We start from the raw sequence: 288358 nt of genomic DNA, 5'->3' as shown, positions 1-288358 counted from the left end.
GTAAGTTCAGAGGTGGCCGGGTGCGGTGGCTCACGCCTCTAATCCCAGCACTTTGGGAGGCTGAGGTAGGTGGATCATCTGAGGTCAGGAGTTCGAGACCAGCCTGACTAACATGGTGAAACCCCGTCTCTACTAAATATAAGAAAATTAGCTGGGCATGGTGGTGCATGCCTGTAATCCAAGCTACTTGGGAGGCTGAGACAGGAGAATCGCTCATATCTGTGAGGTGGAGGTTGCAGTGAGCTGATATTGTGCCATTGTACTCCAGCCTGGGCAAAAAGAGCAAAACTCCATCTCAAAAAAAAAAGAGTTCAGAGGTGAGAAAAGTTTTATTTACTTATTTATTTATTTTTAGAGACAGGGTCTTGCTCTGTCACACAGGTTGGAGTACAGTGGCACAATTACAGCTCACTTCAGCCTTGACTTCCTGGGCTCAAGGAATCCTCTTAAGTAGCTAGGACTACAGGCATGTGCCACCATGCTCCACTAATTAATTCATTTTTCTTTTTTCTGAGACGAAGTCTTACCCTGTTGTCCAGGCTGGAGTGCAATGGTGTGCTGTTGGCTCACTGCAACCTCTGCATTCTAGGTTCAAGCAATTCTCCTGCCTCAGCCTCCAGAGTAGCTGGGATTACAGGCATGTGCCACCACGCCAGGCAAATTTTTTGTATCCTTAGAGACGGGGTTTCACCATGTTGGCCAGGCTGGTCTTGAACTCCTGACTTCCTGATCTGCCCACCTTGGCCTCCAAAGTGCTGAGGTTATAGGCATGAGCCACCACACCTGGTGAAAATTTCTTTTTTTCTGTAGAGACAGGTCTTGCTATGTTTCCCAGGTTACCTGTGAACTCCTGGCCTCAAGCAATCCTTCCACCTTGGCCTCCCAAAGCTCCGGGATTACAGGAATGAGCCACTGTGCCCAGCACAGAGATGAGAAAAGTTTAATGAGCAAAAGGGATTTGGGATTATGGCTGATTTTTATGATCTGAATTTTTCAGATTCTCTGCAAAAAATATCTATTGCCTAACCATGAAAATGTTATTAAAATAGTGTGCATGCCTCAATAAATAAAGGAAAGAAACAATCGAGTCTCAAAAATATCCATTGCAATGTTTTCCTTTGATAATAGTGAAAAACTTGGAAATATTCTAAATGTAGGAGTTAAATAAATTGGGCCACATCCTCACCGCTGAGTATCATACAGTTGTTAAATAGCTGGGAATTATGTACCAACATGGAAAAATGAAAATAATTGCTTTATTAATGGTTAGACTTTGGATGATTATTGGCTTTCCATCTTAATTTCAAGTTTCCATGATTGCTACAATATTGTTTGTGAAATAAAATTTAATGAAATCAAAAAAATGTGTGAAATTTGACTGGAACGTTGGGGGCTTTTGTGTAACATTCTTTGCTCTGTTGGTTGCAGGGGTCTGCCTATTTCTCCACAACCTGGCAGGTCCCCAGCACAGATCCTTCATCATCCTCAAGGTGTGTGGAAGGCATGTGGCTTTGGTTTCACCGGACCTAGGACACCATCCCCTTCATCAGTGGGTGGTGGAGCTGCTCTCAGTGTCCCCTTGTCTGCAAGGGATATTAAGGCAGGAGGCCTGGCCATGGCTTTTTGTTTTTGATATTCTCTTCCTTAGATGCTCTATACTGTTTGTGAAATGGATACTAAACCCGGAGAAAAATGGGTCTACCATGCTTCCTTGAGCATCTGGGAGGGTCCCGGGCGCAGGAACTAGGGAGACAGGTAAAACGCACCTTTTCAGGGAAACCCTGCGATGCTCTCCTCCTTAGGAGTCACTTTTGGCAGGCTAGGGTCCTAAAGTCTAGAGGCCCGTGAATTTACTTCCCCTGAAGAGATAAAAACCTGTAGTCACTCATGGTCGTGACTTCCAGGCAGTGGAGACCAGCTCTTCGGGCTGCCAAGGCTGGCTCCAGCCACCCAGTTCCTCTTTTCTCTGGGGCCATCTGTAACAGTGCGGGGAGCGTGGGTGTGGCGGCGCAGAGCTGGGTCAGATGCGTCCGGTTAGTGGAGACACGCTCGTTACGGAGCTGGTCGCGTAATGGGCACCATGCTCGCCCTAATGCGAAGCAGCCGCCGCCCCGCCGCCAACCCTCTTCCCACTGGGCCTGAGAGCTGCCGAGATAAAACGGAAGAGCCGCGAAAAACGCTTTTCCACTACCAAACAAATTGTTACTCCCGGAATGGAACAAAATAAATCAGAGGAATCTCAGGGCCACCATTCCTCCCTGCAAGGCCACCGCTGGCAGCCCCGGGACTGCCTATCCTGCGATCTTTGGGATCTGGCGGGGACAAGGCACTGAGGGGCTGGCGGTGGGAGAGGGGCTGGGGGTGGGAGGGGGGCAGGGAGATCAGAGCTCCTGGCCAGCGGCCCGCGGGGGTCTGAAATCCTTTGTTTGTTGGGGCACCCCAAGGCCAGTGGTCCTCAAAGTTGAGCGAGGGAGGCTTCGCATCTCGCGGAGGACTTGTTACAGCACGAATTGCTGGACCCCACCTCCAGAGTTTCTGATATTGCCGGTGGAGTGGAGCTTGAGAATCTGCATTTTTTCAGGGAATGCTGGTGCTGTCGGTCCAGGAAAAACTCTTGGAGAACCAGCTAGTCAGTATGGAGACGGAAGCAACTTGGCCTTGAGTCTCCCACCACCACTACCCTGGCATTCAGATGGCTGAGTTCGAGACGTCTGCAGGGGGTAAACTACCCAATACAGCCCTCCCAACCCCACCTGCGAACTCAACTGATGCATGTGCTAGCTCCTTTCATCCCCTTTGGAGCCTGTTTTTGATTGGTCACTCCTGTCCTATGGTGAACCAATCAAGTCCCACCCCAAAGCTCAGACGCTGGAATTCCCAGCAGCAGGGGCAGGTAAATGAGCAGCTGCCAAAGGCCTGTGAAGAAAAATGATAACGGCTCCAGGACTCTAGGCAGCCTCTCTGGGGGATGCTTTTGCTCAAGTTCCACAGTCTCTAGAGAAGGCTCCTGGCTCTCTGTCACTGGCCTGTGCCAGCAGTCATTCCTGGCAAGAATTTGGGTATGACAGCTAGAGAGTAGGGGGTGGGAAGGGGAGGCTGGTGGGTGCGAGGACAGTGGCAACAATTCTTGTTGGGGTGACATCAGAATTCCTGCCTGGCTTCTTGGAACCCATTCAGGGATCTAAAAGCCTGAAAGCGTTTCTTTTTTTTTTTTTTTGCTTGTTTGTTTTTTAGAGGCAAGGTCTTGCTATTGCCCAGGCTGAAGTGCAGTGGCACAATCATAGCTCTGTAGCCTCATACTCCTGGGCTTCAGGGATCCTCTCAAGTAGTTGGGATTATAGGTATGAGCCACAGTGCCTGGCTAATTTTTAAATTCTTTCTAATTTAAAAAAATACAAAGCTGGGGGAGGGGGTGGTCTCACTATGTTGCCCAGGCTGGTCTCAAACTTCTGGCCTCCAGCTAGCCTCCCATTTCAGCCGCTTAAAGTGCTGGGATAACAGGCATGAGCCACCGCACCCAGCCATGGGTTTTAGGTTCGGGATGTCTGGGATGAGGGCCTCCCTAGAGTACAGTAGACCATTTCTTCTCAAACTTGAGTGTGCATCAGGATCACCTGGAGGCCTTGGTAAGCCAGATTGCTGGCCCCACCAGAGTTGCTGATTCAGTGGGGCTGAGGTGGGGTTGAGAGTTTGCATTTCTAATTAGGTCCCAGGTGATGCTGATGATTTGGGTTCCACACTTCTCCTTCCTGCCATCACTCACCCTCTATAATTGCTTGAGTCCTAGCCCTGGGTTAGGCCAAAGAGAACAGGCAGCTGAGGAAGGGATCCCTTTAACAGGCACCTTAGTATTCATGCAAGGCCAAGTCTGGAGGGGTTGCTGTTGCACTTCTCCCAGTGACAAGATCTCTGGAGTGATCCTTCTTTTTTTTACCTTGTGCTTTGCACATCCCAGCTATTTATGAAATATTTGTTGGTTGACTAATTGTTTAGGGAAAATTATAAGGAAGGGAAACAAGGCAAAATGAAGACATTATCTCAAGGCAGCCATGCACTAAGACAAAGTTTTTTTTTCTTTTTTTCTTTTTTTGAGAAGGAGTCTCTCTGTGTCACCCAGGCTGGAGTGCAGTGGCTCCATCTCAGCTTACTGCAACCTCCGCCCCTCCAGGTTCAAGCAGTTCTCCTGCCTCAGCCTCCCAAGTAGCTGGGATTACAGGCGTGCACCACCACACCTGGCTTAATTTTATTTTATTATTTTTAATTTTTAGTAGAGACGAGCTTTCACCATGTTGACCAGGCTGGTCTTGAACTCCCGGCCCCAGGTGATCTGTCTGCCTCAGTCTCCCAAAGTGCTGGGATTACAGGCACGAGCCACTGAACCTGGACTAGGACAAAGCTTTGATCAGTATTTGCCAGCTTGGCTGAAGGGGTAGAGTTTATCCTCTTTGGCCTCTAGAAAATGTGTCAGACCTCCTGGTTGGGAACCCTGAAGCACAGGCCTGTGGTTGGGGGCAAGCAAAATCAGTGTGATTCAATTTTTTGGGGAGTTCTGAGACTACCCTGGCAAGCTAGAAACCCTGGAAAAGAAGGAGCAGGTGGTTTATAAGGGTCTGGGTGTCATTCGAGGCCATGGGAGCCATCCTTTGTTCTGATGCCTCAGGATTCCCAGAAAGGCAAGTTTTTTTAAAAAGGAATTTCACATAATATTTATGTCAAGAAGTTTAGAAAATGTCAAATGTGAATAATCATGGCATTTGAAATTTGGACTAGGGTATGTCCAATTTAGATGAAAACAAGCCATGTGCAACCCATTAGATTTTAATTGTTTTCCTCTTAATTGGTTATTTTGAAGCTGTATCTTTAGCAAATGGATCAACTGGCTGTAGGTTCCCTATTTAGTTATTGCCATGGTTCTTTTTTTGGGGGAGAAGTCTCACTCTGTTGCCCAGGCTGGATTGCAGTAGCGTGATCTCAACTCACTGAAACCTCCGTCTCCCGAGTTCAAGCAATTCTCCTGTCTCAGCCTTCTGAGTAGCTGGGATTACAGACATGTGCCACTATACCCGGTTAATTTTTGTATTTTTTAGTAGAGACAGGATTTCGCCATGTTGGCCAGGCTGGCTTCAAACCCCTGACCTCAGGTTATCTGCTGCCTTGGCCTCCCAAAGTACTAGGATTACAGGCGTGAGCCACTGCACCCAACCATGGTTCTTAACCCTAGCTGTCCATTGGAATCACCCGCATTGCTTTAAAAAAAAGAAAAAAATCCCAATGCCCTGGCTACACCCAAGATGTGGAGGTAAGGCACAATAGCTTTTTTTTTTTTTTTTAAACTTTTATTCTCTTTTTCAATTTTTCTTATACCAGGAGGTGCTGAAGGAAGTGGCACAATAGTTTTTTTTTAAGGTGCCAAGGCAATTTTGGAGGGCAACTAGAATAAAAAATCCTTGAGCTATTGATTGAGTGGTTGGAGAGGCTAGACTGAAACAAATAAGACCTTCTGGGGTGTCTGCTTAGCCTCTCCTGAGTGCCATGACTGCCCTCTTCCCACAAGAAGGGACCATCAGAAGCTACCAGAAGACCCTCTTCCTCAGCTCCAGTTGACAGGACTGGGGTGTACCTCCAGGACAGTACCTGACCCAGGATACCAATCAGCTTTCTCACACAGAAAGATGGACTTGGCATTCAGAAATTACAGCTATGACTGGGGCTCCTCTCTCAAATGGAGCAGAGGAGATACCTGGTCAGAGCAGCAAGAAAAATTGGTTCTTGCCATCACCTCAGCCCCTGTTGCAGCACAGCCCTTCAGGAAGTCTGGCTACCACCCTGCCTGGGGCTCCAGGAGTCACGCATGAATCCTTATAACTTCCCCCCGACCCCAGCCACCTGTTTGGCTGGGATGGGTTTATGTTACTTGTGACCAAAGAGGCTTGCCACGTCCACAGACAATAGCACAACAAAAGCACACAAAAACAAATAATATATTCCCTTCCCCCACCACACTTACACCCAAACTCCTTGTAATTCCATGTGGTCCCAGACGAAGACTGTTTGGAATCTGTATTTTCTGGAGTCCACCTGGAGAAGCCTGTTTTCAATTCAATTGAGAACTGCAGTGGTTCCCCAATGTGGCTCCATAGGCTTCTTCAGAATCACCTGGAGGAACTACAGATAATGCACATAAATTGCCAAGCGCCATCTCCAGAGGCAGAAGCTGTTTAGTTTGAAGAGGATCTTGAAGTCTGTGTTTTAAAAACGTTTTCCATGAAATTTTGATGTGTGGTTGAGTCTACTGGGATCAGACTGGTTGGGTTATTTTTTTTTTTTTTTTTTTTTTTTTTGAGATGGAGTCTCACTCTTTCTTCCAGGCTGGAGTGCAGTGGCTTGATCTCAGCTCACTGCAACCTCTGCCCCCTGGGTTCAAGCAATTCTCCTGCCTCAGCCTCTCGCATAGCTGGGATTACAGGTGCCTGTCACCATGCCTAATTTTTGTATTTTTAGTAGATGGGGTTTCACCATGTTGGCCAGGCTGGTCTTGAACTCCTGACCTCAGGTAATCTGCCCGCTTCAGCCTCCCAAAATGCTGGGATTACAGGCTTGAGCTATCGTGCCCGGCCTGGCCTTCAACCTATTATTTCTGGGAGATGGATTTTGGAGGCATTTTGTCTGGGAGATGGATATGAGCCTGGTCTGTGGAGGAACTAAACAGAGCCCAGTGAGGTTCAGGCTCGTGGGAGTGCATGTAAATATCAATCAGGCCGAAGGGACCTTTCCAGGTTGGCTGCTTGAGCTGGTCAAATGAAGCAGATCACTTACTTTGCCTTCTAAGCTCTGTAGTCACCACCAAAAGAATTAAAAAAGCGTGTGTGTGTGTAAGGCAGAAAATGTACCTTTTACTCTAGAAACAAAAATATCATTTCTGACCCAACAATAGCCGGATCCCTGTGAATGAAGGGTTTGCATATTTTCCTGTTTTAACGGTCCTAGTATAAACAGCCCAAGCCCAGGCCTGATTGTCAGAAGGTCCTGAGCAGCCCAACCAGAATGCTGGAAATGACTCCTTCAGCCCTGAGGACCTGGATCCGGCTTAGTGCCAGGATTTGGGCTTGTGTTTAACAGTAGCAACGGGGTCAGGAGTTGAGGGAGAGGGCAATTGCAGTGATCCCCAAGACCACAGCTAATGCCAGAACAACAGCAATAGCAGCTGCAGGGGCAAAAGAAGCCGTAGCTACCATGTATTGATGATTTATTTGTATAACCCCAGGCTAAGTGTGTCATTATTTATTTGAATACTTACAAAAGCTTGATGTGGTAGGCATTATTATTCCAGTTTTCAGAATGAGGTTCAGGGAAGTTGAGCAGGTTTTCTGAGGTCACACAGCATTTAAGGGAAAGACATAGGATTATGTCAAGGCATGTTTGAGTCCTAATCATTACAAGACACTGCACACAGTAGCCCAGGTTACAAACATCATTTCGTGTGCCCGTTGGGGATACAGGGCTTTGGTTCTAGAAGCAGGCCAGGACACCTCTTCAGACACATTGCTGGTCCCTGCTTTTTTTTCAAGGTGTCTGTCCCACCACCCCACCTATACTGGTCTCCAGCAGAGGGAGATGGCTGGTAGCAGGGGGTAGAAGGCCCTCTTCTAGATCAAGGCAGTCCCTAATTTCTGGGTTGATTTTTTTGTGTCCTGAGAATGGGACCACAAGTCACTTGTTAGGCTAGCAAAGGACTCAACATTGGCTAGGTACAGTGGCTCATGCCAATAATCCCAGCACTTTGGGAGGCTGAGGTGGATGGGTCTCTTGCAGTTAGGAGTTCAAGACCAGCTTGGCCAACGGAGTGAAACCCTGTCTCTACTAAAAACACAAAAATTAGCGAGGCATAGCTGTGGGTGCCTGTAATCCCAGCTACTCAAGAGGGTGAAGCAGGAGAATCGCTTGAACTCAGGAGGCAGAGGTTGCAGTGAGCTGAGATCGCACCGCTGCACGCCAACCTGGATGACAGTGTGAGACTTCATCTTAAAACAAACAAGAAAAGAACAAGAACAACAGCAACAACAAATTAAAAAGAAAGACTCAACATTTATTGATCAACTACTGTTTATATATTTACAGATCCAGACTGATCCAGAGAGCTTGGCTTAAGGAGACTTTCCTGGGCCTAGAACAGATACTTGGTGCTGGTGTATAACAAAATTATGCTTCGTCCAAAGGATGGATTATTAAGCAATAATTGAAAACTATTTTTCAACGAATAAGATAAGGAGAAAAACCCCATGGTGAAAGGTTAAAACAGGCAGGATACAAAGCTGCAAATTTTATGTGTATGTGTTAATTATAAAAATTAGACTTATTTTAAATGAAATATATATTAAAAAAAGACTGGAAGAATGCCATCAAAATGTTAACCGTGGTTACCTTGTGAGAGGATGGATGGGATTGTTGTAGTGTTGGTGCTTTTTTTGGGTGCATTTTAATGTTTTATTTTCCCAGTTTTCTTCAGTTTGAATTTGTGAGGGGGGGAAAAGTGAAAAGGTGAAAAGTCCTAATACCTACCACTGGAAATGCATAGATATGATGACTACGTAATTGTTACCCCATCCTGTCTCGAATGGATGCAGCAGGCAAAAGTGTCTCTTCGCCTCACTGCCTGAAGCTTATTTCAAGGGCAAGAATGGAAGCCTCTGGAATCAGTTCCGTCCTGTCCCGGCAGAGCCTGAGCGAGGCCTGCGCGGTGCGGGTAGGGAGCCGCCCCCTCCGGCCGTCGAGGCGCTCTTCATTTGGTTGGAGAGACGAGTGCACTGCAAGAAATAGAGGCAGCCAAGCGCCTGGGCCACCATCAAGCGGAGTTGAAAGGGGGGGGGGTAGCCTTTTTTGGGCGTAGGTCGGGACCCGTGGGCGCCAATCAATGCTATAGCGCAAAGGGGTCGAGCACAGCCTGGGGCCACGACCGGAGTCCCCCGGCGTTAGCCTGTGGCTGTGCCTGGTTGGCCGCAGATCCCCATGGGCGCCGCACAGCGGCGGGATTGCCAGCGCAGAGCTCCGGCTCGGGTGTCGGCGGGGAGCAGAAGTCTCGGATTGAGAAATACGGGAGGATCTCGTCAGAGGCTGAAGGTGCGGCAGCCACTCTGGGGACCCAGCGAGAATGGGGTCGCCAGGCTTTGCGCGAGCCCCTCCTGTAGGTGCAGCTCCTGGGCCGCAGAGGGAGGCGGCGGTAATGTCGCCCCGCACCAGCAGAGGGCAGCGTCGAAGCCGTGAGCCCGTACGGCGACCTCGCCGAACGGCGGGCTCCCTTCCAGCTCCCGGACTCTGCGGGGTGGTGAGCGGCCTTGGAGCCCAGGGACCAGCGACCTCAGTCTGCCGGAGCCCGGCGCCGAGGCCCAGGGGCACCCCCTAGATGTGGTCAAACTGCAGCCCTTAGGCAGCCTCACTCTGAGACGGCAAGGGCTTAGAGGGTGGAAGGGGACCAGATGCCTCAGAAGGGGTTGGAAAGAAACAAAACCCAACGCAGACAGGGAATTTGTTCTCAAGCAACAGATTCCAAGCGTGTAGAAACTTTTAAAATGATGCTGGTGAGAGCTATGAGAGTCTTCGCGTTCTTGGCGTGGGAAGTCGGAGGGTAGTAGCGGGATGGCTCCTGACCTCACGGGAGACGTGGAACAAGAGGGACCAGCGATCCGTGCTGGGGACAGAGGGACTGTGGGCCAAGGATCCAGACACACTTAACTGGGGATTCCAGTCCCTACCCTGGCCACTCAGTTGGTGTTGAACTGGAGCAACTCACTGTACCGCTTTAGCCTCTGACTAATCACTTCTGTAAAATGGGCATGGAGGGCTCCGGGTCTTGTAGGGGCGCTAGGGATTCGAGACAGCAGGAACTGCCTCACTGCTCCGGTAACCCTGGGTTCCTGGGTTTGCAGCTGGGCTGAAAGGATCCTTTCATCGCACGTTTGCCTGACGTGGCTGCTTTAGAGACCAAGGCCCTCCAGGCTTTGCAACCCAGTTGCGCGTGGGCAGCCAAGGCCGTGGAACCGCCGGGATCGCCTCAGCAGCGCTCCGGCCAGCTCCCGACTTCCCCCCTTGGGCATCCTCTCCAGAAGACAGCGCTTATCAGCACACAAATTGAGACCCCCACACCCGGGCGCGGTGGGTCTCCCAGGAAACCTGGTTAAGGGCCAAGGACTGCCGGACCTGAGGTCCCTTGAGGCGCTAAACAGACCCATTTATGAGCACATTCAGCAGACACACCCAAGTTCATTTGGCTGGCCTCGATCTCTCTCAGAGTGTGTGCACACGGGCACCCATTAGCTTCTCTTGGCTGGTTTCCTCATCTGTAAACTTAGAAAGCAGAGTATTTCCCGGGATGATTGTGAAAATCATGCCCAAGCTGAAAAGGCCTGTGTAAATGCGTGGTGTAATGATGATTTATGAGCAGCTAGCCCTGTACGTGTCTGCAGGAGCCAGCAGGATAGATGCTGGAAGGTTCTACAAATGTGTGCACATACACATCACGTATGTGTAAAGGTGCACACCTGTCCCTAGACACATACCGAATGCACACACATATGCGTATACGAGTGGCTGAGAGTGAAGGGGCCAATACAGGGTTCATACAGGACATCATCCTGCAGTCTTGCGCGTGCACACTACGCCATCAAGCACAGCTGTCTGTGCCTGGAGACACCGCGTGGCACCGGAGGAGCTGCTCAGCTGACCCATTTCTTCCGAGCTGGGTTGGTGCCACCCGGGGAAGTAGGATCTCGGGTGCTGCTCTGGAGCGCGGAAAAGTCCGGATCCGGGTCTGCTGGTCAGCGCTTCGGCGCCGCCGGGCTTCTTTATCTCTCATCTGCCGGCCGGGGAGCGGCTCCAGTTTCAGTGGGAACCAAGACCCCCAGTCTGCCGGTGGGGGAGGGAGCAGAGAAGGAGGCCACTCCCGGCACAAGAGGGTGCAGGGCCCCACTCCCCAGGTCTGTGGTCCTTTCTTTATCTCCCCAGGTCACACCCCCACTGAAAATAAAGAAGGATTTCTGACTCATTCAGGTCAGGGAAGGCGGCCCAGGGACCCCCTGCCCTACAAGCCATGGTGAGGGGAGGTGAAGCCAGGGTTTGCCTCCGCCTGGGGGAAAATGCGGCTGCAGGGTCTATTTGGGCTGTAGCGCTGGCCCGGGGCCCCAGGACGTGTTAAGGTGTGCGTGGGAGGTGGGCAGCGTGGCTACCGAAGAGCCTTCCATCACCGCACCCGAAGGCCGCTGGACCCGTCCCCCTCTCTTCCTTCCAAGGGTTCTGAACTGCGCAGCACTCGCAGCACCCAGAAGTGTCTGCGGAGAAAATGACCTCAGGCGTAAGCCCAAGGCTGCCGCCCGCAAAGGCAATACCCTGTAGGCTGGTTTCCCCTGGGACCTAGGTTTTTAAGTCACCGAAAGCGACAGGGCAGGGTCACAAACAGTCTCTCGCCTTCTCTGCAGACTCATTCGGCTGACAGGAGGATGCAGCGCAGAAAATTCGAGGCCGGGCGCTGGAGGAGTCTCCGCGGCCCGGAGAAGGCACAGAGGCACCCCTGAGAGGCTCAGCTGGAACAGACGATACGCGGGTTCGGATCTGGCCGGCCAACCGAGCCCAGCGGTCGCGAAAGCCAGAGTCGCCACAGAGGTTGAGCACGATTCCATTTCTGGGGATCGGTCCGGCGGGGAACCACAGTCCCTAACGCCTCCGGAGACTTTAAGTAGGAAAACATAATGCTGGTGGGAGCAAGGTCCAAGGAATTTAGTGGCAGAAGCCTTTCAGGGGAAAGGCAGATCTGTGCCTCCTTTGAGCCTGGGGATGGGGACAGCCCCTGGCCTTGTAGCCCTTGTTCCGGGGATCCGCTGGGCCCACCAGTTGGAAACCTCCCTATATGGGGTTGAAAGTGGCCAGTGGGACGGCCCCGCTGCCCCTCCCTCGGGATTCCACAGGGCCCTGACCCAGCCTTTATCTCGGCACGGTCAGCAGTCGCGGGGGCTTCAGGAAGGAGGACAAAGGCCCGGTGTCACTGCGGGCGGGGGCTCAGTTTCCTGGCTCTCTGCTCACACTCACAGCCTTTAGCGATTGTTCGGGGAAGATTTTTAAAAATATGTGTCGAATTTCCTTTTTTTCTCTTCTAGAAACAAACAAACAAAAAAGGCAAAAGCCATATTCCCCTTTGCTCTCGTCCGTAGAGATTAAAGTTTCCTGGGATTCTGCCCTTTTTTTTCCTTTGACTACCTAGAAATACTTTCTCTCCCTTGTACATACAGGAAAATGAGGAGAACGGTTTTTTAAAACTCGGTTTGATGCCATTATTATTACTAAGGACAAACGGGCAAGGTCCCAGTGTGGGTGATCGGAGTCGGCCTCGCGCCGGGGCTCTGCGGCCTCTGCCCTGTGCGCTCAGCACCCCTGGGGTGATCAGGGCCCCTGAACATTTGCCCGCCGCCCCACCGTCGAGAGCACCCTGTGCCTAGACTGGCCGACTCATTGTCCCCCGAATTTTGTTTAGACCTAGCAAGGTCTAAGGACCGCCCCAGGACCTGGGCTTGCAGCGCCGCCAACAGGCCCGCGGACGCGAGGCGCTAGCGACCAGGCAGGGGTCTCTCGGCTGCGGGCAGCTCTCGCTCCCCACCCGCGGGCGGCGCCTCTGTCGCCTGCAACTCGGCCCAACCCGCTTCCTGCGTTTGCCCCTCAGGTTTCCCGTTTCTCCACAAAGGCCTAGGGGAGCCTCGCCCACAGGCTGACCCTGCAACCTCTGGCCCGGTGGCTACCTTCTGCTTTTCTGAAAAAGAAAAGAAAAAAAAAAAATCAACCAGTTGAGAGAGGCGCATGAGGACTGGAGGCGCCGGCCAGAGAGCCTGTGAGTGGGGCTGCGGCTGGCCCCAAGCCCCTGGGTCGGTGCCGCTTCGCGGGTCAGCATGGCCTTTCTCAGAGAAAAACTCCTAAACATGTGAAGACCGCTTTGGGCGGCTCAACATCCACCGTTTGTGCCTTCATGGCTTAGGTGTTCGCTGCGACGGCGACCGCGTGCGCCTCACTCTCACGGTCAAGGGGCTAGGGCAGGGTGGATGCAATCGCGTGTGCCTGGCCCAACGAAGGTGCTGGCAGGGGTGCCTGTGGCAGCTGGGTTAGGAAGTCAAGTCCTAGAAAGTTATTACTAAAGGTTCTTTTTTTCCCTTCTTTTCTTCTTCTTCTTCTTCTTCTTTTTTTTTAAATGGGGAAGGGAATAAAACATTATTGAGCAGCTACTATAAACTGGTCACTTAAAAATTAGAAAATTTGATTATTTTAATAATTCCAATACAAACACGTATGTATTTCTATTTTATAGAGGAGAACACTGAAATTCGAATGGGTATTTTGGCCAAGGTTACACAGTTACTAAAGAGGACACCAGGCTCCATCCCAGTTCTTCCTGGCTGAACAGGCCCCTGTTTTTGCCCATCCTGCACAGGCCACCTCCCGGAAGTGCAAGATCCCAGAGCAAGCTTTTCATAGCTCAGCACCAAGCCTATGCAGCAAATAGCTGGCACAGCAGCAGTTTCTGTGGCACTGTCTGCCCACAGCTCAGTCTGCGTTTCCTTCTATTGCAGGCTCCCCCTTACCATGCAGCTCCCTTGAGCATCTGTGGCAGCTAGGCTCAGCTGCTGTCAAGTCTCCTTTTAAAATTTCTGAGGCATTTCGCCCCACAGATAGCTGGATGACCTCTGGTTGGTCTCTTCTCTTCTTAGGACCTGAGATTCCTCAAATGTAATTTTGGGTTCCTAGATCCAAGACACTCTTTTTATGACAGCCTGGAGCCCTCTCTCCAGAAAACAGAAAGTTGCTAAGACTGCTTGGGTTTAAGAATCCTTAATTCCTGGTTGTCTCTAAGCATGGCTCTTAGTCCCATCCCTTTCCCATCTTTTCCTGTGGGTCCCACAGTCTACTTCAAGAGTAGGGGCTGCCACACGGTGGTGGCAGAACTGATGGGCAGGGCCCCAGGGTCATCACTGGGTTAGATCTGCAGAGTGGGGACACTGCAGGGGTCCTGAGCCTGATCAAGCTGCTTCCTGGCCTTAGACTCCCCACCCGGAGGCCAGGAATCTGGTCCAGCGATTCTGTCCATTAAGCCTGGCTCAGGCTTTCATAAAGGGAAGAGTTCAGCTGAGAGCAAACTGTCTTGGGCCAGACCCAGATTCCTGTCCCATCTTCTGCTTGTCCAGCTGCATGAAGCCTGGGAATGGCCCCAATTTCCACCCGCCACCAGGGGGCTCCGTGTAGCCTGACCTCCAGCCTTGGCTTTCTTGGCTTCCTGGAAACCCCGGCCAAGGCTGGATGCACCTAACCTGGAATGAAAGGTCCAGGGCCTCTTGCTCATCCAAGCCTCAGATGTGGAGCAGCAAACTATTTACTGATGCAAGCCGGAAACAGGCTATGGATACCCTCCGGAGTGGGGTACAGGACTATCTCCAGAGCTCCATAGGTCTCCTTTCCACAGTCCCTTGGGGCATGTACTTGAGTGGCAAAGATTTCTCAGGGTCCCTCTTGAGAACAGGATACCCCCCCACCTTTCCCTCAACCAACCCACTTACTCTGACTGGGCAATTTTAGTTAGGTGAAGGTGACTGTAAGAATTTCTGTGTAAGTGTGAGGAGGGTGCTCATACTGTCAGCAGTGTATGAGGATGTTTACACCCAACACACACATACTCTTCATGCAAGAACAACTCATTACCCAGGACCTTCAGAAACTGGCGGGGTACTTGTATTAAACTCTATTTACATTGTATTTACACACTGACCAACATATATACATACACCCACATGAGCCAGCCATCTAACCAGACTGTATATGCTGAGGCATAATTGCTATATATCAGGGACTCTAAATACGTTTACCTTCACTTAGGGAATTGCTTAAATCAGCTTCTATAACAGAAACTCAAAAATGCAAAGAGGGAGAGAAGAGAAAGGAAATGAAAGATGAAGAAAGCCTACCATTGAACTAAACTTTTGGCACTGGGGAAAATGACCAAACTTAAGAGCCTTGGAGAAACCCCAAGGGCTGGAATTAGACAGATTTTTCCTATGGGCATCCATGGGGAAGTGGGGTATGATTTGGTTCCCTTCTCCTATCTCCTGCAATCCCTGTGTAGACCCGGGAAACCCTCACTGAGTCCTTCATTTTGTCTTCCTTACTTTGTGAGGCTGCTAATCCCTTCCCAATTTTGGGTGCCTTTTGCCTTTCAGTTCTCAGGGGAGGAGACAGGCTTGTCCTTCATTGCTGGCCCCCACCAACTTCTCCGACTCACTGCAGGTGAGCTGCTACCTGCCCACAAGGGCTTGGCCCTTGAAGGTTCCCTCCCTTGCTTTCTCTGAGACAGCAGCTGGGGGAGTGCTGACAGCCAGCCTCAGAACAGGGAGCCTCTGCCTGATGAAGCGAAGGCTCTGTCCACATTCGTTTATTTTTCAGCAAGCCAGGAATACATACCCACAAATGCACACATCACCAATGAGGTATAAATGCCACACACTGTAGTCCCAGTAAGCACTTTCTAAGTGTTAGCCAGATGGTTATTACAATGCCGAAAATATATGCCCACTCTGCAGGCAAATAACAGACACACACACCTCCCACCCTGTCACCAGTATACAACTGACACTGTACATACACATTTGCAGCAGATACAGACTACACAATTGCCCATGAGCTACCTTTTTCACACTAGAGAAAGCACAGACACGCACATGGCAGGCTGCTTTCTGTTCTGCAACTCCCCTTAGCCAGACAGTGGAGCAGCTGGGCACCAAAGGCACCCAGACACCAGGCCTGGCTATCTTCTAGGGCTCCTGTCCCCAGCTGAGCCTCCCTCTCCATCCTGCTCCTGCTAGCTCCTGGTAGGCTCCAGTCCCAGTGTCGGGGTGATGCCCCCTGAAAATCCCCGCGGCTTAGTCTCCTGCCTTGTAGCCTCCCGCAGGATGCCTATTGGGGGGAAAAGGGGGCATTCTGAGCAGGAGCCACTTGGGCTCAACTACATATAACAGAGCTACCACCCTGAGGTTCCTATGGCCTGACCACTGGAGGGCTGAAGTGAGAGGCCTGCAGGCTCATTCCCTTGGTGCCCAATCTCTCCTGGCCCACCAGCCGGCCTCGACCTGCCGCCACACTGCTGGTCAGGCCCCGAAATGGATGGGGGCAGTGAGAAACACACAGCTGGGTGCCGGGTCTAGTCCCAGCTGAGCAGCAGCCCGCAAGAATCAGCTGATCTATCCCATCAGAAGTCGGAAGTCATCTATCCCATCAGAAGACTGAAGGCCGACCACCCCCTAATCCGCCTGGGAGAGCCAGATTGCAACCAGGTCAAACGCCTGTGTGCCTGCGCGGAAGCACGGATCTTAATTCGTTATTTGAACATCTCAGTAAAGGAATAGAGAGAAAGAAAAAAGACTAAATTTCTGCAGCCACGAAGTATGTTCAATCCTTAGTGAAACCTCCAAATCGCCTACCCCTATCTCAAGGTAAATGAATTCTGACTATTAAAAATAATAAAGCAGTCACTCCTCACATTTGTACAGGGTTTAGCAGCTTGTATCGCATTTCCACAACCAGAATTTTATCTATTAATACTTGGAACAAATTCTTGGCTGTTATAGTTGACTCAAAATCGAAAAGTACGAGAACAATAATAAAAACACAGCCAGCGCATAAACTTAGTACAACTGCGTATGAGGTAGAATACAAACTTGAACGGGTACAAAATAAAACAAGTCCTACCTATAGTAACGCTTTGTGAACGAACCGCGGCAGAAAGTCTTTCTGCTGACGTTAAACAGCTGCAACGGGCCAGTGATGACACCGAAAACAAACAATCCCCAGGAAAACAAAGCAGCAGCGACAGCCACAAACGCCCGCCACCCCGGTTGTTCTCAATCCTTGTTTGGCTCCTTCTGAAAAAGATAAAATTTTGCTGAAACTCTCCCACTTTTAACTAGCTGCTGAACTAACTTAGGCGCGAAGGAAATAAATAAGTCCGTGTTAAAAGGAAGAACAAAAAATTTATTCGGAAATCGACCAGGCAAAAAACAAAAACAAAAACACAAACAAAACAAAAACACAACAAAAGTGCTCTAGTTTTCTCTAGAAAATTTGGTCCCCCAAATGACAAACTACAGGACAACCAGGGCTACGGTTTTCGGGCCGGGCCGGCTCGGGGCCACAAGACCGCCTAGGTCGGTCGCTGTCGGGTTTCACATTTCTCCTTCCCAAGGTGGGAGAAGCAGGACGTTTGAAAAACAAAAAGCAGGAAGGACGAGCCGTCCCTGCAGTGAGGGCCAGGCAGGCAGTCATCTCCCGGGATCCAGGACTTGCATCGGAAGATCCGGGGACATTTGTTTCTGACTTTTTTTCTTCAGATAGGGAGCGGGTGAAAAATTCCCCAACTGGTAGACGAAACCGTCTTTTATTGGATATATTCTCCTACCTCTGAACACAGCTTTTTGAAGGCCCGACAGGAACTCTAACACAAATCTTCCAGAAGAGAAGATGAAGAATACTAAAGCTTTTGATTTTCATGTTTGGATTTAGCAAACTCCAAGGCCACAATACTTCCCCGGTTGCCCGGTGAATGTTTTTTTCCTTAAAAGAATTTTTTTTTTGGATACTCTCTTAAAAAGCCCCACCGATCTTTTAAACAAAACGTTAGCCAGCCGCCGGGCCCGGAGGTGCCCGAAGCGCCCGGACGGACAGCGGAGGACAGGCAGCCTCCCTCTGCGCGGGCCCGTGGTGTAAACCAAGCACAGGCCTCAGAGCCGGGCTGCCCCGGCTCCTGCTGGTTCCCAACCCCTGCAACGCCTAGTGGGCCCCGCGGCAAACAGCTTCTGAACACCTTCAAGAGGGTTCGCGGAGCAAACACACAAATTGGTCCGTCCCTTTCTCCCGCGGCGCGGGTCCCGCCGCCAATCCAGTCCGGCGCGTGTAACCACAGACTGCACGGCAGTCGGGCGGGGAACGCCGAGCGCTAGCGCACCGACCTGTGAGAGAAGGCCAAGAGGTCTGCGCCGCCGACGCCGGGTCGCACCTCGGCCCCGGGCGCTTTCTGCGGTCAATTTGGGCAGGAGACGCTGGGGCTCCGGAAAGAGAAGAGCCCAGCAGAAAGCGCGCTGAGAGGCGGCTTCAGGCCGGGGGAGTGCAAGGGCATAGAGGTCACGGAGGTGAGCACAGAAGGACAAGCAGAGGGACAAAGAGGGGCGAGAGGAGCTGAGGAGAGCGAAAAAGCACAGAGGGACCCTGGGCGCTGAATCTAGAGGCGGCCCCAGAGGGTGCGAGGTCCGGCTGGCGGCGGCGGCTGCGACTAGGGCCGGCGCCGCGCGTTCCTGCATCCTCGCATGCGTCCGCACTGGCATGCGGTGGGCTTTCAGAGATCTAGGCGCGAATGCAGGGCGCCGGTCTTGCTGTCGTGGTCCCAGTAAGAGCAATGCATCATGGCGAGCTCGGGCTGCCGGGCGCAAGCGAACTGCAGGCCGGGCGCACTGCTGGGCGCGGGCGCCGGGGGCGCGGCGGTGGCTGGGCTGGCCGGGCTGAGCTGGCCCGGGGGCGGCGCGGCGGCCCCGTGGTGCGGTGGGGCCGGCGGCGGTGCGGCGGCCGCGTGCAGATGGTGTGCGTGCGGAAGCGGGTGGGGATGCGGCGGAGGCGGGGGCGCGGCCGGCGGGCCTCCCAGGCCGTTGTACGAGTTCACTACGCCGGGGGGCAGCGCCATGCTCTGCACGCGTGTGTACGGCCCGTACGAGGCGGCCGGGCCCGCCAGCCCCTTGACCACAGCGGCCGCGCCAGGGCTACCCGGGCCCGCGGCCGCAGCCGCAGCCGCCGCAGCCGCCGCGGCCGCCGCCATCTGGCAGGAGGCATAGGGCATGGGTGAGGGAGGCTGCGGCAGCGGCCACGAGTTGTTGAGGAAGCCGGATTGCAGGTACTTGGGGGGCGCCAGGTAGCCGTAGCCGTCGGCCCCGGCGCCCGCCACGCCGCAGCCTCCCGCGGCGCCTCCGGCCCCGAAGAGCCCCTTGCCCGGCTGGAAGTGCGCGGGCGGCGGCCGGAAGGGCCGCTTCATGCGGCGGCGGCGCCGGTAGTTGCCCTTCTCGAACATGTCTTCGCAGGCCGGGTCGAGCGTCCAGTAGTTGCCCTTGCGCTCGCCGCCGCCCTCGCGCGGCACCTTGATGAAGCACTCGTTGAGACTGAGGTTGTGGCGGATGCTATTTTGCCAGCCCTTCTTGTTCTTCTCGTAGAACGGGAACTTGGCGATGATGTACTGGTAGATGCCCGACAGCGTGAGCCTCTTCTCGGCGCTCTCACGGATCGCCATGGCGATGAGTGCCACGTACGAGTACGGGGGCTTCTGCGCCGGGTCTGGCTTCTCTGGGGCTGTCCCACCGCCACCCCCGCCGCCCTTGCCTGGGCTCGGTGGCGGCGCTTCTGACTCCTTGACTGCGCGGCCGGTCTCTGGGGCCAGCAGGGCCCCCGCGGCGTCCTCGGGCTCGGGGTAGCTGGCCATCATGACAAAGCCGGCGCGCCGCGGCCGGGCCGCCTCTGCTCTCCGCTCCAGGCGCGGCAAAGAGTTGGGGTTCACGAGTCGGCTTGCGGCCGAGTCTCAAACTTCTGGAGACTGCGGATGCCGCCCGCGCTAGCTCGCTGGAGGCCTCTCGCTGCTCTCCCCTCTCCTTCCCCTTCCCCTAGGGAGCGGCTGGCGGGAGTGGAGCTCAGCCTCTGGCCATGGGGAGTCCGCCCAACAGAGAGGGGCTCCGGCCTCGCCGCCCCTCCCCGCCCAGGCCAGTCCCCGCCTCGGTGGGTTTTCTTTTCTGCGCTCTTCCCCTCCCCCCGCCCCCCGGTTTCCCGAAGCACGACCCGCGTCTCTGGCGGAGCAGCCTCCTGGAGTCCCTAGTGCGCCAGGAGCCTCGCTCTGTTCTGATTCGTATGGGCTCCACCAAGTTCCGCTTGCGTCAGGCGCCTTCGCCCCTATAGCGGGGCGGCCAGCCGCGCACGGGCGAGTTCATCTCCAAGTCACTTTTTGTAAACGCCCCGCACAGCCTGGACCGGCCTGCCCCCGCCCGGCGAGCCTCGGGGGCCCAGCCGACAGCCTGGCTCTCGCTCTCATGAGCCCTTGAAATCTGTCGGTGCTCGCTCTGCGGACTGGGCCATGAGATGACGATGACCCCGGGGGGCTCCGCCGGCACCCGACCAGAGCCCAGGAAGCTCGGGCCCCAGCGAGGAGAGGCGCTCCAAGCCTCCTCGCGACTTTCAGGTGAAAGAAAACGACTCTTTTGCTTTGCTGTTTGCCGCTGTCTTGAGGCTGAACTTCTAGCTCGGGGCTGGGGAGGGACGAGACACCGAGGGGGGCGGACTTGATAGGGTGGGAGAGCTGCGCTGAGGTTTTGGGAAAGTCAGCCCAGAAACGCGTGTGACTGTACGAAGAAACCTCGGCTTGGCCTGTCCCTCGCGGAGGCTGGAATAGGGCTGGGGAGAGGATCTCTGGGAATAGTCGCCTAGGGGCGCTGTCTGAATCGCCTTTGCCTCTTCCTGCGTTGCCAGTGGATCTAGGAACCAGACTTCTCCTTGGAATCTGTGTACTGCTCCTACGGGGTTGGGGTGAAGGCTGGATGTGTGCTTTAACAACACCAAGTGGATGCCCCTTAGCTATTGCGCTAACGCAGGCGGGGATGTGGCCCGGGACTTTGAGGGACTGTGTATATGTGTGCACAGGGGTCACATGTGGAAGTCATGGAGAGGAGCTGTCCTTGAGATGGATGAGATACCAGGTGCATGTGTGCTGCTTAAAAACAGGTATGCACATGTACAAGGTGTGAGATTGTTATTTACAAGGTAAAACACACCTATACTGATAGATATGTAGTATGTGCACCAAGTATTAGAGTTAAAGTAGCTGGCGGATGTAGCATCTTCTCTTTTTCTCCTTTCTTCTTCCTTCCCCCCTTCTTTCTTTCACAATTCGTCAATGCCTCTTTCCCTCCCAGTGTATGTATTTTGTCACCGGCTGGGAAGAAAAACATCAGATTGAGGAAGGTACTTGTTCAAATCTCTCTCCTGATGAGACGCTTGTTCTGATCTCTCTCCAGAGGATCAGGAGTTAGTTGTCACCTACCTTAAGTAGAATTCTGATTGGAATCCAGTTATGTCAGCATGTACAGCGATTGTTTCAGGGAAAATCAGATGTGCCTTTTAACAGTGTGCTCCTTAACAGCACCTTGTAACATGACCTTAACAAAAAGTCTGCAAAGTATGAGAGAGATGGCCAGTGTTTTGAATCCTCAAGCTCCAAACTCCTTGGTGCTGAGGAGGGGGGCAAGACTGCCTTATGGAGAAAGGCGGACTGAATGGATGTCATGTAGGTGTGTGTTAGTGATTGGCATGTCTGGAGTGGCTGGCTCAATGCCTGTCCCTGCCTCTTCCTCCCAGGCTGCTTAGTCTCTGAGGGTTCTCTGGAAGCCCAAGGAGCCTTCAGTGGCCTGTGGCTCCAGCATCCACAGGCCACCTTTAAGTGTTGTCTGCTGCTCACTCAGGCCTCCGATCTGCATTGAGATGAAAGGGAGGGAGGACAAGGGCAGTGAGGCTTTTTGGAATTCAGCATCTTGAAGATGACACCAGAGAGGTCAGCAGGGCAGCCATTGCCTGGTCACAAGAGTGAGAGGGAGCAAGGCTATCCCCAAAATAGTTAGTTTTTGTTTTTTTTTTAAATGGGCATTCTCCCACCGCACCCAGCAGACATGGGGGAAGCAGCAGTTCCCTAGAATCCCTGCTGCTGCTTTCTGAGCTGGAGTGCAGATGTTTTTCTTCTTCCTTGCCCCCATCCTTGCCCAGGCCTTGGGTGGGAGTGGTGAGTCAGGTTTGGGGCTGCTGCAGATTGGCCTCAGTGCCTATCCTCCCCCAAGCCAGGGCCTGGTGAGGGGGAAAAACAGCTGGGTCTGGCCCCATCCTGGTGGGGGCTGCTGTCTTCTTTTCTTTTTTTTTTCTTTTTTTTTTTTTTTTTTGCCCCCCCAGGCTGGCTCTCTGCCTCTCTCTCTCTTTCTTCTCCTCACAGGCATTTCCGCTGCTCAGCCCTGCAGCAGCCAGGTGTAACAGCATTGTTGTGTGTGTCATCACTTCCCTGAATTCCACACTCGGCTCTCTTTTCAGCCTTTAAGGAGCCTGTGTGTGTGTGTGTGTGTGTACGGGTTGGGGCAAAGGAAGGAGTTCCTCTAAAGGATTTTCGGAGTCGAAAGGAGTTCTGTTTCTAAAATATTGATTTCTGACTGTCCCTTAGAGGAACAGAACCCCCAGCCACGTGAAGAGGAGGATGCCTGATGCGTGTACCCTGGGAAGGGCTGGAATCAGTCTCCCCAAGATGTGCCTTCACATGGCTGTCGGGGCATTCGAAGGCTCAGAAAACAGGCTAGAAAATGCGGGCGGAAAGCTTGTCAGGATGATTACTTTCAGGTCCGCTCCAGGTCTCTGCGGAAAAGCCAGGGGCTTCGGGCTGGAGGTAGAGAAGCCTAGGGAGAGAGTAGAATCCTCTCCATGCCCGCCCAGCCAGAAGTCGGTGGAGCGGGTGTTCCAGGAAGCGGTGCGGCGCGCCTTGATTTACTTCTCAGCCGTCGGAGGCAGGTTGCTTGCTGGCAAGGTCGGGATCCTCTCTGAACAGGGCCTATTTTGCCTAGGTTTTGTGGACGCCAGGGCCATTTCCTTTTCTCCCCGCGGCACTGGCGTGACTCAGGGCCCCACCTTAGTAACCTTCAGGCAGCGCTCACCTCCAAAGGCCAGGGTGGTGGGCTGGACAGAGCTCACTGCCTCTTTGCCCCAGTTTTTCAGGGTCCGGCAGCTGCAATTCAGGAGCCACCGGCGCCTCCTGACCATGGTCTCATCGGAGCGCCGCTTGCGGATACAGTTCCAGGGACCTGCCGACTGAGCGCAGTCTCAGCTCCCGCGCCTCCTTGCAGCCTGGCCCCGCGCCTCGGAGGCCCCGACAGCCCGCGCGAGGGATCTACTCGGCTTTTTTCTCCAGGGCCTGGAATTCTGCAACAGCGGCAGAAGCGGCAGCGCCTTGGGATCCCGGCGGCCCAGCCTTACTAGGGGAGCATTGAGGCTGCTTCGAGGCAGGCAGCGCTTCCCTAGAACCGCTCAGCTTGCCCCGCGCCGCCGCTGGCTGCCTGAACCAGGTTCCGCGGTCCCCTTTCCTAGTGGGACCCCAAAACACCCGCCGGCTTCCCACTCCTGAGCGGGAGAGAATAGAGCCTGCGGCAACCCTCTCCTTGCAGGGATGGCCTCTGCGGTGCTTGGACAGCAAAGGGAAGCTTCATTGTGCCTATTATTACATCCCCATACACTCCACGCCTCAACAACTGTCAGCACTCACTCCCTCCCGGCCCCTCACACGGCCCTTTGCACCTACACCTCAGGGACTCGATGTCCCTCCACTCAGGTCGTGTTACTCCACCCACTTCTGCCTCCCTCCCTCTCCGTCAACTCCAAATCCCCTCTAGTTTTCCTCTCCCTGCCCCCTCCTCCAAACTCCTCTCCCAGTCACCAGCTACACATACGAATTCAGATCCTGCACGTGTTAGTGGAAAACATGTCAAGCCAATGCCCAGATCCTAAGCGTTTTCACACACTGCTCACCCTCCCATCTCATGACACAGAAGGACCTCTGGGCTCCATGTTTACAAGCCTGATTCCCAGAGCCTGTTGATTCTCTGATGTCCTTGGGCTGTGGTTGGGGTGACTGGGCTGCCACCTAGGTGTTTCCATGATGGGATTGCTGCACAGACTGCAGAGAAACTCAGGTACACAGCACATTCCAGGTGCACTGTAACATGCACAGGCCACTCACACAGGCTTCATCTCTGTCTGGCAGCTCTGCTGAGCTTGCTGCTCAGACCAGCAGGCTGCAGCAGCACACACCCACACAGCACCAAGTCTGAAGCCAGTGGGTATTAGTCTGAGAGAGTAGGGGAGTGGAGAGAGAAAGAGATATTGAGAAAGAGGAAAGAGAATCGACTTCCTACTCTGGGGAAGAACTCACACATGAGAACTGTTTTCTATTGGTAAATGTCCCATTGAGCTCCCCTCTTTCTCCCCCAGAAGGGCTGAGAGGCAGCAGACCAGAGCTCTGGGCTCCTTCTTACCTTGCTGAAGTTGGGCTTTGAGTCCACTAGCATCATTTTGTCCCCAGGAGTATGTGCCCCACCTTTGATCAGGCAGAATGCAGGGCAGTCGTAGGCCTTTCTCATGGTGGAGGCTAACTTGGAGAAAGGCAGAAGGGGCTGGGTCCGGGCCATATGAGCCCTCCTCCCTCCTAAGACCCATGGGATGCTCTCAGAGGCAGATTCTAGGGTGGCAGGGGCTGCTGACAAGCTTCCTCTGATATCCCTCATGACATTCATGGCCCAAAGCCATTTTGTTCAGCTTCGAACAGTGAGTGCCTTGCCAGAAGGCCCCAGACTTGCTTGGGAATATGATGTGCTCTTAAAAGTTGCTTTGTTGCCTTTCTCCACAGCCAGACTGTAAGCCTTGATGGGCGGAGATTCTGCCCTCCACTTCTCACTCAGTGCTTCCCACCAGGATAGGCTTAATGCCTTCTAATAGAATTGGAAAATGGCTCTGCTTGACAGAATTGGAAAATGCCACTTTCCTTATAATGAAGTTAGGATTTCCAAGAAAGGGATTGTAGCCAAGGAAGAGTGGTTTGACCATTGAAAGGCAGCTCAGGATCTGAGAGTTCTCTGTCATTTGGGGCTACTTGCTCATTATAGCTGCATGACCATGGTGTTGGTTAGGCAAGGACATGATCATAGACTAGGGAGGTGTCCTTGTCCTTGCCATGGTTAGGCAAGGACGAGGACGCCTCCCTAGTCTCTGATCATGGTGAGGACCTGTCTGAAACATTCAAACTAGACTTTACTGGAAACAGAGAGGTCTCTGCGTTCAGGGCAGCTGGCTCACAAGGTAAGGCCTGCAGTCCCCACCCCCATGCTAACCTATGAGGGGATGCCAGAGAGAGCCCTTCCCCCCTTGGTCCCCATTCCAGGCTCAGTTTTCTCCCACAAAGCCTAAAGAGGATAGGCAACTGCCATGCAGGGAGGCAGTTTTAGATACCTAGCTGGCACAAAGTCCAGAGGAAGGGAGGGAGAAGTGCTGAATTTTGTATTACTCTTCTACTTTAGGGGATTTTCCTCATGCCAAGATAGGGTGTGTGTGTGTGTTTGTGTGTTTGTGTGTGTGTGTGTGTGTGTACAGCATAACTTTATTGAACACATTTTTTTTTTGAGACAGGGTCTCACTCTGTTGCCCAAGCTGGAGTGTATTGGTACAATCTTGGTTTACTGCAACCTTCACCTCCCAGGCTCAAGTGATCCTCTCACCTCAGCTTCCCAAGTAGCTGGAATACAAGTGTGAGCCACCACACTCGGCTACTTTTTTTTTTTTTTTTTTTTTTTTTTGGTATTTTTGGTAGAGACAGGGTTTCACCATACGGGCCAGACTGGTCTTGAATTCCTGAGCTCAGGGTGATCTGCCTGCTTCAACCTCCCAAAGTATTGGGATTATAGGCATGAGCCACCATGCCTGGTCAATTTTTTAGTTTTTATTTCAATAGTTTTGGTGGAACAGATGGTTTTTGGTTATAGGGATAAGTTCTTTAGTGGTAATTTCTGAGATTTTGGTGCACTTGTCACCCGAGCATTCTACATGGTACCCAGTGTATAATCTTTTATCCTTCACCTCCCCCCTTCCCTTCCCACTGAGTCCCCATTATATCATTCTTCTTTTTTTTTTTTTCTTTTTGAGACAGAGTCTTGCTCTGTTGCTCAGGCTGGAATGCAGTGGCATGACCTTGGTGCACTGCAGCCTCCAGGGTTCAGGTGATTCTCCTGCCTCAGCCTCCTGAGACAGGGTCTACAGGCATGCACCACCATGCCCAGTCAATTCTTTTTTTTTTTTTTTGAGAGAGAATCTTGCTCTTGATGCCCAGGCATCAAGATTCAGGGCAGCTGGCTTACAAGGTAAGGGCCTCTACCCCTATGATCTCGGCTCACTGTAACTTCCACCTCCCAGATTCAAGAGATTGTCCTGGCTCAGCCTCCTGAGTAGCTGGGATTACAGGTGCCTACCACCAAGCCCGACTAATTTTGGTTTCATGATGTTGGCAGGGCTGCTCTCAAACTCCTGACCTCAAGTGATCTGCCTGCCTTGGCCTCCCAAAGTGCTGGGAATACAGGTGTGAGCCACCATGCCTGGCATGCCCAGCCAATTTTTGTATTTTTAGAAGAGATGGGGTTTCACTATGTTGTTGAGGCTGGTCTTGAACTCCTGACCTCAAGTGATCTGCCCATCTTGGCCTCTCAAAGTGTTAGGATTCCAGGCGTGAACCACTTCGCCCAATCCATTATATCATTCTTATGCCTTTGTGTCTTCATAGCTTAGCTCTCACTTATAAGTGAGAATATAGGGTATTTGGTTTTCCATACCTGAGTTACTTCACTTAGAATAATGGTCTCCAGCTCCATCTAGGTTGCTGTGAATGCCATTATTTTATTCCTTTTTATGGCTGAGTAGTATTCCATAGCATATACATATATTGCATTTTCTTTATCCACTCATTGGTTGGTAGGCATTTAGGCTGGTTCCATATTTTTGTATGCAGTATAACTTACAGATGGTAAACAATATGCAGCTTGATGTATTTTGACATATAATGCAGTGTGTAACCACCACCTGGATCAAGATATGAAACATTTCTAGCACCTCATAAGGTTCCTTCATATGTCTTTCCAATCAACACTGCTTCAAAAGGAAACCATATTTGGATTTCTATCACCATAAATTACCTTTGCCTGCCTTGAGCCTTATATAAATGGAATGTCTTAGCATGTGTGCATTTATGTGTAGTTTTTTCTGCACAACATCTTCTTAATACTCACTGGTCTTGTGGCATGTGTCAGACATTCATTTCTTTTTATTGCTGTGTAATATTCTAATATTTGCTTATCCACCCATGTGTTGAGGGACATTTGTTTCTAGTTTTCAGGTATCATAAATAAAGCTGCTGTCCACAATGTTGTATATGTCTTTTTGTGAAGGGCATTTTACTACTCTTGAGTGAATTTTAAGAGTAGGCATATATTTAGTTTCAATAGATACTGCCAAACAGTTTTCAAAGGGATAAAACCAAATACAGTGATATACAGATAGACAGACATACTTTTTAACAGGGCCTTTTCCTTATAGATATCATTCTCTGAAAACCACTATTTACCTGTACTTATTATTACTGTTATTATAAAGGGAAAAAACAGATTTTTCTTTCTTTCTTTTTTTTTTTTTTGTTGTTGTTGCACAAGGTCTCATGCTGTCACCCAGGCTGGAGTGCAAGGGCGTGATCATGTCTCACTGCCGCTTCAACCTCCTGGGCTCAAGCAACCCTCCTGCCTCAGCCTCCTGAGTAACTGGAACTACAGATGCTCACTGCCACACCCAGCTAATTTGTGTATTTTTCTTAAAGATGGGGTTTTGCTGTGTTGCTCAGGCTGGTCTCAAACTCCTGGACTCAGATAGTCCTCTCATCTCGGCCTCCCAAAATGCTGGGATTACAGGCGTACCACTACACCTGGCCAAAAATATAGCTATCCGTTATTAAGCACTTATTTTGTGCCAGAAACATTACATGCATTATCTCATTTCATTTTTATAAGAAACTTAAGGGATTAATACTGTTCCCATTTTACACTTGAGGAACCTGAGGCTCTGAGAGGGTGAGTAACTTGCCAAAGGCCCCCAGCTGATAAGTGATCACTTGACTGTGGGCTCTGAATTTCACTTCCGTACATATGCTTCTGTTTGTTCCTGCTAGGTCAGGAAGTTTTTCCTTCCATCTGACCAAATCTAGCTGCAGGTTAAGAGACTCATTTCCTATGCACCTGTGGTCCTTTCTGCATACCTTCTCATGCCTAGACTCGAGATCTGTGTACACACACGTATACACACAGTTTCTCTCCCACAGCCATGCACATTCACTGTGAAGAAGAAGGGGATGGGGCCAATTTGGTGAAGATTTAAGAGCTTGCCAAGTCCTGGGCTCAGCAACCTAATGGGGTCCCTCTCAGACAATTTGCAGAAGATTGGACTAAGATTGGTCTAGGGACCAGTCTGTTTCTGGATGCTATAGAGGATAATTCAGAGGCTTTCTTTCCCTGGGAAGAGATGGGAATTCGGTTCTTCTCCCAGCATGTTGAGCCAAGCCCATGGTGGGCTGCAGAGGCTGATGCCTAGGGCATCCCTCTGCAAAGTTTGTCCAGAGACGTTGCCGTGGAAGGTGGTTAGTGGGGAGGATGTGTGTGGTCTGAGCAGGAAGTCTGGTGAACTGCCCCTCTGGGCAGAGTGCTTGACTAGGCCCTGCACAGAAAGGTCACTGCAGGAGGCAGAACCAGCAGCCTCCTCGGGACCATGGGTTACCAAATCTCCAAGTCTCCAAGCCCCTAAGCTTGACTGAGAGGAGCATTGCTACTCTGTGGGTAGAGGCTGTATGTGGGTTTTCTATGCTTTGCAGGTGGCCCCTCCTCAGGCCCCCTTCTAGACTAATTGAGGTCCTGCTGGGCTCTGGGTTTGTAATTGGGGTAATTGCTGACAGGCTGCTGTGGTGGTACAAGCAGGTTTTTGTTGGAGAAACAGTAGTCAGGATTTTGGGGTTTGGGGTGGGGATAGTCCAGGATCCCTGTTCCAGGAAGCTCTTGTCTTTGGCCTTTTGCTTGGAGGCAGGACTCCTGAGGACCAGGGACTGGTAGCATACCTGAACAGTAAGAGACCTCTTCATGGAGGTGCTGGGAATTCAGGTCCAAAAGCACACGGAGGGAGGTAGTGGAGCTGCAGCAGAAGTCCTGATGCCTGTCACTGTCACCTATACACACCACTGACAGGCTGGGAGGCACCACTGTGGTGTGACTAACAGACCTCTGTTCCAATTCTTACTGATATCAGCCTTGGAAATGACGGGACCTCACCTTGCCTCAAACTTAAAAATTTTTTTTTTAAATCATGTTTTGAATACACAACATATTCACATGGACCAAAATTTAAATATATAGAAGTCTTGCAGTGAAAAGTTTCCCTCTCACTTCTGTCCCCTAAGTCACCCTTCTCACAGACAGCCAGTGACTCTGGCTTCATGTATATCCTTCCAGACATAGTTTATGCACATACAAGCATACTCGCATATATTCTCCCGTACTCCCTCAATTTTTGCCTATGGCAGCATTGAATGCACCGTGTTCCGTACCTTAGAAATCTTTCCAAATGAATGCATCCCTTTTTGGAGCTGCATGCTATTTAGGTTGTTTCTGATCCTTTGTTTTTGCAAGCAATACTGTACTGAATAAACTTGTATATACCTCATTTTGTAGGTATGTATATATACTTATAAAAAGATTTCTCAGATCCAGGAGCACATGGATATTGGGTAATGGATATATGCACTTATAACTTTGATAGATTATGCCAATTCCTTACAGATTGAGCCAGAATACACTCCCGCCAACAGTGTGTGGCATTCTTGTCTCCTCATAGCCACGTGAACACAGTCTTTCTTTTTAAGAAATAAATCTTACAGATATAATTGAGGACTCCGGCTTCCTCAATTCCTCTCTGTCTCTCTCTCTCTCTTGAGGTGATCACCGTGGTATATTTGGTGCTTAAGATTCTTATACCTGTTTTTGCACTTGTACTATATGTGCATCCATTCCTAGGCAATACGTAGCATAGTTTTGTATTTCCTAACTTTATATAAATGGTATCCTGCTGTTGAAGAAAGACACGTGCTTGGTTTTTCATTGAACCTTATGTTTGTGAAAAAGTTCCTGGTTGCCACACAGACAAGCTCCATTCATTTTCCCGGTGTTGCACCATTCCATTGTATGAATACATCGTGGTTTATTTATCCATGTTCCTGTTAAGAGATGTCGGATTATTTCCTATTCTTTACTATTACCAATAGTCTTGCTATGGATGTTCGTAGGCATGTCTGCTAGTGCTCATGTGCTACAGTTTACCAAGAAGCGCGACCACTAGATGAAAAGTCACAGGCGTTTTCAACTTCACCAGTTATTGTCAAGCAGAGCCTCAGTGTCTACCTCTGTGAAACAGAGAGTGATGCCTATACCTCAGGGAGTCCATGCCTGTAAGTGGGATGGTGGAGTGAGAGCAAATGTGGGCTCAGGTGTCAGCAGGTCTCGACTTAAATCCCAGCTCTGTGATTTGTTTGCTGTGTGACTGTGGGCCCGTTATCCAGCCTCTCTGTGCCTAGGTTCCTGTGTCTGTAAAATGATAATGATAGTATCTATGTTGCAGCGTTTCTGAGAAGATAAATGAAGTGCTGTATGAAAAGATTTAGTATAGGGTCTGGCACAGAGGAAGCACTAAAAGACCCCAGCAACTGTTAGTCATATATTCATAGTATTAATATGAATATGATAATATTCGTTATTGATATTATTATATTGTGCTTTTGATCTCATTTAGGAAATAGTTATTGTGGCACATTTCAAACCTACAAAATAGGAGAGAGAATAGTACACTGAACCCCATCTGCTTCCCTCTATAGCCCCATCCATTTCCTCACCCCTCCCCCACTGGATTATTTTGAAGCCAATCACAGACCTCATATCTATTACTTCATTTGTAAATATTTTAGTTTACATCCCTAAAATATAAATACTTTTAAAGAACTACCAAAAAGATGGTAGCTATTGCATTATCATCATACCTAAAAACTGAGTGATTTTTTAGTGTAGTGAATACCCAGCTCATGGTATTCAATGCTCACATTTTCTCAGTGGTCTCAAAAAGATTTTACAGTTGGTTTGCTTGAGTCAATATGCAAACAAGATCTATACTATACATGACATTTGGTTAATATGTCTCTTGTGTCACTTTAATCTATAGATATCTCTCATTGTTTTCTTTTTTTCCTTCTTGCAACATATCTGTTAAAGACACTGTGCTGCTTGTCCTATAGAGTTTCTCACAACCTGGATTTTGCTGACCACATCCCTGTGACATCCTTTAACATGCTCGCCTGTCCTCAGTATTTCGTGTATATTGGTAGATGGTAGAGGCTTGCTTAGATTCAAGTCTGCTATTTTGGCAAGAACACTTCACAGATAGTGTCATGTAGTTCTATCGGTCTGGGCTGTTTGTCTTTTTATTTTTAACAGTCATTGATGATCATTGCCTAGAGCCATTATTCATAAGGGTTTGCAAAATAGTGATATTTTAATTCTGTCATCCCATCTTCATGAATTAACCAAACTATTCCATAAAGGAAAATTTTTCCTTATCAACCATTTGATTGCCCTGAGGTACGACTTGTGAAGGACAGGCAGGATGAGGGATGGATTCTTCTTATATCTGACGATAATGATGATGGAACTCCAAGGGGTCCTTTAGGAAATAGCTGATTTTGTGGGCTCTTAAATGCTATTAGACGATGTCTTCCACCTAGAAGAAGAAAGGAAGAAAAGAAAGAAGGAATGAAAAGAAAGAAGCACCAACTCCCCGTCATGTCATTTGTTTCTTCATACATTTGTTGAACCCCTTTTCTGTGCAGTGACTGTCCTGGATTGGGAAGCAGAGACGAGCACTGCATGATTTCTACCCTTAGGAAGCCCCAGGTGATAGGGACAAATCTCTCCACAGCTCCCTCAGCCGAAGGCATAGGTGCCATAGGAGGGAAGAGGAAGAAAGGAGGGATTTCAAGCTGGGTAGTATGGGAAGGCCTCGTTGGTAAGGGCCGAGTCTCCCTGGAGAGGCCACAGTAGGGCTGAGCTGGCCACCATGCCTTTGCAGGTGCTGGGGACCAGAGGATGGACCGCGATTGTTTTAATCAAGGGAAACTTTCAGCTGCTTACCTGACAGGTGCCCAGGTATGTGCCAAGCGCTCTGGCAAGCATAAGAAAACATGTAGAGTAGTTCCTGCCCTTGAAGAGTTTTCTTCAGTCTGGTTTGGAAGAAAACACACATATGGCCCAGAGAGATCATTAAGCATTGGCTGTAATTTAACACATTTTCCTTCAGTGTTTACTGTAGCTAGAAGCAGGGCTCTGAAGGGGAGTTGGGCCTGACCCCCACCCTCAGCAGGCCATTTGGCCATCTCAGCACATCCATGTTCTGGGTGCTCTGTCCCTGCACACCCCTCTTTTCATGCTAGACCAGGTGCAGCGTTGGCCATGTGGGCCTTCAGGCTGCCCCACTGGCCATGGTGAAGGGGAGCTGCTTGTCAGCCTCTTCTCAGCTGCTTGCTGTCCATCCTTCCAGTCCGCTTAAAGGTCATCTCCTCTTAGAGGTCTTGGAGGTCTTCGGTGGCCCAATCCTATATATCAGTAGGCTGGGCTGGGTGTTTGAGTATCTATGGCACCTTGTTTGTGCTTGCTTTTGTCTCAGTAGCTATTACCCTACGCTGTAATTTGTTTGTTAATTTGTCTATCTCCCTCCACTAGAGTGAACTCCCTGAGGGCAGGGGTGTGTTCTGATTCATTTTGGTTTATGTTGTGCTTGGTGTGTAATACCTCTGACAGAAAATGTTTGTTGAGCCAATGCTGGGGACTTCACATTTAGAGCTTCTTTCTTTTAGACGAAGATTTAGTCTGGTAAGGGATTAGACATGCAATTGTCATTAGTTATTGTGGAAACTTGGGGTGGGGAAAAATCCAGGACAAATGTTAGGGGTCTTTGTGTGTGTTCATGGACAGTGAGGCAGCAGCATGAAGAGGCGGGAAATTTAGGATGGGAGAGGGCTGCAAGGCAAAGGCTGCGGTCAGTCCCGCCAGGTTCCTGGGTGGAGGGAGGAAGGCACGCTTCCCAGTGTTGTTCCGGGCCTGACGCGTGTTCAGGGTGTAGGACTCAGGGTGTAGGACCAGCATGGCCTGTCCCTCCGAGCCGGAAGCGGGGCTCGCTCCAGCGAGGGGGGCTTCCTCACTTTTGTACTGCGCTCCTTCCCTGCAGAGGCCCGCCGGAAGCGGCAGCCAGAGGTGGGGACCAGGGCCCGGGACAGGCGGGTGATACCTTTCCCGGAGGCGGCGATGCAGGAAGCCGGAGGGGAAGCCCGGCCTTCCTACCCAGGCATCGCCATCTCAGGGCAGGCGTCGGGGCTCAGGGGCACAGACGCGCTCTCCCAGAGCAGCTCCGCTGCAAACCGGTCACCTCGCCTTCCTCCTGTCTTGCTGATGCCCACTGGCTCTCCCACACTGCTAGCTCCCATTGCCAGCCCCCTGCCAAGTCCTGCCATGGATGCCTGTTCCAGGAAAGGAGGGAAGGATCCGTTCTGAGATGGTGGGACTGACGACGGTTTTACTGTGGCCGCTTCCAGGGCGGAGTAATAGAGACTTTTAAGGCCAAAAGAAGGCATAGCGTTAGGCAGGAGCAACGTTAGGATGCGGTAAAGTCCAGATGGCGTGCACGCCTTGTGTAGAGGAATGGCTGGCACTAGCTTTACTTTCCTATGAGAAATGGGTGCTAACGGTTCTTGGGACTGGGCAGTCTTCTGGGACATTCTTTATATGCCAAGAGATGGTCTTTTCTGAATCTGAAAAGTACATGAATGGAGTAACACAATCATGTAGGCGTGGCTGTGCCCACGCACTTGGTTGCACGTATACACCGCATGCTTGCACACACACGCACACAAATGATATACATGCATAGTTGTGCACACAAATGTGTGCCTGCGTGTGCATGTGTGTGTGCTCACCCTCCCCTCTCCACACTTCCCATCCCCTTTTCTCTCCATGTTGAGTCTCAGGAAAACTGTCTATACTGAATGCATTCTATATGTGGCAGCCTGTGCTTGCCAAATGTTTTACTGATATTTCTACATTTTTCCTGCCTGGAAGGGGATTTCTCTTCTTTTTTATTTTTTGAGACAGGGTCTCCCTCTCTTGCCCAGGGTGGAGTGCAGTTGTGAGATTACAGCTCACTGCAGCCTTGACCTCCTGGGCTTAGATGATCCTCTGACCTCAGGCTCAGCCTCCAGGATAGTTGGGACTACTGGCATGTGTCACCATACCTGGCTAATTTTTTGCATTTTTTGGTAGGGACTGGGTTTTTCCATGTTGCCCAGGTTGGTCACGAACTCCTAGGCTCAAGGGATCCATCCACTTCTGCCTCCCAGAGTGCCTGGGAGGGGATTTCTGTTAAGATCCCCTTAGATTTTCTTTGGCTCAGAGTGGTTTGTAGCAGGATGCTTGCAAAGTTTAAACTATATCTGCCTTCTGAGAGGAGGAAGCTTCTACAACATCTGTGGGTCTACTTGAGATTGAGTGTCTCCCAAGGACTGCCCTTAGGCACGACCTCCTGGTTGGCAGAAGTTGTCTTTCATGCATTCGAGTGAACATATGTATCCAGGGCACCTCCTCTTTACAGACCCTGTGCTAGACGTGAGGATTTGGAGAAGAGGAAGGTCTTGTTCCTGCCCTTGGGGAGGTACAGATTTGTGGGGAATTGGATAAGTAAACAGACAAAAGCAGTTTACTTTGATAAATACTGTGTTGGGGAAGGTTGAGGCTGTGGAAGCACGGGAGTCCTCCTGGAGGAGGTGATACTGGGGCTGTGTCCTGAGGGACACATAAGAGTCAAAGGTGTGGGGAAGGCATTCCAGTAAGAGGAAGCCTGTGTGTGAAGGTCCAGAGCTGAGGTTCCTTCCCTTACAGGGAGAGCACCAGTGGCTGGGGTTGGCAGTGCCCAGTGTAGGAGAGGTGTGGCAGGCAATGGGCCATGAGTTTGGACAGGTTGACAAGATCTGCATCACTGAGGGCCTAGGGTGCCTCCTTGAGGGGCTTGGACTTTACTTGAGAACATGGGGGGTGTAAAATGGGAGTGAAGGAGAGGTTTTGTATGTTAAGAAGATGAAGGTGGCTGCAGTATGGAGGAAGGAGGGAGGGTGCTAAACCTGAAGCAGAGTCTGGGTGACAGAAGATGGGCCTGCAGTAAGGAAGGGGCAGGCAGATGGTGACAAGGGTCCACCTGGACAGACATTGAGGAGGTGGGATCTATGAGTCTTGATGGCTGATTAGGTGTGAGGGTGAGGGAGGAGTTGAGCATCTCCCACTTTTCTAACTTGGTCAACTGGGCATAGGGTATGGCCACCCTGAGACAGGGTATGCTGGAGGCACAGGTTTCTTGGGAACATGATGATCTCTGTGTGGAGCACATTGCATTTGAGTGCCTGAGGGACATCCAGGGGGAAATGTCTGGGAGGCAGTTGGACATGCGGTTCTGGACTCAGGAGAGAGGTTTGGGAGTCCTTAGTCTACAGATGAGACAAGATGAAGTCACTCAAGGGAACGTGGAGAGAGAGAGAGAGAGAGAGGAGGAGAACATTAACGAAAAGAGATAAGCAGAGTTGGGGGAAACCTGTAAAATGACGGAGCAGGAGTAGCTGAAGAAGCAGAGGTGGCCAAGTGCGTGGTTTACGGAAGCCTTGGGAAGATGGTGGTTAGGGTCCACTCAGGACCCTCTCCAAGACCCACCTTCTCTGGCTTCCCAGGCGTGGGTGCTTTACCCTCCATGTAGTGATTGGTACAACATTTTTGTGTGACAGAGTCTCTTTGATGGTGAAAATTTAGGTGCTACACAGTATGCTAGTTGCCTGTCAGAGGTGGGAGTCTACTTACGTGTTTTAAATACTCTTAGTTACAATTATTCTTACTAGTTGTCAGTTACTTTACATACATTATTTCATTCAACCTTCAAACAACTCTTTTCAGACAGATGCTATTTTCTCACTTTACAAATGAGGAAATTGTGGTTCAGAGAGGCTAAGTGTCCTGCCCAAGTTAACATAGCTAGTTAGAGCTGGAGCTGGGATGTGGAATCAGGTATTTTTGCTTTACATGCCTCAAGTTTTTTTTTTTTTAATGCCCTATGCATTTTTTTCTTTAGTGCACATTCAGCAGTGGCTGCCTCCTGCATTGGCATCTGGGCCTGGCCTGCTTGCCCACACCCTCCAAGCCTCCCGGCCATGGGGACTTCAGAAGAGGCCTGTATCCCAGATTAGCCCCAAAGACAACATGCTCCTTAAGAAGAAAGAGGAGGCCCAGGCACAGCCAAGGCCTGTGATGGGAAGGGCTTCCCGAGAATCAGTGGGGAACTTCCTCCTGGGAAAGCCATGAGAGGGGCAGTTCCTCTCCTGGGCCAGGCGTCAGGGAGTCAGGGCCCCAGCTGTTCCTGCCCAGCCGCCTGCAGCCCTGAGCACCCACCGGAGACAGGAGGCCCTGCCTGATCACTGCCCATTGTCCCAGCACCACAGTGCCGCTTCCCATGCGCCTCCTGTTTACACAGGAAGCCCTGCTCTTGGATGCCACCTCCCTCTCCTGACGGCTGGCCCAAGCATGAATTCCTCACAGGCAGCTTCAGTGAGTGAGGGCTAGAATAAGTTATCACTGCTCAGTGACTTTAAAAATTAGTATAGCAGAGTGGGTAAAAGCATGGTCTTGCAGTGTGACTGCCTTGGATCTGAACTTGGCCACTTATTAACTGAAGCACTTTGGGTATTCACGCCAACAGTATGAGTGCAGATTCCTTCTCTGTAAGATGATGAGTATTATGCCTACCTATATTTCACAGGTATTTTTTTTATAAGGATAAACAAAATATAGAAGTAAAGTGCTTGTAACATAGTGTATGCTCAATAAATTACACATCTCACAGTTGTTATTTACCTCTTATGTTTAGTTGCACCCAATTTCAGCTGTGCTCCAAATGCTGGTGATAGTTTAAAACTATGACCTCCAAATTCTGTGACATTGAGAGGAGGGGCCTATGCTCCCTTCCCTTGAAAGTGGGTGGGCTTATAACTACCTTGACCAATGTGGTACAACAGGAGTGACACTGTATTAATTTCAGGCTTGGTTTTGGTTGCTAGAACATTTATACTTGGAGCCCTGAGCCACCATGTAAAAATCTAACTACTCTGGAGTTTGGCAGGCAATGAGGATTGTTCTTGAAGCCTTACCAGAGGGGTGGGAATAGTTTTTCCAGTTCAATAAAAATTTGTTGAGTGGGATTTTGAAATGGTAGGCTGAACGCCAACTGGAATTCCCTCCCTTACCAACAAAAGATGGCAAAAGTTAAAAAGATAAAGTAATAAGCACAAAGTTGCACTTAAATCATGAAGGAATATTCCTTTTAGACCAGACATGGTGAAAAGTTCCTGAAATAAACAAGTAAATGGAACATGACAGCATAAGCTGAAGTGCTTCTGAATTGCATGCCCAAAACATGTGCAGAATTGTCTCAGAAGAGGCATACACAATCAGGAATCATCAACCAATAAACATTTGTCAAGCACTTATGTGTTAAGCCTTTGTCACTATTATCTGTATATTTTTACAGTCAATGCTTGTTTAAAGTTACTCAGATGTTTGCATTTTCTTTGCTCACCCATTCCTTCCTTCTGAGTTCAGTTTCCTTCTTCCTGTAGTACGGTGTTCATAGTGCTTTCTTCAAATGTCTGTGAGTAGTAAGTCTTTGATTAAAATTTTTTAATTTCATTCTTCCTCTTCACTGATAATATCACAGAATATGGAATACTGAAGTTGATAGTTATTTTTCCTCAGCATGCTGGAAGATACTTGGAAGATTCCATTATTTTCTGGCTCTGTGGTTGCTATTGAGAAGTCTGTGGTATGTCTAATTTTTCCTTTGTAGGTGATGTAGCTCTTCTCTTTAGTGGATTTTAAGATTTTGTTTTGATGTTCTGAAATTTTACTATGATGTATCTAGGCATGTAGTTATTTAATCTGCTTGGGGATTGGATGATTCTTCCTTGTGAGGATTTATTTTTTTCACTGTTATTGAAAATTCTTTTTTTTCCCAATAAGACTTTTGCACTCAAAAATGGAAAATTCTTGATGGTTATATATTTTAGTGTTACCTCTTTCTAATTCTCTTTGCTCTTTCCTATTACAAATTTGATGAATCTTGTTGTTTTCTCCTCCATTTCTCTTAATTATCTTTCATACTTCCCTTTGCTTTATCTTTCTGTGCAAGATTATGGGCGATTTCCTCATATATATTTTCTAATTCATGAATTCTCTTTTTAGCTCCATCTAATCTACAATTTTATCCATTTATTAACATTATAATTGTGATTACTATATATTTTTTTCATTTCCAGGAGTTTTATTTGGTTAAAAAAAACCTGGCTAGTGTTTCATTATGATTTCTGTTTCTTCTCTCTCTCTCTTTTTTTGAGACAGAGTCTCCTTCTATCACCTTGGCTGAAGTGCAGTGGTGCGATCTCAGCTCACTGCAACCTCCACCTCCTAAGTTCAAGTAATTCTCATGCGTTAGCCTCCTAAGTAGCTGGGATTACAGGTGTGTAATCCCACAAATCCTGGCTAATTTTTGTATTTTTGGTAGAGATGGGGTTTTGCCATGTTGACAAGGCTGGTCTCGAACACCTGGCCTCAAGTGATCTGTCTGCCTCAGCCTCCCAAAGTGCTGAGATTACAGATGTGAGCCACTGTGCCTCACCCTTTTTTTCTCTTTTATCATTTTAAATATATGTATGCCATAGTCTTTCAGAATATTCAACTATCGGGAACCCTTGCATTGTCCTTTCTCTTATTTGTTGTGTCTGCAAACTCTTGTTTATGACAAACGTTTCCTGGTACAGTTTGCCATTTTCATTGATGATTTCTTTCCCTGTGAGAATGCTGTACTGCCTGAATTCTAGGAATGGCCCTACAGAGAGGCTTTATTTGGTTTTGCCAGGTGCCCTGGAGGTTTAACCAACCTGGGATCTGTTTTTGTTTATTTTTTAATTTTTTGAGTAGAGATTACTGTACAATGTGGATGGTATAAGTCCAACTTCAAACCACCCCCTGGTGCAAACTTAGTGCTTCTCATGGGAGACCAGGAAGAGAAAAGTTCTATTATTATGTTTCTGCGCTGGTGGGGAAGTTAGTCTAGTCCTTTTAAGGGTGCAGCCCTTCAAAAGTCCTGACTTTATCCAGAATTCTCACTCTTACCTTACCTTGAGTGATCCTCACACCTTGTATCGTGTTCCTGTGGGAAGGTTAGAACTGGAGCTTCTCATCTTTAGTGGGTATTTTCCAGTTTATAGCCCACCTACCCCCATCTAGGGTTTCTTCTGTGCCAGCTCATGTGCTACTCTTCTGGCTTTCATTTCCCTCCCCTTCTAGTACCTAGGAAATGGAAAAAAAGAATATTTCTGTTATTTATTTTTTAATCTAGAATTTCTATGAATTTGTAATAGGAGACTCTTTTTGTTTAAAAAAAGAGCTCAGGTCACAATGAACTTTTCTAAACTCTTTGCATATTCTCTCTCATATTATCTCAGGAGAACCCCACAACACAAAGATTTTTAAATCAACTTTCTTTCATGCATTAAGATATTAAGGCTTGGCAAGTTTAAATCTTGTCCCAGATGAGACAGTGAGAAAATGGCCTTGTCCGGATTTGAATCCACATTTCTCTGATTCCACTTAATGTAGCATTTAGGAAATTATTGATAATAACTTGCCCACACTTTTTCTTTTAAAAATCTTCAAACACTACATTACTAATCACCCAGATTCTAAAGATCATTTTTGCCATATTTTCTTTATTATATATCTATCTGTTTACCCATCCTTCTATTTATTTGTCGATCTTGTTTCGTGATATGTTTCAATATAAGTTGCAGATGGTAGTCCACTATACTCCTAAACAGTTCAGTGTGCATATCATTAACTAGTGTTAAATATTTCTTTACAGTTTGTTTTCCTAGGTACAAATGAACGAATCTCAACTCTACCATTCCATGAGTTTTGACTAAAGCATGCACCTATATAAATCTCTGTTAAGATATTGAATATTGTCATCTCTGTAGGCAGTTTGCTCCCATCCACTCCTGGGTAATCCCTGCATCTGCTCAGAAGCAACCACCCAGACTGGAGTGCAGTGACATGATCTTGGCTCACTGTAACCTCTGCCTTCTGGGTTCAAGTGATTCTCCTACCTTAGCCAGCCTCCTGAATAGCTTGGATTACAGGCACGTACCATAATTTTTGTATTTTTAATAGAGACGAGGTTTCACTATGTTGGGTAGGCTGGTCTTGAACTCCCGACCTCAGGTAATCTACCTGCCTCAGCCTTCCAAAATATTGGGTTTATAAGCATGGGCCACCATGCCTGGTCACTCTTCTGATATTTTCCCCTGTAGACTAGTTTTGCTTGTTCCATAAATTCATATGGATAGATTCTTACCAGGTATACTCTCTTGGGTACAGTTTCTTTCTTTCAGCATAACAATTCTGAGATTAATTCATGTTGTGTGTGTATCAGTAGTTTATTTCTATTGCTGAGTGGCATTCCATTATTTGGCTATAACACAGTTAGTTTATCCATTCTCCTATTGTTAGATGCCTGAGTTGTATTCAGTTTTTTTGATACACATTATGAATTAAAGTTAGTATAAACATTTTTACAAAATACATTATTTTAATAATTTTTTTTCCATTTATTTATTTTATTGCATTTTAGGTTTTGGAGTACATGTGAAGAACATGCAAGATTGTTGCATAGGTACACACGTGGCAGTGTGATTTGCTGCCTTCCTCCCCATCACCTACATCTGGCATCTCTCCCCTTGCTATCTCTCCCCAACTCCCCACACCTCCTGTCCCTCCCCTAATTTTTATGACATTGGAGTGAGGAGAGTAGTGCAGCAGCCAGATTGCAGTTAGCTGAGGGAGATGAGGAAGTACAGAGAGTGAACACAGTCAAGTTTCTTAAGAAGCCTAGATGAAGAGCAGGGAGAGAAAGAGTAGTAGCTGGAGGGGTGTTTAGGGATTTTATACATTCATATATAAAAGACATATATATATAATATACATATTTAATGAGAATAAGCTGAACACGTTTATGGAAGGAGAGGGAGAAGAGGGAGAGGACAAGAATGCTGGCCTCTGGGGACAGCCTATGGGTGCCCTCCCCTTGGACCTGTCTGAGACTCTGGCAGAACCTGAGGTCCCTGTGGCTGCTCCTTGAACCCTGTTGGTGGTCCTGGCTCCTGAATCTTTTCCTCGGCCAGTCTGATGTCTAGGTTGGCATTAGCCATTCTGACGGTAGAAGAGAGAGCAGAATTCTTTCTTGGCTCTCTGCTTAGGCTGTTGATGCTCTGGAAGAGATAGCAAGCATCCACTGTGAGGGATGGGGTTGTGGTTTTCCCTGGGTCGGGGGAAGAACCTGCTCAGAATAATTGGGCCACCACTCATGGTGATGATTACATGGACCTCACCATGGGAGAAGCAATGAGAATCCTTTCAGGGCTAAGGAAATTGACTTGGGAACCTGGCCGATCCCTCCCTTGTGGGCAGCAGTTGCTGGTTTGAGCTGTTAGGCCAGAGATTATCTGCTGACAAACATATACAGCAAGTCAGGAGCAGAGGCCAGTCCATGAATTTACTTCTTTCTAAGTTTGGTTCTTAAAATTTTTTGTTGGAGCAATAAAGTAAGTCTGATATTTAAAATAATTTGGGCTTGATTAGGTGCAGGCAGGCAGGATTGACCTGTGAATCCTGGTGATTCTTTGTTTTTGAAGAGACAGGATCTTACTCTGTCTCCCAGGCTGGAGTGCAGTGGTGCAATCTCGAATTCCTGGGCTCAAGCAATTTCCCCACCTCAGTCTCCCGAGTAGCTAGGACCACAGGTGTGTACCACTATCTCCAGATAATTAAAAATTTTTTTTGTAGAGATGGGGTCTTACTATGTTGCCCAGGCTGTCTTGAACTCTTGGCGTCAAGCAATCCTCCTGCCTTGGCTTCCTAAAGTATTGGGATTACAAGTGTGAGCCACTGTGCCTGGCCTGCCTATCTTTTAATTATCCCTTCTAGGTGAGGTCAGGCTTGTTATGCAGTGCCTTTCCGACTAGGCTCTCAATACAGGATTTTTGTTGCTTTAAAACTCTTTATTTATTGACTTATATCAGACATATATATTTTCCTTTTAAAAATTAACTTTTCCGTAGCTGGGTGTGGTGGCTTGTGTATGTAATCCCAGCACTTTGAGAGGCTGAGGTGGGCGGATCACCTGAGATCGGGAGTTTGAGACTAGCCTGACCAACATGGAGAGACCCCATCTCTATTAAAAATACAAAATTACCCAGGCATGGTGGTGCATGCCTTTAATCCCAGCTACTTGGGAGGTCCTGAACCCGGGAGGTGGAGGTTGCGGTGAACTGAGATCGTGCCATTGCACTCCAGCCTGAGTAACAAGAGTGAAACTCCATCTTAAAAAAAAAAAAATTAACTTTTCTGATATAATTTTCATACGATAAAATGTGCCCATTTTAAGTGTACATTTCAGGAAGGTTTGACACATTTAAACACCCTTATAATGAACACTTTGCTCAAAATAGAACACTTTCATCACCTCCAAAAGTTCTTTTTCCCTTTTCTAGTCAATCCCTCACTCTACCTTAGCCCCAGAAAACCACTTCTTTGTGATAATTTGTTTTCTGTCACTATTGATGAAATTCGTCTTTCTAGAATTTCACATAAGTGGAATTGTCCTGTATGTTGTCTTTTGTATCTGGCTTCTTTTGCACAGCACAGTATTCTGTACATTCATCCATGTTGCTGAGCACATCCATAGTTCATTCCTGTTGATTTTCAGGTAGTATTCAATTGCACCCATATATCTAATTTACCGAATGGGTAATATCAACACATGGTTCAAAATTTTAAAATAGACGAGTCTTGCCCACCCCATTTCCTAACCACTTGGTTTCTCCTCACAGGCATCATCTATTATCAGCTTCTTGTGATTCCTTTTATGCAGTTTGAATTAGATATGTATGTGGGATCTTCCTCCAGTACTTTAGAAAATGTATCTAATTTTGCATGTGTTTAAGTATAATCCCCAAAGTGGAAGTGCTGGATTAAAGGATTCATGAGCATGTGATTTTGGCAGATATTGCCTAATTGCCCTCCTTAGAGGCAAAACAGGTCTCCCCAGCTGAAAATTATTTTTTTTTTGAAAAATTTCAAAATAGAGAAAAGTTGAAAGGATAGGATAATGAACACTTCCATAGTATAGTCTTTTGATGGTGATGAAAGTCGACTGGTGTGGAGAGGATAGAGACATTTAAGTCTGCGGAAAAAAGTAAACCAGTAAAATAGTCACTTTGCACACACACTGAAACTCTATGAACCTGCTCTCAGTCACACTGTCTTTGGGACCTGTTGCTGTCATTTTCTGAGAGCCGATAGTCTCTTAGCACACAGATGGGGTTTGGGGTTTAGGACGCTTGTGTTCAGAGCAGCTTGCTGGGTTCCTGACCCGAGCTGAACAGGGCAAAGACTCTATCTGGATGTGGCTCTGAGGAGGAGCTTGGTCCTTGGGGTCCCTGATGCTCTCGGGGGAGTGACTAGATTGGCAGGGGCATGAGGTACGTGCGTGTCTGTGTGTGTGTGTCTGTGTGTGTGTGAAAACAATCCATTTCCAAATGACAGCTAGTGTGGGCTTTGAAATATGCCAACGTGATGCTCTTTTCCAGTTGCTTCTTGAGGGGACAGCAAACTCCTTATCTCAGCCTATAAAGCCTAAGTAGTCTATCCCTGCAGCCTCTTCTGAGGAGCTCTCCCTGCATCCTGCACTGCAGCCACACTGATGTTTCAGCTCCTGTCATTCTTCCTCTCATGCTGTTCTCTGCAGCTGGAAGCACTCCCTCATGCCCACCCCATATTCAGCACCCTGGCTTCAGGACTCAGCTCAAACGACACCTCCCTTGGAAGCTTCCCTGACCCCGGCACAGGGAGGAGCCTCCTGGCACAGTTCTCCTACAGTGTTTGCATGATTTTTACATACATATTTCTCTGATTTCACCCTTAGTGTCTATTTCGCCTCTTACCCCATAAATGTCATACGAGCAAGAATCCTATCTGTTTTGTGCACTGTTATATCCTGTGCTCTAACAGAGATTGGCACATAGCAGGTGCTCAATAAAGGTTTGTGAAGTTAGTGCATGAGCCATTTTGATAGCAAAAACATGTAGTTTGTAGTCAGAATTGGAAGTGAATTCTCTCTCTGCCATTTAGAGAATTACTAACCTCTTTAAGCTGCAGTTTCCCCACCTGAAAAACGGATATAATAATACTGCCTCCTGGAGCTGCTGGGAGCATTTGGAAAGTGCTGGGCAAATAGCATGTACCTGAGCCCTGGTAACAGAGTATCATCTTTGATGTGGAGCCTTCGGACATGGGCAGCTTGTGCCCCTGGTGACTGGTGACAGATGGCCTCACTGTCTGGGGTCAGGCTGGGCCAGTGTTCCTCTGCTCCAGGAGGTGAGGGTGACACTGGAGCTTGGGGTTAAGGAGGTTACTGTGCCCTTTTGGCAGCTGCCACCAAAACCTTGAAGGGAAGACAGCACTGAAGCACTTCCAGTCACTGGGCTTTACCAGGGCAGTGGAAGGAAGCTGCAGGGAGCCATGGGAACAGGGGAGGGCGGGGAGCCAGGTGGTCCCGGGAAGCTGGGGAAGCTGTAGGCTTGGGTGGCAGGCAGGAAGGGAACTGATGAGAATGTCAGGGCTCTGGAGGGGATAGGGTTTCTGCCGTCTCCAGCTGCCCTAAGCTGCCTCTGCTGCTTCCAGAGGGACCTAATTACCACCCTCTTGTGGAGCTAGGGCCAGCAGAGATCCCAAGGAGATAGGAGGTGGCTCCCAGCAGGGCAGCAGGGGCCTCTAAAACTTCCCCAACCATATACCTGTTCCTGATCATCTGGGATTTGGGGAAAATATTAGGACTTCTGAATACGGCCCCCCAGGTCTTTATGGAACCTCAGGCATTCAAAGTGTTCTCATAAGTGCCAGCTCATTTGATCTTTTCACAGCTTTGGAGTTGCCTGGATAGAGTTTATTGGCTTCTTTGCACAGCGACCCTGCTGTTCAGAGAGAGGGGAGGCCAGCTGGCTACTGTCACCAAGTGAGCAAGTAATCCAGGGCTTCTGTCTCTACATAGCCTCTTCCTCATGCTGCTCCATCAACCAATCAATATACAGCAGAGCTCTTGCCCTTGCCTCAGGCCCCACCATGCCTTGTTGTATCCCACCAAGCTTTTTCATTTTTTGTTATTTTGAGACAAGGTCTCTCTGTCCCCCAGGCTGGAATGCAGTGGCACAATCGTAGCTCACTGGAACCTTAAACGCCTGAGCTCAAGAGATCTTCCTGCCTTAGCCTCCGGAGTAGCTAGGACTATAGGTATGCACCGCCTCACCCAACTAATTTTTGTTTTAAATTTTTTGCAGAGACGAGGATCTCGCTGTGTTGTCCAGGCTAGTCTTGAACTCCTTGAGCTCAAGCTATTCTCTCTCCCACCTTGCTGAGTCCCAATGTGCTGGACTGCAGGCCTGAGTCACCACATCCGGCCCACCCCACCAAACTTTTATCCTTCGTTTACATTATCTGGCTGGCTTTTGAAGGTATTTGAATAGCAGCCCCCACCCAGCATGCTGCATGGGCCCAGCTTTGTCTTGGGTGTCGTGGAGGGCACAGGGGAAGGTGAGGTGTTCTCTGCCCCTAGGCATGGATGGCCAGATATGCCCGCTGAGAGAGCAGCCCACCATGCTGGGTCCACCATCGAGAGGCTATGTGATACCAGGCCTGAGGGTGCTGAGAGTGGGGACCTGAGTCGGGCTTTTGCGGGGGATTTGGTTAGGCTGAGAGAAAGGAGAGCCTCCAGTAGGGAGCCTACAATACCAAGTGTGGGAAGGAAAGAAGGCAATTAGGGTTTCATGGGCTGGAGAGAAGGCCTTTCTGCATAGAGCGGAGGGAAGTTTGGAGGTTAAATGGCTTCCAACTCATTCATACACAAATGTTTACTGAGGACCTATATGAGTCAGACATCAACTAGGCACCCTACACACCATATCTAATTTCATCCTTATTACAGCCATGGAGATAGATATTTTTCTCATTTAACAGCTGTGCAAGTATGAATATAGACATGAAATATTTTGAAGTTGAATGACTTGTTCAAACCTAGTCTGACTCCAAAACCCATGTTTTTCCCATACAGAAGGCTCCTGGGGGAAGGCGAGTTTTGGGTACATATGAGACAGATGAGAGGGTAAGCCTTAGGAGGAATTGGAGGAGCTAGCAACTGCATAGGCAGAGGCAGGTGGCAGAACCAAGGTTGTGATGCAAGGTGGAGGTTTGATGGATGCAGAACCTTCAGCTCAGGCTCCAACACTTTTGTCAAGGGCCTTCTTGGGCCCACTCAAGGGCTGAGCAGCTGTCTGATCTGCCCCTCTTTCCCAGCACACCAGACTCCTCCAGCTGGCCCCATGTGCTGCCTTTCTGCCATGCTAGGCTCTTTAGGCTCTCTTCTGGCTCCCCACCTTGGCCTTTGCTGTTCCTCCCATATGAATGTCATCATCCCCCATCCTCATTTTCCCCTATCCTTTCTACTTTTTCAAATCCTGCCTTTTCCTTTACCCCCTATTTTTTTTTTTTTTTGAGACAGGATCTCACTCTGTCGCCTAAGTAGGAGTGCAGTGGTACCATCATGGCTTCCTACGGCCTTGACCTCCAGGGCTCAGGCTATCCTCCAGCTTTAGCCCCCCCCAAGTATCTGGGATGATAGTTGTGTACTACCGTGTCTGGTTAATTTTTTTGTTTTTTGTAGAAATGAGGTCTCACTATGTTCCCCAGGCTGGTCTTGAACTCCTGGACTCAAGCGATCCTCTGGCCTTGGCCTTCTAAAGTGCTAGGATTACTGGTGTGAGCTACCACACCTGGCCTAAATCCTGCTCACTTCTTTATGGTTCTCTGGACATTTTTGGTCCTCCTGAAAGCCCTTCTTGACCACTCTAGTTGCCCTGGTTCTTTGTTGAGAGTACGTGGGCCCCTTTATAAAGTCTATCTCATGTCCCCGGTTTATAAGCTCCCCATGTTCAGGCAGGGGTCACAATCCTACCCACTCTCCACAAGCTCCGCAGGCATCATGGGAAGGGGTAGGCCACTGAGGGGGCATTTCCTATGGGTTGGGCAAGGGGCCAAGCCCTTCACGCATATTTCCTGATTTTACCCTCACAGTGAACACTATGATGCAGCAATGAGTCAACTATTACCTTTTTAAAGATGCAGAAACTAGAGACTCAGAGGAGACCATCCTCAAATGAAGTCCCTGCTCGCAGGTACCCATAGTAAGAGATGCGAGGGCCCAGAGAGGTGGCTGGCTTCTTTGCAGATGCCTTGCAACACACCCCCTTCTATTTTTCTGTTCTTCTTTTGTTTGCTGGCAGTGGTGTGTGTACTTCTGTAAACTCAGCCCTGACTTTCATTAATTTCCACCTAGAAGGGAAGCCAGGCAGGCCACAGTTCGAGGAGGTGCCCATTTTCTGGAGGTCAAAATAAGCCCAACTCAGGTGATGCAGGGAGGCTGGGGCTCCTTCCCCAACTCCAGCTGTCCATAGCTCAGGGGACCTGGTCCCACTGGGGCCTTGAGTCTCCCATCCTCCTGCCCAGGCAGGATGAGCCAGCCTGGAGGCAGATGGCAGGACAGGAATGCAGCCTTCTCTCCAGCCTTTGGCAGGACATCTCTGGGAGGCCCCCCAGCTCCTTCAGACCATGGCTCTGCCAGGGAAGCCGGGGATTAAGGGCCTAATTCCACTGAAAATCCTGTTTTTCTTAGCCTCACACAGATTACTTTTTAGGAAAGTCCCCTTATCTAATTAGCCTGAGTCAACAACTCCATTTATTTGGACACGTGATGTTATGAAATGGCCTGCTGCTGGTGTGTTTTTGTACCGCATATCTGGGCTGCCCCTCCAGGATGGCATCAGGAGAGAGGCGCTGCAGGCCGTCCGGGCTGGCCAAAGCTCAGCCCAAGAGGGGCTCCGGCAGAGGCCGGAAGGGAGGCCACAGGTTTGCCAGCCAGGCGGAGACCTGCATTCTCTCAGATTTCATAACAAGAAAGTGACCCACCGAGTGTCCACATATCCAGCTTCCTCTCTCATTGGTGTTTTTCAACCAAAATAAAGAAGGGATCAGGGGCCCTTGACCAAAACTCCTTCCTTTCTTCCCTATCAGAGTCAAAAGAGACTTCTACAAGGGACTTTTGATGGTGACAAACCCTTTACCACATCCATAGTACTCAGGACTTTTTGAGAAATAAAAATCAATAATAGTTACTATTTATTTTTTCCCTTTCTCAGACTTCTTAGGGATGAAAGTTTCTATTTAATAGTAAGCATTTGCTATGTACAATGTGTTAAGCACATCGTATAATAAATCTCACACACACACACACATACACACACACGGTTTCTTCTCTCTCTGTCCCACTACCTGCTATCCTTATCTGCCTGGTGAAAGGGGAACACCCTCCATTCAATCCCCTCCTTACTCTCTCCACCCCCTCTCAACTTTAGTATTTATTCTTCCAGATTCTTTTCTGTGCATTTATATATATATGTATCATATATTATTTCTAATCCTAAAAACAGTTGTTCAAGGAAGGTATGAATATCCCCATTTTGCAGATGAGAAAACTGAGGCAAAGAGAGGCCAAGTTACTTGTCCAAGGTCACACAGCCAGCAAGGAGCAGAGCTGAGTTGAAATCAGGCCTGAGTGACTACAGAGACTGATGGGCAAGCCTTGTCCCTCTGGTACCATCTTGACCACAGCAGGTTCCAGACATTGGCTTTTTTTCCTTTTTTTGAGACAGGATCTCATCCTGTCACCCAGGATGGAGTGCAGTGGCATGATCATAGCTCTCTGCAGCCTTTATCTCCTGGTCTCAAGTGATCCTCCCACAGGTGTGCAACAGCATTGCTGGCTAATATTTTTTATTGGTCTTAATGAATTGTAGTTCATTTCTTATCTGTGTCTCCCTCTTGCCCCTTCTCTCCATGTTGTTATTATTTTTGCCAAATGGATCAGTCACGGTGGGCACTCAATACAGTTGGGCCACATGGAAGTCACCCTCTGCACTGCTGCCTCTGCCCTTCTCCCCGACCTGGAATCACAGCCAATCTAACGGTTTTAGTTAGACCACTTTCTGCATTCAGAGCCAATGGAAATACTGCCAGCAAGGGCAGCATTGCCACCATTTCCCCAGATTGTGGCTGACCAATGTGCACCTATCCCAAACCACTGAGCACTTGGGGCTGAGTGTTCATCTCTTTTTGGCCAAATAGGACATTGTTGTGAAGAGGAGGATTCAGCACAGGTTCTCAAAAACACCCACCACACGTGGGGAATCTGGGAAGGCAGCTAGTTGTTGCCTGCTCTTGCTTGGGAGAGAAAACCAGGGGGAGGAACGACTCCTAATTGTTTTCCTCTTTATAATGGGGCTTGTTGGCCAGGAGCTGCTGCTGCTGCTGCTGCTGTGTGTATAAAATACTAAAATAAATTCTCATAATTGGTGTAGGCTGGAAAAGTGGAGAACTAGGAGAGGCAGGAGTCAAAGACATTGCTAAATGGATTGAAAAAACACATTTCAGAGCTAGGCCTGGAAGCTTCTTAAAAAGGTAATGGGACCTTTTTTCCTGTTGAACTTTCAAACCTTCTGACCCTGTAATTTCTGCTCTGGAGTTTATCAGGGACACTGGGGGCCAAGAGTGTAGCACGACTAAAGTTACTGGGACAAAGCTGGAGGCAGGTCAGCGCTCCACAGGGGAGTCCCCAGGGCCTGCGGGCAGCCACTGCCACCAGGAACTTCTAAGGCCAAGAAAGGGAAGCCTCGAAACCAAACATCCCTGCACAGTCCCCGGCAAATGTGTTCCTCATCAAGGCAGATACAAACAAAGTTTATTAAAAAACCTTCTAAAGGGACATTCCAAATCACCAGCAGGCCTCCTCGAGGTGGCTGTCCATTCTCCTGCGAACTCTTGTTTCAGCCTTGTTGGAGCTTTTCAAACACCGAGTCACCAATGTATCCAAGAAGGAAAATAAACAGGGGGCTCAGGGTGACCCAGCGCTCAGTACAAGTCTGCACTTTCTGACACCACAGCCGGCTGGGTTGATCGGAATGACCTGGGGATGGAGTATAAACAGGGCAGTGAAGCCTCTGGCCCTGCGGTGGGGGTGCTCCCTCTTTGTGTCCTATTGGCAGCCCACCAGGCAGAGGAAGGGCCCCTATGGTTGCAGAAATGATGGCCTGGTACCCTGGAGTGAGCTCTGGAATGGGAAAGTCATGCGCCTTCTGCATTCTGGGAGGAGGAGAGGACCCTGCCTCTGACTAACTGAAAATTTCCTCATCTGTAAAACTGGTGGTTTTCCCAATAGATGGAAGTAGGATTGCTCTGGTTGGAGTGGAGGTTGCGGGCATCAGAACTGGCTTCATATGTTTCCCAAAGCATGTAGGGGTACCTCTGGATCTCTAAGGGCCTGTGGAGCAGTTTAATACCCCCCATTCCAGAGTTTAAAATAAGAGTCTATAATTTTAAAATAATCTAAGTATAAAGTGGACTAATAAGCAAGTTGTGAACCAGAATAGCAGTACAAGGGGCAGGAATAGCTCTGTCTCTAGCGCCAGACAGGCCTAAGTTGCCACTGCCCACCTGTGTCACAACTTCATTGCTTAAACTTCCAGAACCTCATGAAAGGTTACTACCTCATGCCATTGGTGTGAGCATCTGTGCTAAAGTCTAAACCATCAGTAAAGACTGACACAGAGTCAATGCTTAGTAAGTGGTAGCTCATTTGACTCAGCAATCCTACTACTGGATATATACGCAAAGGAATACAAGTTGTTCTACCATAAAGGCACATACATGCATATGTTCATTGCAGCACTATGCACAATAGCAAAGACATGGAATCAACCTAAATGCCCAACAATGGTAGACTGGATAAAGAAATTGTGATACATACACACCATGGAATACTACAAAGCTATAAGAAAGAATGAGATCATGTCCTTTGCAGGAACATGAATGAAGCTGGAGGCCATCATCTTTAGCAAACTAATGCAGGAACAGAAAACCAAATACTGCATGCTCTCACTTTTAAGTGGGAGAAAAATGATAAGAACTCATGGGCACCAAGAGGGGAACAACAGACATTGGGGCCCACTTGAGGATGGAGGGTAGACGGAGGGAGAGGAAAAGAAAAAATAGCTATTAGGTACGATACTTAGTACCTGGGTGATGAAATAATCTGTACAACAAACCCCCGTGACACGAGTTTACCTATAGGACAAATTTGCACCTGTACCTTTGAACCTAAAATAAGAGTTAAAACAGTGGTAGTTATTGTATTTTTATTGTTAGACATGCCCTATGACACTAGCCTGTTCAACATTTTGGGGAACCAAGGGGGTGTCCAGATAATAAAAGAGGAGGGAGAAGAGAAGGTACTCATGGGATGAAGGAGGAACTTTGCTGCTGATAAAAATCACACCCATGCCGGGCGCGGTGGCTCACGCTTGTAATCCCAGCACTTTGGGAGGCCGAGGCGGGTGGATCACGAGGTCAAGAGATCGAGACCATCCTGGTCAACATGGTGAAACCCCGTCTCTACTAAAACTACAAAAATTAGCTGGGCATGGTGGCGTGTGCCTGTAATCCCAGCTACTCAGGAGGCTGAGGCAGGAGAATTGCCTGAACCCAGGAGGTGGAGGTTGCGGTGAGCTGAGATCGCGCCATTGCACTCCAGCCTGGGTAACAAGAGCGAAACTCCATCTCCAAAAAAAAAAAAAAAAAAATCACACCCATAACAATTTATTGAGAGCTTCTATGAGCTAGTACTGCGTATGGAGATTATAACAAGTCCTTCTTGCGACACTCCCATGCTGCTGGCTACTGTGTTCTTTTTCTTACAGGGAGAAAACTGAAGCTCAGAAAGCCTCAGCGATGGCCCAAATCTCCAGGCCCGTAAGAGGACCTAGGACTTGCTGTCTGATGCCAAAGTGTAGGCTCTCAGCCCCTAAGGGTCACATGTTCCTAAATCTGAGATGAATAGTGCCCTCCTCCTGAGCCTTGGTCTGGAGCTCCACATCTTGTCCTGTGGGGAGCCAGCTACTGCTGCCAGTTGCAATGCTGGAGAAATCCTTCCTGTCACAGCATTGTGTACAAAGCCAGGGAATGATTTGGCCAGTTTGGGTGATCCCAGCTTTCCTGGTTTTAAGCCCAGATTCTCAACTCTGGCTGCACACTAGCGCCACCTGGAGAGCTTTGAAAAACTCACACCACCCAGGCCACCCAGGCCACCTAGGCCATCAGCATCTCCTGGTGGGGCCAGGACATTAGTATCTTGTTAAATTCCCTGGTGATTCCAAAGAGCATTCAGGCCTGAGGACCTCTCAGAAGGGAAAACAGCTGGTTCTGGAGCTCTCATTCTCTTTCACTGACAGGCTGGGGTGGGGGCTGGGAGTGAAGGAGGTGTTTTGAGGCAGGAATTGTGCAATGGGTAGGGAGTTAGTAAAAGGGGAGAGATTAAAGACTGACAAAGAATGTGTGGGGTGTGGAACATGGAGGCTCAGACAGGTTAAGTACTGGATTCAGAGTGCACACACAGGGTCAGTGGCAGAACTGGGAATCGTCACATCGAAGTGGTACCAAAATGACTGGGATCTTTGTTACCAGGGAAACACCAAGCTCAGTGGTCGAGTTTTCCGGGACCCAGTTCTGCACCTGATTTTCTTTCCAACCCATCAACTGTGTTCACATCCAGGGCTTTCATCACCACCTGACTCTCAAAATTTTGTTTCCAGTCATGACTGGTCCTTGGAGCCTCAAACCCAGTGACTCACCTGACATTTCCACTTGGATCACGCCAAGGCATCTAGGGCTTCACATGGCCAAGACTAAACTCATGAACTGCTTTTACCCCCAACTTGGTCCTTCTGCAGGTTCTCAGGCCCAGCCACTAGGAGTCACACTTGACTCTTCCCTCTCACTCACTGCCCATGTCCATCACCAACACCTCTTAGTACCTGTCTTCTTAGCTGTTAGTACCTTGTAAGGACCTGTCCTTCTTGGCCTCTTGTCTTCATCTTCATTGCCACCTTACTAGTCAAGCTATCATCATCTTTGGTAATTTATTCTTTTAATTTTTTACTTTTTGGTAGTTTATTTTTGCTTACATGATGATTTGACTTACATCTGCTTCCCGCACTAGCTTATATACTGCATAAGGGCAGGGACTAGCTTTTTTTTTGGTATCCTCAGCATCTTACGTGGCCCTCAGTAAATATTTGTCGAGTGAATAACCTTGTTTTAAACTTTTTATTCATTTTGAGGGTTGTTGATATAATCACTGCTTCATTATGGCTTGCTGCTTTCAGGACGATGAAATCATGAAGCTGAAATCAGGAGGATGTGCTTAGATGACTTTGCATTCCATGAAGTCTGGGAGCAAAGAAGTTTTGTCTATGGAGGTTGAGCAAGGGGGTCTGAGGGAACCACATGCTGTGAGCTGAGACGTGGACACACGACAGGGCAGGTGAGTGCGCACACACTTAACAACCGTCCTCAGTCAGCCCTTCTCTTGCTTCCTTGCTCAACAGACATTATCTTTATTTGGAGAATCAATTATGAAATCAATCCCTCACTATTTCTCCAACAATGCAGCTAATAAAAAGAAAAGCTATTTTGATGGTGTCTGGTTTTCAGCTAAAAGGAGGGTCAAAATAGCAATTTTATCAGCTGCCCTTTGAAAGTGCTTCTCTTGGTCACAGCAGTTCACAGGGGGAAACATGATGATTCTGAGTCCATTCTTGATATTAGCTCCTGCTTGAGGTGACAGATTGTGTTACCTCTGAAGCAGGGCATCCGTGGGTAGCCAGCAAGGTCGAGTCAAGATTATATCATGCCACCTGTGTCATCAGAACATGGCTCAGTTCTCCCCTATCACCTGTTCCAGTGAAATACTGGCCAAAATGGTGTGTCTGTGGGATTCTGGCAAAAGTGGGCCATGGGAAGAAGCCCCAGGCCCTGGGCTCTTCATGCCCTTTCTTGAACCTTCTCTTCTAAGACGCTTCTCCAAGAAAACTACCCCAGTGTCATTGTGGCAACTCTGACTTGTTGTTCCCATCCCCAGGTGGATGGAAAGGCCCTTGAGGGCATTCCCCACCATCACCTATCTGGGTCTTTATGAGTTCTTAGGATTTCCCTGGTAGGGGGCAGAGGTATGGCTGTGAAGTAGTTAGAAATTAAGTACTTGAGTCAGAGAGACTAAATCTACTTTCTGCATCTGTCACTTCTTGGCTAAGAACTTTGGGCAAATTAATACTGCTGAACCTCAGTTTCCTCATCTATAAGATAGGGATCATAATAGTAGTTATTATATGTTTCTTGCATGAGGTTTTGTGAGGTGGATTCAATGAAATAATGCATATAAAGCTTTTAGTTTAGTGCCTTGCAGCAGGAAATACATAATAAATACCAGCTAATGGAATGAATGGAGGGTGGAAGTGCCCCTCGTTCCTGGGTTGGGGGTCAGGGGAGATGCTGGTATATGCTGGAACCCATTGGAGGTGAATTCTCAGCTCTTCTAAGTTCACCGCTCCTTTGGATCTGATTTCCAAAAATGCTAAATAGACAGCATTGTCCTTTACTGCCATCTTATTAAGCAAGGCCCAGATTTAGAACCCACATATTTTACAGGTTAAATGCCATCAGAAGACATAAAACAGATTGCAGTGTCCCCAGCCAGCAGCTCCTCATTTGCATATATCTTACAGATACAAGTAGTTTTATTTGTTGTCCCTTTTACTAACCCATCTTGTCTAAGTATATTTTTTGAGACTCTGAATCTGTCAAAGAGGTATTTTAAAGGAACTCATCAATTGTTCTTGGCCACCAAAGAGTAAACAAAAGCGCAGATGCCTCATTTTTCTAGGCTAGAACACCAGCCACCCTGCTTTGATGTGTCAGTATTCCCTAATGAGGTCAGGAAAGCAGTATGTGTTCTCAAGAGCTTCTTGTGCACAGCCAAGCCCCAATGACTGAGACACCCAGGGTGTGGTTGGGCTCAGAAGAGCTCTGCCGATTTGCAGCTACCTCTTAGGTTGCTGTCTTGTGGCAGTTGTTCTGAGCTGAGTCTGCCTGTGGGTGATGGGGCTCCTAACATCTCCAAGATATGCTCCCCTGTGATTATGTGCACTTCTTGATTATGTGTACGCTCCTCTGTGTGTCCGTGTACCTGCTACATTTGCATTTGGGGCTCTGGGTCTTACAATCCAGTTGTAGGAAAAGTGAAATGAATTAAGAGGATCTCAAGATGGGGTCTTCTCCAGGTGGGACATTCAGGCCAGCATGGGATCGCAGGGATTCAGGTGATATGTCTGGAGCAGTGTAGTGTCAGGACAATAGTGAAAGCTACTATTCATTGAGCAATTACTACGTGCCAGATGTGGCTGAATACTTCCTATGTATTATTTCATTTATTTACTTACTTTTTTGAGATGGAGTCTCACCCTGTTGCTCATGCTGGAGTGTAATGGCGGGATCTCAGCTCACTGCAACCTCCGCCTCCCAGGTTCAAGCGATTCCCCTGCCTCACCCTCTGAGTAGCTGGGATTATAGGCATGTACCACCATGCCCGGCTAATTTTTTGTAACTTTAGTAGAGACAGTCTTTCGCCATATTGGCCAGGGTGGTCTCAAACTCCTGTCTTTGTGATCCACTTGCCTCAGCCTCCTAAAGTGCTGGGATCACAGGCATGAGCCGCCATGCCTGGCCTGTTATTTCATTAATCCTCACAATAGCCTTCTGAGCTAAGCACTGTAACTTCCCAATTTTACAGATGAAGAAACCAAGAAAAGAGGAGAGGTTAAGGCACTTTCTGAAGTCTTGGAGCTAGTATGTGATACAATTGGGACCCAAAGCCTATGCTCTAAACACCCCTGTGCAGCCCTGGGTGGGACATAGAGCCACAAATACCTGGGAACCTGCTCCGAGTTAGCCACTTGGGTTATGTGAGCTTGGCCCAGTCACTTAACCTCTCCCACCCTGTTTTCTTATCTGCAAAATGGAGCTCCCACACAGGGAAACTGTGAGAATTGAATGAGATCACCAATGTATTATATATTTAGCACAGTGCCTAGCACAGGTGAGGGCTCAATAATACAAGTTTCTTCCCCTAGTCCCACCTCTTGGTTTAGGAGGGAAGAAATGGGAGGGACCATCTCTCCTACAATTTCAGCATCCTCTCCCTCCCCTAGGCTTTACAGCACCCTTTGCACCAATGTCAGGAGGTCCTTGGTTCCTGACAGTATGAATACCATTTCTCAGTTTAATCATCTTGGCTGCATGGGAAAGGCAGCACTGGCTAGTGTAAGGAGCTCTTGACCAGAATTGAGGCTAACCGTGGTTTTAGTCCAATTCCAGCTCTGAAATTTGGGCAACTTCTGTCTTTCTGGGTCTCAGCTTTCCCATCAATAAAATGGAAGATGTGTCCATATGTAGGACCAATGTGCATACGTGGTATAGGTGCAGCCACTCCCTGGTTCTGCACCCATTAAAGATGTGATTAATCAATTGCACCATCTCTGTTGGTGATATTGGATGTAGCTGCAGAGCTCTCCCCAACACATGGAGGTAATCACTATCAAATGGTTAGAGTTGAAATGACTACTGGAACCTCATGGCTCCAATATCATTCCTGAAACAGCTTGCTGTCTAAGGACCCTTCCATCTCTGTTATTCTGACTCTACCATCTGGGTCTTTACCGCTCTGTGGGACAGTGCAAAGAGCATGGGTCTGAAATGAGGGGAGTTGATTATAGCTGTAGCCACATCTAGCAGCACTGTGAACGTGGGCAAGTTGTTTACACTTTCTGAGCCCTGTTTTCTAATTTGTAAAAAGGGAGTCCTTACGTAGGCTCTGGCCATTTGCATTGTTGTGAGACCAAAAACACTGTAGCCTCCCTAAAGGCAAGACCTGGGTCCCTGTCATTGTCGCAGTGTGCTTAGAACAGGGCCTGGCCTGAAGCTGGTCCTTCACGAAGTTTCATTCAGTTGAAGCATGGTAGAATATTAAACCTGTAAACATGGAAGGAACTACAACACCGTCAATTACGTCTCTAGAGATGTGGTTTTCAGTCTTTATGGAGCACAGTGCTGCTCTGGGAGCCCGTTCAACATGCAGAGTTCTGGGCTCTGCTTCAGGGAGCTGATCCAGGATGGCTGGGTTAGGACCCAGAAATGCCCAATTTCATCAGGCTTTCCTGGGAATTCTGTTGAAGGTGATCTAGAAACCATGATGTGGGAAACAGGGCTTCAGAGTTGGGAGGCTCAGAATGGAAGGTAAAATAAATGGAGAGGCCTCAGTTTGTTGCAGTTGTCCACCAGGATTTGAATAGGGTGGCATTTTGGAGTTCCCAGAGCCTCTGGACCAGTGAGGGAGTCACTGGGAAGGCTGACTGTGCCTTCCCCTTCAACCCCTCATTAGCTGCCTCTCTGAGATTTCAGTGCTCCGTGACTGACACTCTTAGGTCTCAGTGCCCTGACCCTTGTGGCCCACATAGCAAGCAACCAGGTTAGGGGCAGTTCCCCTTTATCCCAAGTAAAATAGGAGTGTTGGGGTGTAGGCTGTCAATGCTGTTCATCCTTAACTATCCTGTGTGGCTCATGTGCAGCTCTCTCCAGCTCCATCTGCAAGCTGGAGACACAGATCTTTTAGGAAGGGCAGCTAAGAGGTGGCTGGCAGGGACTCAACCAGGGTACTCCAGCTCAGGTGGATTGTGTGTGTGTGTGTGTGTGTGTGTGTGTGTGTGTGTGTGTGAGACACACAGAGAGAGATGGAGACAGACAGAAAGACAGAGAGTGCTTTCTGGTGATTTTGGCTGTCTACACGATTCCCAAAACGACTGAGTAGAAAGCGAAAAACGAATGTCATGTTGGGGAATTTTTTTCCTGCGTGTTGGTAAGCATGGAGATCTTTGCAGACACCCACGTATTAGATGGAAATGGGAATGTTTCATCTTTACGTTTCAGTGTGTGATAATGCATCTTGCATATGTAGACAATTGGTTAAAAAAAAACACTCTGAATGATGTTACTTTGCTTTACATTCATAATCATCATTGTTGTCATCATAATCCTCATTACTCAGGCTGATTTCATGAATTATTGAGAGAGAGCTGGAATCTGAATTCCCAGTAAATATTCAAAATGAATCCAAATTAAAAAAATTTTTCTTCTTTTCTTTTCCTTTCTTCTCAGGACCTGTCTTCCACAGCAGCCAAGTTCTGTTAACCTCATGGGCTTCTTAAGTGATTAAATGAGTTAACATGTGAACTCTGTTTACAACAGTGCCATAAATTCTCTTAAAATGATGTCCATTCTTCTTTGCTACTACTACTACATGCACAATCCTGTTAACATAAATCCAACTGGAGCAAGCCCCTTAATTATCCCAAACCAATGGGGGAATTATCTGCCCTACAGACATTAAATTCTCGGCCAACCGAACTCTTATACTTTGGAGACTTGTGAGCTTTAGCCACCTGGGAAGGAGGTCATGCTGGACTCTGCTGTCTTCAGAAACAGGGCTTGATGGGCACAGCCTAATTTTTCTCTGGTTTTACGGGGGTCCGAATTTAGAATACCAGCTGGTGGTTGTCAGACCACTATGTGGCCCAGAGCCAGTGCTTCCTGAGTTCTTTTTCTCCTTAGTTTTTTGTGGTGCAACCTTCCCATTCAGAGTCTCAACTGTTTCCACGTCAGAGAATCTTCTGTACTCTTCCTTCTGAGTCCCTGTACCAAATCCATCAGGCCCTAGGGATAAGCAAGACACTATTAAACTTGTAGGAAAAACAACGGTCAGTATATTCTGTGCCAGAGGGCTGCTTTTCCTTAAGCCTAGGCTGTGAGATGATCTGGAAAGATGGTTGCCATGCAAACACCTTTCAGAGAAATGAACTGTTACCTGGCCATTGTATACCATTGGGACATGGAAGCCTCTCCTATGCTCAGCCATCCCTGGTTCAGTACCCAGCTGGGTGGGATACTCTAACCAGCCTCCTTTCATGGGCTTCCTGCTGCCCTAGCTTGTGCAGCATGTCTCGCAAGTGAAACCAGATGGCCAGGGTGGGCAGTGAGGGAGACCCAAGAAAAGACCCAAGGAAAACTGAGCTCCTGGTCCCACCCACTGCCCCAAACTGCTTCTGAATTGGTTCATCCATGAACAAACCCTAGAATTCCTTTTATCTCCCAATCACCAAGAATTCGATCCTTTATTTAGTCCTGAAACTCGGAAACTAATCTTTTATTTATCTCCGCTGTAATCCCACTTCAGGCTGTGTGTGGAATACACCACTTGGGAACAAACCTCTAGGATTTCAGAAGGACCCTCGGTCAGGGAAGCATAGGGGCTTACAAGGGAAAGTAAAACCAGGCCCAGGATGTTTTGGTTCCATGTGTGAATTGGAGAAGAATGCAGCTCATTTGGGCTTGTGTGATGGGGAACGAGCCACAGGCAAGCTCCCTAATCACTAAACCACAGGAGAGGGTGGGAAAATGGGGCTGGCATGATGTTAGGCAAGGCAAGCTGGTTGAAACAATTTCCCAGGCTCCCTTGAATGCCAGCTTGGCCCTCAAGTCAGGGCAAAGGATCATTGACAAAGAATCACTGCTGCTTGGAGTGTGCTGAGCAGCTTTAGATGGCTATCCTTCTGCCTGGTTTTGCCCTCTCTTGTGGATCATGGTCAATGTGGCAGGCACGTGCCAGCCAAATGCACCCTGGCCTCTCCCCACCTGCGGACTGACTTCCACTGGGGCCCTGAAAGGACCACCTTGCTTCTGGAGGTCTTCTAGACCACCATCTCTGCTCTCTTTCATTCATTCATTCTTGTATTCAACAAATACTTCCTGAGTGTCTACTAGGCCCAGGGACCAGGGCTGGGAAACGGCTATTCGGTGCTGAGCAGGCTATCACAGAGCTCATAGAACCCGTGGGGAAAGAAATCAGATGCCAAATAAACAGTCATTCAAGTAAAATTATGATGGAAGGAGGGGAGGGGCCACATCGGGGCTTTGGGAGTTTGGAATGGGAGAACAAACCTTGTGCCAGCAGTCAGAGGCAAGCCAGCTGACCTTAGAAGGATGAGTAGGCATTAGCAGGCTACAGAGTTGGGGGGCAGGGCATCTTCCCAGATTCCCTCACTCTCTTTGGCTTTTCGGCTTCTCCATGCCTCCCTCCAATGCTTAGCTCTTGACTTGGACCTCAGGGCACTTGGCATGCACTCAGGATTCCACTTCTAGAACCTGCCTCTGGGCCCCAGCCCCTGGCACCACTTCCAGAATCAGCCGGCTGGTCTGGCCCTCCCAAGCCCCCTTCTGGGGAGGCTTCCTTGTCTCAGTCCTTCTTTCACCAGCTCACTCCCTTGTGTACCCATACATCACTGATTCACATACTGTGTCAGCCCAATTCTACGGAGCTTTCCCGACACCTGCTGGCCTCACAGGGGCTTCAGCTCGCTTTGTTCATGCATTCTCTCCCTCAAAAATTTGCTTCTTCGCTAATATTCCCTCAGTCCGGGCCAGGCACTGCTCTGGGCACTGACTGAGTGGTAAAGGTGAGCCTGGAAGAGGACCAAGACGGCGGGGTCAGGGAAGACTTCCTGGAAGGTGTGACACCTGGGAGAGTCCTAAGGCTGAGGACGAGTTAAGTCAGGTGCATTGTCCTTCTGTTCACTTCTACTTCTCATGGCCTTTCCCATGCCTTTCCATCCTCTATGCCTGCCTTTTCTGCTTTTGGGCTTCAACTTCAGGAGATAGTGCTGGGAGCGTCCTTGGAAGTCTTTCAGTCTGACCTGCCCATTTGACAGATGGGGATAATGAGGTCCCAAGAGGAGGAGGGATTTGCCCAGAGTGAAGCAGCTAAAGGAAGCATGATGGCTAGTTATTTCTATCGTTCCAGAGTCTGTGTGCCTAAGGCTTACTTCTCCAGCCAGAAAGTCTTTCTTTGAAGCTGAAATCAGCTCTCTCCTCTGTGTGGCTCCTGGCGCCCTCCTGACCACTCTTCCTCTTCCTGCCCTTTCCCTTGGCCTTGCCTCATGGTCTCCAGGGAGGGTTTTGCATGGAGTTATAATGCCTTCCTGCCTTTGGGCAGGGGAGTCTGGAGGGGATATGTATTAGGATACTCAGGGGCTTCTCTCTAGGGAGAGTCCCTCGGGGCTCTGTCTCTTAGGGCCTCACTAGAGACAGTATCAGTCCCTTCAGGCTACTATAACCTAATACCTGAGACTGGGTGGCTTATAAGCAACAGAAATATATTTCTCACAGTTCTTAATGCTGGGAAGCCTCAGTCTGTTTCCTGCTTCATAGCTGATGCATTGTTACTGTGTCCTTATAGGGTGGAAGGGGCCAGGGGGCTCTCTGGAGCCTCATTTATAAGGGGAGTAATCCTACTCAGGAGAGCTATCCTTGGGATTTTAATATGTGAATTTTGGGGGCACACAAACATTCAGACCATAGCAGACAGTGTAGCTTTGCTGTTAAGAGCTATGAGACATGCACCCCATTTTAACATCCTGTGAGCCCCAGTTTTATCATCTGCACAATGAAGGTTAAGAATAGGGCTAGCAGCCGCTTGAATGAAATCATGTTTAAGGAGTGCCTGCTGCATAGCAGGTGCCCACCATTAAATGCTGTTATTGCAGTTCTCTGTTCAGCCCCTGCCCATATAGTCACAGCCAGAGGTGGGGGAGGCATGGAAGTTTCTGGAATGCTGCATCCAGGGGCCTAGGGTAGGGGGCATAATATGCTGATGGGCTAGGCCTATAGGGAAACAGAGTTTGATGGATATGTTGCTAGAGGATAGAGTGGAATTAGAGGGCCACAGGTTAATAAACGGTAATCTTTTGGAGTCTTCCCCACTTTGACAGGAAAAAGAAGAAAAACGCCAGTAAATGTCTGAAGATCCCCCTCTTGGACTTTTTGTTTTTTTTGAGAGAGTCTCGCTCTGTAGCCCAAGCTGGAGTGCAGTGGCATGATCTCAGCTCCCTGCAACCTCTGCCTCCCAGCTTCAAGCGATTCTCCTGTCTCAGCCTCCTGAGTAGCTGGGATTACAAGGCACCCATCACCACGCTAGGCTAATTTTTGTACTTTTAGTAGAGATAGGGTTTCACCATGTTGGCCAGGCTGGTCTCGAACTCCTGACCTCAGGTGATCCACCTGTCTTGATCTCCCAAAGTGCTGGAATTACAGGCGTGAGCCACCGTGCCCGGCCTGAAAACCCCTTCTAATAAGCATGACATGCGCAGGTGGTTCTGTCATTCAGTCCTGTCTGTGTTTGTGGACAGGACTTCTGTATCCATGAAGGCTTCGCTTGCAGGGCTTTGAGCCTGTGATGGCAGCAGAGTCTAGGCCTCAGTCTGATGAATGGATTTAAAAGGAACTCAGCTCAGAATAGAGTTCCTATTAGAGCCAGGTCTTAGTAGGAACAGGGAGACAAATGATTCCCTGGCTGGATGTTTTTGGGCACACATACAAGCTAATGAACTTGCTCAGAGAAGCATGCTGCCATATACTGTCCCATTACAGCAGGGAAAACTAAAGCACAGAGACCTTGATTGATACCCAGTCTGTTAGCAGAGCATCTTGGACAAGAATCTGAGTTTGTAAACTTGTGTTTTCTCCCTTTTTTTAAAAGTCAAAATTATTTTCATTTGGATTCCAAATTGTACATTGATATAGACCCACATTTGCATTTTAAACTAGACAATACTGCTTTCCTGCCCTAATCTTGAAGGTTTCACTTAAATTTGCAATCTGTTTTAAGAGAAGTAATATTTTCTCACAGTGGTTTTCCCCTAAGAAATTTTTCCTATTTCAAAACACATTTTGAACTGTGTTATGCTTTCTCTCCTGGTGCTCAGACTTTCTTCTTCCAGGACCAGATCCTGTGATTCTGTGCCTGTAACTTATTCCTTAGATCCTTTCTTCTTACTTTTTCTCTCTTTCTTTTGAATTATGGTGAAGAATTTGGTTTTAATCCTAAAACCACTGAGAAATCATGATTGTAAGTTGGAGAGTGAGATGATCTTATTTATATTTTAAAAAAATATTAGATTTATTGAGATATAATTTACATACCACAAAGTCATCTTTTAAAAGTATATAATTCAGTGATTTTTAGTTTATTCACAGAGTTGTATAACCATTACCACCTTCTAATTCCAGAATATTTTCATCACCTCAAAAGAAAACCCATAAATATTAGCAGCCACGCCCCACTCCCCCTTTCCCTAGCTTCTGGCAACTGGAATCTACTTTCTGTCTCTATGGATTTATGTGTATTCTGGACATTTCATCTAAATGTAATCCATTGTATGTGGCCTTTTGCCTGGCTTCTTTCACACAGCATCACATTTTCAAGGTTTGTTCATGTGGAAGCATGTATCATTGCTTCACTCGTTTTTACTGCTTAATAATATTCCATTGTCCGGCTATATCACATTTTGTTTGTCCATTCATCAGTTAATGGACATTTGTTTTTTTCCCACTTTTTGGCTGTTATGAATATTTGTGTACTGTTTTTTGTGTGGACTTACATTTTGACTTTTCTTGGGTATATATCTGGGAGTGAAAATTTTGGGAATTCTGTTTAACATTTTGAGAAACTTTCAAACTGTTTTCTAACGTGGCTATGCCATTTTGCAACTTAGCCAGCGATGTGTGAGAGTTACAATTTCTCTATATCCTAACCAACACTTGTTACTGATTGTCTTCTTAGTTTTAGCCATTCTAGTGGGTGCGAAGTGGTATGTCATTGTGGTTTGCATTTCTCTAATAACTAAGGATCTTGAACATCTTTTCAGGAGCTTATCAGTCATTTGTAGATCTTCTTTGAAGTAATGTCTATTAAAATTATTTGCCCATTTTTATGTGGGCTATTTGCTGGTCTCCTTTTTTTTGAAGTGTGTTAGTGGGTAATTATCTGATCCTATGGGGCACAGGGAGTTCCCTGCCTCTTTGTAGTCCAGGGATTACCACAGGGACGGGAACCACCTTACCAGTTAGGCATTGTCCTCTGGGATTCTCTAACCCTGGAGCAGCTTCAGAAACCCTAAGAGTGGTCTAGGGTCACAGAATGAGACCTGAAGATTCAGGAAAATCAATGCGGAAGGCATTTACTGGGGCCCTGGCTAAAAGCCAGGAGCTATTAGACTTGTCCTGTGATTTCTATGAGTTGAAATACAGTTAGTGACATGGGGACAGTAGCTGTGTAATAACCAGGACAGAGGCAAGTCTTCGAACTCTGAGTGATGGGGAAAGTTAGGAGGTACGTTCAGGAAGATATCTCAACCCAGGCCTGGTATCCAAGGCCCTTTGGACAGCCACGTTGGGCCCAGATGGGGTCACATCAGCTTTGCTCAGGCCTCTCGCCTGCCCGTGCATAGGACAGCTTTCTTTTACCCTACCACTCTTCCTCAGCTGGCATTCTGTCGCCAGGACTTTTTGTCCTCTGGTAAGATCCTGGCCATCCTTGAGACTTTAGGTCCTCCTTATTGTCCCTCTGACTGCTCAGCTCATGAGGATTTCCCACTTCTGACCTGCATACTGACCTTCCCCAGTGACCCACTCTTGCCTCCTTGGTAGAGGGTCCTTAGGAGGGGGCAGACACCTAATCCCAACCAGAACAAGCTCCTACTTTCAGGGTGTTTCCCTGGCCAGGGAGGTTCCTCCCTTCCTCTCCTTCTTTTTAGCCCATCCTCATAAGTTTAGCTCAGCGCCCCTCCCTGGCAATTCCGGACCACTGCAGACCACTGTGACAGCTATGACTGAATTGTATCCCCCTTCTAAGTTTGTATATTGAGCCCCTGACCCCCAATATGATGATATTTAGAGAGAGGGACTTTGGGAAATAATCAGGTTTAGATGAGGTCATGAGTGTGGGGCCCTCATGTTAGGATCTGTGCCATCGTAAGAAGAGATAGTAGAGAGCTTGCGTGCTCCCTCTTCCAGCCACGTGAGGACACAGTAAAAGGAAGGGAGGCTGCCTGCAAGCCAGAAAGAGTACCCTCACCAGAAACCAACCATGTTGACACCTTGATATTGAACTTTTGAAGAATGGTTTTAGCTTCCTGAACTGTGAGAAAATGCATTTCTGTGGTTTAAGACAAGACAGTGACATTTTCATCATCTTCCTGAGCTTCCATTGTATGTGTGGATAAATGCATGTGCATGTACCTGTGCACACACACACACACACACACACACACACACATAGACACACACATATACATAGATACACAAACACACAGACACAAACACACACACACACACACACACATATATAAAGCTGATTCTATTCTATAGCACAATGCTCCCAAATTCTAGTCTTCCCAGCCTGTGCACTACCTTCACCAATTTTTCATATCCAGGGATTATTTGTACTTACTGTATTTGTTTTTTAAAAATGTTTACTTGATACATTTTGTTCTATTGACTTTTTTGACGTGCTGCCTTTTTCAGCCTTATTCAAAGCAATACTATGTAGTGCAAAAAGGGATTTGATATGATTCGTTTTCTGATATACATTATAATACAAAAGCATTAGACTTGTTTCTTTAAAAACCTAAAATCATCCTTGCCATTGCCACCAGTGGCATCAATTCCACACTTTGGAAAGCACTGCCCCAGCCTTATTTTTTTACTACTTCATGCCTCCCTATTAAGTTTATAGCCTCCTGGGTATGATGGCGCACACTTGTAATCCCAGCACTTTGGGAGGCTGATGCAGGAGGATCACTTGGGGCCAGGAGTTCAAGACTAGCCTGAGCATCTCTACAAAAATAAAAATAAAAACAAAAATTAGCCAGGAGTGGTGGCATATGCTTTCTTTTTAGAAATGTCTATTCATGTCCTTTGCCCACTTTTAATGAGATTGTTTTATTTTTACTGTTGAGTTGTTTGAATTCCTTTTATATTCTGGGTATCAGTTCCTTATCGGATAAACAGTTTGCAAATTTTCCTCCCATTCTATGCGTCGTATCTTCAGTTTGTTGATTGTTTCCTTTGCTGTGCAGAAGCTTTTTAGTTTAATATATCCCATAGGATCCAGCTGCTTTCTGAATGTGATGTGCCAGATGTTTGATGGTTGGAGAGCAGCAGATTTCTCAGCTCTGCGGCAATCCAGTTCTTTAATGTCTCCTCATTAAAGAACCTCATGGTGAAAGTGATATGCAGCAAATTTTTTATCCCTTTCAGTGTTGCTGGATGAGTGAAATCAAAAGTTAAGAGAAAGACTTGGATATCCAAGGCTGGGAAAAATTAGATCTAATGGCAATTTGTAAAGAGTAAGTCACATTTGTCACAATTAGAAAGGAAAATAAAAGTGCACACAACTGTTGTTGAATACTTTGCAGAAGATTCATGAACTCCATTTCATTGTTACAGGGAAGGAGATGCTGGGTAGTATCACTGCTACTTTCCTGAAGGAGTAAAGACCACTCAACCACAGTTATTTTACCTTTAAAATTTTCTGACTAGCATCACTTCACAAATCTACATGTATTGTATCTTAAAATAATGTATTCACCGAAATATAACTTCTGAGAAAGTGCAGGTAGATATCATAATTGTATTATTTCATCTTACGGATCTCCTCATACTCTTAGCCTCATCTGCCCCTGGATGTTTAATCCCTTTCTTTACCTTGCCATCACTATGGCTATGGGTGACCAAAGTCATTCCATCCTGCACTGTGTCTTGAACTGAGGCTAACCAGCCTCATATGTGGACTGTCTGGATCCTCCTGTCACTTCCAGACTCAGATGAGACACTACATTAAAGAGTGTGGAGTTTATCTTTCCAAAAGGCTGCCTAATGGGAAAGATGATGCAGTTGAAAAGTGTGGGGAAGTTAATTCTCCATGGGGTAAACTCGGACAAATGGGAGACAGGAAGGAGTTGGTAGATACATTCCTTTTCCTTTCTCCCCTTGCTGAATGGCTGCAAGAAATGCTTTTCTCTGTTTGTCCGTTGCTCTCACTTCCTGGCCAATACTTGATATTTCCAGTCTTTATAATTTTAGTCACATTAATAAGTTGTAAAGTTTTAAAAATATATATCCTATATACATGTCATTTGTTAGATATATGTATTGCAAATATTTTCTCCTAGTCTGAATTGCCTTTTAATTTTTTAATGGTGTCTTTTGAAGATCAGAAATCTTAAACTTTGATTGTCTAATTTATCGTTTCCTTCTATTCGTTTTTCATAGTCCTTGCTTTTTGTGTCTTAATCTAAGAAATTTTTGCCTATTCCGAGGTCATGAAGAGTTTATCAAGAAATTTTATTCTAGACATTTCATAGTCTTAGATTTTATGTTTAAGGCTACGATTTATTTTTATTAAATGTTTTTTGTATGGTGTAAAGTGAGGATCATGGTTAATTTTTTTCCCATGTGGATATCCACTTGTTCTAGCAGCATTTGTTGAGAAGACTCTCTTTTCTCCTAAAAATCACCTGAGTATGCTTCTCTCCTAAAAATTACCTTAGTATCCTTAAAAAAATCCTCTGATTGTGTATATATTTGGGTATATTTCTTGACTCTTTTGTTCTGTTCCACAGATTTCCTATGTCTGTCTCTACACCAATGTTTGCTTAATACAGCTCTATAATAAATCTTGAAATTAGGTACTGTAAGTACTGCAGCTATGTTCTTTTTCAATTTTTTTTTTTTTTTTTTGAGACAGAGTTTCACTCATGTTACCCAGGCTAGAGTGCAGTGGCTCTATCTCGGCTCACCGCAACCTCTGCCTCCTGGGTTCAGGCAATTCTCCTGCCTCAGCCTCCTGAGTAGCTGGGATTACAGGCACGCACCACCATGCCCAGCTAATTTTTTGTATTTTTAGTAGAGACGGGGTTTCACCATGTTGACCAGGATGGTCTCGATCTCTTGACCTCATGATCCACCCGCCTTGGCCTCCCAAAGTGCTGGGATTACAGGCTTGAGCCACTGCGCCCGGCCAATTTTTTTTTTTTTTTTTTTAGCTACACTAGGTACTCTGCAATTTATATAAATTTTAGAATCATCTGGGTAATGTATATGAAAACTTACTGGAATTTTGACTTGTGTTAAGTGTGTAGATCGGTCTGACATGATAGAGAATTGACATCTTAAGGATTTTTTTTTTCAATCCATGAACATAGTAAATTTCTCAACTTATTGAAGTCTTTAAAAATTTGTCTCAGCAGTGTTTTGTAGTTTTCAATGAACAGGTTTGTATATGTCATGTTAAATTTATTTCTAAGTAGTTAATATTTTTGATACAATTTGAATGTTAATTCATTGCTAGTGTATAAAAATACAGTTGATTTTTGAATACCGACTTTCTAACCTGAAATGTTGCTGAAGTTACTTACTATATCTAGAAGTTTTTCTATGGATTCATTAGGATTTCCTACATATTTGATCATGTCACCTGTGAAGAAAGACAGTTTTATTCCTCCCTTCCAATCTATTGCTTTTGCATGTATTTCTTTTTCTTGCCTTATTACCCTTGCTAGGACCTCTAGTATGCTAAATAAAATTGTTTAGAACATCCTTTGCCTTGTTCCCAATCTCAGGGGGAAAATACCTAGTCTTTCTATCATTAATTATGATTTTATCTGTAGGTTTTTCATAGATGACCTTTATCAGACTGAGGAAATTCCCCTGTATTCCTAGTTTTCTTAGAGTTTTAAAAATCACAAATGGATATTGAATTTTGTCAACTTTTTTCTGAATGTATTGTAGAAATCATATGGTCTCTTTGTCTACTGATATAGTAAATTCTATTTATTGGGTTTTAAATGATAAACCATACCTGCATTCCTCAGATAAATGCCAATTGGTTGTGAAAAATTATCTTTTTTCCTCTAAATTGCTGCATTCAATTTGCTAAGTTTTAATAAGGATTTCTATGTCTATGTTTATAATAGATGTTGGTTTGAAGTTTTCTTTTCTTGTAACATTTTTGTTTAGGTTTGGTATCAGGGTAATACTAACCTCATAAAAAAGTTGGAGAGTTTCCCCTTCTCTTGTATTTTCCAGAACAGTGTATGCAGACTTGGTTTTGACTTCTTTTAAGTGTTTGTTACAATTCACTAATGTAGTTCTCTGGGTCTGAAGTTTAAATTTGGGAAGACTTTTAACTATAAAATCATTTTTTTGATAGATAAAAGACTGTTTATGTTACCTATTTCTCCTGAGTAAGCTTTCTAATTTTGTGACTTTTAAGAATTTGTCCATTTCATCTAGGTTGTCAATTTTACTGACGTAAAACTGTTAATAGGTTGGGTGTAGTGGCTCATGCCAGTAATCCCAGCACTTTGGAGGGCCAAGGTGGGTGGATCACAAGGTCAGGAATTTGAGACCAACCTGGCAAACATAGTGAAACCCTATCTCTACTAAAAATACAAAAAATTAGCCAGGCGTGGTGGTGGGCGCCTGTATAATCCTAGCTACTTGGAAGGCTGAAGCAGGAGAATCGCTTGAACCTGGGGAGGCAGAGGTTGCAGTGAGCCAAGATCCCGCCATTGCACTCCAGCCCAGGCAACAGCACGAGACTCCATCTCAAAAACAAACAAACAAACAACTGTTAATAAATATTCCTTTATTCTTATAATGTCTATAGGATATTTATTAGTTTTCTTTTATTCCTGATATTGGCAGTCGCTTTTTTCTTAACCACTTTCAGTTTATCAACTTAATTGATCACATAAGATTTATTTATTTATTTATTTATTTATTTCCTTATTGGTTATCCATTTCATAGTTTATTGATTTTTAGTCATCTTTATTTTCTTCCTTCTGCTTATTTTGGGGTTAGTTTGATTATCTTTTTCTTACTTTCTAAAGATAGAAGTTTCAGTTATGAATTTTAGAACCTTCTATATTTTCTTTTAAGGATTTAATCCTACACATTTCCCTCTAAGCATGACTTTAGCTTCATCTCACGTTTTGCTATGTTGTGTTTTCATTTTCATTCAGCTTAAAAATATTCTAATTCTCTGTCATTTCTTCTTTGCTCTATAGGTTGTTTAGAAGTGTGCTGTTGAATTTACAAGTATTTTAGGCGATTTTCCAAATATCTTTCTGTTATTAATTTCAAGTTTAATTTTGTTAGAGAACACACTTTGATTGGTTTTAATTTCTTTAAAGTTATTGAGACTTGTGTTATCCTGGAATATAGTCTATCTTCGTGAATGTTATAGGTGTGTTTGTAATGATAGTGTTTTTTTGCCCCAGGGTGCAGTTATCTATAGATGTCAAACAGGTCATGTTGATTGCTAGTGTTTTTCTACTCTTCTAAATTCTTACTGTTTTTCTACTTGTTCAATCCATAACTGAGAGAGGATTGTTGAAATCTTCAGCTCCATGGATTTCCATGGAAATCTCCAAGGATTTGTCTACTTCTTTCAATTGTATCAGTTTTTGTGACTCATCTACTTCAAGCTCTGTTATTAGTCGCATACTCAATTTAGGATTATGTCTTCTTAATGAATTAAGTCACATGAAACCTTCCTCTTTAATTCTAAAATTCTAAAGTTCTACTTTGATGTTACTATAACTACTTATAAAAATAAAATTTTTAAATTAAACTATGAGTCATGAGTGCATGAATCATAAATATAGATCATGACAAATGATCACAAAGTGAACCACACATCTGATGAACACCCAGATCAATATAAAACATTGCTAGCATTTTCCTGATGATTAATGAGGCTGAATATGTTTGTAATTTAGTTTCCTTTTTTCAATTTTTAATTTTGAGACAACTATAGATTTACATACAGCTGTAAAAAGTAATATAGACAGCTCATGTAAGCTTTTCATCCAATTTTCCTTAATAGTGAAATTTTGCATAACTATAGCACAATATACTAACTACGGAGTTGACATTGATAACTTACCTGTTTTACTGAAATTTCACTAGTTTTTCATGCACTCATGTGTGTGTGTGTGTGTGTATACCCACACACACTTAGTTCTGTGTTTTTTAATGTATATAATCATCTGATCACCATTGCAGTCAAGATACAAGACAGTTCCATCACAAGTACCATTTGTGTTATCCAACCCTCTCCTCCCAGCTGCGCCCGAGTAGAAGTAGAAAACCACTATCCCTTTTGCTACAATTTTGTCATTTCAAAAATGTTATAAAAATGGAATTACATAGTATGTAACTTTTCAGATTTTGCATCTTACTTGGACTTGGTGGAAAATTTACACTTAATATATTTGTTGATTTGATTTTAAACCCATCATACTGGTATTTATTTTATTTTTTCCCATCAGTTATTTGTTCCTTTTCTCCTCTTTTTCTGTCTTTATTTGAATAGTTGTGTAATTTTTAGAATTTCATTTTTGTCTTCTTTTGACTTACTAGCTATATCTCTGTTTTAATTTTTGGTGGTTGCTTTAGATGTTACAATATGCACCTTTAACTTACCACAGTCTTTCCTCAAATAATATTGTACTAACTTACACAAGTGCATTTCGATTTTACCTCATGTTCTTCCAGTAATGGTTGTCATACTCTACTTCTATGTATGTTATAATCTTTACAATACACTTTGGCTATTTTTGCTATATACAATCATTTATCCTTTAAAGAAATTAAAAATGAGAAAAATATCTTTTTACGCTTGTCCATAATTTACCTTTTTTGGTCTTCAATCCTTTGTGTAGATCCAGGTTTCCATATGGTATCATTTCCTTTCAAGTGAATAATTTGCATTAATATTCTTTATAGGGCAAACTGACTTATGAAAAATACTCTTCCTTTTTCTTTTCTTGGAAAAGTTTATTTTGCCTTCATTTTTGTAGGATATTTTTACTGGATTTAGAATTATGGTTTGACAGTTTTTATTTCTTTCAGCACTTTAAAACTGTCATTACATTGTTTGTATTGTTACTGATAAGAAAACTGTTATATTTCTTATCTCTTTCTATTTAATGTGTCTTTTTTTCCTCTGGATACTTTTAAAGATTTCATCTTTATCACCAGTTTTCAGTAAATTGACTATATGCTTTGGGTGTGTGTGTGTGTATGTGTGTGTATGCATGATTACCCTCTTGAGGCTTACTGAACTTCTTATATTTGGAGGTTTATAGATTTCACTGAACTTCAAAATCACCCCTCCCTCCCATTCTTTTCCTCCTGAGATTCCAATTACATGTATATTAGATTGCTTGATATTATTGCAAAAGCTACTCTTTTTTCAGCTTCTGGGTACTTTAGTTTTGACAGATTTGATTGTGAGTCTTACATTCTCTTAGTTTTTTTCATCTGCAGTATTTACTACCAACCAATAAAGTTTTCATCTCATATATTATATTTTTTATCTCTAGAATTTCTATTAGGTTCTTTTTTAATATTTTTAATCCTGTCCTTATTATACTTAGGTTTTGTTTAAAATCCTGGGGCATACTGAGCATGTTTATAATAGCTGTTAGTGTTCTTGCTTGCTAGTTTTATCATTTCTGTTAATCTACATCGCTTTCTACCAACTATTTTTTGTTTTATTTTTAATTGACATAATAATTATATATATTTACGGGGTACAATGGATGTTTTAATATATGTTTACATTGTAGGATTAAATCAAGCTAATTAACAAATTCATCACCTCACATACTTATTTTTTTGTGATGAAACATTAAAAACCTACTCTTTCAGCAATTTTGAAAAATACATTACATTTTTATTATAGTCACCATTCTGTGCAACTGATCACTAAAGATTATTCCTCCTGTCTAACTGAAACTCTGTACCCTTTGATCAACATCTCCCTTTTCCCCATCCACCTTCCTCCTCCAGCCTCTGGTAATCATTGTTTTACTCTACTTCTACAAGTTCAACTGTTTTAGATTCTGCACATAAGTGGAATCTTAGGGCATTTGTACTTCTGGGCCTGGCTTATTTCACTTATCATAATGTCCTCCAGGTTCTTAATTTTGTCACAAATGACAGAATTTCCTTCTATTTTAAGGCTGAATAGTATTCCATTGTGTATATATGCCACATTTTCTTTACCTATTTATATAATGATAAATACATAGGTTGGCTCCATATCTTAGCTACTCATAATAATGCTGCAGTGAACATGGGAGTGCAGATACAAAACTGTTTATCCACATGCAGAGGAATGAAATTGGATTCTTGTTTCATATCATCTAAAAAAATTCAACTTGGCTGGGCATGACATCTCATACCTGTAATCTCAGCTCTTTGGGAATCCGAGGTGAATGGATTGCTTGGGCTCAGGAGCTCGAGACCAGCCTGGGCAACAGAGTGAAACCACTTCTCTACAAAAAATACAAAAATTAGCTGGACATGGTTGCTTGCATCTGTAATCCCAGCTACTTGGGAGGCTGAGGTGGCAGGACTGCTTGATCCCAGGAGGCAGAGGTTGCAGTGAGCTGAGACCACATCACTGCACTCCAGCCGGGGTGACAGAGTGAGACTCCATCTCAAAACACAAGCAAACAAACAAACTATTGGTAAGTAAATTTGGCAAAGAAAATATGATTCGATTTTTAAAGAAAAGAAATAAACAACTTAAAATGGTTTAAAGATTTAAATGTAAGACCTCAAACTGTAAAAAGGTTAGGAGAAAACAGAGGGAGAAAGCTTCACGACATCGTCTAGGTAAAGGTTTTTTGGATATGACCCCAAAACACAGGTAAGAAAAGCAAAAATAAGCAAATAGGATAGAATCAAACTAAAAAGCTTCCGTACAGCAAAGGAAACAAGAGAATGAGGAAACAACCCACAGATTAGATGAAAATATTTACAAACAATACATCTGATAAAGGACTAATATAAAAAAAATAAGGAGCTTTATCAACTATTTTTACTCCTGTTTACGGGTCACATTTTCCTGCTCATTCATATATTTAATAATCTTTGATTTGATGCTAGTCATTGTGAAAGTTTTATTTTTAAATGTCTTGATTTTATTGCCTTTTCTTTAGGATGGAGTTTTGCTCTTGTTGCCCAGGCTGGATTTGCGATCGTGGCTCACTGCAACCTCTACCTCCCAGGTTCAAGCGATTCTCCTGCCTCAGCCTCCCAAGTAACTGTGATTACAGGTGCCTGCCACCATGCTTGGCTAATTTTTAAAAAATATTTTTAGTTGACATGGGTTTTCACCATGTTGGCCAGGCTGGTCTCAAACTCCTGGCCTCAAGTAAGTGATACACCCATTTTGGCCTCCCAAAGTGCTGGGATTATAAGCGTGAGCCACCACACCCGGCCTATTACCTTCTTGCTCAATTTTGAACGTTCTTGATTATTCTAGACACACAAGTCCTTTATTAAATATTTGCATTGTGATTTTTTTTTCCATTTGTGGCTTGTCTTTTCATTTTCATTAACAGTGTCTTTGGAGAACAAAATTCTTCGTTTGGATGAAGCCCAAGTCATCAGAATATTTCTTTAAGGATTGAGCTTTTGGTATCATATTTAAGAAATCTGAGGATGGGTGGAGTGACTCATGCCTGTCATCCCAGCATTTTGGGAGGCAGGATTGCTTGAGTCCAGGAGTTTAAGATAAGCCTGGGCAACCGAGCAAGACCCTCTCTCCACAAAAAATTATCTGGGTATAGTGGTTCGTGCCTGTAGTCCCTGCCATTTGGGAGGCTGAGGTGAGAGGAATTGCTTAAGCACAGGAGTTCAAATCTGTAGTGAGCTATGATTGCACTATTATACTCCAACTGATAGAAACCTAGTATCTAAAAAAAAAAAAAAAAAAAAAAAACCCAAACCAAAAAAGAAATAAAAATAAATCTGAGGCCAGGTACAGCAGTGCACTCCTGTAATTCTAGCACCTTTGGAGGCTGAGTCAAGAGGACTGCTTGAGGCCATTAGCTTGAAACCAGTCTGGGCAACATAGTGAACTCCATCTCTTAAAAAAAAAAATTAAAAAATTTAGCTGGCTGTGGCAGTGTGCACCTGTAGTCCAGTTACTTGGGAGGCTGAGGCAAAGGATCTCTTGAGCCCAGGAGTTCAAGGCCACTTGATGGTGCCACTGCCCTCCATCCTGGGTGACAGAAGGAGACCCTTTCTCCAATAAATCAACAAATAAATGAATAACAAATAAAATATGACATATAATGTACACTGGAATTTTTAGAAGAAATGAATTACACATATTTATAAGTTATCTCAAAAATAAACTTGAGAAAAAAGTAAACTGGAGAATATGAGGTAGTTATGTAAATTTAATTGTCCAGAAAACAACATAAACATTGCTTATTTATACCTATACACATGTATATGTAGCATTCATATATTAACTAGAATGATATCCACCAACTCCGTGTCATGGTGTGAATCTCCTGGGAATGGAGAAGAGTGGGGATCAAAGGATATGACAACATTATCTGTAATATTTTCTCTTCTTTATAGTAAAAAAGACATTAAGGAAATAGTACTAAGAAAAAACGACTGCCAATTCAGGGTGATGGGCCCAAGAACATGAAAAAACTGTCAAAAATAAATTAGACTAAATGTCCATGCTGTGAAGTTGAATGAGTCCCCCTGAGAGGAAATCAAGGTGAAGCCCAGACTGCCCTGAAATTCAGCAATACCCATCGGTTAAAGGACGTAGAATATGTCACTGTACAAGCTGCTGCTGGAATGAAAGTGTCACAACTTCCTCCCTACCTTCCCTCATTAAATACTGCTTTCGCTAATTTTAAAATTCTTATTTGTAGAAACATTTCCAGAAGGTCTAGTGCATTACATTGGAATGTTGTTTGTTTACTATCTAATCTAATACGCATTTATCTTGATTGTCCAGGTCCAGGAAAAGGTGTTAAGGAAAGCACGTGGAAAATAAAATCAGTGGTCAGCAGCACCTTAGAGGATGTTGGGAGAAACCATATAGGTAAATTCGCAATTGCAAAAACAAGGGAAGACGATGATCTGGATTGGAGAGAACTGACAGGTGTCTGGGGAGGTGATTAAAAAAAGAGGGGAATTTGAAAGAAAAGTGAAGGGAGCTTTAAGCCAGAGTAGGGTGAAACGGAGGACAGAATTGGCTGAAGGTGACAAAGGCAGAAGTAACATCTCCTACAGCAAAGGCAAGGGATCTGAAAATCCATGACTGGCTATGTGTGGTCTACTCTCCTTGATAAAGGTGCTTGCCAGAATCTACTTTTCTTTTTTGATGTCCTTGCCTGCCACTTGCCAAGTGATTCTGCTAAAAAAACCAACCAACTAGCCAGCCAACCAACCAACCCACTCAAACAACAATAATGCAACTGTTCATTGCCAACGAATGAAGATGCTGCATTTCCAAGCGGTGGCAAGTCCTCACAGTGAGTCTTGGTGGACCCACCAGAACCCGCAGCCAGTGGCAAGGGATTGTGGGAGGCAGTTCATTCCTGAAACAGTCGTCTCCGGGCCTTGCACGGAGGGCGCTCTGGGAGCTCCGGGCCCGCGTGGGGACCTGGACTCGGAGAGGGCGGTAGAGATTGGAGAGGTGAGCTGGGAACAGGCTCCAGAAAGCGGAATTCCTGGTCGCAGATGGGGCGTGGAGGGCGTCTCTCTGAACTGGGGTTGGGGGCCAGAGCACAGGGCTCTGGGATGAGGCCCTCCGGGTAGGGGCCGCACATACTTCTAGAGGAGGGATAGGGCCCAGCGGCCGAGCCGGCTGGGGAGTCCATCCAGAGCTCCAGGAACTCGGGGTCCGCGTCCTCCTCGTAGACCTCCTCCTGGGCGGCGACCTCTGGGACAGACGCGCAGAATTCCTGCTCGACGACGACGTCCTCCCTGAGAGCGCCCAGGAAAACATCCGCTACTAGGAAGGCAGACAAGTCGCCCTGCGCTCCTGAGCGTTCGTCGACGGAGCTTAGGAGGACCTCGGGGATCAGGAAGAGGGTGTGTCCACCGAGAGACACTCGCATGATCGACGTGGGCGCGGGCACCAGCACCAGGTTGTCGTCGTTCAGGGACACCTTCAGGTAACTGCCCGCGGCCAGGACCATCACGAAGGTGAGCGCGTCCGCGGCCAGGGCCCCCGCCGGGTCTACTAGGCTGGGCGCCGCGAGGGGTTCGAGGCCCGCAGGCTCATCCAATCGGCGGCGCTTGGCAGGGCCGGGTCCTCCTAACTGCGGTCCCCACCAGGGCGCAGGGCAGGCGCTGGGGCTGCGGGGTCGACTGCCCATCATCTCGACGGCGCCACGGACGGCGTTCCTGGGCCTGGCAGGGGACGTGGGGAGCGCGGGCAGCGAAGTCCTCTTTGAGGTAACAGGTGTCGGTGGTAGGCGAGGCGGGTTGGGGCTGACGGGGCACAGGACCGCGAGACGCGGGGCGAGTTCTCGGAGCTCCAGGGGCGCCTCCTGGAGACCGCAGTCCGGGCTGCTGGGGGATCGTCGCCTGTCGGGAGGCTGCGCCTCGCGCGAAGGAATCTTGGGCTTTCCCGGCGCAGACCCGGATGCACGTCAGACGACTAAGAACCTGGAACGTCAGGTGACTTGGGCGCGCCAGGATTTATCTATGTAGGCCCCGCCTCCCAACAATGCATTGCGGCAGGCGTGGCCTAGAGATGATTGGATCAATGCAGAGCAAGACGCGGGGGTGGGGGGGGTGTCTCTGTGTCTGCTGGGGAACATTCCTTGGATGTACTCTTGGGACCCAATGGCGGTCATTGCTTTTAGTCTTGGTTAAGAAAACAGAAGCCAAAACACAATTTCAAAAACTACTTGCTTACTTTTATAAGTAGCTTATGTCTAAATGTCTCTTCTAAGATTTTCCAGGAATATATGAAAAAGAGTTTTAACTCAAACTCATCGCTCTTTCCTCACCCAGCCTACGTGTTTCTAAAAAGTTCTTTTATTTCTGTTAGGAATTAGAAAGGAAAATTTTGCTCTGATAAGTGAACTTTAATTTTTGTGGGTACATAATAGGTACATATATTTATGGGTTATATGAGATACTTTGATACAGGCATGCAAGATGTAGTGGTAACATCATGGTAAATCGAGTATCCATCGTCTCAAACATTTATGCTTTGTGTTACAAGCAATGCAATTATACTCTTACAGTTATTTAAAGATGTACAATTAAATTAGGATTGACTATGGTCACCCGGTTGTGCTATTAAATACTAGGTTTTATTTATTCATTTTTTTTTTGTACCTATTAACCATTTCCATTTGCCCCCACCCTGACTACCCTTCCCAGCTTTTGGTAACCATCCTTCTACTCTCTATCTCCTTACATTCAATTGTTTTAATTTTTAGCTGCCATAAATAAGTGAGAATATGAGAAGTTTGTTTTTCTGTGCCTGACTTATTTCACTTAACGTAATGACCTCTAGTTCCATCCATGTTGTTGCTAATGACAGAATCTCATTCTTCTTTTATCGCTGAATAGTACTCCATTGTGTATATGTACCACATTTTTTTTTGTTTTTTTTGTTTTTTTTGTTTTTTTGAGACAGTCTTGCTCAGTTGCCTGGTGCCAGGCTGGAGTGCAGTGGCGAGATATCGGCTCACTGCAACCTCCGCCTCCTGGGTTCAAGCAATTCTCCTGCCTCAGACTTCCGACTACCTGGGACTACAGGCACGCACCACCACACCCAGCTAATTTTTGTATTTTTAGTAGAGAGGGGGTTTCACCATGTTGGCCAGGATGGTCTTGATCTCTTGACCTCGTGATCTGCCCAACTCGGCCTCCCAAAGTGCTGGGATCACAGGCGTGAGCCACTGCACCTGGCCACATTTTCTTTATCCATTAATCTGTTATTGAACACTTAGGTTGCTTCCAAATCTTGCCTATTGTGAATAACACTCCAGTAAACATGGGAGTGCAGATACCTCTTCAATATCCTGCTTTTCTTTCTTTTGATTATATACCTGGCAGTGAGATTGCTGGATCATATGATAACTCTCTTTTTAGATTTTTGCAGAACCTCCGAACTGTTCTCCATAGTGGTTTTTACTAGTTTACATTCTCACCAGCAGTGTATGAGGGTTCCCTCTTCTCCACATCCTTGCCAGCATTTGTTGTTTCCTGCCTTTTGGAATAAAAGCCATTTTAACTAGGGTAAGATGGTATCTCATTGTAGTTTTGATTTGCATTGGTCTCATGATCAGTGATGTTGAGCACCTTTTCGTATACCTGTTTGCCATTTGTATGTCTTCTTTTGAGAAATATTTATTCAGTTCTTTTGCCCATTTAAAAATTGTATTATTAGATTTTTTCCTATAGAGTTGTTTGAGCTTCTTATGTATTCTAGTTTTTAATCTCTTGTCAGATAGTAGTTTGCAGATATTTGCTTTCATCCTGTGTGTTGTCTCTTCAGTTTGTTGATGTTTCCTTTGCCATGCAGAAGCTTTTTAACTTGATGTGATCTCATTTGTCCACTTTTGCTTTGGTTACCTGTGCTTGTGGACTATTATTCAAGAAAATTTTTACTCAAATGAAAGCCTGGAGAGTTTCCCCAATGTTTTGTCATAGTAGTTTTATATTTTGAGTTTTTTTTTTTTTTTTTTTTGAGTCAGAATTTTGCCCTTGTTGCTCAGTCTCGAGTGCAATTGCACAATCTCAACTCACTGCAACCTCTACCTCACTGATTCAAGCGATTCTCCTGGCAGAGTCTCTCTACTAGCTGGGATTACAGATGCCTGCCATCGTGCTTGGCTAATTTGTTTTTGTATTTGTAGGAGAGACGGGTTTCACCATGTTGGCCAGCTGATCCCAAACTCTTGACCTCAGGGGATCCACCTGCCTTGGCCTCCCAAATCCTCTGCTGAGATTACAAGCATGAGCCACTGCACGCAAGCATATTTGGAGGTCTTAAATTTAAATCTTTAATTCATTTTTGTTTGATTTTTGTATATGGTGAGAGATAGAGGTCTATTTTCAATCTTATGCATATGGATATCCAGTTTTCCCACCCCCATTTATTGAAAATCAGGATATTGAAGAGATAACTGCTCTGTCATATTTATTGGAGTATTATTCACAATAGTCAAGATTTGGAAGCAATCTAAATATCTGTCAACAGAGGAATGGATAGAAAAAATTTGGTACATATACACAATGGAGTACTATTCGGCCATAAAAAAGAATGAGATCTTATCAGCAATGAGTAGAGATACATAATGTGTTGGCCAGGCGTGGTGTCTCACACCTGCAATCCTAGCACTTTGGGGTGGCCAAGGTGGGCAGATTCCTTGAACAAATTAAAAAAAGTTCTTATTGAAAAAAGAGATATAATATGTTTGCCATATTTTTCTGCTGTTCTATTTCATCTATTGTGTTTTTTCTTTTTCTCGAGATGCAGTTTTGCTCTTTCACTCAGCCTGCAGTGCAATGGTACAATGGGCGTGATCTGGGCTCACTGCAACCTCTGGCTCCTTGGTTCAAGCGATTATCATGCCTCAGCAGTCTGAGTAGCTGGGATTATAGGTGTGTGCCATCATGCCTGACTAATTTATGTATTTTTAGTAGAGATGGGGTTTCACTGTGGTGGCCAGGCTGGTCTTGAATGCCTGACCTCAAGTGATTTGCTCGCTTCGGCCTCCCAAAATGCTGGGATTACAGGTGTGAGTAACCGCTCCCGGCCCCCATGTGTGTTCCTAGCAGCTTTGTTGAAAGTAAGTTCGCTGTAGATGTATGGATTTGTTTCTGGGTTCTCTATTCTGTTCTATTGGTCTATGTGTCTGTTTTTATGCCAATACATGCTGTTTTTATTACCATAGCTATGCAGTAGAATTTGAAATCAGGTAATCTGATTCTTCCAGTTTTGTTCTTTTTGCTCAGGTTAGCTTTGGCTTTCTGGGTCTTTTGTGGCTTTCTAGGTCTTTTGTGATGTTAATCCATATAAATTTTAGGATTAAAAAAATTTCTGTGAAAAATGTCATTGGCATTTTCATAGGCATTGCATTGAATCTGTAGATTTCTTTGGGTAGTATGGACATTTTTAACAACATTGAGTCTTCCAATCCATAGACATGGAATATCTTTCCACTCTTTTGTGTCCTTTTCAATTTCTTTCATCAGTGTTTTATAGTTTTCATTGTAGAGATGGTTCACTTCTTTGGTTCAGTTAATTCCTAGGTTTTAATTTTATTTGTGGCTATTAGAAATGGGATTACTTTTTTGATTTCTTTTTCAGATTATTCATTGTTGGCATATAGAAATGCTACTGATTTTTGTATGTTGATTTTGTATTCTGCAACTTTACTGAATTTGTTTACTGGTAGTAATGATTCTTGTGTGGGGTCTTTAGGTTTTTCCAAAGATAAGGTCATATAATCTGCAAACAAGGATAATTTGACTTCTTCTTTTCAGTGTGGATGCCCTTTATTTCTTTGTCTTGTCTGATTGCTCTAGCTAGAACTTCCAGTACTATATTGGATAACAATCATGAATGTGGGCATCTTCATCTTGTTTCAGATCTTAGTGAAAAGGCTTTTCCCCATTTAGTATGAGACTAACTATTGCCCTATCATATATGACTTTCATTGTGTTGAGGTATGTTCTTTCAATACCCAGTGTTTGAGGAATTTTTAATTATGAAGGAATGTTGACTTTTATTATACTTTTGTAGCATGAACTGAAATGATCTATGGTTTTTATCTTTCATTCTGTTTGTGTGATGTATAACATTGATTGATTTGCATATGTTGAAACTTTCATCCCTGCGAAAAATCCTAGTCAATCATGACGAATGATGCTTTAAATGTATTGTTGAATTTGGTTTGCTATTTGGTTTGCTAGTACTTTGTTTAGGATTTTTTGCATCAATATTCTTCAGACATATTGGCCTATAGTTTTGTTTTTTTGAAGTGTCTTCAGCTTTGGTGTCAGGGTAGTACTGGCCTTGCGGAATGCATTTGGCAGCATTTTCTCCTTCTGTATTTTTTGGAATAGTTTGAGTAGTCTTGGTATTAGTTCTTCCTCAAATGTTTGGTAAAATTCAGCTGTGAAGCCATTGGCTCTCAGACTTTTTTTTTTTTAAACTGGGAGACTGTTTATTATGGCTTCCATGTTGCTACTTCCATTGGTCTGTTCAGGTTTTTGATTTCTTCATGGTTCAATCTTAGTAGGTTGTACGTATCTAGGAATTTATAATTTCCTCTGGATTTTCCAATTTATTGATCTATAGTTGCTCATGGTAGCCTCACTATTGATCCTTTGAATTTCTATGCTTTCAGTTGTAATGTCTCCTTTTTCATTATTGATTTTATTTATTTGGGTCTTCTTTTTTTTGTTGATCTTTTGTATTTTGTTTTCATTTCAGTGTCATTTGTTTGTGTTTTTATCTTTATTTCCTTTCTTCTACGAATTTTCAGTTTGGTTTGTTCTTGCTTTTGTAGTTCTTTAACATGCACTTGCTGGGTGCAGTGGCTCACGCCTGTAATCCCAGTATTTTGGGAGGCCAAGGTGTGCGGATCACCTGAGGTCAGGAGTTTGAGACCAGCCGCACCAACATGGTGAAACCCTGTCTCTACTAAAAATTAAAAAATTAGCTGGTCCTTGTGGTGCATGCCTGTATTCTCAGCTACTTGGGAGGCTGAGGCAGGAGAAGTGCTTGAACCTGGGAGGTGGAGGGTATAATGAGCCGAGACAGCGCCATTGCACTCCAGCCTGGACAACAAGAGCAAAACCACATCTAAAAAAAAAAATAATAATAATGATGCACCGTTAGGTTAATTATTTGAAGTTGTTCTTCTTTTTTGATGTAGGGATGTATAGCTATGAATTTCCCTATTACTACTGCTTTTGCTGTATCCCATAGGTTTTTATATGTTGTATTTCCATCATCATTTGTGTGAAGAAAATTTTCAATTTCCTTCTTAATTTCTTCATTGACCCACTAGTCATTCAGGAGCATATTGTTTAATTTCCATGTGTTTGTATATTTTTCAAAATTCTTCTTGTTATTGATTTCCAGTTTTACTCCATGTTGTCAAGAGAAGATGTGTGTGGTATTATTTCTTTTATGGAATGTGTTTAGACTTGTTTTGTGACCTAACATATAGTTTATTCTTGAGAATGATTCATATGCTGAGGAGAGGAATATGTATTTGTATTCTGTAGCTGTTGGATGAAATGTTCTGTAAATATCTATTAGATCCATGTATTCTGTAGTGCAGATTAAGTCTGATGTTTCTTTGATGATTTCTGTCTGAAAGGTCTATCCAATGCCAAAAGTGGGGGGTTGAAATCTCCAGCTATTATTGTATTGAGGTCTATCTCTGTCTTTAGCTCTAATAATATTTGCTTTACATATCTGGGTACCCCACTGTTGAGTGCATATATGTTTAAAATTGTCATATCCTTTTGCTGAATTTACCCCTTTATCATTATATAGTGACCTTCTTTGTTCTTACAACAATTTTTGCCTTAAAATATATTTTGTCTGATAAAAATATAGCTACTCCTGCTTTCTTTTTGGTTTCCATTGGCATTGAATATCTTTTTCCATCGCTTCATTTTTAGTTGGTGTGTTATGGGTGAAGTGAGTTGCTTATAGTCAACAGATCATTGCGTCTTATTTTATTTTATATACATTCAGCCACTTTGTGTCTTCTTATTGGAATGTTTAGTCCATTTACATTCAGGTTATATTAATTAGCAATGACTTACTATTACTATTTTGTCATTTGGTTTCTGGTTGTTTTGTGGTCTTCTCTTCCTTCTTTCCTTCCTTTCTGTCTTCCTTTTAGTGAAGATGATTTTCTCTGGTGGTATTATTTAATTTTGTGTTTTATTTTTTGTTTATTTGTTATATGGTTTTTGATTTGAGGTTACCCTGAGACTTGCAGATTCTATCTTATAACCTATTATTTTAACGATGACAATTTAACACTCATTGCATAGACAACAAGCAAACTAACAAGCAAAAAAAAAAAAAACTAATAAAAACTCTACATTTCAACATTGTTCCTCCACTTTCTGACTTTTTATTATATCTTTGTTGATGTCTTGAAATGTTGTTGTAGCTTTTATTTCAGATGGATTCATCATTTATTCTTTCTACTTAAGAATAGTTTACACACCACAATTGCAGTGTGATAATACTCTGTGTATTTACTATTACCAGTGAGTTTTGTATAAGAAATTTCCAGATAATTTCTTATTGCTCATTAACATCCTTTTTTTTTTCCCCCAGATTGAAGAACTTCCTTTAGGATTTCTTGTAGGACAGGCCTGGTGTTGATGAAATTTCACAGCTTTGGTCTTTCTTTCTTTCTTTCTTTCTTTCTTTCTTTCTTTCTTTCTTTCTTTCTTTCTTTCTTTCTTTCTTTCTTTCTTTCTTTCTTTCTTTCTTTTCTTTCTTCTTTTCTTTCTTTCTTTCTCTCTCTTTCTCTCTCTTTCTTTCTTTCTTTCTTTCTTTTCTTTCTTTCTTTTCTTTCTCTTTCTTTCTGATGGAGTCTTTCTCTGTTGCCCAGGCTGGAGTGCAGTGGCACAAATCTCTGCTCACTGCAACCTTTGCCTCCCGGTTTCAAGTGATTCTCCTGCCTCAGCCTCCCGAGTAGCTGTGATTATGGTGACCAACACCACACCCAGCTAATTTTTGTATTTTTGGTGGAGGCAGGGTTTCACCATGTTGACCAAGCTGGTCTCAAACTCCTGACCTCAAGTTATTCTCCCACTTTGGCCTCTCAAAGTGCTGGGATTACAGGTGTTGGCCACCTCGCCCAGCCAGCAGGTTTTTCTAGGAAAGTCTTTATTTCTCCCTAATGGTTGAAAGATATTTTCACCAGATATACTATTCTAGGGTAAGTTTTTTTTTTTTTGAGACAGAGTTTCACTCTTGTTACCCAGGCTGGAGTGCAATGGTGCGATCTTGGCTCACCACAACCTCCGCCTCCTGGGTTCAGGCAATTCTCCTGCCTCAGCCTCCTGAGTAGCTGGGATTACAGGCATGCGCCACCATGCCCAGCTAATTTTTTGTAGTTTTAGTAGAGACGGGGTTTCACCATGTTGACCAGGATGGTCTCGATCTCTTGACCTCGTGATCCACCCGCCTCGGCCTTCCAAAGTGCTGGGATTACAGGCGTGAGCCACCGCGCCCGGCCTAGTGTAAGTTTTTTCATCCAGCACTTTAAATTTGTCATGTGATTCTCTCTTAGCCTGTAAGATTTTCACTGAAAAGTCTTCTGTTGGAGCTACATCGTATGTTACTTGTTTCTTTTCTCTTCTTGCTTTTAGGAAACACACACACACACACACACACACACACACACACTTTTTTTTTTGTTTTGTTAAGGCAGGGTCTTGCTTTGTCACTTAGGCTGGAGTGTAGTGGCACAATCATGGCTCATGGCTCACTGCAGTCTTGAACTCCTGGGCTCAAATGATTCTCCTGCCTCGGTCTCCCAAAATGCTGAGATTACCCATATGATTTACTGTACCTGGCCAGGATCCTTTATTTTTGATATTTGGGAGTTTGATTATTAAATGCCTTGTGGTAGCCTTCTCAGGGTTAAATCTGCTTGGTGTTCTGTAACTTTGTACTGGAATGTTGATGTGTTTCTCTAGGATTGGGAAGTTCTATGATATTATTCCTCTGAATAAACGTTCTTCCTGTCCCCCCGCATCCCCTTTACAGCAAATAACTCTTAGATTTGCCCTTGTGAGGCTATTTTCTAGATCTTGTAGGCACGCAACATTCTTTTCTATTTTTTTTCTTTTGTCTCCTCTGACCATGTATTTAAAAATAGCCTGTGTTCAAGCTCACAAATTCTTCTGCTTGATTAATTCTGTTATAAAGAGACTCTGATGCATTCTTCAGCATATCAATTGCATTTTCAACTCTAGAATATCTGCTTGATTCATTTAAATTATTTTAATCTTTTTGTCAACTTTATCTGATAGAATTCTGATTCCTTCTGTGTGTTATATTGAATTTCTTTGAGTTTCTTTAAAACAGTGATTTTTAATACTCTGTATGAAAACTCATATAACTGTTTCTCCAGAATTCATCCTTGGTGGCTTATTTAGTTTATTTGATAAGGCCATGTTTTCCTGGATGGTCTTGATACTTGTAGATGTTTGTCAGTGTGTGGGCATTGAATAGCTATGTATTTATTACAGTCTTTGCCATCTGGGCTTGTTTGTGCCTGTCTTTCTTGGGGACACTTTCCAGGTATTTGAAGAGACTTGGGCTCCAAGCCCAGTAATGCTGTGGTTCTTGCAGACTTGTAGACATACCACCTTGATGGTCTTGGATAAGATCTGAAAGAATTCTCTGGATTACCAGATAGAGACTTGTTCTTTTCCCTTTCTTTCTTCCAAACAAATGGAGTCTTTATGTGTGGAGCCCCCTGGAACTAAGGGTTGGGTGACACAAACACTCCTGTGGCCACCACCACTGGGACTGCCCTGGTTCAGACCTGAAGCCAGCACAGCACTGGGACTTACCCAATGCCTGCTGTAACCACTACCTCGCTACTGCCTATATTCACTTAAGGCCCTAGGGCTCTACAATCACTGGGTGGCAAAGCCAGTCAGGTTCGTATCCTTCCCTTCAGGGCAGCAAGTTCCCTCAGGCCCAAGGTGGTTCCAGAGAGCCTGTCTTGGAGCCAGGGATTGGAGTAAAAAACCTTAGAAATTTACCTAGTGTTCTATTCTACTGTGGCTAAGCTGACACTCAAACCATAAGACAAGGTCCTTGTTGATCTTCCCTTCCCTTTCCACAGGCAGAGAAGCCTCTCCCCATGGCTAACACCACCACTGGCCCATGCAGAGTTCTGCCAGGCCACTACTAAGGTTCATTTAAGGCCCAAGGTCCCTTCAATTCTGCTTGTGGTGAATGCTACCAGGCCTGGGACTCACCCTTCAGGGCAGTAGGTTCCCTTCTGGCCAAGGGCAGGTCCAGAAATGGTGTCCAAGAGCCTAGGCCTTGACTCAGGGACCCCCAAGAGCCTGCTTGCTGCTCTACCCCACTGTGGGCAAGTTGGAAGCTGAAGCCAGCATATCTCAGAGTCTCGCCCAAGACCCGCAGTGTACTACCTCTGTATGGCTGTTGGTTATTCAGAGGCCAATGGCTTTTTAGTTAGCAGGACTAATCCTGCCAGGACTGGGTTCTTCCTTTCAAGGCCGTGGGTTCCCTTCTGGCCCAGGTTGTGTCTAGCTCCTTGTCCAGGAGCTAGGGCCTTAGATGGGGGCCTCGCAATTCTGCTTGGTGCCCTATCCTACTGTGGCTGAGCTGGTATCCAAGGTGCAACACAAAGTTCTCTCTACTTTTCTCTCACCTCTCCTCAAGTGGAAGGATGGAATCACTTTCATTGTTGTGAGTTGTGGGGTATTGGGTGAGGGGTGGTGCAAGCACTCCCCCAGATGCTCTGTCTGCTGTCTCACTAGATCATGTACCACCCCAGTGCGCTGTCTCTGAGCCCAGCACAGCATTACGATTTGCCTAAGAATTGCAATCCTTAACAAAAAGAGAAGAATTGCAGTCATTGTGTCCTAAACTGCCTTTCAAGTTCAGTTAGGACCCCACAGGACTTTAGCCCATAGTGGTAAGGCTTGCTGAGAAACTCAAGTTCCAACATTCTTGCCAGCATGCTGGGATGGGCAATTCCCCTCTGGCTAGGTGTGGTCCTATTGCTCTGTCTGTGGGTGGAGACTGGGCTGAGTTCACCTCGGTTTTGCTTTCTACTGTGACAGGTCAGCACTCAGTTCAATACAAAATCCCTCAGTTGCTGGGCTTTCCCTTCCCCAAGTGCATAGACTCTCTCTGGGCTACACAGCTGCTGCTGGGAGTACGCAGCTGGCATCAGTGATTTAAGACTGTCTTTCCTATCCTCGTTAGTGTCTCTTTCAATGATATGAAGTTAAAACCAGGTACTGGGATTGCTCACCTGAGAGTGATGGTATGCGCTTGTAGTACCATCTACTTATTAGTGAGACAAGAGTCTCGCTTTGCCAGGCACCAGGCTGGAGTGCAGTGGTGCAATCTCAGCTCACTGCAATCTCCACCTCCCGGGTTCAAACGATTCTCCTGCCTCAGCCTCCCAAGTAGCTGGGGCTACAGGCGCATGCCACCATGCCCAGTTAATTTTTGTATTTTTTAGTAGAGACCGGATTTCACCATGTTGGCCAGGATGGTCTCGATCTCTTGACCTCGTGATCTGCCTGCCTCAGCCTCCCAAAGTTGAAGGTGCTTTTTGCGTACAGATACTTGTTAAAATTTGGTGTTCCTGTGGGAAAGATGATCAGTGGAGGCTTCTATTCCACTGTCTTGCTCTGTCTCCTAAATGAGCTTTTTAAAAATAATAAAGGAAAAGTGACTATAATTTTTTGTTGGATGCCATGTTGTGGTTTAATAACAGTAGCCACAATTATAATAATGTTAATTTTTGTATTCAAACTTGATATTTTACCTGTATTATATTGACTATTTAAAAAATTGGTTTATCTTCACAATGAAGCTCAGTGGAGAGACAAAATTTAAAAATTAAATATCCGGTTTGTGTTGGCTTATGGGAATTATATGCAAACCGTGTTTAACTTTATAAGAAGGATCTTTGACTTTCTACCTGCATGCTTATGAAAAAAAACCTAGATGTGGAATTTCTGGAAAGTAATGGGTGGCTGTAATCACTACCTGGCTACTGCCTATATTCACTTAAGGCCCTAGGGTTCTACAATCTCCAAGGTTTAACAATTATAGGTAGTGCCAAACTGCTCTCTTAACTTATCCTAATTTATATTTGTGTGAGCATTGGGTAAGTTCTCTTGGTGCCACGTCCTTGCTAACACTTAGAATGGTTAGATTGCAGGCATTTTTCAATTTGGTGGTGTAAAGTGGTATCTCGTATATTTCTGTTGCATTTCTCTGATTGCTTGGGAGGTTGATCATGTTTTCATATATGTGTTGGGCATTCATGTAAAACATCTTCTGTGTGATATGTGTTTATGTCTTTTGCTCATTTTTTATTATTGATTTTTGAAACAAAAAAGGTACTTATATATGTTGAAATGATCTTTCCCATTTTGTGACTTGTTTTTATTTATATTCTTTATAGTGTCTTTTGATAAAGAGGAGTTTGTACTTTTAAAATAGCTTCAAGTTCGTTTTGTTCTTTATGCTTTGCAATTTTGTGTATTGTTTGAGCCACATTCCCTATTTCAAGATCATTTCTGTATTTTCCCAGCATTTAAATGTTTACCTTTCAAAATTTGAGCTTTTTATTGATATGTAATAGATTGTTTTATAATCATGAGTTAGCAATCCAATTTCAATTATTTCCCATGTGCAAAACCAATTGTCCTGACACTTTAAATTGAATAACTCACCTTTTTCCATGGAACTGCATCATTTCCTGAATTACACTTCTTGTGGATGTGTGGATGTCTTTTATCTTTTTATTCAATAGCACTGATTTTATTGCGTAACCAGAGGCAAGTTCACACAATTAATACACTGTATATGTTATAGTTAATGCAATACATTTAATACATTATAACTAATATATTACTAATTAAATTAGTATATTTTCATAATTTTTTTTTGGTTTACAAAATCTCTGGCTTATGTGCGTTAAAAAATTTTAAGTTCTTAACTGAAAAATAATTGTAACAATTATGGGGTAAAATGTAGTGTTTTAATATGTGGGTAGATTGTGGAATGATTAAACCAAGCTAATCAACATATTCATCATCCACATCCCCTTTTTTCTTTTGGTGAGAACATTTAAAGTCTCTTTTAGGAATTTTGAAATATACAATACATAATTGTTGACTCTAGTCATCATGCTGTAAGATAGATCTCAAAAACTTTTTCCTCCTGCCTGACTGAAACTTTGTACTCTTTGACCAACATGTCCCCATTTCCCGCACGCCCCTCCCACTTCTGGTAAAGCCCATTATACTCTCTACCTCTATGAGTTTGACTTTTTTTTTTTTGAGATGGAGTCTTGCCCTGTCACCCAGGCTAGAGTGCAGTGGCTCTATCTCGGCTCACTGCAACCTCTGCCTCCTGGGTTCATGTGATTCTCCTGCCTCAGCCTCCTGAGTAGCTGGGACTGCAGGCACCTGCCACCACACCTGGCTAATTTTTTTATTTTTGTACTTTTGGTAGAGATGGGGTTTCACCATGTCAGCCAGGATGGTCTCGATATACTGACCTCGTGATCCACCTGCCTCGGCCTCCCAAAGTGCTGGGATTAAAGGTGTGAGCCACCGTACCCAGGTGAGTTTGACTTTTTAGAATTTCACATATAGGTGAAATAATTGCTTTTTTGCTATTTTTTTTCCATTTATTTATTTTATTGCATTTTAGGTTTTGGGGTACATGTGAAGAACATGCAAGATTGTCGCATAGGTACACATGTGGCAGTGTGATTTGCTGCCTTCCTCCCCATCACCTACATCTGGCATCTCTCCCCTTGCTATCTCTCCCCAACTCCCCTCCCCTCACCGTACCTCCCCTATTTCCCCCCAACTGACCCCAGTGGTAGTGCTCCCCTCCCTGTGTCCATTTGTTCTCATTGTTCAACACCCGCCTATGAGTGAGAACATGCGGTGTTTGATCCTCTGCTCTTCTGTCAGTTTGCTGAGAATGATGGTTTCCAGGTTCATCCATATCCCTGCAAAGGACAGGAACTCATCGTTTTGATGGCTGCATAATATTCCATGGTGTATATGTGCCACATTTTCCCTGTCCAGTCTATCATTGATGGGCGTTTGGGTTGGTTCCAGGTCTTTGCTATCGTAAACAGTGCTGCAGTGAACATTCGTGTGCACGTGTCCTTATAGTAGAACGATTTATAATCCTTTGGATATATACCCAGTAATGGGATTGCTGGGTCAAATGGAATTTCTATTTCTAGGTCCTTGAGGAATCGCCACACTGTCTTCCACAATGGTTGAACTAATTTACACTCCCACCAACAGTGTAAATTGTTCCTATTTCTCCACATCCTCTCCAGCATCTGTTGTCTCCAGATTTTTTAATGATCGCCATTCTAACTGGCGTGAGGTGGTATCTCAATGTAGTTTTGATTTGCATTTCTCTGATGACCAGTGATGATGTTTTCATATGTTTGTTGGCCTCATGTATATCTTCTTTTGTAAAGTATCTGTTCATATCCTTTGCCCACTTTTGAATGGGCTTGTTTGTTTTTTTCTTATAAATCTGTTTTAGTTCTTTGTAAATTCTGGATATCAGCCCTTTGTCAGATGGTAGACTGCAAAAATTTTTTCCCATTCTGTTGGTTGCCGATTCACTCTAATGACTGTTTCTTTTGCTGTGCAGAAGCTGTGGAGTTTGATTAGGTTCCATTTGTCTATTCTGGCTTTTGTTATCAATGCTTTTGGTGTTTTGGTCATGAAATCCTTGCCTACACCTATGTCCTGAATGGTTTTGCCTAGATTTTCTTCTAGGGTTTTTATGGTGTTAGGTCTTATGTTTAAGTCTTTAATCCATCTGGAGTTAATTTTAGTGTAAGGCGTCAGGAAGGGGTCCAGTTTCTGCTTTCTGCATATGGCTAGCCAGTTTTCCCAACACCATTTATTAAACAGGGAATCCTTTCCCCATTGCTTGTTTTTGTCTGGTTTCTCAAAGATCAGATAGTTGTAGATATGTTGTGTTGCCTCCGAGACCTCTGTTCTGTTCCATTGGTCTATATCTCTGTTTTGGTACCAGTACCATGCTGTTTTGATTACTGTAGACTTGTAGTATAGTTTGAAGCCCGGTAGTGTGATGCCTCCTGCTTTGTTCTTTTTGCTTAGAATTGACTTGGCTATGCGGGCTCTCTTTTGGTTCCATATGAAGTTTATGGTGTTTTTTTCCAGTTCTGTGAAGAAGGTCATTGGTAGCTTGATGGGGATAGCATTGAATCTGTAAATTACTTTGGGCAGTATGGCCATTTTCACGATATTGATTCTTCCTAACCATGAACATGGAATGTTTCTCCATCTGTTTGTGTCCTCTCTTATTTCGTTGAGCAGTGGCTTGTAGTTCTCCTTGAAGTGGTCCTTTACATTCCTTGTTAGTTGTATTCCTAGGTATTTTATTCTCTTTGTGGCAATTGTGAATGGCAGTCCGTTCTTGATTTGGCTCTCTTTAAGTCTGTTATTGGTGTATAGGAATGCTTGTGATTTTTGCACATTGATTTTGTATCCTGAGACTTTGCTGAACTTGCTTATCAGTTTCAGGAGATTTTGGGCTGAGACGATGGGGTCTTCTAGATATATAATCATGTCATCTGCAAATAGAGACAATTTGACTTCCTCCTTTCCTATTTGAATACCCTTTATTTCTTTTTCTTGCCTGATTGCTCTGGCTAGAGCTTCCAGTACTATATTGAATAGGAGTGGTGAGAGAGGGCATCCTTGTCTAGTGCCAGATTTCAAGGGGAATGCTTCCAGTTTTTGCCCATTCAGTATGATATTGGCTGTTGGTTTGTCATAAATAGCTTTTATTATTTTGAGATACGTTCCGTCAATACCTAGCTTATTGAGGGTTTTTAGCATAAAGGGCTGTTGAATTTTGTCAAAGGCCTTCTCTGCATCAGTTGAGATAATCATGTGGTTTTTGTCTTTGGTTCTGTTTATGTGGTGAATTACGTTTATAGACTTGCGTATGTTGAACCAGCCTTGCATCCCCGGGATGAAGCCTACTTGATCATGGTGGATAAGCTTTTTGATGTGCTGTTGCAATCGGCTTGCCAGTATTCTATTGAAGATTTTTGCATCTATGTTCATCATGGATATTGGCCTGAAGTTTTCTTTTCATGTTGAGTCTCTGCCGGGTTTTGGAATCAGGATGATGTTGGTCTCATAAAATGATTTGGGAAGAATTCCCTCTTTTTGTATTGTTTGGAATAGTTTCAGAAGGAATGGTACCAGCCCCTCTTTGTATGTCTGGTAGAATTCAGCTGTGAACCTGTCTGGACCTGGCCTTTTTTTGGGTGGTAGGCTCTTAATTGCTGCCTCAACTTCAGACTTTGTTATGGGTCTGTTCAGGGTTTCGGCTTCTTCCCGGTTTAGGCTTGGGAGGAGGTAAGTGTCCAGGAATTTATCCATTTCTTCCAGGTTTATTAGTTTATGTGCATAGAGTTGTTTGTAATAATCTCTGATGATGGTTTGAATTTCTGTGGAATCTGTGGTGATATCCCCTTTATCGTTTTTTATTGCATCAATTTGGTTATTCTCTCTTTTCTTTTTTATTAATCTGGCTAGTGGTCTATTTTGTTGATCTTTTCAAAAAACCAGCTCCTGGATTTATTGATTTTTTGAAGGGTTTTTTGTGTCTCTATCTCCTTCAGTTCTTCTCTGATCTTAGCTATTTCTTGTCTTCTGCTAGGTTTTGAGTTTTTTTGATCTTGCTCCTCTAGCTCTTTCAATTTTGATGATAGGGTGTCAATTTTTGATCTCTCCTTGCTTCTCATGTGGGCACTTATTGCTATATATTTTCCTCTAGAGACTGCTTTAAATGTGTCCCAGAGATTCTGGTATGTTGTGTGTTCATTCTCGTTGGTTTTGAAGAACATCTTTATTTCTGTCTTCATTTCATTGTTTATCCAGTCAACATTCAAGAGCAAGTTGTTCAGTTTCCATGAAGCTGTGCGGTTCTGGGTTAGTTTTTGAATTCTGAGTTCTAACTTGATTGCACTGTGGTCTGAGAGACTGTTTGTTATGATTTCCGTTCTTTTGCATTTGCTGAGGAGTGATTTACTCCCAATTATGTGGTCAATTTTAGAGTAGGTGTGATGTGGTGCTGAGAAGAATGTATATTCTGTGGATTTGGAGTGGAGAGTTCTGTAAATGTCTATTAGGTTTGCTTGGTCCAGGTCTGAATTCAAGTCCTGGATATCCTTGTTAATTTTCTGTCTGGTTGATTTGTTTAATGTTGACAATGGGGTGTTAAAGTCTCCCACTATAATTGTGTGGGAGTCTAAGTCTCTTTGTAAGTCATTAAGAACTTGCCTTATGTATCTGGGTGCCCCTGTATTGGGTCCGTATATATTTAGGATCGTTAGCTCTTCTTGTTGCACTGAACCTTTTACCATTATGTAATGTCCTTCTTTGTCTCTTTTGATCTTTGTTGCTTTAAAGTCTAATTTATCAGAGATGAGAATTGCAACTCCTGCTTTTTTTAACTCTCCATCTGCTTGGTAAATTTTCCTCCATCCCTTTATTTTGAGCCTTTGTGTATCCTTGCATATGAGATGGGTTTCCTGGATACAGCACACCGATGGGTTTTGTCTTTTTATCCAATTTGCCAGTCTGTGTCTTTTGATTGGGGCATTTAGTCCATTTACATTTAGGGTTAATATTGTTATGTGTGAATTTGATACTGCCATTTTGGTGCTAGCTGGCTGTTTTGCCCATTAGTTGATGCAGATTCTTAATTGTGTTGATTCTCTTTACCATTTGGCATGTTTTTGGAGTGGCTGGTACTGGTTGTTCCTTTATATGTGTAGAGCCTCTTTCAGGAGCTCTTGTAAAGCTGGCCTGGTGGTGACAAAATCTCTGAGTACTTGCATGCTCACAAAGGATTTTATTTTTCCTTCGCTTATGAAGCTTAGTTTGGCTGGATAGGAGAGTCTGGGTTGAAAGTTCTTTTCTTTAAGGATGTTGAATATTGGCCCCCACTCTCTTCTGGCTTGTAGGATTTCTGCTGAAAGATCTGCTGTGAGTCTGATGGGCTTCCCTTTGTGGGTAACCTGACCTTTCTCTCTTGCTGCCCTTAGTATTTTCTCCATCATTTCAACCCTGGTGAATCTGACGATTATGTGCCTTGGGGTTGCTCTTCTTGAGGAATATCTTTGTGGTGTTCTGTGTATTTCTTGGACTTGAATATTTGCCTGCCTTGCTAGGTTGGGGAAGTTTTCCTGGATAATATCCTGAAGAGTATTTTCCAGCTTGGATTCATTCTCTTCGTCACATTCATGTCCTCCTATCAAACGTAGATTAGGTCTTTTCACATAGTCTCACATTTCTTGGAGACTTCGTTCATTCCTTTTTACCTTTTTTTCTCTATTCTTGCCTTCCCGTTTTATTTCATTGAGTTGATCTTCGACCTCTGATATACTTTCTTCTGCTTGGTCAATTCGGCCATTGATACTTGTGCATGCTTCGCGAAGTTCTTGTGTTGTGTTTTTCAGCTCCATCAATTCACTTATATTCCTTTCTATTTTGTCCATTCTCGTTAGCTTTTCGTCAAATCTTTTTTCAAGGTTCTTAGTTTCTTTGCATTGGGTTGGAACATGTTCTTTTAGTTCACAGAAGTTTCTTACTACCCACCTTCTGAAGTCTGATTCTGTCATTTCATCACACTCGTTCTCCATCCAACCTTGTTCCCTTGCTGGTGAGGAGTTGTGATCCCTTGTAGGACGAGAGGTGTTCTGGTTTCGGGTGTTTTCATCCTTTTTGTGCTGGTTTCTTCCCATCTTTATGGATTTATCCACCTGTCATCTTTGTAGTTGCTGGCTTTCAGATTGGGTGTCTGAGTGGATGTTCTGTTTGTTGATGATGAGGTTATTTCTGTTTCTTAGTTTTCCTTCTAACAGTCTGGCCCCTCTGCTGTAGGTCTGCTGAGGCGCACTCCAGGCCCTGCTTGCCTGGGGATCACCTGCAGCAGCTGCAGAACAGTAAGGGTTGTTACCCGTTTTCTTCTTCTGCTATCTTTGTCCCAGAAGGATAACTGCCAAGTGTCAGTCTGATCTCTCCTTTATGAGGTGGCTCTTTGGATATACAGGGGTCAGGGAGCTGCTTGAGGAGACAGCCTGTTCTTTATAGGAGCTCAAATGCTGATCTGTGAGCTCTGTTGTTCATTCAGAGCTGCTGGGCAGGTATGTTTAGGTCTGCTGCAGCAGAACTCATAAACCGCTTTTTGTTCCTAGGTGCTCTGTCCCAGGGATTTAGGGCTTTATTTATGAGTTTCCATTATGCTGCTGCCTTCTTTTTTTTTCCTTCAGAGCTACCCTGTCCAGCAAGGAGGCAGCCTAGTCACTGTCTGCCTGTAGGGGCTTTGCTGAGCTGCTGTGGGCTCCGCCCAGTTGCCGAGTGAACTTCCCTGCATTCCTGTTTGTATGGGTGTAGTTAGAACTGTCTCAGCATTGGTGGCCCGCCTCTGTCGGACTCTCTCTGTAGTGGTGGGTTGCCTTGGCAATGGCGGGCTGCCTCAGCAATGGCGGGTTGCCTTGGCGACGGCGGGCTGCCTCAGCATTGGCTGACTACCTCTGTAGTGCTGGAGTGCCTCGGTAATGGCGGACACCCCTCCCCCACAGAGCTGGACCATCCCAGGTTCAGCTGTGCTTGCTGTGAAACTCTCAATTCAGAGAGTTTCTGATTGCTGTTCTTTTGTGAGGGTGGGACCAGCTGAGCCTGATCGCCTGGCTCCCTGCCTCAGAGCCTTTTTTTTTTTTTCAAGTTGGTGTTCCAGTCGCCTGTTGAAGAGGTGCCGGGATCTGTGTGTTTTCCCCTGCGGCAACTCGCTGCACTGGCTTAAACAGCGGCACTGAGATTCGTGGAGCTTTTTTTTGCCCTGGAGTCTACTGTCCTGGTTCCCTGTTCAGTCCTCTTTTCAAACAGATGAATGGGCGACTTCCCATGGCTCCAATCGCCAGCCAAATGGGTACCCGGACCAGTGTATTTTGTACAGAGAACCATTGCTCCAGGGCGCTGACAAAGCAGCAGCCCGGGGCAAAGCAGCGGTGCCAGCCGACACAGCCGCGCTGGCCAAAACAGCCGCGCTGGTGACCCGTGGAGCTCCTCCATCTGGGAATTTCCGTCTATGGGCAATAAAAATGCAGCGTCCACTCACCCTCTGTGCTTTCACAGGGAGCTGCAATCCTGAGCTGTTCCTAAACGTCCGTCTTGGATCCACCCGTCTTTTGCTAATTTTTAAAATATGGCATTATTAATTGAAAAATTCCAAGTAAAAACAGTTGTTTCCAACCAGTACTTTGCTACCATTATTCCACTGTCTTCTGGATTCATTTTTGCTGCTGAGAAGCCAGTTGTCTAACTCCCTTGTCATTGAAGTTGCCTTCTCTTTTTACATATCAAAAAATCTTTGGCTTTGGTGTTTTTAGACTTTTTACAATAATCTTAAATGTGCATTTATTTTTATTTATCATTTTTGAAAGTTGTTATGCTTTCTTAATGAGGGCACTATACTATTCCCAGAACTATGTATGTTCTTAGAAATATCCTTGTTTTTTTCCTCTCTTGGGCACTGAAAGCCTTGCTACCTGTGTCTGCCATAGGATCATAAAGATTAATATATTCATGCCTTTTACACTCGTTCATGGTGGGAATCTGTTCATCCCCCATATTCCAGATTGAAATAACAAAATTCTCAGTACATGGCATTTCTTACTACTTACTACCTTTCTCCATCTGTGTTCTTTGATTTAGGACTACGAGCTTAGAATCCCTTTATATCTCCAAGAAGGTACTTAACCCTGGGTATAAGGTATATTCTTTTCAGAGAATGTGAGGAGAGAATTTAATTTTTGCCAGGTTCACCATCTATTAAGGAACTTCTTAAACTAAAATCAGCCTTTCCCCCTAAAGCAGTTTGTGTTTTATTCTACTTGGAGCCAAGACTGATAAATAAATTTTAGTTCCATCTCATTTTGTATTGAGTTTTTTTAAAAAAATATTTTTTATTAGCTTGCCCACTAAAGGTATCATGTTTTGGAAGGCTAGTATCATGTTTCTCAGGACCGTGTGACCACTGCATTTTCTTTTCCCCATAAATGGGCGATTTAAACTAAAACTCTAGGTAACCATGGATTGTTAAGTACTCTCAAGGTAATTTTTGCTTTAGCTCTCACTGGACTCACTGAACTATATGTCTCTGGATTCATGATTTGTCATTATTTTCGGCTTTAGAGAATTTCTCCTACATTTTTATAAGCTGTGCTATTCCTTTAAAAATATTAAAATAATTTTTTCCATCACTTTCAAGAGTGTTGTTTTGGGGATGTCCTTTGTTATTTCTAGTGTAGTGTATCATTCTCTTGCAATAGAACACACAGTTTTGGAAACAGGGCCACCATCCCTCTTCAGAATGACCAGCTAATTAGGCTGGGACTTGTGACTGATTAACTACTTTGTTATAGGGAGAGGCTGGAGAGATGATTGAGTTGTGGTGGTAATTATGGGCAAGATGGTAATATAGGGGAATTCCATCTACTGAAGGCAGAGAGCATTGCTAGGAAATATTAAACCGTATTACCTATAGACATCTACTTTCAAAAGAAGTATATAGGCTTCCAGCGATCAGAAATGAAGTAGAAAACCCAATCTCTGAGCAGCTGATATTTTGATGATTCATGGTATTGGGACTAAACTATATAATGGCAATTTCTGTTCCTTTCGGGGGCTAAAATTTGACTCACTGCCAATGTTCAAAGGTTGAAGAAGCACTAACCACTGTTTCATGGTTGTTCCTGTAGTTGGTCAAGGAAAGACAAATTGAAAATTGGAATGAGCCTCTGTGTAATTGATTAGACCTGTGACTTTTGAGAAAGACAGGTTACAAGAGTTCTAAAGCCCTAGTTCTGAGTTGTGGTCCTGAGAAGACTAGGAAGTGGAAACTATAAAGATTATAAACATGGGATGCAGAAGATGAATTCCCACCCAGAGTATGCCCACTAATGAAAATTACTAAACGGGAGGCAATCTAATGTGATTAGAAACAAATAATGAGATATTTTACCTGTGGGGAAATTGAATCAATTTAGCTATTATAGTTAAAAAATTTTGAACACATAAATGGTGGAATACCTTCCATGAACAAACTAGAAGTTTATGATACCAAGTGCAAAAGTTTTGAAGCAAAAAGGAAGTAAAAATCTTGAAAAAAATCCTGAAAAAAAATTCTTTGGAATGAAAACTTTCTTATAGAAGTATAAACAGAATAACACAAAACAAAACAAAAAACAAACAGAATATTGGAAGCAGTTGACCAGAGTAGTTAATTGGATTAAAGAATAAAGGAGGTTGGGGCCGGGCATGGTGGCTGCTTGTAATCCCAGATCTTTTGGAGGCCAAGGTGGGTGGATCACTTGAGGTCAGGAGTTTGAGACAAGCCTGGCCAACATGGCAAACCCCCATCTCTACCAAAAATACAAAAAAGTAGCCGGGCATAGTGGTGAGTGCCTGTAATCCCAGCTACTTGGGAGGCTGAGGGAGGAGAATTGTTTGAACCCAGGAGGCAGAGGTTGTAGTGAGCCAAAATTGGGTCACTGCACTCCAGTCTGGGTGACAAAGTGAGATTTCACTCAAAAGAAAAAAAAAATACAGGAAGTTGGAATTGATAAGGTGTACACATACTTACACACATACACATATGATATTAAGATATTAAGATGTTATAAGCCAGGGGAGATTGATTGAGCAGTGCCATTATATACCTAATTGGATTTTTTGTTTCTTTTCTCTTTTTGGGACAGGGTCTCGATCTGTCACTCAGGCTATAGTACAGTGGCATGATCTCAGCTCACTGCAACCTTCACCTCCTGAGTTCAAGCGATTCTTCTGCCTTGGCCTCCCGAGTAGCTGGGATTAAGGCACGTGCTACCATGCCAGGATAATTTTTGTATTTTTGGTGACATAGGGTTTGGCCATGTTGGCCAGGCTGGTCTTGAACTCCTGACCTCAGGTGATCCACCCACTTCGGCCTCCCCTCTGATTGGATTTCTAACATGGGGATCTAGGGGATATTCCAAGAGATGGAACCTAAGATTTTGTGGTATTTCAGGCAAGAAATAATTTTCAGTATTGATAGTTAACTAAATTCTGTCAAGCTAAATGAAAATATAGTCTACCCCTAGACACATTATAGTAAACTGTAGAACACCAAAGGCAAATCAACATTTTAAAAATATACTAAAATTGGCCAGATGTGGTGGCTCACATCTGTAATCCCAGCACTTTAGGAGGTCAAGGTGGGTGGATCACTTGAGCCCAGGAGTTCCAGACTTGCCTGGGCAACATGGTGAAACACTGTCTATAAAAAAAATACACTCGAGCCTGGGATGTTGAGGCTGCAGTGAGCCATGATCGCACCACTGCACTCCAGCTTGGGCGACAGAGTGAACCCTGTCTCAAAAACAAACTATCTCTCTACACACACACACACACACACACACACACACACACACGAACAGCCAAATCACATATAAAAGGAGTAACAACTTGATTGACAGAAGGCATCCTGCAACAACAAAAAATGGCAAAACAACAGGCTAATATCTTTAAAGTACTGTAGTTAAATATCATTTTTAAAATTAAGAATGAATGTATAATTAAACATTTACAGACATACAATTCTAAGAAAGTTTATCACACAAAAACATGCTCAGACTTACAGAAGCAAGGTAGTTGATCACATATAAGACACAGTGGAAAGAAATATTAAAGGATATTCTTCAGCAAAAAGAACACTGAAGCTAGAATGAGGGAATGGAGTGTAAGAATAAAAAGAAAATAATTGGTAAGGCATGGTGGTAAATCTGAGTAGTTATTGATGTTTTTAAATAAAACCAGCTTGTTGATGTCAGCTCTATCAGTAATATTTTATTTCCTATATAAAATATGAGGCAAATACAGTAATACATTAACATTTTAAAAGTTAGAAGTTTGGTTTACATGAGAAAAAACTTAGGGTGGATTTTAAACGGTATAAAATAATGTGGAATAGCAGGAATGCAAACACTTTCCATTGGGTGAAATCAACAGATTAACAAATTAAAAAAAATACATAACACAATGCATGCTGAAAACATCTGATAAAATTCAACACAAATTTTCATTTAGAATTAGAAGTAAAGGCTGGAAGAGAACTTCAGCAGGATAAGGGGTTCCTAGGAAGAAGCAGCTTACAGTCTTGTATAGTAAGCACACTATTTGGCAGTTTTCTGGGATAGCAGTTGGAAAAACTGAGAAAAGCCATGGCTAAGTCTGCCTAGATTCATGGGAAAAAATACAAGGTAACCAACAACGTAAGAAATGTGATGATTTCTTGGTTTTGGGAGAAACGGGAGTGGCAGTATGATGCTGGACAAAGACTGGAGTTTGAGAGAAACATCTGATACAAAATGAGGGAGAATGAAGGGATCTGATTATGACCTTGTAAAGAAGCCCAGAAATCTGAAGACACATTTTCTGGTATCTTTGGGCAGATTTTCTATTTAAAGATGATATCTAGAATCTGTCTTTACTTCCTGACGTCTTCATCTCCTACTATCCGTAGTGTGCAGCGAAAAAGCCATTGTCCGCACATGCAGTGCCCAACTTCCAGTTTGTTGGATACTTAATGTGAGAGATTATGGCAATCCCAGAGGGCCGCCAGCAGGGCGGCCATAGTTGTTGTGTGTACGTGGGAGTGGGGGTTCATTCCTGGAACAGGCGCCTCCGGGCCGTGCACTGAGGGCGCTCTGGGAGCTCCGGGCGCGCGTGGGGACCTGGACTCGGAGAAGGAGGTAGAGGTTGGAGAGGTGAGCTGGGGACAGGCTCCAGAAGGTGGAATTGCTGGTCGAAGATGGGGCGTGGAGAGCGTCTCTCTGAACTGGTGTAGGGGCTGAACATACTTATAATGGAGGAGTAAAGCCCAGTGGCCGAGCCAGCTGGGGAGTCCATCCAGAGCTCCAGTAACTCGGGGTCCGCGTCCTCCTCGTAGACCTCCTCCTGGGCGGCGACCTCTGGGACAGACGCGCAGAATTCCTGCTCGACGACGACGTCCTCCCCGAGAGCGCCCAGGAAAACGTTCGTTTCTAGGAAGGCAGACAAGTCGCCCTGCTCTACTAAGCGTTCGTCGACGGAGCTCAGGAAGACCTCGGAGATCAGGAAGAGGGTGTGTCCACCGAGAGACACTCGTATGATCGACGTGGGCGCAGGCTCCAGCACCAGGTCGACATCGTCCCGGGACACCTTCAGGGCACAGCCCGCGGCCAGGACCACCACGAAGATGGGCGCCTCCGCGGCTGAAGTCCCCGCCGGGTCTTCCAGGATGGGCGCCACGCGGGGTTCGGGGGCCGCTGGCTCCTCCAGTCGGCGGCGCTTGGCAGGGCCGGGGCCTCCTGGCTGCTGTCCCCACCAGGGCGCAGGGCAGGCGCTGGGGCTGCGGGGTCGGCTGCCCATCACCTCGACGGCGCTGCGGACGGCGCTCTTGGGCCTAGCAGAGAACGTGGGGACCGGGCCGTGAAGTCCTCTTTGAGGTAACAGGTGTCGGTGGTAGGCGAGGCGGGTTGAGGAGAACTGGGCGCAGGATCACGCTAAGTGGGGCGAGTCCTCGGATCTCCAGGGGCGCGTCCCGGAGACCGCAGTCCGTGCAGCTTGGGGATGTCTCGCCGGCCCCCAGGCTTGGCTTCGCGCGTTGGAATCTTGGGACTTCCTGGCGCAGACCCGGATGCGCACTGCAAAACCAAGTGTGTTGTAAATGACGGCAGCGTTATGGAAGTCGCACAATGTCACTCACTGCTCTGCCCCCTGGAGGACCCTCCCTAGAGGCGGAGGTATCTGTGCTGTCCAATAGTCGTGACGGTAGTTGGTAGGTCACGCTGTGGAAATACTCTTACGGGCCCCTAGGGGGCAGGATGATCAGTATAACTTACTCGGAAAAATGATACAATAGTAATAGAATTTCAAAGATGGCGCGCCTTTAGAACTCATGTTTTCTTGTGATTTCAGGGATTCTCAGAAAGCTCTCCCTGACCCATCGAAACACTACGTACAATTCCTTTAGTGCTGGTAAATTATTTCATTTTAGGAGTAATCAGAAAATATAGATTTCTATTTAGGAATTTTTTTTTTTTTTTTTTAAGTACTAAGTGAAGCCAGGAATGGTGGCTCGTGCCACATCTTCTTTCCTGTTCTCTTAAATTGTTCATGCTCCTAGCAAAGGCCACCCATTCCACTTGTGCAGTTGATTTAATCTCATCTTGCCTTCTCAAGAACTTTAATAATTATGTCTCTGTCCTGGATCATTTCACATTTTAGGTATCTCATCAAATTTTAACTACTAAATCAATATCTTCAACATATAATTTGAGAAGAAGCCTATTCTGTGTTAAACAGAAACTCTTGACTTAAACCCCTCCAGTTTCTACACCATTTTCCTTATATACCAAAACTCTTGAGTTAGTCAACAATGCTTGCATTCTCCAATTTCCTTTCTCCCATGCTCTTGTGAGCCCATTCTAACCAGACTCCTGTCTGTGCCAGTAATCTATAAGCCCTCTTACTAAGGTCACCAATGACCCCTATGTTATTATATCCAGTGGTTAAGTCTCAGTCCTTATCTTGAGCTATGAGCAACATTTGACACAGTCAATTACTCTCTCCTTTTAACATTTACTCCCTTGCATCCAAGATCTTTCACTCTCCCAGTCTGTCTTTGGCATCTTCTTATTTTTTCCCCTCATTCTGAAGGTTGGAGTATTTCAGGACCCAGTTCTTGACCCTTTTTTTTTTTTGAGACGGAGTTTCACTCATGTTACCCAGGCTGGAGTGCAATGGCGCGATCTCGGCTCACCGCAACCTCCGCCTCCTGGGTTCAGGCAATTCTCCTGCCTCAGCCTCCTGAGTAGCTGGGATTACAGGCATGCACCACCATGCCCAGCTAATTTTTTGTATTTTTAGTAGAGACGGGGTTTCACCATGTTGACCAGGATGGTCTCGATCTCTTGACCTCGTGATCCACCCGCCTCGGCCTCCCAAAGTGCTGGGATTACAGGCTTGAGCCACCGCGCCCGGCCAACCCTTTTTTTTTCTATCAACTTTTACTCTCTTATGTTCTATGCCATCTGTATGTTTGTGACCCTCAAATATGTGTCTCCCTCCTGTACATCCCCTATGAACATTCAATTGCACTGTCAACATTTTCTCCTGGATATCTTTTAATTTGAAACACATGAACTTTTTATTTTTTATAGGTCAGAATGGTTAAATATTTCTCATTTTATATATTTCAACATAATAATAGGTGGTTCAAACTTTGGGTCCAAATTTGAGCTCTTTGTATTTCCCCAAAGCCAATTCTCTCTAAGTATTGACCATCACAGTAATCGGTTACTCCATCCTTCCTTTTGCTCGAACCAAAAGTTTGGAATTATCCTTGAGTGTCTTTCTTTCATGCTCCATAGCCATTCCATCAGGACATCCTAGATCATGCCACTTCTTTTTTTTTTTTTTGAGGCGGAGTTTCACTCTTGTTACCCAGGCTGGAGTGCAATGGCTCAATCTCGGCTCACCGCAACCTCCGCGTCCTGGGTTCAGGCAATTCTCCTGCCTCAGCCTCCTGAGTAGCTGGGATTACAGGCACGCACCACCATGCCCAGCTAATTTTTTGTATTTTTAGTAGAGACGGGGTTTCACCACGTTGACCAGGATGGTCTCAATCTCTTGACCTCGTGTAGATCATGCCACTTCTTACCATCCCTCCAACTACCACCCTACTACCACTTTTATCTCTTGAGTAAATTACTGTGGAAACCTCATAAATGGTTTCTTTGCATCTCTCCTTTGTCTCTTTTCAGGCTAGTCTCCACACAATAGCTGGAGTTGTTCTGTTAATCCAAAAGTAAATCATGTCACTCTGCTCAAACACCTCCAATTTCTATGATTTTCCTAAAAATTGATGGCTTGCTTACAGATTTGCAATTGTTCTTCTCCAGGTTAGAACACTTTATATCTCTTTATCTGAGTGTTTCCTCACTTCTTTCAGACCATGTTGCCAGCAGCTCAATTTCTGAGGTTTCCCCTGATCACACTATCTAAGATGGCAATCACTGACCCTTCTACCTCTCCTATCTTAATTTAATCCTTAGCACTTATCAGTATTTAACATGTGGTGCATTTTATTTATTTATCTTGTTTATTGTCTATATTCTCTTCACTAGACTATAAGCTCATAATGGCAGCAATTTTTAACTTTAGCTTTTATTTTGCTCTTTGCTGTTTCTTGGAACACTCTCAGGTGTATGGTGGACAATCAAAAATATATGTTAAATGAATAAATACTTTTTCCCCATAAATTATGAACAGTTCTCATTTATCATTAATCTCTTCAAATATTGCCCTCCACCCTATTTTCTCTGTTTTCTCCCTCTGGAACAACAATTAGTCATGTTAAAACTTCTTCTTTTCCTTTTTAATAACTACACCTGACTGGCTTTTTTTTTTTTTTTTTTTTTTTTTTTTTTGGAGAAGGGGATGCAAAATTAACAATGTGAGACAGTTGGGACCTGAGGTTAGGAAGAACACTCTTTCCTCCCCATACGTGACCACTGACTCAAGTAAAAAATAACCAACTGTGGGAGAGCAGCTGCTGCTCTTCCTTTCCTTTAATAGCTCTTATTCCCTTTTTGTTGATTTTTGTGTATTCCCTTCTATGATAAATTACAGATAGTTTTCCCAGATCACTAATTCTCTCTTTAGCTGTTTCTACTCTGTTGTTTAAATGCATAACATATATTTATCTAAATGCTTACATAGTATATCTCTGGATGTTGCTTTTTTTATGCACGTACATGAGAATAAATGGAGGCTAATTTTAACTAATTTTTAAAAAGGCAGTTATGTCATTTTTGACAGTTTCTGTTTCCTTAGCCTCATTTCCCTTACTGTATTTTGTTGAAAAATTTATAGATACTATTACAATATTTTGGATCTGGTAAATATCTTCATTGTTTGAGGGACTGAATTGCTGTTTCTTCTTTTAGCTTTCTCTAATTTATGTTGAGTTGTTTCTTAAGTCTCTGCTTTGGAATGTGAGAGTGCTCATTGGAATTTATGTTTGAAAGAATTTTAAGGCCTAAGGAAAAGGAATATTTTCACAAAGAGGACATGGGATGCTCTGGGAAGTTTCCAGAAACATTTTCAAGTAGAAACCCTTTAACCTCCTCTTTCTCTCTCTGTTCCTCCTCTTTCTTGCCTTCCTTTACCTCTCCTTTCGCATCCTTCACTTTTCCTTCTTTCCTTTCTTTTCTCCCCTTTCCTTCTTTCCATAAAGACAGTGTGAGTTCCAGATCAGAGTCATATCAGGGCCATCCTTGCCTTGTACTTCTCTTGGTCTAAGTGGCTTACCTGGTGGGGTGATCAAGACATGCTTCTGAGGGGAATGAGCCTCTGTTAACCGTTAAATCATCTGGTTGCCAAACATTCTTCACTGCCCTCATTGTGAAACTTGCAGAGAAACTTTTATTTCCCCCTCCATCCAGAGGCAAGGTTCAGATAGACAAAATTTACTAAAATACCATCTCCCTTGGAAGATTTGGTATTTTAGTTCACTTACTGATATAGTCATATTTGGTGGTCTGAGATCTATGCAGGGTTTCTCCCATACAACTCTCATCCTGTTTGTGCATTTTGGTTTACCTTCTGATCCCCATATTTGCATCATAAAACCATAGCTGTAGGCCATTGTAGGTTTTTTATCATTTTAATATTTTTATCATTTCAATTTTCTCTACTTGATTTTAATGGATGTTAAAAAAAGTGTACAGCACTTCTACATATTTTGATTATGAGGGTTTTTATGGCCATTCTAGTCCAAAATAGATGTCTTTGATTATTTCTTCATGTGTAGAGTGTGCTCTGAAGAAATAGAAGTCACTATGTGTAGAAATAGATTCATCACCCTAGACTAGGACTTGAAGTTGATCAGCTGCTTATTCTTTATTCTATGCTATATGGGTGGGAGGCACATGATATAGTGTAAGTGTGTGTGTGTGTGTGTGTGTGTGTGTGTGTGTGTGTATGAATCCTAGTCAAAATAATAGTCAGTGTGAAGAGGGGATATTATTTCCTTCCTGCAAACCATTAATATTGATAGGAAAAAAATTAAACATAAATGTCAGTGCTCAAAATAATTAAACAATTTTATAGGGTCCAGAAATGGAGCAAAAGTACAAATCTTAAGTGCATAGTTCTTGTCATTTAAAATAAATAATATTTTAAATATTTTTTAAAAGTTCTATTTAAAATTTATAAACATTGCCTGACACTTGGTAAGCACTAAATAGATGTAGCCTTATTAATATTACTGTATACATTTACTACAAAACTACCACAGGTACTCAGTAAATTTTTGCTAAATAGATGACTAAACAGAGAGGCAAAGAGGAACCAGAAGTCGAGGTCATGGAAGTCACTGGAGGAAGAATTTCAAGAAGCTAGAAGTGGTCAGCTATGTTAAGTGACGAATCAAGGACTGAAGAAGACTGTCATATTTGGCAATCAGATGAAGTGACCTGACCAAGAAGCAGCTTGTGTGAAGTGGTAAGGACAGAAGGTAGACTATAGTGGGGTGAGGAGGGAGTGGAAATAAAGAAGAAGAGCTAGGAAAGTAGATATTATACATTCATGTGACAACAAGTATTGAGATAAGAATGACTACATTTGATCTGCTAGCTGAATTTAAAAAATCTGCTTACCAAAATGTCAAATTTATTGAAATATTGGGATATCTGATAGATTTTCCATTTATCTTTGAGCCTCTTGGTGTTGGGTAAAACTTCAGTGATTAAAATTCAAGTCTAGAGCTAGCAGGCAGAACCTGCAGGCAGAAACCTCAAGTTCAGAACTATGAAAAGATTTATGCTGGTGAAGCAGATGGTGATGTTCATCATGATGAAGTGATGTTACTTTATTAAAAAAATAAAGTAACTGGCATGTTTTAGAGTTGCTTAAAAATGATAATTAATAGTTATATAAGTATAAAATATTGGCTATCCAGAATTCAAATTATTTTTGACAATTGAACTTTTCTGGTAGCCTGGGCTTGTCCATTAAATTACATTTAGCCAACATGTGTGAAGATTTTTGTAGCATACTAAAATCTTCCCTGCCTCATAAGGCCATTGTTGAATTCATAGTCAGCATTATTTTGGATTCGTGTAGTTTACTGAATGGATGAAATGTGTAGAATTGATTGCTCATTTGCTAAATGGTGCCATATTGCTCAGACCTTTTATTTATTTATTTTTTTTGAGCTGGAGCCTTGCTCTGTTGACCAGGCTGGAGTGCAGTGGCCTGTGTGATCTCTGCTTACTGTAACCTCTGCCTCCTGGGTTCAAGCAATTCTCCTGCCTCAGTCTCCTGACTGGATGGGATTATAGGTGTGTACCACCACGCTCAGCTAATTTTTGTATTTTTAGTAGAGAGGAGGTTTTGCCATGTTGGCCAGGCTGGTCTTGAACTCCTGGCCTCGAGTGATCCAGCCACCTTGGCCTCCCAAAGTGCTGGGATTACAGGTGTGAACCACCATGCCTGGTCAGGCCTTTTGTTATTTTATTTTATTTTTGAGACAGGGTCTCACTCCTGTTGCGCAGACTGGAGTGTAGTGATGTAATCATAGCTCACTGCAGCCTTGACTTCTCAGGCTCAGGTGATCCTCCCACCTCTGCCTCCTGAGTAGCTAAGACTACAGTCTTACACCACCATGCCCAGCTAATTTTTTGTATTTTTAGTAGAGACAGGGTTTGTCATGTTTCCCAGGCTGGTTTTGAACTCTTGGGCTCAAGTGACTTGCCCTTGGCCTCCCAAAGTGCTGGAATTACAGGTGTGAGACACCATGCGGGGGTCTGTTGTTGTTGTTTTTTCCTAATAGGTTTATTAGCCTTCTCTTTTTTGTCAGATTGTTGTTTCTTACTTTTTACAGTTGTCAGTTTACCAATTGGTAGAAATTATTGCCTTCCTTTGATTTGTTATGGGACTGAAAATTAAATAGCCCCATTAAAAAGATAAGTAAACTGAGAGCACACGGGCTCTGAATGAGGATCTGAGAGACTATGCAAAGCTTTGTGTCATCCCTTTTGACTTCTCAGAGATCTCCTGATTCTTTGCGTGTTCTCACCAATGAGATCATATTGCAAAAGCATAAAAGTTCCTGGCACATTGAAAAACATTTATCAAACGAATAAAGGAGAAAAAAATATAGTCATATAAAAATAAAATGGTGCACAACTGATACTGGGCCCACTCATAGATCTGAACCTCAGAACATGAAGTGGCAGATGGAATTTCACCTCCTTTTAGAGGGTTGAAATTCTGTTCCCTGCCTGGCAGTCATTGACTAATGCTGACGATTTTGAGCCAGTTGCTGTAGAAGTTGTGGTTTGGGTTCATGGACTGGTTACTACAGAGATTGTTTAGATTCTTGCACTAGAGAGGTTGGGGGTCAGAGTTCCATTGTCATCTATGATTTGGTCATTGTCAATTTGTGCATTAAGTCTCTTAGTCCCCCCAACTCCTTTTGATCATTCTTTTATTTGTGAGGAGTGGATTTATTCAAGGGAGGGTAGAGACCAAGGTCTTCACTGCTTAGGGATTGTTTATTCATTTCCGTAGTCAACTGTGTTGCAAGATCTTTTTGGCCTTTTTGTTTTTGTATCATTGTGGTTATCATCTCATGAGAGAGTGGCTGTGCAAAAGCATTTAAGACTGCATGTAGGATGCAGACGACCAGCATCATGACCACTGTGACAAAAATAAACAATAATAGTTCATATAAGGTGTTTCAGAACCAGGAATCTCAGTTGCCCATCTTAGGCCAAGAAAGCAAATCCAAAGGTCGTACAAATCAACCTTAGAGAGCCAAGTAGCTTTTGCCTTAAGGTGATGTATAGCCTGTTCCACCTTGCCTGTTTCAAGTACAGTAAGAAATATTAGCAATGGTGCAAATGACATAATAACTAGCCAACAAGAAACCTAAAGCAATGTGATTATCTATCTATTCACATTAATAAGTTGAGGCTGATATATGTTCTATTTTGGATAGAGGTGATATTGTTAATAACTTCCATAATTAAGGATACATTTCTTACAGGATTTTTTATTTGTATGATTCTCACCAATGGGAGTACTGCTCTGATGCCTTGTTTAAACTATCAGTCAGTTAAGTCTGTCAAATGGAGTTCCTGAGTAATAAAGGCTGGCCCCACTTTGAGAAGAAGCAAGAGTATCAGTAAACACATATGAAACAAAACAAGATATAGGATTCTTGATCTGATGTTTTGGTGGAAGCTGTCAACCATCCAAGGTCGTATACCTATTCTGAAAGTATTAGATCAGATATCTGCTTCTAAAGATTGTTTTCTTCCAGGGCATCTGGGACCCTCAATTTGATGTCACATATTAAAATAGACTTTCAACTTTATGAAATTTTCAATTGGTTTCTTAGTTATGAAACATGAACACAAGAATGGACTCCCTGGAGTTTCGCTGCTGAGTTTTTTATTAAGAGTACCTGCTAAGGTTCCTTCCAATAAAGTTTAAGAGCAGTTTTTTTCTGATGTTTCTTCCAATAGATGAAATCTCTTGGCTAAAGATCATGAAGAGGATTTTTAGGAAGATGTCATTGGAAGGTAGCCTTAACCTGTTGGTGGTAGGATGAGGTAAGTACCTGAATCCCTTTCAATATTTTGACATGTCTTTGAACGATAGGGTGGAGTCTGGTATTGGAGGTGAACTCTCTAAATGTATGGGTATGACACTTACCAATTCCCAGGGGGATGTGGAATGTGCCCCCAAAACACTGGAATGTATGGCTTCATAGGGCTAGTAGGGGTATTTTTTTTCCAAGGGAGTTCAATAATTTCTGAAAGTTTGTTTTTCTTTTCTTTCTTTTTTTGAGACAGTGTCTCACTGTGTTGCCCAGGCTGGAGTGCAATGGCGTGATCTTGGCTCACTGCAACCTCCACTTCCTAGGCTCAAGTGATCCACTTCAGCTGCCCAAGTAGCTGGGACTACAGGCATGTGCCACTTCACCAGGCTAATTTAAAAAAAAAATTTGTAGAGATGGGGAAAAATATGTCTTCATGTTGCCCAGGCTGGTCTCGATCTCCTGAGCTCAAATAATCTTCCTGCCTTGGCCTCTCAAAGTGCTGGGATTACAGGCATGAGCCACCCACCCCGAAGAGTTTTGCTTATTTTAATTTAAGGATGCTATTGATGCTTTTAACCTTTCTAGGAGATTGTTGGTGGTAAGGGCAGTGTAGTTTTTCAGTAAAGGGTGATGTCTTACAGAGTTTTTAAATAATGTTTCCCATAAATAGTATGTGCCTTGATAACTTGATATAAAAGTTAGTATGCTCCAGGTCGGAAACAGCATCAAACAGATTTTTAGTGACTGCAAGTGATGTAGCTTTCTGGCTTGGAATAATTCAGCCAATCCTGAAAGTAGACATACAAAAACTAAAATACGTTTAAATCCCAGGAAGCTAGATGAAATCTACATGAAAGACCAGGTGCAGTGGCTCATGCCTGTAATCCCAGCACTTTGCGAGGCCAAGGTGGGAGAATCTCTTGAGTCTAGGAGTTCTTGACCAGTCTTAGCAATATAGTGAGACCTCATCTATGCTGCCAAATATATATATATATATAAAACATTATATATATAAGTACAAATGACATAATGACTAGCCAATAAGAAACCTATTAGCCACTCTTGGTGGCATGTGCCTGTGGTCCCAATTACCCGGGACACTGAGGCAGGAGGATTGCTTGAGCCTGAGAGGTCCAGGCTATAGTGAGCCATAATTATGTTGCTGCACTCCACCTTGGGTGGCAGAGTAAGATCCTATCTCCAAAAAAAAAAAAAAAAAAAAAAAAAATCTACCTGAAGGCGTTTAAAGTGCCCTTGAGGCTTTGGTTCCTGGCCATTTTTCACCTTTACATTTTTTTCAGAATTATGTTGACAGATGACAAATGATGCAGAAATAACCTTAAAAATTGTGGTAAAATACTTGTAACATCAAATTAACCATTTTTAAGTGTACAATTCAGTAGTATTAGATATATTCACCTTGCTGTGCTACTGCTCTCCAGAATCTTTTCATCTTGCAAAACTGGAACTCTATATCCCTTTAAACAACAACTCCCAGGACCCCTCTCCTCCCAGTGCCTAGAAGCCACCTTTCTACTTTCTGTTTCTATGTGTTTGACTACTCTAAATACTTAATATAAGTGAAATCATATTGTATTTGTATTTTTGGAACTGGCTTATTTCACTTAGCATAATGTTCTCGAGATATATTCATGTTATAGCAGGTGTCAGAGTTTCCTTCTTAAGGGTAAATAATTTTCAAGTTTATGCATATACCATATTTTGTTTATCCATTCATCCTTTAATGGATATTTGTGTAGTTTCAATCTCTTTGGCCATTGTGAATAATGGTGCTATGAACGTGGGTGTACAAATATCTTTTTGAGACTCTGCTTTCAGCTCTTTTGGATATATATCCAGAAGGGGTATTGTTGGATCATATGGTAATTTTATTTTTGAGTTTTTGAGGTACTGCCATACTGTTTTCCATAGTTACTCTACCATTTTACATTCCCACCAACAGTGCATAAGGGTTTCAATTTCTCCACATCCTCACTATCACACTTGTTATTTTCTTTTTTTTTCGTAGTAGCCTTCCTAATGGGTATGAGGTAACATTTAATTGTGCATTTGATTAGCATTTCCCTAATGATTAGTGATGTTGAACACCTTTTCATGTGCTTGTTGGCCATTTGTATGTCTTCTTTGGAGAAATGCCCTTTGGAGTCCTTTGTCCATTATTTAGTTGGGTTATTTTGTTGTTGATTTGTAGGAGTTCTTTATATATGTTGTATCATAGCCTTTTATCACATATTTGATTTGGAAATATTTTCTCCCATTCTGTAGGGTATCTTTTCATTCTATTAATTATGTCATTTTGACATGCACAAGTTTTTAATTTGATGCATGCCAATTTATTTACTTTTGTTGCCTCTGCTTTTGGTGTCATATTCAAGAAATCATTGCCAAATCCAATATCATGAAGATTTTCCTTTGTTTTCTTCTATGAGACTTATAGGTTTAGGTCTTAAGTGTATGCAAATATTTCCTCCCACTCTATAGGTTTCCTTTTTACTCTGTTGATACTGTCTTTTGATGCACAAAATTTAAAATTTTCTTGAAGTCCAATTTATTTATTCTTTCTTTTGTTGCCTGTGCCTCTGGTCTCATATTCAAGAAATTGCTATGAAATCCAATGTCATGAAACTTTTGCCCTATGTTTGTTCTAAAAGTTCCATAGTTCTTAGCTCATACATTTAGGTATTTGATCCATTTTGAGTTAACTATTTTTGTATATGATATAAGGTAATTTCATACTTTTTCATTTGGATACCAAGTTTTCTCAAGAAAATTTATTGAAAAGATTTTCCTTTCCTTACTGAATAGTCTTGGCACCCTTGCTAAAAAGCATTAGACTATATATAAGAGTTTATTTCTGGGCTCTTTATTCTATTCAATTTGTCTATATATCTATCTTTATTCTAGTATTATACTGTTTTGAGTATTGTAGCTTTGTAGTAAGTTTTGAAATCAGGAAATGTGAGTCCTCAAGCTTCTTTTTCAAGATTGTTTTAGCTATTCATAAAATATGAATTATATGAATTTATATGAGAATTACTATAAATTTTAGGATGGATTTTTCCATTTCTGCAAAAAATATTGTTGAGATTTTGATAGAAATTGAATTAAATGAACAATATTAATTCTTCCAGTCTGTGAACATGGAATGTCTTTTCATTTATTTGTGCCTTCATTAGTTTCTTTCAGCAACAGTTTGCAGTTATGTAGTTTTCAGTATTTTTTTGCCTCCTTAGTTAAATTTATTCCTATTATTTTATTATTTATGATGCTGTTGTAATCAGTTGTCATTTTAAAGGTTTCTACACCAATGCTGATTCAAGGTAGTAACCAATTTGTCTATACCAAACTTGTCCAATCCTTGACCCATGGACCACATTCAGCCTAGAATGGCTTTGAATGTGGCTCAACACAAATTTATAAACTTTTGTAAAACATTGTGAGATTTTCTTTTTTCTTTTAGCTCATCAGCTATTGTTAGTTTTAGTGTATTTTATGCGTGATTCAAGATAATTCTTCTTTTTCCAATGTGGCCCAGGGAAGCCAAAAGATTGGAACCCCTTGTCTCTACCACAATTAGTAGTTTCAAGGAGAAATTTAGCTAATATTCCATTGAAATCACCTGGTGCCACCAATTGGCTGTCTTGAGAGCACTAGGGATTATCTGAGTAAAAGGTACAACCAGATTTTTTTTTTTCCATTTTTCCTTTTCAAAATCAGGAGCTGATCATTGATTTTATGTAATGGCCTCAGAGATTGTCTCCAGAGATTTATTCTTTGAGGGTTTATATAGGATCATAACTTTGGTGAAGGCTGCTTGTTTGGCATAATAAGTTGCTAGAGCATTTCTTATAGCTTACATGTTATCTATTTGTTCCATGAGCTTCAACTTTTATAGCTACCTCTCCAGGAAGTAGGAGTGTGTCTAAAAATTCCTGAATTTGTTGCCCATTTTTGATGTGGGATCCAGTAGGGCAAGAAACCCCCTGTTTCCAAAGCATCCCAAAGTCATGGACTACTCTAAAAGCATATCTGCTCTTTGTATATATGTTAGCTTATTGGTCTTGGGCTAGTTGGCAAGATGTTGTAAATACAGTAAGTTCTGACATCTGGGCTGATTTTACTCAAAGAGAGCTTAGATTAGTGACTGCATATCCTGGTTGATAACCTCCAGTTTCAATTTTGAGGTATGAGTCATCAATAAACAATATTATAAATAATATTAGGTCAGGATTCTCTAAAGGAGTCTTTAATCAACCTGAGTAAGGTACAGAGAATTCCCTAAGGAAGACAATCTTGAGGCTCCTTTTCTTTTTTTTTTGTTTTGAGATCAAGGCCTTACTCTATTACCCAGGCTGGAGTGCAGTGGCATGACCATAGCTCATTGCAGCCTTGACCCCCGGACTCAAGTGATCCTCCTGCTTCAGCCTCCCGAGTGGCTGGGACTACAGGTGTGAGTCATCATGCCCAGTTAATATTTTATTTTTTGTAGAGGTGAGGTTGGGCCTTAGTATGTTGCCCAAGCTGGTCTTGAACTACTGGGCTCAAGTGATCCTCCTGCCTTTGCCTCCCAAAATGTTGGGAATATAGGCATAAGCCACCACACCCAGCCCCCCTTTCTTTGGGTAGAGGCAGAAGAGAGGTAGGATTCAGAGTGTTGCAGTGGTGAAGGGTAATATTGGAGGGAATGAGTCATAGAATTTCATAAGATATTAAGGCAGGACGCAGAAGCTCACGCCTGTAGTCCCAGCACTTTGGGAGGCTGAGGCTGGCAGATCGCTTGAGCCCAGGAGTTTGAGACCAGCCTGGACAATCTGGCAAAACCTCGTCTCTACAAAAAAATACAAAAATTAGCCCCATGTGGTGGAGCACGCCTGTAATACTTGGCAGGCTGAGGCAGGAGAATCCCTTGAACCTGAGAGGTAGAGGTTGCAGTGAGCCAAGATCGTGCTATTGCACTCCAGCCTGGGCAACAAGAGTGAAACTCTATCTCAAAACAAAAAACAAACTCCCCAGATTAGCTGGGCATGTTGGCACATGCCTGCGGTGCCAGCTACTCGATAGGCTGAGGCAGGAGAATCGTTTGAGCCTGGAAGATGGGGGTTGCAGTGAGTCAAGAACACACTACTGCACTCCAGCCTGGGTAACAGAGCTGGACCCTGGTCTCAAAAAAAAAAGAAAAAGAAAAAGAAAAAGAAAGACATTAATTTGCTGGCTGAAAGGTGTTGTGTATTCTGTCAGCAGTAAGGTCTGTACTGCATGAGGAACCCTGAACTCAAGTGGGGAGGCTAGAACTAGCTCAGCAGAAGCTGCACTGCATTTTTCAGTTATTAGGACAGCAATTGCCCTAAGACAAGAGGGATCAGCCTTTCAAACTGGGTCAAGGGTGAAGCTATAGTAAGCAATGTTTCCTGTTCGTTTCATTTTGCTTTTGAGAGTTCGGGGTAGTAGAGGACACAAGTTAGAATAACTAGTTCCTGGTTTCACTAGGCCCCAAGGGTTACAGTTTAAGGCTGGGAGATAGGGAAAATTTGTGTGTTGTTTGAAATGCCCACCATCTGTGCAGTACCGTCACTCTGAAGAAGAGAGCATGAAGGCAGCAGCATTTAATGTAGAAATGGCAGCACCTGCATTGAGTTTTATTGGAAGTGTTTTGGGTATGGCTTCTTGGAGATTTTCCCTTACTTTTCAGGGTTTTTCTGAACTGCAGGTTTATTACGGAAAGAGATATCCTGTAGGCCCTATGGGTCAGTTCAATCAACTTTTGCCATCTAGGATTTAGCATCTGTGGTTCTGACCCATGTGTATATGAGTTGGTATAAGTCAGGTAATTCTAGGTCAGATGTATTTCAAAGGGCTTTAAACTATCCTATGAATATTTACTAGTCTTGTCTGCATTTAGGGAAACTTAGAGCTTTTAATTCAGCTCAGGTCCAAACTTTAAATTCTCCAGTTGCCTGAATACCTGGTTCATGGAGGGAAGGATCTTAAGAGGCAACTGGCATTTTATTTTTATTATTTTTATTTTTTATTTTTATTTATTTATTTTTTTGAGACGGAGTTTCGCTCTTGTTACCCAGGCTGGAGTGCAATGGCGCGATCTCGGCAACCTCCGCCTCCTGGGTTCAGGCAATTCTCCTGCCTCAGCCTCCTGAGTAGCTGGGATTACAGGCACGCACCACCATGCCCAGCTAATTTTTTGTATTTTTAGTAGAGACGGGGTTTCACCATGTTGACCAGGATGGTCTCGATCTCTTGACCTCGTGATCCACCTGCCTTGGCCTCCCAAAGTGCTGGGATTACAGGCTTGAGCCACCGCGCCCGGCCTAACTGGCATTTTAGATTTTGGGGAACGTTGTTTGGAAAAGGTAGGGGACCTGAACAAGGACAACTGGAGGGAGGAGTTGATGGAGGTATAGAAGGAGAGAGATTGGAAGGATAAGGGGTGGAGGGAGATCTGGGTATAGGGAGGGAACTGATGGACGAGGACAGAGGATTTACTAGGGAAATGAGTCTCGTCGTTCATTGTTGTCAAACTGCACATTAGTTTTGGCCAAATAATCTTTTAATGAAGCTGTTTTTGATTCAGAGTTTCACTTGGAGACCTCTGTATAACTAAAAATGCTGCTCATTGAAACTGAGAAATCTTATTTCCATTCTTTTCTAAGATGCCTCTCAAATGAACAATTTTAAGTTCAATGTTCTCCACAGTGGCCATTAAAGGCTCACATGACCCTTGGTAAAATTATGCCATTTAGAAAGACAGGCACAAGAATTAGGATTCTCAATGAAAACACATATAAGAAGCAGGCATTTTTTTTTTTTTTTCCTGGAAGAGGAGAGGATTTAGACTTAGATGACTCAGTAAGAGCTGGTGATGGTCAGCAAAATGTGGTTCTGGTGCGTCTGTGTCAGAGGCCCCCAACCTGATAGTCAGTGCCTCTGAATGTGGACTGTGGTAGATTGAAAACTAGGGAGAACACTCTTTCTGGATCAAACCCAAACTCTAAAAGCAAAACATAAAAACAGGAAAACCTCACCCACTTTTGCTGATAATCCACAGAAAAGTTTGTCCAAGTGGAATCTTGTCTGATTGTGAACTGCAAACTCACTGGACTGTGAGGCTGGCTCAAACAGCAAGTGTGTAGGGCCTGTGACTGCGTTGTACCCTGTGGTTTTCTTTCTTGTGACAAACAACACTTTTAGACCATACAACACAAAGTGGAAACACAAAGGCGAGTAAAAGGAGATGAAAAGAAATGGTTTGATTCTACCAAGGCTGCCAAGCAAATGGAACTGATAACAAAACGTGGGTACCAAACTGAGAGTAAATGGACAAGGAACTCAATGTAAAGAAAGAGTTCAGATCTGGTGCTGACCTACCACGCTGGGCTGTGTGGAACATATCTCACACACAAAAAATGGGAAATGAACACCCAAATGGGAACAAGCTGAGGCGATTTATTTAGAGCTTGCCATAGCAAGGGAGTTAGCCCCATCACTTGCATGTGACAGAGACTTATTGGCAGGCAGGGGAGTTGGAAAATTTTATAGTGAGAAAGGGGGAGTCTTCAGGTATGTCTGATTGGAAGTTACTGGCATAGGGAAGCTGGAGGTAGACTAACTAGAAGTGGGGCATCCTATGTGATTGGTTGGTTTGTGAACCATGTGTCTTAGTCATAGCATATTTGGCTTTTTCTGATTGGTCCTGAGTTGGAGGGGAGGGTGGAAATGAGAAAACCTGACAGTTATTGAACAAGTCTGGACCATTTTGCGACCAGTTACTGCAGAGACTATGGTTTGGCTTCTGGGATAGTTGCTGCAGAAGTTATGGGTTAGACTTCTACTGTCATGTGTGGTCTGGACATTGTTCGTTCGTATTTTTAGTCTCCCAAATCTTATTATCCTTTTGGCTACCAAGGAGTCCAGCTCTCTAATGGCATTTCCTGCCCTCACCTCGGCCTACTGAGCTTCTCAATGATCCTGGTGGCTCTCTAGGGCATTTCTTTGTTACACGATGTCCCCCGAGGCCCTCCAACACATCATGGTAGCTGATGTATTTTATAGTCTTAGGTAGTATATCCACTGTATCATATCCACTTCTCTGGATAAAGTATGGGACATCTTTTTCTCTAACCTGCAAGATCCACCCATCAGATTGTTAGCACTGTCTTACAGCATCCTTGCCAGGGTGTTAAATTGTGTATGTTGGGAGAGTGCTTCTAAATTGATAAACTCTTTGTTTTCTGGCTGACATCCAGCACTCTCAGTCTTACACTTGACCCTTGCTGGTATATGTTGGGTGACAGCCACAGCAATTCTAGGGTATATAGAGCCCCTTTCCTTAGTTGCAGGCCCAGTATTTCCCTGGATAGGTTATAACATGCTTTAGTAACTGGCCTGTGGCAAAGAGAGGCGGTGAAGGTAGATCCCGAGGTGGGTGCATGTTATCTTGCTAGGCAGAGGCTTCTATATCATCTTACGCAAGGGTGGAGTGCCAACATTTAATAGAGAGGAGTAGGCCACTTTTGCAGGCCAAGAGGATTGAGGGAGGTTTGAGATTCGATATCCAAGTGAATCTACTTGGTCATCTTCATCCAACGTTTCAGAGTCCAATCAAGGCGGGGACCTCACCATTATAGATTTTCCTAGTTTGAAAATTTAGCCTTTATAGTACACCACTATCTTTGCAGTAAATTCCAGATGAGATCCTCAGTTGCTTTTCTCCCCGTTAGCTACAGGAGATGAAAGGCTATTTGTATGCTGCCAAGGAGACTGTCTATATTTCATATTTGGGTTTTATTGGTAATTAATCACCCTCTGATTTCATTTTCTTTCTCAAATACATTTATTGTCCCAGAAACAGCTATTCAATTCCCCATTATTTATAAATATCATGCATATAATTACGCTGTGCTCCTAATTTTTCTAATGCCTGGGATTCTGCCAATGCCAGCATATTGTCTTTTTCCAGAGTCCCAGTTAGTTTGCCATTGATTAAGATCTTATCTACTTTCCTGTAACATGCCATGGGCTATTCATGCTCCATGATTCAGCTCTGAAATCCATTTTAGTGGCTGCTTCCTATGATAGCCCCTCACACCAGCTATCTTAAATTGATATGGGAAGACTTTTAGATGAACTTTTGCATGCAGACATTTTGGAAAACAAAGAAAATCTGACAGGACACATGGAGGAGTTGAACTGGGATGCAGCTGCAACAAAGCCTCAGCCAACTCACTGAGAGCCCTAGATTTGGGATAATTCTTCAGAGTTGTCTCAACTTAAAGCAAGTGAACTGGGCCTATATATCCACGAATTGAATAGTTATTGGCATGGATTAACCATAGGAGCTAAGGGTAATTCCTGGAGAGCAACTGAGTTTAGCTGCTAATACTCCCAGCATTCTCGATGAGGTTGGGACTATGGGCAGTGCAGCCCAGCATCATTACTGCATTGAAATTCGAAGTTGGGCCATGTATGATTGCTTGAGGATGGGAACTGTGATTTTTGAGTTGCAAGTTATGTGAGCTCCATAAAGTTTGGCTCTGAGCCTTGGCTCTTAGGAAGCTAGAAACAGGCAAATGTAAAATTCAAATATGGAGCAGACATGCTTGTAATCCCAGTACTTTGGGAGGCTAAAGTGGGAGGATCATTTGAGCCCAGGAGTTTGAGATCAGCTTGGGCAACAGAGATGATTCTCTATACAAAAAATAAAAATAAAAAACATTAGCCGGGCATGGTGGCACGTGCCTGTAGTCCCAGCTACTGAGGAGGCTGAGGTGGGAGGACTGCCTGAGCACAGGAGGTCAAGGCTGCAGTGAACTATGATCATGCCACTACACTCCAGTCTGAGAGACAGAGTGAGACCCTGTCTCTAAAACACAAAACAAATTTGGAACAGAAAATGAATTCATATTCAAAATATGTCTATATACCAAAATTTTTGCCCAGGGGAAAATCAGTGTCATTAAATGCTGCCAAATGATTGGAGGTTTTATGCCTGAGGAAATATAATTATTGAGCTAATTAATATAGAATTTAAAATAAGATTGTTTAATTTCTCCTAGAGATAAAGGAGATAACATCCGTGAAACTAGAAAAGTTTATATGACATTGATAAAAGTTGTGAAGAGCAAATAGATATCAAAAACCTAAGTAATCAGAAGTATTGAAAATGAAAAATGCAGTATTTGAAATAAAGTCATATAAGGAACAATAAATTTTGAAAACAATGACAGAATCAGTTAATCGTAAGAGCGAAACTGCTATGATACAGGGTGTGAAAATATAATATAGATATTAAGAGATCTGGGAGAGGGCATTGATTAAGCAGCACAACTTCTCTATTAGGAGTTTAAGAGATTGGAGAGAGGTTTAAAAGTCTAAGAGATACTGACTTTTCTTTTTGAGATCTTATGGGAAGAATTAATTCTCCAGCTATAGAAAGCTCACTGAGTTGCAGCTGGTAAAAATCTACCATCAAACACATCAGGTTTAGTGAAACCATAAGGCATCAAAGTCAAGAAAAATACTAACATAAACAGCCTAATCATGTGTAAAGGAATGACAATACAAATGACAACTTCTCACCTGCAACAATAAATGGGATGGAAAATAATATAGTTATCTTTAAAGTAGAGAGTATAGGATTTATTTTAGAATTCCAAACCCAGCTACAATACTACAAGTTTGAAGGTGTAACTGAAATATTTGCAGACATATGAACCCAAGATTTACCACACAAACCACGGCCGAAAGAATTCTTAAAAAGTATACCTTGGATTGATATGCAGTAGCTTTGAAATTCTCCTAAAAAAAGAGTATACCTTGGAAAGAAGACAAATGAAGCCAGAATAAAGGAGTGGAATGCAAGAATAGAAGGTGAGCAAATTAACTGGTAAAGCATACTGGAAAATCTACATAATAATTATTGATGTTCAATAGAAAAAAAATAGCATCTCATTGGCTTTAACTTTATCGGCAATAATTTATTACGAAAATGAGGCAAACCTGGCAAAATAATGACATTTTAAAATTGGCGCTGCATATAGTTATTTAAAACAAACAAAACATTCAAAAAAAGGCAAAAAACAAAACAAAAAGCAATCCAAGGTAGAGCTAGAATCATATAAAATACTGTAGAATAGACAGAAATGCAAAGATACTTGTAGTCAGAAATTCTATTAGAACAAACCACAAGTTGATTAAAAAAGAAATACAAAAAGTCATCTTATGCATACAGAAAAAGTTTCTTAAATTTTTAACATTTAAAACCTTAAATGGACCCTGCAGTTACTGCCTTTCTCCTTCCACTCGTGTCTTCTCAGGTCCTTATAAAGCATCCAATTGTTTTAAATCCCTGAAGCCCAAAGCCTGGTCTCATTAGTGCTCTTGCCAGGTTTCTGTACATATTCTTATGGCTCAAAGGTTCCATCTAGCTATTTTATGTATACACGCAAATAATAAAATGTCAACATTTAAAACAACTTGATAACATCTCTGTAGTAACTTAGGCAAAAACAAAGCGAAAATCCAGCACTTTTTCATTATCTGAAAGACTGACAATTAACTGCTTCAATAGGCTAAGGGTTATCTAATGGCCATCTACAGTAAAGATCATACTTTGTGGTAAAATGTAGAAGCATTAACACAAGGCATAAAACAGGGATGCCCATATCAACCATACTGTTCAACCTGGACTTGAAGTAATATCCAATACAAAAGATTAAGCAAAAATATGACATTGGGAGCTTGTCAAAAGAGACAATATTCTCCTTATTTGGAGATATTGTTTTTATAAATCAATCGAGAATCTGCAGATAAACCATTAAAGAAATTCAGTAATTTTATTTGATACAAGATCAACCTAAGAAATTATTTCTGGCCTGGTGCGGTGGTTCATGCCTGTAATCCCAGCACTTTGGGAGGCTGAGGCAGCTGGATTACCTGAAGTCAGGAGTTCAAGACCAGCCTGGCCAACATGGTGAAACCCTGTCTCTACTAAAAACACAAAATTAGCTGGGTGTGGTGGGGCATGTCGGTGATCCCAGCTACTTGGGAGGCTGAGGTGGGAGAATCGCTTGAACCTTCGAGGCAGAGGTTGCAGTGAACTGAGATCACACCATTGCACTCCAGAAGAGCAAAACTCTGTCTCAAAAAACAAACAAATAAAACAACACCAACACCAACACACACACAAACAATCTTAGAATTATAAACTTTTCCAGGATAAAGGAATTATATTAAAAAATATACAAGAAGAAATGAATGGAAAAGAGCTGGCTGTAAGAGTTGGTGGGGGAGCGGGGTGGGGAAAGCCCAGCAACATAAACAATTTGCTAAGTCAATCATGAAAAAAAGGAGGACACGTGATCATTATTCCCAGTTCTGTCTGTTTCAGAAACAACAAACATTTGTCCAGGTACAACTATTTGCAAGATTCCCCAAAAGGGGCTCAGGCCACTATAGGGAAAAGTTCCATGGTGAGAATGGTCGTCATAAAGGGACTAGGGCCAAAACCCATTAAACAAAATAAATGTAGTAATGAACTTGGGAGAAAAGGCGTGACATGGTAGGGTGCTGGGGAAGGGGTGGATTTTTAGAGAAAAGTGCTGGCACTGAGGTTTAAAGCAAAACCAGGGGGAATGGAGCTGCCTAGGGGTGACTTCCATACAAAACAGGCCCGAAGCAGCAATCTCACAGTCTGAAAGTAACTGTATTCCAACTAGCATATTTTTATGCTGAGGTGGATCTTTTTTCCCCAGACATTCTAAATCAGCCACTGATCCAAAATTCTGCAATCCAGCCTGTATCAAAAAACATCTATCTGTTATTCATTCTTGGAGATCCTTGTAGGTTGCGCCACACACATACTACGGCTATCAGGAGACAGTTGCCTGGACCCTAGCAGGGTGGCAAGGGATTGTGGGAGGCAGTTCATTCCTGAAACAGTCGTCTCCGGGCCTTGCACGGAGGGCGCTCTGGGAGCTCCGGGCGCGCGTGGGGACCTGGACTCGGAGAGGGCGGTAGAGATTGGAGAGGTGAGCTGGGAACAGGCTCCAGAAAGCGGAATTCCTGGTCGCAGATGGGGCGTGGAGGGCGTCTCTCTGAACTGGGGTTGGGGGCCAGAGCACAGGGCTCTGGGATGAGGCCCTCCGGGTAGGGGCCGCACATACTTCTAGCGGAGGGATAGGGCCCAGCGGCCGAGCCGGCTGGGGAGTCCATCCAGAGCTCCAGGAACTCGGGGTCCGCGTCCTCCTCGTAGACCTCCTCCTGGGCGGCGACCTCTGGGACAGACGCGCAGAATTCCTGCTCGACGACGACGTCCTCCCTGAGAGCGCCCAGGAAAACATCCGCTACTAGGAAGGCAGACAAGTCGCCCTGCGCTCCTGAGCGTTCGTCGACGGAGCTTAGGAGGACCTCGGGGATCAGGAAGAGGGTGTGTCCACCGAGAGACACTCGCATGATCGACGTGGGCGCGGGCACCAGCACCAGGTTGTCGTCGTTCAGGGACACCTTCAGGGAACTGCCCGCGGCCAGGACCATCACGAAGGTGAGCGCGTCCGCGGCCGGGGCCCCCGCCGGGTCTGCTAGGCTGGGCGCCGCGAGGGGTTCGAGGCCCGCGGGCTCATCCAGTCGGCGGCGCTTGGCAGGGTCGGGTCCTCCCGACTGCGGTCCCCACCAGGGCGCAGGGCAGGCGCTGGGGCTGCGGGGTCGGCTGCCCATTACCTCGACGGCGCTGTTGACTGCGCTCTTGGGCCTGGCAGAGGGCGTGGGGGCGGGGGACGCAGTCCTCTGTGAGGTAACAGGTGTCGGTGGTAGGCGAGGCGGACTGGGACGAACGGGGGCAGGACCGCGCTACGCAAGGTGAATCCTCGGAGCTCCAGGGGCGCCTCCGGGAGACCGCAGTCCGGGCTCCTGGGGGTGTCTCGCCGCCGCCAGGCTCGGCCTCGCGCGTTGGAATCTTGGGCCTTCCTGGCGCAGAGCCGGATGCGCACTGCAAAACCAATTATGTTTTAAATGACGGCACTGAAACCGAAGTCGCAAAATGTCACGCAATGTTCCGCCCCCTGGAGGACCCGCCCTAGAGGCAGAGGTATACCTGCTGCCCAATAGTCGTGGCTGTGGTTGGTAGGTCAAGCTGGGGAAATACTCGTACGGACCGCTAGGGGGCAGGGCATCTGCGCCGCTCTAGGGCCTGGCGTCCAGTATCAAGTTCTTGTCCTCCTTTGCGTTGACGTCAGACGCGGAGTTGAAGACCGATTCATGTCCAGGTCACACTAGCGGAGTGCCAAACCAAGACACCAAGTCCTACTCCCATCCTCCCAGGCCCCGTCCCGGAAGTGCCCTGCGCTTTCCTGTTGGCCAATAGTGGCTTGCGTTCTTGGGTTCTCCTAGCTTGTACATCACTGTAATACCATTTTAGGGGTCTTGGAAGGGAGAATAAAGCTGGCATCCTGCGTGACGATGGCAGTCCCTGCATTATTTGTTTATTATGATAGTTGGCACTGTAGTAATTACAGTCTTCCCTTGATATCCCTGGAGGATTGGTTCCCGGACTCCCACGTGGATACCAAAATCTACGGATGCTCAAGTCTCATATAAAATGGTGCACATTTGTTTATCATTTACAGCTTTCCGTGTATTTTAAAGAATCTCTAGAATACTCACAGTACCTAATACAATGTAAATGCGATACCCCTGGTTGCTACACAGATATCTATTATCTATCTATGTATAGATAGATAATATATACATATTTTGTTTGTTTTTGAGATGAGGTTTCATTCTGTCGCCCAGGCTGGAGTGCTGTGGTGCAATCTCTGCTCACTGAAACCATCACTCCCTGGGCTCAGGTGATCCTCCCACCTCAGCTCCCTGAGTAGCTGGGATTACAGGCGCGTTCCACCATACTCGGCTAATTTTTTGTAGAACTGGAGTTTCACCGTATTGCCCAGGCTGGACTCAAACTCCTGGGCTCAAACGATCCACCGCCTTGCCTCCCAAAGTACTGGGACTACAGGCGTGAGCCACTGTGCCTGGACATATATATGTATATATAGCGTGTGTGTGTGTTGTTTTTTTTTTTTCCCCCGAAAATTTTCGGTCTTCTTTTGGTTGAATCTGCGAATGCGAAACCTGTGGATCCAGAGGATCAACTGTATTATGCTACAATCAGCTGAAGTATAGTTAACTTTATCTAATTTGACCTAAACTACAATTCTGAGGTGTATCTGTTTTAGCCCAATTTATGGATGATGAAAATGCCATGCAGAAAGGTTAACCAACTTGCCCAAGAGCCAGGAACTAGCAGCGCAGGGTCTGGCTTGTCCAGCTCCGTTTAAAGTGATACACCTTCACAGTGTCAGCGTTTTTGACCTGTGCCAGCTGAAATGCACCTCTGCGTGGCGTGTCCAGGCGGTAAAAGGGAAAGTGTAGCTCAACTAGTCGCCTAGTGTTAAACACTCCGCACTGATTTTGGAATAGGTAATGTTTTCAAGTGCTCACGGGGGACAACAAAGTATTTCCTCACATCTTTGTCTCCTAAGCATATTATGTCCAATCTTGGCGGGTACCATTATTATATTTTATCATTCCAGAATATTCTTGTGCATTTAAAAGCTAATCTCACACATGTTATTCATCTCCCTCCCCTTTCTACAAAATGTATTCTTTTTTGGGGTTGCATAGCATTCCTTTGCATAGTCTTTAGATTTAAATCAAGCCTCCCTTGATAGACAGTGGTCTTTCATCACTTGGTGGCACTGTCATCCTCTGGTAGGTTCATGAAAAGTGCAGATTATTTGCTCCATCCCAGAGCAACTGAATTACAATTCTTGGAACGTGGGGCTTAGGCAATTTATGTGAGCACCTCCAAGAAATTCTGTTTTACTCCAAAGTTCAAGATCATTGAACTTGTTTTTATTTCTCAGTTGAGGGGTTCAGGAAACCTGGCTTGTGATCAGGGTTATGCTTGTTGGTGTCAGTGTTATGGAGGGAACCCCAACTTTCTGGTCTACATTCAATGCTTTTCCCTGAACAGCCGGCCTGTGGTCTTCATCTGGATTAACAGTGTCTTATTAATTGTTTGTCTTATTATTGAATCATAGGAGTTATTTATGTATTCTGTATACAAGTCCTTTATCAGATACATGATTTCTGCATATTTCCTCCAACTTGTGGATTAAATTTTTTTTCTCATGAATATTTTCTATAAATATTGTATTTATTTTCTTTTTTCCCCCAACTTTTAAGTTCAGGGGTACATATGTAGGTTACGCAGGCTTGTTACATAGGTGAACATAGTGTGCCATGGTGGCTTGCTGCACAGATCATCCCATCACCTGAGTATTAAGCCCAGCATCCATTAGCTATTCTTCCTGATGCTCTCCCTCTCCCTGCCCCCAACTGACAGGCCCCAGTGTGTGTTGTCCCCACTCCATGTGTCCATGTGATCTCATCATTTAGTTCCTACTCATAAGTGAGAACATGCAGTATTTAGTTTTCTGTTTTTGCATTAGTTTACTGAGGATGATGACTTCTGACTCCATCCATGTTCCTGCAAATGTCATGATCTCCTTCCTTTTTATGGCTGCATAGTATTCTGTGGAGTATATGTATCACATTTTCTTTATCAAGTCTATCATTGGATAAAGCCCATTGATGCCCACTGATGAGCATTTAGGCCTTTGGTATTGTGAATAGTGTTCTAACGAACATATGTGTGCATATATCTTCATAATAGAATAATTTATATTCCTTTGGGTATATACCCAGTAATTGGATTGCTGGGCCAAATGGTATTTCTGCCTCTAGGTCTTTGAGGAATTCCCACATTGTCTTTCACAATGATTAAACTAATTTACACTCTCACCAACAGCGTAAAAGCATTCGTTTTCCCCCTACAACCTCACCGGCATCTATTGTTTTTTGACTTTTTATTAATAGCCATTCTGACTGGTGTGAGATGGTATCTCATTGTGGTTTTGATTTGCATTTCTCTAATAATTAGTGATGCTGAGCTTTTTTTCATGTTTCTTGGCCACATGTATGTCTTCTTTTGAGAAGTGTCTGTTCATGTCCTTTGCCCACTTTATAATGGGGTTGTTTGTTTTTTTGTAATTTTAAGTTCCTTGTAGATTCTAGATATTAGGCCTTTGTTAGATGAATCAATTGCAAAAATTTTCTCCCATTCTGTAGGTTGTCTCTTGACTCTGATGATGATTTCTTTTGCTGTGCGGAAGCTCTTTAGTTTGATTAAATCTCATTTGTCAATTGTTTTGTTGTAATTGCATTTGGTGTTTTCATCATGAAGTCTTTGCCCATACCTATGTCCTGAATGGTATTGCCTAGATTTTCTTTTTCTTTTTCTTTTTTTTTTTCAAGAACAGCCTGGAATGAGCCAGGTGTTTTTTTTTTTTTTTTTTTTTTTCTGAGAACAGTTTTGCCTAGAATTTCTTCTAGGGTTTTTATAGTTTCAGCTTTTACATTTAAGTCTTTAATCCATCTTGAGTTAATTTTATATATGTTATGAGAAAGGGGTCCAGCTTCAATTTTCTTCATATGGCTAGCCAGTTCTCCTAGTACTATTTACTAAACAGGAAATCCTTTCTTCATTGCATTTATTTTCTTATTGGTGACTTCTGAAGTGCAAAAGTCTTAAATTTTGATGAAGTTTAAAATATTTAAATAATAGTTTGTGCTTTTGCTGTTATATCTAAGAACTTTGTCTAAGCTCATGAAGATTTTATCTTTTTTTCCTAGAAATTAATCGTTTTAGTTTTTATATTGAGGTGTATGATCCATTTTGAGTTAATTTTTTGTGTATGGTGTGAAGTAATAATTTAAGTTTATTTTTTGAAGGTGTATACACTATTCTTAAAAAGACTATTCTTTTTACATTTAATGGATACATTGGCCTCATATATAGTTTATCCTAGAGAATGTTCCATGTTTACTTTAAAAGCATGTGTATTCAGCAGTCATTGGATTGATTGTTCTATATATGTTGGGTTGAGTTGGCACTTGGCTCTTTTGTGAAAAATAAATTGACGATAAACACAAATATTTATGTTTGGGCTCACAGTTTAGCTTCTTTCATCTTTATTCTTGAGACAGTACCACTTTGTATTGATTACTGTATCTTTAGAGTAAGATTTGAAATTTAGTAGTGAAAATCAACTTCGTCATTCTTTTTAAAAATCATTGAGAGGCAAGATGGGCTGATCGCCAGGTCAGGAGATTGAGACCATCCTGGCTAACATGGTGAAACCCCATCTCTACTAAAAATACAAAAAATTAGCTGAGGGTGGTGGCACATGCCTGTAGTTTCAGCTGCTTGGGAGGCTGAGGTAGTAGAATCGCTTGAACCCGGGGGGGTGGAGGTTGCAGTGAGCCGAAATCATGCCACTGCACTCCAGCCTGGGTGACAGAGTGAGACTTCATCTCAAAAAAAAAAAAAAAAATCATTATGGCGATTTTGGGTCTTTTGCATTTCCATGTGAATTTTAGGATCAGCTTGTCAGTTTCTATCAGATACCTACTGGATTCTGATAAGGACTGTGCTGAATTTATAGATCAATTTGGCAAGAATTGCCTTCTTCACAATATTGAGTCTTTGAATCACGAACATGGAATATCTTCCAATTATTTAAATCTTCTGTAATTTCTTCCGTTAATGTTTTGTTGTTCTAAATGTGCAAGTCTTGTACTTATTTTGTTAAATTTATTCCTATTTTTTCTTTTTATGGTATTATGAATAGAACTTTTAAATTTCATTTTTCAGTACATTGCCAGTATGTGAAAATACAGTTGATTTTTCTATTTTGATCTTGTATTTTATAACCTTGCTAAACTTGTTATTAGTTCTGGATTTTTTTGGGGTGGATTCCTGGGGATATTCAACATATAATATTTCATCACTTGAGAATAAATATGGTTTTACTTCTCATTTTCCAATCTAGATGCCTGTAACTTCTTTTTCTTTTCTTTTTGCACTGCCTTGAATGTCTAGTAAAATGTTGAGTAGAAGTATTTATAGTGGAATTCTTGCCTTTTTTTTGATCTTAAGAGGAAAGCACCATTTCTTCTTTCAACATTAAGTATGATGTTAGCTGTGATTTCTTAGATGTTCTTCGTTTTGTTTGACTTTGAGACAGGGTCTCACTCTGTCACTCAGACTGTAGTGTCGTGGCATGATCTTGGCTCACTGTAGCCTCAGTCTCCTGGGCTCAAGCAATACTCCCACCTCCCAAGTAGCTGGAACTACAGGTATGTGCCATCCTGCCCAGCTAATTTTTGTATTTTTTGTAGAGACAATGTTTTGCCATGTTGCCCAGGCTCTTGAACTCCTTAGCTCAAGATATCCACCTGCCTTGGCCTTTCAAAGTTCTGGGATTACAGGTGTGTACCACCATGCCTTGCCTTAGATGCCCTTTATTAGGTTGATAAAATTGCCTTCTATTCTTAGGCTATGGAGTTTATATCATGAATAGGTACTGGATTTCGTCAGATGCTTTCTTCCTTCTGAATCTGTTGAGTATATTATATAGTTTTTGTTCTTTATTTTATTAATATGTTATATTACATTAACTAATTTTTGGATATTAAACCAACTTGTAACCTGTTCATGATATATAAATCCTTCCTATATGTTGCTACATTTGATTTTCTAATATTTTGTTAAGTATTTTTGCATCTTTGTTCATGAGACATACTTGGTTTTAGTATTCTTTTCTTGTCATGTCTTCATCTGGCTTTGTTGTTTTTAATTCTGTGAGGGTAATACTGACTTCATGCAATGAATAGGTAGTGTTTTATCCTTTTTTATTTTCTGAAATTTGTGAAGACTAGGTATTATTGCATTATTTCCTTAAATATTTGATAGAATTCACTAATGAAGTTATCTGGGCCTGGAATTTTCTCGTGGGAAGATTTTAAATTGGTAACTCAGTTTAAAACAAAACTTTTTAAAGACCTATTCAGACATCTATTTGAGTCAGCTTTGGTAATTGATATCTTTCTAGTAATTTATTTCATCTAAGACATCTAACTTTTTGGCATAAAGTTCTTTGTAATATTATCTTATAATCCTTTAAATTTTGTTTTTACTTAATTCAAAGTATTTTCCAATTTTCTTTGTGGTTTCTTCTTAGATTCATGGGTTATTTAGAAGTTTGCTGCTTAATTTCAAAATATTTGGAAATTTTCTAGCACTCTGTTTCCAAAATATTTGGATATTTCCCAGCACATAATTCTGATGCAATCAGTTGCATCAGAATGCAACTGGTTCTTTTGCATTCAGGGAACACGTTTAGTATGATTTCAGTCTTTTTAAGCTATTGTGACCTGTTTTATGGCCTAGCATATGATCTATCCTGGAGATAGAATGCATATTTTGCAGTTTTTGGATGGAATGTTTTATATGTGTCAGGTTGAGTTGGTTGATAGTGTAGTTCAAGTGTTCTCTATTTTTGGTGAATTGTTATGTCAATTTTTGAGAGTGGAATATTAACATCTTCAATTACAATTATTGAATTGCCTATTTCTTTTTAAAGTTCAGTTTTCACTTTATGTATTTTACAGCTATGTTGTTAGGTGAATATACATTTATAATTATTATATTGTCTCAATTTATTGAACTTTTTTATCATTATGAGTTGTCTCTTCTGCTAATAATAATTCTCATTTTAAAGTCTACTTCTTCCGACACTAATAGCCATTCTAGCTGTATTATGGTTACATTTACATGATATATATCTTATCATTTCAATCCATTTGTATCTCTTGTAGACAGCATGTAGTTGGATTTTAAGTTTTTATGCAGTTTCTAAATTTTGATTGGAATGTTTAGACCATTCATATATATGGTAATTATTGACATGGTGAATTAGCATTTGCCATTTTGATATTTGTTCTCAGTGTTCTGCCTTTTTTGTTCCTCTGTTATTCCTTGACTTTTTTTGTGTTAAATGTCTTTTAGTGTATTATTTTAATTTTTCTCTTGATATTTTTAAACAATTTTATTTTGAATTATTTTCTTAAGTTGTTGGGATCTAGGGGTCACAATTTGCATCTTAACTTATCACAATCTGTTTAGAATTAATATTCACTTAATTCCAGTAATATATAGAAACTGTGCTCTAGTACAGCTTTATTTCCTCTTTCTTGTTCTACACTCTCATCTATATTTATATTTGTCATAAATGCAATAAAACAGTGTTATAATGATTACATTATGTAATCTTATGCCTTTTAAGGAAGTTAAGAGAACAAAGGAAAAAATATATTTATGGCATTTACAAAATAATAGACTTTATTTTTTAAGAGCATTTTTAGGTTCATAGCAAAATTGAGTGAAAAGTAGAGTTCTCATATGCTGTCAATGCCCATGCATGTATAGCCTACTCCACTATCAACATCCCATACCAGAGTGTTACATTTTTTATAATTAATGAACTTACATTGACACATAATCATCAGTTTATGTGCATAGTTTATGTTAGAATTCACTCTTGGTGTCATACATTCTATGGTTATTGACAAACATACAATGACATGTATCTATCATTATAGTATTATACAGAATAATTTCATTGCCTAAAAATTCTCTGTGTTCTGCCTATTCACCTATCCTCCCCTAAACCTCTGATATTTTTCCTATCTATGTGATTTTGCCTTTTCTAGAATGTCATATAGTTGGAATAATACAGTATGTAGCTTTTTCACTATGGCTGCTTTCATTTAGTAATATGCGTTTAAGGGCCCTTTGTGCCTTCTCAGGGCTTGATAGCGCATTTCTTTTTAGTACTGAATAATAATATTTTATAGATGTTTCAGAGTTTATCCATTCGCCTACTGAAGGACATCTTGGTCACTTCCAGTTTTTGTCAGTTGTAAGTAAAGCTGCTGTAAACATTCATGTGCAGATTTTCGTACAGACGTAAGCTTTTAACTCCTTTGGGCAAATACTGAACGTGATTGCTAGATTATATGATAAGAGCACATGTGGTTTTGTAAGACACTGATAACCTATTTGTTAAAGTATCTGTACCAGCAATGAATAAGATTTCCTGTGGCTCCACATATTCACCAGCATTTGGTGTTGTCAGTGTTTTGTATTTTCCTCATGTTAATGGATGTGTAGTGGTATTTCATTGTTGTTCGATTTTTAATTTCTTAATAATATATAATGTTGAATATCCATATCATAGCCCTGTCTCTACAAAAAAAGAAAAAAATTAGCTGAGTATAATGGTGCATACCTGTGGTCCCAGCTACTTAGGAGGCTGAAGTAGGAGGATCACTTTAACCTGGAAGACCGAGGCCACAGTGAGCTAAGATTGTGGCACTGCACTTCAGCAAGGGTAACAGAGTGAGACCCTGTATCAAAAAACAAAACATAAAAAATGTTGTGTATCTCTTCATATGCTTATTTGCTGTCTGTATATCTTTGGTGAGATGTCTGTTCAGATCTTTTCTGTGCCTTTATAATTGAAGGGGGTTTCTTGTAGGCACCATATATTTGGGTATTTTTTTTTTTTTTATACATTCAGCTACTCTATGCCTTCTAATTAGAGAATCGAGTCCACATACATTGTGTTATTATTGATAAGTAAGAACTTCCTATTGCCATTTGTTGCTTGTTTTCTGGTCATTTCCTATTCTCTTCCTTTTATCCTTTCTTACTGTCTTCTTTAGTGGTAAGTAATTTTATTTGCATTACCTTGATAATTAGTGATGTTGAGCATTTTTTAAATTGCATTTTAGGTTTTGGGGCACATGTGAAGAACGTGCAAGATTGTTGCATAGGTACACACGTGGCAGTGTGATTTGCTGCCTTCTTCTCCATCACCTATATATGGCATTTCTCCCCATGCTGTCTCTCCCCAACTCCCACTCCCACTGTCCCTCCCCTATTTCCCCCCAACAGACCCCAGTGTGTGATGCTCCCCTCTCTGTGTCCATGTGTTCTCATTGTTCAACACCCGCCAATGAGTGAGAACATGTGGTGTTTGATTTTCTGTTCTTGTGTCAGTTTGCTGAGAATGATGGTTTCCAGGTTCATCCATATCCCTGCAAAGGACAGGAACTCATCTTTTTTGAGGGCTGCATAATATTCCATGGTGTATATGTGCCACATTTTCCCTGTCCAGTCTATCATTGATGGTCATTTAGGTTGGTTTCAGGTCTTTGCTATTGTAAACTGTGCTGCAATGAACATTCGCGTGCACGTGTCCTTATAGTAGAACGATTTATAATCCTTTGGATATATACCCAGTAATGGGATTGCTGGGTCAAATGGAATTTCTACTTCTAGGTCCTTGAGGAATCGCCACACTGTCTTCCACAATGGTTGAACTAATTTACACTCCTACCAACAGTGTAAAAGTGTTCCTATTTCTCCACATCCTCTCCAGCATCTGTTGTCTCCAGATTTTTTAATGATCACCATTCTAACTGGTGTGAGATGGTATCTCAATGTAGTTTTGATTTGCATTTCTCTAATGACCAGTGATGGTGAGTATTTTTTCATATGTTTGTTGGCCTCGTGTATGTCTTTTTTTGTAAAGTGTCTGTTCATATCCTTCGTCCACTTTTGAATGGGCTGGTTTGTTGAGCATTTTTAATAAACCCTTTGGCCATTGGTATGTTGTCTTTTGAGAAATGTCTATTCATGTCCTTTGCCTATGTTTTAATGGGATTTTTTTTTCTTTTTACTGATGAGTTGTTTGAGTTCCTTGTATATTCTGGATATTAATCCCTTGTCAGATGAATAGTTTGGAATATTTTCTCCCATTCACTGGATTGTCTCTTCACTCTGTTAGTTGTTTCCTTTGCTGTGCAGAAGCTTTTTAGTTTCATAGAGTGCCATTTGTCTATTTTTGTTTTTGTTGCCTGTTCTTTTGAGGTCTTGGCCATAAGATCTTTGCCTAGACCAATGTCTTAAAATATTTTCACTGTTTTCTTCTAGTTACAGTTTCTTCTAGTTTTACAGTTTCAGATCTTATAATTAAGTATTTAATCTATCTTGAGTAGATTTTTCTTTTTCTTTTTTTTTTTTTTTTTGGTAGAGTCTCGCTCTTGTTGCCCATGCTGGAGTGCAGTGGCGCGATACTGCTCACTGCAACCTCCGCCTCTTGGGTTCAAGTGATTCTCCTGCCTCAGCCTCCTGAGTAGCTGGGATTACAGGCACCCACCACCAAACCTGGCTAAATTTTTTTTTGTACTTTTAGTAGAGACAGGGTTTTGTCATGTTGGCCAGGCTGGTCTCAAACTCCTGATCTCATGATCCGCCCATCTCATCCTCCCAAAGTGCTGGGATTATAGGTGTGAGCCACTGTGCCCAGCCGAATTGATGTTTTATATGATGACATGTAGGGATCCAGTTTCATTCTTCTGCAAATAAATGTCTGATTTCCCCAGGACCTTTTTTTTTGAAGAAGGTGTCCTCTCCTCAATATATGTTCTTGGTTGCCTTTGTCAAAAATCCATTAACTGTAAATATGTTAATTTATTTCTGGGTTTTCTATTCTGTTCCATTGATCTCTGTGTCTGTCTTTATACCTATACAATGCTATTTTGGTTACTATAGACTTGTATGTATTTATAAGTTGGGTAGTGTGATGCCTCCAACTTTGTTCCTTTTGCTCAGGATTGCTTTGGCTATTCAAGACATTTTTTTGGTTCTTTACGAATTTTAGGTTTTTTTTTTCTATTTCTGTGAAAAATGACATTGGTATTTTGATAGGTAGCACATTGAACACACTGTAGATTGCTTTGGGCAGTATGGTCATTTTAGCAATATTAATTTTTCTAATCCATGAGCATGGAATGTTTTTCCATTTGTTTCTGTCCTCTTCAATTTCTTTCATCAACTTTTTATAGTTTTCCTTGTAGAGGTCTTTCACCTCTTGCTGAGAATGGGGTGTTAAAGTCCCTCACTGTTACTGTATTGCAGTCTTTCTTCCTCTTTAGATCCAATACTATCTGCTTCATGAATCTGGGTGCTCCAGTGTTAGGTGCCTAGATATCTGGAATTTTCATTTTCTCCTGCTGGATTGATCCCTTTATCATTATATAATAACTCTTTTGTCTTCTTTTACTCTTTTTAACTTAAAGTCTGTTTCATCTGATACAAGTATAGCTACTCCTACTTACTCTTGGCTTCTGTTTGCATGGAATATCTTTTTGAATGCCTTTACTTTCAGTCTGCATGTGTTTTTACTGTAAGGTGCATTTCTTGTAAGCAGCCATTCTATATCTTTTAAGTGGATAATTTAATCAGTTTTACCAATGTCATTATTGAGACTTTGTTCCTGTCATATTGTTAATTGTTTTTTGGTTATTATGTATCAATAAAATAATTAAAAAAATTTTTTTTCCTTCTTTTAAAACTTTTTTATTTTTCTTTTATCTATTTGAGAATAAATTGCCATAGAAAAATTAAAAAATTAATATTCACAAAGCATCTATTGCAGTGCCTGATACATAATAAGTGCCATTGAGAGCTTTTATTTATTCAGTCAGGTTTTTAGATTTATTATGCTACTGTTTTCTATGTTTCAATTAATTTTAACATCTTGACTTTGATACCTCATTATTTATTTTTATTCTTGCTCATTTATTAAGATAAATATTTAAGGTTGTGAATTTTCCTCTGGCACTGCTTACATTGTATCTTAAAAGCTGTTATATGTATTCTGGTGGGAGTAGAGGTTTTTGTTTTCTGATCATGTCATTAATTTCTAGCTTAAATGCATTGTAGCCGATGGTATTTTCTGTTTTATTGCTAGATTTTGGAACTTAAAATATTTTAAGCCTAACATTTGTTAAAGTTTTGAGAATTGACAAGGACGTGTGAAAAGAAGGAATATTATCCATTTTCAGATATATTGTTTGATGTATATTAATTAGATTTTCTTCATTATAATTTTTTTTTATTCTTATTTTTCGTGATCTATCATGAAAGCAAAGTGTTAAAATGAATAAAATCTCTAGCTTCTAAAGTGTTTCTGTTTCCCTTCAAGGTTTTATGTAATTAACATTTATAGTGTTTTCTGATGCATAGATCATTGTAAATGACACTTTTCTACATTGTGAAGGACTCTTTTTAATTTAATACTCTTGATATGAATTAAAGTTGGTTGTACAATAAGTTGATATCTTGTTTTGTTTTTTTTTTTGCACTTGGTATACAATTGCTTATTTTATTTTTCAGCATTTTTGGATTATTTTGATTTGAAGTCACCTTTTTTTTTCTTTAACTTGAAGTTCTGGGGTACATGTTTAGATCTTGAAGTATTGTTACATAGGTATACACATGCCATGGTGGTTTGCTGCCTCCATCTATCCATCACCTACATTAGGTATTTCTCCTCATGTCATCCCTCCCCAATTTCCCCACCCTCTGCTATCCCTTCCCTAGCCCCCCATCCCACAAAAGACATCAGCATGTGATGTTCACTTCCCTGTGTCCATGTGTTCTTATTGTTCAACAACCACTTATGAGTGAGAACATGCTGTGTTTGTTTTTCTGTTGTGTCAGTTTGCTGAGAATGATGGTTTCCAGATTCATCCATCCTCCTGCAAAGGCCATGAACTCATTGTTTTTTATGGCTGCATAGTATTCCATGGTGTATATATGCTACGTTTTCTGTAACTAGTCTCTCACTGATGGGCTTTTGGATTGGTTCCAAGTCTTTGCTATTGTGAACAGTGCCACAATAAACATAGGTGTGCATGTGTCTTTATAATAGAACGATTTATAATCCTTTGGGTATATACCCAGTAATGGGATTGCTGGGTCAAATGATATTTCTATTTGTAGATCCTTGAGGAATCCCCACACTATCGTCACAATAGTTGAACTAATTTACACTCCCACCAACAGTGTAAAAGCATTCCTATTTCTCCACATCCTCTCTAGCATCTGTTGTCTCCAGATTTTTTAATGATTGCCATTCTAACTGGCATGAGATGGTATCTCAACTGGTTTTGATTTGCATTTCTCTAATGACCAGTGATGATGAGCATTTTTTTCATATATTCGTTGGCCACATAAATGTCTTCTTTTGAGAAGTGTCTGTTCATATCCTTTGCCCACTTTTTGATGGGGCTGTTTTTTTTTTTTTTTTTTTTTTCTGTAAATTTGTTTAAGTTCTTTGTAGATTCTGGATATTAGCCCTTTTCAGATGGGTAGCTTGCAAAATTTCTTTTCTCATTCTGTTGGTTGCTGGTTCACTCTAATGATTGTTTCTTTTGCTGTGCAGAAGCTCTTAAGTTTAATTAGATTCCATTTGTCTATTTTGGCTTTTGTTGCCATTTCTTTTGGTGTTTTAGTCATGAAGTCCTTGCCTATGCCTATGTCCTGAATGGTATTGCCTAGGTTTTATTCTAGGGTTTTTATGGTGTTTAGGTCTTATGTTTAAATCTTTAATCCATCTGGAGTTAATTTTTGTATAAGGCGTCAGGAAGGGGTCCAGTTTCTGCTTTCTGCATATGGCTAGCCAGTTTTCCCAACACCCTTTATTAAATAGGGAATCCTTTCCCCATTGCTTGTTTTTGTCAGGTTTGTCAAAGATCAGATGGTGGTAGGTGTGTGGCGTTATTTCTGAGACCTCTGTTCTGTTCCATTGGTCTATATCTCTGTTTTGTTACAAGTGCCATGCTGTTTTGATTACTATAGACTTGTAATATAGTTTGAAGTTAGGTAGTGTGATGCCTCCAGCTTTTTTTTTTTTTTCTTTTTTTTTGCCTCTTGCTTAGAATTGTCTTGCCTATGCGGCTCTTTTTTTGGCATCATACAAAATTTAAGGTGGACTTTTCCAATTCTGTGAAGAAAGTCAGTGGTAGCTTGGTGGGGATAGCATTGAATCTATAAATTACTTTGGGTAGTATGGCCATTTTAGCGATATTGATTCTTCTTAACCATGAGCATGGATTGCTTTTTCATTTGTTTGTGTCCTCTCTTATTTCCTTGAGCAGTGGTTTGTAGTTCTCCTGGAAGAGGTCCTTCAAATATCTTGTAAGTTGTGTTCCTAGGTATTTAATTCTCTTTGTAGCAATTGTGAATGGGAGTTCGCCCATGATTTGGCTCTCTGTTTGTCTGTTATTGGTGCATAGGAATGCTTGTGATTTTTGCACATTGATTTTGTATCCTGAGACTTTGCTGAAGTTGCTTATCATCTTAAGGGGATTTTGGGCTGAGACGATGGGGTCTTCTAAATATACAATCATGTCATCTGCAAATAGAGACAATTTGACTTCCTCTTTTCTTAATTGAATACCTTTATTTCTTTTTCTTGCCTGATCACCTTGGACAGAACTTCCAAACTATATTGAATAGGAGTCGTGACAGAGGGCATCCTTGTCTTCTGCCGGTTTTCAAAGGGAATGCTTCCAGTTTTGTCCATTCAGTATGATATTAGCTATGAGTTTGTCATAAATAGCTTTTATTATTTTGAGATACTTTCCGTCAATACCTAGTTTATTGAGAGTTTTTAGCATAAAGGGCTGTTGAATTTTGTTGAAGACCTTCTCTGCACCTACTGAGATAATCCTGTGGTTTTTGTCTTTGGTTCTATTTATGTGATGGATTACATTTATTGATTTGCATATGTTGAACCAGGCTTGCATTCCAGGAATGAAGCCCCATTGATTGTGATGAATAAGCTTTGTGATGTGCTGTTGGATTCGGTTTGCCTGTATATTGTTGAGGATTTTTGCATCTATGTTCATCGATGATATTGGCCTGAAATTTTCTTTTTTAGTTGTGTCTCTGCCAGGTTTTGGTATCAGGGTGATGTTGGCCTCATAAAATGAGTTAGAGAGGATTCCTTATTTTTGTATTGTTTGAAATAGTTTCAGAAGGAGTGATACCAGCTTCTCTTTGTATGTCTGGTAGAATTTGGCTGTGAACCTGTCTGGTCCTGGATTTTTTTGGTTGGTAGGCTATTAGTTGCTGCCTCAATTTCAGAACTTGTTATTGGTCTATTCGGGGATTTGACTCCTTTCTGGTTTAGTCTTGGGAGGGTGTAAGTGTCCAGGAATTTATCCATTTCTTCTAGATTTTCTGGTTTATTTGTGTAGTGGTGTTTATAGTATTCTCTGGTGGTAGTTTATATTTCTATGGCATTGGTGGTGATATCACCTTTATCATTTTTGATTACATCTATTTGATTCTTCTCTCTTTTCTTCTTTATTTGTCTGGCTAGTGGTCTATTTTGTTGATCTTATAACCAGGTACTAACTTCATTGATTTTTTGAAGGGTTTTTCATGTCTCTACCTCCTTCAGTTCTTCTCTGATCTTAGTTATTTCTTGTCTTCTGCTGGCTTTTGAATTTGTTTGTTCTTGCTTCTCTAGTTCTTTTAATTATGACATTAGGGTATCAATTTTAGATCTTTCCTGCTTTGTCTTGTGGGCATTTAGTGCTATAAATTTTCCTCTAGACACTGCTTTAAATGTGTCCTAGAGATTCTGGTACATTGTGTCGTCATTGTAATTGGTTTCAGAGAACAGCTTTATTTTTGTCTTCATTTTGTTATTTATCCAGTAGTTATTCAGGAGCAGGTTGTTCAGTTTCCATGTAGTTGTGCAGTTTTGAGTGAATTTCAATTAATTACTGTTTATTTTTTTAGACAGAGTTTCGCTCTTGTTACCCAGGCTGGAGTGCAATGGTGCAATCTCGGCTCACCGCAACCTCTGCCTCCTGGGTTCAGGCAATTCTCCTGCCTCAGCCTCCTGAGTAGCTGGGATTATAGGCACGCGCCACCATGCCCAGCTAATTTTTTGTAGTTTTAGTAGAGACGGGGTTTCACCATGTTGACCAGGATGGTCTCGATCTCTTCACCTTGTGATCCACCCGCCTCGGCCTCCCAAAGTGCTGGGATTACAGGCTTGAGCCACCGCGCCCGGCCTTGAGTGAATTTCTTAATCCTGAGTTCTAATTTGATTGCATGGTGGTCTGAGAGACTGTTACGATTTCTGTTCTCTTGCATTTGCTGAGGAGTGTTTTATTTCCAATTATGTGGTCAATTTTAGAATAAGTGTGCTGTGTTGCTAAGAAGAATGTATATTCTGTGGATTTGGGGTGGAGAGTTCTGTAGATGTCTATTAGGTCCTCTTGGTCCAGAGCTGAGTTCAAGTCCTGGATGTCCTTGCTAATTTTTTGTCTTGTTGATCTGTCTAACATTGACAGTCTGTTTTATCAGACTAGGATTGCAACCCCTGCTTTTTTTTTGCTTTCTGGTTGCTTGGTAAATATTCCTCTATTCCTTTATTTTGAGCATATATGTGTGTCTTTGCACGTGAGATGGGTGTCCTAAATACAGCACACTATGGGTCTTGACTCTATCTAATTCGCCAGTCTGTCTTTTAATTAGGGCATTTATCCCATTTACATTTAAGGTTAATATTGTTATATGTGAATTTGATCCTGACATTTTGATACTAGCTGGTTGTTTTCCTTGTTAGCTGATGCAGTTTCTTCATAGCATTGATGGTCTTACAATTTGGTATGCTTTTGCAGTGGCTGGTACTGGTTGTTCCTTTCCGTGTTTAGTGCTTCCTTCAGGAGCTCTTGTGAGGCAGCCCTGGTGGTGACGAAATCTCTCAGCAGTTGCTTGTCTGTAAAGAATTTTATTTCTCCTTCACTTATGAAGCTTAGTTTGGATGGATATGAAATTCTGGGTTGAAAACTGATGAAACAATATTGTTGAAAACTGATTGAAAACAATATTCAACTGATGTTGAATGTTGGCCCCCACTCTCTTCTGTCTTGCAGGGTACCTGCCAAGAGATCTGCTGTGAATCTGATGGGCTTCCCTTTGTGGGTAACCTGACCTTTCTCTGGCTGCCTTTAGCATTTTTTTCTTCATTTCAGCCCTGATGAATCTGACAATTATGTGCCTTGGGGTTGGTCTTCTTGAGGAATATCTTTGTGGTGTTCTGTGTATTTCCTGAATTTGAATGTTGGCCTGCCTTGCTAGATTGGGAAGTTCTCCTGGATAATATTCTGAAGAGTGTTTTCCAACTTGGTTTCATCCTCCCCATCACATTCATGTACACCAATCAAACGTAGATTTGGTCTTTTCACATAATTCAATATTTCTTGGAGGCTTTGCTCATTTCTTTTCACTTTTTTCTCTAATCTTTCCTTTTTGCTTTATTTCATTGAATTTATCTTCAACCTCTGATGTCCTTTCTTCTGCTTGATTGATTCGGCTATTGAAAGTTGTGTATGCTTAATGAAGTTATCGTGCTGTGTTTTTCAGCTCCATCAAGTTGTTTATATTCTTCTCGACACTGGTTATTCTGGTTAGCGTTTTGTGTAACCTTTTTTCAAGGTTCATAGTTTCCTTTCTTTGGGTTAGAACATGGTCCTTTAGCTCAGTGAAGTTTGTTATTACTCACCTTCTGAAGCCTGCTTCTGTCAATTCATCAAACTCATTCTCTATCCAATTTTGTTCCCTTGCTGGTGAGGAGTTGTGATCCTTTGGAGGAGAAGAGACATTCTGGTTTTTGATGATTTCAGTCTTTTTGAACTGGTTTCTTCCCATCTTTGTGTATTTATCTACCTTTGGTCTTTGAAATTGATGGCTTTTGGATATAGTCTCTGAGCGGACATCGTTTCTGTTGATGTTCAAGCTTTCTTTCTGGTTTTCAGTTTTTCTTCTAACAGGCCCCTCTGCTGCAGGTCTGCTGGAGGTTCACACAAGACCCTGCTTGCCTGGGAATCACCGGCAGGGGCTGCAGAACAGCAAAGACTACTGCCTGTATCTTCTATGGGAGCTTCATCCCAGAAGGGTACCTGCCAGATGTCAGCCAGAGCTCTCTTGTATGTGGTGTCTATTAGTCAGCAGTTGGGGAGCCACTTGAACAAGCAGTCTGTCCTTTCTCAGAGCTCAGGTGCTGTGCTGTGAGCTCTGTTGGTCCCTTCAGAGCTGCTGGGCAGGGATATTTAAATCTGCTGAAGCAGGACCCACACTGCCCCTTTTCCCAGGGGCTCTGTCCCAGGATGGTGGGGGCTTTATTTATAAGTCCCTGAGAGGCTTCTGCGTTTTTTTCAGAGATGTTCTGTCCAGCAATAAGGGAGTCTAGTCACAGTCTGCCTGTAGAGGTTTTGCTGAGCTGCCTTGGGGTCTGCCCAGTTGTTGTGTAAACTTCCTGGTGACTTTGTTTACACAGGTGAGTTTAGAACCACCTTTCTGAGCCTCAGCAATGGTGGACACCCCTCCCCACACTGATTTTGAATGTCTCAGGTTGAACTCAGACTGCTGTGCTGGCTGCAAGAATTTCAAGCTAGTGGATCTTAGCTTGCTGGTTTTTGTGGGGGTGGGACCTGCCAAGACAGATCACTTGGCTCCTTGGCTTCAGCCCCCTTTTTTTCAGGGGAATGAGCAGTTCTGTCTCTGCTGTGGCTAGCATGGCCACCCATTGGAAACCCGGGGTGCTGGTTGTAGGCATCAGAGGGAATCTCCTGGTTTGCATGTTGTGAAGATGGTGGGGAAAGCTCTGTAATTGAGCCAGAGTGCCAGAGTGTCCGGAAAAGTCCCTAATGGCTTCCCTTGGCTAGGAGATGGAGTTCTCCAGCCCCTTGTGCTTCCTGGGTGAGGCAATACCCCACCCTGCTACAGTTTGTCCTCGTTGGGCGACTCCCACTGTCTAACCAGTCACAATGAGATGAACCCAGTACCTTGGTTGGAAATGTGAAGATCACTTGATTTCTGGATTGCTCTTGCTGGGAGCTGTGGACCAGAGCTGTTCCTGTTTGGCCATCTTGGTGGAAGTCTCCCATACTCAGTATTTCAATGTTTCATGTGTATTTCCTGAAAATGTGTATTCTCTATTTGTTGGGTGCAATTTTCTGTGTTTTACAGTTAGAGCCAATTTATTACTGTGTATTTAAATCCTTTTGGTAGTATCCAGTAGAGCTTTCTGAGATGATGGAGATGTTCTGTATCTGAACTATCTTACAAGGTAGCTACTAGCTGCATACCACTATCAGGCACTTAAAATGTGTCCATTGGGACTGAGAAACTAATTTTTAAATTATATTTGATTGTAATTATTTTAAATTTAACTTTAAATAGCCATGCTTAAATAGGCTCCTGTATGGATGGCACCTCTCTTTATAATTAATTTTGGTCTAGTTTATCTCTTAATTTCTGCGAGGTGTTTAAAAATCTTCCACTAAGGCTGTGAATTTGTTGGTTTCATTCTTCTTGGCATTCAGTGGGCCTTTTCACTTAGAGAGTTTGTCTTTCTTGAGCCTTGGGAACTTCTTCTGATTATTTATTCTAGTGTATTCTCTCCTATCTTCTCTAATCTTTGTTTCTGAGACCCCCTTTTTTGGATAATATTTTATCTCTTGGAATTCTGTTTCTCCTAATCCTTTTAAAAAATATTTCCATTTTTTTGTTGTTTTGCATTGTGCTAAAGGATAATTCCTTGACTCAGCCTTCCAATTACTTGATCTGCCTTTAGCTGTGTCTAGCCTTTTATTCAGCTCTGATTTATGATTCTGTTATAAGACCCCAAGAACTTTAATTTTTTTGACTTTGATTTTCTCTTGCACTTTTATGTAAATAGTTATTACCCTTATTGTAAAAACTTAATCTGTTTGCTGTATTAAGTCTCCTTCTTTGGGTGTTCATGTGTGTGTTTGTATGTGCACTTCTCTTTTATTGGCTGATTTTTGTGTCTGAGAGTCTATTAGCCTGTGGATGCTGAATTTGTTAACTATACTCTGTGATTATGTTGGGGAGAGTACTTTTCACAGAGTGTGCCACTAGTTAGTCTTTTGGCTATGCGAGGGCCCTTGTCTTCCTGGGTGTGTTCAGACAGTCTATGTGCTACCCTCATTCTGTGGTCTCCCTCACTGACCCCACTTGGGCTACATATCATTACCTGGTCCTAGGTGTCAAAGGAGAGGATGACTCCATCTGACTGCTCTTCTTGTGGTTTCCCTGACAAGTTACCTAGCAGGTTGCCTCAAGGCCTCTTTGTTAGGAACTGCGAAGGTCTGAGATTTTACCTTACTTCCAAACTAACAAGTTAGTCTGCCACAGTTTCATAGATGTTGGCAGAAGACATGAGACTTCCAGGTCAGAGACAAAGGATTTCGTTGCTCATGGTTCATCAAGCAGCATGAGCTTCTTTGTCATGTCACTTCCCCTTGCTTCTCCCCAACACCCTCAAGTCCCACAGGAGTGACACAGAGCTGGCTCACATGGAAGCTGCCCATGCACTGAGTTGTTGTCAGAGCTGAAGGACCTCATGCTTAGGAAACCCCAATCTTTTATATTGGGCTGTAGGTAAACTCACCCAACATTTGCGCTTGAGGGTAATATTATTTTTATTGTACCGGACAACAACTAATGATGTCCTCTGCTCCTGGAGGGAGATACTATCTCTATCTTCTATGGCTATCTCTGTTGAAACATCTTTGAAAGGATAGTCTGGAACAAAAGCTATCATTGCCTCTGTTTATAAGATGTGAAGAAATGTCGCAGAAAGTGTTCCAACATTTTCCTGCTTCTGGAATTCACTACCTTTGAGCTTTGAGTAGCCTTGGGGTCTGCCTGTTTTTATGTTTCAGGTTCTTTTGTGCATGAGTTTTGGCTGTAATTTTCTCTTTCAAACCAAGTTCCCCTTGTCTTTTATTTCAGGGATTCCTGAAATCTCTGGTTTATAAAGATCACTTTGTCTAATTTTCTAGTGCTTTTAAAGTGAGGAACAGTGACTCTGGATGCCACAGAGGGTAACAATAAGAATTACTGTGAACTCCCTAGGGGAAGGGGATGCCAGACATCTCTCCTGTTGCTCTTGGTCAGCTGGCAATGTAGATTCTTGCTTCAGAGGCTCACTTTAATCCATCTGCTTCTCGCTTCAGTGCCATTAAGTTATTAAGACTCTCACTAAGATTATCTCTTGCTGGGGTTATCTCTTGCTGGGATTATTCCACTAGAATGTCAGTTCCTTAAGGGCAGGGATTTGTATTAGTTTTGTTCACTGTTTCCTCACTACCTAGAACGGTCCCTGGAAGCTTTACTAATGAATGCCTTTTATTTTTCAAATAACAGCTTCGTTGAGATATAACTAATACACCATAGAGTTCACTGTTTTAAAGCGTATAGTTCAGTGATTTTTAGTATATTCATGACATCATGCATCAACTACCAATACCTAATTCCAGAACATTTTAATCCCCCTCCCCGTAAACCCCATCCCTGTTAGCAGTATTAGTAGTTGCTCCCCATTCTCCCCTCTTCCTAGTCCCTGGCAACCACTAATCCACATTCTGTTTCTATGTATGTGCCTATTTTGGACATTTCTTATGAAAGGAATCATATAATATGTGACCTTTTGTGACTAGCCTCTTTTGTTTGACATAGTATTTTCAAGGTTCACCCGTGTTGTAGTATGTATCAAAATTCTTCCTTTTTATGGCTGAATAATATTCTACTGTGTGGATATACCACATTTTGTTTCTCTCTTCATCGGTTGATGCACATTTGGGTTGTTGCCACTTTTTGGCTATCATAAATAATGCTGCTGTAAACATTCATGGACAGGTATTTGTATTAGCATATGTTTTCAATTCACTTGGGTGGAATGGAATGGAATTGCTGGGTTATATGGTGACTCTGTGTTTAACTTGATGAGGACCTGCCAAAATATTTTTCAAAGTGGCTGCACTATTTTATGTTCCCACCATCATTTCTCCATATCTGCACTAAAAATTATTGTCTGTCTTTTTGATTATAGCCATCTTAGTGGATGTGGAGTAGAATCTCATTGTGGTTTTGATTTACATATCGAACATCTTTTTATGTGCTTATATCTTCTTAAAATAAATGTCTATTCGAGTCTTTTGCCAATTTTTAAATTGGATTATCTTTTTATTGTTGAGTTGTAAGAGTTCTTTTTATATTATTGATGCAAGTTCATGAAGTATATAATTTATAATATTGTCTTTCATTCTGTGGTTTGTCTTTTCACATTCTTGAGGCTTCCCTTTGAAGCATAAAAGTTTTACATTTTGATTATGTTCGATTTACCTATATTTTCTTTTATCACTTAGCTTTTTTGGTGTCACATCTAAATTGAATGAATGTTTGTACAGTTTCTTGACTACTTCCCTTCTGTTGCATCTGTCTTTTCCATTATAACCAAAGTAAGTATTTTAAAAAGAAAATTTTATCAGTCACTACCTATTCCAAATCCTTAGTTGGCCTTCAGTGACTTCCCATTGCTTTCAGTAGAAGTCCAAATATTGTTCCGTGACTGCAGACCCTCACTGATGTGGACTCATCTGTGTAATGTCCTGGTACTGGCTTCAACCCTAGTTAGGACAATGACTCTTATTCCTGTTCTCTCTTTCTCTTTACCTTTCTCACCAGGAATTATAGCTCTACATATGTGAATGAGAGTAACATTGTGGAGAGATGAAATTACATAGGACTATGACAACATGATATAAATGGGCTTTCTGTAATAGAAATAATATTCAATCCTGGAAATCTCAAGTGTGTGCTAATAAGGAATGAATTTATTTCAAAGGTGAAAGCTGCCTTAGATGGTGATCTGAATGACTTCTTATCAACTTGAATGCCTTTTCCTGTGCAGTGTGCAGTTACTCTCAGGGTGAATACTTCTGAACTCCGTGGGAGAGCTGAAGGCTTCTCTGGTTTCAGTGTAATTCAATTTAAGCAGCGATGTCATAGCATCTGCAGCCTGAAGCTGTTTCCCACCCAGATATCATAGTTCAGGGTAGACATGGAGGAGGCAAGGAGAGGAATTATACAGCATACATCCCCAGTTGTTCTCTTTGGGAGGTGGGGGGAATAGAAGGGAATTAAGGACATCTACTGGATGCTGGGTAAGGTGCTGACTACTTTTTGTATATTACAGCATTTAATCCTCATAGTAGTCTACTGAGGTAAGCCTTATATACTAATTTATCCAGAAGCCTGTCTCTTTTGGCTACCCAGGCTCTGTTCTCATTGATCATTACTACCATCTGAGAGTAGGAAAACATTAGAAATGCTCCATCTTGACCCCACACTCTTCTGGCCCAAGGTGCTGTCATGAACATGCGCTTGTAGATGGTGGAACAGTTTGGGCTAAGCTAGGTCGGGGGTCCTGTCCTGAGGCTGTCTTCTAGGACTTCTCCTACCATCTTGGAATATTTCTCTTTCCAGCTCTCAATTGTCATTTTTGTCTGGTGATGCTCACCTGCCTTGTAGCCCACAGTGTCTGTGTCTCTGTATGGCTTCCCTGGAGCTAGGGTTTCCCTGGATGTCCAAAATTCTGGGGATGAGTCCAGCCCCCTGGGAATTTCTGGCAAGATGGTAGGAGAGCATCTGTCTCCATTTCCTCAACACCATTTGTTGTGTGGGAGGCACTGTGTCTGTGCAAGGACGTGGTGGTGAAGACGAGAAACAGCTGCTGTCCTCATGGAGCTTACCTTTTTAGGAGGGAGACCATTAACCAATGAGCAAACAAACATAAATAGCATCACTACAAATGCTGTTGAGAGCTATGAATGAAACAGAAGGAAGGATGTACTTTAGATTCTGGGGACGTGTCTTTGAACTAAGGCAAGAAGGATGAGCAGGATTCAGTTGGGGTTCCTTGAGTAGCAATAGTCCAAAGGTCCAAAGGTCCTGAAGACAGAAAAAGCTTGGTGTTTTGTGGGGCATGAAAAGGCATATGCAAGATGAGTTGGATAGAGATGGGCAGGAGCCCAATCATGTGCACCCTGTTAGCAAAGGAAGTGAGTATGGATTTTTTCAGGGTAGGTGGAAAATCATTAAAGGGTTTAAAGCAGGGAGTATATAATCAGAGCTGTTCTTAAAAGATTTGTCTGGCTCCTATACAGAGTCGGCATTGGGAGGAGTGGGCAAAGTTTTTCACAGGAGAGAAAATAGTGACTGGACGAGGTAAAGGAGAGAGGTGGAGGATTCCAAAGATATTCACGAGGTAGAATGTTCAGAACATGCTGTTGGGTTGGATGAAGGGTTGGGTCAGGTGGGCGGGAGAGCAGCTATCCCAGCTTCAGATCCCCCTACTTCCTGGCTTCCCTCACTTTCTTTATCCATCACCCCTTCCCGCAGCTGCATGAATTTTTCCCTCCTTTCCCTCCCCATTGGCAGCCACTTCTAGAGCTCCAGCTTTGGGAATCTCGGGTCCTCCGGTGAGTGATCCTGGCCTGGCCTAAGTGCAGCAGCCTCCTTTTCCACTTAGCTTGGCTGAGGCAAGGTTTGTGTTTTTCTGTTAAAGGAAGTTTAGATCATGAAACTGAGGAGAAATGGAAGATGAATCAACTCACCAACATCAACCAAAATATTACACAACCTTTACAAAAGAAGAGTTCAGAATGCAGCTTCTTTCACGTAATTATAATTTGGTAAGCATCTTCTGAATCCCTATTAACTAGGCTGGCTTTTTGGAGATCGGGGATGAATCCCAGAAGTTCTTGCCCTTGGGAGTCTGCAGGCTAGTGGGAAAGACTGAAAGAGGGGGCAACCTTAGGGTAGAGCATGGTCAGTGTCTTTTAGGGCCAGAATGGCAGGCAGCCCAGATAAGGTGGGGGCTGAGGGAGACTGTTTTCTTCTTGTCCTGTTTGCCACAGAGCCATTCCGCCAACACGTCCAGCCTGCAGTGGCTCCTCTGGATTTAATGGTCAGACAGATACGAAAAGGTCAAAACCTTGAGAAATGGAAGCCTGACTTGAGCCAGTCTGTGCCAGCACTAAGCTCTCCCTCTTGGGTTTCCCAGGCTGACAGGACTCCCTCAGGTGGGCCAGCAAAGAGGGGACCATCTGTGGTTGGAGCTTGGAGAGATGTCCATGGACTTGTTGGTGAGGCGACCTCCCTGGACAGTCTGAAACTGCAGAATCAGGGCAGGGAATGCCTCTGCTTTCTCACTGGCTCACTTAGCATCGGAGGCAGTGGCAGGGCTGTGGCCTGGATACAGAGGTGCACAACCTGGGTCCACAGAACCCTGGGATGAGTATAGGCCCAGGGGATTGCCCCAAGTTCCTAAGCAAGCTCCCTAGTAAAACATGTCACTGAGCAGTAGATAGAAGACTCTTTTCCCTAGGGCTCTGTGGAAAGGGGAGACAGGACCCTCTGCTGGAATGTTAGAACAACCACCCTCCATTATGGCAATCACAGTGACTGTCTGTCCCTGTAATTCACCACTTACCAGAGTTAGCTGCATTTGCAGAGAAAAACATTAAATTTGAATTCCAGGTCTGCCACTTGGCTGTGCATCCTCCCTTAAGTCCCTTCCTCTTTCTGGGCCCAAGCTTTTGCACCCATATAAAGAGGGGATGAGGCTAGAATCGAGCATTGAGCAATACTTCATTCTGTAGAATTCACCTTGGAGCCCACCTTTCCTCTCTGGCCTTTTCCCTCTTCTCTTCCTCTCTGTCCTGGTGTCACTCTGCACCCCACCATGGTGCCTGGGGCCAAATTTTTCCCAGGGGCTCTACAGCAGGGGGCAGTTGAGCCACCCACACTCTTCCTTTGGAGGCAGCCTAATTTTCGGAGACAGCATGTTCAGAACAAGCACACGTTTCCTGCTAGTGTTGATCACTTCTCATGGCACAAGTTTGATCCGTTTGTGGAGAGACCCTCTTCCTCAGAGACTCAGACATGAGATGCTTTTCCATCCCCTATAATGAGGAACAGGGTGGCTTAGAGGGCTCAACTGCCACCGATGCTTTTCTCTATCCTTTTTCTCTAGTTTCATTTCTTGTTTGATAGTTCCTAGTTTGTGGGATCTGGAGCAGGACTGACTTGCTTTCTGATTCCTCCTCTTCCTGGCTTTATGATCTTTCCAGCTCCATTTGTTGAAAAGTTATTTTTCTCCACCCAATTATTTTGGCATCTTTGTCAAAAATCAATTGGGCATATGCTTTCTATTTGTCCTGTATGGCCTTTCTTTCTGTTTTTATTCCCTTCTTAACTTTCTCCTTTGGATTTTAAAATACTGAATTTTTCTAGTTAGTTTAGAAATCGCATACTTTTCTACTGTTCTCTTAATGGTTATCCTATAGACTGCCATGAGCAGTCTGCATTTCTCTCGTCCCCAGTGCTTGCTGTGGCTGAGTTCTTAATCAGCACTCTGTGTTTTGCTTGTGGTATGTGTATGTGTACTGACTGCAGCCAGTGTGGAGCTTTCTTTATGTCAATCTGATGGCCATTATCCTAATCACTTCACCCCCGACAGCAGTACCCATCCAAAGCTGTCTGTGTGGCAGATTTTAATAAAGGATTTAGGCAGGGGAAAGAGGAAACAGAGAAAACAGTTCAAGTGGAATTTTTGGCATCTTTACTCTACCCTTCATTATTTTAACCTTAGGAATTTTTTCTCTGGTTTCCTCAACTATTCTTTTTATTTCATCCCAGACACAGAAACCATGTCTAGAGAGCCTCATCTTTATTATTAAACTACCCATTTGTAAGTATTCCCAAACAAACAGTAAAAGTAACAATGATCACTGTTTACTATGTGCAAATCAATCAGTGGGTCAATGAACAAATATTTATTGGGTTCCTACTTTATGCTCAGTATTTTCTAGGCACTAGAAAGTGCAGTGCTTAGTGATTCCCATGTATGATGTAAATTACTCCTCACAGTAGCTGCATGAGATAGGTACAGTTACTATCCCTTTTGTGTAGGTGAGGAAAGTGAGGCTTAGGGAGGTTTAGTTCCCCAGGCGAACACAGTTCTCTTCCTGAAAGGTATTCTGCCATATGCTTTGAAGTAACATGTGTTCTTTCTACAATATACTGGAATCAAATGAGATAATGTATGTAAACCACCTAGCTTGTCAAATCGAATTTGCTCAATTAATGTTAGTTCTTTGTAAAGTGAGACAGCAACAATAACAAAAGAAACAAAACATGAAGACTGTTGTAACCACTTGATTCTAATGATTTAACCAATTGTTTTCAGAACAAAGCAGGAAATAAACAAATAAATAAATACCTCAATAACTCTACAAACCTTTGGGGTGGGGATGCAAAGGAGAAGAAGACAGCCTCTAGTGTGGAGGGCAGAACAGCCAGGCCAGCCCGCTAATGGCAGTGGGGCACTTACTGAATGCTCAGTCCTGAAACTAGCTCTGCCTGCGTGTTCTCCATGAGAACAGCTGCATGGAGCAGGTTGTATTCCCTTTCAGATTAAGAATTTGAATCCAAGAGTGTCAGTCACTTATTCTTCCTCCTCTCCTATAGGACCCATAGAGATAGTTTTGATAGGGTTTTTTCAAATGCTCATCTACTCCTGTGCCTGCAGTCTGTGCAGGCTGGAGCTAGGCTGTTTGAGGAGCTGCCTTGGCCACTGCCGGATGAATGGGTATGCAGGCAGAGTGTCTTTTTGGACAGGAACCAGCCTCTTGAGGTTGCTGGAGGCCTGAATGAACTAGTTGTTTGTGCATCCCTGGGCTCTGCCATGCAAGCAGAGCCATTTATTACCTAGCGAACCTGGTCCATGTCTAGGACCACCCTTTGTCAAAGTAGCTTTGAACTTGGAGATGAAGTTCCCTGTGGAAAGCAGGCTGGCCTGCCCACCTGCCATGAGCTTCCAGATCCCAAGCCCAGCCTCTGGGGCTTCCTTCTCTCACAGCTCTTGTCCCTGTACTGCCGTCATCAGACTAATCTTCACTTCCTCCTTCAGACCGTGGGATCCTTGGGCACAGGCCAAGTTGTCATCATTTTAGCACGGGGCCTGGAACTAGCCAGGTCAATGTTTCTTCCCATGGACTGAAAGATACTGAGCTTTGGCCCTGTGTCCTGAAGATGCTTTATGTTCCCAGTCTGGCCTCAGACCTGTTGAGATTTCAACAGCCCCTTGGACATTCAACAGCCTGCCCTGACCCCTCTGGCCTCTCTGGTCCTAGAGTCAGCACCATCTGGCCCTCTGTTTCTCTAAGCCCAGGCCTTTCACAGGTTCCGCTTCTTCAGCTTGTGTGTAGCTGTCAAGGCCTCTCTGACCTCAGCTGGTCCCACAGCCTTCTCCACTTTCACTCACTTGCTTTTCAAACCCCAATTCTCTAAGCCAGACTTCTTGGACTCTTAATTTTTTTACTAGTCACTTTTGGGCCAGTGTATACCCTGGTCCAGTCAGTGGGGACTGGGCTGGTGAAGCCATGTGGCAGCCCAGGCAGCAGAGGTTCTGTGCTGGCCGAGTCCCACAGAAGGGCGTGGAGTGGGCAGGCACAGTGGCCTGCACCTCGAGCCCACTGACAGCTCTCTGCACATGGACGTGGGGCTGGGCTCCTTCACCAGCCTACACTCTGTGGGAATGGCACCCACGTCTCATTTACATCTGGGTCTTCAGTACTTAGCACAGGGCCTGGAGCACAGCAGACCAGTAGCCTGAAAACCATGGCAGTGACATAGATTCCTGCAGGGTGGGCTTCAGGTCCTCCAGCCAGATCCTCGAAGACTCAGATTGCTGCCTGAAGCAGAAATGCCTGCTTGACTGTGCTCACCTGACTGTAAGCTGTCAGGGGCCCAGTTCGGATCTGCACAGCTTGGACCTGGGCACTTTCTCTCCGTGTCAAAGTGGCAGCTGTTGCTCAGGAAAATCTCATTACTTGAATATCTCGAAACACTCAGAGCATCTCCCAGTTCCTCCCTTGCCTGTGACTGCATGAAGAGTACAGAAAGGGAAACAAGAGACCTCCTGCCCACAGCCCCTGCTCACTTTAACAGGCAGCTTCTCTCACAGATCCTCCCCCTAACCCCCTGGGAGTGCTACCCAGGGGCCAGCTGCAGGGAGGGGAGGGGAATGCATCTGTGCTCCTAGCAGACAGTGTTGCTTCTGTCCCCTGGTCATCATTGCACCAGCAGGGAGGCCTTTTCAAGCACCTGCAGCTGCTCCTGGGTGGTGCTTACCTGACAGAGTCCCTCTGAGGTGGACCTGGGAAAACTGGAGAAGTCATGGAAAGGCCTTTGGTGCTGTACCTTCCTGATTCTTAGGATGTACAGCTGGTGGTCCTCTGAGGGACTGAGGGTGAATTGTCATCCCCTTCAAGGGGATTTGGATGGAGAGGAATGGGATGGTGTAATGGAAAGGGTCAGAGCAACCAAAATTTGTTCTGGGGCCCTGGGCAACTAGAACACACCACTCTCAGAGCCCATTTCCTTCCTAAGATTATGCTGAGGGCACAGAAGTGTTTTCAGTTCTGTAAGGCTGTGTCCTAAGGTGGAGTGGGGGTGGAGCACCCTGCACTCCTAGGGTTCAGAGGTCGGTAAATTAGGCTGGGAAAAGGGGAGTGGGGCTCTCCTCTTGGGACAAGGGAGGGCCCTCTCTGAGTCCCTTTAGCTAAACTGTGAATTCCCCTCAGAGGGGGTGTGATCCATTGTAGGGCCTGGTTGGAAGACACAAGAGTTGGTGGCACCCAGGATGGATCAGAGTGTGCTGTGGGGCACACACTGTGGGCCTGACCCCTTCTGGGTCACAGACCCTAGGAGCTCTGGGTAGAACCTGCAAGCAAAAGGGTATGCCAGTGATGTAAGTCAGACCCATGTGCAAAAGTAGACATCATCAACATGCATATATTGAGCGCCTACTGTGTGCATCTGGGAATAAGGTTGGTACAGTGACAGGCTGTACGCACATATGAAAAGCTATGAACCGTATCAGGTAGTTGGCAGGTTTGGGGATGTGTAGGAGGATTCGAAGTGGGGGGTGGCATGTGGGTGGAAGAGGCCATAGCTTAATGGTGCTTCGCAGAAGCTGATTTCGGTGGGGGCATCAGGGAGGGGCAGAAAGCTAGAGTGTGCAAGGTCGGGAGGGTGCTTGCTGTGATCCAGGAACCAGGCAAAGGGAGCTGGGCCAGGCCAGCATCAGTGGGAAAGAGAAGGTGCGAGAAGGAAAGGAGTTTGTGAGGATCAGGAAACTGGTCATGGTGGCCTGAGCAGAGGGAGCAGAGGCGAGGACCAAAAGAAGGTTCCCACATGTCGTGTTGTGTGCAGGGTCCTGTCGTGTCGGCTGACAGGACCAGGGAGGCTGGCCCTAAGTGAGAGGTGGGATGGGGGGTGCTGGGAGAGCTTGCTCATGGGCCAGAGGATGTCTGGCTCATCTCAGTGCTGCTCATGGTGTGGAATGAATGCAATGTCCCCACAGATGGGGACGCCGTGTGGCACAGTGGGTCCACACTGGCTTTGGTCCAGCCTCACCACACCTCTCTCAGCTGTGTGACTTCAGGAGCAATCTATAACCTTTGTGAGCCTGACTATATCAGCTCCCTCTGCCTGACCTTGAGATGGTCATTACAGCTGCTGTAGTCCAGTTTACCAAGAGGACGGAGAGAGAGGAGCCATGGCTGGACCCTGGCCACACTGGGCAGTCCCATTTCACAGGCTGGAAAATGGAGGCCCTAAGACAACACAGCTCCCTTCCACAGTTGTCCTCTGGGGCTTGCTTGGTCCTAGCTGTGGGTCCTCTGCAAGGATCCTCACACTGTTCTTGGAGGTATCTGGTGGCCTTGTGGTGGCTGCTCCCACCTCCCTATCAGCTGTTGACATGCAAATGCCCTAGTAAGGAAAATGTTTTCATTCTTTTCTAACAGCATTCTTAGGCCTGCCTAATCATATTTTTCTTTGTCTTTAAAAACAAGCTCCTGTGTGGTTTTCTATCCTCTTGCTGCTCTTCTAAGGACATTCTAGAGCTGAGCCTCGCTGTCTGGCACTGCATCCCTTTTTACTGTGTCACTGTTCTCTGGCTGCTTTAGATGGGGTTACGGTGGGCAGGCACTAAGCCCCTCCAAGTGCCTCACACCACACTTGCCCTCACTTCTATTCTGGGACAAAGGTGTCACCTCATTTTGCAGAAGAGACCGATGTTCAGAGAGGTTAAATATCCTGCCCAAGGTCACACAGCCTTTTTGATGAGACTTCAAGCCATTTTGATCTCGAAGCCAGGGATAAGTCTGTTAATAAATCTATTCTGCCCTGATCTCTGGCACCAGCCTGATGTGGTGACCTTAAAGAAGTCCCTTTAAGTCTCTGCCCCATATTCTTCAGGTGTTACAGCCTATTGTGAAAATGGGAGAATAAAAGCGACTGTCAACTGGCTACGTGAGCCATTGGTCAGCTTCCTGAAGGGCCTGCTATATGCCTGCTGATGTTGTGGTCTCCCCAGCCAGATTATTAGCATCCTCACACCCGTTGTATGACTTGACCCACAGAGGGGCTCAACAATGATGTGCTTGTGTTGGATTCTATTTTTTTTTTTTTATTGTTATTGGATCTTGATCTCATATGCTGAAGCCAAGTAGTGACTGATGGAAGAATCTGTAGAGGTGTTTGCTGGACGCTAAGGGACTGCATGGGTGGGTGGGAAGGGGAGTTTCTTCACAGAAAGAAAGAGAAGGAACACGTCGCTGTGTGCTCCTGGCACGTGGCTTGTTGGTTTCTTTCGTAGTCCTTTGAAGCAGGTGCTGTTACTGTCCTCCATTTTACAGATGAGGAAACAGCCCATGTGACTTAAGAGCAGAGCGCCAGCAAGTTTAGAGGCTGAATTTAAATGCAGGTGTGCATACTGCAAACACCTGGGCTCTCTCCACCCCTCCTCTGTACTCCCGTTTGTTCTCTGTCAGTGCCTGAGAAAGTGTGGGTGGGACTCAAAACTCAGCTTCCAGTCCATGACCACACCCACGGCATGTGGGAAGATCCATCACAGGATCTTGGGGATGAGGGAGAGACACATCCTTGGGACTACTCAGGCCCCCCATATCCTTTTCATACCTTCTTCATCCCCATTCTACCCTGTGGATTTGGAGGGAATGGGCTTGGGATACCACCAGACAGCAAGAAACACGATCTGCAGAACGGTGTGGAGGTATCCAGGCCTGAGGGCCCTGCTCCAGAACAGCCCTCTCTCACTCTGTGGCTGGAACAAACTTCCTTCCTTGGGTGGCCTTGCCTTCCCTAGCGTGGGATCTGGCTATGCTGCTCAGTCCTTGGGTTGATTTTTCTGAGCTCCAGCTTCCCTGTGTCCCCTCTGCTGCCCCACATGCTGATAGCCCCTCTGGGAGCTGGGGCCTGGCCTTTCTGCCCATTCTCATCAAACACTGGGACAGTGGAGAGCTACCTTGTCCTGCTGCTGCCCCTGCCACCAGAGCTGCCTGTGTGTGGCTCGCGGGGTTGAGAGGGGGCAGTTCTGAGGAGGGAGTGGAGGGAAAGGGATTGTTTTTTGCTATGCACGGTTCCTCCCAGCAACCTTCCCTCTCTGACCAATGGGGCCTCTAGGCTCTGGCCTTCATGTTGGGGTCTTCCCCCACCTCCAGCCCTTTGGTTTTGATATGGCTAGTGACCAGCGCTGACCACCATCCCAAGCTGGGAAGAGCAGTTGGTGAAGAGTGTGTGAACTATCTACTTTCTTCACCCCTGCCCCTTTATTCTCAAGGTCTTTTGATTGTGAAGCAAGGCCCGAGGCCTTGACTGGCAAGATTAGCCCGGGAGGTGGCGGCTCCTCCCGCTCTCTGTGGTGAAAGGCAAGCGCACTTTCCTACAGCCAGCGTCAGAAGCTGAGCTGCAGCCTGTCATTACTGACATGAAGGTCCCCACTCAGAGTTTGGATGGGGCCTGCCCTGGAAGCAGCCGTGGGCTGGGGAAGGGCTGAGTGCCGACAGGCCTGTTTTTGAATCCAAGTCACCTGTGTCCTGTGACAGGCCACTCAGTTCCTCTGGCCGTAGCTGCCCCTCTGAGATGAGATAATACTGCTTAACTCTTGGTGTGGCTGTGAGGATTGATTGGGCTGATGTGCAGAAAACATGTAACGCAAGGCCTGTCCTGGAGGTGATGTTAGGTAACGGTGAGGTGGGTCTTCCATGTGTGGTCCTTCCCTTTGTGTGCCCCGCCCCGCCTCTTGGCACCTCCTGCTTACTCCCCGAGCACCCAGATTCTCACTTTTGCCCAGAGCCACGTTTAGGGTTGTCTTCTTTCTCCATGTCCCCACATCCAGAATTCTCTCTGTCTTCTGCCAGCGTTCTCTCTTTCCACGCCCTCTTCTGAACCAGCTATCCCTCTGGAAAGCAACTGGCCAAACAAATTCCTACTCATATAACTGGTAGTATCTTAGAGACAAACTCTACTGTGGGTATTTTATTTGCATCTTAGAAGAATTTTTGTTCTAAACCTCATTTTTCCCAACTTTGGGTCTGGCATATAGTAGGTGCTCAGTAAAATGTGGGTTGCCTGAATAAGCGAAAGAACCTAAGGAACAATATTCTCGTGGTGGAATTTCAGTTACGTCTTCATGCTTTCAGCATCTCTGCAAATGTTTATTTTGTGTGCTAGATACTGGAGATAGGTTGCTAGATAAAACAGCCGCAGTCCTTGCCCTCTGGAACCTCCAGTGCAGTGGGGACAATCAGATAATAAACAAACAAACACATTTCTATTTATAAATTTTGATAAAATTTCTTGGCTGAAAGAATGTTACAGATTCTATGATACGGTATAACAGGGGGTTCTGATTAAATTTAGGGGATCCTGATGCCACTTAGCAGTGGGATTTCAGAAGACCTTTAGAGGAGCTAAGCTAAGATGGATGGAGGCAGGGTGGAGCAGGGAAGATGGCTTAGGGGCCTCCTTGGGCTCTGTGACACTCCCTCTGAGGCCAAGATGTTCAGCCTGTGCCCTGGGCTCTGCCAACACAGTACCCCTGCCCTGGGAGCCCTCACGGTTTACTCTGTGGTCCAGTGCTGCAAGTTCCAGGGGCTGATGCCTAAACTCCTGGTGCAGCGGCACCCCCACTGCAGGCCTCCTTGAGACTCCACGCTGCACATTTCGCCCTGGCCTGCCTGTGACCTGCCCAGCAGATGTCCGTGGTGCTTCAGAGAAAGAACGGGTTGTCCTCCACCCAACCAGGGGCTTTTTAAGCACTTGTCACGTCTGGCTTTGATTGCTGTCCTAGATAGCCAGATTCTAACCAGAGATCAAACCTCTTCGTTCATGCCAAAGTGGAGATATTTTAAGACAACAGACCATTACTTGAAAATACATCTCTTCTCATCTTAGCATTTAAGCCAGGGATCACTGGCAGAGTCTTCAAGGCTGTCTCTCCCAGCCCTGAAAGTCAGGCTGCCTGCCACCTCTGCAGCACTGTTCTTCTGCCCCTTAGGCTCTTCCTTCTCCTGCTCATCTGTCACAGCCTGCGGCCGTGTGACAGGCCACAGGAGATCTTCCAGCATCTTCCCTGTTCTTGTCTGAGCTGCTTGTAGGCTCCTCTTTATGGAAGCACCACTCAGATTGCTCCCCATCTGCCTTCCCCAAGCCTTTGCTAGTCATCACATCTAAGTGGGTAGGACCTGAGCTTTGAAGCCAGATCTGGGTTCTAATCCTGTCTTGACCACTCACTAGCCTTGCAAGTGGTAAAACAGGATAACCACATAATTTATCATCTCAAGTGGAATCCTTCTGAGAGTGAATTTGGCAGAGATAATAGGTATAAGCCAGGGCGGTCCTGGGCAGTGGGAATCTGTTCACCCCTCATATATACACAAAGGAGCAACAGCTTACCGAGATAGATTTTGTTGGGAGCAGGAGCTGGTTTGGTCTCATCTGACTCACGGTCCCTTCCCAGTGTCCTGTGCTGGTCACTGGGGGCTCCGAGCTGAGTGGGACTGGGCCCTACTGCTCTTGTCCTTCATTCCATGCAGTGGGATCTGACAGTGCCTGCCTAGGGCAGAGCAAGGTGGAGGAGCTGGGCTGAGCACCCAGCATGTGAGGCAGCCCAGATGAGCTCCCAGGTGCCCCTTTTTGCTGATAGAGTGGAGGGGTGTGAGCTGAGTTAACAGATATGCTGTTTGAGTCTAGTTAAGGGAGAATGGTGCTGTAGAGACTGAGGCCTGGCAGATCCCAGAAGCTGGGGGGCTGCTATGCCTGCCACGGGCCACTTCAGACCTTTGGCCTTTTCCTCTTGTAGCAGTCAGGTGAAAGCCAGACCAGCACTTGCTCCTGACACTAGGGGTCTGAAGCTGCTCCATCCCCCACCTTCTAATGTAGTGGGGCTCCCTGGGTTTCCAGTCCTGTGCAGTGGTATTCCCAAGGCCAAGGGCAGGCAGGGGGCTGGGCCTCAGTCTGGGTTTCAACCTGCTCAGCATCTGGGGGCCATGCCCAAGGCCCAGGGCTCACTTTGACCCCTATGTCTGGAAGCAGGGCAGAGCGAACCTGATCTTAGGGAGTTATCAGTTGGAGAAGCAGCCACCCAAGATTGTAGGGGAGAGGGCAATGGGACCAGCCGCCTTCTCCCAAGTCTTCAGTTGCTGTGAGAGCCTTCAGCCTGGGCCAGGAGGGAAGGCTCAGCACTCCTCCAGCAGTCCAGCCTGCTGTCTCCGTCAGGTGGCATTCGGATCTGAAGATAGCCCTCAAGGGACTCTCAGCGATGCAGACACACCCAGAGAATGAAGTTGGGAGGATGAAATTTTACTTATTCCTACTCCTCACCAAGGACAAGCCTTGTTCTACAGTGGCTGTCGCTGAACATACTGTGTCATCTCTACTGCCATGTCTTAGCAGCAGCTGAATACCATTTGCCTTAAATACCTTCCCTTTTCTGCCCATCCTTCAAGGCCCAACTCCAGGCCTGTCTCTCTGGGAACTCTTTATGTCTTTCCCAGCCCAAAGCCTTTTTCCTCTTGGAATTCCTCCTGGAGTGTGTGTCCAAGTGACACAGCCTTCAGGCCCATGGCTTGTGCACATCCCTCACCATTCCATGAGGGTGTAGTGGCCACAGCCCCGCAGGAGCCTCCCACAGCACCAAGATCCCTACCCACAGCAGTGAGCAGGGACCAGACCCAGCACTGACTGTGGCATATGGGAAGCCCCAGGATTAGAGGGGCCATGGGCAGAGCTGTGGGCTGGGCACATCCTCAAATGGGACCTCTCGGAGGTACCTTTACAACCTCAGGCTCCGTGCTTGGAGGGGCCAGACTGTTTTTATTCCATTCAGTATTTGTCACTTGACCAGTTGGCTGATGGAGTTGGTGGCAAACACAGCCTCATCCTACCCAGTGCACCGAGGAATGAACCCACCCTGCCCCAGTTCTCCAGAGGGGCCATTTGTCCTCCTGGCCCTGTGCTTGTACCGCCTCTATTGTGGTATCAAGTTGGTCAGCCTGCCCTTGAGAAAAGGGTCAGATCACAGGGAAGAAGAGCAACCTTGGAGAGTGAGAACTTTAGAGTTCAGGGTTTCCTGGTTTAATTCAAGGAAATTAGATTGCTCTGTATGGGTCAAATATAGGCATGTTCTCATGATTGCCATGTTACCTTCCCCCTGCATTTATCAGCTGCCTCTTATTCATTGCCTTGATTTTCTTCCAAAAGACTACAACATTCAAAAATTCCAAGTTGGGTCCAAAATGTCAAAGTAGGTATTAGACTCTGCCATGTGCCAGATCATATGCCTGAGTCCATGTCCATTCAACAGGCCATCCTTGTGATGTCCAGCAGGTCTACAGCCAGGATGCAAACGAGCTCCCAGAGCGCCTCATCTAAGAGTGTGAGGAATGCTAGGTGGAGGAGCTGTTCTTAGCAGGGTAGCCCAAACCTTTCTTAGCATAAGCACTTCTGGGTCATCTGGAGCTCAGACCATCTGAGTTCTGGTCTCTACCCCACCCCTGCCACAGGAATGGTCTGTACAGTGTGCCTCAAGTGTGAGGCAAGCAAGGAACCCTAGCCTGATCTATCTGGAGCACGACCTTCTCTCCAGGCTTCCCTTTATAGTGGCAGATGGTAGTGATGGACATGTTCATTTGAAAGGCCAGGAGGCATGGTGATTTTATTCTGCCTATATCTGACGTTATTTCTCCTGGAAATACCCCTAGAGTATACCTAGTTTTTTTTTTTTTTTTTTTTTTTTTTTTTTAGATGAGTTTTGTTCTTGTTGCCCAGGCTGGAGTGCAGTGGTGTGATTTCGGCTCATTGCAACCTCCGCCTCCTGGGTTCAAGCAATTCTCCTGCCTCAGCCTCCCGAGTAGCTGGGATCATAGGTATGCACCACCACACCCAGCTAATTTTGTATTTTTAGTAGAGATGGGGTTTCTCCATGTTGGTCAGGCTGGTCTCGAACTCCCAACCTCAGGTGAGCCGCCTGCCTCAGCCTCCCAAAGTGTTGGGATGACAGGTGTGAGCCACTGTGCCTGGCCCAGAGTAGACCTACTTTCAATGCCAGCACACCCCGGACCGATTAGAGGAATATTGTTGACTGCTTTTGGAAAAGGGGAAGAAAAGCACATTCCAGAGGATATATACCTCTCTTGATATCAAAGTTTCTTCTGTGAGGGTTACCTTGGTTAGATTTTGGTTGCAGAGTTGAAGACATTTCAGTCTACAATGTTGTAAAAGGCTTTAAAAAAATCCTCCTGTGGTATGTTTCTAATTTAACATTGAAAAAATATTTCTATTGTGCCATATATGGAGTAACCTAAAACCTAATAAAAGCTCCAAATTAGAGTTGAGCAGAATGGTTTGAATTAAGTTCAGGTAGAGGCGAGGACACTATATCTGTCGGCTGGGGCTGCCGGCTCTCAGGCCAAAAGGCAGGTTCACACTGGGAGACTGGACCTGCCAAGTCTAGAGAGGAATTGTCTCTTCTGCCAGATTCTGATGCTCTTGGCCTGTGGCCCACAGGACTCTGAGGCTGTTGGCACCTGCCCCCAGCGCAGGAAGGGCCTGGCTGTTGCTATTCATGTCAAGTTGGTTGCTTTGCAGGTTTCTCATTGGGGCTGACTTTACTAGATTTGCTGGTTACTTTTTCACTTTCAGGAGGTGTCTTCCAGCCTTTGCCTAGCCGTGAAGCTTCCCTTTGAGAAGCTGCTTGTGTTCTGTGCCCCTACCCATGCAGCGAACAAATGAGCATTCAAGTTGAGGTTGGACTTGGTTGCTTCAGTATCCACTGGTCCTTCCCTGGGCAACACAAGCCATTTAGGAGCACCATCTGAGGCTTCTTCCCCTTCCTACAGGTATGAAGAATGGACAGGGTTTCATTTCCTCTACAAGCAGGCAGGGTGGCCGGACACTGTATTCTGGAGCCTGGGGTGTCATCAGCCCTAGGCTGCAGACTTAGCGACACTGTCCCATCTCCTCCTGTTCAGCCACAGCAGCCTCCTGGGTTCCAGGGCCTTCTTGTCCCTTGGTTACCTTTCAAAAGCCCTGTGAGCACAGCTGGTCTCCCAGACCTCTGGGAAAAGCCTCCTTTGCTGAGAAGGGATTAGTAACGTTCCTTTTCCTCTTAGAGTCCTCTGCCATGATCAGTGACAGTATTTCTGTTCGATTACACTGGCTGGAAACATCCTAACCTGAAAACGTTAAGTTCTTTTTCTTTCTTCCCTTCTTTCTTTCCTCCTCTCCTCTCCTCTCTCTCTCTCTCTCTCTCTCTCTCTCTCTCTCTCTCTCTCTCTCTCTCTCTCCCCCCCTCCCTCTCTCTTTCTTTTCTTTCTTTCTCTCCCCCCCACTCTTTCTTTTTGAGGCAGGATCTCACTCTGTCACCCAGGCTGGAGTGTAGTGGCACGATCTCAACTCACTGCAAACTCCACTTCCTGGGCTCAAGCAATTCTCCCACCTCACCCTCCTGTGTAGCTAGGACTGCATCACCATGTCCAGCTAATTTTTATATTTTTTTGTAGAGAAGAGGTTTTGCCATGTTTCCCAGACTGGTCTTAAGCTCCTGAGCTCAAAGCGATCCTCCCACCTTGGCCTTCCAAAGTGCTGGAATTACAGGCATGAGCCACTGTGCCCAGCCTGAAAGCAAGTAAGCTCTGACAGATCTTCCCATAGCCTCTAAAAGGCAAAGAGATGTTCTCCTGGTCAGAAGCCTATGTCATATTTAATAATTTAAAAGGATGCTGTCTTACCCCAGCCACGTAAGAGGGATGGGGCAGAGTTCCCAGTGTTGGGAGAGAGGGACTGTCTGGGTTTTCCAGCCCCCATAGGGTTGAGAACTACCCTGGCCTCTAGCAAATAGCCTTCTGGACCACCTTAGAGCCGTGAACTTCCTTGGTGCTGCTGGGATTTTTGAGGCATCACAGCCAGAGACCCTCTGAAAGACACTGTTTAATCTTCACAGCAGCCTAGTCGTGAAGGCATTCTCCCATTTCACAGAAGAGTAAACTGAGGTACAGATCCAGGAAACTACAAAACTGGGGAATAGCTGGGTTGGAATCTGACTGGAGTCCTGCCCATGTTTCTCGGAAATGTGTGACTGAATCAGAAACCATATGCTGGGGTAGAAGGGGCTGTAGCAGGACCCTGGGGGGGGCAGAATTTCACAGGACTGAAGGCAAAGAGCAGATATTTGGGGATGTGTGGTAGATAGAGGGATGGTGGTGGTGGGGCCAGTTAGCCTTGTGTACAGGTGGGAATTGAGGGGGGCGGTGAGAGATCCCGAGGTAGACAGAGCCTCCCGTCATCACTTATTTTGTATTTTTCTTCACAAGAAACAGCCGTAATCTTCACATCCCTAAATCTTAAGACCATCTCCCTGGGCTCACAGGGGAAACCTTGGAGGGCAGAACAGACCCTGGCTCCCACTAGATGGCACTGTTGCAGGACGTTTTCACCCAGAAGCTCTTCTCGGTATGTGTGAGTGTGCACGTGTGAATACCTGAGCTGGACAGAGAGCCTGGGTGGGGTGTGTGTGTGTGGGTGCCTGCATGTGTGTGTTGTTGGGCAGCCCTGGGGTGGGTCTGGTAATGCCCTGGCCCACACTTTGTGCCTCCACGTCTCTGGAATTGTTCCTTAGAAGTTTCTGCTTCTGAGACATCTTCCAAGGCTTCTGTGGGCCCTGGGTTGTGGGCACCAGATGCCAGGGAGTTATGGAGTGACCAGGACAGGTCCAGCTTGCCTGATTGTTCTGGCATCTGTGGGAGGCTGGTGAATCCTGAAGTCCAGCCTCAGAGACTCTGCAGGGCCCCAGCAGGCCCCACACCTGAGTGGGGCAGTACTGGGGGATCCTGATGAAGACAAGCTTTCAGGGGCTTGAATGTTTCTAATACAAACAAATTGTATTTTGCATGTTTACTGGTTGATTGGTAGTAGCTACTCCAGTGGTCTGTAGACAAAGCTTCTGAAGCTGGGTCTGAGAGGAAAGAATACTGCTGTCAACCAGTGATGTCTGCCCGAGATCTGGGACAAAAGTAACACCCACGAGGTAGATTTCTTCCCTATGGAAGTGATAACTTGTATATCAGAATGAACCAGTGTGTCAGAGAATCCTAGATATTCAGGAAATTAGAAATTATCCAACTCTATCCAACTCACTCATTTATTTCCCAGCTGGAGACACTGAAGCACAAATAGGCAAAATAAGTTGCCTGAGGCCACCTGGCTAGTAGCAGACAGAAGACTGGAAGGCAGGTTCTTGACCGCCAGTGCCTGCGTCCTTCCGGACATACCCGGCCTCTCCAGTTGGTCCAGTTCCATGTTCAAACAAGGTCCTACATGCCAGATTAAGTTCTTTTATCTGGTGTTTGGGGGTCTTTACACATGGCTGCTGAGAGAAAGCCTCAAGTTAAAACTCCTCTTGGTGTCTTTGTTGTGTCCCAGGAAGATTCTGGGTAGGGCAGATTTATAAGGCTGAAGCTTGGAAAATAAATCTTAAGAGAGAAGAAAGGAAAGAAACTGGGCTCTGGATATTTGAGAGAGCACAAGGACAGAGACGTGGAATAGATGTGGTTAAGAGTGGCAACTCTGGTTAAGTCCAAAGAAGCAGGCTGAGCAGAGCAGGGAGGTCTGGGTTAGAGGTAAGGAATCCTTTCCTGAGGGTGCAGGGAGCTGCCCCCAACTGAGTCTGCATAGGTGGCCTCACAGGCCCATCTGTACAAGTGGACCCAGTGGGAACCTGCAGAGCCCTGCTGAGTAGAGGAGTTCTTAGGAGTTGGAGCCAGGAGCTGCAGGTTCCAGCTCATCTCACATTAAGAGTGTATCATGGGCCGTGCCTCTGCTTCACTTTCCTACCTGGTGCATGGGGTTAGCCACCTGGTCCTGCACGATGCAGGAAGAGTCAAAGGAGATAATAGAGAAAGCTTTTCTAGTGGTCAGTCTATGTGAGAATAAACCAATTATGGAGACTTCTCCTGAGGCCTCCATGAAGAGAACCATAAGCCCTGTTTAACAGTCTTTGTGGGTATAGACTGGATGATGTGGACATCATGTGTACCATAAATGGGAATAATATTGAATTGCTGGAACTGTCCTATTGGAAGTAGCGAGAAGCTGTGTTAAGCACTTTATTTCATTTCATTCTTCTAATAATCCAGTGACACAGGTAGCATTATTATCCCCATTTTCCAGAAGAAAAGTCTAAGACTCAGAGAAGTCAAGTCGTATATCCAAGAATATGCACTCAGTAGGTGGCAGAGCACTTCCTCCACCTGCCTGCCCTCAGGGAGGCTGCCATCTGTAAATCAGTCTGAGGGAGGACTGGCATGGGGGCACCTTATCCAGGACCTTGCACCCACTTCCAACTGTACGTATCATTGGGACTTACCACAGGGGTCTGTGGGTGAATAAGGACTTAAAGTTTACCCGGGGATTGGGTATTGTGTGTGTGTGTTTATGTGCCCACGCACCTTAGGAAAGGGTGGCCAAGGTAGAATCCAGAGCAGGGAGGGAGACTGTATTAGGGGCTCTACAAAAAATAGAATCAATAGAGTGTGTGTGTGTGTGTGTGTGTGTGTGTGTGTGTGTGACACACAGTGATGTGCTGCCTAATGATGTTTCAGTCAACAGTGGGCTGCATATAGGATGGTGGTCCCATAAGATTATAACAGAGGTGAAAGATTCCTATTGCCTAGTGATGCTGTAGCCATCATGACATTGAAGTGCAATGCATTACTCACGTGTCTGTGGTTACGCTGGTGTAAACAAACTTACTGCACTGGCAGTTGTATAAATGTCCAGTACATCACAATTACATACAGCACATAATACTTGATAATGATAATAAACAACTATGTGACTGGTTTACGTATTTACTATACTATTCTTTTATGGTATACTAATATACTATGCTATTATTTTAGAGTGAACTCCTTCTACCTATTAAAATAAAATAACTGTAAAACAGCATCAGGCAGGTCCTTCAGGAGGAATTGCAGAAGGCATTGTCAATGTAGGAGGCAACAGTTCCATGCATGTTTCTGCCCCTGAAGACCTTCCAGGGGGACAAGATGTGGAGGTGGAAGACAGTGATGTTGGTAACTCTAACACTGTGTGTGTGTTCGTGTCTTAGTTTTTAACAAAATAGGTTAACAAGTTAAAAAATTAAAAATAGAAAAAGGCTTACAAAATAAGAATGTAAAGAAAGAAAATATTTTTGTATGGCTGCACAATGTGTGTTTTAATCTGTTCTTATAAAAGTGTCAAAAAGTTAAAAAACTGAAAAGTTTATAAAGTAAAAAATTACAGTAAGCCAGGGGTAATTTATTATTGAAGAGGGAACATTACAAAATAAATTTAGTGTAGCCTAAGTGTACAGTGTTTATAAAGTATACAGTGGTGTACAGTAATGTTCTAGGCCTTCATATTCACTTACCACCCACTTACTGACTCACCCAGAGCAACTTCCTGTCCTGTAGGCTCTGTTCAGGGTAAGCAAAAATTTAAAATCTTTTATACTGTATTTTTACTGTACCTTTTCTATGTATCGTATTTGTGTAAGATACACAAATTCTTACCGTTGCATTACAATAGCCTGCAGTATTCAGTGTAGTAACATGCTATACAGGTTTGTAGCTAGGAGCAATAGGTTATACCACATTGCCTAGATATACGGCTATACCAGCTAGTTTTGTATAAGTACACTTGATGCTGTTCACACAATGATAAAATTGCCTAATGATGTATTTCTTTAGAAGTATCCCTGTTAAGCAGTGCATGACTCTCTGTGTGTGTGTGTGTGTGTGTGTGTGTGTGTGTGTGTGTGTGTGTGTAGGGGTCGGGGGAGAGAGAGCCGGAGAAGAGAGAGCAAGTAGGCTGCAGGCTAAAGACCCAGGGAAGAGTTGATGTTTCAGCTGAGTCTGAAGGCAGTCTGCTGGCAGATTTTCTCTTCCTTGGGGGATGTCAGTCTAAGGCCTTCAACTGATTGGATGAGACCCACTCACATTGTGGAAGGTAATCTGTTTGATTCAAAGTCTATTGATTTAAATGTTAACATCATTCTAGAAATAACCTTCACAGCAACAACCAGACGTGTTTGACTGAATATCTGGGTACCATGGCCCAGCCAAGTTGACACATAAAATAAACCATCACAGATACTAACTGACCTCTCTCCATCCTGATCATTGGAAAGCTTAGGAGTTTCTTGTTTGTGGACCATGGGTAGGCAGTGGGAGATATTTCCTGCAGACAAAAACCCAGCATGCTGACTTCCCCCTGCCCAGCAGAGAGCTGAGCCATACTCATGGGTCAGGAGGAAGGGCCACTCACAGGGGCATGCACACTGTAAGGTCCCCTGGACTGGGGCTCCTTTTGGGGGTGGATGGGGTAGGTGATTTGGTGGAATATCCCTCTGGATCAGCAGAGCAGCTAATGCATTCCTGGGGAACTCCACTGTGTTAATGGGATGCCCAAAGGAGACTTCTGGGTGTTGGCATGACCCATAGCCCTTTCTTCTTCCCACAGAACGTTAGCCGTACATAGGATTTCTAGCCCAAGAATGTCTTCTTTCCAGAATGTTCTCAAGCCTTTCCTGTCAGTAACTGTGCATCTAGTAGAGTTCCTACAGGAACCTGCAGGCTCTGGTTACACCCTTGTGGGAACTGGCTGGGTCCTGTAGGCAGGAAGGGAGGCACTGAGGAGTGAGGAGAAGCTTTACTCACAGCACCTTTGTGGAACAAGGAGCCCTGCAGCCTGGCTGCCTAGCCCAGCCCAGTTCCTTTGGTTCTCTGAGCCCAGTGAAGTCAGGTCTGGTCACACAGATGGCATGCCTTTGACCAAAGGCTCGATCATATCCTCATCTGGCAGAGACCAGCACAGCCCACCAGTAATCTGGTCATCTGTTCCTACTCCTACTCCTCTGAGCTCAACTCAAGGAGAAGGGTTTGGTAGCATGGGGAACCCTGGAAGACATAGAAGGGAGACTTCCAGTCCAACCAGGGGTTCAGGGAAGGGCATTTGAGAAGCAGACATTGAGATAGTACCTGGTGAAGTTGTGTGTGTCTGAGTGTCTGTGCATCCTTTGCAAAGGTCCTGAATTAAGATGTAATATAGCCCAGTGAAGGTCCTACAAGTGTTCAAGGTAGTTGGAGCCACGAGTCATAGATGGAGGCAGCACAGAGAGCCAGGTTCTTAGCCCTGCAGGGTACAGGCCAGGCTTGTAAGCAAGACGAAGGAGTTCAGACTCCATTCTACGGACATAGATGGGGCAGCTTTAAGTTTTTGAGAGCTGACAGTATGGAATGGAGGGAGTGAGGCTGGGGCTGGTGCCATGAGGAGGCTGTGGTGGTTACCTGGATGACTGAAAGGAGGACTGTGGCCGTGGAGGTCAGGTGGAGGGTACAGAGCTGGATGGCTGGCACAGACAGGATGTATTGGTTGGCTGATGGCAGGTGCAGCATAATAAGGAGTGAGGGGCCAAGGGTGACGGAGGCCTGGTCTTTAGCTTGGGGGCTACTTTCATGGAAAGGCCACCACCTTCTTCAAAGGTGTTGGGCTCCCCTTTTCTGAGGCTCCCATCCAGTTCCCAGGAGCCTCCTTAGTGTAATAGTCCATCACATGAACTTGAGCTTGGCTAAGATTGCTCAGTGCTGTTGTCAGTTCCTTGGCACACAGCCCCAAGGTCAGCCTGAGATTGAGGGCCTGGCCCGGGGATGAGGGGGTGGGAACGTGGTGATGGGCAAGTTCAGCTGAGGCACCATAGCTCTGCCAGGGCACTGGGGCTGAAGAGGGGCTCAGACCTCTTCCTTGACCCCTGGCTCTGGTGCCTCAAGGGTTGTTGCATCTCCCAGAAAGGGGTTGACCTGGCTGTTCTCAGAGATGTTTTCTAAACTGCTACCTGTGGCTGCAGTCTCAAGGTTGGTAGTTAATCTACATGGAGTGCCTACTATGTGCTTAGCCCTGTGCTGGGTTCTGAGGGGGATTGGGAAATGTAACACCTTTGAACTGTGTAGGGAGATCAGGCTGTCAGGCAGGATACACTAGGAGACCAACAGCTAACACTCAGTACTCAGAAGTGTGGTGGCAGCTTAGGAAAGGGAGAAGGTAGTGTGGTCCAGAGGGTTAAGGAGGTCTCAGTAGGAGGAACAGCTTAAGTCTTGTCCAATGCTCATATAGAGTAAAGGAAAGGGAGGCACTGTCCAGGATGGGGGAATGGTGAGAGAAGGGCAGAGTCCAGGAGTGAGCAATGAGGAGAAGACTGGATGCATGTGTGTGTTTACATTGCGCAGGTCTGGCACTGCTTCTTTATATGTTCTCAATGTACAAACTATGTATTTCTGGTTCTAATGGGGTGGAGGGACAACAGGATACACTTTCCCTTTTGCAACGAGTCGAAGCAGGCAGCTTGGCTTCACATGGGCTGTGGGTACAACTCATCTCACTGTGCCACAGATGAGGGGAGGGATGGAGAGTGCAAAGCACTCCTTGACCCAGCCAATGAGAGCTGCTCACTGCTCCATCCTGGGCTCCATTTTCATCGGGGCTCCATAACGACTCTTTCCCCAGGGCCTCTCAGTCTAGGCTAGGCCTGCAGCATGTCACCATGGGAACCTTCTGGAATCTCAGCAAGGTTAGAGGCACAGTGGGGAGACCTTACAGAAGGGCTGAAGTCATTAGATGATCAGTCATGAAAATCGACACCAGGGAACTAGTTTCCAACACCAAGTTCATGGGTGGGGCATCGGGGTACACAGCGTACAACCTGGATGGCTGTGGTAAGCACTTCTGCCATCAGGCATGAGTAAGTGGGTACCTGGCTGAGGGGCGGGGGGCTCACTCAGCCCATAGTAATGGCAGGCAGAAGTATAGCAAGGAGAGTCTTGTGTAATTTCTGAGATGGGGGAAGGTCTGGCCTGGGCCCGACGGAGTGGACCACTCAGCCAGCTGACAGTTGTGTTGCGTCAGATGTGGCAGCGCTTCCCCTGCTGTTTCCTGAGGTCTATCTTGGCCTCCCCTGACCGTGCCCCGCCCCTGCGGTACACAGCCCATGCTGTGGTAGCTTGGGCTGGGTTAGCGTGGCTGGCCCATGGGGCCTGCCTTAGGAGGGCAGCCAGGGGAAGGGCTGTGGGATATCCAACTTGTATGCTAGGTAACTTGATTCCTAGACATCAGAGTTTTTCCATTTGTCAAATTGGTTTTTCCTGCTGGTTCCACAGTACAGATAAGCCTGGCTCAGCTGTCAGTGGGTCACCAATCTGCCCTCCTTCCTTGGATGACTGCCTCTGCCTTCCTCTGAGTCTCACCTGTCCAGTCCATTTTCCTTACTTGGGCTGGAGTCATTTTCCCAAACCTGCACGTGGAGAGTGAGCTTCTTAACTCTGCAGCCGGAGACCTGGTCTTGCCCACAGCTCCCACCTCATCTCCTCAGCCTGTGCTTATCCTGTCCCATTGCTTGGAAACTTCTCATCTCACTCCTCTGTCTCCTCTTCCAGGAAGCTCTCCCTGATCTTGCCTCTGTGCTTCCCAAAACATCAGTGCATTCATTTCTCATTGCCATGGTCAGGTGGTGCTGTGATGATACTTGTCTGTCTATCACCTCTTTTCAGAGTGAGCTCTTGCAGCATAGTAAGCCCTATGCTTAGGAGGAGTTTTCTGAACCAAATCCATTATTAACGGCACCCAGGAGGGATGGGGAAAACCCTTTGTGGCTGGTGATTACTGAGCAGCCTGAGGAGAGGACTTTTGCTTCTCCAGAGACCCCTGGACAGACCATGCCCCTGAAGGGCCACTAGACTCAAAACTCACACTGAAGTTGGAAGGCAGATGATAACACTATTAAACTTCCATGCAGAATGCCTACTATGTGCCAACACTGTTTCCCAACATTTGCACATCTTATCTCTAACCGTCAAAGGGCTCTGGGAGGTTTGTAGTATTATACACATTTCTCCAATGAAGAAACAGGTTCAGAGAGGTTGCCTGACTTGCCCAGCGTCCCACAGCTGGTAACAGTTGGAGCAGGGATTAAAATCCATGTTGGTGTCATCTCAAAGCCCATTACTTTCCATCATTCCACTCTGGTTCTTTGTGAACCTGGCTTATGGGAAGCAGAGACCCTCTCCAGAAAGGTCCATTGAAGCCTGAAGAGCATGTGCTCTTTGTTTCTTACCCAGCATTCTGTCAGGGTCCCTGGCATGAGCATCTGAAAACTTATGTAAACTCTTAAGGGCGTGAGCCCTGACATCAGGGCCCAGCTCCTTCTCTGTTAGTGTTTCCTAATTGGTATTATACCAGTGATTGCTTTAGAACTTGACTCTGATGAAAACACTTTTAATTACATAATGAATTACTCTCAGAGGAACAGGCCATTGTGTCATGGCTCAGCCATGTGTGGGGCAGGGACCTGGCTGAAGGGAGTGTTTGGGATGAGTTGACATGCATCCTCCTACAGCGTGTCTCTGCATTTTTCTGTGGTGACTGCAAGATGGATTTTGGGACTTGAATGGCCTGCCGGGATAACACACAAGTATATGGGCCACAGGGAAACATCTGCGCCATTTTGCTCCTAGTGGACCAGAGAAAGCTGAGTGTGTAAGAAGCCTTGTTTTGAAATGTGTTTTCAAAATAAAGGATTTCATAACAAGCATGATTGCAGAAACAACTGCCGATGGGAATAACTTCCTGGAAAGCAGAGGCCTCCATGACAGTTGGGATTTAAAAGACTAGACCGTGTTACAAAACAGGTTTACCTAATCAAAGATCAGCATTGCTGTTCACACACACACACACACACACACACACACCTGCACGTGGAGAGTGAGCTTCTTAACTCTGCAGCCGGAGACCTGGTCTTGCCCACAGCTCCCACCTCATCTCCTCAGCCTGTGCTCATCCTGTCCCATTGCTTGGAAACTTCTCATCTCACTCCTCTGTCTCCTCTTCCAGGAAGCTCTCCCTGATCTTGCCTCTGTGCTTCCCAAAACATCAGTGCATTCATTTCTGAATGCATACACACGCATACACACCCCTCTCTGAGGCTGTAGACTTTGTTAACCTCTGATGCTCTTTCATTGAGAGACTCTGACACTCTGCCTAGGACCACTGCACCTTTGTTTCAAGGTTTGGGGCAACATAGGGAGCTGAGGTGGACGCCCCATTCTCCTTCTGCCTCCATGTCCCTGGTCTAAACAAAGTGGCTGGAGATAGTTGCTTCTATAGTGGTTGCCTTGAGATTTACCGTATGTCTCTGCCTCCTGGCCACAACTGATTGGATCAGGCATTGAGGCTCAGCCAAAGGCAGCCCCTCATAGGCCAGCAAGATGGGCTGCTGCAGGATGCTCTTTAATAGAAACTCAGGGTTTGGTATTGTGGTTAATGGGCCCAATCAGGTCCTCTCCTCTGTGGTATCTAAGAGAGATAGATGAGGGCAGATAGGCAGATAAAAGGCAGAAATCAAGACTTTTAGAAGCAATGGGATAACAGGATAGCAGGGACTACTGAGAGGACAGCTGAAAGCAACCAGAGGAGACAGAGGAACACTGGGTCATGAGAATGTCGGAACCATGGGAGAACAGTGGCCTCCTGAAGTAACTCCTGTTCTGTATGGGGCCTGGCTGGGCACCTACATGCAGCCTTACAATAAACATGTATCCTCTTTGGGTTGCGTTTGCTTGGTGACCTCACGTAGAGTCTAAAAAAGTTTATCTCATAGAAGCAGCGAGTAGAATAGTGGTTACTGGAGTCTGGAAGAGGGAGGAGAAAGAGGGAGAGGGAGAGGTCGGTTTAGAAAACGAGAATACAAAATCCTCCCCCAAACCCCACACATCCCTGGAGAGTCTCCGATCCTGTTTAGCTTCTTGCTTCCTAATGGAAACTACCCAGCCAAGGGCCCGCACGTGTTCTGGCCTCTGTTGGGCACCAGAGACAAGGAAACAGAAGATTTTGCCGAGGGGAATTGCACAGTCTCCCTGCCTCTCTTCAGTGCGCTTTTGGGTTAGGGAGGATAGCTTTGAGACCATCTGCTTCTCTGTCAGAGGAAGCAGGGGGCGGTACTCTGCCAGCCAAGGCTGGGGACTCTTGGCAGCCCCAGGAGACCTGGTTTCCAGACCAGAAGAGTTTTCCACAGAGGTGGAAGGACACGGTTCTGCTTTGGATTTGGAAAGGGTCTTGCTGCATTTTTCCAATGTTGGTTCAACGAAACTCAAAACTGTTTTTCCTAACGCTTTCTTCCCTTCGTATTTAAGTCACTCTGTATGCGCGGAGAAAGGCAGTACATGTGCTTTTGATTCCTTTACTCTGAAATCATCACCCTTTCTCCCTTGAGAAATCCTATGTCTCAGAAACCTTTGGAGACATTTAAGCCTTCTCACCCCCTCTTTAAACCAGGACCCTGCATGCTGCGAAAGCAAATGAATGTGGAGGGTTTCAATCAAGACAAAAGGCATTCCTCCCTGCCTGATCCCTCTGTCAGAGGAAGTAGGGGGCTGAGGCCGGGGACTCTTGGCAGCCTCAGGAGACCGGGTTTCCAGACCATTGCAGTCAAGGCCAACCTAGGCAGCAGCCACCTTCTCAGGAAACAAGGCCTTGGAGAAATCAGTGACTGTGTGAAGATGGTATAGGCTGAAAAGAAGAGCAACGGGCATCAAGTAGTACATGATTATCAGGGGCCAACTTCTGTATCTGTCCGTCAGCGGCAACACACTGTCTTTAATCTTCCCAGCCCAGGAGCTCGTGCCCTACATGCTGGCCCCACATTCTGCCCTCGGCAGAAGCTGCAGGGGACCTCAGTGTCTACTCTTCCTGCCGCATGTCTCAAGGCAGCAGCTCCTCTCTGGTAAACTGATGGTGATGTGGCCAAGGTGCCAAGATGGGACAGCAAAGGTGATGGGCTCTGCACAACAACTTCAGGAAACTCATTCTGGCCAGCTCTATGCAAAGGGAAAAGCATGTTGCATTCACTCAGGCCAGGAAACAGTGTTGTGGGTTAAGGGCACAGACTGCCTGAATGTTCAGTCCCAGCTCTGCCACTTCCCAGCTGTGGGACCTTGGGCAAGTTGCCTTCGTTCCTGTGCTTCCACTTTCCTTTTCCCTCCACCTTTAAGATGGGGATAAGAGTTTCAAGGTTGTGGTGACTGTAGATAAATGAGTGTGCGTTTGCTATGCTTTACCTGCCAGGCATCTAGCAAACATTCTTCATTTGTTTGCTGTTATCAAGAATGTTGTGTATGCGAATGAAATGATACAGTGTCTCAGATTTGCTTTAAAACAATAGGGAGGTTGGGGAAGTGGGTTGGGGAACAGATGAAACAGGGGTAGGCTTGATTTGGTAATTGTTGAAGTTGAGTGATCAGTACACGGGTTTATTACATTATTCTTTTCACTTTTGTTTTGAAACTGTTCATAAAAACTTTTCCATAATAGAAGTTCTATATGTGTATATTTTTATATATAAATATATACATGCATAGACAGAATGATGTCTACAGCAGCACTTCACTAGACATGATGTAGTATGCAGTGCACAAGCTGATTTTAAGTGATCTTCAGATGACTTTTTAAATTTAATGATTATGTATTTAAAATTTCATTAATTATGGCAAGTGATATGAACTGTGGTAATGCAAAAGATTTCCTTTTAAAATCAAGTTCAGTCAAAAAAGTGAGATGATTTGATGAAAGGAGTTGGAAGATAATGTGAGTGGAAGATCTGTGGATGTGGCAAACATTGTGGAGGTAGAAATTGAACTGCTACTGCTTAGGAAACATCATTAAAGTACCGATGGGAAAGGGCTCATGTTCGTTACTCTGAGTGCACATTGTGTTGGCTTTATGGGGGTCATTATTGATGGTTTAGCGTGGAGGTCATGGCAGCAAGAGACAGAAATGGGAGTGTGGGCTTTGCAGATGCACAGACCTCGATTCAGTTTTTGTCTCTGCCATATAATGGCTGTGTGACATTGGGCACATAACTTACGTGCTCTGTGCTTCATTTCCTCATATGCAAAACGTCTTTAAATGTCCTTGGAAGAATTAAATGAGATAATGCTTGTCATGCGTCTAGCACAATGCCTAGCATGTAACAGGTACAGAATAAATGGTAATGTGCTCAAGAAAGAAGTAGAAAGGACAGGTTTGAGCCTGAGAGCCCACGGTCTGAGCATGAGCCTCACAAGTTCAGACCTTATTCAAAACAATTTTACTCCTACTTTTGACACAATTCTAATGAGTGTGTTTTCTTTGTTCATTGGGCTGTTTTTCCAGTGTGTGGCTCTTGAGAAATGGACAGGAGACAGGTGGGGGCCTGCTGAGCAGACAGAAGTGAGGACCTGTTGATTGACACAGTCAATGCATCATTAGTTACAGGATATATTCTGTTGCTCCTTGGCCTGTTTCAATAACACTGTTGGTGGGTTAATAACTCTGTTGCTTAAAACAGCTCTCATCCCAGTCATGCCAAAATTTGTCTACAATTCTAGTAACAGTTTTTACGGAGTGTTTATTGTGTGCCAGGGACAATGCTAATTACACCATATTCATTTTCTGATTTAACTACCATGACAGCCCTCCGAGGGAGGTGTCACTGTTCTCATGTCACAGCTGAGGAGACTGAGGCTGAAAGGATATAGTGACTTCCCCAGGGTCACACAGCAAGTGAGTGGCAGGACCAGTTTGGAACCCGGTGTGATTCCAAAGCCCATGTACATGGCCACAGAACTCTATCAGCTCTCTATCCAGTGGTCCCGTATCCTTCTAAAGACCCCCCTTGGCTCCTCAAGACTAGCACCTCCCTTGTCTCAGTATGTGGACCTGGTCTTGGGATGGTGGTACGAGGTCCTCATTAGGCCAGCTTGTGGGTACAGCTGTTTGCTGGGGAGGGCACCAGCTGGAGTGTGCAGGCATCAGCGCCCAGCCTGGCTGAGATATGGCTCTTCCCATTCTGGAGACCCTTTAGACATTTGCACTTAAAAGTGCAAGCTCTGCACATCTTCAGAGGAGACGTAATGACAAGCAGGCTTTGAACATTTGCAGACTATATTTTTAGGTCACAAGGACCTTTTTGTGCATGCGTGATGGGGTGTAGGGATGCAAAACATATGCCTTAATTTCTGTCACTTGTGCCCCGAATCCCAAAGATAACGGTTAGTTGAGTTTCACAGTAGTCTGTTAACAGATTTTCAAGTAATTTTCCACTAATTCAGCAGTTCTCTGTGGATATCCGTAGGCATCTAGTATTTCCAAAGAGAAAAACAGTAGCTCATGGTTTAGATATGGTGATTCTCATTAATTGTATTCACATAGACTTCTGTTGTATGGGGCTATCTCTGGTACAGGAAAATATGTTGGTGCTTCCAGCAGTCACACTAGGGGCTACTCAGCAAAAATAAGGTATTTTCACAGGTGAAGGGGCAAAAATGCCAGCATTTACCTGTTGCCTTTTAAAAGTAGTTCCCCTTAGGCGCTATACTTGTTCCAAAGATGTTGTCATTATGCCATGCTTTTGGGTGGATTCCCCCAAGTGACCACCTTCAGAACCTTTAATATATTCATTTCAGTGCTTTTAATTGAGGCAAATCTTTATCATTAGGGGAAGATTTGGCTTTTATGAACTCTCAGAGGTCAGATCAATTAAGTGTGTGTGTGTGTGTGTGTGTGTGTGTGTGTGTGTGTGTGTGTGTTGATTGTTTCAGGTGTCAATTACCACAGTATTGACTCAAAAGAAACCACAAAAGCCTCAGGGACATCAAACAGTATCATTATTTAGCTCATGAGTTTGCAGTGGTTTAGCTGATCTGGGCTGGACTTACACATCTGCTGTTGGCTGATCTTGGCTGAGCTTGCTGAGCTATCTAGGGTGGATATGATGGAGCTGGATGATGCCATGTAAGGATGGGCTCACCTGGTATATCTCAGCTACTCAGCTCTCTTTGACTTGTCTTTCATTCTCCAGCAGGCTAGCTGGGGCATGTTCTTTTGGCAAGGCAGAGGCATAAAAAGAGGGAAACCCCAGTGTACAAGTTCATTTCAAGCTTGTGCATCATTTCTGCCAGCATCCCATTGGCCAAAACAAGTTACATGGCAAAGGATACAAAGAAGAGTGAAGAATTGTGACTTTCTGTTTTTTCTTTTTTTTTTTTAAACAGTCTACCACAATGATTAAATTATGGGACATATTTTTGTTCCAAAAAGTGTTGTGGCTTCAAAACTCTGACAGTGTTCTTGTGGGTGATCAGTGAGTGAATTGCCCCAGACAAACATTCCAGATAGTTGTCTAGAGGGGGCAATGATCTATGGACAATACCAGTGTCTTTAGAAGGAAGGGAATGACCTCTCAGGTGACTCCTGGGGAGGCCAGTGCCCTTTTGGATGAAGAGCTGAGAATTCTATCTTGGGCTTGTTGGATTGAAATAAATTTGCATCAGAAATCTTACCTTGCAGTCCCCGATAAACTGGCCTCTGAATATACATTTTTTTTTTTTGAGTGGATTCTCACTCTGTCACCCAGGCTGGAGTGCAGTGGTGCGATCCTGGTTCACTGTAACCGCAGCCTTCAGGGCTCAAGCGATTCTCCTGACTCAGCCTCCCGAGTAGCTGGAGTTATAGGTGCACATCACCATGCCCAGCTAATTTTTGTATTTTTACTAGAGATGGGGTTTCACTATGTTGGCCAGGCTGGTCGTGAACTGCTGACCTTTTTTATTTCTTCTGCAACAGCCAGGCCTTCAAGCAACAAGGACTTGATCTCTTTCAATAACTCTCATTTCCTTGGCTGTGCCAGTTAAACCATACCATTCTCTGCTTTGGCTGACTGATGAAATCTTCAAGGGTGGGATTAAATGGGGTGTTTGACTAATTTGTCACCCATCTCCTGCACCCAGCCACATTTGCTGAGTACCCTTCTGTGCTCTGTGTTAGGTCATGGGCACAAAGAAATAAACAGGAGGAGGAGGGGAAGGAGGGTGGGAATGGGGGTAAAAGAGAGAAAGGCCTTCATGGGCCAGTGATGATGGAGTTCTGTAAAACTGAGAAGGACATTTAACACACCTGTCTGCACCCAAGGTCAAACATGCATGCGTGTATGCACGCACACACACACACACAAATGCCAAAGACAGATGAGAGATAGAGAACAATAGGGAAGACACATACACATGCATTAAATGGTTGCATTAGTGAGTGGCAAAGAACATGAGACAGGGCTAAGTATAGGATACTGAAAAAGGTCAACGGATGGGCACCTACTCTTGCATGGGAGAGCTGGGGTGGGGGCTTCTCTGCAGAGGTGACATTTGAACTGAGTTTTGAAGGATGACTAGGAATTCATAGGCAGAGAGTCAGGGCAGCACTGTTGTCATCTGCAGAGTTGTGAGAAAACAAGGCTGACTTAGGAGGGGCAGGACTAGGACAGAGAGGCAGCAAGTCTGAGATTTTGTTCAGAGGGAATGAAGGGGATGATGAGATTGGAAGGGTGGGGAGGGCAGGTTGTGATGGTTAACAGCGAGAGCTGGTGAGGACTCTCCCATGCAGATGCAGTGGGCATGGAATGAGGAGGATGGGAGAGGAACAGGAGAGGTAGCTGGAAAGGACTCAAGGATGAGGAAGACTCAGGGTCAGAGTTGCCACCTGACTTTGGGTAACATGGCAAAGTGAGAGGTATGTGTGGCGGAGGTCTTGGTGCACAAAGAGACAGTGGTGGTCAGTTAGGTGTGATGTTTAAATGTAATGAGGGCAGTGTACTGGAAAGAGCAGTGGTTGGAATCAGAGGACCTAGTTTGAAATTCTGGTTTCACCGCTGTGTGCCTTTAAGTAAGTCACTTAACCTCTCTTACACTTAATTTTCTTATCTGTAAAATGGAGCTAACACACAGAGGACACTTTTTAGACTCTCAATTATTTAAAATATAAACTTTGAACACTAAATTAAATGGACATGGTGTCTGGCCAATTTCAGGTGCTCGATTTAATCCAGATAGGCAGGTAAGCAATATAAGGAGATAGGGGCTTACCACTGGGAATGATGGTGAGGTATGATCACCCATGAATGTGCTGAGCTACACCCTTGACTTGAGCGGAGCAGGTAGGCAAGGAGAGGGTATGTTGGAAACTGGTTAGGTGATGAAGACAGGTTAGAGGAGTTTGAAGGCCGTGTGTGTGTTTGTGTGTGTGTGTGTGTGTGTGTGTGTGTGTGTGGTCCCTGCAAAACAAACCATCTGAACAGGTAGACTCAAGGGTTGCTACAACTTTTGGCGCTTCCAATGCCCCCCTTGAACTAGGTCCTTAACTCCATCTTCAAATCTCAGTCTGAAACCAGAGGGTTGCCTAGGAGTGGAATTTGGTCTTGCCAGTATACACTGAGGTCAGTGAAGACTGCAAGGAACAGTAAGTCCAGTCTGCTATCAGCATCTGTCAACTCAGCTAAGCACACTCATTAATAGTTATTGTTCCCCTTAGAACATCAGGCCCCAGGGAACAGAACAGCTGCTCCACTGGCTTCATCTTTGTGAATATGGATGGGACCTGGTGCCTACAGAGGGCCAATGAGCTGTGTGGGGCAGGGAGTGGGTGAAAGTGTGGGAGATGCCCCAAGACAGATAGATGAACAGATGAACAGGTACAATTCCAGAATTCAGAATCCAAGACCACTGTCATTTATAAGGCATAGTTGAAATGGCAGATGCCAGCATCTCCTGACACAAGTTCCACTCCTGATCAGAGGAAGCATTACAGGAATTCCTCTAGCTCTGGCCAGTGTTCTTGACCCGTCACCTCTTCAATCAGGCACAGCCTGGACCTGCAGAGAAGCAGCCAGGCTGGGTGCTGGGCTCAAAGGCAACCAGTGATGCAGATCAGGGTGTGAAGTATTTTAAAAAGCTGCAGTCATAACTGCTGTGCTAGGGAGTCCGAGAAAGTTTACTGCAGGCAGGAGGTGTCCTTAAGCATCCATTCAAAGCCTTTCCTGAGCATCTACTGTGTGCCCTACTGTATGCATGTGCTCAACACTGTGGGGAAGACCCAGAGAAAGATCCAGCCTCAGTTTTGAGTTGAGCTGGTAGTCTGGCTGTGGGGAGGGGTGTTGAAAACTGCATGGATAAGTAGGGAACAGACAATAATTAAGGAGCAATTAAACACCATTTGCTCATCCACGTATTCATCTACTCAGCAAATGTCTCGGAGCCTCTTCTCTCTGCCAGGCCTGCAGTGGCGCTGCCTTGTTGGAGCTCATGGTCTGGTTTGGCGGTGGAAGTAGGTGCATGCTTGGTATGGGAGTAGACAAAAGCACAGGGTTCTTTGTGGGGAAGATGACACAGCCTCTGGGGTGATGACACATGTTAAAACTTAAGGTAGAACAGGAGTTGTTCAGGCTGCTGGAGAGGGAGGTTGTTGGTGGGAGAGCAGTGCCTGGGTTTGGGGCCAGTGGTCCCCTCATTGAGGCCAATCACATCCATAGTTACAGACCGACTGCCTTCTTTCTTTTGAGAATAGGGACAAGAGTGGGAGGAGAGTAGGGTGAAAGTCCAGAGTCCCAGAAAAACCCAGTCCTTTCTGGGCAAGCTGGGATGATTGGTCACCCTAAAACAGCAGTCTTGCCCTTACAGTCACTGGTATGCTCCTAAACATCCTCCAGGGCTTCGCTGAGCTACGCCTGAGCCAGATAGGTGGCCACACAAGACCCAGCGGAGAGTGAAGGGAGAGGGCCTCAGCCCCTGGGAGCTCACACGCTGACCAGGTAGGTTTTCAGAGTGTGGTACAGGGAGTCGGGGAGAGAGGGGAAAATGCAGCTGAAAGTCATCTCACTTCTTGGAGCCTCAGTTTATCTCCACATGGGAACAATAATAGCGCTCTCAAGGGATTGTTACAAAGGTTAAATGAGATCATGTGTGCGGGGTACTTGGCTTAGGGTCTGGTGCAAGGTAGAAGCTCACTGTCTGGGGAACAGTAGAACCTCACATGCTGTATGAAGGACAGGTCCTGTCATATTGTAGGAGATAGTGAAGGGAGCACCCAAACAGTGCTAGAATTGTAGGCAATGGGAGGACGCCTGGAAGAGGGGCTCTTAGCCTGGATCTTCCCATTCCCGAGTGCAAACTCTGCAGGGAGCTGTTAGTGGCAGGAGCTTCTGTTCAGCCGTACGTGTGGAGGCAGAAACTCACAGCGCTGTCTGTCGCCCCGACCTACACTGTGATTTGACTCAGAGAACAGTGGGCCTTAGTATCTCCATTTGGGTGGCAGCTGCTTAGGGATCAGTTCCTGAAATCCCAGCAATTTCTAAAGCCAAGTGTGAAATTACCCTCTGGTTGGTGGGCCAAGGCCCCAGGTGCCAGGAGTCCACAGACAGTGGGGCCTTTAGATAGGTGGGTGAGGGAGGCTGCAAACTGGGATGAAGCCTGGAGCCACAGTAACCACTGCCATCACAAACTCATGCTGACATTATTGTCGAGTACAATGGTGCTCCACCCAGATCTCCTCTTCAGGGCTGACATGCCATCCCCAGCTGCTGGAAATATTGTTGCTCATGGCTCACAGCTGTATCCCTCATTTAGTCTTACCCTCTGCTGTAGAAAACAGCAGAGGTCTTATTTAAGGGTATATCTCCTCCCAGGATGGCCCATGGACCAATGACTTGCTGGTTTGGAAATACCAAGGTCCAGCTGGCAGGATCAGCTGAGGCCTTGGTTGCAAATTGCACTGAGGTCAGTTTCTTTTTCTGCCTTATTCTGCCTTCCTTATGTCCTTCCTGGTATATCTCTTAAGAACACCCTCGAGAGAACTTCTGCACACAACTCTGTCTCATAGTCTTTTTAGGAAATCCAGTTTAAAACAGTTGGCTCCCAGAGTGGTCCTACGAATTTGACTCTAAAATGTGGTCCCTTGCCAGCTGGCTGGAAATGAGGACCCCATCACAGGTGGGCCCACAGGTGGCCCCTGATATTCTGTAGAGGTGCAGTTGCTAAAACTTTCACATTGGTGAGCTGGGATAGAATGTTGTTGGCAGGCAATTCGGGTTGATGTATTATTTCTGGCACTTAAGAGGAATGAGGGAAATGGTAACTACGAGGACTACAGAATTGAGTGGTTGTTGCCATGTGCCATTAATTTGTTGGAGAGAGACAATGGCAGGCTTTGGGTAGCTCGTCACAAAATCAAGGCAAAATGGGAAAGCAAGAGAGCCTTGTTAGCATCATTTAAGAAAACACTAATCTTATGCAGCCAGAGAGCAGACAAAGCAGAAGACTAGGCTTAATTGTAAGCATAGCAGAAATTCAGAAGTTGAATTCTCAATCCCAATGAGCCTTGCACACCAAGCCTCAGGTTCTTGAGATGGGGAAATCTGGCTAGATGCAATTGAGAACCTTGAACTTCCAGATTCCCCTGAAGCTGCTAAGCAAAAGTGCTCCCTCTCTATTATTAAAAGGTAGTTATCCTTCCTCCTCTCCCACATCTTGTTTGAGGCTTATGTAGAAGCTTCCAACTAAATGAGGCAGGTGCTGTATAAAACAATGCTTAATCCTCCTGGGATTCATCCCTACCTCTTCTCCTCCAACCAGAGCAATAACAAGTGTCAAATCCCAGAGGAGCCAGACTGGGGGGGAGCTGGGCCTGCTAAGGGAGGAGAGGGACTGTAGGCTGGTGGCAGGATCCAGCTCATTTGTTCCATGAGTTGAAGGGGGTGGGAGAGTGTGCATGAATTGGATCAAGGTGCTATATAATGGGAGGCAGAATATAAAGCTGGATAGGGGAGAGTTTGATATGGCAACACATATGGGATTTAATATACTGGCAAAGAACCCAGGAGATGATGCCAATATGCTTCCAGGATGACTTTTGGAAACTTGGCAAAAGTGACAACCCACACTAAGTGAAGTAGACATGGCAAACTACTGTGGCAGACAGTGTAGAAGGAATCAAAAGGCTTAGAGAATAGAGTGGATGTACTATGTAAGGTTGGAAAAAGCCAACTGTGTTCTGTGGGAGGGCCCAGAGGACACTCTGTTTACCAGAGTGACAAGGAATGTGCTGCGAGGGACATCTGGCATCATTGAAAAGCTCAGTGGACCAGACCAGGGCTGAGGTTAACAGTTGCTGTTACAGCACTGGACTCCTTTGTAGGCATGGGGAAGCATAGAATCCCAAGTGCTGGAAGCCAAATGGCAGCACTTAACTGTCAGAAGCAGGATGGACCTAACTATGGCAATGAGCAGCAAAGCCTGAGTGGCACAGGAGGGCCCTACCTGAGTAATACTATGGAGATGGCTAAAGGACCATGGCCTTCCTTCCAAGACAGAGGGCCGGCCAACACAGGTATTCTTTAATGTATATACTGTGTATCAATATAAATTAAGGGGTTGATTGGGAGGTGGAGAGCAACTGGTCTAATAAAAAGTTTTGATTTTGCTCATTCTTCAGACCTGAGCTACTTCTCAGGGCCAAACTCCATTGATTGAAGAAAAGGGGGTTCCTGTGAGGAAGGACCCTGCAACTCTGAAGCAGCTATACTCAGTAGTAATGATGCCAGATCTTTTTCAAAGCGGCTTATGGCCATTTACTGACACAACCATACACTGGGAAGAATACTCAGACTTCTCAAAAACCTGAAAACATTTTTCAGCCTTTTCACAGGGTCTGAACTGACAGTGATACCCAGGGACCCAATGGGCCATAATAACTTATAGAATTGGGACATGTGAGGTCCATGCATGAAGTCCATCTAATAAAGGAAGTCCTTGACTAGATCTAGCTCATAGTGGGTCCACTGGATCCATGGATCCCGCTGATGGCCATTTCTCGAGGCCCTAAATGTATAATTAGAGTGGACTTTCCTGGTAGTTTGCAGAACCGTCATATTGGATTCTTGACCTGTTGAGTAACAACTCAACTAGTGAGAAAAGACAAGTAAAAGGCTCTGAAACTGCCCTTCTCCCTGGCCAAGATAATATATTTTTAAAAATACCTCATCTTGGGAGGTACTGACATTTGACTGAGATTGTGCTAAGACCAAGAACCTAAAAAATGTCATACCCTGTTTTATTCACCAGCCCAGCACCTACTATGGTATGGATTGTTGGATTCTGATGGACAATGCTGCTACCACACACTTAACCAATGATAAAGTCTGATCAGGCCTAGCCTGTTGAAACTGGTCAGACCTGAGGATGAGATAATCCTGACTCAGGAATATCACAAAGCAGGGGGACATCATGATCCCGAGGGAGGATCTTCAGGTACTCAGCAGAGCATATAGCAAACCACTTCTAATGCTTACACAACAGAGGAGCTCAATTATTGTCAACCAATCAACCTCACTCAGATTTTGATTTCCTGGTATAGGACAGGAACAATTCTCAGTTGCTGGCCTTGACGGATATTCCCTTTTTCTCTTCTCTCCTAGAACTCACCTAGAGTTTATGCCAGATCAGGTTCCTTGTTTAGCAGTAAAACTCAGGCATCAAATTGTGGTCAGATAGTCTTTATTTTTATTTCAACACTAAGTATAGTTTCCATTGCAGCTGCGGAGCCAGATGTGTTGTCCTTGGTAGATAGGAAACACAGTCTGCAGCAGGTAATGTATGAACATCATTCTGGCAGTTGTGTTCTTTTCCATATCCATCATGAAGCAGGAGCAGAGTGAGTTTGGATTCACATGGGACAGCCAACAGTATACATTTATGGTCTTGCCTGAGGATGATGTTATTTCTCTCATCTTGTGTTATGATATAGTCCAAAGGGATGTAGACATTTTGAAGAACATCATGTATTGGTAACAACATGGTAATTGAACTGGATGAGCAAGAAATGGCAAGTAGATTGGAGATGCTGGAATGACACATAGAGATTAATTCTATGAAGGTACAGAGGCCTTCTACATCTGTGAATTTCTAGAGGTTTAGTGGTCAGAGACATGCTGGAATATGCTTCCAAAGGACAATTGCCTCTTGCACTTCCTGGCGGAAATAGTACAATGCTTGGCAGGCTCCTGTTGGTTCTGGAGGTAGCATTTGGTGCACTGAGGAGTATTAGTCTTGTGGGATAAGGGAAGCCCACAGCTTTTACTGGGGCCCAGAGCATGAAAGGGGTATGAAGCAGGTCCAGGCTGAGGTGTAAGTAGCCTGCCAGTTGTATCATTTGACCTGGTAGATCCTGTGGAGCTAGCAATTGAGCAGCCAATGACAGAATGGCCAAGTGTTTCTTGTGTTTCTTTGGTGGTACCCTGAGCTGAACACAGCCATGAACTAGGGCACGTGGCTTGGTAGGCAGAGCTCAGGCCTGATCCTATATCCCACACACCATCTTGTTCAGATACTCTGTGAAGTACACCACCTGCACGATTGTATCCTTTGAAAACAAACTGTTATAGCCTTCTTGTAGCTGTTCATAGTACCTCTCTAAGGGATTCCAGCAGGAATATGTATTCCTGTTTGATAGATAAGAAAATTGAGGCATAGCTGACTTGTAACAAAGAGATGTTAAAGGTCATCTGGTAAGTAATTAATTAATTCACTCACCAATTACTTATTGAGCAGTTGTTCTGTAATGAACACTCTGTCTGGTACCAAGGTATCATGGCAAATTAGACACATTCCTATTCTCAAAGAACTCATGGTTTGGAGCGGATGTAGGAGGAAGGGAAAGTGGGAGAGTCAACAGATAATTCCAACATTGTGGAATAAATATTAGCAAAGATATAAGCATAGAGTGCTGGGTGATCTTGGAGGAGACTCATCTGACCCAGGGAGAAAGAGGGGAAGTAGGGGCAGGGGAGAGAGAGAGAGACAGACAGACAGACACAGGGCAGGCTAGGGGAACTTGGTGTGGTTCTGAGTGGCTGGAGCCAAGATGGGGGATACAGAGGGGGTTGGGAGGACAGTCCTTCAGTTTCCAGCCTCCTTTCCTATCAGTAGCTCTTGTTCCCAGGGCAGCTGTCCCTAGAGGTACAATAGTGGGCGAGGTCCTGGGCCATTTCATTAGGGAGGTTTGTTTCCAGAATCATCTCTTAAGCCCTATTAAGTCTCTTACTTAGTGAGGAAGCAGCAAATCAAGATGACATTTCAAAAGCGGTGGCCCAGCCTGTTCCTGGAGGAACAGCTAAATCCTCACCCATATTAAATACCTTCTCCTCAACAGCAGCGGCTGGGCCATTTAGGAAAATTAAAAGGAGAGAGGCGAATAGAGAGTGAGGAGATTAAAAACAAGTGTGATAGTGTTTCCAGTCCATGGCAATTAAAAGCCCTCACATATGGCCTTTTCACTTTATCCTTCTCTTGGCTTATCCTGCCTGTATCTGCATCCATTCAGAGGGTTGGTCATTATGAAAGTGATTTTGCAAAGAGGTACTCGGATTTCCAGCTCTCCATCGTTACACCAGCCAGGTACTTGGCTGATGGCCGGCCCAGGACTGCGTGTCTCACAGCATGTGTGCTCTGGAGACTTTGTACTGAGGAAAATCACTCTGTAGAGAGACTTCTGTAAGGCAGCAGATTTCAGGGTTTGTCTTTACTCAAGTAAAGACAATGCATAGGAAAGAAACTGGCTATCAAACATGAGAAAGAAGGTTTACCTCTGCTGTTCATCAAACAGTGCCAAATTAAAAGAACAACATGATATCGCCATTTTTGACCCATTGCATTAAACTAAACAAGTGTTTAGTTTCTCTTTTCTAAACATGGGTTTAGAAAAGAGAACACCTAAATGCTACTAAGGATGTAGTAGAAAGGGCATACTTTTTTTTTTTTTGCTGGCAGAAGTATAAAATGATGCCAACTTTTTGAAGGGCACTTAGGCCAAATGCTTCAAGAATTTTAATGTGTATTAAGAATTCAAAAAGTGTTGCAATGGTTGGTGTAATACTTCTAAAAATAGGTCCTAAGGAAATATCAGAAATATGAACAAAGAATTAGCCAGGACTATGTTTATTGCAATGTAATTTTTAGTATTGAAAAAGAGAACTTAAATACCTAACACCAAGGGATTAGTAAATCAATAACAGTATATGTATAAGAAGAAGAAATGGTAGCCAGGTGTTTCAAATGATCTTTATGAAAGATAAACTTATGTGAAAATATTAAGTTAAAAAGGGTATGAAATGCTTTATACAGCAAAAGTTCTTTCACCTTTCTCTCTCTCTCTTTCTCTCACCCCAGGCTGGGCACCCCACATACACACACCTGCATACGTTAACTCTGTTTTAACAGTACACTTTATTGACCAATCTGTTGAACTGAGTAGCTGGATTAACTGACACTATTTTTTCTGTTAACAAAGCATCTGATGCCCAGGGCGTGGGAAGACTGTGGCAAACAGACTCTTACTTCTGCTTACATCAGCTCAGCTATCTGCTTACCAAGAATCCATCGTTTGTTTATTATTTGCTTAATACTCTGCCACATTTGATTTGATAATATATTACAGAGGATTTCTGCTTCTATGTCCAAAAGTGTGATTGGTTCATTTTTTAGTGTATGTGTGTGCGGGCAGATTTGGTATATGGGTTAAACCTAACCTTGTAAAAGAGCTGGGAAACTTTCTTTTCTTTTTTAAAAATTTTTATTTTTGTAGAGATGGGGTCTCACCATGTTGTCCAGGCTGTTTTCCAACTTCTGTGCTCAAGCAATCTTCCTGCCTTGGCTCCCAGAGTGCTGGGATTACAGTCATGAGCCACCGTACCTGGCCAAAACTTTCTTTACTATACTCTAATTGGATAGCCTGAGAATAATCTGCTTGCTGAAGTCTTGGGACAATTTACCTATGTATACTATCTTCTCGGACTTTTTTTTTTTTTTTTTTTTTTTGGAGAGAGTTGGGGTTTCGCCAAGTTGGCCAGGCTGGTCTCAAACTCCTGACCTCAGGTGATCCGCCTGCCTCAGCCTCCCAAAGTGCCTGGATTACAGGTGTGAGCCACTGCACCTGGCCTCCATTTTTTTTTAAGCTGAAATTTTATTGAGATAGTTGTAGATTTACATGCAGTTGTAAGAATTAATAAGGGGAGATCTGTTGCTTACATTGTCTAGTTTCTCCCAGTAGCAACATTTTGCAAAACTATAATATAGTATTACAAGGATACTGACACTTATACAATCCATCAATATTATTAAGATTTCGCTAGTTTTATTTCTATTTGTGTGTGTGTGTGTGTGTGTGTGTGTGTATGTGTGTGTGTATGTATTAGGTGCTATACAATTTTATCATTTGAGTAGGTTTGTATTTCCACCTGAACATTTTCAACATCACAAGGATCCTTCATGTCATCTTTTTATAACCACAGTCAAGTTTCTATGGCTCTCTCCATGTTTTGAAATTACACAGGCATATACATATAAAAGTCATCTGATGATGTAGTAAACCAAGTAATTGGATTATATATTATTCTAATTGTCAGACACCTGAAGTCTGAACCAGTGATGATGTTACTGCCATACATATGACAGTCCATTGTGTACACACAAACATGTATATACACATTCATATGTTATCTACAGGAAGCAACATGGCATCATAGAGCATGTCTCACATGGTTAAATCCTAAAAGCAGTTATATAAAAGAAAACGGGCTCCTGCGCAAAAAAGGGCTCCTGGGAAACTGTACTATGTTCGCTTTTTGGAGATCCACAAGGTATAATAGCATAGTAAGGTCTACAGAGTCCTACAGTGAAAACAACATATTGGTTTCTTGCAGCTACTTGACCACAGGTCCTTTGGTTATAGAACTCTTGTTTCATCTCTAAAATGTTTCCCACCAAAGTCTTGGAAAAGGTAGAATATGGGGAAAAGAACAGGAACATGGTTTGGTACCAGAAGACCTGCATCTGACTCACATTTATTAGCTATTGTGGCCCACACAAGATACTTAGAGGCATATCTTTGAGCATTGGTGGAAACAAGAGGCAATGGCAACTCCTGAAGGTTTCTCAGTCGTAAAATGAAGATATGAAAAAAGTCTTCTTGTAAAATACTGTGCTCGACATTTGAAGAATAGACATTATTTTCAAGTACACATAAGAAATTTGTGAAAACTGCATACAGTGGGACTTAAAGCAATTTAAAAAGTACTGAACTCTCTCAAAGAAATTTTTTTTGCCACAGTGCAATTAAGCTAGAAATCAATAGTAAAATGATAACTGCTTTACAAAATTAAGTATTATTATTCTAAATACTAAAGCAAAGTCTGCAATGGATATTAAAAAAAATCTTTAACTGAATGATAAAAATGTTGTATTCAAAACTTGTGGGAAACAATTAAACCTGCATTTATAGAGAAATGTATATCCTTAGAAGGATATAAATATGAAAATTAATGAGCTTAGCATCCATCTCAAGAAATTAGGAAAACATCACCACTAAGAACAAAATAAACCCAAGGAAGTAGAAGGAAAAACTTATAGCAAAGATATAAGTAGAAATTAATGAAAAGAAACCAAACATAAAATAGAAGGGATGAGCAAAGCCAAATTTGGTTTATTGAAAAGACTAACAAAATGGATAATACCCTGGTTTTAAAGAAGATGTAAATAATCAAAGTTAGGAATGAAAAAGAGGATGTCAACTTCAGAGCCAAAGACAGAGAGAGAGAGAGAAAAAAAAAAGGATAGGCACAACAGTTTTATAATAGAATACTTGAAAGTTTAGATAGAATGAACAAATTTGTATAAAAACCCAAGTTTCCAAAAATGAATGTAAGAAATAGAAATTCTAGTAGTCCTATAATTATTTAAAATATTGAATTCAGAAAAATGTTTCCACAAAGAAAATATCACAGGCATCTTCTATAAACATTTAAGCAAGAAATTACATTAACCGTACAAAAGCTATTCCAGAAAATAAAAAAGAGGGGAGTCCCCAACTTGTTTTAATGAGGCTAGCATAACCTTGATACTAAAACCTGACATAGACACATGAAAAATGAAAATAACAGGCTGATTCCACTCATGAACATAAATTTGAAGATATAAAACACAGTATTAGCAAACTGAATCCTGTAATATACATCATGCATAAAACATTTTGATGGAGTTGGCTTTATTCCAAGACAGCAAGATTACCTTTATATTTGAAAACAAGTCAATGTAATTCACCAAATTGACAGCAAGGAGAAAGATCATAAGATCATCTCATTAGAAAGAATATTTGATAAAATTTCACTTAAAAAATCTATCAGCAAATTAGGAATAGAAGGGAACTCACTCTGATGAGAGGAATCTACAAAAACTACAATCAACACTCTATTTAATGGGGAAATACTGACTCCTTTCATCCACTCTTCCCAAAGATTAGGAATGAGGCAAGAATGTCTACTCTCCCCACTTGTATTCAACATTGTTGTGGAAGTCCTAGCCAGAGCAGTAGTTTAAGAAAATAAAGAGAATGCATGAAAGGAATAAAAGAAAGTTTTAGTATTTAAAGAGGATAGGATTATGTACATAAAATACCCAAAAGAATCTGCAGATAAAATATTAGACTTAATAAGAGTTTACATGGACACAAAGACAATGTATAAAACTCAATCATGTTTCTATATATCAGCAACAAACCAAAAAAAAAAATTAAAGCATGCTACTTAAATATATCTAGAAATAGCAAACACCTAGAAATAAGTCTGCTAAAACATCTACACAACTTTGAGAAAACTATGAAATATTGCTGAAAGAAAGCAAAGAAGTTCTAAATAAATATAGGGACATACCATGTTCACAGCTTGAAGATTCAATATTACAAATATATTGGTTCTCAAAGTGATCTATAGATTCAATGTAATTCCAATTAAGTCCCTACTTGTTTGTTTTTGTTTTGTAGAATTACAATGTGATTCTAAAATTTATGTGGAAATGTAAAGGAGAAAAGAAAGTATGTAGTGTCTCCTCAAGGTTTGTTATGAAGCTACAGTTATTAAGACTGTGTAGTACTGGCACAAGGATAGAGACATGTAGAAATGGAAGAGATGTGAGAATCCAGAAACAGACCATGCATGCATGGACATCGATTTATGACAATGATGACACTGCAGAGCAGTGGAGAGAGGTCTTGTCAATAAATGGTGCAGGAGAACTGGTTATCTATATAAAAAAGTAAACTTGACCTTTACCTTACCTCATCACAAAAATCAAATCCAGATGTGCTGTGTATCCAAATGAGAAATGTATAACAATGAAACTTTACAAAGATAAGCTAAGACAATAATAGCTTCATGACTTTGGGGGGCAGTGAGAGTTTTTTATATAGCCCACAAATCCTGCTAAACAAAAAGGAAAAGACTACACTAAAATTTAGGACTTCAATTCATCAAAAGATACCATAAAGAGAGAAGGAAGGGTGAAGTGACAAGATGGAAGAAGATCCTTGATACACATACACCAGACAAAGGGTCCAGATCCAAAGTCAATAAAGGACTTCTCCCAGTCAATATGAAAAAGGCAAGCAACCTATAGAAAGCTGAGCAAAGGTCTTGAATGAACACCTCACAAATTATGACATCCAGATGTCTAATAAACATACTAAAACATATTAAAAGGTGATCAGTCTCATTAGTAATAGGAGAGATGAAATGTCAAATCACAGGAAGATGTCATTAAATACCCATCAGAATAGAATAGCTGAAGTTAAAAAACTGACACTATCAAATATTGGTGAAGATGTGGAACAATGAGAACTGCTCAACATTGCTGGTGGGAGTAAGACAATGGTACAACCACTACGGAAAATAGTGAGGAATTACGTAGTAGAGTTGAAGATACTCTTAGCTTATGAATACTCTCAGCAATTCATTTCTTAGATATATACCCCAAATAAATGTATAGCTGTACTCAAGGATAGATAAAAGAATGCTTACTAACAGCTTATAATAAATATGGTATATTCATATACTGGAATATTATACAACAGTAGAAATGAACATTTTAATTGTATATAATTACATTATACACAACATCCAGGATCAATTAAAATGAGTTTATCCTTTGCCTAGAAATTAATTTTATTTTGTGTGGCTTTTTTTTTTCTTTTTAGTACTTAGTATGTGTCACACTTTGTTCTTAGCGTTGGGGATACAATGGTGGACAAAACAAAGTCCCTGCTTGAGTGAAATTTAGATTTTAGTGACAGAATACAAATAGTGAATCAATAAATATATAACATGTCTGATGATATGGAGGGAAATACAGGGTCAGAAAATAGAGATTTTCTAGTGCAGCAGTTGGAGGATCTGTGGGGATTGATATTTTATATATAGGGAAATACTCTCTATCAGTTCATTGACATTTAAGCAGAGACTTTAAGGAAGTGATGGGGCAGGTCATGTAGCTATCTGTGGGAAAAGCATTCTGGGCTGAAGGAATATCAGATGCAAAGGCGCTGAGGCAGGAATGTGCCTGGTTTGTTGGAGAAAGAACAATAAGATTAGGGTTGCTGGTATGTTACAAGCAAGGGATGGAGTGGTTAGAGATGAGCTTGGAGTCATTGTGTAGGGCTTTTTAGACCATTGTAAGACAATTTGGCTTTAAAAAATTGAGAGGAGATGCTATTAGAAGATTGTGAGCAGAAGAATTAACAGGGTTTGTCTAGTTATGTTCACACAAAAACCTGTACATGAATGTTTATAACTACTTTATTTGCAATAGTCAAGAACTAGGATCATTCCAGATGTCCTTCAGCAGGACATCTATAGTTTCAGCTGCTTAGGAGGCTGAGGCAGGAGGATTGCTTGAGCCAAGGAGTTCAAGACCAACCTAGGCAACATAGCAAGACAAAAACAAAGAAACCAAACAAAAATAATTTGAATGGTTAAATTGTGGTACACGTATGCCATGCAATCCAATAAAAAGCAATGAATTATTTTAAAAAATTTACTGAGACAAGATCTCATTTTGTTTCCTGAGCTAGAGTGCAATGGTGTGATCATGGCTCACTGCAGCCTTGGTCTCCCAGGTTCAAGTGATCCTCCCACCTCAGCCTCCAAAGTAGCTTTGACCATAGGCATTCACCACCTGGCCAGCTGATTTAAAAATTTTTTTTTTTTATTTTTAGTAGGGACAAGATCTTGCTATGCTACTCAGGCTGGTCTCAAACTCCTGAGCTCAAGAAATCCTATCTGCCTTGGCCTCCCAAAATGCTGGGATTACAAGCATGAGCTTTTTTGCCCAGCCAAAGCAATGAATTATTGATACACATAGCAACTTGGATGACTCTCTAGGGATTAATGCTCGATAATAAAAGCCAAATCCAAAATTTTTGATTTGGGTGGAGATCACATAGACATTCATTTTATAGTATTTTATTAAATTATGCACTGATCTTTAAGTATTTTTTGAATGAGTTATTTTTAACAATAAAATATTTTTTAAAGTTCTAGCATTTTAGAAGCACAGATATGTGTTACTTAATGATGGGGATATACTCTGAGAAACGCATTGTGAGGTGATTTCATCGTTGTTTGAACATCATACAGTATAGTTACACAAACCTAGATGCTATAACTTGTTGCAATAGTCATCATAAGAAAGAACCAAACTGATCTGATAGACCTGAAAAACATACTACAAGAATTGCATAATGCAATCACAATCACAAGTATTAACAGCAGAATAGGCCAAGCTGAGGGAAGGAATCTCAGGCTTGATGACTGGCTCTCTGAAATAGCTCAGTCAGACAAAAATAAAGAAAAAAAAATGAACAAAACCTCAGAAAAATATGGGGTTATGGAAAGAGAGCAAATCTATGGCCCATTGGCATTCCTGAAAGAGATGGGAGAAAGCAAGCAACTTGGAAAACATATTTCACGATATTTTCCATGAAAACATCCATCCCAAACCTTGTTAGAGAAGCCAACATTCAAACCAAGAAATGCAGAGAACCCCTGTGAGATATTATATAATACAAGAAGACCATCCTTAAGGCATATAATCATCAGAGTCTCCAAAGTGAAATGAAAGAAAAAATGTTAAAGGCAGCTAGAGAGAAGAGGCAGGTCACCTACAAAGGGAATCTAATCAGGCTAATCTTTCAGCAGAAGTCCTACAACACAGAAAAGATTGAGGGCCTATATTCAGCATTCTTAAAGAAAAAAATATTTAACCAATAATTTTATATCCAGCCAGACTAAGCTTCATAAGTGAAGGAGAAATAAGATCCTTTTCAGACAAGCAGATGCTGAAGGAATTTGTTATCACCAGACCTGCTTTACAAGGGATCCTGAAAGGAGCACTAAATATGAAAAGGAAAGACTGCTACTAACCACTACAAAAACACACTTCAGTATACAAACCAATGACAGACAGTATAAAGCAATCACACAAATAAGTCTGCATAATAACCAGCTAACAACATGATGATAGGATCAAATCTGCACATACCAATATTCCTTTTGGATGTAAATGGACTAAATGCCTCAATTAAAAGGCCTAGAGTGGCAAGCTGGATAAAGAAGCAAGACTCGATTGTATGCTATCTTCAAGAGACCCATCTCACATGCAGTGACATCCATAGGCTCAAATTAAAGGGGTGGGGAAAAATTTACTAAGCAAAGGAAAAATAGAAAAAAGCAGGGGTTGCAATCTTTAATTTCAGACAAAATGGACTTTAAACCAACAAAGATAAAAAGAAGATAAAGAAGAGTATTATATAATGGTAAAGTGTTCAAATGAACAAGAAGATCTAACTATCCTAAATATATATGCACCCAACACAGGAGCACCCATATTCATAAAGCAAGCTCTTAGAGATCTATGAAGAGACTTAGATTCCCATACACTCAATAATAGATTCAAAACCCCACTGACAGTATTAGATCACCAAGGCAGGAAATTAACAAAAATATTCAGTACCTGAACTCAGCACTTGACCAAATGGACCTAAAAGACATCTACAGAATTCCCTACCCCAAAACAAAAAAATATACATTCTTCTCATTGCCACATGGCACATACTCCAAAATCAATCACATGATCAGACATAAAACAATATTCAGCAAAATCAAAAAACCAAAATCATACCAACCACACTTTTAGACCACAGTGCAATAGAAATAGAAATCAGTTACTAAGAAAATCACTCAAAACCATACAATCACATGGAAATTAAACAGCCTTCTCTTGAATGACTTTGGGGTAAACAAGGAAATTAAGGCAGAAATTAATTCTTTGAAACTAATGAGAGCAAATTTACAACATACCAGAATCTCTGGGATACAGTTAAGGCAATGTGAAGAGGTAAGTTTATAGCACTACCTGCTTACATAAAAAAATCAGAAAGATCTCAAATTAACACTTAACATCCCATCTAGTAAAGCTGGAGAAGCAAGAGCAAACCAATTCCAAAGATAGCAGAAGACAAGAAATAACCAAAATCAGAGCTGAACTGAAGGTAATTTGGGCATGAAAAACCATACAAAAGATCAATTAATTTATAAATTGGTTATCTGAAAAAGTTAATTAGACTGCTAGCTAAACTAATAAAGAAAAAAAGAGAGAAGAATCAAGTGAGCACAATTAGAAATGACAAAGGGGACATTAGCACCAACCCCATAGAAATTAAAAAAAAAATCGAGACTACTCTGAACACCTCTATGCACACAAAGTAGAAAACTTAGAAGAAATGGACACATTCCTGGATACATACAACCTTCCAAGACTGAACCAGGAAGAAACTGAATTCCTGAACTGGCCAATGACAAGTTTCAAAGTTGAACCAGTAATAAAAGGCCTACCAACAAAAAAAAGCTCAGGACCAGATGAATTCACAACTGAATTCTACCAGCTGCATAAAGAAGAGTTGGTGTCATTTCTACTGAAACTATTCCAAAAATTGGGGAGGAGGGACTCCTCCCCAGCTCATTCTATGAGGCCAGCATCATCCTGATACCAAACATGGCAGAGACACAGCAATAAAGGAAAACTTCAGGCCAGTTTTCTTGATGAACTTAGATGCAAAATCCTTGACAAAATACTAGCAATTCAAATTTAGCAGCACATCAAAAAGCTAATCTACTATGATTAGGCTTTATCCTTGGGACACAAGATTGGTTCAACATATTTGAATCAATAAATGTTATTCATCACATAAGCAGAACCAAAACCAAAACCAAAAACCACATGATTATCCCAATAGATACAGAAAATGCTTTTGATACAGTTCAACACTCTTCATGTTTAAAACCCTCAATAAACTAGGCATTGAAGGAACATACTTCAAAATCATAAAAGCTATCTATGACAAATCAACAGCCAACATCATACTGAATAGACAGAAGCTGGGAGGATTCCCTTTGAAAACTGGCACAAGACAAGGATGCTCTCTCTCACCACTCCTATTCAATATGGTATTGGAAGTTCTGGCCAGAGTAGTCAGGGCAAGAGAAAAAATAAAGGGCATCCAAATAGGAAGAGAGGAAGTCAAACTATCCCTGTTTGCAGATAACATGCTTCTATGTTCAGAAAACCCTGTAGTCTCTGCCTAAAAGCTCCTTGTTCTGATAAACAACTTAAGCAAAGTTTCAGGATACAAAATTAACAAATAAAAATTAGTAGCATTCTATCCACTAACAACATCCAAGCTGAGAGCCAAATCAGAATGCAATTCCATTCAAAATTACCACAAAAAGAATAAAATACCTAGGAATACAGCTAACCAGGGAGATGAAAGATCTCTACAATGAGAATTACAAAACATTGCTCAAAGAAATCAGAGATGACACAAACAATGGAAAAACATTCCATGCTCATGGATAGGAAGAATCAATATTGTTAAAATGCCTTGCTGTTCAAAGCAATTTATAGATTCAGTGTTATTCCTATCAAACTACCAATTAAATTCTTCACAGAATTAGAAAAAAATTATTTTAAAATTCATGTGGAACCAAAAATGAGCCTGAATAGCCAAGGTAATCCTAAGCAAATAGAACAAAAATGGAGGCTACAGTAACCAAAACAGCATAATCGTTGTACAAAATTAGACACACAGACCAATGGAACAGAATACAGAGCCCAGAAATAATGCTGCAAACCTACAACCATCTGATCTTTGACAAAGCTTACAAAAATAAGCAATGGGAAAAGGACTCTCCATTCAATAAATGGTGCTGGGATCACTGGCTAGCCATACACCTACCTTACACCACATACAAAAATCAACCCGAGATGGACTAAAGACTTAAATCTAAAACTAAAAACTATAAAAACCCTGGAAGATAATCTATCCAATACCATTCTGGACATAGGCAAAGATCTCATGAGGAAGACACCAAAAGCAATCATAACAAAAGCAAAAATTAACAATGGGATCTAATTAAACTTAAGAGCTTCTGCACAGCAAAAGAAACTATCAACAGAGTAAACAGACAACCTGTAGAATTGGGAGAAAAATATTTGCAAACTATACATCTGACAAACGTCTAATAGCCAGCATGTCTAAGGAACTTAAATACATTTACAAACAAAAAATAACCCCATTAAAAAGCGTGCAAAGGCCATGAACTGAAACTTCTCAAAAGAAGACATATATATGGCCAACAATCATAAAAAGAGCTCAACATCACTGGTCATTAGAGAAATGCAATTAAAACCACAGTGAGATACCATCTCGCACCAGTCAGAACAGTTATTACTAGAAAGTCAAAAAATAACAGATGCTGATGAGGTTGTGGAGAAAACAGAACAGTTACACACTGCTGGTTGGAGTGTAAATTAGTTCAGCTATTGTGGAAAGCAGTGTGGCAATTCCTCAAAGAACTTAAAATAGAATTACCATTCAACCCAACAATTCCATTTTTGGGTATATACCCCTCAAAATCATTCTGCCATAAAGACACACACACACACGTGTTTATTGCAGCACTATTCACAATATCAGAGACATGGAATCAACCTAAATGACCATCAGTCGTGGACCTGAATAAAGAAAATGTGGTAAAAGCGTAGCACAGCATATGATATAGCCATAAAAAAAGAATGAACTCCTGTTCTTTGCAGAATCAGGGATGGAGCTGGATGCCATGGTCCCTAGCAAACTAACACAGGAACAGCAAACCAAATACTGCATGTTCTCACTTATAAGTGGGTGCTAAACAATGAGAACATATGAATACTAGAAGGACAACAGACACTGAGGCCTTTTTGAGGGTGATGGGTGGGAGGAGGGAGAGTGTGAGAAAAATACCTATTGAGTACTATGCTTATTACCCAGATGACAAAATTATCTGTACACCAAGCCCCCATGATACACAGTTTACCTATGTAACAAACCTGCACATGTAACCCTGAACTTAAATAAAGGTTAAAAAAATGGCTGGGCGTGGTGGCTCATGCCTGTAATCCCAGCACTTTGGGATGCCGAGGGGAGCAGATCATGAGGTCAGGAGATCGAGACCATCCTGGCTAACACAATGAAACCCTGTCTCCGCTAAAAATACAAAAATTAGCTGGGTGTGGTGGTGGGCGTCTGTAGTCCCAGCTACTCTGGAGCCTGAGAAAGGAGAATCATTTGAACATGGGAGGCAGAGGTTGCGGTGAGCCAAGATCACACCATTACTCTTGTTGCCTGGGCAACAAGAGCGAAACTCCATCTCAAGAAAAACCCCCAAAAACAAAAAAACAATTTCTTTCTTCAATAGCCAATTATCCTTAGCTTACTGTAACATTTATTATCATTTTCAAATATTATGTACTGTATATAATTATATGTGCACATTTTTATACAACTGGCAGCACAGGAGGTTTGTTTACACCAGCATCACCACAAAGACACGAGTAATGTGTTGCACGGTGACATTGTGATGGCAATGTCACTAGGTAATAAGAATTGTTCAGCTGTTACCATCTTATGGCGTCACCATCCTACATGCATTCCATCATTGACTGAAATGTCATTATGCAGCATATGACTATCTTTGTTTGCCTGAGCCAGGTGGATTGTAGGAAATGAGAGGCTGAAGTGGGGGCCAGGGGATTTTGCACACAATTGATCCCCACAACATCCCTTCAAGTTGGACATTGGCATGCCTGTTTTATAGGTGAATTAATTGAGACTTCGAGATGTTGTCACTTATCTGAGTTTACACAGTTAATTTGTGGCTGAGCCAGAATTAGAATCAAGATCTAGGTCTGTCCTGCTAAATGATATACCCATCCTCCACCCCCCCGAAGCCTTCATTCACAAATACTCCACTCTTTGCCAGTAGCACATCGATGATTGCCAGAAATGCTATGGCTTCGATGGACTCATCTCTGGCTGGCAGGGTTGGACAGTGAGGTAGTTATCTGTAGTGTCTGGGCTCTGCAGAGGCTCTGCTAGCTCTCTTCTGCCCGGTCTGTGCTGGCCCCAGCTTCTGGTGTGTGGCAGGGAGATCTCTCCACCTCCTTTCTCCTATTCCACAGGCTCAAGAAAAGAAAGTGCTGCTGTCTGATGTTGAAGCATCTTCCAATCCCTGCAGAGCCCCCTGATTTCCAGTGTCTCTTGTTTTGGAGATTCAATCCAGGCCACGTGTTTATAAACAGCCTCATGGCAGGTGGCGCCCTGCTGGCTGGTGGAGTCTGCCTGGAGAGGATTATACCTGTGCTTTCAACAATGGCCTCCTTGCCCAGCAAAGCCCTCCACACAGACCCCTGCCCCTTGGCCCTTCTGTTTGTTTTGCTTTGCACTGACCTGAAATAGATACCTTCATGGGTCCCTGCAGCGGAGCAGACAGGGATTGGGACGTGTAGGGACAAATGGTTGTGCCCACCTGTAGGTCAAGGGTCAGGATCAGCAGGGCAGCCCTGTCATTGCTTCAAAAGCAGAGACCTCAGTCCTCCTGGGCTTTGCCCATGGATCAGTGACCAGCTGCCCTGCAGGTGCGCCCAGCTATTGATGTCCTGTGACCAGGATGGGGGTAGTGCTGGGCTATGTGGGGGTGGCTTACCTGGGGATTACAGCACAGCCACAGGTGTCTACTCAATGCCAAGGAAGAGAGGCTGGGCTGGGGCCTCACATGCACAGAGTAGGGTGGGGGAGCAGGCAGGGGCACCCAAGAAAGAACATCCGCTCACTGGCTGTGCCTTGGCTGAATTTCATGGGACTGCTTGCTAATTCTTGGCCATGTTTTGAGAAAAACTTCTGGGAAGATTACAAATTTGAATGTATTCTTTTTATATCCCAATATAAAATAAATTCTATTAGATTATAGTTAAATAAGTCATTGCTTACCAAGTGGTTCTTTTAGAAAAAGTGAAAGGAGGGGCTTGGAAGAGCTCTGTGTGTGTGTGTGTGTGTGTGTGTGTGTGTGTGTGTGTGCGTGCGTGTGTGTGTTTATGTGTATGTGTATTAGGTGGCGCTTGTGCTGATCAAAAATCCAACATAGAAGGCCAGTGGAAGGGCACCTTATCTATGAATTCACACAAGAAACATTCGCTGCACCCCTACTACATGCCAGGATCACAGGGGTACAGAGAGCTTGTTATTTATTCATTCATACATTCTGCCAATGGATCAACCAACCAACCAGCAAACACTTCCTGAGTGAATATTGTGTCCCATAATCTGAACTGGGCACTAAGAAATAAAAAAACAAACCAACCAACCTAAACCAGACAGCTGCAGCCTTCCCTTCAAAGTCTCTCAGTCCCGTGGTTGAGATAGAAATAGAAACATAATTGTAAGCGGCTACAAAACAACTTTATTAAGCCATAACAGGGTGCCTGGGGAGGGATGGAGTAAACTGTAATTGAAGTAGGTCTTATGGGATGCAGAGGCATTTTCTCGGGGCACAGAGGGAGAAGGGAGCTCTAGGCAGACATAAAGACCAAAGCATTTGGGGATCTGAATGTTGATGGGCAAAGTGAGAAGGGTCTCAGGGCAATGATGCAGCTGGAGGGTAAGGTTGAGAGCATGGTCTGGGGCTGACGGTGTAGGGTTTGGTAAGCAGCTGTGTTAAACCGTTTTGACTTCATCTGGAGGACAAGAGACAGCAGGGCTGGGTTTTAAGCACAGAAGCGACCTGAGAAGATCTGAATGTGGAAGGCTCACATGGGCAGAGGCAGGGAGGAGGGTCTGGAGGGGACCTGACTGCAAGGGACTGAGAATCATTAGGTGCTTTCAATACCAGAGGATGGAGAGCAGAAGTTCCCTAGGAACGGCCTGTTTCTTGACCCCTGGCTGAGGAGAGGCGGCAACAGGACGGCCCATCGAAGTGATGAGGGGCAGACTTCGACGGCGCAGGTTAAGGCTGTGTGGCTGTGTCCTGGGGTAGGCAGATCCTGATGAAGGTAAGTCTGCAGCTGAGAAAGTCTGTGGAGGATGAGTGGGTGACCCTGGACCCTTGAGCGGGCCCCAAGCTGAACCCGCTTCCTAGCATCCAGGAAGGAAAGCAGGTCATTGCCTGCCTTTGGGGTCTCCAGAGGCTTGAGAAGCCCATGCCTCAAGAGGACCAGCCCATCCAGTCTGCCATTTGTTTCATTCAGTGAACATTAATTGAACACCTACTATATGCTAGGTCCTTTTCTAGGTACTGGGATCATAGGACAAGCAAGATGAACAGGTTTTCTACCATCATGGATGGGCAGTCAAGGAGAAAATTCAGGTAATTAAAGGAGTGATAATGCTGACGCTAATGTTAACATTTGAGTGCTTACTATGGGCCAGGCACAGTTCTAAATGCTTTATAAGAATTAACTTACTTAATCCTCATAGTTTAAGCCTTTGAGGTAAGTACTATTATTATACCCATTTTATAGATGAAATAACTAAGGTCCAGAGTAACTCTTCCATGTTCAAACAGCTTGTAGGCGGCAAGAACTAAGATTTGAATGCAAACGTGTCCTGTGCCAGAGTTTGTGGTCTTAACTATCATATAACACTACCTTTCCTTGGGAATGGCTCCAGCATGAACCTCTCCAGGGGCTCCAATACCTTTAAACTAATGCAAATTCCTTAGCCTGCCCCCAGGCCCTCTGTGATCCAGAGTGAAGTCTCAGCCCTACTCTGTTCCTCCTCACTCTCTGCCCACCACCATTCTGTTCACGGCTCCCCACGCCTGCCACGCTGGGCCACACTGCGCTGCCTTTGTCCATACTTTTCACTTGGGAGAGAGTGAGAGGCAAGTGGGTTCGCTTTTCCAGCCCTAGCTCAAATGTCATATTCCTTGAGGAAGCCCAGCTGACCTCTGCAGGCAAAGTGATTCCTTCCCTGAGCACCAGTCGTGCTGGTTTATCCCTTGATTAAAGCCCATTCTAACAGACATTGTAGAGACTTGCCTGTGCTTCTGTCTTCTCCACTAAACTGTCAGTATTTTGAAGGTGAGACAGAGTCTAAGTTATCTGTATGTCCTCCACAGGTTTAACTAAGGTGCCAAGCAGCACATAATACTAAATACTAACTGTAGAATTAAATCAAACAACCAGCATAATTTTGCTGAGTACCTACCATGTGCTCAGAAGGAATGACCACCCTATCCGCAAAGACTTTATGCATATTAAATTAATTAATTCTGCCACCTATTCCACTAAGGACTGTGGTGGATCAGATCCTTGGGGGAGATATGACTATCTTAGCGATAAGACAACTAAGGCAGAGAAAACTTCAGTAATTTTCTCATGTTCACACAGCTTCTCTTCTTCGCTTTGAAGCATGTCTTGCTCCAAGGTGGCTAGCAGGTATTTGGCATACAGTAGGTACAAAAAAAAAAGAGAGAGGATAAATGAATCTACTTAAAAAGATAATTTAAAATATATTTAGCAGCTACTTGGAAAAAATATCTTAATTGAGCTGGAAAGTGAGTCAAAAAATTCCAAAGTAAGTTGGAAAACTCACTTTAGCAGAAGTCTGGAGGATAGAATGGATGGGGCCACAAAATACAAAGGGATTGGGAATTACTGGCTTATTTGAACTCCATATGACAGAACAGTGAAGGTTTTCCTGGGTAGAAGATAGGGCCATGGCTTTGGGAGGACTGAAGAGGTCACGGGGGCTTCCTGGGAAGTTCCTCAGGTGGGCTCTTATGTTAGATAGGTTGAGAAAGGGCAGGAAGGGTGCTCAAAACTGTCCAGCTCTGGCAGGGCCATGCACCTGGATTTTCTTCCTCTGTTCCCTGAGGGTAGCAGACATGTTTTGTGCCACACCCAAATCCCTTGGACCTTTTCATCGCAATGTTCTCCAGCTGATTTTCAGCTCTAGTTTAGGAGAGCAGCAGACGTGATCTAGGAAGAGCAACAAGGCTGGCAGGAGAGAAAGTGGAAGCAAATCATGTCCAGGCTAGCATTGGCCGCATGCTGTGTAGATCAAGGGTCGGGCTTTGAGTTTTACTCTGAGGTGGAAATGCGGGAGGGGGAGTGAGCAGGGAGGCGTGGTTGATGGGATTATGGGCTGCTACAGGGATTCACACTGCAGCAGTTAATGGTGGAAGTGGGTACACCTGGTAGGGGGGCCATTGTAGTGATCCAGGTGAGAAGGCTTGGTGCTTGGGCCAGTGCAGAGTGATGGAGATGATGAGAAAAGTGGTTACAGTGTGGATGGATTTAGAAGAGAGCCCACAGGATTGAATAATTCCAAGGGTTTGGGCCTGAATGAGTGAAAGAATGAAGATGCTATTAGCTAAGATGAAAAGACAATGGAAACCACGGGTTTAGGGCTACTTTGGTCATGTTAAATTTGAGATGCCAGTCATCAAATCCTCACAGCTTCCTGCTAGGCATTATTACCTACTTTCAACCAATGAGGAACCTGGAATTCATGGAAGAGAAGCTGCTTCCCTGAAGTCACACAGCTAGTGAGTGGTGGGGATGGGACGTTTTAGGCCTGCTTCACACCAAAGCCCCTTCACCAGCTACCAGGTTTTTCCTATCTGTGGGAAGCTGGCTTTCCTCGTGTTTGTCTTAAACTTCCCTCTCTCCAGCCACTTCTCCTACTCCCAGAGCTCCCACATTATGGACAGTCCCCTTCTTACAGGACTACTGTTAGTCTCACCCACTCCTCAGTGGCTTTTCCCATCATCACTGTGAGTTTGAGACTCCACGGTGGAGTGTCATTTCTGTTATTTATGCGCCTATGGTTGTTTTGTCTGCTTCTCTCTAACTCATTATTGGTCATGGATTTCTTGTCTTTGGTTCCTGGTTTAGCTCAGGAACCCACCCTAATGCTAATGTTTTTCCTCGGGGAAATGACATTCAGTAGTCTGTTCCTAACCAGCTTCCAGGAATGCCCACGAACAAATGAAGGGCATGGGGGAGAGGCGTCAAGCTCGTATGCCCCTTTGCCACCTGTTGGCCCCTGTAGAGACTTGATTCTCCCTCTATCTCTGTGTAAAAAGGCTCAGCTATTCTGTCTGGATCTAGAGGCTTTCAAGTCCAAATGTCTCAGTGATGCGAAAGAGAAAAAACAGTGTTAAATGGCCTCACCTGCCAGTACTCAATGATAGTTACAGAAATCCTCCCGTGTACGGCTATTAGATGGATTGCTGAGTTAGTGAGAGGAGGAGCTCTGGGCCCTGTGCCTCTGGGAGACCAAAATTTCTCGGAAGACTGGAAGAGAAGATCAGAAGGCAGCAAATCTCAGGGTAAACTAAACGGTATCTGAGACAGATCTCAATCAATTTAGAAAGTTTATTTTGCCAAGATTAAGGAGGTGCTCATGACACAGCTTCAGGAGGTCCTGATGACATGCGCCTAAGGTGGTCAGGGTACAGCTTGCTTTTATACATTTTAGGGAGACACAAGACATCAACCAATATGTGTAAGATATACCTTGATTCAGTCTGGTAAGGCTAGACGACTTGAGGCGGAGAGGGGGCGTGGAGGGACGGGTTCCAGGTCACAAGTAGATAAGAAACAAAAGGTTATATTCTTCTGAGGCCTTGATCAGCCTTCCACAGAAAACACAATTTAGTCTGGCTCAGCGAGTCTCGTTTTTACGTAAACAGTAGGGCAGAGGAAGCACTCAGATATGCATTTGTCTCAGGTGAGCCTCAGAGGGATGACTTTGAGTTCTCTTTGTCCTTTGTCCACAAGGAATTTCCTTGTGGGCAAATTGTGAGGGAGGTATGTAACTTCTTATCTCTGTAGCTATCTTATTTATGAATAAAATAGGAGGCAAGTTTGCCTGACATAATTTTCAACTTGACTTTTCCCTTGGCTTAGTGATATTGGGGTCCTGAGATTTATTTTCTTTTCATAGGTGCTAGAATGGAAGGTGAGGACTGAGGAGCTGGAAGGAGAGACGGCTGATGCTGAGTGCTCAGAGGTGGCTTCTGGAAGAAACAGACTTGAGCTGAGATGATTCAAACAGGTAGGAGTGAAGGCATTCCAGGCTGGGAGCAGGGCATGAGCAAAGACAGGGAGATTCCTGGCAGTGACTGTAAGTCCTGAAAACGCTGTGAATTTCCCCGGTGAATGGCCGCAGCTCCAGAGTTTGCACACAGGAGGGATTAGGAGGCAATTTTGATGAAGGGGAGTGTGTTTTTATAGCATACACACAGTTTCTTCTTGGACTGTGTGCTGATTGGGAGTGGGAAATAGGGGAAGAGGGTGGAGGTGAGGGCCCACGGTTCACAGTGTTTCAATACAGTTGTTGCACATTTAAAAATTGTAAAACTTACACACACACCCCCCCCCCACACACACAGTGCGTTTCAATGCCTCTACAGAGAGAACCAGATCCAAATGGGACCTGCATATTACGATTGGTGGATATATCTATTTCAAATCTGTGCATACCCCCTTTCTTTCTCCTCTTCCCTTGCAATTTATTTTTTGAAGAAACTAGATCATTCTGTGGTAATTCAAGCACTCTGGGTTTTGCTGCTTGCACACCAGTGATGGTGGTTGACATGCTCTTTCGTCCCCAGTATTTTCTGTAATTTGGTAGTTAGATCTAAAGCCTTGTTCAGATTCAGGTTCAGATTTTGGGGATCATTAATTATAAGAGGTGCTTTGTAGTTCCAGTGTAATGGGTGTCTCTTCCTCTTTGTATTGCTGAAGCCATTACTCATATACTAGATCTGTTATTTCATTAGAGGCTGCAAAATGCTGATTTTCCAATTTTATTGTTCTCTCCACATTTATGAGCTGGAATACTTCTGTAAAAAGAAACTTCCTCATATTAACTATTTGGCTACTCCGAAGTATAGTTTGAATAGATAAGGCAAGATAAATGCTTGATTACCAATTTTCAAAATAATGAGTTGGTTCCTAGCATCCTCCAAAGTTGACCAATGAATTATTTTGTATCTTTATGATCTCATATACTTTAATGTATTTAATGCTTTGTTATTTCACGGCTCACGTTGTTCTTATTTAGGAATTAGGAGTTTTGAGTTGGTGGCATAACCACACAGAGATGAGCCATTGCCAGCTATTCCCAAAACGTGGTAATTTGACTCTATGTCCCTAGTAGAATATACCCTATACACAAAAGGAACTAAAAAAGAGCCTACACTATTTTCATTGGTTATATTATTGTTTGCATTATTAGTATTGCAAATTTAAAACTTTTGCATGTGCCATAGTAGGATAAAACAGATAAGTAGTTATACAGTATTGGTGCTTTTCGGAACCATGAGTTTGGGCAAGGGAGAAAGGAGATACATGGGCAAAAGAAAGAAAAAGTGAGGTTAACCTGTCTAGTTCTAAATTTGGATAGGAAGTACCAATAAGGGCTCAGAATTTATTTTATCTTAAAAAGAATTTCCTAGCTCTGTCCTCCAAAAAGGTTCAGAAACAATGATTAAACCAGTATCACTGAGCATCACTCTCAAGTGCCACGATTATGAGCTCTGAAAAGAATCTTCTAAAGAGAATTTTTTAAGTTGCAATTAAAAAAAGCAAATCAGAGCAGTGACATAGTCATATATGAGCTACATTGAAGACCCTAAAATATTATAGGGTTGGTAGGAGAAATCCTCTGGCAATACTCAGCAGATAGTGATCCGTAGGTCAAGAAGCAAAGCAGGCCAGGCACACTTTGGCCTGTAATCGCAGCACTTTGGGAGGCTGAGGCAGGTGGATTGCTTGAGCCTGGGGGTTCAAGACCAGCCTGGGAAACATAGTGAGACCCTGTCTCTACAAAACCACAAAAAATAGCCTGGTGTGGTGGCGTGTACCTGTAGTCCCAGCTACTCAGGAGGTTGAGGCTGGAGGATTGCTTAAGCCTGGGAGGTCGATGCTGCAGTGAGCTATGATCATGCTGCTGCACTCCAGCCGGCCAACAGACCAAGACTCAGTCTTGAGGAAAAAGACTCACTGATATAACAGTGGATTCCAGGTCTAAGGCAGGAAATGCCTCAGATGATTCATATCAGAAAGAAGGAAAGCATCAACAATGAATGGGGTTGTATCAAAAGTATAAAGAAACCCTTAAATTATTACCATCAGGAAAGACAAAACAATTTATATGTTCTCCATTGGTTAATGGATAAAATGCAGTTGCAAAAAAATTCTAACAGTTGTGGAAACATCAGCTTATGGAAGATAACTGACACATGCAAATGAACCAAGAGCTTCAATTATGTATACTTAGTTCCCCTGATCAACTCTCTTCATCCAGCTCCCTAACAGCATTTTTATGGCAGCAATCATGGCAGTAAAATCATTTCTCACTTTGCCTTGCAGTTGTTGATTAAGAGTATTGAGCCTTGACAAAAATATTCTAAACAAAACATCTCTGTGAGCCACTCATGACATTTTGGTGAAAAATGACTTTATTCACCTTAATGAGTCTCTGTTCTTAGTCATAGCACTGTTGATATTTTCCTCTATGTTCTGTGGAATACTGTGTTGGTGGAAAAAAAAGATATTTTCCTCCACATCAGTCTTAAGTTTGAAAACCTAGAGCAGCATCGTCTTATTAAGATAGCACACATCTGTGTGGTAGAGCAAGCTTTCAGAACAACTCCTCATATTGTTAAAAACTGGCCCTAAGTGACAAGTGTTCAAACTGCTAAGTTTTCTATACTAAATTTAAATTGAAAGTTTACCACTTAGAACTCAAGAGCAGATCTTTCACCGTGAGGTATGCTTCATGTGTGTGGCAGGTTCCAGGAATATTACTGTGTGCAAATGGTGGTTCACATTTTCTGCCATTTTTCCCTTCAGAGATTTGGCTTACCTGGTCTGGGAGCCTGCGCCACTTCTTCCCAGTTGATGCTGATCTTTTCAGATTTACGCATCTTGTGAAAATATCTTCACCTGTTGTTTTACCAACAACCACTTTATAAGTTGACATGACTTCATAGACACTAGAGTTATGGTGAACAAAGATGGTAGAAGGGCCAAATCATTAATATGTGTGTTTTCATAACCATGATCTCTCCTCAGTTCGTAAGTCTGTCTTTGTAACCCACTAAAGCACACTGGTCAGCAGTGCAGCTCACTGAAGGCACTTTTTCCAGTTCAGTGGTTTATTTTGATGCGAATAGAGATGTGGTCCTAACTATTGTGTAGCTCCTCACCCACTTCACTTTTTCTATTCAGGCTCCAACTTCTGAAATGTTTCTGAAATAGACTCAAACCTTTAGGAGAACTTTTCTTTTCTTCTTCTTTTTTTTCTGAGACAGGGTCTCACCCTGCCACCTGGGCTGGAGTAAAGTGGTATGATGTTGGCTCCCTGCAGCCTCTATCTGCCATATCTCCCAGGCTCAAATGATTCTCCCACCTCAGCCTCCCAAGTAGTTGGACTACAGGTGAGTGCCACTATGTATGGCTAATTTTTTTTTTTTTTTTTTTTTTTTTAGAGACAAGGTTTTGCTATGTTGCCCAGGGTGATGTTGAACTCCCGGGCTCATGTATCTTCCTGCCTCAGCCTCCCAAAGTGATGGGATTACAGGCATGAACCACCACACCCAGCCCAGGAAAAATTTTCATTTGCTTTGATTTAGTTTTTCATTTTATTGCCCTTAATTGAGTCTTCTCAATTTTACGTTGTCAAATTATTTTGTGATTTTTTTTCTTTGAAATTGCATACTTTACTTTTTCAATGTCACTGTAGTAGAGATGGTTTATACCATTATTTTGTATGCTCATCTGTATCTACACTAAAATAAAACCCACCTCAGCTCACTTTATGGTGTTTTAGAGGGGGCTGCTCACTACTAGTTCACTAGATGTGGCTTGCGCAGAGCTCTGGCTCTTGTAGCTGTTATGGTCACATGGTGGACGTCCAAGCCAACAACACATCTGTCACAGTCCCCGTGACTCATTGCTCTTCTGAATTTGCCTCAATAGCTTCATATTTTCACTGGTCACAGACTTGCACTTCAGACATCCTACTCTTAACCACCGATCCATGTTCCGAGTTGAAAACATAATGTTAAAATTACTATACTGGAAAAAAGGAAATTAAAAATAACTCAAAACCCCAGAACTTCTGGTTTCTTTGTGTTTGAGAACAGTTTGCTGTGGTGGAAAGTGGAAAAGTGCCCAGTGATTTGTAAACACAACATGTGATCGGGGCAACAATAGCAGGCAGCTGAAGAGATCTGGGAGGCCCATGCGTTTTTATGTAGCAAAAGTGAAAATAAAACTGGTTTCTAAGTTGGCAGTCTCCTTTTTCAGATCATTTCAGGGAATTGCTGAGAAAACGTATGCCCTGCCCAGCCCAGCCCTAGCCTGTGGCTGACACACTGGCCAAATGTGTTTTTGCTGCAGTGGCACGCTTGTTTGCTTTAGAATGCGTCTGCTTTCTCCATAAATGAGAGAACGGAATTGTTCCATGTGTAGATGCACATACCACTTTGTTGTCTAATCTTTGGAAAAAATGACATAGATCAACAGAGATCAGTGGGATTTTAGGAATTTTACTTGCATATATAACATGAATATATATATATATATATACTTTATATACATGTACATATACATATATAATATGAACTCTATTTTGGAATTTGCTTAAAACACAGGTTCAAAATTATAAAGAAAATAATGCTCACTGTTAAAGCTTAAACAATACAAAACTCTATAAATGGAAAATTTAAAATTACTCTCTCTTCCTACACTCACTACCCTTACTCCCACTACCCTCCCATTCCACTCCCTACGATTAACAACCGTTAACAACTCACTATTTATTTTTCCAGTCTTTCTTTCTCTTTCAGTCTTTTTAATGGCACATACAAACACATCCAAATATATCATTTTTAACTTAAATATAGGATGATATTATTTTGCAATTTGCTTTTTTTTTAACTCAGCAATATGTCTTGGACAATTCCTTTTATTGTCTCATTTATATCAATGTACCATAATTTAATTACTCCTTTATTCATTTATGCTTATTTTCAACTTTCCACTAATCCCCTATTGAACATACTTTGTATATATGTCCTTGTGTACTTTTGTGCATTGTTTTGTGGAACAGAGTGAAATTGAAATTGCTGAGTCAATGGGCTTACACATTTAAAAAGTGAATGGATGCCACTGGATTGGCTTCTAAAATTGTATTTATTTATGTCCCGGTGAACAAAGAATGAGAACATCCTTCTACCCAAACTCTTGCCATCTGTAGTTACCATCCATTTTTAAAATCTTCTCAATCTGATAAAAGAAAATGACATTTTGTTTATTTTAATTTGCCTGTTCATTCAGAAGCCTGAATATATTTTCATATGTTTGTTAGTAGTGGTTTTCAACAGAGGAGATTTTATACCTGGGGAGACATTTGACAAAGCCTGGAGACTTTTTTTGATTGTTATAACTGGCTAGAGGGGGCTGATGGCGGTGATGACGGAGGTGGTGCACAAGCTCAGAAATCCTGGTTTATTAGCCATTTGGGTTTTTTTCTGTGAACTGCTTGCTGATTTTCTTTTTGTTGGGAACTCTTCATATTTTAGAGATGTTTTCCTTTGTTTATCGTATATATTACCAACATTTTCCCCATTTGATATTCTGTTTTTGATGTGCTGGAGAATTAAAAAAATTTAAAGTAGACATATATACTTGTCTTTTTCTTTTACACTGATATTATTGCTTTATTCTAATTAAAAGAGCAATACATGGTTGTAACAAAAAATTTAGAAAATGCAGAGAAGTATAAAGAATCATTAATATTTTTTCCTAGTTTTGTTTCCCTTAGCTTTACTGAGGTATAATTAATGAATAAAATTTGTATATATTGAAGGTATACACCATGTTTAGATATACGTGTACACTGTGAAATTATTATACAGTCACACCAATTACATATCCATCACTTCATGCAGTTACCTTTTCTTGTGTATGTGATAAGAACATTGAAGGTTTATTGTCTTAGCAAATTTCAATAATATAATACAGCATTATTAACTATAGTTACCATGCTGTCCGTTAGCTCTCCAGAATTTACTCATCCTGCATAGCTGAAACTTTGTACTCTTTGACCAACATATCCCCATTTTCCTTTCCCCACTAGCTTCTGGTAATGCCATTCTGTTCTCTGCTTTGATGACTTTTTTTAGTTTCCGCATATAAGTGAAATGCAGTATTTTTCTTTCTGTGTCTGGCTCATTTCAGTTATAATGTCCTCAGGATTCATCCATGTTGTTGCAAATGACAGAATATCCTTGTATTTTAAGGTCGAGTAATAGCCCATTGATAATGTCATGGAATTAAAAGTTAAAAAACAAACAAAAAAAGTCCCATTGTGTATATTTGCCACATTTTCTTCATTCATTCATCCATTGATGGACACCTAGGTTGCTTCCATATCTTAGCTATTGTGAAGTGTTAAAATGAGTATGGGAATGTAGACATCTGCTCAAGAAACTTGATTTCATTTCCTTTGAATACATACCCAGACTGCTGGGTCTGGTGGGAATTTATATTCCCACCAGCAGTTTGCAGGGCGTACTTTTCACCACATCCTTGCCAACATTTGTTATCTTTCATCTTCTTGATAATAGACATTTTAACAGGTGGGAGGTAATATCTGATCGTGGTTTTAGTTTCCCCAATGATTAGTGATGTTGAACATTTCTTTGTGTATCTGTTGGACATTTGTATGTATTCTTTAGAAAAATGTCTAGTTGGGTTCTCTGCTTATTTTTAATTCAGATTATTTACTTATTTATTTTGTTTTGCTACTGAGTTGTAGGAGTTTCTTATATATTTTGCATATTAGCCCATTATCAGATGTATGGTTTGCAAATATTTTCTCCCATTCTGTAGGTTGTCACTTCACTCTATGTTTCAGGTATTATGTTTAACTATTTAACTCATTTTAAGTGGATTTAAAAGATATCGTGTGAGATAAGGGTCTACTTTCATTTTTCTTCATGTGGATATCCAGTTTTCCCAGCATCATATATTAAAGAGACTATTCTTTCCCCATTGTGTACTTCTGACGCCTTTGTCTAAGATCAATTGGCCATAAGTGTGTTGATTTATTTCTAGGTTCTCTATTCTGTTCCATTGGTTTATATGTCATTTTTAATGCCAGTATCATGTTGTTTTGATTACTGTAACTTTGATTACTAGTTTTTGATTACTAGTATATTTTGAAATCAGGTAGAGTGATGACTTTAACTTTGTTCTTCTTGCTCAAGATTGCTTTGGCTATTTTGTGGGTCCATATGAATTTTAGAATTATATTTTCCATTTCTGTGAAAAATGCCATTGGATTTTTGTTTTGAGACAGGTTCTCACTCTGTCACCCAGGCTGGAGTGCAATCATAGTTCACTGGAGCTTTGACCTCTGGGGCTCAAGTCATCCTCCCACCTCAGTCTTCTAAGTAGCTGGGAGTATAGTATAGGTGCATTCCACCAAGCCCAGCTATTTCTTACTTTTTGTGTGTGTGTGTGTGTGTGTGTGTGATGTATTTCATTATATTTCCCAGGTTGGCCTTAAATTGCTGGCCTCAAGTGACCCTTCCATCTTGGCCTCCCAAAGTGCTGGGATTACAGGTGTAAGCTAACACACATGGTCTGTCTTTGGAATTTTGGTAGAGATTGCATTGAATCTGTAGATTGCTTTGGGTAGTACTGACATGTAGTATTGACAGATTTACAATATTAATTCTTCCCATCTATAATCATGGGATAGCTTTCCATTTGTTTGTATAATCTTCAGTTTCTTTTTATCAATGTTTTATAGTTTTCAGTGTTAGATCTTTCACATCTTTGGTTAAATTTATTTCTGTTTTTTAAAATATTACTAATTTCAAGGAGGAGATGTTAAGAAAAAAATAAAATATTATAAATGGAATTGTTCTCTTGATTTCTTTTTTTTTGAATAGTTCATTGTTAGGTATAGAAATGCTACTGATTTTTGTTTTTGATTTTGTAAATTGAAGCCTTACTGAATTTGTTTCTTAGTTCTAACAATTTTTTATTGAAGTCTTTAGGTTTTTAAAAATATATAAGATCATATTATCAGCAAACAGATAACTTCACTCCTTTTATTTGGATACAATTTATTTCTTTTTCTTGCTTAATTGTTCTGGCTAAGACTTTCAGTGCTTCATTGATTAGAAGTGGTGGGAGTGGTTATCCTTGTCTTGTTCTTAATTTTAGAGGAAAAGTTTCTAGCTTTTCACATTGAGTATATTAGCTGTGGGCGTGTCATATATGGCCTTTATTATGTTGAGGTACATTTCTTCTATACCTATTTTGTTGAGAGTTTTTATCATGAATGGATGTTGAATTTTATTAGATGCTTTTTCTGCATCTAAGATGATTTTGTAATTTTTGTTTTTTATTTTGTTAATAAGGTGTATGACATTTATTGATTTATGTATATTGAAGTACTTCTGCATCCCAAGGATAAATCCTACTTGCTTATGTTGAATGATCCTTTTAGTGTTCTGTTGAGTTTCATTTCCTAGTATTTTGTTGAGGGTTTTTGCATCTATGTTCATCAGGAATATTGGCCTGTAATTTTCTCTTCTTGTATCTTTGTCTGTCTTTGGTATCAGGGTAATGCTGTCCTTATAAAATGAGTTTGGAAATATTCCTCCTCTTTAAGTTTTTATAAGAGTTTGAGAATAATTGGTATTAGTTCTTTAAATATTTGGTAGAATCTAGCAATGCAGCCATCAGGTGTTGGGCTTTTCTTTGATGGTAGACTTTTATTACTGATTCAATCTCATAATCTGTTATTTGTTCAGATTTTCTATTTCTTTCTGTATTAATTTTAGTAGATTGTATGTTTCTAAGAATTTATGTTTCTTCTGGGTTGTTCAATTTTTGATGTATAATTGTCCATATTAGTCTCTTACAATTATATTTCTCTGGTATTGATTATGAGTCTCATTTTTCATTTCTGATTTTGTTTATTTGACTCTTATTTCTTTCTTTGTTAGTCTAGCTAAAGGTTTGTTCATTTTGTTTATTTTTTCAAAAAACTAACTTGTAATTTTGTTGTCTTTTTGTATTATTTTCTAATCCCTATTTTATTTATGCTCTGATCTTTGTTATTCCTTTTTATTTGGCTAAGTTTGGGCTTACTTTGTTGTTCTCCTATTTCTCTGGGGATGCAACACTAGGTTGTTTATTTGAGCTCTTTCTTTTATTGTGATGTAGGCATTTATTGCTATAAACTCCTCTCTGAGGACTACCGTTGTTGCATCCCATAAGTTTTGGTACGTTGTGTTTCCATTTTTGTTTACTCAAGATATTTTTAATTTTTGCTTTTGATTTCTTTGACCCATTGGTTGTTGGGGAGCATGCTGTTTAATTTCTACATGGTTGGGACTTTTCCAAGACTTCCTGTTATTGATTTCTAGTTTTATTCTATTGCTCTCGGAAAAAATATTCAATATGATTTCAGTCTTCTTAAATTTGTTAAGACTTGTTTGTAGCCTAATACATGATCCATTCTAGATAATATTTTATGTGCACTTGGAAAGAATGTGTATTGTGCTGCTGTTGAATTGAATTTTTGTATATGTCTGTAAGGTTTATTTGGTCTGTAGTGTAGTTCAAGTTCAATGTTTTCTTTATTGATTTTTCTATCTGGGTGATGTATTCATTGCAAAGAGTAGGACATTGACGTTCCCTATTATTGTTGTATTGCTGTCTGTTTCTCCCTTCAATTCTGTTAATATTTGTTTTATATATTAGATGCTTCTATTTTGGGTGCATATATATTTACCATTGTTATATCCTTTTGCTCAATTGACCCTTTTATTATTATAGGATTGCCTTCTTTGTGACAGTTTTTGACTTAAACTCTATTTTATCTGATACACATATAGTCACTTTTGCTCTCTTTTTGTTACCATTTGCATGGACTATCTTTTTCCATCTCTTTACTTTCAATCTATGTATGTTCTTAAAGTAAGTCTCTTTTAGGCAGCAAGCCTATAGTTGTATCTTGTAGTGATAGTTAATACTGAGTGTCAACTTGATTGGATTGAATGATGCAAAGTATTGATCCTGGGTGTGTCTGTGAGGGTGTTGCCTAAGGAGATTAACATTTGAGTCAGTGGGCTAGGAAAGGGAGGCCTACCCTTTATCTGGGTGGGCTGCAATCTATTCAGCTGCCAGCCTGGCTAGAATATAAGCAAGCAGAAAAATGTGAAAAGAAAGACTGGCTTAGCCTCTCAGTCTACATCTTTCTCCTGGGCTGGATGCTTCCTGCTCTTGAACATGGGACTCCAAGTTTTTCAGTTTTGGAACTTGGACTGGCTCTCCTTGCTCCTCAGCCTGCAGATGGCCTATTGTGAGACCTTGTGATCATGTGAATTAATACTTAATAAACTCATATATCTATAATAGACTCATATATATCCACGCATGTAAGTTTATTATATATATGAGTTTACTGTATATGTATATATATATGTATATATATGTGTGTGTGTATATATATATATATATATATTCCATTAATTCTGTCTCTCTAGAGAACCCTAATACATTTGTTTTCTATTGTTATCTATTCATCTACTCCATGTCTTTTGAGTGAGGAATTTAATCTATTTACATTTAAAGTAATTATTGGTAGGTAAAGACTTGCTATTGTCATCTTGTTAATTGTTAATTGTTTTTGGACTATTTTATAGTAACTTTATTCCTTTCTTCCTCTCTTCCTTTGTGATTTGATTTTTTATTGTAATGGTATTTGATTTGATTTCTTTATGTTTTGTGTATTTAATACAGGTTTTCTTTTTTGTGGTTACCATTAGGCTTACATAAAACATTGTTATAAAAGTTTATTTTAAGCTGATAATAATTTCAACTATGTAAGAAACTCTACACTTTAACTTCTCCCTTCTTCACATTTTATGTTATTGCTGTCATGATTCATATATTTTTATATTGTATAGCCATTAACAAATTATTGTGCTATGATTGTTTTTAAATATTTTTGTCTTAATTTTTGTCAAAATTAGAAGAGATTTACCATTACAGTATTATTTTGAATATGACTATATTCTTACCTTTATAGTGAGTTTTATACTTTCATGTTTTTATGTTGTTACTTAATGTCTTTTAATTTTAACTTGAAGAACTCCCCTTAGTGTTTCTTATAAAGCAGGTGTAGTGGTGGTGAACTTCCTTAGCTTGTTTGTCTGTCATGTGTAGTATTCTTGAATAGCAGGTTTTTTTTTTTTCTTTCAGCACTTCGAATACATCATCCCACTGTCTCCTGGTGGGCCAGGTTTGGCCTTATGGGGGTTGCCTTGTATATGGTCAGTTGCTTTTCTTTTGCTGCTTCAAAATTCTTTATTTGTCAACTTGATTATAATATGTCTCAGTGAAGATCTCTTTATGTTTAATCAATCTGGAGTTCTTTGAGCTTCATGGATCTGGATATTTTCTTCTCCAGATTTGGGAAGTTTCGTTTTTTTTAAATAAGCTTCTTCCCTTTTTCTGGGACTCTCGTAATATATATATTGATTTGCTTGATATCTCATAAGTCTTGCAGGCTTTCTTTACTCTTTTCCTCTGACTGGGTCATTTCAAATGACATAAATTCAAGCTTACTGGTTCTTCTGTTTGATTAAGTCTGCTGTTGAAGCTCCCTATTAAATTTTTCAGTTCAGCCATTATGTTCTTTAGCTCCAGAATTTCTGTTCAGTTCTGTTTTATGGTTTCTCTTTGTTGAACTTCACATTTTGTTCATGTGTTGTTTTCTTGATTCCATTTAGTTGTCAGTCTGTGTTCTCTTGTAGCTCACTGAGATTCTATAAAACAATTATTTTGAGTTGTTTACCAGGGAGTTCATAGATAGCCACTTCATAAGGGTAAGTTACTGTTGTTTTATTTTATTCTTTTGGTGGTGGTATGTTTCTCTGGTTATTTGTGATCCTCATGGCCTTGCATTGGTATCTGCATATTTGAAGATGTAGGCATATCTTCCAGCCTTTGTAGACTGGCTCCAGCAGGGAAAGCCCTTTAACAGTCAGCTTTTCAGAGAATCTGGGTGAGCCAGCTATTGGGTCTGCAGGCAGGCTTGCTACTGGAGTCCTCAGGAAGTATGGGTTGGTACCTGGGTTGGTAGAGGAGGGCCTGTGGCTTGGGTTATGTGCATGGGCCTGGTGCATGGGTTTTTGGGGTGGGCCTGGAGTTGAAGTTCACAGGGGCTGGCCTGGCACTGTGGCAGGCCTGTAGCCTGAGTCTGTGGAGGATAGCTTAGTACTAGGAAGGATCTGCTACTTGAGTACATAGGGATAGGTCTGGTCCTGCATCTGTAGGAGCTGGGCTGGCATGGCATCAGGGCCCATTGGGGTAGGCCTGTGTCTGTGTGCAGGCCTCGACTGGAATGGTCCTGGAGCATGAGTCTATGGGCATTGGCCTGTATCCTGGGTCCACGATAGTGGGCCTGGATCTTAGCCCCATGGAGATGAGGGTGAATCCTGGGTCTATGTGAGCTGTGTGCCACTGGGGCAGGGCTGGAGCATGAGTCCATTGTTCTACTTGATTTTTATCTCTAGGGCATCTTAGTTTTTCTCATAAAGTCTTTCTCATGTCCTATATTTTATTGTAGTATCTTCATAATTTTATTTATTTCCATGTTTAGATCTTTAACTGGAGTTAATTTTTGTGTGGCTATCACAAAATTTTAAGAATCTTTAATGAATAACTTTTCACTTTCAAATCTATAAGTAATATTGATGTTATAAAAAGATACACCAGGTTTATCCAGTGGTGCCCTCTGAGTACACTTGTGGGGTGATAAGTGAGGAACCAAATTACACATTTAAACTTGCTAATAGTGCCTTGAAAGCTCTCCATAGTCTGTCTCCAAACATTTTTTCCAATTTCTTCCTAACCTGCCACTTCCTTCAGAAAGTCTTTTGGGATTTCTCAGCTTGCATGGATGTTTTTTAATCACTCAGATCACTTTAATAAGTTATGCCTCCTGGGGGTTTTGTTTTATTATTATTGTTATTGTCAGTAGTAATAATATATTTTAAGGAAGTTTTTTAATCTAATTAGTCAACCAGCTTCTTGGAGGCAGTTTTGTGTTTCCCAATTCAGTGTTCCTGTACACAAAAGGTATTTAAAAGCATTTCTCTAAAATGAATGAGAATATGCTGCCATTTTCAGGGTCTGGGGTTAAGATACACGAGAAGGGCCGGGCGCGGTGGCTCAAGCCTGTAATCCCAGCACTGTGGGAGGCCTAGGCGGGTGGATCACGAGGTCAAGAGATCGAGACCATCCTGGTCAACATGGTGAAACCCCGTCTCTACTAAAAATAAAAAAAATTAGCTGGGCATGGTGGCGCGTGCCTGTAATCCCAGCGACTCAGGAGGCTGAGGCAGGAGAATTGCCTGAACCCGGGAGGCGGAGGTTGCAGTGAGCCGAGATCGCGCCATTGCACTCCAGCCTGGGTAGCAAGAGGGAAACTCCGTCTCAAAAAAAAAAAAAAAAAAAAAAAAAGATACACTAGAAGATGACAGAACACGTGTGTGTGTGTTTGTGTGCGCGTGCGTATGTGTGTGTGTGTGTGCGCGTGCGTGCGTGTGTTTGTGTGTGTGTGTGTGTGTGTGTGTGTGTGTGTGTGTATGTGTTGAGCAGGACTGGGGAACTGGGATCCCTTTGCTGCTCCTTTGAGGGAAGGAGGGGCTGGCAAGAGGGCAGGGAAGGACCTATGCCCAGTTTTGCCGCTGACTCTCAGTATGGCCTTGGGAAGTTTCCTCCCTGTTGTAATTTCCTCCCCTGAAAAGAAGCTGGACTTCAGAGAGAGAAATATAAGCTCCATGAAAACAGGAACTATCTCTTTTTGCTTTACATGGTCTCCCCAGCCCCTTGCATGGCATTTGATGCTAATCATTTGCAAGGTGAATGAATGAATGAACAAATGAATGAATGAATAGATAGGCATGTTCTTTATGCTGCCGTGTCCTGTCTCATGCACCTGACAGCCATTATGAATCAATTGGGACCTTTTTTTCCTCTAAACATCAATGTAGCTTTGTTGTAGGGTGGTTATAACAAACTCTGGTAATCAATTGGTGTTGGTGCCAGGAACATCAATTAATTGCCAGGAAACTCGTTTGCAGCTCTGTGTTTCGAGTCCTTGAGTTCCCTAGAGGGAGTCCTGCCGGGGCTTGTTTTGTGAGTTCCGGTCCCGAGCAGACTCATGGCCTGCTCTCCTGAAGGACAGAGGTGTGGGCCAGGCATACATACTCCCAAGCGCCCCTGCAGGTAGATGCTGTTCATCCTACCAGGGCTCTGCTTTATTCATGGGCTTGGAATTCCCATAAAATCAACTTGCTGTGAGGGGCCCCTGGGCCTGGGGTTTTTGTAAGGAAATGGGAACAATTAATGGGCTTATCTGATGCGAAGTAATGCTGCTAATGATTTATTAATTATCATGAGGCTTATCTTTCCGCTTCTTATTAATCAAAGATGTTTTGGAATTCTGGGGCTCCACATGTGGGGAGCAGACCTAGATACAGCCTTGTGTGAGGGTGTGTGATCTGGAGCCAGGTGCCTCTAGCTTCCCTTGAACCTGTTCCAGCCTACTGCATCCTGACGGGTATTCCCTTGGATTGTGTGTAAGGAGATGAAAAGGGCAAGAGAAAAGGAGTACCACATTGGGTCAAACACCTACTGTGTGCCAGGCATTGTGCAGGGTACTCTATATCCACCTTCATTTTCTACCTACAAAGGAGGGATTATTGTTTTCATTTTTTCAGATGAGGAAGCTAAGGCCAAGAGATGTTAAGGAGGTTGTCCAAGTCATGCAATTAGAAATGGAGCTTGGTTTTGCACCTGAGTATGTCTGACCCAAAAGTGGATGCCTTTCAACTGGGAAGGCCTAAATGAGTCTGGTGCAGCAACCCTGGGCAGAGCTGAGATGAGAGTCCAGCTCTACAGTATATGTTCTGGGACTACAAAAGAAGGGGGGTGGTCACAGTTCTTTTCTTGGGCCTTAAGGCTTTTGCTATCTCATGGGTGAGGCAAGATTCATACCCAGGAAACAGGTAGGGACCCCTAGGCTCAGGGTATACCTACATGGGTGCCCACTATTCCATCCCATGTGTCTCAGTGCTGGTGGCAGTGCTTCATTGAGGTCAGGGACTTGTTGAGGTCTTAGAGGTTCCACAGGGTGGGATAGATGGGACACTATGGGGAGGGTGTTTAGGCAAGGGAAATGGTGTGACTAGGGAGGGTCAGAAATGACCATGGTTTATTGAGTGGGGTAGCAAAAGACTATGTGCTTTTGTGGGAGGGACTTCTGGGGAGGCACCCATGGTAGGGCATGAGGAGGGGCCATTACAGAATTGGACCTAGGAGCTAGTGGCTCTTGCCCTCATGACCACTCTCTTATCCCAGCAAAGTCACTGAGGTCATTTGGTGAATGGTCAAACAATAACAGGTGAGAGAGAGAGAGAGAGAGAGAGAGAGTGACAGAGAGAAAGAATGAATATGAATGTATAGGTGAAGATGAGTGAAAGTTGATGTGTATAAATGTGTATACTTGTGGGAGTGTGTTTTCAGACGTGAGATTCTGTATAAGTGTATAAACATTTGAATAACTGTGGGTGGGAATGTTCTATGTGTATGTGTGAGAGAGTGTGCAACCATTTGTGTGTTTGCATGATTGTGCATTAGTGTGAGTATGTTTTTGTGTGAAATAGGTGTGTGTGTGTGTGATTGAAAGGGAGCTATGTGAGTATGTGAGGGAATATATGTGAGTATGGTATTGTATGTCTGTCGGTCTTTGCTCTTGTGTGAAGCTGCGTTTGTGTGTGTGCTGTGGGGCTTTGGACAACCTGAATTCTTGTCCAATGTGGTAGAAGGGGTAAAGGGAGCTATGGGAGGGCAGAGAGGAGGCAAAGAGGGCTCTGCTAGGGACCCTAGGGAGAGGAGCTGAGAGCCTTGCCCTTTCAGGTATAGCTGAGGTGCTTCTCAGACAGGGGAGCCTTCAGGTGAGCCCCCCTTCTGCCCATGAAGTGGGAACCCCTGCAGCCTCACCTTTTGAATGACAGGTAGGTACTTGGGGGCCCCAGGGTAGGGTGAGAAACCAGACCAGGAGCTCAGAGCCATCATCTTTGGGCTGTCACCCAAGCTAGCCCCCACTCCCAGCCAGGCCCGGATGGCTCTGAGGCTGTTCCCCTCCTCACCTCCTGGATGCGGTGCAAATAACCATGTGGCCATTGTGGCAGAGGAGAGCTTCATGGTGTTGGTGTGACCAAAGATCCACAGGTACCCTGGGTAGGGAGGGCAGCCATGGAGCTACATGTTGGGTAATGTCCTCCACAGCCCACTTCATCCCACCTAGGCTAGCTGGGTAAAGGTCCTTGGTTCCTGAGGTCACCTCTGTCAGCACGTCTCTGTTCCACAGGGAGGTCAGCTGGCCCAGAAACCCACATGGCTTTCTGCAACACCCAGCTATTCAAAACATTTCCTAGGACAAGAATCCCTTTTTACTCAGTAGGGTGATTAAATTCTTCATGGAGGTTCATCTTGTGGACAAATAGAAGATGGGGTAGGAGAGGCATTGGGAGCAGGCCCTGCCTTAGGCTTCACTGAGGCTTGGGTCTTCTCCCAGCTCCTCCACTTAAGGGCCCTCTGAGTATTATGATCTTTCCTATCCTATCTGTCCTCCCTACTGTCTGTGGGGCTGGTTCTTACACCTCCTGCACACTTACTGGCTTAGGATTTAGGTCTGCTAGCTTTGGGGGTCCCACGCCTGCAGCCGTCCTGAGCCCAGGTCAGGTGCCTCCTCCACAGCTGCCTGAAAGCCTGGGAAGGGTGACTTCTGCACACTGCTCTGCTCTTGGTCTAGAGGCGGGGGTGGGGTGAGGTTGGGGGTTGGAGGGTGAGAAGGATGAGGTAGGGTGGGGGAGTTGGTGGGAAGGGCTGTTGCCCTGCCTGCATCCGGGTGGGCCTGGCTCACTTCAAGCAGTTAGGCTCCAGCTGCAAACTCCCAAACACATACTTTGGGAGGTCAGCCTGGCCCGAGGCTAGGGCATTCCATTATTCTGGTGACATATCTTTGAACCTGCTGCAATTCCTGCACCCCCAACTCAGGCCCCGGTCTCAGCTGCAGAACCACTGCCTGATTCACCTCCCTACTTGCTTTCTTACCCTTCCTGGAGGAGTGCTCAGCCCTTGACTGGTTCCTGGTTAGAAATGCGGAAATGGTGCAGGGAGGCTGTGCCTGGAATCCCTCCATTATGGTCCCTTGGCCTAAGCACTAACCTAGCTCTTCTTTTTAAATGCAAATTCATTTGGCGGGGGGTGGGGGTGGGGGGGGCGGTGTAAAATGTGAGCTGCTTAATAGCTGAGCCTGGGAGATTTTTTCTGTATTTTCCTTCAATAGCAGGCTCATGAGGAAGAGGAAAGAGCCCTGGAAAGGAAGAAGCTAGTGTTAGGTTGTTTCATAATTTATATTTCTTTTTTTGATCTAGCTCTGTCCCTACTTCTGATTTCAACAGCTCTATCTACAAAAAGTCCTTTCCACATTCTGAAGTATTGAAAATGGCACCCAGAAAATGTGGCCAGGAAAAAGGATCCTGGGTAGGGATAGATAGGTCTGCTTTTTAACCCTGGCTAGGCTGTCATTTGCAGGGTGACAATCAACAAGTCTTTTAACCTCTCTGAGCCCTGGTTCCTCAAGCCACCAGATCTACATTACCAAGCCCCCTCCTGTCTGTGCCTCTGGGTCCTTGGATGTCATCTGCCTGCACTCAGGGTCACAGGTCACTCATGCTTGTGGTTGGGAACCCTGCTGCCTGTGGGGCTGGAGGGAAGGCCTGCTGCTTGATGTGTGTGCAGATGTAATATGTGGGAATGGTGGAGATCACCAGCCCAGGGGATGTGCAAAGTTGAGGCTGGTTGGAGGAGCCTTTGAGGGTTCTGCTGGATGGATGGTCTCTTCCCAGGGAGGTAGTTCCTTCCCCACCAAACTCACCATCTATTATATAATAAAAGAGTCAGAATTCTGGAAATGATTCACTATAGTGGAGATCATTGTTTTGTTCTTTTGAGCAAAGGGCACTCATTCATTAAACACTTGCTACCAACTGCATGCTTTACATGCTTATTTCATCCTCATGACAAAACAGGTATTTGTGCTTTCAAGAATTTCACAGGTGAGGAAGCTGAGGCTCAGAGAGGTTAAACAACTTGCCTGGCATTGTTCAAGAAGTAATTGGCTAGAATAGGGTTTGAACCAAGGTCTATCTCTGTTCATTTCTCATTGTTTCTTTGGGACTATCTGCTATTCAGTCAGGTACTCAGAGAAGTTCTCTCTTTTCTTGTGGCATTTTTGTCTTCTCCACTGGGGCTTTGTGAACACCCATTGCTGCACTTCCTATCCCCCAGAACATTAGATCTCAGGCTTTCCTGGGGTCCTGTGGTCTGGGAGAAAGGGGTTGGTCACTGTTTTCTATAGAGTTAGGGGTATAGGATGTCACTACTGCACAGAAGAGTTCATTTGTGAAGAAAAATCTGAAGAAGGCAGTGCTTAATCTAGAAGAAATTTACTTTCTTGGTAAATTTTCAGGCAGCAGAGAAGGCAGAAGAGATTGATTCATACCTACAGTCTTCCCAGACTCTCAGACGACACTGAAACATTCCACCTTTATGAAAAGCTAGCCTTTCCCTGAGCACAGGCTGGCCTCTGGCCTCCTTTGGCTGAGTTACAGGAAATTTCTTTCCACTGTTTCTTCCTCAAATAGAATTATTATCCCCATGCAAAAGTCGTAGTCAGTTTTAGAAAATAAAAAATAACACAGAGGAGTTACAAAAATGCAAAAGTGATCGTTGGTGCAGAGAGCTGGGTCCTAGTCCTGGTTCCAGCTGGGATCCTGGTGGCCTTGGGCAGTGCTCCTTCCTTCTCTGGGTTTTAATATCTTCATGTATAAAATGTGTGGGTTGGACCAGTCAGGACTCTCTTATTGGCAGATGACAAAAAACAACCAAATTGGCCTAAGTAGAGAAGAGAATTATATTGGTTCATGTAAATGAGAAGCCCAGGGTAGCTTTGGCTTCATGAATGGATGGATCCAGGGGCTTCTGCCCACAGGTGATTAGAATTCAGTCTCTGTCTCCCTCTGCCTGTCTGTTTAGAAGATGGAACAGAGAAGAGACCATATTCTCTCTGTCACTGCAGTGGGTCTTGCGAGTAGCTCTGATTGGCCCTACTCTGCTCTATCTCTGAACCAATCAGGCTGGGGATGAAATGTGATGATTGGCCAGGCCTAGGTCATGTGATCTCTATAAATAAAGGTGGGAGGTATGGAGTCCAGTTCCATCCAAACCACATAGCCTGAGCTGGAGGCAGGGCTCTTAGCAGAAAAGGGGACATTTCTTTTCCCCTGTTGGGCAGACCCCAACCACTGCTACCTATCATTACTAGGTAAGTGATTTTTAATATCAGGAAGAACTTTAGGGCTATCTATAGATACTGAAGTATTTCTCCAAAATCAATAAAGATTTAAATGGTTTGAGGAAACTGTTTATCACACTTAGCTGCTTTACTATTGGTATTTCACATGGTTTTCATTTGACAATTTTTTTGCTTTTGCTCATCGAAAAAGCCCAGAAGTATTGGAATAGATGATGTGTAAGATTTCCATTTAGAATGTTCTAGTAGATTATATGCCAAAGTGAATAATTTTGTTCAGTTGAGGGCATATATTAAGTAGTAAACCTTTAGCTCCGCTCTGCCATGTCCCTCCTTCTGGCTTTATTAACATCTTTGTCAAGCCAGAGCCAAGTCTGCCCTCCCCTCACCCTCAATAACCCAGCAGTTTCATGCTTTACAAGCTCTTACAGATGAAAAAGGTAACTCCTTTCAGCGCAAGCATGACCAGGTGCTGGTCCTTGCTTTTGTCAGCCCGATTGCTGAGTTACTTAGAGACAGAGGTACTTCCTAAATGCCATTTTCTGGTCTGAATAACATGAAGCCAAAAGAAAGGAGCTCTTAAGGACAGGCCAATATTAAGATTTGGGGGCAAGAGGACAAATGGAGGTCTTCACATCACATGTCTGTATATTTATCAGTTACAAGTCAAGCTAACAGTAAAATTTCTTTCATCCTACCTTGATAAATGTACCTCTGCAATGACCTAAAGGGCTGGATTTAAATTTAGAATTCTCAGACCTCCCTCATGAATTACATGCCACATAATGGCATCTGGAATGGTGTGAATCCTTTGTAGAAAGTTTTGCATTTGCTTTTCCCATATCTCTCAGAGATATCACTATCTATGGCAGCTATAGTTCTACAAATATGTTTATCAAATAATAAGACTTAAAAGTTGAAATTGTGTTTTGATCCATGGGCTTCAGAAGGGATGTTGGGTTAGCAGGCATGAAAACATATTAATCTCTTTGTGTATCTTCATCAGAGCTATTGGGTAACCAGGTGCATTGTCAATGAGCAGTAATATTTGGAAAGGAATCTTTTTTTTTCCTGAGCAGATTTCAACAGTGAGCTTAAAATATTCAGTAAAGCATTCTGTTAACAGATGTGCTGTCATCCAGGCTTTGTTTTCCCATTTATAGAGCACAGAGAGTAGATTTAACACAATTCTTTAGGGCTGTAGTATTTTCTTAATGATATATAAGCATTGGCTTCAACTTAAAGTCATCAGCCGGATCACAAGGTCAGGAGTTCAAGACCAGCCTGGCCAACATAGTGAAATTCCATTTCTACTAAAAGGATAGAAAAATTAGCTGGGCATGGTGGCATGCACCTATAGTCCCAGCTACTTGGTAGGCTGAGGCAGGAGAATCACTTGAACCCAGGAGGCGGAGGCTGTGGTGAGCCAAGATCATGCCACTGCACTCCAGCCTGGGCAACAGAGCAAGACTGTGTCTCAAAAACCAAACCAAACCAAACCAAACCAAACCAAACCAAACCAAACCAAAACAAAACAAAACAAAACAAAACAAAACAAAACACAAAGGTCATCACTGCATTAGCCCTTAACAAGAGAGTCAGCTTATTCTTTGAAGTTTTGAAGCCAAGAATTGACTTCTCTAATTATAAAAGTTGTAAATGGAATCTTCTTCCAATGTAAGGCTGTTTGTCTGCATTGAAATTCTATTGCTTAGTGTAGCTATGTTCATCGATGACTTTAGGCTAGATCTTTGGATAACTTTCTGCAGCTTCCACCTCAGCACTTGCTGCTTCACCTTGCACTTCTATGTTATAGAGATGGTTTCTTCCCTTAAACCTCATGAACCAACCTCTGCTAGCTTTCAACTTTTCTTCTGCAGCTTCCTTACTATAGAATTGAAGAGAGTGAGGTCCTTGCTGTGGATTAGGCTTAGGCTTAAGGGAATGTTGTGGCTGGTTTGATCTTCTGTCCAGACCACAAAAACTTTATATCAGCAGTAAGGCTGTTTAACCTTCTTGTCATTCATGTGTTCACTGGAGTAGCACTTTTAATTTCCTTCAATAACTTTTGCTTTGCAATCACAACTTGGTTAACTGTTTGGGGCAAGAGGCCTAGCTTTCAGCCGATCTCAGCTTTTGACATATCTTCCTCACTAAACTTAATCTTTCTAGCTTTTGATTTAAAGTGAGGCATACAACTCTTCCTTTTACTTTGAATCCTCAGAGGCCATTATAGGGTTATTAATTGGCCTAGTTTCAATATTGCGTTTTAGAGAATAGGGAGGCACAAGGAGAACAAGAGAGACGGGAATGGCCAGGCGGCCATTCACATTCAGAACACATTCTTGATAAATGTGTGTGTTCTCACATTTATCAGAGCAGTCAGAGCACACGCATTTATCAAGATTGTCTGCCTTCCTATATGGGCATGGCTCATGGTGCCCCAGAACAATTACAATGATCACATCAAAGACCACTGATCACCATAAAGGCATGATAATAAAATTGGAAATATTGCAAGAATTATGAAGGTGTGCACAGAGACACTAAGCATATGATGTTGGAAAAGAGGTGCTTATAGACTTGCTTGATGCTGGGTTGCCGCAAACTTTCAAGTTGTTAAAAAAAAATGCACTACCTGTTAAGTGCAATAAAGTGAAACACAATAAAATGGCAATTGTCCACAGTAGCTATGTCTTAGCTAGTTGCTAACAGAGTAACAGGAAGGTATATTGGAGGTTTCAGCTGAGCGGCTGAGATACTATCGAATGAAGGTTCAATATCAATGTTAGTGGTGAGGCTGTGCAGGATGTGCATTTTTAAAAGGTACTCTGAGAGCATTTGTTTCATGACTCTAAAAACCCCTCATCCTGGAGGGAATTGGAGAAGAAATATTTTGGTGAAAGTTACTGGAGTGGGGTGGTAGGAGCTGTCTGCTCCCACCTCAGGCTGGTGGGAAGCGTTTCCAGGCTCACTCAGAGATCCCAGCAGGGTCATATGGCCTGGGGCAGCGAGCAGGGAGTTGTGTTCTGCATTCTTAGGATTTGTGGGTGCTTCCCATGGGCCAGATGTACACAAGAACTGGCTGAGAGCCATTTGTTCTGCTGCCTAAGGGTTCTGCATGAAAGGGGTCACCGAAACCATCTCCACTACCTGTGGGATCCAGACCTCATCTCCTGGCCAGCCTTGGAGAATCATCTTTCTCTTTTCAAACACCCTTCCCTCTTCTCTGTCAGGACTCTGGTCATAATTCTCTCAATAAGCCTGGGGACAGAGCCTGCTAGTTGTCCCCAGGATCCATTCTGCCCTTACTCCACAGCAATAAGATTTGTAGCTGGGCACAGAGATGTATAGCTGGAGACTATATTTCTTGGTTTCCCTTGTAGCTAAGGTGTGACTTTGTCAGTAAGTTCTTATTCGTGGGTTCTGAGTAGAAGAGATGTGTGAGGGATGTGCTGGTAATTATTTAACAATGAGCTCTTCATAGAAAATAAAGCCTTGACTGTAGTGTTTGTGAGTTTCCACGGTGTTAGGATTCTAACCATGGCTGACTTCAAGCTACAAATGTGGATTGAAGAGAGATGTGCACAACCATCTCTTGGAGCCAGTGAGATCCAGCACACCACGGGGGCTGCTTCTGGCTCATGCCCTTACAGCACCCAGGCTTGGGCCCATCATGTTCTTTACCCGCTTCCTTCATGCTGGCTGTGATGCAGACATGGTAGAAAGCCATCTTGTGCCATGCTGAAGAGGGCAACACTCCAGGGGTGGCAGACCAAGAGGAGAAAGGGAGCTTGGGCCCCAGTGGCTATGGGGGCAGAGAGGCTATTTTGGTTCACAAATTTACATGAGGGTAAAATAAACATCAATCTTATTTAAGTCATTTTGGTTTTAGGGTCTTCACCACAAACAGCTGGATCTATGAAGTTTAATTCACCCAGAAGTCCATAAAAAGCGAAAGACAGGTTGTCATTCAGCAGCTTCTGCTTCCTGCCTGGCAGTACCTGCCTCTCCTGAGGACTGGAGGGGCACCAGGTTAAAGGCCTAGCATGAGGGAGGGAGAGGAAAACACGGACTTTCTGTCTTGGTGAATCATGCTGTCCAAATTGTTGTAGTCCATCTTTCTACTTGGCTGCGGATTTCTAGAGAGCCCCTGATGGCCAGATAGCACATTTGGTCACACCCTAGACATCAGATATGTATGACAGGTCCGGGTTTGGCTTCACTTTGGTTCATGGAGAGGCTTGACCTTTCCTTTGTGCTAGCAGCCCAGTTGCTGTCTCTCTTCCCACCTTCTGCCTGGTCTCTGTCTCAGTCTGCCTTTTCCTCAGGGCATGGCATCCCACGTAGATTGCTGATGATCATCCAGCCACCATGTGAGGTTCAATGCCTGAGGACTATTCTTGCCATTTGACAGATGAGCGAACCAAAGCCCAGATAATCTGTCTTGTTCGTGTAATCTCTGAATAGTTTAACTTCCTTAACTGACTGTGGGGTCTAGGGAGGCAAGGATCATGCCTGGTCTGTTAGCTGTTGTATTCTCAGTGCTCCCCTCAGTGCCTGCTTTGGGACTGGCATTCAGTGAATGTTTGTCGATTCCCTTAATAAAAAGAAGCCTCGTTGCAGAGGGATTTTTTCAGAGCTTAAGCAGAATTTTGGTCCTCAGCCTGGTATACTTTCAAGTGTAAGAATTATTGGAAGCACATTGGAGATGTTAAAAGATTCAAAACAACCATCAACAAGCTGGCAGGGACCATGTCAATCACTGTGGAGTGTCCTAGCATGTCTGTGAGGCCCCCAGAGCAGACCACTCTTGACTTCTTATGTGCAGTGTTCCTTTCCAGGTGTGCTTACTGTCCCATGGGGCCCCTTACTTGGTCACAGGCACACTTGTTGTGTGTGTTGGTGGAGGCCCCATCTTTCTTTGATGCCAGCCTGACAGGCAGCCTTCTCACCATTTGTAGGCCTTTCTACTTTTGGTCATACAACCTATCCAACTGTGAACTAAACCCAAATATTCTCTTTTTGGAATTGAGCTATTCTTTTTATTCTTTTTTTTTTTTTTTTTTTCCCCGAGATTGTCTTACTCTGTCACCCAGGCTAGAGTACAGTGGTGTGATCTTAGCTCACTGCAGCCTCTGCCTCCTGGGTTCAAGTGATTCTCTTGCCTCAGCCTCCCAAGTAGCTGGGATTACAGACGTGCACCACCACATTTTTGTATTTTTAATAGAGATGGGGTCTCCCTGTATTGGTCAGGCTGGTCTTGAACCCCTGGCTTCATGTGATCCACTCACCTTGGCCTCCCAAAGTTCTGGGATTACAGGCATCAGCCACTGTGCCCAGCCCAAATTGAGTTATTTTTTAAGCAGGTCATAGGTTAGACCAGTTGTTTTTATTTATTTATTTTTTTACATATATATTTTATTGCACTTTAGGTTCTGGGGTACATGTGAAGAACATGCAGGATTGTTGCATGGGTACATACATGGCAATGTGGTTTGCTGCCTTCATCCCCATCACCTATATCTGGCATTACTCCCCGTGTAATCTTTCCCCAACTCTCTACCCCCGACTGTCCCTCCCCTAGACACCCCCCAACAGACCCCAGTGTGTGATGCTCCCCTCCCTGTGTCCATGTGTTCTCATTGTTCAACACTCGTCTATGAGTGAGAACATGCAGTGTTTGATTTTCTGTTCTTGTGTACGTTTGCTGAGAATGATGGTTTCCAGGTTCATCCATGTCCCTACAAAGGACATGAACTCATCATTTTTATGGCTGCATAGTATTCCATAGTGTATAATTGCCGCATTTTCCCTGTCCAGTCTATCATCGATGGGCATTTCTGTTGGTTCCAGGTCTTTGCTATTGTAAACAGTGCTGCAATGAACATATGTGTGCATGTGTCTTTATAATAGAACAATTTATAATCCTTTGGATATATAGCCAGTATTGGTATTGCTGGGTCAAATGGAATTTCTATTTCTAGGTCCTTGAGGAATAGCCACACTGTCTTCCACAATGGTTGAAGTCATTTACACTCCCACCAACAGTGTGAAAGTGTTCCTATTTCTCCACATCCTCTCCAGTATCTGTTGTCTCCCAATTTTTTAGTGATTGCCTTTCTAACTGGTGTGAGATGGTATCTCAATGTAGTTTTGATTTGCATTTCTCTAATGACCAGTGATGAGGAGCATTTTTTCATATGTTTGTTGGCCTCATATATGTCTTCTTTTGAAAAGTGTCTATTCATATCCTTTACCCACTTTTGAATGGGTTTGTTTGTTTTCTTCTTGTAAATCTGTTTCAGTTCTATGTAGATTCTGGATATTAGCCCTTTGTCAGATGGTTAGATTGCAAAAATTTTTTCCCATTCTGTTGGTTGCTGGTTCATTCTAATGATTGTTTCTTTTGTGGTGCAGAAGCTCTGGAGTTTAATTAGATCCCATTTATCTATTTTGGCTTTTGTTGCCAATGCTTTTGGTGTTTTGGTTATGAAGTCCTTTCCTATGCCTATGTCCTGAATGGTTTTGCCTAGGTTTTCTTTTAGGCTTTTTATGGTGTTAGGTCTTATGTTTAAGTCTTTAATCCATCTGGAGTTAATTTTGGTGTAAGGTGTCAGGAAAGGGTCCAGTTTCTGCTTTCTGCACATGGCTATCCAGTTTTCTCAACACCATTTATTAAACAGGGAACCCTTTCCCCATTGCTTGTTCTTGTCAGGTTTGTCAAAGATCAGATGGTTGTAGATGTGTGGCATTACCTCCAAGGCCTCTGTTATGTTCCATTGGTCTATATCTCTGTTTTGGTTCCAGTACCATGCTGTTTTGATTACTGTAGACTTGTAGTATAGTTTGAAGTCAGGTACTGTGATGCCTCCGGCTTTGTTCTTTTTGAACAGAATTGATTTGGCTATACAGGCTTTATTTTGGTCCCATATGAAGTTTAAGGCGGTTTTTTTTCCAGTTCTGTGAAGAGGGTCATAGGTAGCTTGATGGGAATAACATTGAATCTGTAAATTACTTTGGGCAGTATGGCCATTTTCACGATATTGATTCTTCCTAACCATGAGCATGGAATGTTTCTCCATCTGTTTGTGTCCTCTCTTATTTCCTTGAGCAGTGGTTTGTAGTTCCCCTTGAAGAGGTCCTTTACATCCTTTGTTAGTTGTATTCCTAGGTATTTTATTCTCTTTGTAGCAATCGTGAATGGCAGTTCATTCTTGATTTTGCTCTCTGTTAGTCTGTTATTGGTGTATAGGAATGCTTATGATTTCTGCACACTGATTTTGTATCCTGAGATTTTGCTGAAGTTGCTTATCAGTTTCAGGAGATTTTGGGCTGAGACAATGGAGTCTTCTAGATATACAATCATGTCATCTGCAAATAGAGACAATTTGACTTCCTCCTTTCCTAATTGAATACCCTTTATTTCTTTTTCTTGCCTGATTGTTCTGACTAGAACTTCCAATACTATATTGAATAGGAGTGGTGAGAGAGGGCATCCTTGTCTAGTGCCAGATTTCAAAGGGAATGCTTCCAGTTTTTGCCCATTCAGGATGATATTGGCTGTGCGTTTGTCATAAATAGCTTTTATTATTTTGAGATATGTTCCATCGATACCTAGTTTATTGAGAGTTTTTAGCATAAAGGGCTGTTGAATTTTGTTGAAGGCCTTCTCTGCATCTATTGAGATAATCATGTGGTTTTTGTCTTTGGTTCTGTTTATGTGGTGAATTACGTTTATAGACTTGCGTATGTTGAATCAGCCTTGCATCCCCGGGATGAAGCCTACTGGATCGTGATGGATAAGTTTTTTGATGTGCTGTTGTAATCAGTTTGCCAGTGTTTTATTGAAGATTTTTGCATCTATGTTGATCATGGATATTGGCCTGAAGTTTTTTTTGTTGAGTCTCTGCCGGGTTTTGGTGTCAGGATGATGTTGGTCTCATAAAATGATTTGGGAAGGATTCCCTCTTTTTGTATTGTTTGGTATAGTTTCAGAAGGAGTGGTACCAGCTCCTCTTTGTATGTCTGGTAGAATTCGGCTGTGAACCCACCTGGACCTGGGCTTTTTTTGGGTGGTAGGCTATTAATTGCTGCCTCAACTTCAGCCCTTCTTATTGGTCTACTCAGGGTTTTGACTTCTTCCTGGTTTAGGCTTGGGAGGATGCAAGTGTCCAGGTATTTATTCATTTCTTCCAGGTTTACTGGTTTATGTGCATAGAGTTGTTTGTAGTAATCTCTGATTGTAGTTTGTATTTGGGTGATATACCATTTATCATTTCTTGTTGCATCTATTTAATTCTTCTCTCTTTTCTTTTTTATTAGTTGGGCTAGTACTCTGTCTATTTATCATGTTGATCTTTTCAAAAAACCAGCTCCTGGATTTATTGATTTTTTTGAAGGATTTTTTGTGTCTCTCTCCTTCAGTTCTGATCTGATCTCAGTTATTTCTTGTCTTCTGCTAGCTTTTGAGTTTTTTTTGATCTTGCTCCACTAGCTCTTTCAATTTTGATGATAGGGTGTCAATTTTAGATCTTTCTTTTCTTCTCATGTGGGCATTTAATACTGTAAATTTTCCTCTAGACACTGCTTTAAATGTGTCCCAGAGATTCTGGTACATTGTGTCTTCATTCTCATTGGTTTCAAAGAACATCTTTATTTCTGCATTCATTTCGTTGTTTATCCAGTCAACATTCAAGAGCCAGTTGTTTATTTTCCATGAAGTTGTGCAGTTCTGAGTTAGTTTTTAAATCCTGAGTTCTAATTTAATTGCACTGTGGTCTGAGAGACTGTTTGTTATGATTTCTGTTCTTTTGCATTTGCTGAGGAGTGATTTACTTCCAATTATGTGGTCAATTTTAGAGTAGGTGTGATGTGGTGCTGAGAAGAATGTATATTCTGTAGATTTGGGGTGGAGAGTTCTGTAAATGTCTATTAGGTTTGCTTGGCCTAGATTGGAGCTCAAGTCCTGGATATCCTTGTTAATTTTCTGTCTTGTTGATCTGTCTAATATTGACAGTGGTGTGTTAAAGTCTCCCACTATTACTGTGTGGGAGTCTAAGCCTCTTTGTTAGTCATTAAGGACTTGCTTTATGTATCTGGGTGCTCCTGTATTGGGTATGTATATGTTTAGGATCATTAGCTCTTCTTGTTGCATTGATCCTTTTATCATTATGTGATGCCCTTCTTTCTCTTTTTAGATCTGTGTTGGTTTAAAGTCCATTTTATCAGAGACTAGGATTGTAACTCCTGCTTTTTTTTTGCTCTCCATTTGCTTGGTAAATCTTCCTCCATCCCTTTATTTTGAGTCTATGTGTGTCCTTGCATGTGAGATGGATTTCCTGGATCCAGCACACTGATGGGTTTTGACTTTTTATCCAATTTGCCAGTCTGTGTCTTTCGATTGGGGCATTTAGCCCATTTACATTTAAGGTTAATATTGTTATGCGTGAATTTTATCCTGCCAATTTGATGCTAGCTGGTTGTTTTGCCCATTAGTTGATGCAGTTTCTTCATTGTGCTGATGTTCTTTACCAGTTGGTAAATGGCAGACTGTCTCTGTAATGGCGGACTGCCTCAGTAATGGTGGACTGCCTTGGTAATGGTGGACTGCCTCGGTAATGGTGGACGCCCTTCCCCCACAGAGCTGGACCGTCCTGGGTCCAGCTCTGCTTGCTGTAAAACTCTCAATCCCGAGTGTTTCAGATTTCTGGTCTTTGTGTGGGTGGGACCCATGGAGCTAGATCACCTGGCTCCCTGTTTCAGCCCCCTTTTTTTTCAGTTGAATGGGTGACTCTGTCTCCCAGGCGTTCTACGCACCAGTTGAAACAGCACCCAGATTTGTGTTTTTGTGTGGAGACCTGCTGCGCTGGCTGAAACAGACATGCTGGAGAATTTAAGAAAAAGCACCACATAATTCCCATGGTGCTTTTCTGCCTGCCTGGGAATCTCCTGGTCTGTGGGCAGTAAATATTCATTTGTAAATGCAGTGATTACTCACCTCTGCATTCTCACTGGGAACTGCACTCTAGAGCTGTTTCTATTCAGCCATCTTGGATTGTCTCTGGTTAGACCAGTCGTTCTAACCTATTATCTGACTCATGCCCTTAAGGAGTTCACACTGATTTTGCCCCCCTCCTCCTCCAGGGAACATGGGGCAATGTTTGGAGATGCCTTCAATTGTCACAACTGGGAAAAAGGTGCTAATGGCATCTAGTAGTTAGAGGCCAAGAATGCTGCTAAACATCCTGTAATGTACAGGATAGCCCCCTACAACAAAGGGGACTATAACAAAAATGATCAATCCCAAACATCAGTGGCATAGAGGTTGAGAAACCCTGGTATTAATAGAATTTACAACCTCTGAAGATGGAGCCTACTGAAAAAGTTGCAGTAGCAGAGGTAGCAGCAGGCTCTTCTGTGGCCAGAACCAGCCCTTTTCCCACCTCCAGCGGTTTCTGCAAAGTTCAGATCACAAACAGGCCTTGCTGGGGCAGTCTTCCTTAATGGGCTGTGGTTGACTTAGCTCCTGCTTCACGAAGTGGGCTCTATGTCCTCCCCACTAACTTAAAGCTGGTAGAAACGTTGTTGGCATAACATGGCTGCATGGCTGTGTGAAAGATGCATTAAGAGGTAAAAAACAAAACAACCCCACCCCCCTGAAAACTACCTTCTCTTTAGCTTAATAATTTATTTTCCAGGAATAAAGCCAAAGTAAATAATTGGAGAAATACATAGTGATTTATCTTGGGGATATTCAGGGCAATATTGTTTATAGTAGCAGTAAGTCAGTAGGGAATGCTACTTTGTGATACATTCACATAATGTGCATTCAGGGTTGCATTTAGCTGCAAGGAACCAAGAATGTGACCAAAGGGACTTTAACAGATGGATTAATTTATCACAAGAAGAAGTCCAGAAATAGATCATTTCAGGCTGATGCAGCAGCCCAAGAATGTCATTAAGAAGCCAGGCTCCATCTGATTTTGTGCTTTCATTCTTAAGGTTACAAGATGGCTGCCCCTCAGGGTATGACTTTAGCATGACGGAGGGGAAGAAAGAGGAAAAGGGCAAAAAGGCACGAGTCTATCCATTTGTATGAACTTTACCTGAAGACACACCCAGTGATATCTGCTTTCAGCCATTGGCCACAACTCTTCCAGGGCTACTCCTAGCTGCAAAGGAGTCTGGGAAAGTAAGACTTTTTGGCTTTCTAGGTTCTTTAATAAGAAAGCTAAGGGAGTAGAAGGTCATAAAACCAAATGTTGTCAAGTAACCAATTTGCTGTATCTGCCACAATAAAGCAGACTTTAGAAATTATTTGGTAACATAAAAATTTTCAGTCAATGTAAAGTTTGGTTAAAAAAAAAGTTTCAAAAGCATAGCCACAATAGTATTTTAATTTTTAAAACAAAATATATTTTTTTGCTACAGAAAAAAATTGGGAGAAGAAAACATACTTGTGAGGGTGACTGGGATTTTCAAGTTCTTTTTCTCTCTCTCTACTTTTTAACATGACCTTTTAAATTAAGTTTTGTTTTTCAAACCCCATACTGGCTCATCTTTACCAAAACACCAAAGGGCAGACTCCTTCCTAGATTCAGGGCTTCCTAGATGCTGGGCTTTGATGTGGTGGCCCTGGGCACCGTAATTCCCAGGAACTGGGGCTGGTCTGGGGGTGTAGCAGTCCCCACCGCCTCCTTCCTCAGGCTGCTCCTGGGAGCCATCTTGTGGAATGTCACTCCTGTGACTCTGTCAGCAGGACCAATGTGCCTCTACCGAGGGATCTCACACTAAGCTTGTTAACAGTCACTCTACTGAGAGGGAGTGACATTCCTGCGTCTGAGAGGTAGAAACCTTTGACCCTGGAAAGAGGGAGTAAGCTGAGGCAGAATCTCCAAGGCAAGATAAAAAAATTTAATGACTAGAAATGAGGAAAGCAGGCAGGTGATGGGTTGCCCTTCTGGCCTTGTCTGGGGTTGCCTTGACCTGAATGATTGGAGGGAGTGGCAGGCAGGGGTGGTGGGTGGGCATTGTCTCCTCGGCTGGGAGACCTGGGTCTGTCACCTCACCTCTCCAATCCTTAGTATAATAGAAGACAAATTATTCACCTTCATTGAGCACATCTACATGTTATGTTAGGTTCTCACCACTCATTGAATGCTCCTACCCCCACTGAAGAGGGTGCTCTTATGATTACAATGTCACAGATAAACTTCATGAGGCAGCAGAAAATGGCTGCATGCCCTGAGGTTTGCTACGAGGGTTCAGGCTCTTCTCTCAAAAACAGTATGACTTGGAAAGTTATCTAAGTGCTCTGTGCCTCAGTTTCCTCTCTTAAATGGAGACAATAATAGTCTACATTATGAGATCATCATGAGGAATAGGTGAATTAATGCATGGAAAGAGCCCAGCACTGGGCCTGGCAAGTCAAGTCAATAAAATATCAAGTTCTATGAATATCAGAATTTTGTGCAGGTCGAAAGAAATAAAGTACATCAAATGAGAGATACATAGAATGTGTACAATAAATGCGTCTACCTCATATGCCTCACACCTGCTTCCTTCACTCCTGTGTTAGATGGATGAGGAACTAAGGCCTGGAGAATGAAAAGGGAATTCCCAAGATCACACAGTAAGAGTGGGGCAAATCTAATTTCTAAACACAGGTTTTCCACCTTCTAGCGAAGCAGGATACACACAGCAAACTTCCCTGGGAAACTTAAAACAGCGAAAAGTGGAAGTTGGTGAAGCACCTGGGGACAGGTGTCCTGTGCCACTCTAGGGTAGGAAATGAGTCTCAGGAAAGACTAAGAAGTCACCTGACACCATGCCACATGGACCTCCCATTTCTGTCCCCAGGGAGGGGCCACATGAGGCCTCCCCTCCATACCCCCTCAGCCTTAGGTAGCCCTTCCTTGGGGCCAGACCGGGTGTCCCTGAGTCATCTCAGACCTGGTCTCTCCTGGAATGAAAGGAATGCTCCTTGCTGTACTTGGGTTCCCTGAATAGTCATGGACTTTTGTTCTCCACATCTTGCTTTCTCAGGCTCAGCGCAGGCTGGCTGTCGTGTGTCAGCTTGGATGACAGACAGCTCCAGAGTCCCACCACCTGGCCTTTCTCAATGGCCTGGCCAGGAAACCAGATGTAAGGTGAAATTCAGCAGCCACTGACATCAAAGGCACTAAACTGATGTCACAGCTCCTGGGCCACTGGGGATCATTTGTTGACAGGACGACTTTGTAGAGAGACCTGGTCCTCCCTCAGCCCCAGTCCCTGTCCACACCAGGGCTGATGACCACAATATCAACCTTCTCTTGGAGGATATGCAGCCACACGTTGTGTGGTTTCAGGGCTGCCACATATAGTACACTGCTCAGGGTTGCTAGGCAGTCCCTGAGGTTGGCTAGGCCAGGCCCAGGGTGCTTTCGGGTTGGCGAATGGAAATAAATGTGGTGTGAGATTGTTTTGAGCATTTTGCAAAGCTGATTAGAAAGCCAATGTTTTGCCAAAATGAGGAGTACCAGGTCATCTAAGATAGGTTGGCATTTGGCTGAAATTACACCAATTCTACATGATCCCAAAGGTTAGCCCATCCTAGTCACCACTACTGATTGGCTTTAATGATATTAGAATTCCTAAAACATAGGGGATAAAATAAGAGAGGTCCTTTATATTGAGCAGGTGATGACCCCTAAATTGCATCACCCCTGAGATTCTTTCTGCTCCTGAGATTCTAGTACTGAAATTGATTCTGAGTTCTGGGTGTTCAACCTGAGGCACAGAAAGGAGAATGTAGGGTCCTAGAAGCCAAGATTAATCTGCCTTACCTGCCTCTGATACTATCTACACCTGGAGATGTTTGGTTGAAAATTAGTAGATAATTTAAAATATTATTTTTCTGTGAAAACTTAATCCACATTCTACTTTCAATTGTTTGGACACCTTGTCATCCTTTTTGAATGCACTGGCCTTTTATCCTTTCTCTAACCCCTTCAAAATTACCCTAAAGAAAACTTCTAGCTAATTCATATTAGACATAACCTAGTGGAAAGAATTTCACTGGTAAAATTTCAGACTCCTAGACCAAGGTGGGTACAGACTAAGGGTGGTGGGGTGGTGGTTACCTCTAGCTGGGGAGGAGATTGGATGTCCCTGGCAGGCCTTAGGGTGGGGGGGAGTTCTGGATGTTTGCTGATACCCCCGTCCTGTGCTCTGAGACTCAACCCTCCTCTTCTCTTAGGTGGTGAAAGGGAGATCCATTTTCCTAAGGGGGGTTTAGGGCCTGGTCAGTGTTCCCTATAAGGGTCCCCAGGAGCTCCTCCACTCAGGCTGTGCTCAGTCATCAGCCAAAGGCCAGGAGAGTTGGCTGAGTCCAGGCTAAAAGTTGTGTCAAACCCATCGCACGTCTCTGATCTAAGCTACTGACTGTCCGTGTCCCTCACCGAGGGCAGGTCTCTCTTGGATGGCAAGGGAGACAGAGGAAGGGCACTAGACCTGCTGCAGGAAGCTCAGGCAGGACTGCCAGGAGGCCCTTCATGCTTGTCTTCAAGGCTTTTCAGCGTCAGGCTCTTCTCTGAGAGACAGAATGGCAGGGTTGGCAGATGAGGAGCACTAGGGGCTGCCAAGGCCCTCCCCAGCTCTGCCGTGCTGTGCATCCACAATCTAAGGGTTGGGAACCTGAAGGTAGTTCTTGTAAAAGGAAAATGTAGGGTCTTCTCACTGGCAGAGAGGCACTGTAGTTTAGAATACAAGTCCAAGCCCTTCCTGCTCTGCGTGGCCTGTCTGGTGTAACTTACATCCTTCCATGGGACTGTATTTTATCTGGAAACCTTGTAGGGAGGGGAATGAGAGGGCAGGGAGTAGAAAAGAGAGAGTGGGTAAGAGTGGCTGTCACCAGAGCAGGAAGGGCTTGGACTTGTGTTGATGCTGTTTGCCAGTCTGGAGAGCACACCGTATCACTGGCTGAATCATTATGGGCCAATGACTAGAGCCTCAATATTTGAGAAAATATTAGTATCTGACTAAGGAATGGGCTCTTTCTTCTCCCACTCTTAAGCCTTGCTTCTGCCCCAGAACTCTGCCTATGGGCCTCAGGCAGGGCACTGAGGTGTGTCCCAGCCTTCTCTACAGCCCTAGCCGTAGCCGATGGGAGCTGACAAGCAGCCTAAAAACACACAGCAGCCTGACGCCCCTCTAATCTCCACATCATCTGTGGATGAATGTTTCCAACAGAGGTGGAGGAGATGATAAAAGGAGCAGTGTTTCTGCATGCAGCACTTCTATTGAAGCGTGTTTGCATGGTGATTTGCATCAGCACATTTTTAATATCCATAAACTCATGCCGACAAGAATGGGAGCAGCCTTGTGCCAAAACTTCTGATTTTGCAAATGTCTGGACTTAGGAGAGAGCGGCCAGTGAGCAGGCAGGAGGCTGTCTTATTGGCTGGATACCTCCGGCATGCAGTGTCCACATCACATGCCCTTGTGGGGCTTCCTGAAGCCTCTGGCCCAGCTCCTCAGAGTTGCCACGTCTAGGCAAAGCCCTATCCAAATAGCTACTCTTGCAATTTGGTCTCAGAAAGCATGTTTCCTTAGGGCAAAATTGTTCATCACTCAGAGTTGAACTAACAACTGTCACTCCCTGATTGACTGATTGATGGGGCCTGCAGTCAAAGGACACTGCTTTCTAATGATAATAGGTATCCAAGGTGCTGTCCCAAAGGATGTCACAGTCATGGTGAGAGGGCCAGGAATGACCCAGAATGCAGCATTTAGTCCCTCAACTTTCTAGAAATGTTGAAGGAGCAGAAGTTGCTACCAAGAATGATAAAACTTGGTCCCTGATCTCAAAAGTCAGTTGGGGAAAATAAAAGTCTCAAGGAGCCAGTTAGGAAAATAAAGGACAAAATGGATAGAAAGGACAGTTATAGGACAGTGCGTGGTATGTGAAGAGAAGAGCAACTACTTCCCTGAATTGAGGAATGGGTTGTTACTCCTACTGATGTTATCAGAGAAAGCTTTGTGGGAACAGGGTTGTTTGAAGGATGAAGTATTTTCCAGTATCAAGGTGAAAAGCCTAGAATCCTGTTGCTGAGGTTGGGCAGTGACAAGTTGGGACCCTTGACCCAGTACGGGTATGGAGTTTGAATCTGGAAGAAGGAATTATGATAATGACAGAGGAGAATTCCCAACTAAAGGCTCTGAGTGCAGAAATGTAGAAAACACCCAAGGAAACTGTTAGCTCCAAGAGAAGCTCCACCTGCTTGTCTGGTTTGGTTCTGTTCGGACACCAGAATCTTTCCTCTAACACCCAGGTAGTATCCACTTGGTACAGATATTTTATTTTTCCATATCAAGAGGGCGAGGTTAGTTAATTCCTGACTTTACAAAGGCCACAAATGACATAGTTGGGAGTGACCGAACATAACCACAATGTGCTATGGGGTTAGTTATCAATGTCTCACCTAGACCCCCCTCACTGAGGAGCTGGTGGTGGCCTTTAGCTAGCAAGGCCTAGAAAACAACTCAGCTCTGGTGTGGGCAGAAGGCCTTGTTCTCCAAATTCTGTTAACCTTTTTGGGTCTGTCCTGTGACAACTTGTGTCTAGATGGCAACATCTAAAGGTATTGGAGTGTTTATGAGTTTTTGTAGATAAATCTCAAGGTTGCTAATGAAATTATTTGAAGTTTCCCCAAAAATGGAATGATTCTAAGGAAAAAAGTGTTTAGCTTTCTGGGACTGGGCTAAGATATGTGGTGGGCTTTCCTGGGCCTCCAGATCACTCAGCAGCACTCACCACCCCATTCCACTCTCACTGCTGTCCTACATGGTGATGCCCATCTCCCATCACCCACTCTGGGTTTGGAGGAAGGGAGAGAGTAGGTGTATGTGGCTTGCAGAGTCCAATTTGAATACTGAGATGGCACCTGGAGGTCCCAGGGAATTTCTGAGAGAAAAGGCAGAGGAAAGGGAGGTCCTTTCCTGACTCTCCTCCAGGCACAGTTCAACCACCTGCCTCTGGGGAGGCTGGCGATGGGGAAGATCTAGGCTCCTAGAGAAGTTATCGCTTTTCCCCACAAGAGCAAGGTGAAGAAAGAAACAGCCCTGAATCCTAATTCTTGGGGAGCACCAACATTAGCCAAAATGGATAAACAAATACAAACACCAAGATAATAATATATTAAAATTGGACTGAAAAAAGGATACTCCCTCCTAGTCTCTGTAGACAAAGGCCTTCCAGTAATAGCCTTTCACTGACTCTTCACCAACTTTGTCGTATACTTTTTCCATTTCCTGATAGATGTTTCAAGAGGGTTATTATAATAATCCCCAGCATCTTTCATTTTAAGACCCTCCAAAGAGTTTATCATGGGGTGAATTGTGGTACTATTTACTCTCAGCAGCTCAGTAGATTTAGTAAAAGCACTTGATAAATTTTAGCATCCATTCATGATGAAAGCACTCAGCAAACTAAGACTCGAATGGAACTTCCTTAATCTTATAAAGGGTATTCACAGAAAAAACCTAATAGCTATAATTAAAAAATCCTATAACTGGCATCATACTCAATGGTGAAATATTGGACACTTTCCTCCTGAGGTTGGACGTAAGACAAGTATGTCCACTATCACCTCTTCTTTTAGCATTTTACTGAAAGGCCTACCAAATGCAGTAAGAGACAGTCATCCCATGATATCCACTTGGGATTGGTTCCAGGATTCCCTGTGAATTCCAAAATCTATGGATGCTCAAGTCCCTTATCTAAAATGATGTAGTATTTGCATAAAACCTATGCACATTCTCCCATATACTTTGAATCATCCCTAGATTACTTATGATACCTAATACAACATAAGTGCTATGTAAATAGTTGTTATTCTGTATTGTTTAGGGAATAATGACAAGGGGAAAAAGTCAGTATATGTTCAGTACAGATGCAATCCTTTTTTTTCTCCAAACATTTTTTATCTTTAGCTGGTTGAATCTACACATGTGGGACCCAGGGATAGGAAGGGCTGACTGTATAAGGATTGGAAAGCCAGAAGTAAACATGGTTTTATTTGCAGATGAAATATGGTATATGCAGAAAATCCAAATGAATCTCTTAACTATTGATAATTATTCATATAAATAAGTACATTTAGTAAGATCACTAAATCCAAAGGCAATATATAAAGTATTATTTCTATTTATATCACTAGCAACAAGCAACTAGGAAGTAAAATTTAAAAAGTGATACTATATAATTGAATCAAAAGTTGATTCCCTAGAATAAACCAACTAAAGATGTACAAGACTGAAAACCATAAAATGATGTTGAGAGAACTAAAAGAAGATCTAAGTAAATGGAGAGATGTTTTATGTCTATGGATTGGAAAATTCAATGTTATTAATGTATCCGTTCTTTCCAAATTCATATGTGGATTCAACTCAACCCTAATCAGCATCCCAGCAGATTTTTTTTGTAAATATCGACAAATTGATTTGAAACTTTGTATGAAAAAGCAAAAGATCTACAGGCATCATGTAATCTTGAAGAATAAGAACAAATCTGAAAGATTTTCACTATCAGATTTCAAGGCTTACTATAAAGCTGAAGTAATTAATTAGAACAGTGTAGTATCAGCATAAGGACTGAAAAATTAATGAAACAGAATAGGAAGACTCACTATGTAGCCTCTTGATTTACAACAAAGAATCTACTGCAACTCAGTGGGAAAAAGATGGTGTTTGCAATAAAGGAATTATGCAAAAAAATATCTGTATATAAAAAAATAAACAATTATCCCTACCTCACACTTGTAAAAATTTATTCAAGATGGAGCATAGATGTTAATGTGAAGGGTTAAGCAATAAAGCTTCTAGAAGAGAACAGAGGAGAAAATTTTCATGACCTTGGAAAAGGAAAAGATTTCTTAAAAAGAACACAAAAAGCACAAAAAAGCGTATCTGTAAAAAATTTTAAAAGCAAATGACAAGCCACAGATTGAGAGAAGATATTCACAGTATAAATATCTAACAAAGGACTTGTATCTAGAATATATAAAGAATCCTTAAAAAACAATGAAAAAGATAATCTATTAAAAAAGAGAAACACTTGAATGGATATTTTTCAAAAGAAGATCTCTAAATAGCTATAAACAGCTGAAAGATTTTCAACATCACTACTCATAAGCAATATGTAAATTAAAATCAAAATGAGAAAAGCTTACATCTTCATATGGCTGATAAACTAACAATACCAATAACCTGATAATACCAAGTATGAGCAAGGTTGTGGAGCAATTGGAATTCTCCCACACTGCTTATTAATTGGTTCAACCATTTTGGAAAACTATTTGGCATTATTCATTAACAGTTAAACATATGCCTACCTTACAGGAAGAATTTTACTCTGAGTTATATACCTAAGTAAATGGAGAGATGTTTCATGTCAAGATAAAGACAGGTATAAGAAATGTTCATAACACCTTTATTTATAGTAGTTAAAAACTCAAAACAACCTAAATATTCATTTACAAGAGAATGGACAAATCAGAATATAATAATACAATGGAATACCACACATCAGTAAAAGAGAATGAACTTCTGATACACACAACAACATGAATGAATCTCATAGACATTATCTTGAGCAAAAGGAGCCAGCCATAAAGCAGTAAGTGCAGTATAATTGATATGAAAGTGTAGGAACAGGAAAAACTGCTCTATGGTGATAGAAGTCAAAAGTTAAACAGTGTTTAGCTCTGGTGGGATGAGGGTTGCTGACTGGGACAGGGTATGAGATAACTTCTGGGTTGCTGGTTATGTTATATATCTTGAGCTGGATGACAGTTCCAATGTGTAGGCAAAAGCAAAAATTCATTGAACTGTACACTTAAGATCTGTAAACTCAACTATGTGCTGTACCTCAATAAAGTGAAGTACAGCAATACCTCCATAGAAAATATTTTTTAAAAAGGAAAAAGAAAATGTTCAATTGACCCAAAATATATAAACATGGGCTTTAGAGATCTAGGTTTGAATCTGATTCTACCATTCACTGACTATCAACTTAAAAAAGTTACTCAACCTCTTTGAACCTCATTTTCTTCATCTGAATATGGAGATAATAATATCGACCTAATAGGTTCATTCTGAGGAGTAAATTAAATAAGCACTTAGCTCAATGCTTATCACATTGTTGTTAAGCAAAAAAGAAAGACAAAAAGCCAGTTGATGAGCAGGATGTGCTTATTGTCCGTTTGTATATCTTTTTTGGAGAAATGTTTATTCAAGTTCTTTTTTCATTTTGAATCAGGCTGTTTGATTTGTTGTTGTTAAGTTTTAGGAGTTCTCTATATACTCTGGATATTCTTAGATAAATCTTAGATACTTAGATAAATGATTTGCTAATATTTCCCCTCATTCAGTGGGTTGCCTTCTTATTCCATTGATATTGTCTTTCATGCACAAAATTTAAAAAAATTCATGAAGTCCGTTTTTGATGATTGCTTTGTTGCCTCTGCCTTTGCCTGTCATATCCAATAAATTGCTGCCAAATCCAGTGTCATGAAGCCTTTGCCCTGTGTTTCTTGTAAGAGTTTTATAGTCTTAGCTGTTAGATTTAGGTCTTTGGTCCATTTGGAGTTACTTTTTTTGTGAATGGCGTTAGGAAAAGATACAGCTTACTACTTTTGTGTGTGAACATCCAGTTTCCTGAATTATTTGTTGAAAAGACTGTCCATTTTTTGAAAAGAGACTTTCAACATCATTTGTTGAAAAGACTGTCTTTTCTCCATTAAATGGTCCTGGCAACCTTGTCAAAAAACCTTTTACCCTGTATTTCAGGATTTATTTCTGGATTCTCTATTACAATGGTCTCTATATCTGTCATTATACCAGTACCCCACTATTTTAATTACCGTAGCTTTGTAGTAAGTTTTGAAATCAGAAAGTATGAGTCTTCTAGCTTTGTTCTTCCTTTTAAAGATTGTTTGGGCTATTTTGGGTCTTTTGAGATTCTACATGAATTTTAGGATAGATTTTTCTATTTCTATCAAAAACATATTTGAGATTTTAATAGGGATTCTATTAAATCTGTAGATCACTTTGGGTAGTATTGATATCTTGACAATGTTACTTCTGCCAATCCATGAACATGTGATATCATTCAATTTATTTGTGTCTTTAATTTTTTAATCAATATTTTGTAGTTTTTGCTATACAAGTATTTCACCTCCTTAGTTAAGTTTATTCCTATTTTATTCTTTTTGCTGCTATTATAAATGGAATTGTTCTTCTAATTTTCTTTTTCAGATAGTTCATTTTTGGTATATAAAAACACAACTGATTTTTGCATGTTGATTTTGTATCCTGCAAGTTTACTAAATTCATTTATTAGTTCTACAGTTTTTTAATGGAGGTTTAGGGCTTTCTATATGTAAGATTATGTCATCTGTGTACAATGACAGTTTTACTTCTTCCTTCCTGATTTAGATGACCTTTATTTATTTTTCTTACCTAATTGTTTTGACTAGGACTTCCAGTACATATGGTAAGAAGTGGGCATCCTTGCCTTATTTCTGATCTCAGAGGAAAAGGTTTCAGTTTTTCACAACTGAGGTGATGTTAGCTGCAGCCTTTTCATATATAGTGTTTATTATGTTAAGATATTTTCAAAATATATTACAAAGAAACAGTAATCAAAACAGTATAGTACTGGTATAGACAGACCTGTAGACAGTGGAACAGATGGAGAGCCCATCAATAAATCCATGCATATACAGTCAACTGATCTTTGACAAGGGTGCGAAGAATACACAATAGGGAAAGGATAATCTCTTCAACAAGAGGTTTTGAGAAAACTGAACACTCACATGCAAAAGAATGAAATTGGACCCTTTATCTTATACACAAAAATCAACTAAAATAGCTTAAAGCCTTAAAATGTAACAAACTTGTAGAAGAAAATGAAAAATTTCATGACATGAGTCTTAGCATTATTTCATATATGTGATACCAAAAACACAGGCAACAAAAAAATAGAGAAGTAAGACTATATTAAACTAAAATCTCTGTACAGCAACAGAAACAACAAATATATGGTATATATTTTTTGTGTGTGTGCGTGTGTGTGTGTGTATATATATGGTATATTATTCTGCCTTAGGAAGGAAATTCTTACAGTATTAAAACATGGATAAAACTTTAGGACATTATGCTACGTGAAATAAGCTAGTCACGCAAAATGAATATTATATGATTCCACTTAGGTGAGATGCTTAGACTAGTCACAATCTTAGAGCCAGAAAACAGGATCATGGTTTCCAGGCAATGGTAGGCAAGGAAAATGGAGAGTTAATTAATTAATTAATTAATCAGTGGGTAAGATGTTTCAGCTAAGCAAGATGAAGAAGTTCTAGAGATCTGTTTTACAACACAGTGCATATAGTTAATTATATCACATTGTATACTTAATAATTTGGTAAGAGGTTAGATCTCATATAAAGTGTTCAAACCACAATAAAATAAAATTTAAGAAAATAATAGTTTGTTTTAAAGCGGACTCCAGGGGAAAATAGCATTAGGTAGCCCCTACTCCCCTTGTCTAAGGCCTCCAGGAGTTGGGAATGTGGAGACCCTGGGCTGATGGCATCTAATTGGGAGTGTCCAGTTGGGCGGGGGAAAGGGTGATGGCTCCCTGCCACCACCCCCACAGTCCTCCCACCTACAAAGGGAAAAATAAGAACCAGAGGCCCTAGGCACTCCAGGGAGGTCTTGTCCTGACAGCTTCCTCCTGGAACAATGAGCTGACACTGGATAGTCTGCAATCACCCGCCAGTTACTCTTCCTGTCCCAACTCAATCAGCTTGTCAGGGATCGGGAATGAGGTGGGGTCTCTGCATGTGCAGGTTCCGGTTGGACAACCTCAAAGCCCTTAAATGCATTCCAGTTCTCTGGCTTCTAAGCTGACTGCTTTGCTTGCCTATTTTTAGAGGGATTCTAAATAAAAAAAGATTGCCAACCAAACTAGTTGGTTTCAATTTCCTTTGCTAAAGATGTCATGGATTGTGTTTATGCTGGTGGTCTCTAATGCTGGAGCAGCTACTTCCCTAAGCAGCTGCTGCAGTCACATGCTTGTTGGGGGGAAAAGGGTAACTTTCAGAGAAGGTCTGCCTTGCAGTTCAGTCTTCTCTTTCCAAGGCCGATTTAAGTTTTTATATCATGCTTTCCAAGTCTCTGTCTGTTCCATGTTGGCTTCTGGAGGCAGAGGAGGGAAGGTATACAGTCCCTATCCTCTAAGAACTCACAGTTGATGAAGATGAGCATGCCTATATCACAAGAGATAGTTAGGGTATGGGTTAATAGAACAGACTTGAAGGAAGGAACCCGACTCCCTGGTTAGTGGGTTAGGACTTTGGATGGCAAACAGGACTCCTGGATTGTAGACTTACATCTGCTACTTGTTGTACATGACTGTGCAAATAGAAACCCATCCCTTAATCTCCGAGGCCTCACTTTTGACTTGTGTAAAGTGGGAGAGAAAACTGTCTATCTTAGCATTCACACAGAACCATTATGAGGGGCAGAAATCAGCTGTGAAGGCGCCTGGGGAGGGTACAAAAGTAATTTGGGTGCCAGTGTTTATCAATGCCCCGTTTGCTGCTGTCAGTGAACAAGGTGCTATTACTCTGGTGTTGCAGTACAGAAATCATATTTTGAATTTTTTGTTTCTCTGGGTATACCCAGAGCCCTCTTAGAACTCCCAAGAGCATTCTCAGGCTGCTGTTTAAGATGCATTTCAAGATGAAGGTGAGATTGGGTAATGCTGTCTGGTGGACCAGCTGTCCAGACAGAATCATCCAGAGAGCTGTGGGGTGCAACTGTCCATAGGTTTGGACATAATGGAAGGAAGCTGGTAGCTAGGATGGAAAGGGACCTTGCAGTTATACAGAATAAGTCCTAGCCTACAACTACCCTAATTTGTAGTAGAGTTTGGGTTTGTTTCCCTGTTCCTCACCCTGGGCCTTTGATGAGTATTATAGTGTTTCTGCCTGGATGCAGCAGTATCAGAGGAAGCTGGAGTTGGAGGGTCACAGGATGAGCAATGCTTCTGAGGGTAGTGCAGGGTGACAGGAGGAAGACTGAGGCACCCTGAGGAGGGGTGACTGTCAGGTCACAGGGGTCAGTAGTCACAGGTGCCTTCCTAAGATGCTGTTCTCCATCCATTAGAACCCCTATACTCACTCATCTGTCTCCCTCTCCACTTTCTCTTCTCCTCGCCCTTCCTCTTACCTTTCCTTTCCTTTTTCTCTCTCTTCCCCTCTCCTTTTCTCCCCCTCTCTCCTCAGACCAACTCTGCACAAGTACCCCAACTTCTCCAGGTATGCTCTGTCTAGAAACAGCAGCACAAGCATCTCTTTCCATCTTGATTCATTACAAGTATATTTTTGTTACCTCTTGATTATAGTTACAGTAACTGCTTTGAAATTCTGGTCTGCTAACTCCAACGACTGGGTCTTTATTGACTTTTCTTTTGGGAATTAGTCAAGCTTTCTTTTTCTTTATATTGTAATTTTTTCATATCCTGGACATTGTGAATGTAATATTTTGGATGCCCTGGACTCTGTTCTGTTCTTATGGATAGTGTTGATTTTTTTTTGTTTTAGCTGGTAATTTGCTTTGTTGGATTCAGACTGCAAACTCTGTCGCTGGGGCAGCAATACAAATCTCAGCTGAGTGCTTTTGCTATTAGCTGGGCAGGTTTGAGCCTATTCCATGAAGGCAACATTCAGCAATTAGCCTGAGTTTATACATAGAATTCAGGGCTCTTTGTCTTTACCTCTCTACTTTCTAGGATTACTCCTTTACTTTTTAGCAGCTGAGGTTTCTCTGAGCTTTGTTCTCTGGTTCTGTAAGCCAGAAAAACTACAAGTTTTCAGTAAGAGTGTTAGTCACCCTGCAGGGTACTCACTGCTCAGTGTGTGTTCAAGATGATTTTGAACTGTCTACAACCTAAAAGGCATAAAAAGGGAAATACTCTGTGCTCCATCATTTCTTCCAGATGTCAGCTCCTCTCCAACATCTACCCGCCTTTGTTCACTTTCTAGTTCCTTTAGATAGTTGCATTTTTTATTTTGTCTAGAGTTAATAGCTGTAGTTGCTGGGAAGTTTGGTCCAATGAGTCTATTGATCATATCATAAGTGGAACTCTTCCTTCCATTTTTAAAAATTTTACCAGCTTTAGAAGGTGGCCTCATTTTTCAAGACAGTCTCATGGTCACAATATGGCTACTACAGCTTCAGCCATTATGCTAACATTCCAGGCTGGAAGAAGAATGAAGGAGGAAGGGTAAGATGTGTTTTTCAGCTACATTAGCCATCCTTTAGAAGGTTTTCTCATTATCCTCACCTAACAACTTTTATCTATATCCCACTGATCAGAATTTAATTGCCAGTTTAGAAATAAAATGTAATTATTAACCAGGGCACATTCCTATTCCCAATAGAATCAGAATTAAGTTATTATAGTAAGAAATAAGGGAAAATTACTCTCAGGAAGGCAATTAGAAGCTCTCTCATTTCATAGGGATAGTGTGAAAATTAAAAATGTTAATACATATTAAATGCTTAGGATCATTCATGGAACTTCATAAATGTTGCTTTTACTATTGATAGAAATTTCATAATAGACACAATAAGCCTAGACCATGATGAAAATCCCAAAGAGAGACACATATCCCAACTTGGAGTAGAGGGATGTCAGGGAAGACTTCCTGGAGGCAGTGACTGAGCCCATTCTAAAAGACAAATGACCATTAATCAGATAAGAGAGAAAAGGAGTCCCAGGCAGGAAGAACAGCACTGAGTAAAGGCTCAGAAGTAAGAAACAGCCTATCTTGTGTAGGGATATACTAATATTCTGCATAAAGTATAGAATGGTGAATGAAGAAGTGGCAGAGGTAGTTAAGGACTAAGGCACAGAGAGGGGCTGATTCATTCCGTGTCTTGGAATGTGCTCAGAATATAATGGGTGAGTCTTCTGTGTGGTCAGGTAGCAGTTGAATGGGAGAAGTGCATGCACACACACAGCTGAGTTCACCTGACCCCACAGGACTCCCGTGGGAGAGAAGCTGGTAGGAAGTGAGCCCTGTGGCCCAAATACTGGAAACATTTTCCTCCCTGGGAGTTCAGGGCAGAGGTGAAGCTGTGGCCCGGGTGATCACTGTGGCCTCCTGAGAGATCTGGACCTCACATCCCCCATAACTCTTCTCAAGGATAGGAACTTTCAAAAACAATCTTGACAAGTTTGGTCAAACAGGAAGACAAGAGCTGATAGTGTGAGAAGGAGGCAAGGGTGGCGGCTCACTGCCTGGTCCCTTTCCAACCTCCTCTTCCACCCTCACCTTAGACCAGATTTGGTCCTGAACTCCCAGAGCCCCTAAAGTGTGGGCTTGGGAGGGAGGCATGCACCTCTGTACCAGATGTGCCTGGGAGGGGTCTGTGGGCTTCACCTCTGCCCCAGTATCCTCACAGTGTCAGCCAGGGACTATCTTCTAGCTTACTCTGTTTCTGCTGAAAGCTCCTCCTGGCTCGCAAGTTCTAGATCTCTGTGTCTCTCCTGACCCCCCTCTGCAGTAATGTTTACCATTCAGTTCAGTTCACATTCACTGCACACTTAAGAGGTTCCAGGGCGCTATCCTGGGCCTGGAAGATCCCTTCCTGTGATGTGCATGTCATTAGATGAGTTATTAGATATTAGAACATAGCAGATCTACCTTGTCCTCCTTTATGCCATGGAGAAATATTTGTGGTTTTGGCCATTCCTTCATTAGTGGGTAGGTAGGCTGTTTCTGGGTCTCTGATATTCCTGTAACGCTGCAGTAGCATGGCTGTGTGTGCCTCCTTTGCACAGGCCTGCACAGGGGTGAATGGCTCATCGAGGCCCAGCAAGGCCCAGCAGTGAGAGGGGAATGGTGGGGAAGCTAATGGCAGGCTGTCTGCTGGAGCAGCTGTACCAATTCACGTTCACGTGTGTCGTGACTATCAACCCCCCTCCCCACATTCTTTCAATATTTTACCTTATACATTTAAAATGTTGTCAATAGAATTATGTCCTTATTTGCCTGCTTTCTGTATCAGACTCTGAGATCCTCAAGGCCAGGGACTATTCATGCCTTGCTTAACTTGAAGACGTTTTTAAAATTCCATTTTCCTCCTCTATTGATTTAGGAAGTTTAAACTCTCATTTCATTGGTTACTCTTAAAGTTTTAACATGTGTCTTAGATAAGGTGGCCAAAAAAAAAAAAAAAGAGTTTTAACATGTGCCTTTAACACTTAAAGGCAATTATCCTCTTGCCATCTGCCATACCTTGCTTGTTATCAATGTCCACTAATTTTGTTTCAAATCATTTCTTATCCCAATATGAACCATTATTGTTACTGTTAAATAGAACTGATACTTGTTGAACTTTGCCCAATTCTTTACTATTTTCCTTGTTCTAAAGTCCCTTGTGTGTATGAGATCTTTCTGGAATCATTTTCCTTCTTCCTTTGGCACTTTAGTGAGGGCATATAGTAGTCAACTCAGTCCTTTGTCTGAAACGGCTCTGGTTGTCTTATTCATGAGTGTGTGTTAAGTTGGGTTCAGAATTCCAGGTAGATAGTTATTTTCCCTTAGCCTGTTGAAGATGTTACTTCACTGCCTTCTTGCTCACATTGTTGTGGTTGAAAACATTGCTGCTGGTCTGCGTGTTCTTGTACAAGTGATCTGTAGTCTTTTTCCTGTAGTATTTTTAAAGATTCTGTTTCCATAGTTTCCCTGTGATGTGTCTATGTGTGAATTCCTTTTTACTCATCCTGCCTGGATTACTTGCGGTTCCTGAACCTCATTATTCATGCGTTTTATCAATTTTTGAAAATTCTTAGCCATTATTTCTTCATTATATCAGAAGAAATTCTAAATGTCTTCTTCAGGACCTCCAGTCAGACTAGCTTAGATCTTCTCATTGTGTCCTCTGTGCCTCTTAGTCTCTCTTACATTTCTCATCTCTCTCTGTGGTGCACTGTAAGTAATATTTTTAGATCTGCCTCCCAGCTCACAAATTCTCAATTGTTTAACCAATTTTATTGGGACTGAAACTTCGATCATTTGAGTTTCTATTTCGAGAGGTTTTATTTATTTATTTTCCAAATAGGCCTGGCCATTTTTAATAATCTCTGTTCCTTGCTGAGTTTTTTCTTCCCTGTTTTTCTTCATTAAACATTTAAAAAATGTACTTATTTTATATATTGTATCTAATCATTCCAGTGTCTCAGGTCCTTCTGGGTACAATCCTACATTTGGCTGCTTGTGATGACTCTCACTTACTGTTCCTCATGTGTCTTATATCTTTTTTTTTTTTTAATCGTGAGCTCAGTTTGACTGTTCTATACCTGCAGGGAACCTAAGGCACCTGGGTTGCTGGTGTGCTCTTCCAGACAGAAGTTGCTTTTTGCCTCTTCTGGTTGTCCCAGAGAACCACCAGCCTGGAGATGCCTTAATTTCTTGACTTGGGGTTTCCTGAACTGGGCAGGTTGCGTGAATTTGAATCCTAGACCTGCAGCGTGAGGCTATGGTGACGAATTGCCAGTGGAGTCTTTATTCTTTTATTTTCCTTTCCCCACTTGGCTCTGAGCCTAAGATAGCCGAGTTGTTTCCCTTTGCTGTGGGCAGATTTCTAGTCTATCATTTTACTTAGGGTGTAGCCCTTTAAGAGCCCCAGCTTCTGTTGCGGGAGTGGGGCAGGGTAGGGGAGCCAATCACACATATCTCTTGAGACCTTGTATCCTCTGTTGCCAATAAACCCAGTCTCAGCAAATGCCTGACAGCTGTGCTGGGGCAGTGCTGGCTCCACAGGCTGGAGTCCTGTCTCCCCTCCACCTCTGACACTTGGAGAGTTCTTATTTTACTACAAGTTCAGCTCTGCATTTAAAAAGATGTTTGATGTATTTCACCTAGTTTTCTTTTTATGTTAGGTGGTTTGTTTGTATAGTCCCCGCCCTCCAGAATATCTAATCCACAATACCACTAGAAGCAGAAGTCCTTATGAGGATTTTGAAGTATGAGTAGGATTTCAGTGCTCCCCCAGGGTTCTGTGGTGGACACCTCTGTGGCACAGTCTAGTGGCCAAACCTTTGTGTCTTTAATTGTTTCATGTTGCTGATGCTTTACTCAGATTTTTTAGTTTTTTGTAAATTTCTCAGGCTTGGTATGTGGTTCTAGGCCAAGTGTGCCTTCCTGCCACAGAGCATTTGTGTGGCTCAGCCCGGTCCCATGCTGACCCCTTCTGCCTCTAGTCCAGTATTCACCCACAAGGCATAGCAAACAGCCCAGACCCTTCCACAGGGGGTAAGTATGTGACTTCTCAGCACAGGGATGTGTCTGTACAGCTCCTGCCCTGTCTCTGCCTCCTCAGTCTCTCTCAGATGTGGACATTGTCCTCAGGATTCTGCTTCCCTGCTGGAAAGCCTGCCCTCCCTGTTTCCTCTCCTGGATCCAGGCTAGCACCTGCTGTAGCACGTGAGATGTCATAGTTAGAGATCTGTCTCCTGGAGTTGCCCCTTCTTCGAATCCATCTAGAAAAGAGATCTGTTCATTTCCTCTTAATTATTAAGATCTTAGTGTGAATAAGCTTAGCTGAAACTATTAAGAGTAATGGTAATAACCAGTATTTATCAAGTTCTGATAGTGCACTCAGTGATGTTTATTGAGACCCCATACTGACAGCAGGGATAGGAAAAGATTAATCTATAGATCAATAGATTAAGTCAGGGGCTGGCCAAGGGACCACTAAGATGGGTTCCAGGTGTGGTGGGGTTCATGAGGTACCTAGGGGGCTCAGAAAGGGTGGTCACCGCTGGCAAGGGAGGGGATAGGCAGATCTTTGTCAGTCATTCAGTCGACAAACACTCCCTAAGAGCCTCTGAGGATCAGGCATTATGCAGGCTGCTGGGGAATGCTGATAGGAATAAAGTCTGGCCTCTGCCCTCAGGAAGCTTGGAAGGGCCTGGCATGGCAAATTGCAGCATGTCACCTAAGATCATCTATCCTAGTCCCTCACTGTACAGATGAAGTAACTGAGGCACAGATAGGGGAGGGAACTGGCCCAGGGTTGCACAGCAAGTACTTTCCTCACAGATAGTGAGGCTGGCCATGAGGGAGGAGGAAGGTGCCCTACATCTCCCCCATCCCCTAGATAGCCGGCCTACCAGGTGACCTGGGCTGCAGTACAGAAGCCTGGGTCAACTGCAAACTCTGCTCCCCCGGGGTCCTGCGGTGATACTTCTATGGCTCTCATAGGCTGTTGGGGCTGGAGTGCAGTGGGGGTCCCTCCACTTTCCCTCCATCCCCAGGCAGGGCAGATTTGCTAACTTAAAAGCCGCTGCTGCAGCCTAAGACCAGGGGAGAGGCCTTTCTCTCCCATCCAAATGAAACCCATGGTACAGAGCTGTCTTTATCATGTCCCAGCTGGGACTGCCTTGGACTTGCTGGGAGGTGCTGGGGCTGGGAGCAAACCTCAGGACAGGCTGACACAGCAGAGAGGAGATAATTTCAATCTGCAGCCTCCAGATTGAGGGAGAATTATAAACACAGGCTGCTGAGCCAGCTGGGCACCCCGCTGACTGGCCCTCCGCAGAGCCCACTGTGTGGGGAGCAGAGTTTGGTTTTCTGTGACCTGGTTTTTCTCAGGTCACATGTGAGGGGTGGCTGTTTTGGCTGCTGAGATCCCTCAGGCCAGCCTCATCCTCAGTGAGTCTGAGAAATGCAGTTGGCCTGACCAGCAGGCAGGGAGGTGAGAGTCCCAGCCCAACACCAGACAGAGGTCCATCCGATCCTAGCTCCTTTCCGCACTTAGCCGGGGGACATCCTTCAGCAAGTCACTTGATTTCTCTACATCTCAGTTTCCTTGTCTGTAAAATGGGGGTTGTTTTGGACCTACCTTCATAGCAGTGTTTGATCTTTATTCATTCTACAAATATTTATTGGGTACCACTTAAGTTCTAGGCAGCATTCTTGGCATTGAGAATACAGCATGAACGAAGTACAAAGCAGAGCCTGTCTCTCTGCTCAGAACTGAGAGTGAGGCTTCAGTGAGATACTATGGCTAAAATGCTTGACACTGGCCCTGGTATGGAGAAAATACTCAATAAATTATAGTTACTGGTTGTTATAATTAATTAACTTGAGCCAGTGCAGCCTGAGTCCATCTCCCATCCTCTTCACCCCTTCACTTGGCTAACTTATACTCAGCTTTTAGCATGTAGATGTTAGCTCCTTCAAGTAGCCTTCCCTGATTTCCTTTGCTGGATTATTTCCCTTTCTCCCCACTTTATTATGACACTTATCATAGACCGTTGTCTATGTACTAGCAGTGTACTCCTCAAGGCTGGGCTAGATCTTGCTTCATCTCTGGCACATTGCAGGTGTTCATTAAATGTTTGTTGAGGCTGGGCACACTTTGGGAGGCTGGGACAGGTGGATCACCTGAGGTTAGGAGTTCAAGACCAGTCTGACCAATATAGTGAAAACCTGTCTCTACTAAAAATACAAAATTAGCTGAGCATGGTGGTGGGTGCCTGTAATCCCAGCTACTAGGGAGGCTGTGGCAGAAGAATCACCTGAACCCAGGAGATGGAGGTAGCAGTGAGCTGAGATCGCGCCATTTTACTCCAGCCTGGGCAACGAAAGTGACTCTGTCTCAAAAAAAAAAAAAAAAAAATTTTGTTGAATGAATGAATGAAAGAGTGTGATTCCTAACCATAATCCCTACTCTCAGGGCACGTTATAAGAGAGTCAAGGAAAAGAACATTCTTGCTTGTGATTGAGAATCACTTACAGGGAAATCATAGGCTAGCAGTGTATGAATTTCTGAATGTGTGAGTACATGATCATGATTGCTGACATTTATTTATAGTGTGATGATAGCTGGACATGGTTAGGAGTACTTTAGGTTGATTTAATCTTATCCCACCCCTGTGAGGTAAGAATGATAATTTCCCCCATTTTGCAGATGAGGAAATAGAGGCCCAGAATGGTTAAATGTTTTGCTCAAGGCCATCCAGATAGTAAATGTGGATGGAGTCAGGACTTGAACCCAAGTGGGACAGCTCTAGAACTGATGCTCTCAATTCCCTACCCTGTGATTTCCCATGCCTGCCTGTGTGTGTGTACGCATGGGCCTGTGCATATAGATGTGTGGACAGATGGGTGTGCCTATGTGTGGCTTGTGGCAAATGTATCCTGGGAAGCTCCTATTATGCTGTGAAGTCTCTGGCCCTGACCCTGGACAGGCTCTAGAGCTTGGGGTGGCAGAAAGAAACAAGCTATCGCTTTAGGTCCAAGTGACAGAAAAAGATAATCTTGAAGCATGTGCTGTCATAAAAACCGTAAATAAAAACCACTGTGTTTTGAGAAATCATTTGCTTGCCTCTGGGTGGACCTGATGATGTGTGGGCTGGTGGGGTGGCGACAGCTGCAGGTCTGAGAGGTTGTGGACACCACACTCATCATGGCATATTTATATACTGGCTAGTTTTAACATTTTTCATTACGTATCTCTCCAGGGACCCCAATGACATACTGAGAGGCACAGGGTCTTCTGAAATTCTTCAAGCTCTTGATTTTCTTTGTTTTTTTTTTTTCCCCAGCTGAGGGCACAATGATTCTTAGGAAACTGATGAAAACAGCCCATGTGTTTTGTGGGTGCATCTGTTAGGTGAGAACTGTGTCACACTCAGGCACTGCTCCCTGTGTGCCTGGCTCTACATGCTCCGTACTCGGAAAGAAAGAAGCTTCCTTGATGCAGATTGTCAGTTTTGATTCAACCAACACTCCCCAAGATCCTACTCTGTGCTAAGCCTAGGCATTAGGAATAAAATGGAGAACGAGACCCAGGCCTGGAGGAGCTAACAGTCTAGTGGGAGAGTCAGGAAGCAATGACAGCCCAGGATGGGGAGGGCCCTACCTGTGGAGCATGCAGAGAGCACATCATGGAGCAATTCCTAATGTGGCCTGGGGGCAGGTGCAAGCAGGGAAAGCTGCTTGGAGGCGATAAGTGGGCTGAGTTTTGCAGGGTGAACGTAAGATAACCAGGGAAACAAAGTGAAGGGATGCTTTCATGAGTTGTAGATAATATAAAATCCTGGCCTAAAGAGAGGGTCCAGGGTGCTCAGAAAATACTAAATTGTTTGCTTTGGATGGGGAGGCATGTGTTTGTGCTTATTTGTGTCAGTGTGTGTGTGTGTGTGTGTGTGTGTGTGCGTGCGTGCGCGTGCGTTTGTATATCGGGGGAGGAAGTAACTGAAGAGTTGCATTGGCTATTTCTATTTACATATTTTCTATGAAACACTTCCATGACATGCAGTGCATAAGGAACATTTAGTCATTCACATTTTAGTGTGAATAAATTGACTTTTTTCCTTGAAGACATTGAATCTTTGAGAATAGATGCTGAAAAATGGGACAGGCTACCCTGTTCAAAATTAGTCATATTCCCTACTCTGTCACACTCCATGCCACTCTCAAAACCCTCCTGGAACCTGTGGCTATTTTCAGCCTGTATCCCCTCTGAAGCATGACAGTCTTGTTGTCTACCCTGCGTTGCAGAAAGCTGAGGAACCTGACATTTGTTCCGTGCTCACCTCTGATTAACCCTATTGGGAGGAAGGGACCCTCCTTATACAGAGGCATGGCTTGGGCAGGTGCCATGGGTCTGGGGCTTGGCTCTGAGAGAGTGAGGGGAGGCTTGGCAGGCTGCCAGCCAGACTACCTGGCCCAGCCACTGCTTGCTGTCCCTGTGCCCAGATCTTGCCCTGCTCCCAGCTGTGGTACTTTCTCTTTGACAGATGAAAGCAACAGACCACCCCCTTCAGGGGCGCCTCCAGTAACTTAAACCATGTGGGCTCCATGGGGTAGGGTGGGATGAAAAACACGCTTTTGCAGGGAGAAAGGACAGTACGAGGAAGAGCCATTGTCTCAGTTTTGTGTGTCCGGTCTACAGAGGGCCTCAGGGTGGAAGTTTGGTAGGCTTGCCAGCTGGGTGATGGAGCCCCAGGCCCCCGACTCACTGGCCACTTGATTGGCTAAGTGCCTGGTAGACCTAGTTTCTGGATCATCGTGGTAGACGGGCTGCAGGCACATCTCCAGAATGGGAACTTGGGGGTGTACAGTCTCTTGGAAGTAGGTGAAATAAACCTCTGCAAAGTGGTGCAGTCTCTGGCAGGACCTGATGATTTGAACTCCTGGGCTGGTGGGCTTCCCTTTCAGAGCTGAGCTGATCTTCTGAGGGGTCTGGGGCTAAGGTCAGGTCCTGGGCTGCTGAGGGCAGGGCCCTAAGGATAAGAACTGGGGACAGACAGCATATTCTAAGCCAGGCTGGGTGGCCAGTTGCTGGGACACAGTGGAAGATTCACTGTCAGGTAGGACTGCTACAACAGTTACGTAAAGAAACTATATTCAGCTTCCTCTACCTTATGAGATAGCTGCACATCCATTGTTTTTTGGACCCTACAGCAAGTGTAGGTCCTATGTTGGGTATTAAGTTATTTAAAAAGGAAACTTGCTCAGGGTCACAATGAGGAGCTGGTAAAGGCAGGTTTTGAATCAACGCCTAAGCCTACTTTCACTCTGTACACACGTTTCCCTCTAAGGGTCATCTGCAGGTTGCTGGAGTTCAAAGCCTGGCTGGGCCACTTTTATGTGGAGTGAACTTGGGCAGGTTACTTAACTTCTTTGTGCCTCAGTTTTCTCATCTATCATTGTTAATGATAGAACTTCCTGTTAGGATTTTAGGGAGGATCTAATGAAGTAATTCAATGTGAGACCCTGAGCAAGGACCAGGCACATTGCACCTGCTCACCAAATGATAGCTGCCAAGGCCATCAGTAGAATTGCTGGGGTTGTGCTGGATTGCAGATGAGCACGTTGTTGTAGATGTGATCTTGCTTCCCCAAACCCTGGACTAAAGGGTGTGATGAACCTGACCTCTTTGGCCTCCTGAGGGTCTCCTTCTCTTCAAGCCCCAAAAGAGGATTTAGACACTGGGCTTCATAAGCCACTTTTCCACAGTTGCTCTCCCATGGGGAGAAAACACTGCATAATCCATGCGTGGCTGGGAGCTGGCCGTGGCTATTGAGGGGCCTGTCAGACCATGTGGGCCTGGAGAGGTCAAGTCATCAGGGAAGGTTATTATTAAGAGGTCATTTAGTAAAGTTCATGCGAATGGAATGTTTTCTGAAATGAGGAACCATGGTCTGAGACCTACAGTTGTCTGAGAGTAGCTGGCCTTACATCTGAGGGACCAGGCCAGTCCTGGTTATGTGTGCTGTTCCAAAGTAATTAGTAATTATTAGCAGTGCCCCTTTCTTTATTAAACATGCCTTGATTCAGATGATAAATTATACGCTAACCCTAATCTTGAGTTGCAAGCAAGGCCTTTACCCACTGAGCTGGCTACCTCCTGAGTGTACAGGTGTGCTGGGAAAGCCCCTTTCTTCCCTGGAAAGGCCTGCCACTACAGGGCTACCAAGATCCAGGTTGGGTGGGGGCTGTATGGGAGACATCAGGAATGGCCACAGCCCTTGGAACCCAGGCAGCAAAATTGACTCCACAAAGTGGGGGTGCGTGTGGGTGGAGGAGCAGGGAGGACAGCCTTGAGTGCAGTCCAGCTGGCAGCATGGAGGCCTGGGCTCACGGCCAGAGACCCACACTGCTTTGTCACCTGGGTAGGAGCTGGGGAGATTTTAGCTCAAAGAGATATGAGATATTGGTCTGGCTTAACTTAAGGCCCAACAAAGTGCCAGGTGTGTGTGTGTGTATGTGTGTGTGTGGTGTATTATGCACAAATATATATATGTAATTTAATTAGATTTAATGAAGCCCAACTAAATGCCAGGTGTGTGTGTGTATTATGCACATATATGTATATATATTTATGTGTAATATTTATATATTATATATAATCCATATATTATGTATAATCCACATATTGTGTGTGAGTGTGTGTGTGTGTATATATATATATATATATACACACACACACTACAGATAGTGTGTTCTCAGAGCCAGTGTCCTTTGCTGTTCCCCCCAGCATTCTCTGTGCATCAGGATCCAGCATGCCACTTGCACAACCCCACAGCCCAGACTGGGCTTGGAAGATAAAGAGGCAGGGGAGCATGGGCTTGCTGGGAGCCTTTCTGTCCCTGTTTGTCCCTTGCCCTCCCCGGGCCAGGTCTGCCAGGGAAAGGCCACGCTCGAGGCCACATGAGGAGTTGCTGAGCTGTCTTTCATCCGGTCCCGCAGTTATTTGTTCAGCATGCAGTGCAAATTTCCCTGTCTCAAGACATGGAATCTGGTAAAGCTTTGCCTGGATCAATGTCCAACCCCTTTCAAGTTCTGGAGAAAGTTACTCCTCTCCAAAGTTCAGACCTGCCAGGCTCAATAACTCCACAAAAATGCTTGGATGAAAATTGCTCCAAGCAATCCCAGCGGAAAGCCAGCACCTCACCCCTCGTTTAAAGTTATGATCCTTATCATAATTAATTCAATAAAGAAGTAATGTGCTTCAACCTAGGCAGAGAGAATAATTTTCTGTCCTGACTGGTATAAACTTTCAACTTGGGACATTTAAACTCTGGGTCTGAGCTCTTGCAGCAAGTAATAAATTGCAGACCCCGGCAGGGCTGCAGAACCCTGGTTTAAACTGCGGTAAATAGGCCGCTATTGAAGAGAGGAAGATTTGGATTCGGGTGGGCAGCTCCAATAAATAGCAGAGCGTTGTTTATAAACCCTGCAGTCCCGGCTGGCCTCCGCCTTGAGACAGGCAGTAGCATTTGCTGTTGAAAGCATCAGAGCGTTTGATCCTCACACTCAGAGGACCCACCTTGAGTCTTGAATTTAAAATCTGTTTCCTTCTATAATTGAAAGGTAGGATTAGCCTGGTTTCTAAACAGACTAACACATTCTCAGGTGGAGATACTGACTTGGACCAAACCAGCCCAGCTCAGAGTTGTCTTTCCTACTCTTTCCCCGGAGGTTGCGGTGATAAAAGTTCATTCTGGATTTGTTTTGAACATGTTCAGATTAACGAAGCTCCTATATTGTCCCAGAAGTCCATCAGGTTTGCAGAAATTATAAGTTTAGCAACCAAAGTCTTTGGAAACAAGTTATGATAGAAGGAAAGTCAGTTTCAATCAAAACAACTTTCAGATTGCATATTATAGGAAGAGATAAATTCAACATCCATTGTTTTGTGAAAATAATTCAATGAAGAGGGAGGCAGCGTTCTTTAAAGTGATTAAATTTGGGAACATCAAGGTGGTTGTCAGACTTGTATTCTTTCATTCCTGGCTTAAGATTTTGGATACTTCCTTTGTGAACTGACAGCAAGCATGAATTCCAAAACTCAAGAGGGCCTTTCTCTTCAATTTTACGGGGTTGAAAACAATTGTGTTATCATCCCACATTCTGCTCTGTGGCCTCAAGCTCGTGCAGAGATGCACTGTGACAAGGCTTGCTGCAGCTTTAGCTATTCCAAACCACGCCGGTCTTGTGGAGCGCTATATCCAAGACAAATAGCTGGCTCTGGAGAGGTGACTGAGAATATTCATGGATGTTATTCATCAAAACACACAATGTACACACACTAGGCAGCCTAGACCCTTTGGTATCATAAAAAATGTGAAGTGCTGCCCCAGGGGAGGGAGGAGGAGCAGTCCTTTGAAACTTAGATGGGAAGGAGAATCTAAGAGAGAGGATAGGGCAGCTAATCAACTATGTCAGGTCTGGGTACACCTCTGACATCCTCTTTGGAGCATAGAGCAATATATATAAATATGTGGATAAATAAAATAATTGTGTGCCACATGTATCAATTATTTTCTGCGCATTTGGAAAGAAAATATCTAATACTCCGTTTGTGCCTTGCCTATATTTAAGCCACCCACTGAAGGCACTGAGTACAAAACGGAAAATGGAAGCTGATGTTTCTTTAGCTCTTGACATGGCCAAATATTTCCATTGATGATGACTCTGGGTCTTTTCTTTCTAGTCATTTTTCTTTTAGGTGGAAAAAAAATCCACTTTTTAATTTATAATGCTGGATAACCAATTTTAAAAAAGAAAAAAAAAAAAACCTCAACAAAAAATAAATCTCAAGGCTTTTTGTCACTGGGTTTTGTTTCTAAGCATCCCACTTAGACTGCTCCTGACCCTTTCTTGGTACAGTCCAACTGGAGTGAGAGGTGGAAGGGCTGGTTTCCCTGGGCCCCTAAATGGGTCGGATGTTGTTGGTGTCTGTGGGGTCTGCTTCCTTGACATTGTCTCCGAAATGAGAAGTGACTGTTAAGACTTCCAGGGGCTTAATCTTTCAAATCTACGTCAGCCCTGCTCAGCAATTTCAAACAAACCCAATAATGCAGCTGAAACTGGCACAAGATAGGGTACTCTGGGATGAAAGTGCATGTTAGAGCAGCAACTGAAATCCAGAAAGCTAGAGCTGTGTAGCTTTCATGACACAAATATTTGAGCCAGCACGTTTGACCAACACTCACAACCCCCGCCTGCGCCCCCTTCCACCCCCCAATCCCTCTTGGATTGATTAAATTGGCTCAAGATGACACCAATAATTGGCTCAAGATGGGGCTTCGACAGGCCCAATGATCCATATCTTCGCATTCCCTAAAATCAGTCCTTTCAGCTCTGTGTTGGATTTAGGATGGTTTACATTGGCTCCATCACAAACATTTTAATAAAGTCCCAGAGAAACCGCAAACGGGTGACATCATTGGATGGTGTTAAAAAAAAAAAGAGTCCCATTTTGTAAGAGAGAGGCTGGGCCTCCAGAGTGTGATCAGGGTCTGCCCTCCCTGTTTGGTCATTCAGTAATCATCCTCTGTAATTAGGACCATAATATTTAAAATGGGGTTCGGCAGGGGGTTGCCGGCAAAGGACATTAGCTATTAAGTAAAAAACAAATATGAATATTTTGACATAAAGTAGCCAAGAAGATGAAGGACTATAGGGTGGGTTTTCGGCCCCAGGGCTGAGGGGCTCGTTGCCTAGCTTGGGCAGAGGTGTGTGGAGCATTAATGTTAGGACAGCCCCTTGTCCCCTGTCCCAGGACACAAAGACAGGACAGTGGGGCTTTGGAACCGAGGACCCAAGCTGGAGAGGGGAGCCGCTCAGAGCCTGGGGATTCCATTAAGAGGGTTTCTTGCTGAGGGGTAGGCTAGAGGGAATTTTCATTTTCTTCTCTATACTATTCTGTTCACTTACCCTGAACTTTTTCTACAAGTTTATATTAGTTTTACAATCAGAAAAAAAAAACCCACAAGTAAGCTTTTTAAAAAATTAGTGTAGCAATTTTGATTATGTCCAATGATTGTAATTATATATTAGACTGAAAATATCTGGAAAAATGCACTATTAATCTTAATGGTGGTTCTCACTGGGTGGTAGGACTGGGAAAGATTTTTGTCTTCTATTCTGTGAATTATTTTTGTAATAGATAAAAAATTTCAAAGGAAAGGGAAACATTAAAACCTCCAGAAAACAAATTGAGCTCATTTAGACATAGATCAACCTATGTATATAGTGTCTTCCCTCTCCCTGCAAAAAAGGAGAGTTGCTGTTTTAATTTTAGTATTACATTGTATTTTTAAAAAGCATTTTAGGCAGAGGTGGGAGGATCTCTTGAGCCTAGAAGTTTGAGACTAGCCTGGGCAACACAGCAAGATCCTGTTTCAAAAAAAAGAAATGCATTTTACTCGAATGATTATGAACTTACAAGAAGCAAGATGTTTTCAAATGGCAGAATCCAGCTTCCCAGTTGAGGAAGGGACAGATGCTGCATTTCCTGCGAGTTGAGCCTCGCTGTCTGAGGTGAGTTTGTGTGCTGGTGGGTCCCCCCCACTGTTGTTGCTCCCTCAGAAGGGGCTGGCACATTTGATGTGTATCCCCTTGTCAGGCAGCAGGGCTGAAGTCATGTCGAAGATTTCCCAGAATAATTGATCCATATGGCCATTGACTTTTCTGTGACTGAGGGTCAATCTGATGCCAGAATGTACCTTGATCACTTTTTCCTGGTGAGAGATTTCAGGACTGTTTTGTTTTATTTCTTTTATAAATATATCTCTGTGTTTTATGGTTCACACTGAAAGAGGAACCTGGGGACCTTACAGAGCATGTAAAAAAACGGAAGATTAAAACAGACTATGTGGGCTAGGGGTGTGTGTGTGTGTTTGGTTTTTTTTTTTTTTTTTTTTTGTGTGTGTGTGTGTGTGTGTGTGTTTAGTGATAGATCTTTTAAAGACTGTATCTGGCCATGACTAAAGGCTCATTGCTAATGCTATACCTTATTTCACTGACTGGAGATCTGGCACGTGGAAAATACCTGTTAGTTCAAGTAAATATACCTAATTTGAAAATTGAACTCTGTTCCTTGTGCTAAACAAATGCATTAACAAATTTGCATAATGTAAACTCATTCCTTTAATGTCTTTCTGGCCCCCAAATATTGCTGGGGTTATTCTTTCCTCTTCTCCTCTCAGCCTATTTTTTTCCTCCTAGAGAAAGTGGGAAGGAGAATAGACTCTGGAATGAGACGGATGTAGATCAAATCTCTTGTTTGTTTCTTGCTGTGTGACCATGGGCAGGCTGCCTAACCTCTGCAAGACCACAGCTTCTTGTGTGTGTAAAATGGAAATTGTATCCCTTTCTAAGGGTGATTTAAGAATTGTATGATATGATGGACATAAAGCACCCAGCCCGGACTCTGTTTTGGCCATGCTGACAGAGGAAGGTGAAATTTTGAGGTGTAAGAGAAGAGCCCTGGAATGAAGAGATAGGAGAATACGGCTTTAGTCACAGCTGACTCGTTTTGGGAGAGTCATGGCTCCTCTGTGGAACTCAGCTTCTCACATAGAACATGGGGAAGGTGGAAGTGTGTGGAGTATGTAGAGTGATCAAGAGCCTGGATCAGGGGCTCAAATCCTGGCTCCCTTACCTTGGGCCACTTCACCGTGCTGTGAATTTCCTTCTCTGTCAAATAGAGGCCTTGTGAGAATTGTTTGAAAACCTTTGCAGCAATGCTTCAAGTGTGGTAAGTGTTGTTTCAGTGTCAGCTTTTGTCATTATTCTTATAATGATGTTCTCTTAGGTCCCTTCTGACTCTTTATTATTATTATTTTTTATTTCTACTTCCTCTGCCCCTCAAATTTTCAAGGACAGGCCGATTTTTATTTTATTCTTCAACATTAAGGTAACTACAAACATATTGTTGAAAGAAAATAAAAGGTACTTCTCAAGCTTTCGTCTGCAATAACTTAAAGAAAAGGACCCAGAAAGAAAAAAAAAAAAACAAAACCAGGGACCCAGCACTGTCTTGATTCTGTACAAATGTTCGCCTCCTTCAAAGAGGCAAGAAGGCAAGTCCTGCCAGATCTGATTGTGCAGACCCGAACGATCTGATCGCCCGTCACTAAGGCTACTAATCAAATTTCCATCCAATATGCTCACGCAGGATTTCCTGATCAAACACTTAAGACTGCCCCTCTGCACCCCCATTAGCTAACATGTTTTATATGCAGAGAGGTCATCAAAAGTGTAATTGCCTTAAAGAAACTTAATCCTGCATTCTTGTCAATTTGAAGATAGCTAATGATGCTTGCTAGCTAATATTTTTCCAACATCAAGAGTGCACCAGAAATTAGGATCTTGTTCTTAATCTTCCTCACAGCAGATGTTGAAACCTAGGTGTACTGATATATCTCATGCGCCAGGTAAAAAGATGAATTTTCTCTAAAATTAGCAGGCTTTTTTGGGAAAATATGCTGTTGCCATGCAATGCTAGAAGACTGGAATAGGCAATGGAGATCCAAGCCCAGTGGTTTTTCCTAGTCAATATAATGTGATTTTGGCTTCCAAGTTCAAACTTTACCTGTGAATGCTTCAGAGAATATGGCATCCATTTTACATTGAAATACATTTAATCAGCTAAAATTATGGAGTATCTGCAAAAGAGGTTTGCTAGATGCCGGAAAAGAAAGTGCGTCGCAAAGTGAAAGTACAGCACAAGAGAGGGATTATGTGAGTGTTGATTTTAATGTTAGTTATTGTATTTAATAAAGGTGATTAAAGATATTACGTGCTTGATATTGGTATATTATGTGAATATATTATAAACATAGCATGTGCCTAACATTTCACTATTTTGTGATGCTTTACAGCTTTTAATAAGGCCATTTGGTCAGTTTATCAGGGAATTTTTTTCAATAATTGAGATTTTTTTAAGCTCTTATTTCTAAAGGTGTTTCTCACATTTGAAGTATGTTTTCTGTTTCTGTTTTCAAATAATCACTGTGATTATTTTACAATCATGTAGTATTCCCTTTTAGGGCAAAAATGTCCCATATCCATTTGCGTACACGTACATGTGCCTGCCTGCACACGCGAGCTCGCACAGACACATACAAGCACAGACACATCAACAATGCCTCACTGGGACTTGTGGTTTGAATGAGAAATGGCCCCAGTCAGGCTGGGACAAGTAGGTCAGGAAATTTAACCTGACTCTCCCAGCCCCAGTCATCATTGGCAGGGTCTGAAAAGGCCAGGTTTGTCAGGACTCAAGGATCCTTGGTGTCTGAGTGGCAAAACCGATTTGAGGTCCTGTCTGTCCTGTCTGAACATTTGCCCCGTACTCCTCCAAGCGGCACTAACTCTCCTGGGCTTTTGTGCACAGTGCCTTTACATGTGTGATTACCCCTGACTCCACTCCTGGATAAGGTCAGGGGTCATCTGCATGGACTTGTTCCACTACTTTGGAGGACAAAGAAAATGTGTTCCTTGTGTTTATAGGGGGAGAACAGAGCCTGCCACAAGGGCCTGGGGAGGCCAGTGTAAAACTGGCCCATACAACAAAAAGGCGAATGAATGGTATAAGCTGCAGCCATTCATGGCAGTCTAGGTACATGCCTGTGAGGGCAGTGGAATGCTCCCTTCTCTTCAGATGCGAGATTAAGTGGCCTGTCAATGTCATAAGGTTCTTCAGCGCCACTGTCCCCACCCAGGATTAAAAACCAAGCCCAGTCAATCTCCAAAGCCCGTGTTCTGTCCACTGTGCCCTCCACCCTGCCCCCCTAGGGAAATACCATGTGCTAGAACCCTTGTGCAAGAAGCCCATGCATGCCCAGTCACTCATGGAGCACGCTGTTTCCTGCAGCTGCAATGACTGCATGGTCTGAAGCTGCGCAGACAGGAAGGGGAAGCGCCTATGAGAAAGAAGTGCATTCCTCCTTTCTCCTGTATACCTCTGGATGGGACACTCTGCGACAAAGTCCTTAGACATCATGGCATCATTTGCCCTGGGTGGCATGGTGGGGGTGGCTCAGGAAGAAGCTGTCCACATTCCCATCAGCATCTGCCTCCCAGACTACCCTAGGTACAGTCTAAGTAAGTAAATAAATTAAAGAATAAATAAACAATTACAGTCTCAGTAAATTCAGTGTCCTTGCTCAGCAACTGTAGCGCCAAGACAAATCTCCTAGCTACCTCCCTGTCTTTGTAATAGATTTCTCCCCGATCCTTCTCTATATAAATGTTGAAGCAGTGCCTAGTAGTCCATTTCAATGATCTGGTTTATTCAATACAGTTACTCAGTATTTTGTCAGGCCTTGATGTAGGAGCTGGACACACAGAGGTGAACAAGACATGGTCCTAGACCCTAAAGGCTTTCAAGGGAGGTTAAACTGATTAGTCCTGCCTTCAGGTTGAAAGGTGGTCAAGATGCTCCCCGCATTTGAATTTTCAGCAAAAAACTGGGCGTGCACTGACCTGCCATGAGAAAGCAACTCTTAGCTTATTTTCATTATAGAAAGGTATCTCTGTATTTATTCCTTGACATAATCAGGGCTCTGAATTGGCTCATCTCAGGCTGGGTGGGACAGAGGCAGAGAAGCAGTTCATTTCAGGTCAGTTTGGGCTGCTTGTAGAAAATGGGTTGTTACTTGATTGCACTGGATGATCCATGTCTGATTTGAGAAATTACTCAGCAATCTGATATTTTGCTAGTTTGAAAAAAATGTTCCCTACCAGCTGAATGCAAAACCCATTTTATATGTTAATGAGTCATAAACTCAGAGAAGATCCATGCTTGAAGAGTCCCTAAAGGTTATGGAGGCCAGCCTCCCCATTTAATGGATAGGGATACTGAGACTCAGAGGGTAAAGGACTTGTCTAGAATTGAACTGAAAATCAGCAGGCAGCAGATTGTGAGTGTTTCTGTTACTGGGGCATTTTCCAATGAGTTTATTGCCACAAATAGAATGGTCTCAGTTACCCTAGGCAGCCACAGAACTTGACACAACTCAGGAAGTAGTTCTAATGTCAAGAGTTTCACATATTTTCCAACTTTTGTTTTACCAAAACGCATCTGCTGTTCAGAAACATCCCTCAACTTCTACGAGAAACATCTCAAAAGGACAATGGGAATATTTTCTATTTTTATAATGATGTCTGATCTTTTACCTTTGGGAGATTTGTATTTAAACCAACCCAGCTTGCCAACTTCCCTTAAAGAAAAAGTCATTAAATTTCTAATCGGAAATTTGAGCAGAAATGAGAGATTTCAAATGAAAACAGCAAGGAATTTGCAAAGGCATCTGATCCTGCATCATACTCCCAAATCTTCTTTAAATTATTTCTATGTCAAAAGGCTACATGGAAAGACCTTTCCTTTTGTCTGATAAAGGAGAAATTGGAACAATATCACTTCACTTTAGGATCCAGGCGATCATTTGGTTTCATTCCAAGGAGAGTTTTTTGTTTTTTTTTTTTAACTTTGGTCTGTAACTGCACATGTGTATGACTTTAATCAGTTTCTCTCATAACTTTATTGCCATTTAAGCTATTCTCTACTTACTGACCTTCTTTCAAATTAGATGGGTGGATCTTGTCTATGATAAGGCATTTAGCTCCATTGGAAGAGAAATATCTTAGCTGAATGTATATAACATTGCTTTGCTAGAAGAAAATAAAAGTTCTTGTAAAAAGGCAGCTGGAGAGCAAGATGAGTTCACTGCCCCCAGTGCCTCCTGGGGCTGTTCCTTATCAAAGCATGTGATTCCATATCAAAAAAACGTGACCATGGAGAAACACTTAAAGACCCAAGACTCCATTCGAATCTACTCCAGTTTCACTCATTGCTTCCTTCTGAGATCTCAGGGACCAAGATAGTTCTTTACCAAGCCTTAGAGCCTGAATGTATTCTCAAAGGAAGCCTCCTCCCCCTGCAGAGTCACTCTGGCCCTCCTAGACTAATGCCATCTCTCATCCAAGATCAGCTTGACCCCTGGTCCAGTGATGTGTGTCTCTCCCTCAAGTCAGAGAGGGCAAAGTTCTTAGTGTCACAGACTTCCTGGGAACCAAGACAGTCCAGGTTGCAGCCAAATTCTCCAGCCATGTCAGAAACTTACTTCCTAATTCTGGGCTTCATTCCTTTCTCTATTTGTTCCATCAACAAACATTTGCAGGCACCTACTCCGTGCCAGATCCACGTGAGGCACCAAGCCATGGGCTCTCATGGTTTGTTGGCAAAGTCAAATATGGAGGAAATACTCACAGAAATGAGGCAATACGCTATCTTCTTTAATTCCAGAAATTGCCCATGTCCTTTCTGGGGCCAGAAAGCCTTGTTCTTCCCATCACATCTGCCTCAGAATCTCAGAACATGGTTTTTGGGATTTCCAGACTAGTCAAAAAATGATGGGAGACTATTTCAGACACTAAGGACCCCAAATTGCTAGCTAATTATAGGTACATTTTCTCAGAAAATTCTCCTTAATGAAAAGAGACAGTGGGAAGTGGGATGGGGTTGGGGCCCAATCCAGACCTTTATATTTCTTTCCTATCAGGGTATCCATAAATCTACTTCTTTTTCCCTCCCTCCCTCTCTCCTTTCCTTCCTTCCTACCTTCCTTCCCTTTCTCCTTTTCTCTCTCCCTTCCCCTCTTTTTCTTCCTTTATTTTTTCTTTTCGTTCCTTTTTCTTTCTTTTCTCTATTGTGCCCTAGGAACAGAACAGTCACTTCTGGAAGAGATACACATAAACTGTTTTTCCAGAATAACTTTAAGCTTTCTTTCCAAATGGTATCAACCGGGAGACCGTGGCACCTTGGATCTGGCTCCCAGCATTCTCCCTAGTCCTTTCGGGACTCTCCCCTCTGCCCACATCTCCCTTCTTCCTCCTCTTCCTCCAGCCTGCTCTGTGGCAGCTCCTGTCCTCTCCTCCCCCTGTGCCAGCTCTCTTCTGTCTCTAACCCACTCCCTTGGAAAACCTAACTTTCGTCAAGAGTTTGGGAACTTTTCTGCCTTCCTCCCAGAGGCATTTGGATTTTAAATAAAAACCAAGGAGGCAGTGTTCAGGCAAGCTCCTGGTATTTATTTTGGAGCTCTATGTGGGAATGAAACAATCTCTAGATTGCCTCTCTGCCTTCAGTTCCAGGAATGAAGGGACTATTTTCTTGGTACCTTACGCTGTGTGGGGCATTGCCTTCCTTCCTAAACACTAGACAGTGGACTCCCTGAGGGCAGTGACTGGAGTGTTCTTAGTTGTGTCCCAGCACAGAGCGCTGAGCTTGTGCTCCGAGAGGGCTCACTGGGAGGAAGAACGGATTGTACGCAGCCTCAGCCACCTCTCCCGGACTCACAGGCACCCACAGGAGGTGATGCCACAGCTGTTTCCTACTCTTCGCTCCCACTTTCTGTTTTTCTTCGCTTTGCTTTTCCAGTAACTAGTAAGCCAGTGAATGAGATCCTTATGATTTTTAATTTTGGGAATTCTGAAAAATTTTTCTGTAGCGTAATTCATTTTCCAATATGGTTCATGTATGTTTGGGAAAAATGGGTATTGTTAAGTTTGCTAAGCATTAAGTTCTATTTATAGCTATTAGAGCATGATTGTTAATCAAGTATACCTGTACTTATTTTTTTCTGCTTGACTGGTTGATTTCTGAGTGAGAGATGTTAAGGTCTCCCATTTTGAACATAGCTTTGTCGATTTCTCCTTTTGGTTTCTGTTTTTGCTTTGCGTATTTTTAAAGCTGTGTTTTAGGTATATGAAGATTAATGATGTTATTATCTTCTAGATGTTCAATTATCAGTAGTAAGCACACAGTTTTGTCTCTTGAATTTTTTTCCTTCTTGGTCAAGCCTTCTCTGTGTTCTGACATTAATACTTTTGTACCTCTTTTCTTTATCATTTGTATCACTTGCCTTATTTGTATTTTTCCCTTGAGAAGTTTTTTTTTTTTTTAATCGAGTGTACAGATGTAATAAGCACACACATTCACACAACTGAGGGCTGATTACTGTTGATCTTTTTCTCCCTCTTTCTCTTTTTATAAGAAATAAACGATCACAGACAGAGCTATAGTTCTCTTAACCGACACTCCTGTCTCCCCCAGACTTTCTTGAAGCAACCGCTCTCGTGAGTTTGGTGGGTGCCCTTCCTATCTATTACTCATGCTTTTACACACATGCATACTGTTTCTAAATAGTACACATTAGGATTTTTGTGGTTTAAATTTACATAGATGATGTCGTACTTTATGTAGCATTCTGCATTTTAAACTTACTCTATTAAAAAAAATATCCAACCCTGTCGGTGTATGTAGATCTTGTTTTTTTAACTGCTATGCAGAATTCTATCATAAAATTACACGTTACATTTTATGTGTGTATTTAGTTACTGATGGACATTTATGTAGTCTCTCATTTCCACTCTCACTGACAATGCTGCAGAATACATTCTTGTACAAGTCTAAATATTACTAGATGTTTTTCCAGACTGGCTGTACTGTTCCACGTCTCTGAGAGTGTGTGGGAGCATTTCTCTCGGGTGTGTATTAGTAAGTGGAATCTTTGAATTGTGGAATATGGATATATGCAGTCTTAGTGGATTCTGTCTAGTGTGGGGTACCCTTACACCCCACTCTTTAGCAACATGGCAGTATCCCTCTTTCTATTTCCTTGCCTTGAGATCATCAATACTTTAAAATATTTGCCCACCCAACTGGCAAAAAACAAAATTTATTGTGTGTTGTTTTGATTTGCATTTCCATGGAACTGAGAGTGTTTATTGGCCTTGAAACTTTCCTCCTTTGGAGCAGGGTATGTTTATTCGGGGAGAGGATCATTTTTCCATTAATTGGATGCCTTTCTATTTTTTTTAACCTAATCTGAGACTCCTTGGCTTTTTAAGATTTTAATTTATTTTAGCTTCTGAAATATTTAAACCCATTCCCGACACCTTATTTTAAGCTTTTATTTATATTATTTTCTTATTGTCATTTTTGTGTTTCCCTTTCTGACTTTTTATTATATTGATAAAATTTACTCATTTCCATTTATAGTCTGTGGTTGCCTATAAATCTTCATTGTCAGTATTTAAAGATACTAGTCCATTCATGTTTATAATTAGCAACATCTTTCTTTTGGATTTATTTGTCCATTCTCAGTCCATTATTTATAGGTTTGTAGAGGGAAAGACTTCTGAATTCTCAAATGTCTGAAAATGGTGTTAGTCTGCTTTCACATCTAAATGAGTGTTTGGCTGGGTATAGAACTTTATATTCAAAACATACTATCTTAATTATTTTTAACCTTCAATAAATAGCATTAACCTTGAAAAACAATCCTTAATAAATAACATTGACATTATTTCCTCTTTTTTTTTTGCATTTAATGTTGCTTGTAAGAAGTCTCCTGTTAATATCATTCTTATTCCTGTATATTTTACCTATTATTTTTCTCCTCTTTGGGAGCATCTAGGATTAAAGAGAATCTTCATAAGGCTATGAACTGTAAATAATTTACAATTTATTTTTGTTATTGTGTTCATTGATACTCATTTTCAGTTAACTTTGTACTTGGTTTGGAAAACCTTATGGTCTTCACCTTTGAGAAATTGTCTTCTTCTATTTCTTTGAACTTGTGGTGCAAAGTTGAGTTTATCATTCACCTCAGTTCAATGCCTACTCACCACTGGTCTGTGTGTAACTTTTCTCATTTGACGTTACCAGTTTTTGCCTCTCATATCATTAATCTGCACTTCCATCCCTCCTTTCCCCTCCGCACCCTGCAGTAGTACCCTTGCTAGCACCTTTGGTATATATCCTTGCTCTATACAGTATTTTTGTTTATGTACCTGTTTTTCTTTTTCCCTTTTAGACTTCAGATGCAGGGCATTGAGTTTACCAAGCTCCCCAGTGCATGATCATTGCCTTTATTTTCTATTCAGGGCCCTTCTCTTGTTTTATTTATTCTGTTTTGTTTCCTCAACTCCTCCAATGCCTTTACTTCCCATCCCTAAACATATCTATATGTTCTTATAAAATGGATAGGGTTGTTTATCTGTGAAGGTATTTTCCATTTACACACATGGCATTTAGCTGCAGAACCTGTTTCTTAAGCTTTCCACCAAGCACTGGTTTTCGAAGACCCACCCATGTTGTTCTGAACACAGAGTCCTTGGGTATGATACCAGCAGCCCACGTGTTATTTGCTGCATAGCACTCCATCCCCTGGTGAAGGGACCTCGGTTGCCTCTGTTCCTTGCTACCTCAGACAACACGATGTGAACATCTCACACATGTCCCCTTGTGGACCTATGTGGAATTTTTCTGGAAATATATATCCACGAGGGTGACTTCTGAATCGTGGGTATAGATTTTCTTTATTTAATTAAATACTGCCAGACTTATTCCCCAAATGTATCACTGCACAGTCCTGTCACCAGAGAATGGAAGACACTGTATTCAAGCTTTTTGTCAGCATTACCGTTGTCTAATTTTCTAATTTTCTCCAATCTAGTAAGAATATAGAAATTTCTCTTATTTTAATTTGCATTTCTTTAAACATTGTAGCTGTTTCAATTTTCTCCTTGTGATTACCTGTTCTTATCATTTTCCCATTCTTTTTTTCTGTTGTTTTGTCTGTATCTTTTTTGTAGTATCATTGATTTTTAGGACTTCCTTGTAGAAATTAGACTCTTGTCAATTTAATACGTTGCAAATATTTTCTTCCAACCATCTGCCTATAATTTTGTCTATGACTTCTGTGAGTGAAGAAAAATACTTAAATTTTATTTAATCAAATCATATTTTAAAATTAATTAACTTACTGCTTATGATGTATCATTTAGGAATTTTTTTAAGGAGTCTTCCATCTCAAATACAGAGATTTATTATCTACTATCAGTTTTGTAGTTTTACATTTTACACTTAAGCCTTTAATCTATCCAAATTCTGTCTTTATGCATTATATTAGATAAGGATCCAGTTTAAAGTTTTTTTCTGAAGTAAGCCATTTTTTCCCCAAGATAATTTTCTAAACAGGTAATCTTTTCCACACTAATTTGCAATGCCACTTTATCTGTATCAAATTCCCATATATACAGGAGCAGGTCTCTGAGCTCTATCATCTGTACCATTGTGCATTTGTATGTCCTTGTGCCAGTAATAGACTGTTTTTGTTGTTATGGCTTTGTAGTATGTCTTAATAGCTCTTTGAGCAATTTCAAAAGAGTTTATTTATGGTTCTTTATTTTTTTATATATATGCTCATAGAAATTTATTAAGCTCTTAAAAACCCCTCTTGGACTTGTGATTACAGGGCATTTTAGATTATTTGGGGGAGCACCAACATCCTTATACTATTAGATGTTCCCACATCTAATATGTGGGATGTCTACTCATTCAGATCTTCTTTTGTGCCCTTCATGAAGTTATTAGGCATTCTTTGTCAAGATAATTCTTAGATGACAATTTTTTTTTGCAATCTTGAATGGCATCTTTTTGTGTTACATTTTCTAATTATTTCTGGTTTAGAGAATGCTGCTGAGTTTTGTAACTTGTTATTGTATGTCTTAGATAGGACTACTAAAACAAAATACCCTATATTGGTGGCTTTTAAACAACATTTATTTCTCACAGTTCTGGAGGGTGGGAAGTCTAAGATCAGGGTGTCCAGAGATTCAGTGGCTGGTGAGTGCCCATGTCCTAGTTCATAGGTGACACCGTCTCGCTGTGTCTTCACATGGCAGAAGGTGTGAGGGACCTCTTTTATAAGAGTGTTACTCCCATTCATAAGGGCTGTACCCTGATGACCTGATTATCTCCCAAAGGTCCTCCACCTTCGTGTCAAACTTTCAACATAAGAATTTTGGGGGGACACAAACATTTAGACCATAACATTACTTCTGACAACTTGCTAAACTCTCTTTTCATTTTAATATTTATTGATTCAGTTGGAAGGATAGGTCTTTGAAATATTTAGCAGTTGTGTGTTTGTGTGTATGGGTTTTAGATTTACATAAATGATATGGTGTAAACCTACTTCTGTTCTATTCTTTTTTGTTGTTAAATACAATGTTTCTAAACAATATCCATGTTACCACATGGATCTCAACATATGATTCCTTTTGCTATCTGCAGCACATGCCACTATGTTTTGTTTATCCATTTTCTTAGTGATTAAATCCTAGGTTGCCCCCACTCCCTGCTATGAGAATCATTGCTGTTATAGGCATCCCTGTATATGTTCCTTTATGGAGCCATGCACCAATTTTTCCAGAACAGTATCAGGAATGGGGTTGATGGGTCACAGGATATATGCATGCTGAATTGTATTATACTAATTGCTTCCAGATTGTTTTTCAGAATTACTATTCTACATACCCACTGATGTTGAAACCTGGTTTCTTTCCCTGCATACACCATCACCATCATTTGTTATTGTTGAACCTTATAATTTTTACTACTCTAATGGCTGCAAAATTGTATCTTGTTAGATTTTGTTTTTCTAATTACTAAGTAGAAAAATCAGTATTCTAATGACCAATTATTATTCTAATTAGAAAAATATTCTAGTTACCGAGATGAAGAGTCTCTCCATAAACTTGTTAGTCATTCAGGTTTCCCCTACTTGAACTGTCCTCCTTGATTTGCAAGAGTTCCTTTAGGATTCTGACATTAATTATTGCAATATCTCCTCCCAAAGGGCCACTAGCCTATTCACTTTGTCCCAGGTATTCTTTTTCTTTAAATATACATTTTATTGCATTTTAGGTTTTGGGGTACATGTGAAGAACATGCAAGATTGTTGCATAGGTACATACATGGCAATGTGGTTTGCTGCCTTCCTCCCAATCACCTATAATCTAGGCAAAACCATTCAGGACATAGGCATAGGCAAGGACTTCATGACTAAAACACGGAAAGCATTGGCAACAAAAGTCAAAATAGACAAATGGGATCTGATTAAACTCCAGAGCTTCTGGCCAGCAAAAGAAACAGTCATTAGTAAATCGGCAAGCAGGTATTCTTTTTTTTTTTTTTTTTTTTTTTTTTTTGAGACGGAGTTTCACTCTTGTTACCCAGGCTGGAGTGCAATGGCGCCATCTCGGCTCACCGCAGCCTCCGCCTCCCGGGTTCAGGCAATTCTCCTGCCTCAGCCTCCTGAGTAGCTGGGATTACAGGCACGCACCACCATGCCCAGCTAATTTTTTGTGTTTTTAGTAGAGACGGGGTTTCACCATGTTGACCAGGATGGTCTCGATCTCTTGACCTCGTGATCCACCCGCCTCGGCTTCCCAAAGTGCTGGGATTACAGGCTTGAGCCACTGCGCCCGGCAGGTATTCTTTATTGTGCATGACTGGGATAACTCCCAGGCATTTTGTTTTTCCGCTGCTGCCATGAATGGCATCTTGTTTTCTATTATAGTTTGGGTGGTAGTGCTATAGAGAATAGTATTGACTTTTGGAAATGACTCTTGTTTCTGACAGCTTTGCTAAATGTTCTTATTATTTCTATTGTTTATCCAGTTTTGTTGCATTTTTCTATGTAGGTAATCAAACTATCTGCAAATATGAGGATTTTGATTCTTCCCTTTCTTTTACCTCTTATTTAATTTTCTTGTTCTATTCTCTAGGGTAGAGCTGCCAGTACTACATTGAAAGTAGTTAAAATAGTGACAGTGGACATCTTTGATTGGTTGTTGATATTACGAGACCATGTCTAAAGGTTTTCTATAGAGTGTGATGTTTACTACATGTTTTAATCTATAGCCATGTTAACATAAAGAAGTTCTATCGCTTAGTTTTCTGAGAACTTTTATCACAAATAATCAAATTTTTTATCATAAATAATTAGGCTATTTTTTTTTGCACCCACTGACACAATAACGTAATTTTCTCCCTTGGTCCATCAATGTGTAGAATACATTAACTTCTTAAAATTTTATTGGAGTATAATGTGTTTTTTAAATACACTTTCAGATTCAGATAACTATTTTTAAGGTCTTATTTTCTTTTCTTATAAGATCCTTATCTGTCTTTGGAATCTCAGATACATAAGCTTCATAAAATGAGTTGGACAGACTTTACTCTGTTTTCCAGAACATCTTGTATAACAAAGAGTTTAAACAGTTTCTTTTTTTTAGAGACGGAGTTTCGTTCCTGTTACCCAGGCTGGAGTGCAATGGCACGATCTTGGCTTACCGCAGCCTCCGCCTCCTGGGTTCAGGCAATTCTCCTGCCTCAGCCTCCGGAGTAGCTGGGATTACAGGCATGTGCCACCGTGCCCAGCTAATTTTTTGTATTTTTAGTAGAGATGGGGTTTCACCATGTTGACCAGGATGGTCTCGATCTCTTGACCTCATGATCTACCCGCCTCGGCCTCCCAAAGTGCTGGGATTACAGGCGTGAACCACCACGCCTGGCCTAAACAGTTTCTTAAGATTGTGTTGGGCTCTCTGTAAAGTCATCTAAGCTTGAAGTTTTTCATGGTATTTGAAGTGGGCAGTAGGAACAAGGTAGTCTTTAATTAAGTAATCTCTATTTTTTAATGATTATTTTATTTCTAGTTCATCTTTTACCGCATTTGGCACTATATACTCTTTCTAAAACTTTATCCTTTGTTATCACATTGATTGTTCATAATTATTTTTCATTCTGCATTTTGCTTATAATTTTTTCCTTTTCTCCTTTGTTGGTCTTAATGGATTTGTCCATTTTATTAGTGTTTTTAAAAAGCCAGTTTAATATTTTCTGTGTTTTATATGAGTTTTCTCTATTTTACTGATTTCTGCTTTTATAATTTTTTTCATCTCATTTTTCTTTTGGGGATGTTTTTGTTATTCTTTCAGCTTCTTAATTTGAATTCTTACTTTATTTATGGTCTGATAAATGTATTTAAAGGCTATAAACTTTCTCTAAGCACTGCTTTAGCTATACACTGTGGGTTTTGACATATGGTACAATTCAGATATAAATATCTCATAATTTTTAACCATAAATGTTACTTTTTATTTTAAATTTTGAGACAAGGACATGCTCTGTCACCCAGGCGGGAGTGCAGTGGTGCAGTCACAGCTTACTGCAGCCTTGACTTCCCAGGCTCAAGCCGTTCTCCCAGCTCAGCCTCCCGAGTAGCTGGGACTATAGACACATGCCAAAACACCTGACTAATTTTTGTATTTTTGGAGACACAGGGTTTCTCTATGTTGCTCAGGCTGGTCTCAAACTCTGGAGCTCAAGCAATCCATCTACCTCAGCCTCCCAAAGTGCTGGTATGACAGACATGAGCTGCTGTGCCTGGCCTACCATAAATTTTAAACTTTCAGTTTCTCTAATATTTTTCTGATCGATATGTTAATTTCTGAAAAGGATGTGCCAAAATCTCCAACCAAAATTATTGACATATATTTTTTTCCACAGTATATAGCAAGAATAACTTAATTGTTAATTTATATATTTTGAAGCTACATCTTTAGCTTTATGTGGGTATGTAATCTTTGTGTCTTAAAGATGTATTATTCATTTTACCAGGACATAATTTTTTTTTCTCTTCATGAGGTTTTTTTTCTGCCTTAAAATCTATTATATCTTATATTAAAATTACCCCTCTCATTTTATGTTTACCTGTAATACCTTCTTTAATTTCTTTATTTTCCAACATTCTATATCCTTCTATTTGAGATATTTTCTTCTGGGCAATACATAAATTGGTTTTTTTAAAGATTTATTCTGAGAGGCTAGGTGCAGTAGTTGATGCCTGTAATCCCAGCATTGTGGGAGGCTGAGGTGGGAGGATTGCTTGAGCCCAGGAGTTCAGGACTAGCCTGGGCAATGTGGCGAAACCCCATCTCTATTAAGAAAAACAAAATCAATTCTTAAAGTCTATCTTTTGATTGGTGAAGCTTACAATGATTACTATTATGTTGGTACTTATCTCAACAATTTCAGTTCCTGTTCTCTATTTACTATCCTTTTGCATTGCTTCCATTTTCTGTTTTTCTAACTTCTATTGGACAGATTCATTTCTTTCTGCTGATATGAAACTCATACGTCCTTTATTTATTCTTCTGTGGTTGCTTCTAACTTCACAACTTAGGCTTACTATCACCTTCTAGTCTTCTCGCTGAGTATGACAGTTCCTTGAGCCAGCTCTTACCTCCTGCTGGTTTTCTCCCTCCACCTGTCACCATACATTTCATCTAGAATTTTCATTCTGGAGTTTCAAGGATATCACTTTTGTTTTATTGGGGTTTTATTTATTTAGACTATAATTAATTTTATTAATTTATTTACCTATACTTCTAGCCTATATCTAGAATTGCCAGATGAATTACAGGAGGCCGAGATGAATTTGAGTATTGTACAGGGCATACATATTCTAAAACAATTACTCATCCTTTTTCTGAAATTCAAATGTAACCCGGTGTCCTGTTGTTGCTCTTAAGTCTGGCAGCCCCACTGATATTTCATAGAATCCTCTGTATTCCACAGACTCCTCCACAGAATTGTTTCTGTTTCTCTTTTTTTTTCTTTTGTGTGTTTCTTTTTGTTTTCTTGTTTCTGTTTCTTTGTTTCTGAGTATGTCTGTAAAGAGTTTTTTCACTGAGAGTTTGCGTGTGGTAAAGGAGATCTTGTATCACTGAGAGTGTCTTTATTTTACTCTCACATTTAAATGATAGTTTTCCTGGACATACTAGGCTGGTTTCAAGTTCTTTTACTTCAACCCTTTGAAAATAACTTTTTTGGTCTTTTTGTATCCAGTGTTGCTGTTGAGAAGGTTGATGTCAACTGATTTTTTTTTTTCTTAAGACAGTCTCTCTCTGTCACTCAGGCTGGAGTGCAAGGGACTTCTGCCCCTTCTCCTGAGGTATTCAGGACAAATTGGAGATGAGGCAAATATACCGTAAGGTGAGGGGCCTGTGGAATTATTTCCATGCTGACAGAGCTGATTTTTCAAGACCTGACTTCCTCAACTGCAGCCAGCTTGCCACGGGGCTGTATAAAGTAGAGAGGAGAGGAGAGAATCCAGGACTCTGTCAGTATTTCTTCATCTGCGGTGAACTATTCCACGTTCCAGTGGGACTTGAAAGCCATCTTGATATCTGGCCGCTATTTTTCTGCCTCACAGGAGTCAAGGGAACGCATGTTATCCCCAGAGCAATAGGAAGAAGAGAAGAGGGCAGTCCAGCCTCATTCCTAACCTGTCTCCTGTCCTTGGTGTTTGGTCTTCTTATGTTCCAAGCTGCCATTTCCCATCCTCCTCCTTGCAACATGTGCATCACCATGAAAGCGCCTTCCGTTGTCTCGCAGTGGTGAAGTCATTTCGGAGTTTATATGTTGGTTAACAGGCTTACTAACCTCCCTTTGACTTCTGTGATGTCTCCAGGGCTGTGTTCCGGAGCGTGAGCCTCCACCTGGGTTGGCTAGCCTTCTTAGAAGGATGTTGATGTCTTCTACTTTCTCGCTAATTGTACTCCTCCTTATTTTTCCCTGTTCACGTCTTCTAAAACTACTATTTGATGGAATCTGATTTCTAAGTCCATATAATTCTTCTTTTGTACTTTCTGGTCATTTATACTTCTGCCCCGAATCTTGAAGAAAATAGTACAGTCTTTTAGCACAGGGATCCCCAACCCCCATGCCATGGACCGATAGTGGTCTGTGATCTGTTAGGCACTGGGCTGCACAGCAGGAGGTGAGCAAGTGAAGCTTCATCTGTATTTACAGCTGCTCCCCATTGCTCATATCACTGCCTGAGCTCTGCCTTCTGTCAGATCAGCAGTGGCATTAGATTCTCATAGGAGCATGAATTCTATTGTGAACTGTGCATGTGAGAGATCTAGGTGGCATGCTTCTTATGACAATCTAATGCCTGATAATCTGTCACTGCCTCCCATCATCCCCAGATGGGACTGTCTAGTTGAAGGAAAACAAGCTGAGGGCTTCCACTGATTCTACTTTATGGTGAGTTGTATAATTATTTCATTCTATGTTACAATGTAATAATAACAAAGTGTACAATAAATGTAATACACTTGAATAATCCTGAAACCCTCCCTGCCACTCCAGTCCATGAAAAAATTGTCCAGTCCCTGGTGCCAAAAATGTTGGAGACTGCTGTTTCAGCACATGAATTTACTTCTCAGCTTTTCCCTTTCTGGAATTCAGTACATTTAATTGTTTCCAAATTTTAACAATCATATTTTTTATTTTCAAGAACTTCATTTTTTTTAATGTCAGCTTTTTCTTGTTTCATGAATGTAGTGTCCTTTATTATCCCTCTGAAGACATTTATATACCTTAAAAGTTGCTTTCAGAATATCTCCTAACTCCCTTTTCTTACTTCTTGTTACTATTGGTTGAGTTTGGTGCCTTTCTTTCATATATTGGTGATTCTTTGGTGTGTATCTTTCTGTATTTTTGAGATTCCCTGTGTACTACCCTGGAGATACTATTTTTCACATGCTGATCAGCTTCTAGTAATTCTTTATGGAGGAGAGATTGGGGTGAGTGTGGGAGAACAAAGGTGAATGAAATTGACATATACTATAAGCAGGAATATGGGGTCTCAGCTTAGACTTCTCTGGTCTAAGCCTCTGGTGTATAGGCTGAGATTTCTGCTGCCTGATGCTTGGCACCTGGAATGGGGCTAAGAGACCCACTTGCCTAAATCTTCCAAATGCTATGCCCAAAACAACCATGCCAATTGTCACTTATTTGTACTCCTTATTCCAGCCACCTTTTAGCTTGGAGCATCCCCTGAGTTGTGCCATATTTCACAGTGGACCCCAGTTGAGGGCCTTTGACTGGTGTTACTTCCATCAGCCAAAAAACTTAGTTTTGTTTTTTTGTGTTGTTTTTGTTTTGACTTTGTCATTTGTGAAAAGGCAGGTAGACCCATGTGTTCAATGTGCCATCTTGATATAATCTCTATGGACTATTTATTTTTAAAGCAAAATTATTTTTAAAAATTATTTTTACTAAATATCAAGCAGAGAAAAATTGCATAAGAGCAAGCTGATAACTTGTATTGAACAGCTGCAAATTGATCTATAAAACCTGAGGATCACAAAAGGTCACTTTTTGTAGGGTGAGGCTCCTCCCTCCCCTGAGACGAGCAGGAACCTGGAACTCTGGAGGCCTCAGAAGCTCATGGGGGCAAAGCTTCTTGTCTGAAGCTGCCCAGACACACCTGGGGAGACCCACCAGATCTGTTCCGAGGCAGCAGTTCTGCCAACTGTATCATCTCTGTCCCACCACCAGCTTGGCTTTGGGGACCTTCTCTGTGGCTGGTAAGGGTATAGTGCTTAGTGTTTGAAGTTTGGATGGCCCTATGTGGCCACTGCATTTAGAGTCCTGTCATTTTTAGGGCTTTGTGCACCAGCTGGCATGGATCCTCTACCCACAGAACTCTGACCTCCCAGGTACAGGATCTCTCTGCCTCCTCCTGCTCCCTGACCTCCTCATCCTCCTTCTCCTCTGCTTCTCTTTTTCCTCCTCTTTTCCTTCTTTTGCTCTTCCCCTTCTCCTTTTCCTTCTCTCTCCTCCTCCCTCCTTCTTCCTCCTCCTTCCCTCTTTCTCCTTCTTCCTTCTTTCTCTTCCCGCACTCCATTTTCTTCTCCTTGTCCAGCCCTCCCTCCTCCTTACTCCTTGACTATCTCTATGGTTGTAGACCTTTAAAAAGGAACATCATTGGCAGTTGACTCCAGACAACTTCTCCCTCTTCATTTTTCCTACGTGAAACTCTAAAATCTCTAGGGGCTAGGAAGTAGGACTCAAAACCCTAAGGCCTGGCTACCTTGCTTATGAAAGGCAAAGACAGAACTCCCTCGGTCCCTTTGCTGTACTCTCACTGCAGCTAAGGTAGTGATATGTACCCTTAGCTTCTCTTTCAGTCTTTTGCCATGCTATTGCTGCAATTGTTGCCTTGAGTCTGTACTTCTGACTGCTCAATCCCACCTCCCCATTGGCACAAGGCTGTTCCTAGCGGGGTCCAGGCCTGCCCCTTTGTCCATTGTAGTCTGACCTCTGTCCAGTCAATGTCCTTTTCTTTTCTGTTTTTTGGGACAGAGTATCGCTCTGTCACCCAGGCTGGAGTGCAGTGGCATGATCTCGACTCACTGCAACCTCTGCCTTCTGGGTTCAAGCAACTCTTTGCCTCAGCCTCCTGAGTAGCCTGGATTACAGTCGCCCGCCACTGCACCCAGCTAATTTTTGGTATTTTTAGTAGACATAGGGTTTCACCATCTTGGCCAGGCTGGTCTTCAACTCCTCATCTTGTGATCCACCGACCTTCACCTACCAAAGTGTTGGGATTACAGGCGCGAGCCACCATGCCCAGCTGTTAATGTCCTTTTCTAATGTGGAGTGTGTCTGCCCCTTCATCTAGCCTCTACTGGGGCTCTGAGGGTCTGTCTTGGCCCTGGTGAATATGCAGGGCATGCTGGTAAGGGGGGAAGCAGGGGAAGAAGAGAAAAGAGGGACCAGCCTGAGTGAAAGGGGCCAGCTTGGGGACACCCCTCAGCCATGGGGCCTCTGTCCTTTCCTTCCAGGACTGACTGACAGACAGCCCTGACAACACTCAAGTTGCTTGAGGAAGATCTCTCATGTGGGCAGAGGAGGTTTGCACTTGTTTGGTGAAGTTCAGGGCCTGAGGATGTTGACCCACCTGATGCCTCAAAATCTAACCTGAGATACTCAGTCCTTTGGAGTAGGGCCTGCCCTCTTAGATATAACCATCCTCAGAGGAGGGCTGAGGAATCTGTAAGCCCCCTTAAGGGGTAGGATATTGTGGTTCTGAGATTTCCACCAAGCCAGGGCACTGATGGGGTCTGCAGAAGGGAGATGAGCCAGGTTATGGCTCTGCATTTCAGAGACCTGAGGTGGCAGACCTCCGGGTCAGCAGTGAAGCCCTGACTGTTCATCTCCACAAGTAACTGCCTTATGATCTTGGCTCTAGGGGTCTGTTCTGTGGCCACCTCTGCTGGGAAGCAAGCCTCAGGGTTCCTTCTGACCCCAGGTCCTTGAACCTGTCTCAGCATAGACCATACTGTTGGTCCTTCCAGCTCACTGCACACACACAGACTCCTCAGGGGACTCAGGGGTGGTGGCTCTATTTACCGTTTTTGTGCCCCCCAAGACTGATGCAGGCTCTGGTCCCCAGTAGGTCAACAGGTGTTGGGGGCTGAAGGAGCCCAGCTGTGTACTGAGCCCCGTGCCATGGGAAACACAAAATAGAATCCCAAAGTATGGTCCCTGGAATTGAGACAAGTGCCAGAGGGGGTGCCTTTTCACAGGTGTGGCCCTTTCAGAATGTCTGGCCTCCTTCCACCAAAAGGCCAACCCAGTCCCTCTCCTGGGGACAACCCGGCAGGGTCCATGGGAACGTGAGGCTCCTGGCTGTTGTTTGCCTCAGCTAATCTCAAGAATGCACTTGTTTTCCCTTTTGGTTTGGGAAGTCCTCAGCAGCTCCTCTTCATGTTGATAGTGCTGGGGGTAGAGGCCGTGGGAGCCAGAGGGCAATGATCCTGGCTTGCTCTGTTGCTGGCTTGCTTGCTTTCCAACTGTTTCTGTTACCTCTGGTCTCCATTTCAGCTTCTCCTTGAAGTTTCCAGCAACCCTGGAAAGAAGTGTTCTGATTTTGAACAACTTCAACCAATCTTTTCAGAGTAGAGAGTATTTGGGCAGGTGTGATCATCTCTATTTTACAGTTGAATCTGGGGCTCAGAGAGGCTAAGTTAGTGCTCATGGACACATAGCAAGTGACAGCAGAGCTGGAATAGAACCCAGCACCTCCTGCCTCCCACTCTGGTCCTCCACTCCAAGCACCAACTCCAGGGCACTGATCTCACTGGGCAGCTACTATCTGCTACTTGCCATCTCCTTCACTTTATTTCCTTGAGAGGAATCCTGCAATATTCACCTTTGTACTCCCAGGCATGGCTCAGTGTCCAGAAACATAGAAGACACTCAGTGGATGTTTGTTCAAAGAATGAATGGCCCCTACTATGTGCCAGGAATTGGACTGGTTTTTAAAACTGTAATCCTTGATCTTCACAACAACTCTGAGAGGTAGCTGTTATCCCCATTTCATGAGTGGAACCTCTAGGGTTCAGAGAAGTTGAATAAGTTGGCAAAGATCATGGAGCTTGTAAAAGGTTGAGATGAGATTCAGATCCAAGTGCTTGGACTCCAGGACCCATACTGGCTCCCAACACAGATGAGATAAAGGATCTGAAAAGAAAGGACTGTGGGCAGAAGAACTGCAGGGCCTTTCTTCTTGCTGGTTTTGCAGTGATCTCTGACTGATGGAGGTTGCAAAGGTGACCTGAGCTCCCTAAGCAGGGAGACAATTCTCAGCCCCTCACTGCATTCCCTCCAATCTCAAGCTCAGAAACACGTATTTATTGAATGACTAAATGACCACCCTTGAAGTTGGCCATCCAGGCTCTTCAGTCTCAGAGCTGGTCTTTCTGGATGCTCTTTCTTCACCAGCTTTGGAGCTTGTCATTCTCTGCCCAACCTGGAATGCTAGGATTCCTAGGGGGTGTTTCCTAAACCTTGTCTTCATTACTACACCTCCTCTGGGTGATCTCATTTCTGTTGGTGGTTTCAGTTACCCTCTGTGTGTAGGTAGCTTCCAAAACCATATTTCTAGCTCAGACCTTCCCTGTGAGCTCTAGAACTTCATAGGTTTCCACCCGAATGTCCAATAGACATCTCACTTCAGCACTTCAGAAAACACTTGTGTTATTTTTCCCTACCCCAGACATTAACTGGGACAATCATTACTCAGCTGCCCAGGTCCCCAGCTCATGCTCATCCTCGATGCTCTCTTATCCTCACTTTCCCACATTTAACTTCTCCTTGGCTAATCACCAAATTCAGGTGCTCTACAAATTGGAGCCACCCTGGTTTATCCTTTGGATTACTCAGCAACTTCCCAACAATTTCCATATACTCCAGTCTCTTCCCCCAATTCCACTCCATCCATTCTACACAAAACAACCAGGAAAACCTTTTAAATCACGTATCTGACCATACCACACCCTTGCTTAGAGATCTGTATTCAAGGAGAATATCCAAATGCTCACCATGACACCCAAGTCCCTCAGGATCTAGTCCCACTAGTCTCTTCAGTCTCAATGTTCTTCCTGCTCACAACATGATCAGCTCCCTGTTGCTGAGCATTTGCTGCTCCTGAAGTGGTCATGGGCCTCTGGACATGTCATCCCCTGGGTTAGAGTTTTATTCCTTCACCTCTGCACCTGCCTAATTGTCATTAAACCATCGGGACCCAGCCTGGATGTTGTACCTTCCTAGAAGTGATCCCTGATCTTGCAGACTGAGCAAGGGTCCCATTCTCTGGGCTCCTGTAGCCCCCTTGAATCCCTGTTTTAGAATAGCCTCTAGATGTGTTCTGTGAGGATAGGGATGGTATCCAATGCATCTTTGTCCCCATTGCTTAGCACAGGGCCAGGTGCAGGGAAGCTCCATGAATGTCCAAAAATTAGATGTGAATCCTCAGTCACTGGAAGGAAAACATGGCCTCTTTATATCTTGGCTTTAGTCATCTGGGTTTGCTATCCTCCCAGCCTAAGTTCCCTGTTTCAGCTTGTGCTGGGATAGGACCCACCCCCTGCCAGCGCCCATTCTCAGAAGCATCACCTCCAGCCCGCCAGCCCACTGTGGTCACCTCTTAGGCACTCCAGGACTACGTCAGCATGCAGAGAGGAGCAGGACCCACATGGCTCCCAGGGCTCCATTTCAAGGCCTGGGAGGACACTCCACACAGTTATTCCCCAGCCACTCCTGAAGCCTCAAATCCATTTTTCGGGCCATAAGACATTTCACTGAAAAGTTAAAGATGAATATTAGATATCAAATCC

At 43.3% G+C, this 288358-nt stretch overlaps 5 protein-coding genes and 1 long non-coding RNA gene across 6 annotated transcripts; 2 read left to right on the top strand and 4 right to left on the bottom strand.

Moving 5' to 3' along the window:
* Positions 1 to 17560: 17560 nt before the first annotated feature.
* FOXL2 (forkhead box L2) lies at positions 17561 to 19940 on the bottom strand. Its single transcript, XM_032265036.1, has one exon. The coding sequence runs from the start codon at positions 19532 to 19534 to the stop codon at positions 18404 to 18406; it is 1131 nt and encodes a 376-aa protein (XP_032120927.1). The 5' UTR covers positions 19535 to 19940; the 3' UTR covers positions 17561 to 18403.
* Positions 19941 to 20156: 216 nt separating this feature from the next.
* On the top strand, positions 20157 to 24820 carry FOXL2NB (FOXL2 neighbor). Its single transcript, XM_032265051.1, is given in 6 exon segments — positions 20157 to 20278; positions 21279 to 21282; positions 22306 to 22396; positions 22398 to 22422; positions 23033 to 23059; positions 23062 to 24820. Coding segments are annotated over 6 exon segments (696 nt in total). The 5' UTR covers positions 20157 to 20178; the 3' UTR covers positions 23511 to 24820.
* Positions 24821 to 53311: 28491 nt separating this feature from the next.
* Positions 53312 to 205706, top strand: LOC116541123. Its single transcript, XR_004264720.1, has 3 exons — positions 53312 to 53463; positions 110211 to 110297; positions 205551 to 205706. It is a non-coding gene; the product is annotated as an uncharacterized LOC116541123 (long non-coding RNA).
* LOC116541105 (proline-rich protein 23B-like) lies at positions 76255 to 77138 on the bottom strand. Its single transcript, XM_032265013.1, has one exon. The coding sequence runs from the start codon at positions 77136 to 77138 to the stop codon at positions 76350 to 76352; it is 789 nt and encodes a 262-aa protein (XP_032120904.1). The 3' UTR covers positions 76255 to 76349.
* LOC116541113 (proline-rich protein 23C-like) lies at positions 101150 to 102042 on the bottom strand. Its single transcript, XM_032265023.1, has one exon. The coding sequence runs from the start codon at positions 102040 to 102042 to the stop codon at positions 101296 to 101298; it is 747 nt and encodes a 248-aa protein (XP_032120914.1). The 3' UTR covers positions 101150 to 101295.
* On the bottom strand, positions 123023 to 124033 carry LOC116541100 (proline-rich protein 23B-like). Its single transcript, XM_032265000.1, has one exon. It carries the CDS (start codon positions 124031 to 124033, stop codon positions 123245 to 123247), a length of 789 nt encoding a protein of 262 aa, XP_032120891.1. The 3' UTR covers positions 123023 to 123244.
* Positions 205707 to 288358: the final 82652 nt, after the last annotated feature.

This window comes from Sapajus apella, unplaced genomic scaffold, assembly GCF_009761245.1.
Source record: "Sapajus apella isolate SASKATOON/1434 unplaced genomic scaffold, GSC_monkey_1.0 scaffold4, whole genome shotgun sequence".
Classification (NCBI taxonomy): Eukaryota; Metazoa; Chordata; class Mammalia; order Primates; family Cebidae; genus Sapajus; species Sapajus apella.
This window is presented reverse-complemented; position numbering and strand designations above follow the sequence as displayed.

Excerpts from the sequence above, each read along its gene's own strand:
- FOXL2 (XM_032265036.1), bottom strand. The coding sequence starts at position 19,534 with ATGATGGCCAGCTACCCCGAGCCCGAGGACGCCGCGGGGGCCCTGCTG.
- LOC116541105 (XM_032265013.1), bottom strand. The coding sequence starts at position 77,138 with ATGGGCAGTCGACCCCGCAGCCCCAGCGCCTGCCCTGCGCCCTGGTGG.
- LOC116541113 (XM_032265023.1), bottom strand. The coding sequence starts at position 102,042 with ATGGGCAGCCGACCCCGCAGCCCCAGCGCCTGCCCTGCGCCCTGGTGG.
- LOC116541100 (XM_032265000.1), bottom strand. The coding sequence starts at position 124,033 with ATGGGCAGCCGACCCCGCAGCCCCAGCGCCTGCCCTGCGCCCTGGTGG.